Genomic DNA, 288,358 nt, shown 5'->3' on the forward strand with positions numbered 1-288,358 from the left:
CTTTATGCTGTGTCTCCACTGACTAAAGAATACTACCTCAAAACAGTGTTCCTCCAGTGGAGTCTTCTCATTGCTAGAAAGGAGTGATCAATGTCCCAGTTCATATAAATTTGTCTGACTATCCCTACCCACTTTAAAATTTTACCCCCTTCCTAAGTGTATTAGTCAGGGTTTCTGTGGCTCTAATAAAACACTGTCACCAAGGCAACTTATAAAAGGAAGAGTTTCCTGGGGGGCTCACAGTTCCACAGGGATGAGTCAGCCACTATCATGCTGGGGAGCATGGCCGCAGGCGGGCACGGTGATGGAGCAGCAGCTGGGAGCTCACATCTTGATCTTGATCCACAAACAGGAAGCAGAGAGAGCTAGCTCAAGATGGCTTCAGTATTTTGCAACTTCAAAGAAAGCCCCCAGTGACATGCCTCCTCTAACAGGCCACACCCACCTCCTAAGCCCACCCAAACAGGGGCCATGTATTCGAATTCCTGCAACTTAAATGGGAGACACTGCATTCAAACTACTGCTCCAACCAATGTCACACCTCTACTATACAAAGTACAATGAGACCATGAGTCCAATCTGTTCTCAGTACAGATTAATTTTGAGACAGTTTTCTAAAAGATTGGGCTTATAAACTATAGAAGGTATGAATTTATTTTAGAAAAGTCAAAAAGCTGGGTGTGTTGGTGCACATCTGTAATCCCAGCACTCAAGAGGCAGAGGCAGGTGGATCTCTGTGAGTTCAAGGCCACCCTGGTCTACAAAGTGAATCCAGGACAGCCAAGGCTACACAGAGAAACCCTGTCTGGAAAAAACAAAAAAATAAATAAAAATAAATAAATGAACAAATAAATAAATAAATAAAAGAAGGAAAGAAAATAAAAAAGAAAAGTCACTGAAGATTTGGGGTGTTAAGACACTAGGCCTTGAAGCTCAGTACACTTAGGAGCAATCAACCAACTCTGCCCCTTTGTTTCCACTAAAGTGTCACATGCAGTATGTACTTGTTCCTGTAAAACCCTTCCTATAAACATTTTGTAGTCATCTATAGGTGATCTTAGAATAAAACTCAGTATGCACAAGTGTGTGTGTGTGTGTGTGTGTATGTGTGTGTGTGTGTGTGTGTGGTCTGTGGGTGGGTTGGTCAGGGGCGAACCCGTGGGAGATGATTCTCTCCTTCCACCATTTGGATGCTAAGGGGTAAAGAACTTAGGCATGAGAGCCATCGCCCAGCCCCTCCCTCCGTAGGTGATCTGCAAGTAATTGTTTTGCTGTTGCCTAAGGGGTAAGTTCAATCATATCAGAGAACACATACTACAGGGAGGACCAGTTTCAATGGCTGGCCTCTGGAGCCTGTTCAGCAGAACCCTCGTCACCAGTATGGCCAGAGACAAGTACAGAAGCTTTGAACGATGATGCATCTTAGGCTGGGATCCAGAGACACAGAGCAGAGATGAGCATGGGTCATCAGGAGGGCTGGGAACGAGTGGGGAGTAGATCTCTGTAAACTTTCTGATGGTGTTTATAGCACTGACTGCACTTTAGGGTGTGAACTAAGCCTGGACTTCTTAGGTTTCTTAACTTGTAGCTCCTTTCCACCAGAGAAATTCTTATGTGGCCTAATACACATCTATAAAAAGGGTATACAAGCCAAGTATCTAATGATAATAAACCATAAAGAAATTCACTTAAAACACTTGTTAGTTTAGGACAATTGGTTTAGATAGAACTTTACCATTTACTGAAGACACAAATGTTTATACTAACAACATGGATGTACATTTTTATTTTTACATGAATAATTAAATCCTACCTGAGAATTTGACCCTGGGAGCATTTCTGATATTTTCTAAAGGTGACTGATAACTTAGTTTTATTTATAGATTTTATTTTATTTTATTTATGTATATGGGTGCGCGAGTGCGTGCCACATATGCTCAGGTGCTTGTGGAGGCCAGAAGAGAGTGTCAAAGTCCCTGAAGCTGGAGTCACAGGTGAGTGAGAGCCACCCAAGATGGATGCATGGAGCCAAACTTGGGTCCTCTGGAAGAGCAGTAAGTGTTAATCACTGAGCCTTCTCTCCAGCCCTTACAGTTTGATTTATAGTCATCAACGCTGAGAGCACTGTTTTGCATAAATACACAGTACAAGCATATTTAAAACTATTTCCGAAATACTTAGCAATTATGTTCCAATTCTAAACTCAAATTCATTTCACAAGTTCTATGACACTCAAGCCAGCATATCAAACAGCACCTTTTGAAATGAAACATTTTGACACACTCCAACCAGAGGAAGATGTACCAGTTTGATAGTCACATGCTGAGGACTGACAGAAGAAAAAACACTGGAAGTCTTTGCTTTCCATAGACCATTATGTGTAGCGCTGAAGACTCTGTATGCACTGTAAACACTGTGGTCCTATGACAGTGGGCTAGAAGCTGAGCCGAGGTACTCAGGAGTACACGCTGTACAAAATGCATGTGTGGAGGGTTCAAGGCTGCAGTCAACTTGCACAATGCAACATGGGTAAGCCCTGCCAGAAACACCCATCTCATACTGAGAGAGAAAAAGAAAAAAACACAAGAGGCCAGGGGTCATTTCGAAACTGGAAGAATTTTCTTTTCTGCCGGTTTCATCTAATCTGAAGATGGTGCTCACTGGAAGGAAGTGGAGCAGCACGGAAGAGGCAAGGGAAGTGGAATGCCAGAAGTCTAGTCAACCAAGCACACAACCAAGATGCCAGCAACAAGAAAAAACCAAAAGAGTCAGTGAAAGATAAAGGTTGTAAACCAAAGAGCAAAGTGCGAGATAATGAGACTGCAGGTCACACTCGTAGGAAGGTACCAATTCCTCCTCTTCCCTAACACCTGCCCCCAGCGAACCTGATTCACCGGACATGTTTTGCGGGCATGTTGCCATGAGATGAAGCCAAGCAGCAAAGGCCAGAAATCTGAGGCTTATAAATGACTTCATGCAGGGGCTTCCCCATAGCAAATGCCCCAAATGAAGGATGTTCCTGACTTGTCAAGAGGCCAGGATGAAGACATCTGTGAAAAACTGAAGATGGAGGAGGCAGGAGAGCTGTGTTCTCAGGAGGCAGTTCCCTTTGAAGTGGCCCCTGTACCAGAGGAACAGGTACCTGCCCTGACAGATCCTGCTGTTCTCCATGAGGATGTCAGCACCCCTGTTGTGACTATGACTGCCTCTGGGGTGGGGTTGGCGTCTTGGGCCAAAATTGCAGCCAATGCTAAGTGGGTCGAGACAGTGCAGTCCAGTGCAACACCAGAGACCTATGGGGAAATGTGGTGTGTGGTTCATGGGAGAAGTTTTCCTTCGGATTCATGTGGTTGGGCTTGGCTGCAGTTCTATGCCGGACGAGCCTGGGTACCTGATAAGAAAGGAAAAGTGATTGTATTCTTCCTGCTTCCGGCCTGCACTTTTCCACCTCCACACCTGGAGGACAACATGCTGTGCCCCAAGTGTGTTCAGAGGAACAAGGTCTTAAGCCTTCAAGGACAAAGGAAGGAATCTCTTAGGTTTGGGCTAGCTACTGGCATCACCCCACTCTGGAGTGGTCTACAGAACTGCAGCTGACACTGAGACTGGAAATCCTTTGAAGGCGCCCATCTCACCCGGAAATTGGGATATTATTGGCTAAGTACAAGCAGCTTAGAAAAAGAGCCAGTAAGGCCACCAGAACCCAAGAAGACAACCTCTGCTCTTGGGATGACAGAATACTGGGAATGACCTCCTGCTCCTGTGAAGGTAACAAAGTGTCCCACATGTTTTGCTCCAAGCAGGTCCTGGGGCAGAATAATGACATCTCCACATCAACAGCTGCTTGTCCTGTCCCCAGCACAGCAGGGTCATAACCAGTTCCATGGTCAGCTGTAAAGACTTAAGACTTAGCTTTGCCTGTAGCCTTCCATTTCCTCTTCCCTGGCTTGTATTATGTTAGTGTTTGGTATGGGGTTTGTTTTATGTTGTAAAATAATACACCAAGTTTGGTTTGTGGGGAAAAAAGAAAGACAAGAAAAAACACAAATCAGTATTGTAATGGGTTAAGCAACTATAACTATGGATCATACAGGTGGTGTTGACATGCTAATAGAGGAATGTTCAAATGAATTCATGGCAAAAAAAGGTCATAAATTAAACAAAAGGAACACATTTCTTGAAAAATCGTGCATCACAAATGAAGAAAATAATTGACAAGTTAAAACCTTCCTATCTCTTAGAAGACTGGATTTGCTCTGAGCTTTTCAGGCACTGTGAGGTGAGCAGCTTTGCCCTGAACACACTCCCTGGCTCGATCTTCTGGCTGAGCACACCCAAACAGAGCCATGTGAGTGCAGCCTGAAACTTCTGAGATCATCAGAGCATTAGGAGTCACACCCAAACATGGAGGAGAATGCACCTCACCTCAGTTATAGGAGACAAACCTCATGAACTTTGAACCACCACATGGGAAGGGAAAGAAAAGGAAGAGAGAGGAGAGCCATACAGTGAGATCCTGGAAAAAAAAAAGAAAGAAAGAAAGAAGAAAGAAAAGAAAAGAAAAGACAAAGGAATAACACTTCTTTCCTCCAAACCAACAACAAAACCTTACCACAACTTCTAGGCACACTTTGGGGAGGTTAAGATGTCTTAGAAAGACATGAAATGCAGTTGCAAGAAAGACAGTTGTTAAATTGCTATTAACCTAAATTCAACATTTTCCTTATAAGACATTAGTATGGAAATGGAAAGACAAGCTAGATTAGAGTAGATATTTAAATAAGTACATAGAAAAATTCTCATAAATCAACAAAACAAAGCTAGGTGTGGATGGTATGTTGGCTAGTTTTCTGTCAACTTGACAGAAGCTAGAATAATTTTGGAAGAAGGGACATCAATTGAGGACATGCCCCATCAGATTGGTCTGTGGTACCTTTTCTTGACTGGTGATTGTTGTGGCAGTGCCCAGCTCACTGTGGGTGGTGCCACCCCTGGGCTGGTAGTCCTGCATACTGTAAGGCAGTTTTTTACTAAGCCAGTAAGCAGTGTTCCTCTACCACCTCTGCATTAGTCCCTACCTCTAGGTTCCTGCTCTGACTTCCCCAGGTGATGAAAGTGTAAGATGACAAGCTACTTTGGGTCAGAGTCTCTTATGACAGGAACAGAAAGCCTAGCTAAAACAGTAGTCCCAGCTCTCAACAGGCATGACTGATGCAAGTTCATGGTCAGCCTGTTCTACACTGAGAATACAGTCCATTTGGGGAGATTCAGCTAGATTCTAGCAAATATTACTACTACTACTACTACTGATGATGATAACAACAATAATAGTTTGGTTTTTTAAATGGCAAAAAAAAAAAACCTTGAGCAGATATAATACAAAAGAAGTCTTTCATTTTTCTTTTTAAAGATGTTTACCTGCATTATCGAATGGGAAATGCAAATTGATCCAGTCATGCCTTGAGAATAAAGACTGTCAATATTGTTAGTGAGGCTGTGGGGAAGGCAGAATTCTCACATTGTTAGTGTCTACAGAGTGAGTTCCAGGACAACCAGAACCACACAGAGAAACCTTGTCCCAAAAAACAAAACAAAACAAAATGACCTAAAATCCACAACACAGAACTGACTGGACTGCTCCCTGCCATTGGAGTGGTTACTTTTTGCTAAGCAAACTTCTGCTCCAACTACCTGTATTGTTCATTCTTTTTTGTTTGTTTGTTTGTTTGTTTGTTTTGTTTTTCGAGACAGGGTCTCTCTGTGTAGCCTTGGCTGTCCTGTACTCGCTTTGTAGACCAGGCTGGCCTCGGACTAACAGAGATCAGTCTGCCTCTGTCTCCCAAGTGCTGGGATTAAAGGCGTGCACCACCACACCCGACCCCTAGGGCATCATGACCCCATGACTCCAATATATATTTACCAATAAGAAATGAAAACATGTTGGGCAGTGGTGGCACACACCTTTAATCTCAGCACTCATGAGGCAAAGGAAAGCAAATCTCTGTGAGTTCAAGGCCAGCCTGGCCTACAGAGTACGTTCCAGGATAGCCAGAGTTATACAGAGAAACCCTATCTTGAAAAACTAAAAAAACCAAACCACCACCACCACCAACAACAACAACAATGAAAATAAAAAACACAGGTCCAGACAATGATTTGTTTACAAATGTCTGCTGTACATTTATTCAAAATATTCCCACACTGGAAATAACCCAAATACCCATCAACAGATACACAGATTGGCCAATAGTAGTATATTATTTAGTATAATAAGTACATCGTAATAGGAATACCACTTACCAATATAAAGAGACAAACTTGATAAATACAACAGCACACATGTCAAAACATGTTAAACTAAAACCAAACCAAAGCAAAACACACCCCAAGAACCTAACCTCAACACAAGAGTGTATCTCATCTGATTCAACTTAAATGAAATTCTAGAGCAGACAAAATGAATCCTCAGGGGCAGACTGTATCAGTGGTTACCTGGAATGCACCCAACCAAAGAGGGGAGAGGGGCAGGGGGAGGGGCGGCATTGACTGCAGAGGGGGACAATGCATGCTCTAATGAAGGAGATGTTCTGTCTTGACTGAGAGTGATGGTGGCATTGGTATGCCAAGGCTGAACTGTACAGTTCGGACAGGCACATTTAACTGTCTGAAAGCAAGATACTGCCAGAGCAGGAGACGTGAACCATCAGCCCAGTACCTGTCTTAATAGATTGATGTGTATCAAGTTTCTATTAGTTTCGTTAGCAGCATGGGTCATATTTTCATCTAATGAATGGCTGCGTAAAATTACAATATTCAGAGAGATAAAGATATGGGGGGGGGGGGGAGAAATGATGGAGGATAACAAAAGCTATGAGATAAGCTAGCTCCATGAGAGGGCACAGATGACTTCAAGTCAAATGACTAACTTCTGATACCACCTCACTGTTAAGTTGTTACCAGTTACCTCGGAATGATAGGATGCTGTCCAGGTACCTGAGCTCAAGTCTGACCTGGGGACTGGATCAAACTTATAAGTCTCTTACCAAATTTAGGAAAATCTCATTATAAAAAAGCAAATGACTACAAGTTCAGGAGACTTGGATAGGCTCAACTAAGGAGTTAACTGTTAAAGGAGCCAGATTAGAACTTATTTTTAATTTCTATTACACTTAGAATTAATAAAAAACCTTCAACTTGACTTTTAGAGATTTAGGAAGAAAACATTTTTGTCAGGCTGGGACAAAGCAAATATTTACTAAGACAATTTTTTATGAATATTCTTCTTCCTATGCAAACCCCACCTTGGTGGTAAAGCCTGGGTCACACAATTCCTGTGCTTGCTAAGAAGTTTATTCTATTTGGGGGGAAGACAGGCGTCTAGTTTGTCTCCTGATTTTACTGGTTTATGACATGCTTTTAAAAAGAATGCTACAGCAACAAAAATACTAGTTACTTTACTTCATTGAAGAAAACTCAGTGAGCAACATCTTGTTTTCGACTTTACTGTCACTCACTCATCTTCAGTGTTTTTCACCTGCTCCTGTGAAGGGGAAAGTAGCCTCCTCCACTGCACTGCTACTGAGGGCCTAGCCGAAGACTAAGAACAACCATCACTGGATGCAGAAAACAGGAGCCACCATTCTCTGTGCTGGATCTTATTGGGAGAGAGTGGCTCATCCCCTATGAGGTGGGAAAGCAAGACTGCAAAGGACAGCTGCTGTGACTCCCACTTCCTAACTCCAAGGCTCTTAGCAGCTCCTGAGGTGAAGCTACCGAGTAACTGCCCAGGAGTCTCTGAAAATGCATTTAGTTATTCTTTATTTCACACACACACACACAATGCATCTTGATCATATCCACTCTACCTTTCCCATGCCCAACTTCTCCCAGACAGCCCCACAATGCCTCTCCCAATTTCATACTTCTTTTTTCTTTATGAGCCAGAGTCCAGTTAAAGGTAACCCTAGCCTTTGGGGTGCAGGGCCACCCATCAGCACAAAAGCAACTTAAGAGACTGCACCACTGCAAAGTGACTCTCCCTTCCCTTGCAGCCATAAACTGTCAATAGCTCTCTAGCTAGAGGCACTGTGAGGCCCTAGCCACACCCAGCCATGCCGGAATGCTGACTGGTTGGATTGTGTATAAGTGGCCACAGCTACAGTGCACTCACAAGCACAAAGGCCCCGCATGTCCCCTCATACTGCAGCATTCTTCCCTGGCCTCTGCTCTCACAATCTTTCTGCCTCCTCCTCCTTTATGTGTCCTGAGCCTTGGGGGCTAGGAGTAATGGAGATGTCCCATTTGGCAGGGTTGCCTTTTCTTGATGTGGTGTCAAACAGTGTGTCTTGAGGACCATTTTGTATCCACGGCACACTTCTAAGATGGGCTGTCAGATTCATCCAACATCCCAATCAGTCCTTGTTTTAGAGATGCTTATGTATTCAAAATCCAGGGTCCTGAGTGGCTGTATTTTCAAAAAAGAGGAAGTCTAGATCCTAAACACAGAGCCTCTTTACTTCTTGTTTCCACTCCCTCAGAACACTTGATAATGTCAACTTAGTAATGAGAAAGGATTTGCCGAGTAAAAGATATCGTTGCAGTAATACTTGTATCCAGCACAGTCTGACTTTGAGCACCTAGGATGCTCTCAGCTTTTACAACCCACATCACCTCTATGCCTTCAAAGTGACACTAATTTATACAAAGGATGTTCTGCTCTATAACACTTTAGTGGCTAATAGCAGTCATGGTCAACTTTTATTGGGTTTTGCATAAACAGCCAACAGACTATCTTTATAAAAACATATTTCCTTCTATTGCAAATATAACACTCACCTTTCTTCATGGAAGTGTTTGTGAGGTTTTTGCTTGTTTGTGGGCTTTTTTTTTCCCCCCCCAGAGGCAATAGGAAGAAAGGGAAGAAATGAAGGATGAGGTTTCAAAGCGTATCTCAGGTAGACTTAAGTACTTGGCAATTATTCCCTTAACAACCACGAAAAAAAGTCATCTTGTAACTTAGAAATACATCAAAAGCACAGTGCATCCACTTTATTCAAAAGAGATGTATCACTTGGGTGCCACAAGCTTATATCTAACATTATCCAGATTTATGACCATAGGCTTATTAAACAGTGCTTTTGAATGACACACACCAAGCTGGGAAGTGGTGGTGCGCACTTTTAATCCAGCAGAGGCAGGCAGATCTCTGAGTTTGAGGCCAGCCTGCTCTATAAAAGCGAGTTCCAGGATAGCCAGGGCTACTCAGAAACTCTGTCTTAAAACACTGAAAATAAAAAGATGACACTAATCAAGATCTTCAGTTAAATAATCTCCTATCTGGATTGAATCGTGGAAGAGCTGACATTAAAAAATATTTACCATTTCTTTATTCATTATTAAAATCTGATAATGCCCCAGATAATAAAGTGCCTATGTATAGGAAGAAAATATAATCTTATTACATCAGCCATTAAGTAAATCATACACATAGTCACTCATCGTATCAGATTGTTCAGGCTGATGCTCCTATTTAATTAAAGCCCTACAAATTCTCTACACTTACTGCAGAGCCAGCCACTCCAGGAATGGGAGCCATCTTCACATTAGTATTTCCTGGCTAGACTCAGTATGGTTAAGCACAATGGATACTTTTTCCTTAACGAGTATGAGTGGATTAAGGCAAAAGGACACAGAAGAGCTTCTTCAGTAGCTTATTTTCTATCTTATTTAAAGTTGTTGTTGGGCTGTACAGGCTGCAGAGCTGCTGGCTGGAAAGACACACATTGTCCCTGGACCAGTTTCTGACATATTAACCATGAAATTACAATCTTGGTGCTCCCAGCATCTTCCCTCAGTTTACCACCAGGACCATTCCTCAGCAAGACACGCAATGCTGACATTCAAATGACACCACTTAATTTGCTATGTATCTTGACTGTGTGTAGATTATTTTTTTATGTAAAATAGTTAATAATTGGGAAATAGTCTACTTATTCTTTGTAAACTCTCCATTGCATACTTTTTTGCTTTTATAGCCATTTTCTGCAAAGCTGTTGGCTTCTTCTTCTGCCATGCTCCTTACATAACTATGTGGTCCTTTCCCTTCAAAGGAGGAAGGATGTTTAAAAGAGCCTCCAATTCTATCCCACAGTGTGAAATACTGTCCATAGTTATAGTCAAAGAATATGTGGTGGTCTGTGTGGTGAGCTGACCCGTTGATAAACGGCCTTAGGATGTGGGGAACACGGAAATCACCGTCATGGATGGAAATTGTCCAGACATTAACCAGTACATACAACCCTAAGTATACCACCTTGTGTAGTGGGAAGACAAAGGGGTATATATGGTAAGGCAGACTCTGAAGGAAGCCGTCCACAGGGTGAAAAGCATGGCTTGCAAATGGAGTGGGGATCTTCCACATATGATGAGGTTTATGTATGCGCTGAGGAAGAAAGGAATACAGTTAGAGCCTTAGGCGCCACCTCAGGCCACAGCAAACTGAGTTTCCTCTCTCCTGGTGCAGTCATGACCTGATTGGACTTGGCAAAGTCACTCCTTCTCTGTTCCCAAGGTTGAAACTGTAAGACAGTCCCTTCAGACCCACAAAGAAAAATACAAATAAAATGTACGCAGGGCCTACAATGAGCCCTGGGGCATTTAATATAAGCAAGAGGAACGCTCAGTACAATATTATAATACTGAAATGTGTGACATCTCTACCTTCCCCCTCCTTTAAACGACTCTACCTTGTAGGCCAGTCTATGGTGCAGGCCCCTGTGGATCCAGTAGATCAGCATGTCCGTGAAAAAGAGGAAGGACATCACGCTAACGGCAAGATGGATCCAACCTAAAAGACATCATGCAGAATAGGAGTCCAAGTTTGGCTGCAGAGTTAGTGTTCCCTCCACGTGTCCACACAAATGCAGAAGGGGATGCTAAGCTCACACACGATCACTGCCCAGAACTGCCCACTTTCCTACTCCTTACCTAACAACTTGAAATGTTCTACCTGTCACTAATTTTGTAATTGTTAATTAAAATTTAGCTGCTATGCAAAACCATAAAAATTGCCCATACAGTATATTTCCTTTTTATGATTAAAAGTAATAAGTGTGTCTTGTTTTCCAAGGCAGGGTTTCTCTGTGTAGCCCTGGTTGTCCTAGAACTAACTCTGTAGAGACCAGGGTGGACTCAAACTCAGAGAGCTGCCTGCCTCTGCCTCCCGTGTGCTGAGATTAAGGGAGTGAGCCACCAAACCTAGCTAGTAACTTTACTATTTTTAATTATGTGTGTGCACATGAAGGCCAGAGGCTCTGGTGTCTCTGTGGCTGGAATCGACAGTTGTAAGGCACCTGATGTGGGTGCTGGGAACTGAACTTAGGCCCTCTTAACTGCTGAGTTATCGTTCTTAATTCAACTACAAAGGTGCCCACGGGACAGGGCAGTCCCACTGTTTTCCTTTATATTAGCATTCCTAAATCGGATCCCGTGCACCACCTCCTTGCCTGGAACTTAATTTCCCACTCAATACCTTCACTCCATAAATACACCCCATAATCAGCCCCTTTCCAGCCTCATCCTCCTGGGACTTTGCTCAACCAGGCCGATGTACTCCACCTGTCCCAGGGCCTGCAGCCTCTCACCTCTGACTTGGCTCACACCGCCCCCACATAGCTACAGTGCCTCCCCTCCCCCCAATGTTTCTCATTCTCCCATTCCCATACTGATGTTCTGTCTCAGAACAAACAACACAAACAAACGAGAGGTAAAGAGTAGTTCTGACGATGGAATTTGAGGTAGCCCTCTGGCCTACTGTGTACAAGAACACACATGAACACACACACACACACACACACACACACACACACACGAATAGTACAAACAACAGAAAGGGGGAGGGACAGGAAGAGAGAGGCCACACTAACATGTATTTAGACACCCCCCCCCCCCATCTACTCACCATATGGAAAGTCTCCTATGTCATCGTAGAGTTTGCTGTAACCCCTCAGCTCCAACAAGAACAATGAAACAGTGGGGATACTAATCCACGGCAAAGCCTTGACAGTGTACGTGATCTCTCGAGAGACTTGATTCTGAAGATGAAAGTTCCGATTATTTAAAATTCACAAAATCTGTTCACCTAAACCGTCATAGAGTTGACTGGGGATGGATTTTTAAATATTCTCTGTTTATACTTAAGGCTCTGGCTCACGTCAGGCAAGAACTCCACCACTGACCTATGTCCTTACCCCTCTTTCCTTGGATTTTATTTTACATTTTAATTATGTGTACGTGTGTGTGTGTGTGTGTGTGTGTGTGTGTGTGTGTGTGTGTGTGTGTGTAGATATGTGCAGTGTCTGTGGAGGGAGGCCAGCAGACCCTAGGGAGCTGGTGTTTCAGGCAGTTATGAGCTGTCAACATGGGTGCTATGTACCAAACTTGGGTCCTCTGCAGAAGCAGTATGCACTCTAACTGCTGATTCCACTGAATTCTCTTTTATACTAAAAGGCTTACTTCCAAATTTTTCCTGTGAAGATTTTAATGCATGGGAAAGTGTAAGAAAAACGTTCCTTGATGCCAACCAAAGGGAGCAAGTACCGACCCCTCTGAATTCTCTTCTACACCAAATCTGTATGAGTTGCTATTTGTGGCATAATATTTAAATGAACTTCCTTCCCTAGCTCCTCTCAGTTCAGGGACTACATGACAAATATCAGTAATGGTCACAGAAAATTATGAACAAGTCTTAACTGCTGAAAAAGGAATCCCCAGCTCAGCCACAGAAAAATGCACAAGGTAAAAACACCTTTCAGCTTGCAAAAGCCAGAGAGTAAAATATTCACTTAAGCACAATAATTACATACATACATTTATTTATTCATCAATATCAGCAAAGTCATTCTCATCTAAGGACCTGGTGAAATAAGATTCCAGGCTAACAGAAAACAATGAGACCCATTTATTATTTAGAATACAAGAAAGAAAGAGGTGGTTAACACTTATAAAAATATCCAGCCCATTCAGGGAGTTGTTTTCAAACATTATTTACATAAAACCAGCTTAACTAACTGGACTAATTCACAAATACATCATTACTTTTATGGTAACAGAAGCTAGAAAAAAAAAATCTCTTACCTTTAAAAACTGTGGATGTTTCATTAAGGAATGATCATAGATAAAATAGTAGCTAAGGGTAGCACAGAAGAAGTAGAGGATATAAGCACCCAGGTTCGTGACAATCAACAGACTAACAGTTTGTCGGACAATGTTGTCCTCGGGCCATGTGGCTGGATACACATACGGGGTAAAGACGTAGTAATCGGCCACGCTGAGAACCAGGTCCATCGCAGCACCTACAGGACAAGTGTGTGACAATTCACTCCTCTCGTCTCTACAACTTTTCAAAAAAAGCTGTACGTACAGTTCCCAGACTAAAAACAATCTCATGTAGCTATCAGCCTCATCTTTGGCAGCAGAAGGGAGTATTGATACACATCATCCCTAATCTGGCCTCTTCATATTATAAGCAGTGTTGAAATTAGACATTAATCCCATGGCAGAGTCCAGGTTCCAAGTGATGAAGCAACACAGTGCAAGATGCCTTTGAAAGGATTTCTTCTCCCCTGTTCGTCATCCTAGGTTTTAGCTTAAGCACTAGTTATCATCACAAATACCTTCTGTGATTTTCTGTGATTTTCACGAGGGGGTTCACAACATAGCCACCCACGCTGTCACACTATCCACACACACAGTCTAATAACCTTCCAGCAGTTTCCCAATCACGCCACCAGAAGCAACATGATCAGTGTTTAGCATTTCTTCAAGAGTAGCCTTCCGAGTTACTCACGGCTTGACGAGGGTAAGTTTCACTGTCTTTTCAGTGCTGGGAAATCCTTAAGTGGGGTTGGGGAGATGGTTTGGTCAACTGCGTGCTCCCCTTGCAAATGCGAGGACCTGAGTTTGGATTCCCCAGAGGCCAAGTGATGAGCAGGCCATGGCGGCTTGCATCTAAATAAGTCCATCAATGGCAAGACAGGAGGGAGAGACAAGAGGGCCCTGGGACTTCTTGGCCAGCTAGCTAAGCTATGCTGTGAACCCTTGTGCAGAGTTTTAGGCCAATGAAAGGCTCTATGTCAGACAAAAGATGGAAAGCGGCTGAAGTTGTCCGCCAACCTTCGCATGCACACAGACATGTGCACACATACATACACACAAATACACATAGAAAGAAAAATCTTCCAATTACCTGTTGGCTTACCACTGTCTATTCACATAATAAAGCTTTTTTAAAAAAAGATTTTTAAAATTTTATTTTATACGGGTATCAGTCAGTCTGAATACATGCCACATGAACACAGGTGCCTGCAGGGGCTAGATATTGACTCCCCTCAAGCTGGAATTACAGAGGCTGTTATAAGTTGCCTGGTATGAACAATGGGAACTAAACTTGGGTCCTCTGCAAGCGTTCTTAACTACTGAGGCATCTCCCCAGCCCTAGCAAACATTTATTTATGCTGACCTGCCAATACCATTTTATGCAATAAGTCATTCTGAGAATAGATCTTTATGGCAGACAGAAACATTTGCTTTTCTTTCCTTCCTTCCTTCCTTCCTTCCTTCCTTCCTTCTTTCTTTCTTTCTAAACACTTGCTTATCTAAGCATGACACTCCTTGGTGAAAAGGTTGTCTTATAGTTACAGTGGAGGAAATGAAAATGCTGTAAACATTCTTTTGAGCATGAAGTTAAGAACATACAAAAGACTTGTCCAGGCATAAGGAAATTTCCAAGTATCTTCTGCGGGACGGTCAGATATTTTCCACTGTCCCACTTTCTTCCTTCCTAACCCCTCCCTTCTCCACGCTGCTACTAGCGTGGTTCTGTCTATTAATGAGCATGAACATGTCTGCATGTCTGCCATCTGGTTTCAGGATCCATGCAGACACTGGTGATACCTGTTCACTTTTTTTATTGTCAAGCCCATCTTATCAAATATGGCTAGTATTTCATTTTTCTCTCCTAGGCAATATTTTGGTCCTCACTGCCAGTTAAACTTCAACAATATTGTCTTGCTAGTCCATAAGTCATGTGTGGTCTTAGATCCTATATTGTCTCTTTCAGTAGGATGTGGCAGAAACATGTCACATACCAACACCACCCTCAATACTGTCCTGTGCAGTTCTGACTTCAGTTCCGTCCTTGCTGCCACCCATGGGCTATCTTCGGCTACTCCTGACCTTTTCACATGGAAGTAAATCAAAAGTTAACAAAAGACCAAAAGAGTGAAACACTTCCAGAAGGCACAGGCAGGAATACCTGGTAATGTGACCCAAGAAACAACGGGTGTGTCTTTCAGTCACTGGGAGCCAGGCACTGTCATCAGATGAGTCCGAGTACTGAGCCTGTGGGAAAAACAAAACCACTGTTTGGTTTTCAGGCTTCCAGGCTTTGAGACAACTGCTCTTGTGTTAAGTGAACGTTTACACGCATGACAGTTTCAGGGAGAAACGTCGTGGTGACCTGGTGCAGGTTGTTCAACTGCTGTCTATAGGTGCTGAACTGCTTTCTGTGTCTCAGACGATGGAGGGCAGTGACCGTTTCTCCACAACCCCTGGGGTATCTTCAACTCAACAGGAAAGAAAAGACATCTTGGTGCATAGTTAATTCATATTTACCTTGAGTGATATTGAACACAATGTCATATATTTGTACTAAATTACCCTTTTCCTGTGAGTGGTCTGAATCTTTATCCTTTGCTCACTTATGCCAGGGATTTTTTTAGTTTCTTTGTTAAAAAAAAAAATCTTTCCTACCTCTCACTGTCTCCCTCCAGATCCCCGCCCCACAGCTTTCCTAGTTGCCTTGCAGCACCAACCCCACCTTCGAGCTTATTGCTAAGGTGCTTAGCCCTTTGCTTAGGGGATGAATCATAAGGATTTTCTCTCATTTCACCATAAAAAAAAATTTACATTAAGTGTTAGGTGTTCATTTCTCCATCTTAAATGCTACTGATAATTCAATAAACAATTTAACCGGTATCAAGTGCTATGATAAACACCCACATGTTGATATAATTTTGTACCTAATTCTAAGGATTAAACCCCTTAAAGTCAGAGAGGCCCTGTGGATTCCAAGTTATTTAGGCATTATTGTTTGAAACTGAAGTTTACATTAAATCTTACACTGCCATTGCAGAAAAAAAAAATTTTTTTTTTTAACCATAGTTATCAATTAAATAGGCCTGGAGTGTGGTTCAGTGATATTCCTCTGGCCTAGCATGTCCAAAGCCTTGGTTCCCTTCTCCAGCATCAAATAAATAAGTAAATAAATACAGTATTATATTTAAATGACTTAAAACTACTATATTTTTCTTAACTGAAGAAAAAGCATGGAAACATTTTAAAAAAAAAGCTAGCATTTATATATTAAAGAAAATCTACATATTATTTTAAGCTCCTCAGTCCACCCCTTTCCTTAGGCTATTGGCTATATGGTTTGGAACTTGAGCTGTTATGTTCCGTGCACATCTCACCTCGCCTTTACACATTTGTAGAAGTAATGGAGTGGTTCTCTCATCTAATTCTCACAAGTCTATAATAACGTGTGAGCTTGTATAACCTTAATATATGGGGCAGTGAAGGCAGGAATAATTTAAATAATTTTGTTCTGTAAGGAATAGTCAAAGTGATACAAAGCCCAGTGCTTGTTTCTTCTACAGAATTACTTCTCTAGAGACACATACAGATACGGGATTCTGAGTTCTTCACACAAATTATAGTACAGTAAGAGAGCAAGGGTCAGAAGGCGAGCACATTTTAACAACACTGATGATAAATACTCAGCTAACCCACAAAGTGTTCAAGTAACTTCTCCTTCGAGTTTACTCGGCAATAAAGCAGGGGTGCCAGTATCTGAGACTTTTTAGAAACGATGCTTAAAGTACGCAAGTCGCCGCTTGCAGTCTTCAAAAGGGCAGGGAGCGCCGGCACAACCCCATCCTCTCCCTAGGTCACAGTAAACTGTCAGGGCACTGGTTCTCAACTTGGCGCCTTCTCCAGGAGAAGACCATCGCAAAGCAAAGTACCAGCGTTGTCCACCTCCCCTTGGATGTGGGATCCACAGCAGGTAACCTCCAGCACTGGCGGGGACCCAGCTCTCCCGGGCCCGTGTCCTTCCCTGTCCTGCCAATGCCCTACCTTCATCGCAGGCCCCTGGGCCCGAGGTGTCCACCAGGCCACCACCCCATGCCACCTGAGCTTTTATTGGGCCGGTCACACTTCTGCCGAGGATAACATACATCTGAGGGATGTCAGGCACCTGCGGATCCCTCGCGATCGCCTGCAGGTCTTACCACTCGCGGCTGCCCAACTACCAGCGCATACAACCTACCTGGCAAGCGCGAAGTAGCTCCCAGCGAGGCCGCTATTCCGTCTCCGGGAACCCGGAGCTGGATGCACGTCAGGGCCCCGCCCACATGCAGACAGCCCGCCAATCAGCGGCCTGCGCCATAAGCTGATGTGTCGGCAGATCGCGCGACTTGGTTCGGCACGACCTCCGCGGTCACGTGGCCACCTGCGTGAGCTCCGCCCCCTGCACACTTTGAGGAGATGCTGCCTAGCTGGGGTGCAAAGTGACACTCGGTCTGCAGGAAAAACCAAGCCGTTTCTTTTGACGTTAATGGCAGTCATTCGTCACATTCATGTGGCTCAAACATTCAACAATCTGTAGGATTGTTTTTTGTTGTTGTTTGCTTGTTTTGTTCTTCATCTTCCTGGAGTAAGCCCTTTTATGCAGCATTAAAATCCGTAAATTGAAAAATATGTGTATCATAGTAAAAAAATGAAAAAAAGCAAATATTGAGAGCGATTTAAAAAAGAAAAGAGAAAGAAAAACGTTATGATCTGGCCAAATCCATTTATGTAGGTGTTTAAATATTGACAAAGACTAATATATAGATGAGAAAAAGCAAATGTATTTAAAGATCAAATTGGCTAATTATGACTCAGGAACCTAGACAGCAGCGCATTCTATAAAATGCAAGAGCTCCCCAAAGGTGAGCGGCAGCGATTTGGCTATATGAGGCAAAAGGAAACAAACCTAAGAAGAAAGGGCCAAAAAAATGAACGCTTCAAAGTTGCATTCAGAGAGGATTTAGCTGTCCTGTTTCTGCAACAGGGCCCTCTGAGTGGTTGCTGGCTTTGTGCTATTGTTTGTTTATTTGTTTTGGTTTGGTTTTTTGTTTTGTTTTGGTTTGGTTTGTTTTTTTGTTTTTTGTTTGTTTGTTTTTTATTTGTTTGTTTTGGTTTGTTGAGGCAGGGCTTCTCTGTGTAGCCTTGGCTGTTCTAGACTCACGTTGTAGACCAGGCTGGCCTCAAACTCACAGCAATCCTCCTGCCTCTGCCTCCCAAGTGCTGGGATTAAAGGCGTATGCCACCATGCCCGGCTCCTTGTTTTTTTGTTTTGTTTTGTTTTTAATGGAAGAAGTGGGGGTATTTCAGAAGCCAGTTGGTTAAGTGGTATTGAGTATGAGAGACTCCATTCTGGCTAGGTCTGCTCTCCTAGAGTTCTTAGCCAAGAGCCTATTTCAAAATAATGAACTCTAAAAATTTCACTTAACAAGTGTATTTGCCAGGGTTCGCTAGAGGAGCAGAACTGATAGATGAATACAAACGTAAGAGTTTATGAAACCATCTTATATTAAAATAATAACAGTTGTTTCCCACCTGAGGAGCTCAGACTAGTTGTTTGATCCACAGGCTGGTTACCTCATCAGCCAAGAGTACTCCTATCGTAGCTCTCATATGGGGAAACTGAGCAGTCCACTAGGCTGGGTGCCTCAGCAGTCTACCATTAAACAAAACAAAACAAAACAAAACAAAAACAAAAAAACTGGAAGGGTCCTGGAGAGTCCCAGGTCCTCAGTCAACAATCAACAATGGAAGCCTGGAAATACTGGTTTTGGTATCAACAAAAGAATCTGCTGCGGCAGCAAGGTCAGAGTCGAGGAGAAGATGGAAGGCAAGCTAAACATAAACAATTTTCCTTCTACCCTGCTCCCCTCACCACCACTCTTGTTTTTGTTTTTTGAGACAGGGTTTCTCTGAGTAGCCCTGGCTGTCCTGGACTCGCTCTGTAGACCAGGCTGGCCTTGAACTCATAGAGATCTGCCTGCATCTGCCTCCTGAGTGCTGGGATGAAAGGTGTGCACCACCATGCCTGGTTCCTACCCTCCTTTTAAATTGGGGCAGAAATGCTGCCCACATTTAAGGTAGTTTCTTTGACATTGGTTAAGACACTCAGGACAATGGGGCTCCCACCTCAGATGATACTAACCGGTGGCAAGTTGTCATCAGAACAAGCCAGCATGCAAAGATAAAGCAAAGCTGTGCAGAATTCGACAGGGGTGTGTGAGTTCTAGAGGTGTGCTTTGGTATGAGAGATTAGGTTTTGCTTTGTTGTACTGGGTCTGGTGCATCAACTTTCCCCTGGGGCTTCAACTATAGTGGGTCCTAAACTCCCATCTCCCATCCCCAACATCAACACTATGTGGGCAATTACTAGAAATGTAGATGTGTGCAATTATGCTTCAACCTTAAAGGAAAAGCAACCTGGTGGCTTCCATTCTGATCCTCCTATAAATGAGCGGTCACCCCCACACCCAGAGGACCCTTCCCTCTGTTTATAGAATAAAGTGATGTCCATGCTAGAATGCAAATAAAAAGGCCAATTCAATTTCTAAGCACATCTTGTCATTTTTCTCATCTGACATACCTGGGATGGTTAACCTTGGTTGTCAATGTTTGGATTAACAAACACATAAGAGGGGACTGGATAAGAACACTGACTGCTCTTCCAGAGGACCCAGGTTCATGTACCAGCATCCACATGCTAGCTCACAAACATGTGTAACTCTGGTTTCAGGAAATATACTGTTCTTCTCTAGCCTCTGCAGGCACCAGACACACCCACAGTGCATAGACGTATATAAAGGTTACATACATACACACACACACACACACACACACACACACACACACACTACAATTTAAAAAAAATCCTAAGAGATTAGTAAGGCATACAGCATTGTGTAGTTGTGAGGGCATTTCTATTAAATCATTGAGGATCTGACAATAATGGCATCATCCACTGATGATTTAAGATTTCAGGACTATTGGGAGATAGTATGGCAGGGGAGTGTAGGGACTGGTTGGAGGAAGGTCACTGGTGATGGAAGCCTTGCCCTGACTTCCTTCCTGCATCCCTTTCTCTGATTCCTGACCACTTCCTCCTCACCATGATAGACAAACACTTCTGAAAACTGTGAGCCAAAGTAAAGATTTCACATGCTCAGCTAATTGTGTAAATTATCGTGTCCCAACAACTCAAAATCTGACTAATATAATCACCTTTGGTTGACTGCGTTGCACATTTAAAAAAAAAAAATAAACTTTTCATGAACAACTGGGAAATGTGACCTAGGTCCCCTCTGGTTTAGAAGAGGCACAACTCTTCCTGACTTCCCAGCCTTGCTAAGTTGTTGTGCTGTTTCCCTCATAACAGTAGTCATTGGATCATGTATCTTCTGACCTAGCATCTTGGTCATCTTGCTGATTTGATGCTGCAAACTCAAGACTAGCTGGCCTGTGAGTTTTTTAATCCCCAACACGCACATAAAATGTTAGGCATGTTGGTACACAATTGGAATCCCATCTCCAGGGAAACGGAGACAGGAAGATCTCTGAGGGTTTTCTGTCTAGCCAGCCTAGACTAATTACTGAGTCTCAGGTTAGTGAGAGACCCTGTCCCACAAAATAAGGTGGGTGATTATAAGAAAAATGACATCTGAACTTGACCATTGGCCCCCTTGCACACAAGAAAGAAACTGTACAAGGATTTAAACACCAGAAAGGAGACTCATTGGACAGTTTTTTTTTTAAAAGCTATCTTGCACAATTTGTCTAGAGAGAATAGGAAAATGAAGTCATGGTTTGAATATGATTTGCATCTCAAAGGCCCAATGTGTTTAGATCTTGGTCCCTAATGTGCTTCTAGGAGGTGTTGCGAACTTGAGGAAGTGGCGATCCTTAAGTCCTTGGAGACCTATATATATTTGAGGAGGGAATATATGTATATTTAAAGGGGATTTATTAGAGAGGCTTACAGGCTGTGCTCTGGATCCAATGGCTGTCTCAGCAGTCACCATCTGGTGCTGGGGTCCTAGAGGACTCCTAGTGAGCTGCTGGTCTTCAGTCTACAGTGAAGGAATGCCGCACAGCTAAATGAATTTGCTATAGAGAGTAAGGGAAGGCAGGAGGACAGTAAAGCTTCTTCCATGTCCTTGTATGTGGGCTGCCACCAGATGGGGTAGCCGAGATTTAGAGTATTTCTTCTCTCCCCGAATATTCCACTTGAGAAGTCTCTCACAGGTGTGACCAGCTGTATGGGTTTCTGCTGATTCCAGATGCTGTCAAGTTGCCAACCGCGATGAGCCTACACATCCTGGAAGGGAGCTATGAAACCCTGGCCCACTTTCCCCACACCCTCTCTGCCTTCTATACCCTGATATAAGCTGTTTATGCCACACATGCTCGCCACCATCGTCCACTGGCACCATCACCACAGGATCAGAGTTTCAGGACATCTATTTAGGGCTGGATCTCTGCACACCCTCAGAACCACGTGCTACACAACTATTTTCTCTTTATCACATATTCACATACGCATAAACACACATATACACATACAACATACACACAAGCACATACACACATATGCACACAAACATACTTACAGAGAGATACACAAACATACACACGATTAAAAAATAAAATAAATATTAACAAATAAAGAACATCACTATTAAGAGGACCTTAACAGTGGGACAGCTGTGACAGCTTCAAAGAGCAGAACGCTGATGGCTTTGTGAATAGTGAAAGCCATGCTGGCAGCATTTCAGGTGGAAACGAGGATTGTTTGTGGAACTAGTGAGCAACACCGTGACAAAGAGCTTACCCACACTGGGGCTGTTTATGAATGGCTAAGCTTAAAGGTGATGAACGGGTTTACCTGACAGATATAAGAGTTTTGTCTCTGTTTTTGTTTTTGTTTTTTATTAATTCTTTGATAATTTTGTACAATATATTTTGATCATATTCACTTGTCCCCAACTCTTCCCACATCTGTTTCCCCTTCCCAACCTACTCAACTCTGTCCTCTTCACCTCCACCTCAAACCCACCAAGTTCATTTTGTGCTGCCCGTATACTCTTGGATGTGTGGGTGTGGGGCACGTGAACCATCCATCTGGTGTACTGGCCTGGAGGAAAAGTGAGTGAGAGATGAGTCCAAACCCTGAAAATCTCATCTTGAGACCAGCAGAAGTAAGGATCCCTCCCTCCCTGCTCTGGGCCTGGGCCTGTATGACCCAGTGCACATTGTCTTGTGACGCCCCCCCCCCCCCCGCCACCTCCAACCCCCTTGAGGTAGTCAAGTAGCCTGGTGGCAAGGTTTCCAGTTTCCTCATAAGGACATGCCCAGCTAGCACCTGGAATTTCTCTCCAGGCAAATGAAGCATTCCCAGCACCTCTGTGCCAACCAATGATGTTCAATCACCCAAAAACCTCTACTTACTTCCCCAAGGCTTATATGGCCCTCCTCACCACCCAATAAAGAGAGCTGTATCACTGGAAGAGCTGCATTTAACTCACCTGCCTGGCTAAGCTCTATTGCTTTGGGTCCAGCATCTGCAGGCATTGGGAGCTACACACCCCGAAGGGAAGAAGCAGGACCTGGGATCCAGAGCAACATATCTGTAAAGGATGTTCTACCTTCCAGGGGATGCATCCTTAAAAGTATCTGATTCTCCTTCTCCCAGCAACTACTAATTGCTCGGAGCTCCTTAGATGTGGTGGGACTTCATGCCCACCTCCCCTCCCCATGCTGGGAATTTGTCTGGCTTGAGCTTATGCAGGCTTTCTGCATGCTGTCTAACTGCTGTGAATTCATATGTGCAACTCCTGGGCTATGTCCAAAAAGCATTATTTTCTAATACCCACCCACCACATCTGGCCCTTATCTTCTCGCCTTCTCTTCAGCAATGATCCTTGAGCCTTGGGAGGAGGAGATGTGATTGATATACATGTCTCATTTAGGACTCAACATTCCTCCATCTCTTCTTCTCTGCATCTTGACCTGTTGTGGGCTCGTGTGTTAATCATTACCTATTGCAAAGGGAAGCTTTTCTAACGAAGGTTGACAGATTCTAGAACCTAGGTCCATGCCACATATCTTACAAAGAATTTAGGACACACAAAAAAAGAAATTACTAGCAGCTTTCAGCTACATCTACAGTGATGTTAGAAAGATTAGAAAGACCAGTAAATAGTTTAGAAAAAAAAAAAAAGTAAAGATGGTAAGCAAGGAGTTGAGTTGCTAAATCCTTAGCAATTGTGCTGGCTAGTCTTAGGTTAACTTGACACATCAGGAGAATAGGAAAGATGCCTCAAGAGCTCCCCAGAAATCAGCAGCAAACGCCCCAAAAAGTGCTTAGTATAGTAACACAGACATGTTTCAAAGATTCATTTGGAAAAAGAGCCCCAGGGAACCCCTGTGGGCCCTCAAGCTTCCTTTTCTTATGTTCAGCAATAGCCGTGGACCACACATGGGGCCAGGAATGGCTTGTCCCAGCAGCAGACGTCGGTGAGTCTACACAATATTATCTTTATATCTGTGGCAGACTTCAAAAGTTACACAGTTGTGGTCATTTCCAGGAAGATTTCAAAAACTCTACAAGATCAGGCAATGAGGGGCAGAGCTGAAGTTCCTGCAAATAGTCTCTGGGTGAGTGTTGTACAGTGGATTGGTGGGGGAGCTGAATGACGACTGCAGTATCACAGAGAGAGGGGGCAGATTTTACCAGGACAGTACTAGAGATGGGCTGCATAAAGAGAACTCAGGTGAAGAAGGAATGAGCCAGAAAATGAGAAGAAGCCAGAAGATTAGAGAAGATTACTGAGTTAGTTTGACGCCAAGCAGAGCAATCCCAGGTCCAAGAGATAAACCAGATTAAATAAATCTGGTTTGAGTCAGAACAGCTGAACCAGCCAGCTCAGAGCTCAGAAAGTACAAGTAAGGATGAGCTTATTAAGCATTAAGTCTCAGAGGCTAAAACATTCTAGGCCTGGATTAGATTTACGGAAGCTAGAAACTTCTAGGACTAGGCCTAGGTTAGCAGGAGGCACTTAGGCTCCCACATAACAATTGAGCCAGGAGAGGAAAATTATTTTTACACCCTTGTGAAAGAGTCATTTGATCCCCAAAAGGGTCACAACCCATAGGTGTGCTTGTAGTCCGAGCACAGAACCAGCTATCCGGAAAAGGCCAGACTTCTCCCTTAATCAGCAGAGTCCTACAGTGTCGTTGGAAATAGCTTTGCAACCAGAGTTTGTAACATACATCTCACCAGAAGAGATAGCAGATGATAAATGCATCCATCTCCCTGTGTTAGCTCCTTTACATGTCACAGTGACAGTACCTTTGACAGAAACCACATAAAGGAGGAGAAAGCTGGTTTGGCCCATGGTTTAAAGAGATATAGTCCACCAGTTGGTGGGGAGAGTGGTTGTGGTCCCATCTATGGCAGTGGGAACTTGCAGCACACAGCCTGTTCTATCTCAGCAGGTGAGGAGGCACAGAGAGCTCAGGCTGCCAGAACAATGGGACAGGCTATGACCTTTAAGCCCCTCTCCTCAAGGCTCATTTCCTCCACAGCCTGTCTATTATCACGTGACAGACTTTTCCCAGGGAAATGCAGCATGCACGCACTCCAGCACAAACTCCTCACACATTTACCCACTCCAGATGGGGAACTATTGACAAATCAAAGTATAGATACCATGCGATCTGACTTGGTGAATTACTGAGTGTTAATAGGGTTAATGACAGAATTATGGTTGAGGAATTAGTTAGTTAGTTACAGGAGCAGAAATGACTGAGAGGCAGCTGCATCAACAAAACACGAACAAGCTGCTCACAAAGCTGGGAACCAGGAGCACACTGCACAGCCTGCAAGCAGCTCAGCAGGTTGGAGACACCCTTTTCTTTTTCTTTTTCTTTTTTGTTTAGTTTTGTTTAGTTTTGTTTTGTTTTGTTTTTCGAGACAGGGTTTCTCTGTGTAGCCTTGGCTGTCCTGGACTCACTTTGTAGACCAGGCTGGCCTCGAACTCACAGCAATCCTCCTGCCTCAAGTGCCTCGGTTGGCTCAAGCTTCTTCCAGATAGCTCAGCCAGGCTTTGTGTCCTCTCTAGGCAGTTTGGCTAGTCCCTACTTCCAGGTGCCTGGGCTTGTTTGAGTTTGACTCTCATCACTCTTTTACTGTTTATACTCTTTAGGATGGAGGGACCTGGTCAATCTGGTGGGTTGCAGGGACTTCCTGAAGCTATTTTGGGTTGTTTAGTTCCTCTCTTAAGACTCCCCGCAAGATGGAATGCCACCCTGTGGTTTCACCTCATTGTAAGCATCCTGCCCTCACCATCCCATTGTTTCACTTCCCCTTGCAGCCTACATCCTAAGATGGTTCCTTCTAAGGTAGAGGGCTTGATTGGAGGAAAATGCTCTGCAACACCCAGATCATCAGGTATCAGCTGGGAACCCTGTGCTAGAACATTGAAGCCTATGGAAGATATCACCTCTTCACTCCACCACATCCCCCATGGGTGAAAGCAATCAGAGACTCTCAGCCAACACAGCTATGGGAGGAATGTCGAGAGAAGAGGAGATATCCTTGTGGGTGAACCAGAAGTAACACCACTGGGCAAAGAGCAGAATGAAGCAATCCTTTGCCTGAAAGACCATGGGAACGGACCAGTATCAGCATCCCAAGACCAAGGTCTCAGCATCCCAAGACCAAGGTCTCAGCACAAAGGAGATTTATCTGCCACTGAGGGATAAAAGGCAGGGAAGAAATGTCAAAGACAGGAGACAGAGGATGAGGGAGAAGGGGGAAAGAAACAAGGGAGAACGGGATGAGATTTTTATGTGTTGGGGGGAGGGAGGGTGGCAAAGGACCGCCTCCAGATAGAGAGGAGACAGGCATGGTGTTGGGATTCAAAAAATGAGATGACAAGCAACAGATATAAATGTGGAGAGATTTGTTTGAAGAAAGGGAAAGGGAGAGGAGTTAGGACCTGAGTGGGCCATGAGGGTGGGGGGGATGGGGGTGGGGTGGAGGGGGTGGAGTAGGGGTCGGGGGGTACAGCTCCCTTAGAGAAAATGCAAGAGAGAAGTACAAGGGTAAGAGACCAAGTAAGAGAGTGACACATGGCAGGTTTTTCCTTTTTTCCTGGGACTCCAACACACACACCTAATGGCAGGCAGGTGATGAGGTTAGAGTTTGCTCAGTAACCTAGAGGCAGTTCAGATGGGTTAGCAGACTGGCAGATCTGCTTGTGAGCTAATAGGTGGCCATAGACAAATGACAGCCAGTGTTAGGATGAGGTGCTTAATTTTAATTGGGCATGTTAATTAGGTGATCCAAAGGGGCCTTTAGATTGCTGAGCTTTAGTTCTTTGATAGCTGGACCTTGGTACTCGGCCTCAGGAGTGGGAAGTGACCAAATGAGAGACTAGACCCTGGTGGTTAGCTTTAGGAATGCGATCTAATGGTCTTTAGAAAGGCAGAGGGAATAGGGAAAAAAGGCAAGGCCTGTCAGAATCATATTTGTCATGCTTGAGCTGGCTAGAGTCCTTCATTCCCACCTTTTAATTTTATTATTGGGTCGCTCAGTGTTGGCTAAATAGGCACTGCTCTCTCTTGACAGCTTCTCGCTGATATTGGCATGTCGTCATGTCATTAGGTGGCTCAAGGAAGCTGAGCTGCTGATCATGGCTGGGAAGAGGAGGCTGTGTCAGCTGGATGTCGGGTACGTGAAGGCAAAAAGGTCTTGTGAGTGAGCATCCAGGAGTATTGAGGAGAAAGTGTCTCTAAGATACAGGACTGGAAAATGAGTGGTGCTGTCAGATGATGGAGAGGATATTGTAAGGGTTAGAGACTTGAGGGTAGAGAGGGACAACAGCAGTGTTAATGGAACAAAGGTCCCCGCCCCCCCCCCCCCACCCCCAGACTAGGTGGAAAATCCCATTAGGTTTTCTTACTGTCGGTATGGGAGTGTAGTAAAGGTGAAAAGGTGGGCGGAGAAACTGGTTGGCTAAAAGAAGCTGAATGAGAGGGTTGGGAAATGTAGGCAAGAGGGCCTTTGCGTTGAATCTAAAGGTGGTTATGATGTACAACAAGGGGAGGTGGTGCCCTGTAGACTCAGTTTTCTTAACCAAAATATTTCATTAACAACTTAGTGACCGAGCCTACGTCAATTATAACCTGATTAACCAAAACAGTAGGAAATGAGGGTTAATTGACACAACAACAAAACCTTAAGGATATCAGTCCCGAGGAACGGTTCTCTGATCGGGAGCCACAGGATTTCTTCCACTGAAACCACAGGTAACCAGACCCTAGAGCCTCAGCAGGAGCCGGAGCTCTGAAGCCTTCCCTCAAGCGGATTTCTCTAGGAGCGACTTGAAGGGCAGCGATGAACAGCCTAATCTATCCCAAGTCTCCAATCCACCCAGCCACCAGTTCTGGGCTCATTTATATATCTCCTCCCAGAGTCTGTTCACAGGATCTTTTTCATCTGGTAGCAATTAAGCTCCTGCACGAGGTGGTTGCTCTTCTAGTGAATTAACATCACCTGTTCTCTCACGAGACCATTCTGATCCCACACTTGGGATCTTAAAGAACAGGTTTCTCTCCTTCAGTGCCCCATACTGTGGGACTAACTAAAGGAGAGGGCAGAGGATAAGAGGGTCTTGGGAATTTTGGAGAGTGAGAGGGTCTGCAAATGGAGGCCAAGGGAAGGAAGAGGAGGGTGGCGGGGTGGGGGGATGGGGGGTGCCCTGGGAGCTGTTGCCCTGACAGAGTTTGCCCCTAACAAGGGACATGAGGGTGTAAGGAGGAAAGAATGACAAAAAGAAAAGCCTTGGAAGGAACAAGTTAAAAGGGTGGGGCCTGGAGGGGTCTGAAGGACTGCCCATGCACTCCAACTATGGATGAGACAGAAGGGCAGGTAGGGCCCCAGAGTTCTCTCAGGACTGAGAAAGTAGCCCCAATATCTAGGAGGAATATGATGAGGAGACCAGACACAGACACTGAGACCCTGGGTTTCTGGAGTATATATTTAGTCAGATCAAGAGCAGGTCCTAGACCCCATCAGTCCTCCACTCCTAGGCCCAGCAGGTGTAAGGGAGGTGTTAGAAGGCTCAATGACTTGCTCCCAGGCTGTGGCACTGTTGTTAGACTCAGGACAAGGCTGACTAGGTCTTGAGGATTTGTACAGATGCAAGCCTAGAGCCTAGAGACCTAGTAACCTTTCTTGCCACATTTAAAGGAAGGTGGTGCCTTCTGATCTGGTCCTTCCTCCTTGGGGCCGTCCCAATGGCAGGAGTATGATGGAGGGCCTTAGTCAAGAGTTGTGAATTATGGTTTTGGCTGCATTCATCATGGGTTTGTGTGTGTGTGTGTGTGTGTGTGTGTGTGTGTGTGTGTGTGTGTGTGTGTGTGAGTGCAGGTGACCTCACAGGCCAGAAGCATCTGATATGTGGAGTTGCAACTCTTGGCGGCTGTGAGTTACCTAGATTGGGTGCTGGGAACTGAAAGAGCAGCATGCAATTTTGACTGCTGAGAAGAAATGTCTTCTGCCCAGAAAAAAAAAAAAAAAAATTGTAAGTAATAATGTCAAATAAAAAAGCAAGTCTAGCTGGGCACGGTGGCGCATGCCTGTGATCCCAGGACTTGGGGAGACAAAGGCCCACAGATCTCTGTGAGTTCGAGGCCAGTCTGCTCTACAAAGCAAATTCAGGACAGCCAAGGAGAGAAACACAGAGAAACCCTGTCTCAAAAAACTAAAAGAGAGAGAGGGAGGGAGGGAGAGAAAGAGAGAGAGAGAGAGAGAGAGAGAGAGAGAGAGAGAGAGAGAGAGATTGGACCTTAAAATCAACTTGTATGTATTTTTCCCTGACATTTCATGTCAGTTGGTATGAAGTTCATGTGTGTTGGTATGAAAGTCTACAGTGCACCTTAACTGCTCTGAGGCACTGTGTTCTATAAACAGGCTAAAATTCACCTCCCTCTCTCTCTCTCTCTTTCTCTCTCTCTCTCTCTCTCTCTCTCTCTCTCTCTCTCTCACACACACACACACACACACACACACACACAAACTTAGTAATATATCATACATTGTAAGTGAATTTACAGAGTAGCTGTTAATTCATAATTCATTACGGTTGTTGATCCATGTGCAAAGGAGAATACAATGAGAGAGAACCCTGTTGGCTTCAGGGATTTATTTGGTTATGTTTTATTCCTTAAGCTTAGAGATGGTTGTAGAAGCATTTAGCTGGCCAGGAAGCTCAGTAGTAGAGCATTGTTCTGGCATTTGGGAAGCCTTGGCTTTAACCTTCAGAACAGCAACAAACAAACAATACACACACACACATACACACACACACCACAAAAACAGCCCACCAAAAACCACCTTGCCTCAGAGCTGGGCGTGCAGCACAGTTGTAGAATACTTGCACAAACCTCTCTGAGTTCAATCTCCAGCACAGGGTAAACAGGGCATGTTGGCTTACACTTGGCAGTTTCAACACTCAGAAAGCAAAGGCGGGGCGATCAGAAGTTCATGGTCATCCTTGACTACATACCGAGCTTGAGGCCATCCCAGAGTTTAGGAAACCCAATCTAAAAAGAAATAACCCCAAACAAACAGGAAACCAAACACCTTGTCTGCGAAGGTGTTTGTTTTCACTGGCACTATTTAAATAATAAGTGCCTTTAATTGATTATTTTACGTAAGTGACTGTTTTGTTTATGTTTTTTTTAAAAAACCCATTGTTACGTATTGTTTTTGTAAAACGCTAAATTCCTGTCAGCCTTCATTAGGAAATTGGAGCATTTTCTTGGAAAACTGCCTATCAACTGGGTCCCTCTAGTGGTGAGATAGAGAATGTCCGGTGTGCCTGAACGGAAGGCTTTTTCAACGCTGCAGATTCAAAACAGAAACAGCAGAGTCAACCCTTCTTCACCCATCAAGTGAATAATGGTTTTTACAGAAACGTAGTAAAACTCTTAACTTCGCCCACAACTTGTTGAAAGATTTAAAATCAACTTCCCGCAACTCTGCGAGAGCCCGAAAAGCCTTTGATTTCCACTATCACCACCTCTTCCGGGAAGGATTTTCCCCTCACTTCACCTGTGACAGCACTTGCGTCCTGAGTGGCATCCTTCCCGGTGGAGTGACAGATAACTTCTCCCTTCACCTGTACTTAGATGCTGTCCTCACCTCCACTCCTCGTGTTGAGGTGGATCCACTCAGTTACGCAGGTTCCGGTCATTCTATACAAGGTGCAGAGCCCTGTGGTGCATGTGTTCTCTCCTGTGTGGGCAGAGCAGGGGCCAGCTTTTCATCATTTCTTTGGTGACTTATTTAAAGAATGAAGGCTCCTGCTCGGTAACAATTAGGAGCACAGGCTTGCAGTAGGGAATGGAATATAAGGAGTTTAAGGGAGTCTTTGGCTTCCTAGAAAATTTGAGTACAGCTGTATCTACCCAAATATCAAAAAAACAACCAATTAACCAGCAAATAAAAATAATCTTTGGTACCAACTCTTGTGCTTAGTCCCATCTTGACACTTATTAACAGAGGAACCGTGTGTCAATTACCTCTGCTCTTTATCTTTCAGGCTTCTCGTTGGTAAAATAAGGGTTATAATTATATTAATCTCATACAGTTGTCGTGAAGAGGAAGTGACTATTGGGCATTACATAAATAGAAAAATGCCAGTAATATAATAAGCAGGCAATAAAGGTTAGTTATTATTGTTGTGTTTGCAAATTTGAAAACATTAAAGGTTTTATATTGTTTTATTTTGGGGGGCTGGGAACCCAGATCCTTAACATGTTGAAAGATTTAAAATCAACTTCCTGCAATTTCATGAGGCCAGGAAGTCCTTTATTTCTACCATTGTCACCTTTCTTGGAAATACAGGCAAATATCATCACATTGGACCCTTTGGTTTTATAATGAAGTGCAGGTGCAGGGGTGGGTGATGCCTTTATCTTGTTAGTTCGTTCAACCTTCTACAGTATGACTGTCATATTTCAGCCAGCATCTCTGATGTGTGTGCAAGTTATCTGGCTTACGACATGACTGGGTATACGAGCCCACCGTTCACCCTATCCCACTGAGCTTGGCATAGCCTAGGAATGCATCTCAACCATTTGCTTTTTGCTTCTTCTGTCCCACCCAGCTCTTCACTCCCTGTTTTCCTGCTGCTCTGAGACAACTCTTTAAATGCTAATTCTTCCGCTTTAGCTAGGAAGAGGGCAACGTGGGAAATGTGCCTCTGCGTGTGTGTTTTCAAATAATATATGTAATTTTAAAAACTTATTTCTTGCAAATATCTGGTATTTCCCAAACTGAATAGACTACCTCTGAATTTTGTAAAAAGCCTGGCTGAGCTGAGCCTTCCTTGTTTTAGCCTTGTCCTCTCCTATGGAACTTGACATGCATAAATGGTACAGTTGCTTTGCAGTTTAGCACCCCAAAATGATTCCCCCCAGCCTAAGAAAGAGATCTCTCCCTGAGACAAGAACCCTGCTTAGTTTGCGACCTCAGGCCACCTTTGCTGACATAAAAAAGAACCGGCGTTGTTGACAGTCCAGAGTCATCTGGACTCACACACCAAGCCTGTGGCTTCCAGCTCCCACTGAATGTGAGATCAGCTGCTGCCACCTGTGAGGTCTTCATCTCCACACCAGATGTGCTGTTCGCCCAAAGGCAGATACTGTCAGCAGTATGATGGATTGGCCAACCCACAAATATGCAAAATTACATACAAAACTCTACAAGGAGTGTCTTAAGCATATATGCACATCTATGTTCATGTCTGGGATATATTTTGTTACACTTTGTGACCTCAGTTAACTACAGGGATCGTCTAGTCACACAAAAGGAAAATCCGTTCACAGACATTTGAAAACCTAACACTGTTGGTCACAATGACATCAATGCAAAATAAGATTCTATTTCCAAAAGAAGGGAGAACAGGTGAACTCTTAAAGTGTTTGAGAATTACTTATTAATTTCTTCTGGATCTCTATTTAATGATCTACACCAGCATATATGGAAAAATTTATGTTCTTTGTCCTAGCAAAGTTTATTATGTTGATTTATCTTTAAACAATTTAAAAGATGTAACTGTGCTCATACTAACATTGAATGAAGCATTTATTATAAAAAAAAAAATTTAACAGACTTCACAATGGAGGCTATGGTTAGGGGAAAGTTTGCTTTATTTAATATTTTTTATATTTAGTTATTTTGTGCTTATGAGTGCCTGCACGTTATGTGCACCATTGGCATGCAGTGCCTGAGGAGGTCAGAAGAGGACAACAAATTCCCTAGAACTGGAGTTAAGGGGGCTCCTGAGCCTTAATGTGGGTGCTAGAAATTGAATCCAGGTCCTCTGCAAAAGCAGCAAGTGCTGGCAGCTTCTGATTCATCTTCCAATCCTGAAATTTTCATTTTAAACCAAGCTAAGCATCCTGCACTACTAAAAAAAAAAAAAAAAAAAAAATGAGTGTTGAGTTTGAGATGTGTGTCACCATTTATTGAGCTCTTTCTATGAAGCAGATCACACACACACACACACACACACACACACACACACACACACACACACACACACGAGCATCTCAGACTCTTACAATCACTCTGCCAGGTAAGGCTTTTCTGTTCTCAATGTCTAGATTTGCGGTCCATGCTCTAATGAAATGGCGTTGCTCACAGAGGCAGCACAGATACTAAGGGATGAAGCTGTCTTTGTCGCCTGCCTCACCCACAGCTGACCAAAGGGTATGGACCTCGCTCAGTTCCCGACAAAATGTCATTCTTTGGCAGGTTCACTGGGACCTATGATTTCTAAACCTTCTCCCTAACAGAACTTCCTCACTACGCAGTCTGACTCCGGTTCAGGAGCGGCCAATCCAATCTCAGCCCCATGACTCCTGGTATGGGCTGACATACAAAGCTCTGCCAGAGAGAGATGCCAGGAACTGCCCATATTCTAATTGGGCTTTAGAACATCCCTAAGGAATGGTTCTTTCAATCCAGAAACTTGGTTCTTTTCCAACTGCCGGTCTGCTGCCCACTGATTCATCTACACTGTCCAAAGGTTACACATGGTGAACCTGAAACTAGAAATAGACCTACAGCGCACAAACTTTTGTAATATAAGCAACTTAGTAATAACTTCTTTCTTTATGCCTCTTCTACAAGTAAGACACTTACTTCTGTCATGATTTTAAAATGTTTGTACTTAAGGTTTAATGCAGGCTAATTGCTTAAAGGTTGAAAACATTAAAAGTAAAAGGAATAAAATGAATCCATGTGCAGCCTTAACACTTAAGAACAACTGCTGTCAGCCACTCGGTATTTTCTTTTCTTAGTCTTTTAAAAGTACCAATACTAATATAATATATAAAGCTTATGTGGTTCATACCAATCTTACTTTTTGAATGATCCATTGCACTTTCGGAAGTGATGGATATTCTTCACAAGCTCCATTTTAATGACTGCACCTATTAGATGCTATTTTCCACCCATATCAAATTATACTTCTTGTACTGCCATCAAAGAAGACAGTTGCCATAAGCTACCAGATTATACTTAACCTTTCTCCCACTTCATCTCTTCCACTTTTCCTTCTTCTCATTCCAGAATCCAGAAGTACCTGTGGATTTCTGTGCATCAAGCTGTTTCTGACACCTGCGTTCTACCTGTTGGTCCTTCTAAGACGTTTTACTGTCTATGTTTCTCCATTCCTTCCATCTCCGTATTTTGGTTCCCACTTTGGCTTTTTCCCTAAGTAATTCCTGCTGATCTCTGATGAGCAGAATCAAAGGGGTAGAAAAAAAGGAGAGGGTGTTTAGAATTCAGTCCTAAATTTTTAAAAGGATGTGCACAAAAGAACATGAGAAGATGCACCAAAGGAAAGCCCAGGATAATATGACAGCATAGGAATTTATCAGGAAAAATTGTCAAACTTTATGATCAATGGAAGCAAGACACAGTGGCAAACTCCTGTAATGTCAGCGCTCATAGGGCTAAGGCATGAAAATCCTGAGTTGGAGGCGAGCCTGGTTTCCTTGTTATTTTTCTATTGCTGTGGTAAAATACCATAACCAATGCAACGCATAGAAGAGAGTTTACTTTGGCTCCTGGTTCCAGAAGGATAAATTTCCATCATGGTGGAGAGGCAGGGTGGCAGAACAGGAAGCTGAGAGGTCACATCTCAATCATAAGCACAAGACAGAGAGCGAGAGAGAGAGAGAGAGAGAGAGACAGACAGAGACAGAGACAGAGACAGAGAGACAGAGACAGAGACAGAGAGACAGAGAGAGACAGAGACAGAGAGACAGAGAGACAGAGAACTGCAAGTGGGGCAAGGCTATATATGCTTAAACCCACCCCTAGTGACACACTTCCTCTAGTGAAATCACACCTCTTAAAACTTCCCAAACAGTATCACCAACTGGGGACCAGGTGTTCAGACACTTGAGCCTGTGGAGGACACTTTTCATCCAAACCACCACACCTGGGTGAGATAGCATGAACCCATCTTAATTAGGGTTTCTATCGCCGTGATGAGACATCATGGCACCTATGGGCCTACGGGGGCCATTTTTTATTCAAACCACCACATTCCACTCCCCGCCCTTACAGCCAGCCTTGTAGCCAAATCATAATACAAAATGCATTTAGTCCAACTTCAAAACCCTCATGGGTCTATATCCTTCTCCAATTGTTTAAAAATCTGAAGTCCAAAGTCTCTTCTTCCATGACTCATAGCTGTCTCTTAACTAAACCCCAGTAAAATCAAGATGAAAAGATCACGTATTTCCAACATACAAAGGAGCAGGATATGCATCACCGTTCCAAAAAGGAGGAAAGGGAACATTAAAACTCCAAACTCTGCATCTCCATGCCTGGCGCCAAAGCGCTTTTCAGCTCTCCAGCTCCTTTCAGCATTATTGTCTGCACAACACTTCTTTGTCTTGGGCTGGTTCCACTCCCTGTTGGCAGCTTTCCTCAGCAGGTATCCCACAGCTCTGGCATCTCCAACATCTTGGGGTCTCAAACACAATCCAGGCTTTGCCTTCACAGCTTCAGTCAATGGCCACTCTAGGCCTCCATGCAGGGACACCCCTGACATATGTCTGGCCTCCATGGCTTTCCTTAGTTGTAAAGGGAGATTCCATAACCTCTTCTATCTTTGGCCCTAAAAGCCAGAATCGCATGGCTGAAGCTGCCAAGTTGCTGTTTGCTGAGGCTGGAACACGAACCCTTTGTTCAAATACATTTTCATCAGATTTCTGGTTTTGACTGTTTCCTTCACTGCCTAAGTTTGCCTGTCCCAGAACTTGCTCTGTAGACCAGGCTGGCCTCGAACTTATAAGATCTGCCTGTGTGTCTCAGGAGTGCCAGGATTATAGGTGTACACCATAGCCCTACCTGAGTGGGCTCTAAGCTTTTCTCTGAGCTTTTCTTTAATTCCTTTCAAAAGGTGGAAAATTAGCTGGGTGGGATCTTGCTCTGAAGCTCCCACTCCTTTGATCCCATTTAACTGCAGAATGTAGTCATCAATTTACTTTACATCCTAATTGTAGCCCCCTCCCTCCTCTCCTCCCAGTACCACCCACCCTCTCTCTTCCCCCCTTTCCTCAGAAAAGGGGATCCCCTCCCCCAACACACTCCCCAGCACATTAGTTGCATCAGGGCTGAGAGCATCCTCTTGCCCTGTGGCCTGTCGAAGCAGCCCTGCCAGGGAGAAATGATCAAAAAGCAGGCAACAGAGTTGATATCAGAAACAGCCCCTGCTCCTCTTACTAGGAGACCCACATGAAGCCTGAGCAGCCCATTGGCTACATCTGTGTAAGGGCCTAGATCTAGTCTATGCAGAGTCCTTGGTTGGTGCATCAGCCCTTCTGGCCCCTGGTTAATTGGCTCTGTTGGTCTTCTTGTGGAGCTCCTGTCCCCTCCTGTTCCTTCTATATTCCCCTCCCCCCACTTTTGTGGAAGACTCTTTTTGCTTAGCCCAATGTTTGCCTGTGAGTCTCAGCATCTGTTTCAATCCACTGCTGGGTGGAACCTCTCAGAAAACAGCTATGCTAGGCTCCTGTCTGCCAGCATAGTAGAGTATCATTAATAGTGTCAGGGGTTGGCTCTCTCCCATGGAGTGGGTCTGAGGTTGGGGCAGGCATTGGTTGGACATTTCCTCAATCTCTGCTCTGTCTTTATCCCTGCACATTGTGTAGGTAGGATAAATTTTGGATCAAAGTTTTTGTGAGTGGGTTGGTGTTTCCCTCCCTCCACTAGGAGTCCTGTCCAGATAGAGGGTGTCTTCTTCAATCTCTATGACCCTTACTACTCGGAGTCTCAGCTAGAGTCACCTCCATATCCTCCCAGAAGCATACCCTGTCTTAGATCTCCAGCTTGCCACAGAGATGCCCCGCCTTCTGTTTCTCTTCTCTCTGCAGGTTCCTTTTCATTATAGATTTTCATAGGCTTGGCCACTAATAACTGAATGACACAGTCCACATTAGGCTGTTTTGAAATCTCAGCAAATGCTTTAATTTAACTTCAGGCAGATTTTTTTTTTTTTTTTTTTTTTTTGATAAGGTAGAAAACGTCCGCATTCTTCACCAAAATATCACAAGAACAGTCTCTAGGCCACATACTATAATTCTTCTCTGAAACTTCTTGAATCAGGCCCCCAACAGTTCAAATCGCCATCAGCACCACTCTCTTCTCTGTTCCAACTGGCATGGCCCATGAAGCCCCACCTAAAGCTGCCCATTGCTTTCCTAACCCAAAGCCCCGAAGTCCCCGTTTCTCTAAACCAAAACACAGGCCTCTCACAGTACCTCAGTCTCTGATACCAACTTCTGTCTGAATTAGCGTTTTATTCCTGTGAAGAGACACCATGACAATGAAAACTCCTATAAAGGAGTGGCTTAGTCCATCTTCATCATGGGGGGAAGCGTGACTGCACACAGGCAGACGTGGTACTGGAGAGGTAGCTGAGAGTTCTACATCTGGATCGGCAGACACTGAGCCTAGCTTAAGCATCTGAGACCTCAAAGCCCACCACGCAGCGATACTCTTATCACAGTGACACCATACCTACTCCAACAAGGCCACACCTACTCCAACAAGGCCACACCTACTCCAACAAGGCCACACCTACTCCAACAAGGCCACACCTACTCCAACAAGGCCACACCTACTCCAATAAAGCCATACCTCCTAATAGTGCCAATCCTTGCATGCCTATGACAGCCATTCTTATTCAAACCACTACAGATTCATACCCCTCTTTTTTTTCTTTAAAATAGGAATTAACTACCTATATATTTAAACATATAAATTTCAAAAACATACTAAATAACAAAGTAAGAAAAGGAAAAATGTGCAGTATACAATTCCAGCTATATGGCTGCTAAAAATCTGAGATAGACTCACAGAAAGCACATCAGTGAGTGTCTAGAGTCAGGGTGAGTGTGGAGCTTGGTTGCATGGGGCAGTAGGGTAACTTTTGAAGTGTTGGGAATTGTCCGTATGCTGACTGCAGTTGTGGTTGTTTTAAAGATATATACATGTCAACATCCATCAAATAGAAATTCTGAATCGGCACACTTAAAATTTAGGGACTTATATCCAAAGCTATTAGAAATTTACATAGGTCATGGACAGAGAAGGGAACTTCAGGAATGGCATTGTTAGACTCCATGATGCTTGTGTTAGGCAGGGGTTCTTCTGCGAGACAAAATATCTAATTAAAAAATTTTAATGAGGAAAGATGTGATTCCACTGTGTGGCAGGCTGACTTTGGGCTGTGGTGAGCTAGTACCTCCTGGCAGAAGGTACTCACCTCACAGCTGCTCAGAGTGACAGGAAGGGGCCAGAGACAAGCTATAACCTTCAAAGGCTCCCTCCATTCAGCCCTCCCCTCCTACTATCTCACTCGGCATGAAGGCATCAGTGGATTAACAGGTTGATGACATCAGTTCCCCTCTCACCCCATCATCTCTCAGTATCAGCACCAGCTGGGAACCAAGTCTTAAATATTTTATTAAGTCTTGATGATCATTTCATATCTAAATAAAAACTTCACTAAGAATAGTTCTGATGATAGGCTACTTCTGCCAGAAAACCAGGTAGGTTACCTACACATCTTCTCTTCTCCTTCTGCTCCCCAGGATCGAATCTCCCAGCCTCACCCTAGCTTTGCAGCAGAATACCTGTGACAGCCTTTCCTGCACCCATGTTCCCATTTCTTGTGGATCCCACAGACCTTCCCTTCTTCACCTCTTTCCCCCAACCTTGTTGCTTTTTCCCAGTGCCTAACTCCAGCAGGCACTCCTGGTTAACCCACAGGCTACCTGGCAGACCCTCTTTTTCCTTAGTTCCCCAGTCTCATCCCCAGCTTTGCAGCAGGACACCTATGGCAGCCTTCCCTGGCCACCCCGGTTCCCATCTCCTGTGGGTCCCGTAGAGCTTCCCCTTCTAACCTCCAGCTCCTCAGTTGTTGCTTTATCCCAGCACCCAACTTCAGCATGCACTCCCTGCTAGCCCACAGACCACTCCTGTAAGGGAAGCAAGGGAGCTGTCTGTAGACCCTCCCTCTCCTTCTGTCCCTCTATATCCAACCCCCAGCCTCATGCCCAACGCTATAGCAGACCCTCAGTGGTGACCTCTCTTCACTGTCTCCTTCAATTCTAAAGAGACCAAAAAAAAAAAAAAAAAAAAAAAAAAAGCAGATCCTTGTTGAATTCATTGCTGTCCTCCCTCTTGTGAACATCTTTAGACCCCTAGCCTATCTCCATTCCCGAGTTTCAGCTCCCACTACCCAGAAAAACATTTTATCTGAAACCTCAGTGACTAAAACTATCAGGTCCAAAGGAAATTCCCTACTTGGCAACACACAGCCATCACACTCTGAAAATCTAGGGGAAACAGAAACCGAGGAACAAAGCACACACCCAACAAAGACAAACCTAGAAATCTGCACCTAGACCTATAGTCATCCCAACCACAGATGCCTAGATGCCAGTATTTTGTCTTTTTCGAGTTATCATGATACCCACATCACATAAAAACGCCACAAAGGAGGAGAATTACAGACCATTTCTTTTTATGAACAAAGATACAAAAATACTCACTAAAATACCTGAAAACCGAACCCAAGAACACATCAAAAAGATTTTCCACCATAATCAAGTAGGTTTCATCCCAGAGATGCAGGCATGGTTCAAAATACAAAATCAATAAATGTAATCCATCATATAAGCAAACTAGAAGGAAATGGCATAATCATCTCATTATATGCATAAAAGACCATTGACAAAATCCAACACCTCTTACAATAAAAGTCTTGGAGAGATTAGGGACACAAGGGGGCATACCTAAACATAATAAAGGCAGTCTACAGCAAACCCATAGCCAACACCAATTTAAATGGAGACATAAACTCAAAGCAATTCTATTAAAATCAAGAACGTGACAAGGTTGTCCACTCCCTCCATACCTATTTGATATACTACTTGAAGTCTATTGAACTAGAACAATAGGACAATCGAAGAAGATCAAGGGGATACAGTTTGGAAAGGAAGAAATCAAAGTATTGTTATGTACAGATGATATGACAGTATACATGAATGACCCTAAAATTTTTACTGGGGAACTCTTATAGCTGATAAACTTTTTTTTTTTTTTTTGGCAAAGTAGCTGGATACAAAATTATCTCACAAAACCCAGCATCCCTCCTATTTACAAATGACAAACAGACTGAGAAAGAAATCCAGGGAACAAAAATTTTTACGGTAGTCTCAAATAATGTAAAATATCTTGGGGGTAATTCTAACCAAGCAAGTGAATGATTTATATTATAAAAATAGCAAGTCTTTGAACAAAGAAATTAGAGATGGTATATGCAGATGGAAAGATCTCTCATGTTCATGGATCAATAGAATAAATATAGTAAAAATGGCCATGCTATTCAAAAACAATCTACAGATTCAATGCAACCCACATTGAGATCCCAAAAGAATTCTTTACAGACCTTAAAAGGACAATTTTCAACTTCTTATGGAAATATGAAAAGCCCATGATACCTAAAACAATCCCAGACAATAAAAGAACTGACTGCTGGCGGTCTCACCAGGCCTGATTTCAAGTTGCGCTACAGAGCTATAGAGATAAAAACTACATGGTTATTGGTATAAGAACAGATGCATTGATCAACATAATCCATTTGAAAAGCCAGACATAAATTTACACCTCTTAACTGATTTTTTTGATAAAGAAGCCACGAATACACACTGGGAAAAAGACAGCATCTTCAACAAATAGTGTTGGTCAAACTGGACGCCTGCATATAGAAAAATGCAAATAGATCCGAAGTTATCACCCTGCACAAAACTCAAGTCCAAATGGACCAAAGACCTCAACAGAAGACCAGGTGCACTGAACCTGATAGAAGATAAAGTGGAGAATAGCTTTGAACTCATTGGCACAGAAAAAGACTTCCTAAATGAACAGAATACAGGCACATTAGTACAGACGCTAAGCTCAACAATTAATAAATGGAACCCCACAAAACTAAAAAGCTCTGTAAGGCAAAGGACACTGTCATTCAGAAAAAGTGATAGCCTGCAGAAAGGGAAAAGAATTTTTTTTTTTTACCAACTCTACATCCAATAGAAGACTATTATTCAAAATATATAAAGAACTCAAGAAACTAGATATTTTGAAATGATCCAATTTAAAACGGGGTACAGATCTGAACAGAGAATTCTCAACAGAGGAAACTCAAATGTCCAAGAAAGACTAAGAAATGTTCACCATTCTTAGCCATGAGGGGAATACAAATGAAAAGTACTTTGAGATTTTATCTTATGTTAGAATGATTAAGATAATAACAAAAGCAACAGCTGCCACTAGCAAGGATATGGAGCAAGGGGGAACACTTCTCCATTCCTAGTGAGAGTGCAAACTTGCACAGCCACTATGGAAATCAATATGGAAGCTCCTCAGAAAGTTGGCAATCTATTTACTTCAAGATCTACTCTTGAGAATATACCTAAAAAATGCTTCATCCTATCACAAGGACACTTGCTCATCCATGTTCGTTGCTGACATAACAGACAGAACTGGAAAAAACTTAGATGCCCCCAACAGAAGAATGGAAAAAGAAGATGTGGTACACTTACACAATGGTTTGTAAAACTCAGCTCTTAAAAAAGTAGTGTCACCAGGAGGTGGTGGCGCACACCTTTACTCCCAGCACTTGGGAGGCAGAGGCAGGCAGATCTCTCAGTCCAAGGCCAGCCTGGTTTACAAAGTGAATTCCAGGACAGTCAGGGCTATATATAGAAATTCTGTCTCAAAAAAGAAGAAGGAGGAGGAGGAGGAGGGGAGGAAGAAGAAGAAGAAGAAGAAGAAGAAGAAGAAGAAGAAGAAGAAGAAGAAGAAGAAGAAGAAGAAGAAGAAGAAGAAGAAGAAGAAAGGAAGAATATCATTAAAGTTGCAGGCAAATAGATGGAACAAAAAAACAAAAAAAAAAAAAAAAAAAAACAAACAACAAACAAAAAAAAAAACATCCTGAGTGAGGTAAGCCAGACCCAGAAGATGAACATGACACGTACTCACTTATTTGTAGATATTAGCCATGAAATAGATGAACATCAGGAAGCTAAGCCGATGGCTAGGGTTTGGACCTTAAGCAGAAATCACCCATTGGAGGCAACAGTGAAGGAAGAAAAGCCAGTGACGAGCAGTGAGAAAGACACAGGAGAAACACGTCGGTGCTGAGGATCCAAATGCAAGCGGGGCATTTTCAAACATTAACCCAGACGTTCTGTTCCCATCTCGACCTCTGTGCTCCCATCTCTCCAGGCGCCAGACACTGCTTTTCCACTGTGCTACTGTCTTTATCTAGATGCCCAATGCCAGGAAGCCAGCAGCAATGAGGACTTTTTTGTTGTATTCCAACATGGCGGCGGTAAGACGTGGTGAGTCAGACAGCAGCTGTGCTAGCTCAAGTCTCTCTTCTGAGAAAGCCGCCAGTCTCATCTTGCCTCCCGCCCCAGACACTATATGACATTTTAAAATCCCAATTCCTTCCTGAAAAACCCCACTTCAACACCATCAATGTAGGTGTCATGGAGTGAGCTTTGGAAGGCTTTAGGGGCCGTTCAAACCATGGCCAATGCCTTGGGGGAAGAGACGATAAGGCAAAAGAGAAGAGTCAAATATTTAGATTCCGAGTTTCAAGGTACTTGGTCCCAAAACAAGCAAACGATGCAAATTAAACATGGGCTAAAGGCCAAGGTGCACAAGATAGAAGTTCTTGCCACCAAGCTTGGCAGATTGAGTTCAATCCCTGGGACCCACATCAAAGAAAGAGAGAACTGACTCCCAACAGTGCTGCTTTGTCGTCCATTTACACACCACGGCACGGTGTGCCCCCCCCCCCCCCACTTAATAAATAAATCTAGTACCTTTAAATGGGCTAAATATCAAACCACATTTCATCAAAGGAAGATGCACAAGTAGTGGTAATCACTCTGAAAGATAGGCAACACTACGTTATTAGAGAGTTGAAAATTAAAACTATTCTGGGCCATTACTATATGCATATTACAATGGCTAAAATCCAAAACAAAAGCTGACAATAGCAAATGCTGGCAAGGAGGCACAGGGACAGGAAGTCTGACTCATTGCTGGTGTTTCAGGAGCTTAGAGAAAGACAGAAGGGAAAGTGGAGCACTGGGGATTCTAGGGCAGTGAGATCATTCTGTATGCCATAACAACGGTGGATACAGATGTGTCAAACCCTGTAGCATTTTACAGCATAGAGTGAGCCTTAATGCCTGGAAAGTTTATAAAGATTTTTAGAAAGGTGATTTTCTAGGTGAAACTGAGAACACACTAGAGCAGCTTAACTGTACTGTGAACATAGGGAAACAAGAGCTGCCAATACCAGCATTATTTTAAGTGTGTCCTACCTAGAGACAAAGCGAGTAAGTCGATGGCAAGTACTGTGACCCAGGATGTCACTATCAGAGTGGGAGGCAGCAGATGAAATGATTCACATTAAAGTCTGTCTCATTTTTAGAGGGACCCCTGTGATTCCACTGAACCCACCCAAATAATTCTGGAAGATCTCCTCACATCCACATCCTTGACTGAATCACGTGTGCAAAGTCCCATTGTAACAAAAAGTACCACATGATAAAAGAAATCCTGACCCTAGGAAATGTCAAACTTAGAAGAACATTGGTTAGTCAAAGGCAATTTTCACCACCCAGAGGAAAAAGATTTCCTACATAGGAGGAAAAAAAGAGAAATTACGAGAGCATCAAAACCTTGCATTTCCCAGAGAAAAGAGCCTATGACTGCTCACCATCCTCCAGGGTAAATCCAGAGAAGCTTCAGGATCCAGGCATAGGATCTATACACTGTTTCTCTGCACTCCTCAGTACACCATGGAGCAAAGTGATGGAAATGACTAGGCACATCAGCCTGAGGCAGCTTCACAGTCTCTACATGTCTCAGCGTACCCCAGGAGCCAACAAACTGTTTGCATGTGTGGTCAAGGGTGCAGCCATCCCAGCAGATCTGATGTGTCTTGCACCCATAGCCATCTGTGTAGCCCAATGACTGGAGACCAAGTAGCAGTAGGAATGCCCGCCTTAGCCCCACGATAGACAGACACAGAAGACTCTTGTACCTCGCTAATCTATAAGCCTCCTGCTCTGGATAAGGCCTTAGGAAAGCACAACAGAAGTCTCTACAGTGGTTGATACTGAATTACGTAGGGTTTGGAATCTACCACTTAGAGAATCTAATGTCCAGATGTAGAAAACTAGCTATATTTTGTATACCCTGAAGTGTATAAGCTGGTAATTCATACCCACTGGACAAAGGATGGCCATTTTAAGAAAGGCAACACTGATGGGCTTTCCGGGCTAGTGGAAAATACAGGTTAAAGGATCCTGTATTGGTTACCTGGGACCATCACAGAGATGCACACTCTGGCTTCCGGGAAGCTTGAAGAGCAGAGTCAGGGTGCCAACTGGATCCTTGGAAGGCTCCAGAGGGCAGTGCTTTCTTTTCTCTAGTTCTGTCCTTAGATTAGGGCTGTAGGACCCCAGGCTCAGCCAAGGTTAGCTTTCTCATTGTGTAACCCGTCTCTTTGTTTCCTAGTCTCCCCCGCCCCTCTCCTATATACATCTCAGAAATCATGTGTAGAGTCCAACCTAAGCCACTGCAGTCTCATTGTAACTGGAGATGTAGTTCCAAAGCTCCTCCTTCCAAATCACGTGACATTCCCATTAAAGGAATCATGCAGCATGTCTCCTTTGGTGACCGGTGATGTCTGTTATTGCAACTGTAGCCATTCTAGTGGGGAAGTGAGGGTTGAGGTGACTCAGATCTTTCAGCGTCCCTTTTGGCCACTATTGTATCTTCTTTGGGAAAACATTACTCAGGTAATTTACTCTAGGCACCTTAAATTGGATGACTTGCACTGAGACTGAGTTGGAGAAACTTGTTGTATATTCTACATATAGTCTCTTCTCAGGTGCACAACGTAAAAGTATTTTCTCCTCATTTTTTGAGTCGTCCTTTGTTTCCTGATGCCTTTTACAGCACTATAGTTTTACATTTTAATTAAAAATCCAACTTATGTGTTTTCTTTTGTTTGTGGTTTTAATATCATACCTAAGAAAACATTGGCTAATCCACGAGAGTGAGTGTATGTTTAAGGGTCTGCCTGAAAACATACGAGCTGTGGACCACACACTTTGATCCGCTCTGAGTTATGTTTATATATGACAGAATGTCAAGCACAAAGGAGCAGTACAGCACACTTTAGGCACGCAACATTTTAATTGTTCCAGTATCATTTGTTGAAGGATTAAAACCCCTAATTCTTTCGCACTGATTTCTTGGCTCTTGTATTTAAAAGAATGTTGTGTCCGTATATGTCTAGGTTTGTCTAGTCCTATCACAGTCTTATCTGATGTAGCTTTGTGTTAAGTTGTGAAATCAGAATGTGAATCTTTTCCAAGCTTGTTCTTTCCCCCTTAATATATCTTCAGACATCTAGGATCCTCGCGTGTTCATAGGTACTTACCGAGTTGAGTCTGTAGCTCAATTTAGGAACCATTGCTAAAGTACTGGCTGAGTGGTGGCCTCCAAAAGTTACATCGTGTCTTAAATTAGAGAACCTGGGATTGTGGGACCTCTTAGAAGAGGTTTTCCCACATGTGAGTGATTAAGTTACAGAGGCCTCAAGTGAGATTATCCTGAGCCGGCATTGGCAGTCTAGCCTCAAGAGGCTAAGACAGGAGCTTACACGTTCAAGACCTGTCTGAGCTACAGAAGAAGTCCAAGATCCATAATTCAATATCGGATACCTTTTTTTTTTTTAAAGAAGGAGGTGGAGAATGAAGAGGGAAAAGGGGCAGGAGGATTAGTTGCTGGTTCTGGCTATAAGATTAAATGATGGGCCATTCACCCAATGAGAGTTGTATTTATAAAAGAAAGATAGAAGGAGGTTTGAAACTCAGACATGCAGGTATGTAAACATAGAGAAAGGGATTGGAGTCACACAGCCCTGAGTCAAGCAATGCATGCTCTCACCAGCAACTAGAAGAGGCAGGAAAATAGGTCTCTCTAAAGCTTTTGGTAGGGGACATGCCTGCTGACACGCTGGATTCCAGACTTCTGCCCTCATCCTGATGGGTTTTGAAGAATTTTAAGCTTATTTGGGGGTCTTACCTCTGACCTTCCCTGGGGAGTTCTTGTTGATTGGTTTTGTTTCCCCATGTGGGGGAAACATCACATAGTTTTTGTTGCTGAAAACTGGACCCCTCGAATAGAGTGCATAGATTCTGCATGTTCCCTACTCCTGGGGGGTTTGCTGTCTTCTGCCTGATGAGTGACTTTCTGAGTTAGTTGCTTAGCATCTGTCCTCCCTTTCAAGTGTGGCCACTGAAAGTTCAGCTTAGTTAGGTTAGTGGTGATGTAAATGATTGGACAGAGCTTTCTTTTGAAGCTAAGAACCATTAACACCCTTAGTCTTCTTGCCTAGGATTTCTGAAGTTCTCCATTCAAATTCCAGGACAGTCCCCCTCCTCTTAAAAAAATATTCAAGGTGTGCTTGGGGATATGTCCTCAACTCTTAGCCAGCTTGTTGGCAATTCTACCTTAGCCTTCATTTTCTACTTGAGAAGGCCTAGAGTTAAGGTTATAGGACCTTCTCTCTCTTGGGAATGTACATAAGCCTGGGCTCACACACAGCCTTGCTATGTATCTGCATGGCTTTCTAGAGTCCCAGTAACATTCTGTTATAGGTTTGAGGCTGACTATCCCCAAATGTCCATGTATCAAAAAACTCCTTTCCCAGGGCAATAGTGTTGCGGGTTCGGAGTGGAAGCTCTCAGAGATAAGGACTGTGAAAAGCTGCATTAATTAGCAACGCTAGAGGAATGGAATTGGTACCATGAACATACACTAAAGGGGTTGTTAGTAGATTGGTGTACACAATAGGACCAGAGTAGTCCAACAATGGCTGCCTCACACCAGCAAGCCCGAGAACCCCGTAGTTCAGTGCACAAGGCTATCTTGAGCTAAGCAGGTCTGCGTGGCTTTGTTAAAGAAGACTGAGAAATGTTTTCCTCTGAAAACTTGGTTCCTTAGGGGAGCACAGGAAATCCACTCCGCACCTAAAAACATTTGTCTTTCTTTCGGATAAAATGCCACAGGCAACACAATAAGACCTCTCCTACACCATTGCTTCTCTTGAAGATGCCCAGCCTTCCAGAATGTCACAACCTGAAGGACTGCGTGGGTCACTCTGTTCCCTGGCTGGCGGCTGACTGAAACCAACTCAGCTACAGTAGGTGCCCTCCCACACCCTGGGTAGCCTTCAGCCTTGCTTTGCTTCTAGGACATACTTGATGAGCAAGTCTTGTGGGGAACACATCAAGGGCACATCTGTATTTTGACAAATGCCCCCCAGGTTTGGAAGCCACGCACTGGGTTAATGTGTAAGTCACTAGGAGTGTTAACTACCCATTTATGAAGGTGATTTCGATGACTGCAGAAGTGAACTCCTGTGAGGAGATTCTGGCTGTAAGGCCCTTTATCATCTCCCAGCATGTCATGTAAGGATGAGACATGGAATCACATCACACCACCACCACCACCTGTGTGCATATATACACACACATATGCATATTCATACATTTTGCTAATATTTCACCATATCTGTCTCACCTCTGCAAAAGTTGGCATGGGTGGCTTGTGGGCTGAGAATATGCATTTCTAACGAGTTTCTGAGGAAAGCTTTGGCCACAGTAGATAGGCCAAATCTGAACACTTATTTAGTCACAGGAAAACGTCAAGTTTACCCTTAATTCAATTGGATGGGTGTTTGGACACCTACTATGGGCCAAGCAAGCACTTTTGCTAAGTCCAGAGAGTGAAGTGCGTGAACTCATCTACCTGGTAGACAAGCAACAGTCAATTGCCATAGGGTGCAATGGTACCCTAACCATTCACTCCATAGAACCTCAAGGGCCACTTCCTTAAGGAGGTGAGTTTGCTCTTTTAAGATAAATACTTCTTATTAGGAAATTTGTATGCGTTCTCTGTGTTCAAAGTAGTATTTGGGAATACGTATACACTTTGGAAGCTGATTAACATATACATTGTTCCATATACATATTCCTTTTGTGATGAGAACACTTAAATATGCCCTTGGATTTGTTTGTTTGTTTTGGGGTGTTGTTGTTGTTGTTGTTGTTTTTCTTTTAGCACAGTACATTGTGACTGACTACAGTTGCCACGTGGCACAACAGGTCTCTCGGACTTGTTTCTCCCGTCTGAACACAATTTTAATCATTTCACCAATACCTTCCCACACCCACATTGCACCACATCTCTCCAGGAAGATAATTGGAGAAGCATTTGGTAGGTTTTTGTGTGGAGTTCATTTTAATATTTCAAAGGTGGTATCACTGAGCGTAAAGTTCAGTTCTGTCTTTTCATATTCCCTGTTCCAAGAACCACGACATGTGTCTTGCAGGTAACTTGTGCATGGCCTTTTGTACCAGCAAGTGTGACAATTGTGAAAGGGGAGTTCTTCTTCGGCATGCTTGGGCACCTGGAGTAATAGGAGATGTCTCAGAAGTGCTTTGAATTGCTGTTCCTTTTAGGCGTAATTAAAATAACTGGTCTAGTGCGTAGGTTACAATATTTGCTGGTAAGCAACTTTTTGATATGGTTCCTTTGAAACACTGGATAGCGGTGATTAAAATGCACGAGGGGGTGTTTTCCGGAATGAACCAGTCAAGCATCGTTTTAGATGGTGAACACTGGATGAGAATAATGAAAGCACACATCCCTTGCATCGCTTTATTTGACAATCTCTGTCTGCTAATTTTCACAGGAGAGGGCTTTCACATTTCTCATAAACATTTGCCAACCTGCTAATACCCCATTACTTAAGTTATTCTGCACAGCGTCTGTGCTGATAAATGAGATGTCAAAAATCGAAAGGCCATTTCTTTTCTTCTCATTTTGTTTTGTTTTGTTTTTCTTCCAAGATACGGTTTCTTTGCATAGCCTTGGCTGTCTGGCTGTTCTGTAGACATGACTGGCCTCAAGCTCAGAGATCTACCTGCCTCTGGCTCCCAAGTGCTGGGATTAAAGGTATATGCCACCACTGTATGTGGGAAGGACTGTAAGCTTTGTCACAGGTGAAAGCAGTCTTGGAGGGCTTTACCCTTGGACACACCATGGATACCTTGAGATAGACTAGGTGGAGCCATCCTGGGCCTGGAATTTAGGAAGCGGGACTTGGGGACTCCACCTGGACTATTGTTTTTCTAATCAACCCTCAATGGGAGAAAGAGACTGCCCTTTCGCGCACGCACGTGAGACAGGCAAGCAGGAGAGGAGAGAGCGGCTGCAGGTTCAGACTGGGCTTGAGCGCACGTGGATCAGCAAACAGGCCAGAGACACCTAGGGACTCGTCCCGTGGAACGGAACGGATACCGGAACGCTCACTCTTTTTTCCCTCTTGTGTAAGCTAGTTGGGTTGTATAATAAAGTTTAATTGTTAAGAAACAGAGCCTACAGCTGCAGGGCAAAAGTAATTTCTTAACTAGTACCCTAAGGGCCCTGCTTGTCATGGTGTCTGTCCCTGGCTTCCTTATACCCTTGCTTATTTTTGACTGAGATGACAAAGAATAGAAGGCAGAGATGTTGGGACCTGAAGCAGAAAGGGGAATAATAACGGCTGCCCTACCTTATCTTCTCATAGACCTTTCGGACGCCGTGTGAGCAGTGGCTCTCTCTGCCTGCTCAGTCGCAGCCATCCATCACACAGTGCCAAATCAAAGCACCTTCTGCAGAGATAGTGATGAGCATGCTGTGCAGTGGGCAGGGTCTTGCTGTTTAGCCCAGTCTGACCTCAAACTAAAAATCCCTCTACCTGTGAGTGCTGACTCACGGAAGTCCACGTTTCTTGAGAGAAGCCTGCCTCCTTCACAAATTACACCAGCAAGGATGGCATGCTTCGTGAATCAGAAAGCCATCTGTTCCCACTGGGAGACACTGTTTTCTACCATCCTCATTGACCTGTGGACTCGAAACCTACTAAAGGAGTAGTGACAAAACGTTAACTTTATCTGTGTGACTCTTCAGTTACTATGGAAACAAATTATAGTGAGTAAGTTAAATCCTGACAGCCTCACTCAATTTGCATAGGTAGCATAGGCTGCCACCTATGCAGCTAGTCCCCAGTAATCCCAGGAAAGATGGAAATATTACAGTAGCAGGCCTAACTGGGCCATTTTCAGTCATTATCAGTCATTTTCAGCTCATCATACTGTGATTTAGGCAAGTCAGTTACGTTAATTTAAGTAAAATTAATTGTTTCCAAGAGAGCATGGCTAAGGAAGAGTCTGTCAAAGCAATCGCAGACAAAGCACAAAAATAACATCATAAGAAATACAATGTAGTGGGAAGATTAAAGTAAGCGCCCATTTGTGAAGACCAGGTGATCACTACAATAATACATTGTATATATAGTTTATAGATTTTTGTCAAACCAAATGTTGTTTGTAGTAGAAATTAGGAAACTTTTTGAACAAGTCATCATAGAAAATGACACACAGAAAATTTTTAGGATTGAGCCAAAAAAAAAATTTTTTTTTAGAGAGACACTTGTAATGTTAAATACATATGTTAGGGAGGAAAAGATTAGTTTAATTCGTTCAGCTTCTATTTTAAGAATCCATAGGGAAAAAAGCAAAAGTAACTCAAAGAAAATAGGTAACAAAAATAGGCATAAATTAACGTAGCAGAAATATGATTAGAAAAGATTAACAATATTAAAAGTTAGTTTTTTGAAAAATAAAGTTGGGGCTGGAGAAATGGTACTACAGCTGAATGCTTGCTTTTCTTGCTGAAGTTTGGTTTCACAACCCATGTAGGGGCTCACAACAGCCTGTAATTCTGTCTCCAGATGATCCAATGCCCTCTTCTGGTCTCCATGGGCACTGCACTTACACACACACATGAGTGCGCGCACGCAAGAGTTATTAAAAATAAATCTTGAAAATATAGATAGGTATAATAACTTATGATATAGCATTTAATTTTTAATTAATATTAAGTTTGATTAACTTTTAATTAAAATTAAATGTTTTCAATTAAAAATGAAAAATTTAATTAAAATGTAAAACCTTAATTAATTAAAAAAGTTAAAGATCAAAATAAGCTAAAAAGTTCTCTAAAAAATATAGAGAATTAGAACATCTTACAACTGTGGAAGAAATTGAATAGATTAAAATGTATTACCCAAAGAAAATTCTAAGTCTACATAGATTTTTGAGGGTGAAGCTTCAAAACAAAATAGGAAGAAATTTTAGTCTCCAAAAAACAACTGTGGACAAGACCAGGAAATATTCTAGAACTCACAAGAGCAGCATAATTCCATGGAGGAATACATGCGAAGGTAAAACCATAGGGAAATATAAGCTAGTATTAGCAATATCACAATGCCAAAGAATTAACAGTTTTATGCATCCTCTACTGACATAGAAAGTTTGGATCTGGAAGTCACAACGACATGCCCCCGTAAAAGTACATTTTTGTCATGCCAAAAATGCAACTAAGCATATTATAAAAACCAAGCAGGTGACCACATTAATCAATCAAAAGAGATAAACCGTATGGTCAGCTCAACACACCGTGACAAAGGGAATACACCATAGAAAGATATGCCCTTCAGTGTATGAGATGTGTTATAAAACCATAGCAATGGGGAGCGTGGTTGTAAGGTATACTAGGCCAACAGATGAAACAAAGAGGGCAGAAACTCCATGTGTGAGGGGCACTGAAAACCAACGGGGAAAGACAGCCTGTCATGTAAGTGGGCTCAGGGTTCTCATTAGCAAGTGGTAAGGACAATTGGATTTCATTTCGGTTTCCCAGAAAGCACAATCTTAGTGGATTCATTATGTAAATATGGAATTTTTAGTTAAAAACATATAGGAGAATAGCCTTATTTTTCTAAATTTGGGGTAAGAAATGTCTTTTTTTTTTTTTAAAACAAATTCAGTGAAACATTACTAATTACTGATGGATGAAGTTAGCCATATTAAAATTGATAATTTGCAGTCTGTTAAAAATAGAAAGAGAACAAAAATAGATCTCAAGATGGGAAAGCGCATTTCATACGTGTATAAGTACTGGAGTGCAGACTATAAAATAAACTATGAGGCTCAATAAGAAAGTGACAACCAACTAATTAGATGAACAGCAGACACAAGCGATGACGGTAAAGATGGTACAGGAATTCGGATACTGATAATTCACCTCAGCAGGGATGGGAATGTTAAGATTCCATTCTTTAAAATTGTGTCCATATGAGTGCAGGAGGCCAGCAGAGGGCGCCAGATCCCCTGGAGCTGGAATTAGACCAGGTGTGAGTCACCTGGTGTGCTTGTTGGGCACTGAAATCAGGGCCTCCATTGAGAAAGCTTTAGGTCTGTGTACCAGAAAACAGGAAGAAAGGGGCACATGGTAACACTGTGTGTGGAAAAGCGCTCATACGTAACAAAGCAGTAAGCTGCAGTTTGCTTCTTCAATGAATTACTAAGCCGTGACGAAAATGAATAAACTAGAACTATACACACCATCCTGGGTACTTCTTAGCATGACAAGGATGAGCGAAACGTTCAAGTCTGTATGTACATACATATGGTATGATTTCTCTTTTTTACGGTGTTAACACGCACAGCTATTCAAGTCACAAAGAAAGGCAATGGGATGGCCAATGAAGTGAAACTTCAACGAGGAGGCGTGAGTGCAGAGTCCTGATTGGGGTGGTCTTTCAAGGCACATGAGCTGTCTTGTTCCATAGCTACCTAGTTGGCACAAGCAAGTCCTCACTACGACAATACCCAAGAGAGACAATTTAAGAGGGGAAAAGATTTTTTTTTTCCTTCTTTTTTTGCTCATGGTTTCACAACTTTCAGGTGGTGGTGAGAAAGGCAGGATAGAGTAATGTAGTAGTGTTGCTTATGCAAGGGTGAGCAAGAAGCACACCCAAAGACGGGCAGGGCTGAGGGACAAGGCTTATCCTTTAAACCCCTTCCGCCTCCTGCTCCACCATCTTCTAGCAGTGATGTCATCAACTGGCTTGTCTATTGGTTAAGCCAGAGCCCTCATGACTCAGTCACCCCTCCGTGATGGAATGTACCAGCCTTCAACCTATCAGCTGGGACTAAGGTATCAGCACAGGAACCTTTTGAAGAGACACGCGATAGCCAAACTCTGACAGGACCTATTATGAACTTTCTGTCTATTACTTATTCAAATTGTGTGTGTTCTTTATAAATGTGAAGTATTTCACAGAAATAAATATAAAATAAAGCTTATAATTCTGTAAATATTTGGACATTTTCTTTGATTACTTGAAAATATGTTTCACAAAAAAAGCTTAATAAATTAGAAAGCAAATTCTTAGGCTAAAATAGCATTAACATTAGAAAACTATTGAGTTTTGCTAGTCATCATGGATTGCTTATAGAATTCCTAGGTATTTCAAAGTTTTCAAGAACAGGCTATATAGACCATGTTCCCTTCTATACTGTTATTATAAAATAGTTATTTGAAATTTAATCCTTTAATGCTTTTTGGCATATATTTGTAAACTTGTTCTGACATTTACTTTGGTGGGATAGCATAAATTGAGGCAAATGTCTCTCTCTTTGCGAGCATGGGAGATCTGGCCCTGTCCCTCGCCTGGGCAGCACTCCAGAACTGACCCTGGTGGCATGGGCGTGTGAGAGCCAGCCTGAAGGCACGAGCCTGAGAGAACTAGCCATCGCACAGCCTCATGGCACGCTGCAGCACTCTGGAGACTGGCCTTGTACCTCGCTTAGGCAATACAGGGGGCCGGTTGGCGCAGGAAGGTTGGCCCTGGTGGCATGAGAGCAGGAGAGAGGGCTGTGGCACTCGGGTGAGCTGGCCCCTCTCCTTGCTGAGGCAGTGCTAGGAGAGCTGGCCCTGGTAGCATGAGCTGAGCTGACCAACTCAGCCACCGCACAGGTCCAGATCCAGGGCCATGCGCTGGCCCACCCCTACATCTGCTCCATCTATGAACTTCTGCATGAAGGAGCCTGTCCTGCAGGCTGTCCATGACACAAGGAAACAGCAGGATGTCTGAGAGGAATCCGGATAAAGATCTGGTATTGATGGTGTAGCAGAAGCCAGAGGCCTTCTGGAACCAGACCAATGACTCATTGCAATGAACATTTGCAAGTAAAGCTGTTTGGGCAAAAAGGTGTACTGTGTGACACACGGTGACTCACTGCAGCTCCCATGGAGAGATCGTATATATACATATACATATATTTATTTTCTTTGGGGACAAAAGTTGCAGGCAGAAAGTGGATATACAAGGGCAGCGAGAAGAGTGGGATCGGGGTGCATGATATGAAATTCACAAAGAACCCATAAAAAATTTAAAAATAAAAAACACAGCTCTCTCTCTCTTTAGCATCGGCTGGCCTTGAACTCATGGCAATCCTCCTGCCTCAGCCTTCCAGGTACTTTGATAACAAGTAAGTGCCATCAATGCCGGGAAGATTTTCTTTTCTTTTCTTTCTTTCTTTTTTTTTTTTTTTTTTTGGGTAAAAAAGAGGATTTTTTTTTTGTTTTAAGAAAGGATCTCACTATATATCCTCCTTGAAATCATAATCCTCCTGCCTCAGCCTCCTGAGAGTTGGGATTATAGGTGACCATCACCCTACTTCACTACTCACAAATGTTCCTACCAGTTGCAGCCCATTGGTCAGGACAGGGTTAAGCATCAGCACTCAGATTGAAGGTGCTTAAGACCCACAAGTGGGCACAGTCAGCATGCTGCTCTTCAACCTGGCATCTAGGATTCTGATCAGTTTGCAGAGGACGATCACACTCCACACAGTTCTGCCACAAGTAACTCACCTGAAACAATTTTGTACTATACTTAGATCCCAATTAAGAGACATCTTCCCAGAGGTATGTCTATGGTCTATACCATACAGATCTCCTTTTCCTGAAATGAACTTGGACATGCTGCCATTGACCTCTACAAAAGAGATCCATGAGAAAGAAACGGCCCTTTGAATCCATGCCAGCAACTGGAATGAAGGTATAATTGAAGATATAATGCCGGGGGAAGGCAGATCCTGGAGTTTTCAGTTAGTGACCGGGCAGCAGTGGCTTCTTGCTTCCTTCTTCAGAGAGCATTATGAGATAGAGTTTTCTGTTCTCTGTGTAGGGGACAATTATAATTTTTTTTTCATGATACAGAAACCTGACAGACTGGCTCTGTCCTGGGCATCTGATCCTTGGTTTATATGGCTGCCATCACTGACAGAAGGAGCCTCCTCAGGATAACAAGTGACTCATTGGTACACTTTACCAACTGGTTCCATCTATTTCCCCCCTCTCCCCTCCTCCCCAACAAGCTAGCCTGAGACTTAGTTTTCAATCCTATAGTCAATTGAGTGACGTTGGCATTGTTTGCTGGAAAGCCTAGTGGTCCATCCTTAGCACTCGATGTACCCACTTCATCCTATGCCCCTACAACGTCTAAGTTTCTTCTTATAATATCCATCCCCTCTCCTCATCTCCTCGGAAATTTTTTTAATGTAAATTCTCTGTATTCCTGTTACTGCTTTAAAGAATTGTTGGGCTACTTTGAAAAGAAGGGGAGAGAGTGGAAAAGACTTGAAAAGAAGAGTTGGTCAGGTTGGGCTTTCTGAGTTTAAGCACGGTCTCAGAGTACGTGCATCAGTTCACAGTACACGGTACACGGTACACGGTACACGGTACATGGTACATTCCATTATGAATGGTCTTCTCCATCTTTCATGCCATTTATACAGTAATTTGATATTAATTCTAACAAATTAAAGAGGTCTCCGTGGTTTGGTAGTTGCTTTGGTGTTCGTGTGGTTTTGAGACAAGGTCTTGCTATGTAGCCCAGGTTGGCTTTACACTCTAGCTCTTTCTATCTCTACTTCCCAGATGCCAGAGTACAGGTGAGTGCCACAGACCCAGACTTTTATGGAGAGCTAAGCACAACTGTGTGGCTTTTGCTTATGAAGTAGTCTTTATTGTCTCATCAAATGTTTGAGGTGAATCTTTTTTGTTGTTGTTAATTGGAAAATAAAAAACTCCCCATGTTTAATTTGGATTACAACAGAGGGCCACTTCTTCTTCAGTTTTTCTGGGATTCCTTAGGTAAACATGAAAAGTGAATTTTAATAGCCAAGCATTCACAGGTTGATTTTTTCTTTAGTGCTTGTGTCTGCCCGTGCATGTATGCACATATGTGTGCACATGTGGCCAAAGGCCTATCTGAGGAGTCATTGCTCAGTCACTATCCACCTTGTTTTGAGGCAGGGAGCTCCTGGCATGAAGCTCTCTGATTAGACAGAGCTGCCTGGCCTGTGAGCTCCAGGCATCCACCTCCACAACTCTTCTGCTTGATTTATTTTTTTCATCTGAGTTCTAGAAAATAAAATCAGGTCCTAATGTTTGCCAGGCTCTGGCTCAATTGTTATAATCTCCAGATATTGTTTTTGGTCAAAGCCACCCTAAAGCATCTTTGCATGGATCCGACCCTTTAAAAGAAGCCCCAGGTTGGGGTGGGTTTGGTTTGGTTGCACTGGTGAGAACATTTTCATCTTACACTTCAACCTGCTCATACCGTTTAGCAAAGAGATCTAAGTGCATTAATAACGGGTCGGAAATGAGCGTGTTTACATAATTTTTAATAAATGCAATCTGCTCATTTTCTTTTCATTAATGTGTTACTGTTTTAGGAGCTTTTAATTTCTCTTGCCTTTTAGGAACGCCTACACGCTGGATGAGTTTCCTTCTTAAATGGCACTTCAGCATTCAAAAACACCAGTAAGCTCTGGGAGGCTATTCCCACAAGAGACTTCTGAGAAAAAGCTTTTCCAGTAAGTGAATCAGTGTTTTTAAGATGCTAATAACTGTGCTGATTTGGTCCCTCCTTGGGTTGCAGTTAAAATTAATTGAAAACAACAACAAAACACTCCTACGTTTCACACAGAAACTAAACAGTGTCAGGAAATGGTGAAGAAGCAAAGCAGATCTCATAGTGATTAATGGCACCCTTTCAGTGACATTGAAAACTAGTGGCCTAGCATAAGAAGATATTTTTTCCTCATATTTTAAAACAATTTATAATATCAAGATGAAAAGAAAGGCTAATTTGATTGTCATTTTTAATGATTTATTTTATTTTGAGCTGCATGTATGCCCATGCCTGTGTGTTGATAGAAGCATGCCTGCACAGTGCCTGCAGAGGCCAGAAGTGGGCACCATGTTCCCTGGAACTGGAGTTACAAAGGGCTGTGAGCACAGCTGCTGGTAGGTGAAGTAAGCCTTCAGTGAGACTTGGAAGCACACTCTCCATGCCACTGGGGTGGGCCCATCTCTCCACTGCCATTGCTATTATAGGAGTCGTTGTCTGCTGGCTAACCTTCTGCACAGCTACACTATACCAATACCTGATGCCGCAGAGATAACACAAGGCCCTTTACACTACCGTGCAATCAGTGTACACAGAGAGCCATGCTCTATGACTCAGCGCTGTCCTTTTACTTTATACTTTGGGAAGCTTATCTCCTCAAAAGGGTTAAATATCTTGTCTGAGACCCTCTGTGCTCAATGTGATTAACCACTTCACCCTGCTTCAAGTACCCACCAACTTTGGGATCAGTCACACCATCCTGGGCTCTTTTTGGTCATTCTTCAGCCTTCTAAGTTAATTTCTCCCTCTGTTGCTAATCTCTAATTTTTAAAAATCTGTCTATCTGTCTCTCTCTGTCTCTTTCGCTCTGACTCTGTCTGTCTGTCTCTCTCTCTCTCTCTCTCTCTGGGCATGTGTGTGTGTATATACATATGCAAGTGCACCCATATGTGATGTATATGGACACACATCATATGTGCATGCACATCAGATTGCATGTCTGGAGGTCAGAAGAAAACCTATGAAGTCAGTTCTTCCATTTTCATGTGAGCTCCTGGGAGCCAACTCAAGTCATCAAGATTGTATGTCAAGCCCTTTTGTTTCACATATCCTGGGTCTCTATTCTATGTATCTCTCATTCTGTCTAGTGTTTAAAATACCATCTAAATATGCATGGCCACTACATATGGCTGGTCTGACGAGCTCCTGTCATACATCCTGCTGCCTATTTGGCACCTCTTCTTGGATCTTTTACAGACATCTCACACTCAACATGCACACACCCAGCTCTTGATTTTCTTTCTCAAACGTCTTCAGATTTCCCTTGTCCCAATAGACAATGTCAGCACACATCCATCTGTATGGGTCAGAAACATTTTTGTTATCTCTTTGTCTTTCTTTCAAACCTCAAGTATGACTCAGTCCCATGGCACTAAAGCATAGCTTCTTTTTTGGGGAGCAGGGAGGGGGAGGACTAGACTGGCATGTGTGATCTTCTAAGTTTCTTTGAAAGAGAAGTTGGCTTCTGCTCTCTGATTCTGCCTAAACAACACACGGCAAAGAGGTGAGCTCATGCAACGGGTGTTTCCTTCCTCCCCTTTTCCCTCACTTCCCTTGCTCTGCCTAACAGGGGTTAATTATTAGCACTATGTGTCCCAAGGTTCTATCTCATGTGCTTTAACTCAAGCCTTGATCTCGTTTCAGGGCCTCTTTTCTGGCCCTCGGGCCACAGGAGTTCTCTGAGAAGCTGAAAGACCAGTGATTGGAGACCAGTTGGATTCCATAGTCAGTTCCTGGCACTGTCAACTTTTGGGAAGGGAGTAGAACTTATCTCAAATATTTATATGGTTTGGAAAGGAAAAACTTAAAGCCAAATAAATCCTAAAAATCCTAAGAATGATTTTTTTTCCTTACAAATCACCTTGAGGCCTCAAACTTGACACACACACACACACACACACACACACAGAGAGAGAGAGAGAGAGAGAGAGAGAGAGAGAGAGAGAGAGAGAGAGAGAGAGAGAGAGAGAGAGAGAGAGAGAGAGAGAAATAAAATGGTAAAATGGAACCTTCCTAAAGGAAATGTCTTTTAGGCATTTTAGGCAAAGAAAAGAAGTAGTTTTACAACATCTTAGGGGAAAAATTATGGCTTGTCCTCAAGGAACAACCAATCCAATTCCTATAGATTGGCTTAAATATTTACTTATTGGCTGTTCGGGGTAATCCATTAATTTTTTGTTATTAAATCTTGTGTTTATCAAAAGATATAGTATCAAGATACTCCCCCAGCCACCATCCATCAGTTTAGCATCCACAAGGAATATTTTATTAAATTCAGTGCTCTTCCTCAGGGAACTCTTGGCTGTGTATATTTCCTTTCTCAGTTCTCAATTGCAGTAGGCTTTTATTCAAGTCTGATAGGTGTTGTTCTCACAATGTTCCCACATAATTCAGCATAAAAGTACTTTTATTTATCTTTGTGCTGGATAATCTTATGTCAACTTGGCAAACAATCTAGCACCATCTTAAAGGAGGGAACTTCAACTGAGAAAATGTTTCCTTAATACCTGGCTGTAAGGCATCTTCTTAATTAGTGATTGATTGGAGGAGGGCCCAGCCCATTGTGGGTGGTCCCATCCCTAGGCTGATGGTCCTGAGTTCCATAAGAAAGCTGGCTAAGAAAGCCAAGAAGAACAAGCCAGGAGGACACACCCCTCCATGGCCTCTGCATCAGCTCCTGCCTCCAGGTTCCTGCCTTGTTTGAGTACCCGCCCTGACTTCCTTCGATGATGAACAACAATATGGAAGTGGAAGCCAGGTAGACTCTTTCCTCCCCAACTTGCTTTTTGGTTATGGTGGTTTGGTTTGGTTATGGCTTCACTACAGCAATAGTAAACCTAACTAAGACAACCTTTTAGTACAACCTGCTTACGCGTTTTAGAAGATATAGCACACCTTCTCTTGCCCTCTCTGGAAAGAGATGATACTTTTGACAGCGTCTGATCAATCAGACTAGCTAAGGGTCCCATGAGAAGCGCAGAGTGTGGGACTCGCCTCAGTCTGGCCCCTTTGCAATATCTCTGCTATTCCCAGCTGTGTTTTATTCTGAGGTTGAGCAGATTTTCTCATCCTACCTTCACAGAGTGAAAGGGCTCTGCAGCTCTCCTTTTCCCAGCCCACATAGATTTGCTTTCTTCTGGTGAGAGGAGCAACTCAGAAAAGAGCTGGCATAAATAATGTAGGAACCAGTGGAAAGGCTCCCTCTCTTCTTCCCTCCCTCCTTCCCTCCCTCCCCCCCTTCCTTTCGTTTTCTTCCAGGTGTTTCTACAATTAAAATGGTAGAGACAGATTGCCAATGGCCAAGGCGCAAGTTCATGTTTTAAGAAAGGGTGTATTTTTAACAAGCAACTTAAAGATGAAGAATTTTGTTATCTGTGTGTGTGTGTGTGTGTGTGTGCGTGCGTGCGTGCGTGTGTGTGTGTGTGTGTGTGTGTGTGTGTGTGTGAATCATTCTCTGCCTTATTCCTTTAAGACAAGCTATCCTACTGAACCTGGAGATAGGCTAGTTTCAGTAAACCTCAGCAATTTTCCACAGCACTGGAGTGACAGGCCCAGGCAGCCATGCCTGGCTTTTTGTCTGCGCACTGGGGATTTGAACTCAGGTCCCTCATGCTTGACCAGCAAACACTTTCACCCACTGTATCATCTCTCCAGCAACCCTTCTTGTCATTTTTGTTGTTTCTGTAACATCCAAGCAAGTCAGAATGGTCCTTTTTTTTTTCTTTCTTTCTTTTTTTTTTTTTTTTTTTTTTGGCCCTGATTAACATACACATTTTATTGTAAAAATTTCAAAGGACCACACTTTAAGTCCTATCATTTTATGCTCCCTACAAAATATGAAAACCCCTCTGATGGTTGAACTTGATAGAAAACCTCCATCCCAATTCAACTGTGGAATTATTGGTTCCCTTGGTTTTGATGAGTCTTGGTGCCTTTTTGGGAGTCTAGGGAGAATGCTAAATTTTGTTGAATCTGTGTTTTTACATTATAATCCTGAAGTTACAGTAAAGTTCTTATGGTCACGATGATCTAAAACAGCCTATTATAATAAAAAATATTTAGGGTTGTATGGTGGAGATACATCTCGCTATGATTTAGGCAGCCATTGCTTTTGGCTGCTCAGCCTGCTCGGAGTATATTTAAATTAGTGGTCATCAATGGGTAACTTGTTTGCTGTGGTCCAAGGAGTGCTGAATGTACAGGTGGTAAGACATTTTGCCCTCTATTAATTTAGTTTTCTAAATAAGAGTTAAAGAATGAAAGTGGTCTTCTACAAAAAGACCAGGTTAAAACTGCAGTCAGAGTGTGATCACCTGTGGGAGGCGGGCCTTAAAATCTACCACCTCGACATGGGCCGAGATTCTGCTTATCCTGAATTAAGACTCAGGGCGTTGCCACTCTCCTCTCTTGGAAGTTCAAAGTCAGAGTTTAGAATCTGAAACTTTGTTCTAACCGGCCAACTTGTGCCTGTGTTATTCACAGCTCCTTTTTCTCATTCTGTGCTGTGAATATTCTTCTATGACACACAGGCGCATTCACATTAGACGCTGAATCATTTTCCTCTTGTCAAGTCAGTGTGCCAAATTGCTTTCTGATCATGACTCTTCATACGGCAGACTCTTTGCTCTGCATGGATGTGAATATTCCTTAACAGTATGTTGCAAGCACCACACACACACACACACACACACATACACACACACACGCATACACGCACACACGCACACACGCACACTTGTGAGACAACAGGTCCACATAGTAAGACATAAAACACACTGAGGACCAACATGAATAATGAATTATAAGTGTTTATGGAAGTTATGGTTTGAATGTTAAATGCCCCACCTCTCATCCCTGGTTCATTGTTTAACCACTTGGTCCCTAGTTGGTGACACTGTTTGAAGAGGCTGTGGAACCTTGGGGACTGTGGCCTAGCTAATGGAAGTTGGCTGCTGTTGTTGGGCCTTGAAGGGGATGTCTGGTTCTGGTCCCAGCTGTAACTCTACTTTCTGGTCATCCACAAGGTAAATGAGCTATAGAAGAAGACCTAGAGGTCATAGACTCAGCTACATCGTGCCATCCTCACCATGATGGACTGTAGCTCTTAAAACTGTGAGCCAAAACATGTTCTTCCTTCCTTAAGTTACTGTGTCAAGTATTCTGTCATGACAATAAGAAAAAGGCCCAATATAGTAGATAAGAGAATTATACAAGGAGCCTTGTGTTTTCTGCTTTGGGCTAACACAAAAGCTAGAAGCAAAAATTATATATGACTAAAGCCTTTTTAAAAACTTTAATAATTAGTATACTCAGTGCAAATATTTGCAAACCCCAAGGCAATTAAATATATTTTCTTCAATAAAATGTTTTTATCCCAATTAAAATAGGACAACATAGCTAGATTTTTATTTTATTTTATTTTATTTTTGTACCCTGAATTATGGCATAAAGAGATTTAAGAGTTAAGACGGGGAAGTTAAGAACTCTGCCTCATGGGTTCCTGGGTGTTAAAGTATTATTTCCATTCAAACATGTCTCACTAGGAATGGATCATTATCGAATAAATATACATGAAAACCCACATGTATATGAGTGGGCCCATATTTATCCTCAGTACTTGATGCTTTGTATGCTTTAACTTTACCCTAAAGCTTCTGCAGTGTCGCCTCCAACCTGCAATGTGATTCAAAGTCAAACGGCATTAAATACAGTGGGAAAGCATTAGTTATGGAGGATGCTACATTTGCATAATGTATTGCAATTTCATCTAATGGGAGAATATCTTAGTTCCCCAAATATTTCACAATGGGTATTTTATGCTAACAAACAAAGCAACAGCTAACCCAGAGGCTATGTGCAAACAGAAACATACAACAAAAATGTACAGTGAATATTATTTCTCCACTTATTTCCTCAGCATCCAGAATTTGATTGCTGAGTTCTTCCTGAGATGATGAGTCTGTTGTGTTTTATTTCTATCTATAGACACTGAGATTGGTCCCTCTGCCATGGCAATGTTTTCTTAGAGGAGAGCCGTATTTCAGTGAGCATAACTAAACCATCACCAACAGAACCTTCCATTAGTCCGAGCAGAAAGTCACCGGTCTTCCTTGGTAGATACATAGCAAAGTAGTTTACATTCTGCTGGGGGGGTGGGGCAGGCAGGGAAGGCCGGTAAATATTTCATGATCTCTTTTCCATTGGATTGTTTATTTCACAACATTTTAAAGAGACACTTAATTTTTCTCAGCAGCTATTTTTGTCATCGTGTTAGAGAAATAGATATTAAGGGCAAAATTTGCATGAGATGTGCCCAAAGCTGGTATTTTCTTAGAGCGAGGCTTACTGTGCACATAAAAATAAATCTCATGGTGTTCTTCAGAAGATGCCCTTGGCATTTGATGTGTTTTCTAAAGCTATATTCTGGTAATGTTCTGTAGCTAAGGTGTGGGAAGGCGGGGATTGTAATTTGCTTGCTGTGGTTTGATATAACTTGGAATTCATAATAATTACAGACAGACACTAGAGGGTGCTGTTTGATCTTTTTTCACTAGGCTGGCTGCTGAGCTCGGTACACCCATGCCCTGAAAAATCTCCCAGTATTCTAAGCAGGACAGAATTGTAATGAGATACACAGTGTAGAGATACCTTAAGGTTTGGAAGGGAGTCAGAGGGGGTTCTAACAGGGGTAGTTTCTTAATTAATTCAGAATTAGTAGGAAGCAATGCTTTGTATCCCAGCCCTGGTGGCTCTTATCTTTTGATAATTACTTAATTCCTTAGGTTGCAAGGAATTTTATTAGATTTCAAGCTCTCGATAAATGTCAAATGGTTCTAAAAATAGTTGGAATATTAGACTCTGTTAAATAATTAGTGCTCTCAGGCTCTGTCATGAGGATTTTGAGTAAAGCACACACCTAGCACTGGCTAAGAAACCAATTATAGATTCCCCAACTGTCACAAATGGCAGCTCCCTGCTCTCCAGTGTTTTTCTTGGCATCAAATACTGTTGATGAACTTCTCATATGACTTTTCTCTCTTTTCTGCCCTTTGCTGACCATATTCTCCCCCTCCCCCCAACATCCCTCCTCGAGTACAAAGAAAAGATAAAGTTCTAGACCTTATCTCTTTTGTTTATTTGTTTGAGATAGGGTCTCAGGCAGCCTGAAATGGCCTTGAACGCCTTAGTGTAGGGACGCAGGTTTGAACTCCTGACCTTCCTGCCTCCACTTCCTGAGGATTAGAATAATAGGGCTGTACACCCATGCCTGGCTCCCGGATTATCTTAACATAAACTGTCATGCAGCTTGTGTTTATCTGGTACTGTTTTCTGACACGAGAATGTTTGAGGACCAGCACAGTGGCTCATTTGGTAATGGTATGTGCCACAGAGCCTGGTTACCTGAGTTTGGTTGCTGGGACTCCAAAGGTTGAAGAGGAGAAGCGCTTGGCACAAGTTGTCCTCTAACGCCTACACGCACACGTGGACAAATAAATAAATATGAGACCAAAACCTAAAGAATGCTCGATGAAAAGTGTAAGTTCTCATTTTACAAGGAATGGTTTATGTCTGGGGCAGAGCATGAGAGATCAGGGCTGGCCCCCACTTTCTCTGCCTTTGTGGAGATGGGCTAAAGGGCCTGTCTAGGGTTGTCATTTCTGTGGGAGTATTTCTCAATGCAGAGAAAAGTGCTTACCCCCTCCCGCCCCCCCCAAAGACAGCATGGAAGCCACTGCGGCTGACTTCTAGGCAGGGGTCGGGCAGTGGGAGGGCCATGGTTCTGCATGCCTTTTTCCTTTGAAGTCACACATTATACTGGCAGCATCGAAAAACAATGACACCTCCATCAACCTTCATTTCAGGAGGCCAAAGAACAGCAGAGTCCACAGCATGAACAAGAAGCAAGCATTTGTTGTTTGTACTATAATGTAGCTTATGACATACAAGTGAAGAATTTCAGACAAGTAAGAAAGCCAAATGACAGAGTTAAAACTGTGGCCCAAAAAAAAAAAATCATTTTATCTTACTTTATGTGTGTATTATGATACGCATGTATGTGTGTATTCTCACATGTATGTGACTACGTGTGTGTATATGTGCACACATTCGTATGCATGCATTAGAGGTCCAAAGTTGATATCAGATGTCTTTTCATCATCCTTCAGTGTATTCCTGAGCTGACCTCTCCAACTGAATCCAGAGCTCATGGATCAGATACATTTGCTAGTCATTTTGCCCCAGGGATCCTGTCTCTGCCTCCCAAAGTTAAGATTAAAGTGTCTACCACGCCTTTCCAGCTTTTACGTGGGTTCTGAATTCTGGTCCTCAGCCCAAATATCTTCTTTAAAGGCTCAGACAAAAACAAAACAAAACACAGTCCAGTTTTAAATTTAGTAACTTCTAATGGCATTGTTATGAGAATCAACAAAGATAAATTACTGAGTTGTATTTAATTTCTTTCTTGGATGTTTTTGTTCAAACTGTCTACGAAACTCAATGAGACTTTATTGTGTTTGGTTCATCTGATCTGTCTGATCTGGAAAGCCCTAGCCTTTTCTGGGGTGCTTGGAAGTGGTACAACAGCTGGTCTGAGTCTTCAGGTCTCAAGGAGCCAGGAGTTGAAGTTTTCCTGTAAACTAAGAGCACATAGCCACCATCAGTTTCCACCCCAGCAAGGATGGATATTGAAAATTGGCTTGGCTTCTTCATCCATGGCCATTATATTCATTATTGGACCCCAAGGTGTCCAATAATAGACACACTTGCTTGTTTCTATCTGCTGCCATCCTTCTTCCAGCTCCTAGGCACATTCGAATGCTCAAACCTCCAGAACTTTCCGGTTCTCCCAACAGGAGCAGTTCAGGGCAGCTTCTGTCTACACCTCACTTTCTCAGCTCATTGGCAGAGAGTTGCAGGTGCCGTCGTCAGGAACAATGACACACGTTGCTCAGGGCCCATGTAAAAAGAAGCTATGCATTTCCGCTCAGCTTTTCAGAGTTCCCAGGGGGGGGGGGGGGAACTGTTTTAAACCACCACCAATTTGACTCCAAGATAACTTCAAAACAAACTTAAAGGATGTTTTACTGTGTTTTTAATCTTGGAAAGGAAGAAACCCCAGGGAAAGATTTAGCAGGCCTTATATCTTGTAGTTAACTATAGTATGTGCTTATGTGCCACCTACAAAGGAGGATGTTGCCAGCTTCTCTTCCACAGAGTATCTTTGTGTTCTGGAGATGCTCTGTGATCACACATGGACAAGGACATCACATATACATTAAAGTTCTGGCTGATAATACCCACCTATCCCAGCGGCTACTACTGTTTCCTTTTCGTTTTTTTTAAAATCCTAGCATCTTATTAGCCTATGTACAGAACTCAATACCAATAGGAGCGCGCCCAGCTACTAAATAATGAGAAATACTTGAACACAAAGTTTATTTAAGGATAAAACACAATAATAAAAATTATTTGGTTGATTTGTAAAAAGTGAAGAACTGGGTTTGAGGGTCAGGATGGGGAGGGTGAGGTTCTCTAGGTCTACAAATGTTATATCCAGTGGCTGAAGCTGGCATGGCAAGGTGAAGGCCACAGCAGGTGGGGAAGGAGCTAAGTGTGAGCGAGCTAGGGCACTCTGAGCTCACACCTCTTAACAGCAGAGAGGTTCCTTAGAGGAAGTGGTAGCTTTAATTCAAAGTTACAGCAACAGCCCTATCTCATAACCACATGGCATCCGGAATCAGCAGGGGACAGACTGACTTTTCTGGCCAGATCTCCCAGAAGACTTCCATAACCAGAGGATTTCCCCTGGCTGGCTTTTAGCCTGAACCAAGGTCTCCGTTGCCGGCTGTTTGGCATTTAGAGTAAATACATGCTCTTCTCCCCCCACCCCAACCCCTCCCCCGTTGGCTTTGAAAAGCTGCTATTGCATACTGTGGAAGAGGAGCCAGGAACTTTGGTATCCCCCAGCTCTGACTGCTGGAGGAAGGTGGCGTGAGTCTGAGAGGTTGTCTTGACTTGGGGACACACACTTTTATACCTACAGGGACTGAAGAAAGCACCTTGAGTCCATTATGAGGTTGGGCCTGACTTATAGACAAAATGCCACAGTGAAAGCTGTGTCATGATGACAAGAAGTGTCCAAACGTGAAGTTCAACTGAAGAATTAGAGGCTGTGGAGAGAAAGGAACACAGCAAGAACAAGTCAGTTCAGTGTGGTTCAGAGCTGCCTGGCAGCACTCAAGCGAAAGGGAACTTCTTGGGGAAAGGGAAACTCCAAATGGCTCTGATCAGGGAAATCAGATGCCAAGGTTATTGGCTTTCTGTCTGGCTCTGTTTCTATGAGATGGGATCTCACTATACAGTCCAGTCTGGCCTGGAACTCACAAGCCTCCTGCTCGGCCTTCCAGGGCTGGGATTACAGGTGTGTCCCACCGTGCTCATACAAGCCTACCAATTTCAGCACCAGAGGACTTGGGGGTTGGATTTATGGTCAGCACAACCTTGAAATTACTGAATCAACTTTGTTTTCACTGTGGCCCATATCTTTTAGATGGAAGATCAGGGGTCCAAGAGGGGTTTTGCTTGGTTTGGATTCATTTTGGTTTTTTTTTTTTTTATGGGCTTTTTTGTCATGATATCGGGATTGCTTGGGTGTTTCCCAGTCTTTCTCTGGGATTCTCATAGGCAAGATGCTAAATGGTCTTCAGCAAGTTTCTCCTTGTGGGTAAGGAGCTTCTTAGTCACTTAGCTGCCTGCCCCTTTCAGAAGAAGCCCACCTCTGCAGCTCCTGCCATCTGCCTGCAGGGATCCGGTCACACAGCTGCACAGAGGCCCGTCCACCCGGCTAGTGCAGATCTGCTCACATCCCCCGTTGTCCTCACACCAGTCCAGTCCTAGAAATGAGCACATGGAAGACTTAATGATAGACATGTCAACCCAGCAACTCATAATCAAGGTGGGAGGGGCTTCAAAGAGAAGAAAGAAGAAAGAGTTGTTAGAAGCCAATGAAAAGGCTTTCCTGGAGGCAATCCACTCATACTGCTGTCACTCATGTCACCTCCTCGTCTGCCGGACACACATCACAAGGGAGGCACACCTGAGCCCTGAACTCCCATTGTCTTAGTAATCTATAGTGTGCTTTAAGAAACATACATACTTTTTCTCCTAATGGGTCCCACTGAAATGATCTGTTCTTTGGGCTCTTTTGAATAATCTGTGGCGATCCTGGAATTCTGTGGGCAATTCTGAAAGACAGAACACCAGAGGGAGATTTCACACAATTAGGCTGATAACTTATTCTTCGCCATGTTTCCACCTCCAAGAGAGACAGCGGCTTCGGCCTCCAGCACTATCGCTGCTCAGATTAATTAGAACCAATGCATTCTTGATCATCGAGCCCACTGGGACTCTAGGCTTTATGTCAAGCAGAATTAAATATACTCTCCACACTAGAATGAGATTCAAAGAGGCTCTCTGCTCAGGAATGAAAATTGTTGGATCTCGTCTGCTACTAATGTATGCAGCACCCTCTGTAAGTAGCTCTGACCATAATTCACATCTCGCTTCTGTAAACATGAGGTAGGCATAAAGATGGAATGTGAAAGACCAGGAATGAGGGTCTAGAGCAACACAATCTTGAGGTCACGGCCATCCGTGAGGAGGATGCCAGTCTGGCATAGAGGAGATGATGGGTTTCACTCCTCATCTGCAGCCTCACCCAGTTCCAAACTGTCAGAGCCTAGTGCAGCTCTGATGAGCTGTGAGTACTTAGATATGCAGTATTCTGAGTTCGAAGACCAATGGAGCCGAGCTCAGCCCCTATGCGTGCCTCAATACACTCCTTGAGATTACTGCAGTGGCCCTTACCCAAACCATACTTGTAGAGACACTCTTGGAGACTTTTTCAAGTTATTACAACAGGAGAATAAATATTACTGCTGTTTAGGGGTTCACAACGCTGTTAGCATCCTTCACTGTTCAGCTCTCCTATACAATTACTCCACCCAAGATGTCAGTGGCTCTAGGGGTCACGTCCAGTGTGAAGTCAATGGCCTTGTGGTATTGCAGAAGCTGGGAGGGTGGCACAGGGGTATCATTTCACTACCTTCTTTCCGCCATATTGGCCACCCACTGACCCCAGTGCAGCCACCTGGCGTCTACAGTCACCATGGAGCAGCAAGAGAAAGGCTGGGCACTTGGGTGTTCCGCACTTACAATCTTGCAGGAGTATTTCTCCGAGTCACAGAGGGACACCGCACAGTGAAGATGAACTTCATCATAATCCCCAATGAATTTGAAGACAGTGACGTGAAAACGACAGGTGAGGGACACTCCGTTCTCCTCAATGCCAATGGTGTTATCTTTGATGTTCTGACACCTATTCAGGAAAATAAAATGAATGGAGTCCTAGCTTTTCCCTCCCTCCCCCTCCTTCGAGGTTAGTCCTCATTTTCATTTCAATGTTTCACATTTCATATAAAATGGCCATAAACACTAAACAAATGACTTTGCATTTGATAATGACCTCCGGATTGCTTCGGTGTGCTGTTTATTATCACTCCCTCTTCTCCACTGTTCGTTTGGAAACATCGACTGCCACCTTGAATTGTTATCCTAACTGCTGCTACCAATGAAATGTCTGCGGGGACCGCTCTCAATTTCCCCACACTTCAGGATCTCAGTCCGCCCCCTCGCAGTGCCGGCATTCTACAGAGGACAATTTAACAGACACAGTCCTAGTTCCTCAGTTTTCTTCAGTTAATTATCGATGTTGGCAGGGGCCCCGATTCGAACCCCTTGGGACTCTTCCCACGCTAAAGCAAGTAGGAGCTAAAGGAGGAGGAGCAGGAAGAATGAATCCTAGGAATTGTTTTAGTGTGGGGGGGTTCCGCCTCTTTCCCACCTCCCTGCCGTCTTGTAGTCTAGCCAACACTCAGTTTCCACAACCAGCACATCCCCCAGGCACAGTGGCTTTGCTTCTAAAGCACTTAAAGGCTCTTTGATGTAGTCTCTATTGTTTGTGTCTTCACACCACACTTTCCCCGCTGGAAGACCTTTCTGCCCCTCTTCCTTGGGTCCCAATCTATAGCAACCACTTTCATATAAATATCTCCTATGCCCATGCCTGAGCCAGGCAGAATAGGGAGCCTTTCCTGGATTTGACAGCCGCACCCTGATGAGTGCGACTCGAGTGTAGGGATCAAGTCGCAGTCACCACTGTGACTCCAACAGACGTTATGGCATATTTGAAAATCATTTTCTGATAGATGAATGAGTGAATAAATAAAGGAAGAGAAGAAGGGGGAAGAAAGGAGGAAGGGAGGGAGGAAGGGAGGAACTGTGAACTCACAGGAGCCAAAAGACTAAGTGATAAAGATTTTAAAAGGTGCCTCTTTTTCTCTTTGTTTCTTCCCCCACAAGCCCACAGGATTAAATAGCTCAGCAATAAGGAAAATTAAAAATTGAAGTTATCCTTCAGCGTTCCCACACCTATTAGTTTTCGTAATTAGACAAAATGCAACTTGCTTTTCAAAGCAATAGTCTCTTAAATGCTTTGAAAGAAAAACTAAGCACCTCAGTTTTCCTCGTCATTATTATTCATTTGGAGGGTCTAAATTGGTTCAAGGATTTTCAGTCTCCCAAACCTCACAGGGACCTTCCTTTAGCCAGCCCTTGTGGATAGCATGAAGTTTAGGTATCAGAAAACCACGCAGCAGAACAAAGGGGGATCAGGGACAGCTGTCTGGACACCTCTCTTAAAGGGAGCAAACAAGCCAAATGTATTGACTGACACTTGTCCTTTTGCCTTTCTAGGCATTTGAACAGAAGGGAGAAGTTGCCTGGGTCCCTAGATGCCTTAGCTTCTGGTAGAAGCTGATTTTGTCTCTGCCCTCCACATAGCTGGGGAGGAAAAACTGGCCCTCCCTGTATGTGGGGGGGGGGCTCTGTTTTGATGCACACTCATTAAACTGAGCATGTTTTCCCATAATTCTTGTGGGGGGGAGCAGGGACAACAATAAGCACGCTCCTCCAAGAAAGGTTAGAAGGACTGATGGAGTACAGTTCTCTCTGGGGATGAGATAATTTCCCACATAACAACGGTTTAATTTGAAGGCCTTTATTTAGACAGACCCAGGTGTAAGCTGAGATTTATGAACATGCTTGCTGGCTTGCTCTCCCTCTCTGGGCCAAGTCCATTAAACACTATTTTTAAAATGCTAAATGCTAAATATCACCTTGTCCTTCAAAGGAGACCTAAACTTTGTCACTTGGGTTTCTACTGTAGAATGGTTCATATGGTAGCTCTTTTATTTTGATAAAAGGAATATTGTAAAGGGAGGGAAAAGAGAAAATGGCACCGCTAATGCTATCTTCAAGGACTGAGGGACACTGAGCAGTTTCCAAGGCCCTCCCTCTGTGTCTTGGAGGGCAAATATCGATTCAGAAAGATAAAAGATTTAGTGAGGTTATTGCTGAGAAATCCCATGACATGCCTGGATAGGTATCACCAGGACATTCAGGTCACTGTGTGCTCTGACACATAACATGACTCCTCTGCCCCTTTTTGGTTGGTGGCCTTGAGTGATCTCTGCCTATCTTCCCTAAGGTTATGTCATCAGCACAGTAGGGGCTATTTATAACTTTCCCAGAGTCATAGCCCTCGTCTCTTAGTGCATCTATCCCTTTTCGCAACTGTCACAAAGCTAATGACAGCTTCCGGAGCAGCAGTGACCCACAGAGGTAGACAGTTACCTAGGCCAGGCAAGTTCACTGGTGCATTCTCCCAACAAGGGTGATCCAAGATGGGTGACTCGCATGTGCTGCCCTGGTGTCTGAACTAGAACTGGATGTGCTCTGTCCTTAATGATGGCAGTAGTGCCAGAATGTGAGGCCAGGATTGCCAGCATCTAATTAACCAGCTCAAGGACCGAGAGAGATAGATGAGCCAAGGCAAGAGAGAACAGGAGAGCCTTGACATCTCATTGAGATCAATCATCCCGGAAATCCACCCACATCTGGGATTGACTCTATAACTATTAAATTCCTCTCTCTCTCTTTTTTTTTTTTTAAATCTTTGTATATGTTAAGTATATATACAAAAGTATAAGTAATTACTTACACTGACTTCTATCAGTTATGATAGAAAGAAATCTGATTTATGTAATCACCTAAATTAAGAATTCTTATACTGGGTAACCATTGGAAAGTCACATGATGGGAATGCACAGCCTTCAGCTGGTGTACTAAAACTTCGCTGTGTTTTACACTGAAAGAAAGTACATTTCTTTGCATATGTGTGCCGTGGTATTGAAATAAATGACTGGAACATTTATTAGCATATGTGTAAATTGCCTGGCCCACACAATGTTTTTCTTCACTCTTGTTTGGTCTAATCTTCTCATTCATTAATTAAATACATTTTGTTGTATAACCATGTTTCAGGAAATATATGAGGGGGGAGGCATATAATAATGAGTGTAAAGGAGATTGATGAGCAAAAGAAACCTCCTATGATGCACAGTTCCACTTTCTACAGTTTTGGTTATTCACATTTCAATTCAATGGAAAAGCTCAGACATAATTCATTAGGTTTGAAATTGTATGCCGTTCTGGGTACTGTGATGGACTTTCATGAAGCCCTGCTCCAGCCAGCCAGGAGGGGAAGAATTCCTTTGTCTAATGTGTCCACACCATACATGCTACTTACCACACTGTACATGCTACCACTAGTCATGCAGTAGCTGCCTCGGATATCACTTTGACTGCTGTGGGGTCTCAGGGGGTGTGCTGGTACTCTGCATGCTGAGTTGTCATGCACCTTGCTCCTCCCATCACATCAGCACAGTGTCCCTCAAATCCTCACTATAAGATGAAGGGTGAGTACACTACAGAAGGATGCTTTGAGAGAGAGAGACCATGCTCCCATGACTTTTATTGTACTATATTGTTTCAATAGCTCCATTTAATTATTGGTTATGATTGCTAATCTCTTCATGTGCCTAGTTTAAGCTTTAAGCTTTATTATGTAAATATTATACCTATACAGGAGAAAATGTAGATAGTTCAGGACTATCTATGGCTGCAGGTGGTCACTGGGGATCTTGGTATGTGCCCCCGCTCAGATAAGGGGGAACCACAGTATGCTAATTTTTTTCCTACTTTCAATATTATTGCTGCTGTTGTTGTTTGATGGTACTGGAAGCTGATCCCAGAGCCTTGGTGCATGCTGGGAGAGAACTCTACCACTGAGCACTATCCCTAGGCTCTTCTTTCTTATGCCCACATCTGTCACAGTCCGTGACCTTCAGCTACTCCCACTGTGTCTTTCATTTTCAGAATGCCAGATTTCTCTCAAACTGAAGGTTGAAGCAGGCAGATCATAATCCCTTCCTTAAAGCGTCACATGGTGAACTCTCTATGACAGGAGATCCGCCACTAACTTGGGTGACTTTGGGTAAGTTGCTGGATCTTGTACAGTTTACCTCCCAGGGTACGAGAATGAGATGAATCTGCTGTGGCTGTCAGCAAAAGCTAGTGCACATTCTCACTCTTAAAAGATGATGCAGAAAATGTTACACTAAAGGCTCTGAGTCCGTGGTCAGTGGTGAGGCTGCCACGGCCACTCACCCTCCTTCAATGATGAAGTACCGAAGCTTGTCATTGCTGTCTCGGGAGGGAGTGGCGTAGCATTTGTTGAGCGTGAGGATCAAGTGTGTGGAGTCAGCTCCAACCACAAAGACGCCCACGTAGAGCACATCCCGAGTCGTCAGGACGACTTCCCCCTGGCGGTAAGGGTGCTTGTAGGAGGCATTTTTGTAAAGTGCCATCTTGGTGGTGAAGCTGCCCTCTTGAGTTGGCACTGTCAGGTTGATGACACTAGCAAAGAAAGAATCACATGCGAGGCAGGGAACCCAAAATAAATAAAAGTAAAAGTAAAAGCCCCAATGTTATTTATTCAACTAACGGCCATTTTCCAAGCTAAAGTGTGGAGGGAAAGCAGAGCATGCAGTCCTAAAGTCTAAGGCTGCCTTGTATAATTTGGTCCCTACATGGGGCAATTTACATTTAAATGAAATTAAATAGAATAAAAAATTTCAATTTATCAGTCCCCTGAGCCGAATTTCAAATGCTCTTTGGTTGCAGGTAGTTACTGTATCACACAATTCAGAAACGAAGCGTTCCCGTCATTAGAGCATCTTGTTTCCAGAAACAGGAATTATATTTTCCCTGCTGCTCCAAAGAAAAATGCTCACTATTCTGATACTGCTAACCTTAGCTGTCAAGAAGAGGGAAAGCACGAGAGCAGCCCGTGCACCTCTTTACCTTAGCATAGGCTTCACAACAGAGTCCAAGGAGATCTTGATATCTAGCTCATAAGCACATGAAAATTCCACATTGATCGTGCGGTCCCTCGTAATGATGTTGCCTGTGTTGTTGGCACTTTCGATCCAGATTGTGTTTTTATACATGATGTGAGTGCCATTGGACTGCAGATCAAGGGGAGGTCAGAAACCATTAAATACGGAAGCACGCGGTTAGCATGTAAAAATCCATCCCTCAGAATTGCAGAGAAGTGGCTTCGCTCCACGCCAGACCCAGAGGCTAGACTGCATCAGTGCAGAACCGGCCTCAGACCAGCTGCGGGGAAAGAAGTGTTGCCATAGATATGAACAGTGCCTTTCTGCCCGATAACCTTGAATGCCCATGGAAGGCAGACTCCATGGACCACCGAATTCCAACTACAATCAGGTATCTGTTGGAATGCAGGCTGGAGAAAGCATGAGATACTAGCAGGGCCAGGTGAGCATAAATTAATTCGAAATTCGTTTCAGTCCTTTTACTTGAAATCTCTCTTCTAACAAACCTTTTTCCAGGTGCACTTACAAGCACCAACTGAACAAGTGAGCTTTGCCTCCTTAGGCATTCTCCCTCTGACGATAACAAACAGAGGAGTAATATCTGTTTTACATCACAGGAAGGAACAAGAGGAGGCAGGAGATGCCCAGCTAAGCCAAATACTGGAAACTGGGACACTAAATGCTGGGACCTTTTGGCATTTATATGTCCAACTCCTTTCCTCAGCTAATCTCCTTATGACCTAAAACACCTGGACGGGGCATTAGAAGCATAAGAGAGGTAACAAAAGTCTTACAGATATATAGACCAAATGAAGGCAGTGGGCACTGCACACCAAGGAGGAAAAATGCACCACTTAGAAGGCTTTTTCAGTTCACTCAACCACGTAGCCCCAAATGAGAATACTGATTCCCAGTTTTTTATTTTTTTTTTTTTTGCATATTCTCTCTGCTATTTATCAATGAGTGCATTTCTAGGCAGACTTCCCTGACCGTAAGGATGATGTCACTACCTCCGCCAAGTGCTCTTCCCTGCCCCATCATCTCACCTGCACAATGTTTCCACAGTTCCCTTTGGTGTTGTTGATTTGAAAGGAGATAAAGTCCTCGCCCTCAATGCCAGAGCATTGCCTGTCATTGATTCTCACCCCCTCTCTCTCAAAGCCCAGCTGGAAGAGCTTGCACTTAGATATGGACACTTCCATCTGGGCTGCCTTGCAGGTCACCTCTGCGTCGATGATGTCATGGGAATCTGTGGGAACAGGAAGACAAGCCTGTCAGACGGAGTCAGTCTTGCTGCAGGGGGTGAGCTGGGGGGCACCCATGGCCATGTTTCTTTAGAAGGAGGAAACAGTCTCCGCTTAGAGGCTGCAAGCATTTCTAATTAAGCTTTGATCATACCAAATGAGTACATGAATTCATCCAAAGCAATAACGTGGGCGTTGGTGGAGGCTTATTAAAAAGATAAGAATACTAATAAAGTGCTTTCTGTCTTTTCTGTGGAAACCCAGGCCTTCCTCCCACACATGCTGGTGGCAGGTGCTTTTGTGTAAGTGACACATAGACTCTGTCACAGTGTAGTCTTTCTGGGGAGCAGATACCTCAGGAAGCACAGTGCTGGCCTGACCCTACCACCCAGGCTGGCTGAGTCTAGCCCAACGGAAGCTAGTGAGTCCCGGTGAGTGCCAGCAGAGGCCTTTTCTCCAAGTATATAAGCACTTGGTAGTAAGAACTATAGAAATAAAGAAAAAACATTTTCATGGGCCTAGGTCCCCCTCTGAGGGCACATTCTAGCCAACTGGGCTTTTCTCATGAACAATGCTAATTTAGCATGTGCTTGTGAGTGACTTGGTCTGGAAAGGGTCACAGAGCCAAAGGACAGAGCGCTTCCCCTGTAAGCTGACATCCAGTTGGACACAGCTGAGGGCAAGGCCATTTCCAACCCTGAGGATCTAAGGTTAGGAACAAGACAAGGAGTGTTAGCTGCCACTGTTCACATCAAACATTTCATCTGTGTCTTTAGTGTCAAAACCCTTTGGGCCAGATAAAGCTGGCTTGAAGTCAGTCTTAAGGCACCAGGAACTCTCCTCCTATTTCCTTCTTATTGGCATCAAACCCACTACTTATCTGTGAGTCTAAAAGACCAACTTGGATCTCTCTGATGTTACTTGGACTCACGTGGAGCTGACAGATTCCATTCACAGACCTGTTCGCATGTTGTTAGAATCTACTGAAGGAAAGAGTGTTGCAATGAGGAAATGGTCATGAGCCTAAGTTTGAGGCTGCCCAATTGTTCCCTGGCCCTCAAAAACTTTGCTTTTGGGTTTCAAACAGAGTGGAGAGCACACATAGCCCTTTCTCTGGCCCCTTCCTTGATGAGCTTCTGCACTGGACTTTCTGGGTGGAAGAGACGCACTAATCACTCACTGTTTCCGTAGGGGGGCGGCTCAATGCACCCACATAATTCTCCTCCATTGTCCAGCTCACAGGTCCTGTTGGGACAGTCTGCCCCCACACAGGGGTCTTCAACCACTCCTGCTAAAAAGGAAAACATAGAAACACACAATTTGATTTTCACACCTACACGCAGCGGCAGCGGCTTACAGTCCAGATTTGACTCTGACTAGCTGGGAATTGTCAGATGGGCAAGCAAGTGCCTGCAAGTTGACAGACAGGGTAACTGCTAAAAGGTAATGGCAGGCACTCATGATTGGAAGTTTCCTGTGGCTCTACACCACGCCTTAAGCTTTAGCTGAATTAGCATGACTGGCTCTCACAAATACTCCTCAATTGGATTTATTATAACTCCACTTTAATAGCTAAAACTTGCCTAAGGTCATCCAGCAAGGTAAGTTATAGAAATAAAATACTAAAATACTGACGTTTGTCTACCAAGTAATTCTATAATTTCTGCGCCCGCCATATCATTATCACAATCACTATATCCATCACACCATGCTATATCTTATATGTTTTGTACATCTTATAATTGCTTGAATTTTCTATATTTATAGCAAAGTCACATTCAAATACTTTGTTTCTCTGTTTCCAGCACCCAGACATCTTATAGGCAGTGCTCAACAAATATTTGTCAATAACAAAAACCTTAGGGCTCCCAAGATCTCAGCGAGGCCCCTTCTATTGAGACATGTTTGATTCATAGTGCACCTTCTCCATAAATATCTACTTCAATTTATAAAAACAGACAAATCAACAACATATATATATATATATATTTCTCCAATTAAATCAAAACTACCATTTTGCTAAGGGGAAAAAAAGGATACAGGTAATGTGAAAGCTTGGGGGATGTAAAACATCATCGTGTGGTTCTGAACAATACTTCTATAACAGGCGACTCTTCCCTTCAACACTCACTGAGAGCATGCCCTTACAGTGGCTCTCAACCTTCCTCATGCTGCAGCCCTTTAAAAGAGTCCCTCCTGTTGTGGTGACCCCAACTACAAAATGTCTAATATACAGGATGTCTGATATGTGACCTCCAAAGGGGTCACGACCCACAGGTTGAGAACCACTGCCTTAAGTGATTTCTCTCTTTCTGTGATGTCTCTCCTTCCAACCGAGAGAAGAATCCTGTTCAGCATACCACCGCATTTTTTTTTTTTTTTTTTTTTTTTTTTTTTTTTTTTTTGGCTAAGGAAACAGTTGCTCGTCATGAGCTATCATTGCTTTGAGAGTTTTTATGAGGCTTAGAAAGAGCACACAGGTCAGTTACAAGAAACAAGCTCAGGAGACCAACTGTGTGTGATTGTAGTAATTAATAACAAGGCTAAGCAAAGAGTCTTTTACTAAGCAAGTAGGTTTTTTTTTTTTTTAATGATCTCACCATAAATGTATAAAAAAAAAATTTCCAGGCTTGGTTCGCAGCACTCATATGATTGTTCACAATCATCGTAACCCCAGTTTGAGGGGATTCAACTCCATCTTTTGCCCTCTTCAGATGCCAGGGACATACATGTATACACACATACATGTATTCATACATACAATAAAAATAAACAATAAAAAAATATAGCCTTCACTGCACACATCTTGTTCGATGTGGCTGCCAAGCCCATCCAGTGAGTGGGTAATTGTGCATGGTGAGAGAACATGGATGGCTCAGCCTCATGCCTTAATTTCTAGAAAGATGAGTGGAGGAAAGCCATCGGCATCACTTAAATGCATTTATTTTGAAAAGGCTTCCTGTTTTTAAGACCTTTCCCCTACTCACCAGTGCATTCCCTGTGTCACACAGGAACAGGCACACAGTGGGCAAATACAGTCAGTGGCTAAGACAATGTGAGAACGGCTGAAGAGAACAGCGACTGTGAAGAGCTTGTGGCTCACAGGAAGAAAAGCTCATCCCAAAATATAGAGGTCCACTTCTCATTTGACACATATGATTTAAACACACTCTGACATAAAAGCTTGTGTGTGTGTGTGTGTGTGTGTGTGTGTGTGTGTGTGTGTGTGTACAGTTATATCTGGACAAACACTTAACTGTAACATTATTTAAGATGTGGTTTTTTTTATAAACATAGTAGAGTAAAATATTAGTCACCAAACACTGGATCTCCAACAGACTTAACAGTTTCTGAAAATAGCAAATATATATTTGAATTAACTACATAATTTATCATTTTTTAGGTTCTGAATTGAGTGTACTTCCACACTTAACCATATTTATTATATAAACTAACCAATCTGTATGTGTGGTTTGGGAACGGTCCTGGGTACATACTGGCTTTTAGACGCACTCAGACTTGGTATTGTGTGTCTTGCTATGAACATATGCTCTGTTGGTCACAGTATCATACTGTGTGGGTACACATACGCATAGCATTCACTTATATGTATATGTATTTGTTAAGACCTACTCCATTTATTTAATAACACAGCAAGAAGGTAAATACTATATATAAATTGAAGTTTCTTACTGCAGAAAACAATGCATGAACTAGAAGTTTTTAAATCTCCATCTAGTTTAATATATGGACCCTACAGACACCCATCTGCAGCTTCCTTTGAAGCCAGATGCAGCCAGTTCAGTTCAGTCTCGCCACTCGCAATTTCCCTTTCTGATATGGAAGTCATGGTGGAGCAGTAAGCAGTAAGAGCAGCCAGGAGGTCCAGGCTAGCTATGTCCATCCACAAGGTCAGCAAGCCAGTGCTTCTCCGACCTAGAGCCCCATCTTCTTCAGCTTGCTTTTCAGATTCCATCACTGGACAGAGTTACAGGCGGCTTAGGCTCCCCCGGAAATGCCCCTCTTTGAATCTCAGGGGACAGCTCACAGCACTCTTCCCTCCCCCCCCCCCGACCCCCTCGTGGAGCGGATGGATTATAAAGATGGGGTGGACCTCACATCAGACAATGCTACCTACACAGCACCCAAGGAAATGAAAAGAATTCTCTTACAGCAATTCTCTTTCTCAATCCACTCGGTGCTGAGGATGCCGAAGGAGCGGCAGGCCTCCCCGTAGGCAGCGAGGGAGCCGCACAGCTGGAACTTCTTGTGATTGTAGCAGCCGTCCAGGTAGCAAGACTCGTAGAAGGGGAGGGGATCGAGGAGCCCGTAGCAGGGCTGAAAGAAGCCCTTCATGTCGGTGAGCTTCAGGCAGTAGCCATCACCCTGCATGGCCTGGATGTGCACATTGTCACACATGGCCGCATATTGTGAGAACTGTAGCTCGTTGCAGCTGGGGGCGAGAGGTCTGGTCAGAATAAGTGAAGCCAAAACAGCCATTTGAGTTCTCCCATAGAAGGCTAAGACCCATCTGTTGTACCTGTTGGGCTAGCCCTGACATTCATATAAGGCGCAGAGAACGGTGTTGACCAGCAACATGACCTTAGGAAAGCCAGGGCCTGCTGGTCTCTATCCACTTAAAAAGGTGAAACAAAGTCAGGTGTGGTGGCTCATGCCTGTGAGCCCAGCACTCAGGAGGCAGAGGCGAGCAGATCTCTGTGAGTTCGAGGCTAGCCTGGTCTACAAAGCAAGTCCAGGATAGTCAAGGCTACACAGAAAAACCCTGTCTCAAAAAACAAACAAAGAGAGGCCAGGCGTGGTGGTACATGCTTTTAATCCCAGCACTCAGGAGGCAGAGGCAGGCGATCACTGTGAGTTTGAGGCTAGCCTGGTCTACAAAGCAAGTCCAGGATAGCCAAGGCTACACAGAGAAACCTTGTCTGAAAAAAACAAAAACAAAAGCCAAAAAAAAAAAAAAAAAAAAAGTAAAAGAATAAGAATTTCTGTTGTTCATCACTGCAGTAGAGTGAATATCAAATACCAGAATGGACTAGCAACCAAAGTGCCATGTGGCAACAGGTATTGATGTAACAACCATTCATACTTCGATGTAATTCACTGACACCACAGACATGACAACCACTACCACCGTATTTGCAGAAGAGCAGTAACAATAATGCTGTTCGCAGAATTAAAGATCCATAAGGAAGCTTCTAGCCAGTTCTAATTTAGCTGTCCGACATCAAAAGCCAAACAAGAGCGCTGCGTGCAGCTGGAGGGAATTCACAGGAGCAAGCCAAACAAAACAAAACGAAAACAGAAACACAGCCGGCCCAGGGGGACTAGGACCTTGCTTATTGGTCCAAATGTCCCTAAAGCAGCTGCTCTTCTTGTGAGTCACTGAGTGGGATGGAAGGAGAGTCAGGAATCTACCTAGTCCTGGCTTGGCACTCACAGGACCTCCCGTGCAAATAAGCCAATTAGAATGCTTCTCCGAGTAAAGGAAATGCTGAACAAGATGCTACGGTCCGTCCCTGCTCTGGGTCCCCCAATTCACAGAATAACCTTAACTGAGATCTATTATTCAGTGTTTGCTTGGGGCAAGGCCAGGTGCCTGGAGCACCCTTTCTACAGCTGGGTACATGGATGCTACCTGACGTGTAGGGAAGGAAGGGATCCGGCCCTTGTTAAAGCAAGGAAATGTCAAGAAGCAGAAGCACGTTCACAGAGCCAGAAAGGTATCCGCATGGTCCTGCAGCCGAGGGGGACTCTAAATCATGATCTTTGCAATAGCTCGTTTAGCTCTGTCTCAGCTAGCCAGAGGGGAAGAGGCTGATAGTCATCTTCATAACCCATGTTTTCGAAAAGGCACCCTTGACTCGCAACAACTTCCGCCTACATCCGCAAAGCCTTCTGGGAAGAGTTCAGGTTACTCAAGCCCGCCCCAGAGCTAGGGAGCAAAGGGGCTGCGTTTCTTCTTTCTAGGTAGCTAACTGGTGAGAGCTTCAGATTTTAACCCTAGGAATACTCTTCCAAGTAGCTGAGAACGGAACCGCACGATAACTCAGAATCAGATCATCTAAACCCAGCTCCTGCCATTAAAAAAAAAAAAAAAAAATTACTGGGGCCTCCAATGCACCTAAGCTCCAAACGCTAACCTCAAAGTTCTGTGTGTCAGGAAGGGAGATGGATGCCAAAGAAAGTGCACTCCTGTTCATGCCTTCTGTGGATATGGGGAGACTGGAGCAGCCAGTCTGTGCTTTGAACTGCTGCTGAGGTACACTCACCTCCTCTGCATGCCATTGGTTTTCCAGCTCTGGGCCAGCACTACACTGCTCACCACTGGTTTCCCCCGCAAGGTCACATAATCGTCAGTCATGTCTCCATTGAAGTTGCCACAGAGGCCACACACTTTGTTCTGCAGTCTCTCGCTGATGCTGATTTTAATAACATTGAAACCATTGTAGTAAATCTGGATGTCAGGGCTGGTGTCAATCACCAGAAACCCCTCGCTGCTGTAGATTTTGGTTGCCAAGCCAGTTATAAATGGGACATTTACTTGTGTGCCGTTCACCTATTAGAGCCAGAAACACAGGAAGTTGTTAGTGGGGGGGCTGGGATTAAAGAGCCAGATTTTGAAAGCCCCGTAATCTCTACCACAGTTATTCAACCCAGCCTTTGTGCTGGGCCGTCAACCATGATGTATCACAAAGTGAGTGGCTGGGTTCCAATAAAGCTTTATTTACAAAATCATACAGGTGTGAGTGGAGGGGGCAGTTCAATCAGCAAACCATCATGCTCAAAAGCATGAGGAAATGCTTTTAGTCCCAAGAACCCACACGGAAAAAGTCGGGCATGGTAGCTCATGCCTGTAATACCAGAGTTGGGGGAGGGGGGCACTGAAACAGGAGGATCTCTGGGATGTACAGGGCAGCCAGTCTAGACTCTTCCAAGCTGGTGAGAGACTTCCATCTCCAAAATAAAAGAAGTCAATAAAGATGGGCAGCGCCTGAGGGATGATAGACTAGGCTGTCCTCTGGCCTCCACAAAAGCCAGAGCACACACAGTGTGCTTACATACATACTGATACACAGACACAGCAAGTATATTGGCCACAGGCCATAGTCTGACAACTCCTGCCCTGGAGTTTAAGGACATACACTTATCTTGCAGTTTCCCTACAGGAGGCAAACTGCAGAAACATAAGAGTTAAGAGAGAAGAAAACATCAGGATCATATTGCCTTCCGGGAGTGGACAAATTTTTTGTGTTAAACTTTCCCCAGCATCCACCAATTACTGAAAATGACACCATAATCTTGTTCTAAGGGGAGTTCAACCTGGTTACAGTGGACCTGGGGAGTGCTGCCATGTTTATTGTTTTCTTGTTTATAATGTGCAAACCTGAGGTCTTCCCAGACGTCTTATAAAAACAATATTTTCTGCATTTGTCATTTTCCTTCTTTATATAACATTTCTTAGCCCTTGAGATGGCATATAACATACTTTTCCTGTGCTTACAAAATAAATTGGATTTCCCCCTCTGGTTATTAGTAACATTCCATAAAAAATATGGCTTTAAAAATCTGCTTTGGGGTATTCCTCGGCAGTGCTATCTGTGTGGCTCTCCTGGTGGTCACTTTCACCTCCTCTCGTGCTCTCGGCCAGTGCAGCTGTGTCTGCGCAGGCCAATTTGCAAAAGGAATTAGAGTATCAAAACCAGTAGTAGCTGGGGCTGGAGAGATGGCTCAGAGGTTAAAGGCACTGCCTGCTCTTCCTAGAGGTCCTGAGTTCAATTCCAGAAACCACATGGTAGCTCACAACCATCTATAATGTGATCTAATGATCTCCTGTGGCGGATGGCATACATACATGCAGGCAGAGCACTGTATACATAATAATAAATAAATAAATCTTAAAAAAAAAAAAACCAGTAGTAGCTTTCCTGGAACCTAAAAGCCAGCAGTGAAACCCAGATTCTTTCTTTTAAGCTTGCAAAGAGCCATTCTCCTGCCTGGCACTATATACTAAGCTATTTGCCGACTCTTTAAATAAAGATGCGTTCAATGTTAGATTTTGCTGAACTGGTTGTGAAAGGCAGGTAAGGGGCACTATATTCCAGCATGTCAATGTAGCTCTCTCCTCCTCACACCCTCCCTCTCACCTGAGCTCACTGTGTTGGAGCCTGGCTCCATCTTTTGGGTCAACCTGATATGACCAGTCTGACATAACTACAGACTGGGGACTCAATAGTTCAGAAAAACAATTAGATTTTTCCTAAGTGGAATGGGTAGCGTATTCAAATCAAATTGTGGTTATGGCGGTGAGTGGCTTCTTCGCAAGTATTAACATACAGGGCTTAGATCTATAAGGAAAAACAACCAAGGCAGTGGCCCGGAGGAAGAATCGACCTAAGATAAATTCGTCATTTTCTTTCCGTTGGAATGTCATCTTGGGCCCTCTGGTAGAGACAGTTGCTCCACTGGGCTTTATTTAGGTTGCTGCTTTTACAGGCAAATGTTTACCTTCTCTTTTTAGAGAAAGCATGGCAAAGATGAGGCTTGATCGTAGAATAAGTGAGCAATGCCAAGAATAATTGCAAAGTCTCTTAAAAGCTAATGAGATGCTTTTTAGAAATTAATCCAGAGTAAAAGCTGACTTATCTACCATTTTATCACCTGGAGCTCGATTGCCACCCTACCGCCATTATAGCCTGAGATGCTAATTCCTGTCTTTGGAAGCATCAGTGGCCAAGGCAGGGGCCCATTCGTACGGCCACGGGAGCTTCGTGCTTTAAATCTCTGGTACAAGGACACTTGGGGGCAGCCCGTTATTGCTCTTCAGTTGTTATTTGGGATAAACTACAGTGAGCAGCCAGATACCACACCCAGGGGTCCCTTGGCACACTTCATAAGAATCGAAGTCAGGTCGTCACCTTTACAGTATTCCGGTCATTGATGAGAATCTGCTCTTCGTTGATATAGAAATAGACTGGTGAGATGATAGTGAGATTGGGTGAGGACCACTTGTCGAAGTTGATGATGAGCTGGAAGGAAATGTCCGGCAGTTTCTGGCAGATGGTGGAGAGCACGAAGGCGCAGTTGGCAGGGAAGCGCAGGAAGGCTCCATCGAAGGTGCGGAAGACACCGCCCCCTGCCGCCAGGCAGTAGGAGGTCTTGGTGCTGAAGCATCCACGCACCCCACTGCGCAAAGCGCACTCTTCGTCCGACTTGCACTGGCGTGGGTCACACTGGATCAGGTTGCGCCTGAAACAGCGGCAGCGCCGCGTGCAGTCACTGTTCCAGAATAGCTGCTTGGGCTGGAAGAGAGGTGCCATTTGAATTAAACTGTGAACTCAGACAGCAGTCAAAGCTGGAGACCCCCAAAGCCCGCTTAGCCACCCTTTAATGCGTTCTGGAGTTCGCACCAGAGAGCAATGGAGTCTGCCTTCATTCAAACGTTTGTCCCGCTTATGCAATTTGGAGGCCAAATAATATGCAATTTAGACTTTATTGGTCTCAATCAAGGACTCTGAGATCTTAATGGCTGGGATTGCTGAACTAATCAGAGCCTACCTGAACGTGCAGCTAGCTGTTGGGACTAGGTGAGGAAGAAAAAGACATTGTCGGTTTTCTGAAGCCTGAGAATCATGCTTTTAAGAAATAGAGGCTCCACTTTAAGATGAAATTTAAATTCACTTGGGAATGAGAGATCAGTCAAAAGAAAACGATAATCAACTCTCACGATCAAGCATTTCAAAAATTTCCGGCACCCACCCTTCCCCCACTCCAGCCTCTCCTGGTTTATTTCTATTGCAAGCGCCTCCATTTGTCTCTGGGTGCTAATGGTGAGATGTCTGGCTCTCATCATAAAACAAAACAACAACAACAAAAAAAAACCTCTGAGACCAGGCCACTAGGAAGCTGGTCCCAGCCCTCACCCTCCCTCAGAGGAACCATCCAGAACTGTTAAAGTGTCTCTAGCACGAGTCTCCTTTACTTATTTTATATTCTTCCTCAAATAGGCAACAATCTGTAGACACATTCTACTCCTCATATTCTTTTTTTTTTTAGAAAAATATGTATTATTTATTTATTGTATATGAGTGCCTTATCTGCAGAGGAGAGCATCAGATCACATTATAGATGTTTGTGAGCCACCATGTGGCTGCTGAGAATTGAACTCGGGACCTCTGGAAGAGCAGGTGGTGCTCTTAACCACTGAGCCATCTCTCCAGCCCAGAGTTTATATTCTTAATCTTGTACTCTATCTAGATTGGGAATGTTGAGGAAGGGCCATCCATGGCTATCCACATGGGAGGACCACAGTAAGTAGACAATAAAAACTAGGGCTACTCCCTGCCTTCAGGCTGAGCATCCCTTGTCTTAAGTGCTAAGGACCAACAGAGTTTGCATCTGGGAGTTTTTCTGACTTAGGAGTAATTGCACATATGTGATGAGATATCTTGGGAACAGGACCCAGGTCCAAACATGAAATTCGTTTATGTTTCATATGTTCATTCTACACTTATCCTGAAATTTTAATACAATATTTTATATGTCTTGTGTCAAGGTTTCATACTGTGAGGTTGTTTTTAGCTATAGCATCAAGACTGTGCTCAAAGGGCTTCATATTTTATAGTATTTTGTATTTCAGATTTTTGATTAGAGATGTTTAAGTTATATCAATTTACCAGATAGTACTATCCAGAAAAAATGGTTTTTTGTTTTTGTTTTTGTTTTTGTTTTTGTTTTTTCAGAAAAGATGTTTTAAGACACACAAAGGGGCCTATGATTCTGTCTGGTCACTGTTTTCTATCTAACTACAAATTTAACAATACCCTGGTATTGACTGATTGTGACTCAGATTCAAGGGTGAACAGAGGGCAAGCTCTTCTAGCCAGTGCATCATTCATCCTCCAAGTGAAGACATCAGAAGCCTGGTCCTTGCTCCTTCTAGCTCTGTAACATATTCCGGGTCCCCACAACCCCCACAGACTGACTTCATTTCTCTTATCAGATTTTTACAATAATTGAGCGGTTGGCCTGGCCTCTGTTTGATAAGAACATTACATTGGTGGGAAAGGGACAATAACCTGATGTTTGTGGATATGATCAAGGGTGAATCATTAATCCAGAGAAGACCTTGATTGTGAAACCAGCATCAAAGGGAAGTGCCTGGCCCCATGCTGCCTTCTTTACCTTAATTAGACATGACAACGACAGCTGGGTGATTACCCTACATGCTAATGACTAGATGTGTTCCCTTTTTATTTCCAAAGAAATCTGCTGTATAAACAAAGCCTCCAAGCTTGTTTGAATTGAGGCAAATGGATGTGGATTATTTGTTCTGTGACTTTGCCACTTCCCAGATAGAAGCTGTTGTCAAAACCCACTGACTTTCTGACGAAAACCAGATAATAATGCTTATAGTCCTAATAGCTAACCAAGGGTTGTTACGAGCCTTTCTGAAGGATTCAGATTGATTTTATATGCACCATTTCATTAACATGCATATATATATATATATATACTTTTTTTAAAAAAACAAAATGTTTCTCAAAAGAATAAGAACTACCACCATACAAGAGCAGCTACCAGTCACTGAAGGGCTGAGGGCCAGGTACCAGGCTGGGCAGCTAGCATGGGGCATTGCATTTAGATGACCCCATAGAGGAGCCACTTTCAGCCACATTTCATTCATAAGGAGGCAGAAGGTCAGAGAAACGATACGGTTTGTTCAATGTCACTCCTCCAACAGCAAGATAGCTATGGCCAAGTGCAAGCCCTGTTCTCTTCGGCCACACTGACACTTAGGATCCCTGTGGAGGGGTATATGACATAGTTGATAGACACATCTGGGTCATCACCAGGCTGGGAGCAGAGTGTAGACATGTGCTCTTTGGGTCTGGAGTCTGCTTATAACAGCTTCCAGATGAGAACACCCAAATGATTTTCTTCTATACACTTTGCCTTGTCCCTTCAAATGATCTTCCTAAGAGTTAACCTGGGCCCCAGCTCTTCCGAGAAGCCCCCTTATTAGTTTTACTATTCCGTCACATTCACCCTGTCTTTCTAATATAACCTCCCAATGCCTTTTCCAATGAAAATGAAATTGAGCATAATGCCTACATTTCTATTCTTTTATTTATTCCCCCAAATAAAGGCAGCTCAGTCAATCTCAAATGAGTCAATGCATCTTTACAGAAAGGAGGCATTATTTATTTTTGCCTAGTTGAGTTCCAGTTCAGACACTTCAATTAGATTTCTGGCAAGCAGCTCCCACCTTCATTTAAAATTGATCTACTCTGCAGGGTATCATTTTTCACTTGTTGATATGTTACTTTGTAATTGTTTCCCTCTTTAAAGCACAATTTTTGTTTCTCTTCTGAGTAGGTTTTTTTTTTAAGTCCCTTACATCAGGGAACACTCTTCCTTGTCCTCCACGAGGCTACTTGCGTAGTGGCTGGCACACATCCAAGGCCCAGTGTTTGTGGGTTAGTGGTCTGCTCACATTTGACTGAAGATTAGGCTTGAGGCAAAAATGTCTGGCTGAAGACCTTGTCCTCAAGGCTTTTCTTAGTTTGGCGTTACGGCACGTTAAAGATTACAGGGCTATGGACGTGCCTCCATGGTAGAACACTCACCTAGTGTGTTCTAGGACCCGGGCTCTCTCCCCAGTACTGCCTCTTCCCCAGATCTAAATAGTAAAATGATTTAGCAAGCCAATGTGTTTTCTTGGGAGATGTGGAGGAGGGGGTCTCTTCATTGGCATTCTGTTTACACACCCCGACACCAGTGGGGAGAACCAAAAGGTAGGGGTGAAGGCTAGAGGTAAGCAGTCCAGCCCTTCTAGGGTTGCTATCAGAGTGACAAATAGCACGTGTGGGAGCAGCTTCAACAGCCGGAGAGGGAAGGCCACTCCTCCCAGCCTCTAGCCCCATATTTTCTGCTTAAAAACATCCTTAACGGAGACAGCTACAAATGTCAGATTCACAGCCACTGTATTTCCAAACTAGAGTGCCACCAGAAGCTTTCAGACATGAGATTTATAGGGAGGCGGTCAGAAGGGCCTAGAGAAAGGAGCGAGAGAAAGGAGGAGGCCTTGCCCATGCCGGGAGGCAGGCGCATGGGATTCCAAATCTCACAGGGAGCAAAGGCCTCCCCGGAACACTAGTTAACTCCTGCACTTCAGCTCCCTTACTCCACATCCATCACCACGGAGCAGGAGGCCTGGGCAGTTCTGGCTGTCCTGCTGGCCTTTGTAGAGAAGCCTGCCTGGTGTGGAGGAAGAGGCCTCCTGTACCCACCTCATAGTATTTGCCATCCGAGTAGCAGCCGCAGTTGTGGGGCAAGATGCAGCTCTTGCCGTTGAGGACGTAGCCCGCATCACACTGGCAGCCCTCCACACAGTAATGATTGCAGTCACTCTTCAGGCGGATAGCAGCACAGCGAGGCTGGCAGACGCTCACACAGCTCTCATAGTGGCTGTTGGGGGGACAGGTGACCGCTGGAACAGAAGCAACCAGGCAAGTCACAAGGAGCTGTAAATGGCTTTCTCACAGCCTTGCTCGGGGAGGAAGAGAGTTCCTGGTGAGGGAAGAGGTGTGAGGCTTGCCACTTTCCTTCATTCGTACTCTTTGCTTGTGAAAAGCCTTTGCCTACTTCCTTGCAGCTTAATTGACAGGCTGGTGTGTGCAGAAGGAAGGGGCTGGCGTCTCTTCACATAATGTTTGTCCTCTCTTCAGTGTTGGCTTTTGCAGCCTTTATTGCCTGCCACTGTGAAAACCCACGGGCCACAATGAATCCTCATGAGGGCTAGACAAGGCTGATACACTAACGGAGCTTCATTCATATCGATCCTCTTATTCACACTCCCGCGGACCAAACGCCCCATCCTTCAAGACCCACTTAGAGAGTCATGAGATAGTGCCCCCCTGCTGTTACCAATGCCAGTCATACGAACCTCCAAACCTCCATCGAACCTTCAGTCTAAACCTGTGGCTTATCAGCAAGAGATTCCTGAGCCACACGATCTCTGAAAATGTGTGTGTGCGTGTGTGTGTGTGTGTGCGTGCATGTGTACGTGTGTGTGCGTGTGCGCGCGCACGTGCATACACAAATTGGCCTGAATCAATTACCTTCTATGTTCTGAGATGCATCTAAAGCTGTCTCTATGGAAGGTAAGCAAGGTGCTGATGACTAATGTTGTGTTCTGGCATGAAATGCAGACAGGTTATTTAGGCTCTCTGACCCTCATCGTCTTTGCGTCCAAGATGCAGATTACCAACAGCGCCTGAATTTGTATGCCCAGAGGAGCTCCATGCACATCGGGTTCAATGAGTATTTACCAATCACTAGAACAAGGCTCGCTGGCTTGAGAGTTTTACAGCAGCTGTTATCTCAGTCAATGCGTACTAAACGCACAGCAACTATTTACATGGGAACTTCTCTATAACACAGGTAAGGTTTCAAGGCTCATCTTTCATATAGTGGTAAATAACTACTTGTAGAGTACACAGTCCTAAGAATATTAATATATAGATGTGCTTATATCAAACTACCACAGTATGCTATTTATACACGTGTGTGTGTGCTTGTAAATTTCAGTTCAAAAGATAATGCTCTCATGTCATAGAAAATATAAATGCCCTAGGTGCGATTACTAATAAATTCCAGTGGATTCTTGCTCAAATTGTCTATGCACATAGATGCGTGCGCATGCATCTTAGCCACAGCGGGGAGGCACAGAACGGAGCAGAAGCGACAAACCTTGCCACACAGTGCCGGGCGGACAAGAGGGCGGCCAGCAGGTGCAAAGGGCGGATCAGCGGCAGGAGGGGAGGGGGAGAGGAAGAGCAGGACAGGGGAGGGGGGCCCGCAGAAGAAGGGGGAGAAAAAGGGCCGAGAAGGGGAAGGGGGAAGCGAAAGGATAGGAACACAACCACTACCACCACCACCACCAGCGGAGCATCACCAGCACCACCACCAGCGGAGCAGCACCACCACCACCACCAGCGGAGCAGCACCACCACCAGCGCAGCGGAGCACCACCACCAGCAGCGGAGCAGCACCACCACCAGCGGAGCAGCACCACCACCAGCAGCAGCAGCACCACCACCATCAGCAGCGAGAGCACCACCACCAGCAGCATCTTAGCACCCACCAGCAGAGCAGCACCACCACCAGCAGCAGCGAGCAGCATCACCACCACCAGCGATGCACCACCAGCAGCATCGAGCACACCACCAGCATAGCCTTAGCACCACCACCATCATCATCTGCATCACCACCACATCAGCAGCATCACACCACCATCATCATCTTATCACACCACCATCATCAGCTTCATCACATCACCACCATCATCATCTTATCACCACCCCACCATCATCATATCACCACCACCATCATCATCTTATCATCACCACCATCATCATTATATCACCACCACCATCATCATCTTATCACCACCACCATCATCATCTTATCTCACCCACCATCATCATCTTATCATCACCACCATCATCATCTTATCATCACCACCACCATCATCATCTTATCACCACCACCATCATCATCTTATCATCACCACCACCATCATCATCTTATCACCACCACCATCATCATCTTATCATCACCACCATCATCATCTTATCACCACCACCATCATCATCTTATCACCACCACCATCATCATCTTATCATCCACCACCATCATCATCTTATCATCACCACCATCATCATCTTATCACCACCACCATCATCATCTTATCATCACCACCATCATCATCTTATCATCACCACCATCATCATCTTATCACCACCACCATCATCATCTTATCATCACCACCATCATCATCTTATCATCACCACCACCATCATCTTATCATCACCACCACCACCACCATCTTATCATCACCACCACCATCATCATCTTACCACCACCACCATCATCATCTTATCATCACCACCATCATCATCTTATCATCACCACCATCATCATCTTATCATCACCACCACCATCATCATCTTATCATCACCACCACCACCATCATCTTCATCAACATCATTGCTGTTGTCATTGTAGTTGCTGCTGCAGTGCTAGAGATCCAACCCAGGGCCTCACACGTGCTAGGTAAGCACTTTGCCACTGAGCTATGCCTTCAGCCCCTGAAGTCTTTGGCAGACGCCATCACCGCTGCCCTGTAGGGGGAGAGGCTGTGCCAAGGAACAAACAAGGAGATTTGGTCTCCTGAGGCTTCCATGAGTACAATCAAGTTTTCTGAATTCTGGAAATGTGGAGAGGAAAAGAGGAAAAAGCTCTTTCCGCTACATGTGCATTTCTTTGAGCCTTATTATCTTTTCATTTGTTTATAATCATTTTCCTGTCTCCTGTGAATTGCCTTTTCTCATCCATTACACACTGTGTTGTTGAAGTTTCTTCTTATTAGACTGTAAGTGCTCTTTATAAATTAAAAACACGCTTTTGTGTGTTGCATGTATTATAAAATATTTATCATTTTCTCTGACTTGGCTTCTTTTTTTAAAATGTGCATTTTTAAAATTATGTTTTTGCCATGTAGAGATGTAAAAATTTTATGAGGTCAAATTTATCTAGTTTTCCTTAATAGCTTTGAGTATGTGATTGGGGAAGAGAGACTCAAACTCCATTGTTTCATTCTAGTTCTTTTATATTTCAATTTTAAAATGTTTAATCTTTATACAGTCTGGATTTTATTTTGTACCAGAAATGAAGGGAAGACTAAACTCTTATATATTTCCCAGAGAGTTTTTCTACCATCTCTTTCTTATATAAATCTTCCTTTTCCTCAAGTTCTTTGAAACCAATTTTCTATATACTGATTTCTATTGATTAGGATAAGTGGTTCTCAACCTTTCTAATGCTGCAACCCTTTAATACAGTTCATCATGGTGGTGACTCTCCCAACCATAAAATTATTTTGTTGCTACTTCATAACTGTAATTTTGCCACTGCTATGAACCACAATATAAATATCTGATCTATAAGCCCCAATGGAGTTGCGACCTACACGTTGAGAACCACTGGATTCAGTGGTTAGGTTTTTTGCTGACGTGCTTGTCTTTCACCCATTGCTCTTCCCATCATTGTATTTCTTCTTGTTGTTAATTTGTGCTAGTTAACTAGTTCCTGTGAAAGTCTTAATAGCGAGTATTAATTAATTGATTACTATATTTAACATCGATACTATTAATAGAAAATATTAATAGTAAAATATAGCCATTTTCATATCTGGGAAGACGCTCATTTCTCTTTCTCCATATTTAAGACTTTGGACTCTTCTCTGGCATCCAAACAACACTGAGAACATGGTGGGTGAGCAAAAGACATCTGATCATCGTCAGAATCAAGGTTTCACATTTTAAATACTAATTTATTGCTTCCCTCACTTTCTACATGTGATTCTGAGAGCTGGAGAATGATGACTGGTTGTGTGGGTTGTGGTCAAGAACGTGACTCTTGCTGAGGCCAGCAGACCCATTTAAAGCTGCGCCTGGGCAGATGACAGGGTGCACAGATCCCCCTGAAAAGCAATGTAATGGGATGGACTGAAACACACTTTGGAATCAGGCTCCTCTGGCTTTGAACCCTGCCTCTGCCATGAACTGGCAGGGTCACCTTGCACAGGTCCCTTATGCTGGCTGAACTCATTTTATCCTCTATAAAATGTGGGCAATACTGCAGCTCTCTCCTTAATCGGTTGTTAAAATGAAATAGTTTACAAGCTGCTAGTTTCTTCATTTTCCATGAGTAACAAGGTACTTGGTACTTGGTACTTGCATGGTTTTGGTGGTACCATTGATAATAGGAATAGTTGTAGCAACCCATTTTTTAAAAATTAATCAACAGGAATTTGTTGGATTTTTCAGGGGACTAAATAAAACAAGTCCTTAACCACTAAAATCTAATAAAAGGGAAATGGAAACTGATGCTGCTAACCAATTTTGACTGATCATAACCAAGTACTTAGAGATGGGGGTCAGAGAGGAAGCCGTCCTTGATGGCCAGTGGGGCGATGCTCTGTGTACACACTTCTCTACTTCCCCAAGTTGCTTTCTTTATGGACACTGCCTACTTCTCAGTTCCCCTCTAGATCAGGTCCACAAGTCCACATGCTGCGACCTGAACAGGTCAAATGGCAAGGGCTAAGGAGCACAGTCTGCTTAGCTACGATTCGAACCTTTTACTGTGCTCTCAACACCCCCTACTCCAAGTTCCTAGCCAAGCGACTAAAATTAGCATGACAGCCTCAGCTGATGGGATTTTAGGTGGGGTTAGTAATTAAGACAATTTATCTCTCGTTTTCACTCCAAGGCCATTTGCTCAATGTGGGTAGAGAGGTTTTCAATGCATTTACAAATAAGGTAATTGAGTAATAAATTATCCCATTGATAGCAACAGCCAATATTGTTGAGAAAAATTGGCATTCTACCTTGTTACCAATAAAGCACATGTTGAATGAGCAATTTGGTTTAACCCCCCCCCCCCTTTTTTCCCCGAAAGTACTATTCTTATACCTAACAGGACAATAACAGATTGGATTAAGTGTTAGAGGATTGACGACCCCAACTTCCCAGAGGTCAAAGTCACCTAAGATACAAAGAACCTTTTTCAAATGTCTCAAATTAGAAAGCTAAGCCACTTAGGGGCTTACAAAGATTGACTCACCAGCCACAAAGTATGCGTGGACCAGACCTAGGCCCGCAACACATATGTAACTGATGGGCAGCTTGGGTCTTCATGTGGGTCCTCTAGCAAGTGGAGCAGGAGTTGTCTCTGGCATGGACTCTGTTGCCTGCTTTTGGATCTCTTTCCCCTAACTGGGCTGCCTTGACCGGCCTTAGTGGAAGAGGATGTGCTTAATCCTGATGGGACTTGATGGGCCTGGGTGGGTTTGTACTCGGGGGAGGGGGGGAGCTCCCTTTTTCTGACTGAAAGAGAAGGAGGAAAGGGGGAAGAGAGTAGGAGAATGGGACCAGGTAGAGAGGAGGGATGGGGTGGGCTGGGATCAAGATGTAAAATAAATAAGTTTAATTTTAAAATGTCAAAAAAGAAAGAAAGAAAGAAAGAAAGAAAGAAAGAAAGAAAGAAAGAAAGAAAGAAAGAAAGGGGGCAAGGAGAAAGAGAGCCAAGCCACTTGCAACTATGCCTTGTCCCCAACCCCATCCACATGTCATCTTCAAAAGCATGTCAACTTTTTCTCTGGTTTCAGCTCTTCTCTTTATCAGTCACAGCCACTGTCCTCCCACCTACTCTGTCTTTTGGATGTTTACCCCTGTTTTGAAATGCTGAAACAGGAAAAATCTAAGCCACTCTGTGCTGGGACCATTCTCAGTCGCCCGTTCACTGTGATGTGTCAGCCTGGGACAAGCTGGGGACAAGCTGGGGACATCTGGTCTAAGGCAGGGGTAGAATCCAAGGTTAATGTTGAGGCGGGCAGACTTGAGTTTCAACACCATGAAGAGAAGTCTCCATGACTAGCTTAACCAGTGTACACAGGTCACAACCAGTGTTTGGACAGAATTTTGAAGACAGAAGAGGTTACTGGTATGGAAGACAGGAAGAAATGAGAAATCATCTTCATGTATTTTATCACTAGTCAAGCTCCGCCATAGAGTAACTTTGTCCTTAGATGGAGGGTCATAGGGCTTCCTAATGGGATTCTTTTTCCTTCCCACAAGTGACAAAAGCTGAAGGAGAGTCCTTGTTGATGTTAGCTTGTCCTTGTTCGTCACAGCTAGACATGATGGCATTTGGCGTATATTATACTTGTCTGTCCCTCAATCCCCCTGTCCAATCCATTTCAGCCATCCCAGAGCATCAGAGACAATAAGGGAGGCTCCAAAGAAAGAGCTAGCTCCCTGTGACAGACGTCAAGAAGAAGCAGGCTCGGTCCCCCTCCAAGCATGCTTTTTGACCCTGTGCTATGCTGAGCTCCCTCTGCCAAGAGCCTGGCTTTCTGATTTAGAGGAAGTCAAGCACTCCAGTCCCATAGCACTGACTCCAGTGAACCCCCAGTAGTCCTGGAGATGACTCAGATGTTTTATAAGCATATTTGTTTGATTGAAGACACTACTGTTTGTCCAGACAGTTATCCACAGACAACATGGCCCTGAACTCAAGTACCGAACTTGGATGATATAGTCTTGGAATTTTTCCCTTCCCTCCTCTATCCACCCCAATTTCCATGAATCAAATGGCAGTGTGTGGAACTCAGACTGACTTGATCATTAAACTACAATAGCTCTGCATCCAAATCTCTCCTTTCCAGGATCAAAATGGGAGTTTGTTCTCTGTGAAGCCCGCTGTACCTCTTACTTAGAGCTCTGGGCATTCAGTGCTAATTTGCCGCTGTTTTATACAATCAGACGTTTTATATAAAGAAATGTGCTATAGTGAGTGAGACTGGGATCGGAAAATAGGCCACAGCAGGTTAACTAAAGACTCACAGTGATTTTGCCACCAACTCTCTCCTATGTGTACATGCTGAACACAGGCAAAGACCCTAGCTAACTCTTTTCCCATAGTCCCCTGGTATAGCGCATGGGCGTTGGGGCGAGAGGGTCAAATCCCAGCCTTGCCACTGAGACTATCTGTTGTTAGTCAAGTCACTTAACTCCTTTGAGTTTCAATTTTCTTTGCCAAATTGGGTTATTGAAAATAATCAATGCTATACTACTGATAGAGTAGTGTGGCATGGGTTCAACTCACAGCAAGTGATTAATATAATACACCACCTAATGTGTATTGTGCACTGGGATTCCAAAGACCTGTTTTGATCCTTCGGATGTTTCTATATATAAATGATACAGGCAGCAAATGGCTGTTCTTTGGGGAACAAGCTGAGTATCAGGAAGGAGAAGTGAGTTGGTTCAAGATTACACTGATCCTTAAGGACTAAGTCAAGGCTCAGATCCATGAACTCCCTCCCTTTGCTAAGGCTTTTAATACTCTGCCATGTTATAGTCATGAAGACTGGTATATGATATGTAGGCATGCTATATTATATTTCTCAAAATGAATGACATATAGGGAAGATATGTAAATTACCCATGCACTGGTGGACCCGTGAGGTTCTAGATCAGTGTTTCTCAACCTGTGGGTCACAACCCTTTTGTGGGTCACATGACCCTTCCACAGGGAGTCACATGTGAGGTATGTTGCATATTGCATATTTACATTACAATTCATAACAGTAACAAGATTACAGTTAGGAAGTGGCATGAAAATAATTTTATGGTTTGGGGGGTCACTACAACATGAAAAATTGTATTAAAGGATCATAGCTTTAGGAAGGCTGAGAACCACTGCCTCTTCCCCTGTTAGTGTCTGGGAAGCATTTTGTGGTGTACTTGGAATTCAAATGCAGCATGTGATGTTTCGTGTTTTAAATACATGGTCTCATTCCATCCTCCAGGGTAACCCATCAAATTCATGGTGTTGACCCCTCTCCACAAGGAAAGAAAGAAAGGAAGGAAAGAAAGAAAGAAAGAAAGAAAGAAAGAAAGAAAGAAGACTGTAGGAGGCTACACCATCTGTTTCAGATAATGGACCCAGTTTCAAATGAAGTCTCTTCTTCAGTGTGCTCTCACTTCTATGGAGTTGGAAGACCAACCTCCCACACCAATCAGAAATGAGGAAGAGAAAGAGAGTTAGGAGAAAGACTCACAGCAGGATGTGTAGTTCCTCCAGCCAGTCACTGCGATTCCTTGAGTCTGGCAGGTGCTGGCATAGTTTTGTAGCCAGCTGCAGGCAGTCTGCACTGCACCCCCATCAATACACGAGTCAAACAGACAGTTTTTGTAGAAGAAGGTGGGGTTGACTTTGCTGTGACACTTGGCAAAACCAGCATTCTGGTTGGGGATCAGGCTGCACAGCTGCTGTACTTTGGAGAACCCTTCAACCTTGGCACAGGATGGGCAGCGGTCCCCACAGCCTACTTGGCAGAAGGTATCCCTCTTTACCCAGCTCTGCCCAAACTCACTGATACTCAGTGCAAGCAACCCCATGGGCATCTCCAGGTCATCATCAGGGTTGCCATTATAGCGTCCACAGAGGCCATGGGTGCTGTTCTGCATGCTCCGGGGGACAGTGATGGACAGGAAGGTTTTCCAGTCATACACAACCTTCAGACCAAAGTCAGTTTCCACGACCACGTGAAAGCCAAACGAAAAGATGTTTATCTTCCCTTGTCCTAACTTCAGGGGCAGGTACAACCGTTCATTGTTGACCTGTAAGAGACAAAGAGGAGAGGAGAAGCCCAGTTGGCCTAAAGATTTCTCAGTCCTCCTAATCATTAGTCTCTTGAGGGACACATCCCACAGAGAGATTTCCCAGGTAAGACACGGGCTTTGTGTGTAGCATTGTTTATGCCAGTCAACTCTTATTATGAGGATTTTGAACACACTTAAATGACTATCCTTTGTACACTAATATACCTATTTATTTCAGTGCCTTCTGTTTATACAGCATTATTTTCCCCTAGGAGTTCAAATTGTTTTCTCTAAGGTAATGGGAGGATAATAAAAATTCAATTAACGTTGAGAATAAAATGCCCAAACCTAGAACTCCTGTGTTTCTATTTCTAGCTCTACTATGGATTTATTTTAGGCAATCTCCAATTTATTAATTCCATTGGGATTTTTTTTTAGGCTGACTTCACTCTGTTGGCTCCTCTGCCTGGCATCACCCATCAGCATCTCTCCCATCTTCACACTGTGTCCCCATGTTACCTCTCTAATAAAGCAAGATTTTCTAGTCTAAGACCATGGATCACTCCCATGCCTGGGCAAGCACAGAATGTCAGATTCATAATTCTTGTGTGTTTTCATCTACTGTGGGTCAAGATCAAACATATGCACATGGCCACTGAAATGCATACATCACAACCTGCCTTGTGGTACAACTGGTTATAGCTGCTTCTGGCTCACCTTTAAGATCACAAGCGACTTAAGGACAGGAACCATTATGTCCTCTTTCTCTTTATGACCTCCTAAGCCATGGTTTAGTTTCCCAAATTAAAGAAGCACGCCATCCTAGGACACCATCACCTATGATTCAAGTGTGGAAGGCGGTTTCCTTATTCTAACAAGGACCTTCATACCCAGTCACCGTGGCTGTGGTACAGTGATAACTCAGATGATCTTGGTCCACACAAGGGCAACCCCTGGCCAGTGAATGACCTATGTGGGTGACCAGCTCCACGATGCATATCATGTTCAAAATGTCTAGCACCTGAGTATTTAAAGCCAGTCTTCATCTCTTCCCCTAGGCTTTTCCTTGCTTTCTGAAGAAGCCCCACCTTGGGGCTTGCTTCTAATGAACCTTCCACAAGAAATCAAGAAGATGTTCCTCTTTTATGCCTTTTCTCTAGACAATCTTCACCCCTCAGCATTCATTCAGCATTCTCTACTTCTGTGGCTATTTGTCTAGGCAGAATCCATTCATCTAACAGCCATTAAGGCAGCAACTGCTGTGCACCAAGCATAGCGCTAGGCTGGGGTAAGGAATGCATACTTTTCCCCCAAGGCAAAGACTTGAACAGATAGGAGATCATTGATAAAAGCAGTGCTGCAGGTACAGAGATGCATAGGCCTCAGACTCAGCCTGGAGACAGAGTCAGTGGGTCCTACAGATGATAGTACCCACACAGAGTCTTAAAGAATACATAGGCCGGGTGAGGCAAGGAGGAATGAGAGTGAAGAAGGGAACTCCAAGCAAAGAGCATAAGCCAAGCAAATGCCCAAGCAAGACAAAACACCTTAATAACAATGAGGATGATCACATCCTAGTACTGATGGAACATAAGAGGCAACCTTGGGAGTAGAGGGTGAATCTGAAGACAGAGATGCTGGAAGGACATAGGTCAAGGACGGCCTCGTTTTCAGTGTCAAGTAGGGAAAGAGGCCGTGACAGAAAGCCTGACCCATGAAGGTCAGGCTTCGGGTGAGGGGAGTTTATCTAAGATGATTGAAGGGGAATTTAGTGGAATAATGAGATCAGAAGTCAGACTGCAAAATACACTGTACATAAAATAACAAGTAGGATGCTGGGCATGGTGGTGCATGCCTTTATTCCCAGCACTTGGGAGGGAGAGGCAGGCAGACTGGATCGCTGTGAATTTGAGGCCAGCCTGGTCTACAAAGTGAGTCCAGGACAGCCAAGAGTACACAAAGAAATTCTGTCTTAAAAAACCAAAAAATTAAAATAAAAAAAATAAAATAAAATAACAAGTAAGAAATCCAGAAAGAAGACCCACGGAGGAGTTCTGTTAGGAAGGTAGCAGGCATGGGAGACAGAGTGTGGAGGGCTGGGCTTCAGCCTAGAGTAAGCATGTTTGTAGGTAGGAAGGGAAGACTACAGACAGTGACGGGTGGAAGACACGGGAGGAAGGGAAGATGGCAGACAGGCCACATCCATGGGGTTTGAGACAGTGAGGAGAGATGTCTGCGTCTGGGCTGGGGGGAGACTGAAAGGTGAGTCATTAAGAGGCAGGATCCCTCAAGGATGGAGGGAGAGGGGGGGGTGAGACACAGATTTTTTTTCCAACAGGAAGCTTAAAGATAGAAGCAGGTGGGCAAACTGATGTTGGCCCAGCAGATCACCAGGGAAGTAGAGGCCACAGAAGGTCAGGCCCACCCTAAAGGCTCAGAGTCTTGGCTTATGAGTGTAGCTTGTTCTTCTTGCATTCTGGGTTCTTTATTACATGTTGTCACACAGGAGACTCCACCCTAGCGAGGTAAAGTAATGGTTAAATACTGCACACCGGCACTACCAAAGAGAACCTTGAAAGAAAGCATGCCCTCCAACCCTTACAAGCTCAGGGCTCCCTGTCCCTGTTGCCTCAGGAGTGCTACTCTGCCACAGTCCACTGCTATGACTCTCTCTGGGAATAGGGTGTGGGAGACTAGGGACCCCAGGGAGAGGAGGGCAGGAAGAAAGCAGGGCTTGATATTGCAGAAGGATTTGATTGATGGAGATAAAGGTACACCAAAGGGTGAGGAAAAAACACAAAGATGAGTATAGGGGAGTGAATAACACACATGCAACACACATAAGTAAATACCTCCATGTCCAAAAGGAACAGAATTGATCACCCCTCAAGATACCACCTCCCAGGATGCTCCAGACCCTTCTGTAAAATACTGCCTTTCTATTTCCATAGAACCTGCACATATTGTCTGTCAGCCATGTTCAACCACACATGCCCCAGGCTAGCTATGAATACAGCCCAACACAACATCACAAATATATAAAACATTATAGTTTATGGTTATTGTTGCTTGCTTGTGTATGTGCATGAATATGCATGTGTATGTGTGTGTGTATGTGTGAGTTTGTGTGTGTGATAGTGTATATGCATATGTGTGTGTGTATGTGTATGTTTGTGTGTATTTGTGTGTGTACTGTGTACGTGTGTGCGTGTTTATGTGGGTGTGTATGTGTGTAGCTCAGGTATTAGCTGTGCAGATGATGATGTTTTGTGGAACTAGCAAAGAGATGGGCAAACCTGCATGAGCACCCTCAAGTTACTTGCAATATTATGGTGCAGATGCAACTCTATATCACACAACTTAGGAAAGAATGGAAACAATCTGCACATACAGAACAAATACAAGCACTGTACACACGGCTTAAGCCTATGGATGTGAGAACTGTGGCAGGAGCTCTGGCTTGGCAGGAAATGAGGTCATGTTAGCGTTTCAGTGATGGTTTCCCTCTGCAGGCTTCAGCCTCACGCCTCGCACTCTGTCCTCTCTCCAGGCCGACCCTGATGCTTCCCTGACCAAGGTGCTCCCAGCTCATTCTCTTCCTGGTAGATGGGCTCCTTTAGGTTTATTTCTGGGTCACCTCTTCCAAGAAGCCCTCCCTGAAGCCCTAAAGCAGACTGAGGCCACTTCTGTCCTATGGCCCTTTGCACGGAATATTTTTTTGCATGCTTCATAATCATACTGACATTAGCTGCTAACAGGTCCCTCTCTCCCGTTAGACTCTTAGTTTCTTTCTTAGGAGAGACACTGTTGTTTCTTTTTACTGCTTTCATTTTCAATGCCATTGTGTAAACCATTCTTTGGCAGAGGAGATACTTCCTGTATAGCCATGAAGACCTGGATTCAAAAGCCGAGAACTCACAGAAGGCCAAACACAGTAGCACCTGCCTTTAATTTTGTATTCCTGTGGGAAGATGAGCAGCTTAGACAGGAGAATCTACAGAGGTGTCCAGGCCAGCTAGCCTGGTGAATGCAATGATGAATGAGAGACACTATCTCAAACAAGGTGAAATTCCAGGACCAACATCTGATACTGTCCCATGACCTCTACTTGCATGCTGTGGAATATATGTGCACATACTCAAATACATGAATGTGCACACACACACACACACACACACACACATTTTTAAATTTTTTCATTTCTTAGTACAGAGCAGCTTTTTTGAACCAAATTGTAGCAGAGTGAAGCTCGAGAAAGCCTACTGAGAGTCTGAGAGGATCCAGAAGCTTCCCTGAACATGAAAGATGTGACTGTGCTGGCACCTGGGCTTGTGGCGTGGGAGGCACCAGTGATGTCTAGCTCTGGCTGTGCCTGGTAGAGCCCCAGCTACTGCAGTGTCGCCTGCAGTGGCTCACCTTCTGCAGCTCACCCTCAGTAGCCCAGGCTGGTCTGTAGAGAGCTTATTTATTTCTAGCTCCAATTGGCCGTGTTGATTTTCTCACTTCCCCCAGCACAGCTCAGTACACAAGAAGGTCAGAATCATAGATGAATCTCATGTCCCAGGGAGTGCCTTCTATGTTCCCCTCCATTTCTAAGAGCTCTGGTGGTGGCCTGGTGCCCTGGGCTATATGGTTGGTCCTGCACTTTATTTCACACTGTCATGATGACAGCCATTATTCTTCAGCTACGGTGACTAATAATAACATCATGGGAGAAACAAATGCAAATCACTGAATAAGCAGGTCCTGTAATGCATATTAATAATCCAAAGTAACCACTAAATCTATCTCATGGGCTCCCAAAGTAAGGAGCCTCCAGTGCATCCTGAATTTGGCTTTCGTGTCTGGAGTTTGAAGACTATCTACTGTGTTCCCAGCATGGCACTTAGAAAGATGAGTCCTGGTCCAGAGATGACTGTCCATAAAAGGAAAGGGAGAGACGATACTGAGAAACAAGGTGCATAGAGCTCTTATGGCTCTTATCCATGAGGGCATCTCATGAGACTGGGACAGAGCACACATCTGGAAGGTGGGGTGACCGTGGTGCTTAACCCAATCGTGGAAAAGAAAAAAGGGTAATATCCAAAAAGGATGGGGAACTAGGTCCTTTGAAGGAGAGAGGTGTAGAGACAATGTCTGTGAGCTGTATGGATGCATTGCTTGTCAGTTAAAAAGCCTATGGCCTATATGAAAAGGGTAGAATAGAAGGTGGGACATCCAGCAGGCAGAAAGGATTCTAGGTTAGGGCCAGGTGTGGGGGAGGGGTGATAAGGGTGTGTGATTTGCCCAGGGATGATGTGAGGATGACAGATGCATGGTACCTGAGCAGAGGTAACCAGTCACACGGCAAAAATGTAGATTAGTATGATGGGTTATTTTAAGTTATGAACTAGTCAGAGAAGAGCCTTGCTATACAGCCTAGATATTTGTGAATTATGTGCATATGTATATGTACATGTACATGTATATGTGTATGTGTATGTATATATTGAGTTTCATGAGCCATTATTCCAGGAGCTTAGGGCTGGGAGGAAAAGCTTCCTGCAACAGAGAGGAATCATGGAGTGTTCATGAATATGCTGGTTAATGAGGTTTTGTTCGTTCGTTTGTTTTGGGTTTGTTCGTTTCTTTGTTTTCAATTTGACACAAGCTAGGGCCATCTGGGAAGAAGGAACCTCAATTGGAAAAAAAAAATGCCACCATCAGATTGTCTATAGGCAAGTCTGCAGTATATTTTCTTCATTAATGATTGATGTGGGAAGGCCCCACGCCCCACCCACTGGAGGCGGTGCCATCTCTGAGCTTGTGATGCCGGGGTTATGTTTTTAAAAAGCAGGCTGAGCTAGCCAGTAAGCAGTGCTCCTCCAAGGCTTCTTCATCAGCTCCTGCCTTCAGCTCTTCCCTTGGGTTCCTCTGGTGATGGACTCCCCCAGGTTGTTTTTGGTAACAGTGTTTATCACAGCAATAGAAAGAAAATGAAGGCAAGGAGAATCCAATGGTCTGTACAAATAACTAGGAAGAGTTAAAAAAAAAAAAAAACAACAACACAAAAACCTGTGCAGCTTCATATATCTACACTTTCCCCGCTGAGAGCAAGCAAGGCGAGGCAGAGGCGGGACATGCTGTGAAGTAGGTGGGCAAGGCGTATCAGCAGATAAAGAGAAAAATCCAACAACCTTGAAAGGCCAAAAAAAAAAAAAAAAAAAAAAAAAAAGTGGAAGGGTATTGAATATCAAGGAGATAATTAACTACATGAAAATGTATAAACTAAGGGTAGAAACGTATCCACTAAGGTGAGGGGAGGAGAGGACGAGAGTGAGGTAATGAAGGGACAAAGTGAGCGCTACCTTTGTTTTCACCTCTGACGAAGACAGCATGGGCGGGGGATGTTGCAGGGAGTAGCTCCAGCTGCAGAGACATCTCCTAGAATTTTAATCTCAGGGCTGAGGAGGTGACTTAGTTGGTAAAGTATTTATGCACAGACTCCCAGAGGCTACATCCAAAGCCAGGCTTGGTGGCACATGCCTGTAACCCCAGCACTGGGAGGAAGAGACAGGAAATCCCAGAACCACGTTGGTGAGCTCATCTAGCCAATTAGTGAACTACAGGCTGAGTGAGAGATCCTGTCTCAGAAAATAATCACTGGGGCTGCAGAGATGGCTCAGTGATTAAGAACACTAGCTGCTCCTCCGAAGGACCCAGGTTCAATTCCCAGCACCCACATGGGGGTTCACAACTATCTATAACTTCCGTTTCAGAGGATCTGAACACTGCTCCCTCTTGGCTACTTTTGGCACCAGGCACACATGTGGTGGACAGACATACATACATCCAGGCAAAACACCCATCCACTCAATATAAAACAAAAATGGAAAAAAAAAAAAGATGTGCTGATCAATAAAGGAAGATACCTGATGTTGACCTTTGGCTTACAGACACACAGACACACACACACACACACACACACACACACACACACACACACACACACATGGACACACAGACACACATATATGGGGGAGGCATGGACTCCTATATATAAACATGCACATGAAAAAAATTTACAGCAACCTAATCGGCTAAAAGCCAACCCCCTGGTATATTCCTCACTAGCATTATTGGCCCATCCAGTGTCTCAGATTGCTAAAGAAATGACCAGCAGAAGAAAAAACTCACAGGAGCCATAAAAGAAAGAGGCCATGATGTCACCTCATGCATTCGCTTGACATGTGACACTGTGTACCAGGCACTGTTCCAGTCCAGCCTGGGCCCCATAGTGAGACTCTTTGTCAGAAACAAAACAAAACAAAACAAAACAACAACAAAAAAAACCCAACTAACAACAAAGTAAAGTGAATGCCTTAGACGCTAAGTAAGATTGTCCCATAACTGTAGTAGGAAGGCAGCTCTGGAGGCTGTACGCCTCTGTGTCAAAGGGAGACCAGGAGGGCCTCTCAGCTAATCCTAGTCAGTTAGCTTAGTTCACTTTATTCCAGCATGTAAAAAAGAAAGCCTACAAGATGAAAAAAAAAAAAAAAAAAAGTCCCCCTGGAGATGATGAGTTATACCACAAACCTGTGAGGCCTACATTAGGAAGCCTCATCCCCTAAATAGTGCCTGAGAATCAGCCCCTCGGAGCCTAGAGGCCAGCTGGCTGGCGTTCAGCATCAGACTCAGATAAGACAGTGGAGCAGGAGGGCTGCTCTGCCATGGAGGCTTCCGTCTACAAGCTGCTCAAGGAGCTCACGGGACTTCTTGGCCCCAACTGCTCTTATCATCCTGGTTAAAGAAGACTTCACAGATGAAAGGGTAGGAGGAGGACCCTGAGGCCCTGGTGAGTAAAAGACACAGCAGTTAGCCCCCAAGTGCTCCAACTGTGAGCAAAAGTCTGAAACCCAGACGCCATGGCATCCAGCAGGGGGAACGGAAGCGGCCAGGGAGTCCACAGCAGGCAGATGCCACACTGAGCTCAGAAGAGGGGATGGCAACTAAGGACACTAGCGCCACCGAGAGAATCATCACGTGTTCTACGCATGCAGCTTCTTACTAGCACTAGCAGACCACTGGACTGCCCAAGGTTGGACAGCAGCTGCCAACAATGGATTTGAGTCTAGATCTTGACGGTCCTGCTATGATCTAAGGCTCTCACTTTGGTCCTGTGACTTGGGCAGTCCTTTGCTCTCTGAGCCTCGGTTTCTTGATCCGTAAGAAAAAAGCAACAGAAATCCCCCAAGGCCTCTCTCTCTGATAACACACTATGATTGCCTGTGGATCCTGCACCACCATGACTAGGCAGCACCCAGCAGGCCTAGGATGCCACCCCCATAGGTGCAGAGTCCATCCTGGAGGCTGGCCTCTGATTACTCACCAGCACGGTGTGCTTGTAAGCCCGGTGAACCACAATGCTGTAGCCATACACGGTCACGTCCACCTGCTTTACCCACAGGGCCAGAGACGGGTCCCGGTCCTCGTTCCTGGCTGTTACAATGAACTTGGGGAAAGAGTCTGAGGTTGATCGGCTTCCTGTGGTGCAGAGGATAAGAGGGCAACTGGTCTGGAAGTCAAAAGGGTAGCCATCAAAGGTGAGGTAGTGGCCATAGCCGGAGACGATACAGGAGGCATCGGTGCGGGGCTGGCAGTAGTATAAGCCACTCTCTTCCATGCAGTACTCATCATCCCTACAGGGAATGTTCTCACAGTGGACACTGTTGTCCGTGCCATTGCAGTAGCAGAAGATCTGGCAGTCCTGGTCTACCCAGAAGGTCTCATTGGTGGCAAGTTGATGTCCCTCAAAGTTGCAGCCACACTCGCTCCGAGTCACACACTGGCTGCCCAGCAGGGCATAGCCTTCATCGCATTGGCATCCCTCAGAGCAGCTGTCCACACAGATGGGCCCCAGGGCCAGGGTCTCACAGGTCTCTGTACATGTCATACACTCCTCAAAATGGCTGTTCTCCGGGCACTCTAGAGCTGAGGGTTGTCAAAGAGGAGACAAGTTTGAGAAATGAACTGAGGGCAGAAACAGACGTGTGTGTGTGTGTGTGTGTGTGTGTGTGTGTGTGTGTGTGTGTGTGTGTGTGTGCAATCATGTGTGGTTCTTATTTATGCAAGACAGTGAGCCCAAGGAAGCCATATGATTGAACTCCATCATTTTCAGTGGCATGACTGAGGGTCAGAGAACACACACAGGCTTTGTTTGTGTACTTCATGTCCTATGTAGAAGCTCCATCACCTACGAGCCAGTACTGAGCACCCCTACATGTGGACCCTCTCCTAGGCCCTTTTGTGTGAGTCACCCCAACCATCTGGATGTAGACAAGTCTTTTTGTGATTATTCTAAAGGCGAATCTATGGGAGACTAGTGATGAAATTTATCTACCTAATCACCAGGCAGGGTTCAAACAGATGTCTTGGCTTAGGTTCTGGAGACAGTGTATGATCTGCTATAAAATACACTTGCTTTGTGGTCACAGAAACCTGAGGATGCCACTCTCTCAGTTCTGCCTTGTGAATGTCTCTGAGCTCTAGTTTCTCTGTTATTGTTGTTTTTGTTGTTGACAATAGCCCTATTTACCTAGTAGGATTGTTCCAAGGATCAATAATTTAATATGCTGAGTGCATAGAGTATTAATAAACAATTAATTAATAAACTGCCAGCTCTTTGGACCATCTTTCTCTTAAACAGATTGCATTAGTCTAATGTCTTTCTCCTTGTCTTCTATTTCTCTGCATCTGGCATCCAATGGCCTCCTTCACTTCCTCCTCATGCTCTGTATGTAGTTAGCCCCCGCCCCACGACTCTGCTCGCACTTTCTTCTGCCTAGATACCCCTCTACCAAGCCACATCTTGCGATTCTTTCACCGTTCTTTTCAAATCACACTTTGTCCCAGAAGCCTTCCTTGATGGATTGAGTCTCTGTCATAGAAGAGTATGTGCAGCTCTCTGTGAGGTTCTGGGTCAGCAACCCACTTCACTCCATGCCTCCGCTGGTGACAGTTTGACAGGGACAGGGACAGAATCCAAGAGGACAGAAGAAATCTGCCTGCAAACCTGTGGGTTCTAAAGATCTATAAAGGTTCCTGCCCCCTAAGAAAACAAGATCTTGATCAGAACTTTCTTTGCCTCTCAAACTTACCATCCTTCCTTGGCTGTGTCTTACAATCCAAGGACATGAAGGACACTACAGAGAAATAAATTGCATGGACATAATAGCTCTGCCCATGAGGACCAACTCGATCGTTCTGCACTGTGGACTGAAAGCCAATCTTTTTTTTCCTCTAGGCTAAAGGACTCTCTCCATTTCTGTTGACTACAATACCATACGGCTTTGGAGTTGAAGGCTAGTTCAAAACTGATTATATATGTCTGGATAGAGAGATTTTCACACTTGTCTCTAAATTATGAATGCTATAGCTCTGACTGCAGGTTTATGGGGAAAGCAAATAACATGACTTATTTAAATGGCTGTTGCTTATGACTTATTGTGTTGTCTGGATTTGTCTGCAAGTCTGGAGCATAGAGACGTGGAGCAATAAAACCTTCCCCTGCCCCTGAAATCACTATGGGAAATGACTTAATTGGCGAGGCAGCTCCTGCCAACAAGAGGGCTGGTTAAAAATGTTTAAACACAGACAGCATGGTTGTCGCTTTCCGAGTTCAAAGAAGATGCTATTCCTCTGTTGTAGCTGTCACTTCATCCCTTTCTTAGGACCCGGTCATAATGTGCCCTCGCTATGCAGACAGCTAACTGATTAGCTGTGCATACTTTGGTCATTCTCAACAGAACTAAAGGAGCCGACCTAGACTTACACCTGGCTTCTTTCCAACAAAGACATGTTCCATGTGGGCACCTCTGCCCAAACCCTCCTTTAGATGGCATTTAAATGGAGCGGCCATTACTCCATTGGCCTGAATGAGACTTGGTGACATGTCTTTCTCAGGAGTCCTCCCAGCCAGGAAGAGGGGGAACTATTCTCATGACACCAGGCCAGGCTAAAATGAGTGCTACCAAAATGTACCCTGCACAGTACAAAACAACTCACAAGCATTCCCTGGAAGGCAAGATAACCTGGCAGTAGCATGGCTCTGGGACGAGGGAATCTGGCAATTCCACACCGTGTGTGAAATTTGGCCAGAAAGCTTGGTGTGACAGCGGGGTCAGAATCCGTGTTAGAGAAGCTGGAGGAAGGCGGTGTGGAGAGCAGATCACCGGGGAGGCTTGGAGAAGTGTTTCAAGATCCCTCTAATAGGGCAGTCCATAGAAACAGAGTAGCTCTCCTGCTGAAGGTGACTTTGTGAAGAGTTCAGCCTCAGGACTCTTGGCATCTGCTGCGTGTCCCTTCTGAAGGGAGACGAGGGTCATCAGAAACATAATAACTACCCTTTCCCAAGTTGACTGCCACCAGGTCTGCCACATACTCATCAGATTTCTGAAGTTCATAAATCAGAGGAGTGTGTGTGTGTGTGTGTGTTTAACTCTGTTGAAAGAGCCTTTAGCAAAACAAAGATATCCCCAAGGACACTGGGTAACTGGTACCCAAATGCTGGTCTCTGTAACACTCCTCACCAGAAGGAAGTAGAGCTCCTTGATGTAAAAGTCGGAATGCCAGCCAGGGAGGAGAGAATTCAGAGATAAATGCAGAACTTCTTGTTTGATCAGAAAGTAAGAAAGTGGGGGGTGGGGTGGGGGGAAGCACAACAGAGGTATGGCAAAGGACGTGAATCAGTTTGAAGATTCCCATGGGCTCAACATGGAACAATTTTAAGACAAAAAATGCTTTTTAAATATAACATGAAAAAAAAAAAAAGACCTTTAAAAAGTTAGAATCCATGTCCATACTGATGAGGTGAGACAGGCGTATGAGTGGATGGGTGGATCAGCTAAGGGACAGGTGGGAGAGTTTGGGGTAGAGGGAGAGGGAAGAAGGGGGGGAGGAGGAGGAAGAGGGGTAGGGGAAGGGGAAGGGAGGGGGAGGGGGAGTGGAGAGGGAGTGGAGTGGAGGGGGAAGAGAGTGGAGGGGGAGGGGAGAGAGGGGGAGGGAAGAGGAAGGGGAGGGAGAGGGGCTCTTGGCTACAATGGGGTGTTAATCTGGACAGGCAAAGCAGGGAAGGCAACGCTGGACCTGAACTCTGTGAGTTGGTAATCACAGTGCAGAAGCTTGCACACAAAAAGCAGCTGCTTTACTAGGACAGAGGTTCTGATGGGCGGTGGCACGGGTGCATGCCAAACACTTCCCCATGCTTTGCGGTTCCGGTTGTAAGAGAAAAACACACAGGAAATCTATGGGAGGGGCATTCCACCTACATCTTGGCCTGGAGCTCGGCGTGCACCTCGTCCGTCCACAAGGGGGCGGGCTGGATGTAGCCTCGATCTGCACAACTGAGGCTCTCTCTGAGTGACACTGAGTCTAAGTAAGGAGCTATTCTATTTTAAAGGGCAAATAACGCTAAGGGGTTGTTCCAATCAGATTATAGGGCACTAAAGAAACATGCATTAACATATGAACCTAGACTAGGAGGTCTGTGAAGAGGGAAAAAAAAAACATAAAAGGTATTAGTGAATCAGAGGGCAAAACTGGATTGTGGAGCTTAAATTGTTCTATCTACATTAAAGTTCCTAAAGCATATAACTGTGCTACGCTACATCAGCAAATGCCCCGAGTCTCAGCGGGGCCGGGTAATTGATTGGCATTTCGAATGTCCCCCAAAAGTTAAAGGTTTAGTCTCCAGCACATGTCTTTGAGGAATCAGGGGTCTGCCTTGAGATGGCCAGTGAGAACCTATTCCTTCAATCCCCTCTTAATCATGCTATGAGCAGGTTTGCTTCCCCACATGCACCCGCCATGCTGTACCCTCACCCACAGGCCCAGACACGACAGGCTTAACCAACCCTGGAGCCGAAATCTGATCCAGAAATAACGTTGCTCCCCTTTGTAAGCTGGTAGGGTACTTTGTCATAGTCACAGAGGGTGATGAAAGGGCCATGCAAATTACTCTCAGATTGGGGCCCGGGTGTGGGGGGGTGGTATAGGGGGCAGGTGTGTGTGTGTGTGTGTGTGTGTGTGTGTGTGTGTGTGTGTGTGTATGCAGGGAGAGGAGCCGAAAGGGATAGACTGTGTACAACAGCTTTAATCTGGGTAAGAACTACAGAGGAATGCTCATAATTTTTGTACACCTTTGAAACCATTTAAAACATATTTTTAAAACATTAAACTTAAGAGTGGGTTGTGGCAGAGAGATGCAGAGTTGGCATCTTTGTGGCTGAGGCTTTAGTCTAGGGCGAAGCTTTTAGTGGGATAGAGTGATGTATAGAAGTCCTGGCCAGGCCATTCTTACTCTCATGCGCGGCTCCACCCCCCTCAGTCCCTCCTTCTCCTTCTGCAACTTCTGATAAGCCGGGTGTCTGGTATCTTGTCTGCTCAGGAGTTAGTCTAATACCTACTAGTATTGCCACTGCCTTGTTGGGAGGGATCACGTTCTCTGGGGACAAAATGAAGAGCCAGGTACACGGACTGTCTTAATAGCCGTTGTCAGGCTTGCCCTGGGGAGAAGAGCTAATGTTCTACATCCTGAAAAGCTCCCCAGCTGATTGTGCCTTTCCCAAATGAATGGCATGCTTCTTGGCCCACAGGGAAGTTACCCACAAAGCCAACACAAAGGTTCCTGGTCCTTTAACCTGGTGTTTGTACTTTCTGCAGATAAAAGCACCAGTCAATGGGATGGCTAACTGCTCTACCGTGAAAAGATACTGTGTGGTTAGAAATGAAAAGAAGGGGACTTGGGAGGTGGCTCGGTTGGTGAGGTACCTGCCACACAAACAGGCCTCAGTTCAGATGCTCCTCACCTGAGTGTCCATAACCCAAGCACTGGGAGACAGGTGGGTCCCTAGAGCTCTCTGGTCAGTGAGTATAGCCAGCGAGGGAGCTTTAGATTCAGTTAGAGACACTGTCTCAAAAGATAAGGGTGGATGGGCTCACCAACTAAGAGCAGGCACTGCTCTTGCAGAGGACCTGAATTTGATTCCTAGGACCCATATTGGGAAGTTCACAAAGGCTTGTAACACTAGCTCCAAGGCACCAGGTTCTCTATCCTTCAATGGTACCTGTACGCGCGCGCGTACACACACACACACACACACACACACACAGAGAGAGAGAGAGAGAGAGAGAGAGAGAGAGAGAGAGAGAGAGAGAGAGAGAGAGAGAGAGAGAGATGAAAATCAAGGTGAGAAACAGTCTAGTGTGGAGTAATGGGACCAACGACAAGTCATCAGACTCCGGTTGAGCTCAGTCCCACTAAGAAGTCCTGACAAGGAAACCATGATAGAGCATGCCTAGCCAGCCCTAGCCTCCCCCTGGTGCAGCCCTGACTTACGGCAGAAGTCGTAGGTCCTCCAGGGGCCCACCTCCACGTCTGCATTCTTGCAAGCACTGGCATAACGGGCAACAGAATCACATAGCTCTGACTCGTTGCCTCCGCTCTGGCACAGGCGGAAGAGGCAGGTGCGGTAGTAGGCGGTGACGTTGACCACGCCGTGGCACTCCAGGAAGGAGCTGTTGGAGGGGTCATTGATGATCCCACACCGGTTACGGCCCCGGTAGAACTTGAGCAGCTCAGAGTCATTGTTGCAGGCCTTCAGCAGGTCCCCACACTCGCCGTTGCAGATTTCCTCAAACGTCGTCCAGCTCTCCAAGAACACCGCCAGGTTGTCTGTGCATTTGCCGTTGGGAAGGCAGAACTCGTCACTGGCGTTGGCGTTGAAGAAGCCACACAGGCCCCCAGTGCAGTTGAAGTACACGGTGGACAGGCGGATGTACAGCAGGCCCACATCGGAGTACTGGACTGTCACCACGCCCTTGGACTCCACGGTCGTGCTGTTTTTGTTTCGATGAATCTCCAGCCTCCCCGAAGGATGGAAAAAGGGTAATTCCACATCTTGACCGTTTAGCTGGGAAATCGAAAGCACAGCCATCAGTGGCAGAGACCCACGGAGGACTCACTGCTTCTGAGGCTGGGAAAAGGCCGGCTCTGAGCCAGGGCCAGCTCCCTGAGAAGGTCAAGGAGCTGATGGTGTGTACAAACTGCACACAGACACCAACTGTGTATTTACAAGCTTGTTTCTTTCCTTTGAAAGCCCCCCCCGCCCCGTTTTCTCATTATTTTAGCGTGTCCTAGACCTTAAGCCAGTCCCACACAAACACGCTGAGTGAACTGTCTTGAGGGGCTGTGCTCCTCCTGCTGCCAAACTCCCTTCAGGCACCGTTTCCCAGACAGTGCCCTTCCTCCACACCTTCCTTCTTCTGCCATCACATTTTCATTTTCCTGAGGCCGGTGCCTCAGACCTTGGGGAGCATAGAGGTGAGCTAAAGCCTAGCTGTCCACTCACCTCTCTATCCCTGCTACTCCTTTACTAGATAAATCTCTGGCAATTTACTATTGGGGCCGAGAACACAGCCTTCTCCTTCTGTGGACACGTGTCTTAGAATGACGGTGACACTTGTTTTCCAAGTGCCACCCGATCCACATTAGACAGAGAGGAGGGAGACCCCTTCCCTGGCACCACCTCACCTCTGCCAAGTCAGCTGCAGGACCCCCACTTAGCCTCTTGGCACCTTCTATGGAATTAAACATTGCTCTAAGTGATTCCCAAGACTCCTTCCAGAATTAATGAGCCTACATGCCTGCTCATGGGTACATTAGCCCATGTCAGAAGACTAGGAGGCGGCATGGCAGGCACCCCTACGTTGTGCCAATGAGCCTCCATCTACATGCAGAAAGGAGAGCACAGAGCGGCATATAAAAGACAGCAGCCAGCCCACTCGTACTTAAATCCCCCTTTGAAGCTGTGTGTCCCTGGAGGAAGTGTCTTCACCTTTCTGTACCTTGGCTTTGACCGCCATACAATAAAGGTGATGCTTTATCATAGAATAAAGCTTGGCATTTAGGATAGTGCTTGGCACGTAGCCTTTTGTTAGCATTTGCTCTGTGGAGAGCGAACGTCACTCCATCTAATTCAGAAAGTTCCAACCTGGCTCCATTTCTCCACCTCCTAGAGTCTCATTTTGGGTCAACCATTAAAAAAAAAAAAAAAAGTCACCGTACGGGATCCATGTCCTTTTTAAGAATCAACTCACAGCCAGAGGAAGAAAGCCATGCCAGATGAAAAGGGCAAGTTCTGTCACGCCATCCGCAGACCCTCGAAGGAAGCAAGGACTCTTACCTTGACTTCCAAAGCCCCGACTCCTCCTATCTTGACCTCTTGGTCAGCCACGAGGATCCGAAGACCCCGGAGCCAAGCAGGCCCTGCGTCAGGCTTCTTCTTGTTGATGTCAATTTCCAAGTACTCAGGACGCTCGGGGCAGGTCTTGAGGAGCGTGTATGAGAACTCAGATGGGAATGCGTAGGCGGCACCGTCAAATGTGTGTAGCACCTGGTTCTGGCTGAGCAGGCACACGGTCTCCCGCTTGGGGAAGCAGCCCTGGTAGCCATCCTCCACAGCACACACCTCCCCACTCCGGCAGGTCTTGTTGAAGCAGTAGACATCCCCTCCCTCTTCACATAGGCACTGTACCGTACAGTTGGCCGTGGCCCAGAAGAATTCTCCCATGGTGTAGTAGTGGCCATCGAAGTCACAGCCGCACTTGTGCAACGGGACGCACTGGCTCGTGCTGAGGACAAAGCCCTCGTTGCACTCACAGCCTTCCGTGCACGGTGTGGCACAGTTCTGAGAGGCCGTCAGGTCCGAGCAGGTGTCAGGGCAACTACTGGTGCATACAGAGTAATGGCTGAAGCTCGGGCACCGCACGGTGGACACTGGTGCGGAGAAAGGAAGATAGCTCAGTCACAGGTGCGCAGATTTGAATCCAACCAGCACAGGGGCAGGGAGAAAACAAAAATGCTCCTCCCTTATCATTCAGGCCCCCTGGAGAGAAGGTCACGTGGCCGGTTAGTGGGGAAGAGACTGTAGGGGGCGCCTCTAAGTACTGGCTCTAAGTATTGCTTTCTCTAACTGTTAGGGCTGAGAGAGTTTGCCTGAGTTGAAATTCGCCTAGAGGTTGTCTGTCTTTACTAGATTAGGCCTATTCCTCAGTAGAGAGCTATTATTTAGCCATCCACAGTCATGAAGAACATGTTTTCAAATCCTCCGTCAAGGACATAGGAAATGCCTTGATTTTAAAGAGCATGGCCCATTCTTAGAAGGAAATAAAACTTTCAGGAGAAATGAAAATTGTACCCGTTAGAGGAGCAATTTGAAGACATGAAATTTCAAACAAGAAGGTACTTAAAATATCTGAGTGTGACCGAAGCAGACTGTGAAAATGAATTCCTGGGACATTAAAAATGAGAAAGAAGCCGAGTGATCTGCAGAGACGATATGCCTGTCCCTCTGGGAGGCTGGCTGTGAGCTAGCTGCCTTCCGACAGCCTGCCGTACCTTAGAAGCTTGCTTCTCTTTATTTAAGAGTGTTCAAGTCTGCATAAATGTTTGAGTCTAGTTGAGTCCAGGAGGCATAAGCCTAGTAAACCAGCTCTGAATTAAATATAATTCATCTGAGAGAGAGAGAGAGAGAGAGAGAGAGAGAGAGAGAGAGAGAGAGAGAGAGAGAGAGAGAGAGAGAAAGAGAGAGAGAAGACGAGAACCACTAGGAAAAATACACAACCGTTATTCGTAAAAATTTAGTTGGGCAATTTGTATGCTCTTAGATCATATAAGGCTCAAAGTGAAGCCATATTGGACTTGAGTGTAAATTATGAGATGGCTGCTCTGGGTATAATAGAAGCTGGTCAGTCAGTCAGTCACACTGCAAGAAAGATACACTGTCTCCTGAGTGTGACCAAAGTGCTGAGATTGAATCTGACACATGATGATTTATGTGAGTCCAACCCACTCTTGCAGAGGGGAGTTCCATCTGGCCTTGGAACTCAAAGACACTTTTAAATCTCACCTCCACAGCCTCTCAAAGGCATGGGCAGCAACTGTCTATTTACTCACGTGGCGCAGTAAGGCGACAAGCTGTTATTGTGCTTCTACATAAGAAGCAAAGGGAAGATTTCAATAGGATAGTGGGCTAGAAGGAAACAGACAGCTAAACAGCGTGGAAAACCTTCATCCAGAAGCCTGTTGTCAAAGAACCTAGATACTCCCACAAGTTGGGGTGTTTTCTAACCACTCCTAGCTAGGCAAGAAAAGGGCTTCCTCGCTGACAGTCTATACTCCCTGTGCTCAGCCCTTTCTCTGAACAGATCAGATGCGATGCATCAGAACAAATGGTACAAACCCTAAAGGTCCCTGAGGTGGGGACCAAAGCTAAGGAACTAAAGGAGCCTCCGCCTAGGAGGGAAGCCATTCCCTGGTGCAGTCCCTATCCCCTAGGCTAGCATCCATATGTCCTCAACAACCATGGAAGTAATTTACCTCTGGGCTGCCATCCCCAGTTAGGGGTTTCCTTTAGTCACATGTTTTACTGTCATTCATTTCCTGCCTCTAGATGCCTTCTGTTCATCAATGGCATTTTGTCTCCTGGTTATGACAGGGTAAGGTAGAGATCTCTTCATAGTTCGTTCTGTATAATTTGTGATATTTCAATACCACTCTTACTCTTGGACCATGATTCTTAACAGGGTCTGGAGTAAGCCTGAAATCCTATCCCTGCCCCTGGCACAAGAGACACCTTTCATAGGATGGCATGCCAGCTTACCACACCCGGTCTGGATTCTCCAGTCTCCGATTGGGATGCCCAGGGCTTGGCACACCAAGGCGTAGGCCTGAATGGCTTGGCAGAGGAGTGTGCCGTTGTCCCTCACACTGCATAGGTCATACACACAGCTGTGCACGAAAGCCGTGGCATCCACGACAGTGCCACACTCCCACAGGGGGCCGTCAGTCTTGTTGAGGAAGCCGCAGTAGTCAGAACCAAAGTAGAGGGCCTCGGTGGCAGCATCACACTGGGTACAATTGTCCACACAGCCAGAGCCACACTTCCAGTCAGCATGGTAGACGCGCCAGCTCTCTCCCAGGTCCAGCACTGACATGGCGGGCCTGCCATCTGGGCGGAGGAAGTCATCCAGTGGGTTTTTATTGTAGTTTCCACAGAGGCCACAGGTGGAGTTTATGTAAGAGCCTGGGATGGAAATGGAGGCGTAGTGCTGGCCGTCAAACGTCACTAAGAGCCCAAAATCTGTTTCCACGGCAGTAGACATGCCACTCTGGTAGATTTTCACCGCCCCCAACTCTAAGGTGACGGGCAAAGAAGTCACTAGGTCATTAACCTGGCAACAGTAACAGTAAAAGGCAGGTGAGCAAGTGGCCATGCATGTGCTCCGGCACAGGTTGGCAAGGGACAGCAGAGCAACTATTTAGGAGAGAATGGTCGTCCCAGGTCTCCAGGCTTCCATAGGCTTACCTTTTACTACGGCTAATGTCTAGGTAACGATGGGTTGTGGGCCAGAGGGCACTAGGCATTTGAGCCCAATAGTTCTGACAGTTCTAGTGCCAACGTGCATGCCTCTGGGGACTGGCTGGCTGGCACTCGTTCTTGCCTGGCTCTAGGCTTCCTTCAGGCTTTTTGTTTCTCTGAAGATCCGTTAAGTCTGAGCTATCACACATTTTCCATGACCCCTTCTCCGCCCTTGGTAACCACTGACCCTCCTGCCAGTTGAAACACGCCTGTACCAACTTCGGCATGCTGTTGATCTTGGAGGCTACCCTAGGCCTCCTTACTCTAAGCCTGTTGGACTGTGACTACCTTATCCCTGGACCACAGTACCCAATCACTCAAGACCAGGAAATCTGAGTACTTGCTAAGTCCCAAGCACTATGCCAGGATTTGAGAAGTAGAGGGTTAAAGAAGTCATATTCATCCTTGTTCCTCAAGGAGCTCTCAGCCTACTGAAGAAGAGGAACACAAACAGATATTTATAGTAGTCAATTTTAAATATGAATCAACGGATACAGTGGGAGAACCAAGTGAACACTTAGCCCAGCCTCGGGGACTCATCTAAGGTTTTTAGAGGCAGTTAAATCTGACTTGAGTGTTTAAAGATAAACTCAAGTTGCTGGAGAAAGGCACCAGGGTGGATGTTGAGCAGAGAATTCCAGGATAAAAGAGTAAAGGCAGGGGATTAGAGGTAACTGTGTGGGACCAGGGCAGTCATGTGATATTCAGGATTTCTAAGGGAACCAGAGATGAAGCTGAAGACACAAGCCAAGTCCTGGGGTTTCTCTGGTGTCAAGCAATGTTCCACAAGTTGAGGGTTACCAACAGCTGTACTGGTCAAAATCTCCTTCCTTATGGACCCTGGGGTTGACCTAGTGAGACTGAGAACTAGCCAAACAGAGGCACTCAACATCTGTTGGTGTGTGAGTAAAGATTATGGACCCCAGTGCTCAGAAAGACTGCTCCTTGGGAGCAGCTCATGGGAAGGTGACATTTGAGAGAGGAAGAAGCCTTGGGCTGAAGGATTACAGGGAGGGATCCGCCGGCTGCAAGGTAGAGGCACTTCTGGGTGCTGCGGACATCAAGGTCTCCATGTGGCTGAGCCAGGCCAGCAAGAGAGGGTAGTGGGAGCTGCTAGCAGGTAGCATAGCAACCAGAACAGGACAGAACTTTGGCTTTAGCTCTGAGCAAAGTGTTGATTCAAGAGGGTATTTAAAGCAAAGGAGCCACAGGAGCTGACTTTCACTTTGAAAGAACCGCTCTGGCTCCCATGTTGAGAACAGACCTTGAAGGGCCTTTAAGGCATGTTAAAAACAAGACAGCACAAAAAGAGCTGAATTTCTACTCAATAAGGAGAGAGCTCCCTCATCCCAAGGGTTGTAGACAAAGAAATAACACAGGCAGATTTGCATTTCAGGAAACTCATCCTCCAACATCCCCATCCCACCCACCCACCACCACCACCACCACCACCACCGCTCCCACCCGCCCCTCCTCCCACTGGAAGGAAGTACTTGCTGAACTAAGTTAAGATGAGACACAAGGAACCCAGACAGGCAGCTGCTACCGGGGCTCAAGAGAAGCTAGGGGTAAAAGCTAAAGCCAGACACAAAGTGGGAGAGCCGTGCTGTGTAGCCCACTCAGATGTGTCCCTCACAGTCTCTCCTGTGGTTGAATAAGAACCCGGGAAGAGTCAAGAGCAAATCTCAAGATGTCCCGAGAACATGAACAGGTGGTGTGAAATGCTTCTAGCGGAATTGAGCTTTATTTCCCCACCTACTGTGCTTAGCTTCTGAAGATGCTCACGGGCAAAAGCTGCGGTGAGGTGATAAGTCTGGTCAGAGTCCTCGGTGGGCTTGGCTTTAAATGCACATCAACTCTCAGGGCTGACCTAGACCCTTACTTGTTTCTAGCACATAGAAGGACAGGAATCACACCTTCCCTGTAGTCATTACATTCTGGGTTGGAAATGATAGGCTCTCAAGGTTTACTGACATGTATTCTCTGAGATTGGAAGCAGACCCTCTGCAGAGTTAACCCTTAATGGTCTACTCACACCATTAAGACTTTGACTAATCTGTGCCTAGTTAAGACTCTAACGCCTTCTGCTTATTGCTTAGCTTCAAAGCCACTACTGCATTCTTTAGATGTTTGTCATAGCAGCGCCCCACTCCTGGTAGCAGTGTTCTCTCTTGGCTTGCTTGAGCTGCAATAAATATTTACAAAGCACAGACTATTCAAGGAGCTGGGAAATCCAAGATAGGAATGCCCACAGAAGAGTGATTTTAAGTGCCGGCCTTTTGGTTCATTCATGTGATAGAAAGGGCAAATTGGCTTTTTATGGCCTTTGATAGGGCACTGGTCCTATTCATGAGGGTTCTTACCTCATCACCTAATTACTTCCCCCACATTCCATCTTCTAACAGCATCCAGAATTTATTAATAGAACAGCAACATGTTCTATTGTTGGGCAGGGTATAACCCTTCAAACTGTATAGCAATGGTGGGAGCCTGAACAGGCCTGAGAAAGGAACTGTCCCGCAGTTAGAAATGGAGAAACCAAGGAGTTGGGTCATTTGCCTCCAACTCTCAGGTAGAGTTGAGGCAACAGGGGTGCAGAAAGCCATTCTGTAAGGAAGGTCATCCCGCCAGAGTACTGAGCAATCACCCCCTGTCCACATTGAGGTGTGGAAAAGTAAATCTTCTCCAAGATTGTTATAAATTTCAGATTCTAAGCCCATCGCTTGCTGGAGGCTTCTTTCCCTCTCACCTAAGTTCCTGCTCCTGGCAAGGAGACAGAGTCATCTGTGCCTTGGAAGAAGCCACAAGACTCTGGATTGTGCTGCAGTCCCCATGCCCCATTCTTGTTCTCTGCTCTCATTCCACTCTGGCCGACACCACTACAGGTGCCCGTAAGTTAATTTGGAGAGCTTTTCTCCCAGCAGAAGCGTACACGGCACTTCCTTTATTCTTGCCACGTGAGTGTGCTCCCCTAAGGCTCAAAGTAGGCGCCTCCTGGAGCACAGTAACCTTGACCCAAGATTTATTGCTTCGCTCCCACCTTTGATTCCCTAGCAACAGGCAAGCCGCTCGGCTTTTCCTTCCCCTTGTGTTCTAGGTGTTGTCCTTGTCAACGGGCTTCTCCCCCAGGATGTGTACAGGCACAGGGTGGTGGGAAAGAAGAGGTCCTGGAAGCAGCACTATGCAGCCAGCGTGTGCTGTCTGCTTGCGGTGTGCCAGGCCCTGTGCTGGGTTGAGGCCCCTCTGTCTGTTCCATTTAATGTTCATGAAACCTTAGGCTCTTTTCCATGTTCTCCTTGCTTTACCTGAGGATGGAGCTGGTGACAGAAGCCTGCTGAGGGCCAAAGTCACCTTTCCCCCACTGAGTCCAGCTGCCTGTACCAGCTAAGAGTGGAGGCAACCAAGTCCAGGCTGTAGCCTAGATACCTAATCTAGGGGGTACAACCATTTCCACTATCCAGACAAAGAAAATAAAGCTAAAGCTAGAATCCACTCTGATGACAGTGACGGGCACAGATACTCAGTAGATCCCATTCCAGAGTCAGAGATCTCCATCCTCTATGGACTGGAGAGCCTGCCCATCTCCCTGAGGTACCCTAAACCATTCAGGTTCCTGTAGGAGAGGAATCAGAAAACCTGTAATCACTAGGAGACATTTGCTAGGCAAGGATGCTTAGTTATGCTGGCTTTCTTTGAGCCTCATTAACATAAGAACTCAGATTGTTTATCTTATCATTTGAGAATGGGTTCCGTGGAGAAACCCTCACTGAAAGAATGCTGCTGCTAACCCAACACCTAGAGGCAGGGCTCCAGAAAGGCAACCTGTTTGCAAAGACACAACTTAGGCCATTTCAGGCTTGGCACAATATGGCTAGGAAGTTAGCTGCTTCCCAGGAGTCGTGGGCTCCTTCCTGTTTGCTGGGCCTCTCCTTGGCTGTCCCCACATCACCCTGGGTTGGTTAGAGCTCTGCGTCCATCCATCTAGCCTCATGTAGCAGGGCTATTCAGAGGCACTGGAAACCATTTGGCAAAAGGAAAAGGACGCTGTTGTTAGCCTGCAGTTGGAGTCGCCTAACCTTTTCTTTCTGAAGCATTTATATTCACATCCACATCTCCCTGTTGCTACAGAAAATTGAGGAATCCATGCCCTATGCCTGGATGGTGGAACAGAGCCATGCAAAATTAGCAGAGCTGCTGGGCCTGAAAGAGATGACAGTGTCCTTTCTTTCATTAAAAAAGAAAAAAGTCTGAGCATGAGCAAAAAAGAAGAAAAAAAGAATTTTAATCAAAATGGAAAGTAGGGACGAAGCATGATGCTTTCTTTTCAACTACTGGTATCAGTAACACTTTTTTGGTTTTTTGGTTTTTTTTCCACAACACAGGCGAGTTGGGAAAGCTGGTGAAACAAATTAGCTGGAAATGTATCTATCCACAAGGAAAAAGATGACACTTGACAGCACTATATAAATTTACAGTGGAAAAACTCCAAACTTCTGTACAAGAATCCTTCGCTGATGTATGAACCCGTCCCTAGAGAGGCTAACCAAATAACAGGCAAATTGGCATTTAACCATGGTCATAGCTCACTTTTCTAATTAGAAAGCTGATGAACTGCACAGACTTGGGAAGGGCAGCACCAGAAGAAGTGGAATTAGTTCCCTGGTTTTGCCTTTTGTTGGGCATGCGACAGCAATTAAAACTACAACACATTTTTATATTAGTTCTGGTTGGTACTCTATTTAATGACCATGCACCAGGATTAAGAATTGCATAGGATACAGCAATCACCCCTTGTGGTCTCCAACTTATGATCCCTTGATTAAATCTATGGTCACAGCAAGGTCTTCATTAACATTAGGAAGATTGAGGCCTCCACCAATTGAGTAATTGCTAGTAGCTTCTGGGTTTCCCTCTTTAGTCACCGGGCCCCTATAATGGAGTCATTTACATATGCTAAACAAACAGGCCGGCTGAGACTTGTGTTCTTCTCTGTCAGTGTGGGCAGGAGTGGGGGGTCTCTGCAGAGGGGCATTTGGGTAAAGCTTTCCTGGGATCTTCCTGTACAGGACTCACTAAGGACACCAGGAAAGTCGCTCCAGAGTGATGCCTATAGTGACATCAGTCAAGACGGAAGTTTCTCTGTGAATGAAACAAGAGCTATTGGGCTAGCAGGGCAGAGGCTGAGATGGATTGAGGATGGCCCCAAAGCTATACCGTACTAGGGGTTAGGTACTCTGGGCTTGCACTGTAGCCGGGGCATGACCATATGACCTTAATTATTGCAAACCAAGTCTATGAGAAACTAAGCTTGTTGTTCTGTTATTGTGACGTCAGAGAGACACATACATGTATGTATGAGTTTATGTGTACAAAGATAAGCACATGTCCACCAGTGAAGGAACTAGGAATATGAATATGCCTTTTCAAAAAAAATTACAGCTTTACTATGAGGCTTTTGCACAAATAAACTTTGGCTTATTTTAAAGTGTCTTCCAAGCAGGAAGCACATCTAACTGTTTGGCACTATAGAAAGACAAACAACAAAACAGTAGATAGAGGGAGGTTTTTTTTTTTCCCCCAGGCTGAAACACCTCTGGTCCCCTCCATGTCTCCGTGATGTTGGGAGGGAGTCTTACCTTGACTTTTCCATAGCTTCCTTTAGGAATAAGAATCTTGTAGCCATTGACCTCAACAGAGAGCTCCTTCACCCATGAGACGGCAGAACCCCCTCGGTGCTCATTCTTGGCCTCCACACTGAAGAAGGGGAGGCTGGAGGTTTGTAGACACTGTCGGGCCAACAGGTAAGCACAAGAGCCTTGGAAGTGGAAGAGGAAGCCGTCGAAGGTGTGGTAGTGTGGTTCCCCAAACACTACACAGGTGCTGGTCTCCACCGGGCTGCAGTAGAAGAACCGGCCCTTGGGCTCGCACACCTCGTAGGGGCTACAGGAGGCCTCCTGACAGTAGATCTCATTGTTGAAATCCAGACAGCGGCACTTGATGGTACAGTTCAGGTCATCCCAGAACACCTCCCCTCGTCGAAGGAACTGTCCTGGGAATAAGGACATCAGAGCCAACACTTACTGAGTACTTCCCCCTCTGTGTCAGGTATGAGGATAAATGCTTTGCTTTGATCATGCCGTCTCATCCCACTTGTGAACCCACTTAGGTAGGGATTACCCACTGCCGACCTCATGTGACAACTGGGGAAACTGAGGCCTAATAGTAGTTGAATAATTCATTCAACGTCGCTCAGCCAACTTCGCCAAGATTCCAGGCTGAGTGGGTCTGACTCCCGTGTGAGCTGCTGGCATTGTCAGCTCCCCAGCTGGTGAGCGAGCCCACATTCCAGCAGACACATTGCCTTTATCTGTGGGAAAGTCTCTGACAGGCAGGGGCCACTTCCTTTTCAGGAATATGAGCAAGGGCATCCCAAAAGCAGACCCGGCTGGTAGCCACAGACTGCAGCAATCAGTTTATTTGCTGATTTGTTCAATTAATCGACAGTCTGTGCAGCACGTAGCCAGGAAGGTCAACCCCACAAATCAGGAGGTACACATAAATCCTGGCTCCCTGGAACTATTCTAGAAAGACTGGCCTCTTCTGTGCTACTTTCAAAAGTTCATAAATCCTACAGCTGCTGCCTAGGCTGAACGCAAACCATTGCAAGTTGCCTTCCTTCCAGGCCCTGCCCAGGTCTGGTACTCCTCTCTTAATTTTCTACAGAGAACTTTCTAGTCTGGTCTAGGTTAGCAGGAACGCCAGGTCATCAAGGAGAATGGTTTTAAGACATGTGTTAATTTTTAAATACATATTCATTTTCATTTATTTGACAGACATTTAATGTTTAAAATCAATTCCCTAAATAAATTATCTAACACACACACACATACACACACACACACACACACACACACACACACACAAATACTCCTGAATATCTTGCAAGTTGTACAAGCCTAGCAGAAGACAAGGGTACCTTAGGAACAGTTCTTTCTATATTTGTACAACAAGAATGTGTATAAACAAGCAATTATGCCTCCTACCTGTTGAGATTTGTACCTAAAAGGAGATAACAAACATATCCGTATTCCCAGTAGGCTGTATGCATGAGCCCTTAAAACGAGCCCTAAGTCCTCCAGCACTTCGGCGCTAGCTCAAGGTTGCATATATTCTAAGAGCGTCTTACTTGGTATCATTTCCAGTCTCTGTATTTCCAGGCTTCCAATAAATGAGAGCAAAATGTCTCTGAACAGAGGAGGTTTGGACCGAAAGGTAGATGCCCTGTGACAATTTAGTTTGTGAAATGATGATTTAATAGGCCAGCTCTATGGAGCCGGAGCCCTTGCTTTAATCCAGGCCAAACCCCGATCTCATTAGATTGACAGACATCCAGAGGCTCACAAAAATGCACAAATACTATGTGGATATTGAATTTGCCCTGCATATGAAACCCAAACACATAACTCCAAGGGGAAGAGAAAGCAGTGAGGTGACAGCATTGCACACTGCTGGCATCAGGCCATCCCCATAGCTCTGCCAGCCAGTGTGGTCCATGAACAGTGTTCATTCCCAGGGCTCAGGTGAGAGGTTGCCACTGAGAACTCAGGCTCAGGCAAGTCCATGCACTCAGCAGCCCTTGAATGAAAAATAAGAAGGGTTGGGGAGAGAGTCTGGGACATCTTAGGCCCTCGTAAAGGGTGAGAGAAGAGGAGACAAGGAGACAGACTCCCACGCAGATGGCAAGTAGTGTTGTGTTGACCCTCCCCCAAGGGAAAAGGGACCATCTCAGAAATCAAGGGGGAGGGGCTTTAGGACTAGATCCCTTTGCATGCAGTTGAATAGCACTGCCTTGCTATTTCAGCATGCAGGACTTCACAGCGTCCACAAGGCAAAGATGCCCAGGCAGGTCATCTTCAAATATGACCTTGCCTTAGGGCAAAGTCAAAGGTTAGGCAATCAGTGAGAAGGAACAGAGGGTATGGGGACTTCAGACCAGATGAAACTGGCTTTTCTCTATATTGAACCTTGAAGCTGAGTCAAGAGATATGTCTGGCAGCAAAATATACAGACCATGTTTTCTACCCAAGGAGGAGAAATCTCCTTATCGCGATGCAAAACGTTCTTACAGATTGCCAATCACGTTGTCCAACACTTCCCCCTGTACTGTGTGCATTAAATGCGCTGCGCTATGTCACCATAACCCCTCTGCCTATTTCTTCTACCATAGCGTTATCATGAGCAATTATAATACCTACCAAAATCTCTGCTATCTGAGGAGAAACAGGGGCTCAATGGGTCTCTTACATTGTTCTTTAGAAAGATAAGCTGGATGGACAGGCGGCTTGGTGAATTAGTGGGTAGACAGATGGAGGCATGCAAATAGATGGGTTGATAGGAAGAATTACACATGATTGGGGGATGGGTGGATAGGGAAATTAGTGAATAGAAGGGTAGCTGGAGATGGCGCAGCTGGAGATCGGGCAGTTAGACGGGTGAGTCACTAGGCAAGTGGCTGGAGAGGCGGATTGATGAGAGGGTAGTGGAGATGGCTGGGTGGCTGGGGGAACATAAACAATTTTTTTTTTTTTTTTTTTTTTTTTTGCTTCTTGTTGCTGTAGCCTCTATTTCTACATGCAGAGATATTAACAGAAATCCTGTTTTCTGGATACCTTTGAATGCATAGGAGGCAGGAATCAATACACGGGGATGCTCCTGTGAGAACTCCAGGGCTTACACACATCTGAAGAGATTTGGTAGTTGAGAAAAGACGCCACATACAGAGGCCAATGTAAAAGGAACTCACTGAAAAGCCTTCAGATGGACCTCGGGTGGCTTTGATTCCCCCAAATTCCTTCATGTCTTTCTACCTCTGAGAATATTTTAGAAACACCCCCTGAAACTCTGCTGCGTTTTCTTTCTCCCAGTACTAGAAGCTGCTGATTTACCATTACAGGGACTTGGCGACACTCCAGTTCACCCACTCCTGTGGATGTACAAAGTGCAGATGGCAGAACAAGAGTAAAGATGAGGAGAGAATCTTAAAGGGGTGGGGACGATGGATGACAACAACAACAAAAATAACGTGAGACAGGAGGGCTCCCTTCTGTCCATCTGGCTGAGAAATCACTCAAGGCCCCGCTTTGCTTTTGGAGGTATTCCAAGCTGGTAGCTGCCTGCACACCACAGGCAAGGGCTCGGAAGTGTACCACATGTAGTGTTGCTCCCAGGGTGATGAATGCATGTGCTAAATTTACCTTGATCTCCATCACACAGCTGAGAGATGTCAAAAGAGTAAGGCATCAGAAATGAGTCTGCCCTATGGCCGGAAAGCTCGCCTGTCAATCTAAGGGACTCTACCCCCACCCCCTACTCACCCATGCCTGTCAGAGAAAAGAGGAGAAAGCTTTTTTTCTTTTTATTTTTTTTTCTTTTCTTTTCTTTTCTTTTTTTTTTTCTTTTTTTTTTTTTTTTTTTTTTTTTTTTTTTTTTTTTTTTTTTTTTACCTCTAGAGGTGCAGCCATTGGCTGGGTCAATTTCCTTCCCATCAACTTTAAATGCCCAGCGTCCTGGAACGTTGACATTTGTGGTCTCTTGAATATTTACAATCTCAGGGGTTCTTGATCCCGGAAGGCTGAAGAAATTTGTGAGGTTTCCACCATTAAATCCCGCCTAGAGCATAAAAAAAGGAAGCAGAGGGGGAGACTTTTGAGCAGTCATCTCTTTTAGTTAGCCGACCCAACTACTTTACTTTAAGGCTCCATCACACCTGGAAAGAAAAGATTACTTTTTTTCCTGGGCCCCATAAAGCCACATTCAAGGTGTGAGAGGCCTGCCTAGTTCACCCCATACCCAGAGTAAGATATCATAGTTGGACAAGGCTAGCCCCTCAGTGCACCTACAAGATCAGACTGGTGTTTCTAGGGCAGGGGTATAAATAGAGCTCTGTCCATGATGCTGAGCGAAGCAGGCAAGGGATGTAGCAACTTAAATCTACAAGAGGAAGATACAGAGAACCTCTTACCTGTGCCATCACACCTCCAAGGCCTGTCAGAGGGTCCCCACCACTCGCTGTCCCAGTGGTCCAGTTGATTTCATAGTAATTAAAGAGTGTGAAAGTGTAGGAACCATCAGACACTAGCACGGCCTGGAAAGTGTTCACCTGAAAAATGTGCAGAGAGAGCTCATGACTCATGTTCCCAGGAGCTCATCACTCCAGTGGTGGCTTCCTTCACCTGCCTCCCCCCACCCCGCAACAACCGCTATGTATCCCTCCCAACCACCAAACAGCACTGAACTGCACGGCACCCTAGCCCTCACTCTGTGCCTCCTCTCAAAATTTGTTCTCTCCTCCAGTGCAAAAAAGCAAGATGTGTAGGGCTGTGCATCCAAATGAGAAATTGCCTGAGATAAAGCTGGAGTCTGACTCAGGGCCCCTGACTCCTCCATCTCTCCTGGACCAAAACATAAGATTCCAGGGCTCCATCTGAACATGCGATGACCTGAGAGCACCTATAGATGGCAGCATGAGAATAAACTATAGGAAAGAGTCAGGCCAGGGACTTGAGCACAGCAGAGTGGGCAGGGCAGGGCAGGGCAGGGCAGGGGAGGGGCGGGGTGGATGTGGGGGAAGGGGGACAGGGAGGGGGTACAGTGAACAGGAAGCTCCATTAAAGCTGTCCTCTGGAGCTGGCCCTCTCTGTTCCTGGAAAACATCACTATAGTCTGCACGAGATGTCTCCCCCCTCCCCTCCCCCCTTTAAGATGAAAGTTAGGGAAGTGGTTTTTAAGAAGCACTTTCTGGAAAGAACTTGTTCCTCTAATTGAGCATTTATGCATTACTTTGTGTCTGTAAACTCCTTGGTGCTGAGCTGTAACTCAGACCGAAACTAAGATGGGCGATGGTTTGGGTTCATTCCATTTAGAGCTAAGCAACTAAGGACTAAGTGAAATGAGCTGCTGGCAATCGAGCAGCGACAGGGTTGTGGACTGCCGGGACTGCAGCCAGAGCATGCAGGCCACCTCTCAGAGCTCGGTCACTCCCTGCTGGCTTCATCTTAACCTTTTTTTTAAGAGGACAGAGATGTTATAGAAATCCAACCTTTGTAGATAGCTCTCAGATATAAACTGCAGCCAGCCTCAGTGGTTACTAGTTCCCTTTCCCAACCCCCACCCTTGGACCTGTGTTTTCAGGACATGAACATAGAATTAAAAGCAGCAGCTTTCTCTATCCCAGACTCTTCCCCAGCTGCCTGAGAGCATCCCAGTTAATGCTCTGTAGAAGAGAAGAGGAAGACCCACATTCCTATCCTGTGTAATCAGACTTGGGTGGAGGATCTTGGAAACCCATTCTAGACAGTCCCAGGGAGCAGCACCTTGCTAGTAAAGAAAAGCCCTTTTTTTGTGTGTGTGAAACAGAGCCTTCTCCTCCGGCCCTGTGCCTGCCACAGCCGATGGCGTTTATGATAGAGTTGGCTAGGTATATGGCTTCAGTCTATGGGCCTGTTCAACAAAAGAGGAAAGTGGGACACAGAGATGAATGATCACTAAACTCAAGGTTTCTACACGATCACTAGTGGGGCCAGATTCAAAGGATAGGTGCAAAGTCAAGGTCACGCAAGGCTCGAAGCTGGGGCCCTTTTCATACGAGGGTTCCCCTTCAGAACTAAGTTCCTATCAACCTTATGTTGGAAATACCTCTGGCTCAAGCAAATCTTGAGAGCAACTTCCAAAATCACTTCATCACTTCTTACCATCCAGCTACGCCCAAGCTAACTGTATCACACACATACACACACACTCACCCCTCACCTGCTCCTGCTTACACACTCATCCCTATATACATATAGTTTTCCAATACTCCTTTTAAGACCTTTTTAGATCTGTTTTTCCACAACCGTTTTTTTTTGTTTTTGTTTTTGTTTTTGTTTTTTTTTTTTGTTTGTTTTTGTTTTTCAGGAATTCAGAGAGCTTCTTATGACACTGCCTGGAGGAAGCAGCTGAAGACAGAGTTTAGGAGCCAGCCTATAGCGTTCAGTGTGGAGCCTTTGCCCTGACTTTTGGGGGGGCTTGAACCCACATTATTGTTGTCACCTTGGAACACAGCACTTGAGGACATTTTGTGGGGATTAGGAAATAATACCTGGCTCCAAGGCACATAGCTAAAAGTTTGGTAAACACTGTTTCTCCTTAAATACATCCACTTCCTCTCTACTTGGGCTTCCATGACACTTTCTTTTCTTAAGATCCCTCTAAAGCCATGCTTAGTGGACCTGGTGATTGGTGGCCTTGGGCGGAATAGGTGGGCCCGTTTCAAAGGCAGGGATAGATGGACACTTTGCTGTTCTACAGAACCCATCATCTTTTCCCCTCCAGGAGCTCAAAGCCCTTCAAGGTTTCATCACTCATCCTCACAGAGAGAGAGATCTCACCTGCTTTAGAAACTCACTACAAACTACAAAGCAGAAAGTACCTAAATTATCTTGAAATTTTTACAGCCAGTAGAGGTTTTTGTGTGTGGGGGTGGGGGATGGTGGTCAGCATTTGATGGCCATTTCTTCTCTCCCCTACCCCTTCACTGGCACTAAAATTTATTGATTGCTGCCACCCGGCATCCTAACGCTGTAAGATATGAGGCTTAAAGGACATAAAACATCACCTGAGGAGGCTTTAGTGATCCATAACATGACAGAGGGAAACGTATGTTTCTTTGAGGTTATTTCTAGCCAATGCATCTGCTGCTTAAACATGTGTCTTTCTTTTCTGCAGGACCTCTTAGCAATAAAGTGCTTTGAGCTGCTCTAGTCAGACAATGCTGAAAGACACAGTCCTGGCATCCCAGCTATGGCGTGCAAGACCAGCACTTTTTAACCTCTCTCTGCTACACAGGAGTTTCGTTTCCACCCGTAAAACAGTCAGCTCATTGCCAGGAAAACAGATGGGATTAGAAATAACCCTAAGCAAGGAGAGAGTGGATCCTTTAAGTGTCTTTGTTTACTAGGAAACTTCAGTTGAAGATGCATGTGATTGCAATTTCAAAAATCTCCACTACATAGTCATCCAAACAAGCTGAATGCATTCATGGAAACTGAGGTTTTGTCCCTTTAGGCAAAAAGTTGATTACCTCTATGATATTACCAGAGATAATCTTTTTTTATTTGACTTTTATTTGACTGCTCATTTGGGATTTCAGAGCAGATGTTGAAACTTTACTCAGGAATTACTTTAACTGCCCACTCTAATTAACATCAAATATGAATCATTTCAGCCCTGGTCATTAAAAAAAAAAAAAAAAGAAAGAAATCATAACATAATAAAATGAACCAGGCAGTTTGTTCCCCAATCCAGCACCCTGCTTTTCTCTTGCTACCAGATTTTATGGAGGGGAGAGGGGAAGAACTTATGGATGGTGAGAAACATTTGTGCCCTGGCAAGAGAAAAAGACCTTTGGGCCCCCAACAAGATTCCTAATCACACAGCCTGGAATGAGTCTTTCTGCGTTGATCACCCTGTCACAAAACGGAATGCCACCTACTCCGAGAATACTGTCGAGAGACTTCTTTCAGACATTGGTAATGAATTGTGACCAGAGTGACACATCTGAAATATTTCAGCTGACTGGCCTGGTTCGTGCTGATATTTCCCTCTGTTTCCTGCAAAGTGGGTGGCAAGACCCATTAGTTTAACTCAAGCGAACTGACATTCCTCCACTCTACCAATTAGATTCCTGCTCAGTAGTGAGAGTGGATGGACAAGATGCCAGAGACAGACACGGCAGAAAGCGGGAAAGCTGGGTGATTACAGGTGTGGTGCTGCTGCCTCCGTAAAACGTGACTTCCTCCCAGGTCACAATGAAAACCCAAGTGGCAGAGAAGGTTGTCATGTCTTTGAAGTACTTCCTGATGTCCTTGGTGGCTCTCCTCAAGATGGCAGGGTCCATGGTCTCTCTGTAATAGATCTCACCCCGGATTCCATTGTGCACATCTGCCCAAAATGGAGCAATGAAGGCCCTCCCATCCGTCAGGGGAAAGGACTCCGGCGTAAACTGGCTCACTAGCACGTTGAAGGAAACAACACCATTGTTATTGACCTACAAAATAAGAGAAGTTTTGCATAGTGGACCTGAAAACAGAGGAACTTCAGAGTCACAAACCAAGACAGACACACAGCCAATCACGTGAAGGAAAAGGGCATTTAAATTGCTGACTTTGTACCCCGAAACACCAGCTCCCATTCCTTATAGGAGGAGGTTTGTTTATTCGCAGATACAGTCATTGGTTTTCTTTCACTTTCAATTTGTAGTCACTGTCATTCCTTATTAATAATCAGCCTTATTTTCATGTTCTCTGTCCTATTTCTATTTGCATTTATTAACTGCTACTGGGTTGTAGAGTCTGTGTGGTGTGTGTGTGTGAGAGAGAGAGGGGGGGGGGGGGAGGGAGCGCGCGCGCGCGCGCGCGAGAGAGAGAGAGAGAGAGAGAGAGAGAGAGAGAGAGAGAGAGAGAGAGAGAGAGAGAGAGATTGAGATTATTAGGCCAACCTGGAGATAATGGAGGAAAAAAAAAGACAAATTTGTTGAGAGTTACAGATGCAAAATAGACAGAGGAAAACAAACAAACATGAAAGAACAGTTCGATTTAATAATTGAAGAGTTCTATGCTATAGCTTGAGTCTTACTGTAGAGTGAAAAAGGAGGCAGAGAAAGATGAATCAAACACTCCTTTGCTGAACTCAGATCTCAGGGTGCTCTGGGTAAGACAGTTTAAAAAAAGCTTCTCTTGATATCATCACTACTTTCTCACTCAGAAAAAGAGCAAGGTTAAGACCCAAAGATGTCCAGTTTCTGTCTGGCTCTTGTCACTTGAGAGCGCCTTTGTACCATCTCTGCTTAAAAATTGAGACGTGAGTAAATCACGTTGTCTATGTAAATGACTACTCCATGGTGACTCTTTCATGACCTGTAAATGGCTCAGCAAACAAAGGAAAGGACAAAAACCTTACTGCAGTATGTTCCCTCAGTTTACTAGGGACCCAAAATCAACCCTGTGTCTGAGAGAAACTGGCTTAATCGGGTGGCTCATGTGACTTCGGGGCCAGAAACACATGTGATGGAAATCCTTGCAGTGCCTGGGCAGAGAAAAAAAAATCTGTATCAAACTGTTTGCTAGATTCCTACCAACTAGAAACAGGGTGAACAGTTCCTCCAGGGAAGGCTTTGCGGCTGACTTGACAGTACCTCAGCTTGTGTTAGAAGGAAGCCTGTGAGGTTCAGGATGTGAGATGGCCCGAGCAGAGGCATGTTGGGAACCTGTTGACTTCAAGGAACAAAGAGCCACCCAGAGGCTTGCAAATGATGGAGGAGGGACTGCACTATTCAAAACGCTGGGAGTTTGGGGTACAGTTTACAATCAAATGACCCTGCCCTGAACTATGGTCTGTCCTTCTGCAAGACCATGAATTTTGAAGCTTGGTGTCACACTGTGCAATTGGAAGAGAGAGAGAAACTGAATGAAATAGATGCTCTAGAGGCCAGAGAGGCCGTGAACCCGGCTCCCCCCCCCCCTCCCACCCACTCCCAACCCCCCCCAACCTACCCCTCCCCCACCCCCCGCGCATAAGGCCTCTCAGCTCCAAAAGCAGAACAACACACTTCAGAAGTCACCATCAGCTCCCTCTCACACAGCCCAGGAGGGCCCCTGTTGTGAGGAAAGCATAAGAAATATGCAAGGATGCCAGAGCCATGTCTTTGCTAGGGAGAAATGGGGGTAATTAACACACACAGGCTCACCTGTGGAGGAAGCTGACGGGCACTCAGGTGTGTTTTGATTACATGGTTGAGATCAGTGGCTCTCAGACTTTTGTGGGGCCCAGGATTACCTGGAGAGCTCATTATGGTAGCTTAGTAGGCTCCCCCCCCCCCCGCACCCCTTGCCCCCCACCCCTCATTCCTGAGTCAGCGGAGGTGGAAGGTGGCATGGAAGACAAGGCTGCCAGTGTTTCAAGAGTCCTTAGGGAGAGTGGTGGGAGAGGGAGTGGTTTTCTAGCTCTAGGCCAGAAACCGCCAAAGCAGCAGTCTCCATGGCAGGGATGGAAATGGTCCAAATTTCATTTGTTTGTTCCTCGAGGGGCAGAGCACAGACCTAGGGTGAGAGGTGGCAGAATCTGCCTGTGTCTCCCTCAGTCCGTGAGGGCAGAGATAGCGGGTTCAGCTGCTCCAAAGGCAATTTCCCCAGCAGCAGCCTCAAACAGCAGAATTGCAGGAAAGTACAGTGCAGGTGGCCGGGAGAGCTCCGCCCACTCGTCTCCCGCCAATGGAACTCCTTAAGGACGGGACCCTCTGGCCTAGCTACAGACCTGAGAAGGCTGGCCAATTCTGCCAACAACTTTTATACAGTCTTTGATTATCCATCTCTCATCTCCAGCTCGGCTTCAAATTGGTTGGAAGCCCAAGCAGAGCAGATGTCTAAACTTTTCACACCCCCCAGAAGGGAGCAAAAAATAATATTGCTCCTATTGTGGTTCACTATATCTTTTTTTTTTTTTTTTTTTATCTTGTTGAGTAGCAGAAATAATGTGCACGGTATTGGGCCTCTGCTTCACTTCTGTGTTTAATCACCCACAAAGGCAATTTATTGCCCTGTATACTCCTCCACTATGAACATTAGCCATTAAATATACCTTTGACTTTCTTAATCATAAAACCCATCAGCTCATGAAATCTCAGAACTTGTCGCTTTGGCCGCCAATAAATCCCCAATCCTCAGGGCCCTGGGAGAGGGGTTTTTAAAGTGCTTTCCTTAATGACAAACAAAAGGGAGAGAAGCCCCGGGGCTGCAGCTGCACTTACATAGACGGTGCGGTAAGGGACACCAAAGAAGAAAACAGGGATGGCCAACTTAATCTCAGATGAGCTTCCATCGTCTACTTTAGGGGTTTTGGTGTCATTCTGCCAAAATGGATACATGAGCTCCCTGGGCTGAGCTGTCAAGAGAGATGTTGGTTAGGTGGATTAGATGGCAGCCTGTGTGCCTCTTCCATTTGGCAAGCTACTTCCCTCCCACCCACTAAAGCCAGCTTGTCTGAGCATGGTTTACAAGCCAAAGGCAAGGTAAATGGTCTTTCCATTCTGAGTCTATGCTATAGGCATGGGATGATCTTCTAGCCTCTGGGAAAAGAGAGGACAAAAGGGACACAGTCTCCAATTAAGACAGAGGCCTATGTGCTTTCTTCCCATGTGTCCATGCATCAGAGAGACCAGTGGTGACAGTGTGGGAAGGAAGGTCCTACCACCATGGGCGCCACGAGGAGCTCTCAGGGTACAGAGCTGACCTTTACATCTGGTGTGCCTGAGGAGGGCTCTCCTCATGAGAAGATGACCAGATGCAGAGAAACGTGGGTGTAGCCACAGACCCTCCTGATCTAAGAATTTTACTATTTACTAGGGCCATAGTGGCAGCCTTTGCTAAGATGCCTTTCCTTCCTGCCACACAGCAGAAGGCATCAGAGCCCAAGAGAAATAATAATTAGAAGCAGCACAAAGGGAGGAGGAAAGGGTTGGTAGTAACTGCCTGTGAGTGACCTTGACTGAGACCGGCCCAACGAGCCCTGGCCAGCTCTATTCACAAAAAGCAGACATGGGATCATCCAGCAGAGGAAGGTGTGTGTGTGTGTGTGTGTGTGTGTGTGTGTGTGTGTGTGTGTGTGTTGAGAGGAGGGCTGGGGTGCAGAGTTCTGGAATTTCTTATATAAACTCTTGTAAGGAGTGGCCAGACTGGTGGGAAAAATAAGATAATGTCTCCAAGGCCTGCGCTACTAAGGACCCAGGACAACTGCACCTCTGAAATAATCTACATGTCATGTCTGGTGTCACTTTCCTCTGCCTCTGCTCCTTCTTCTTTCAAATGAAAGTTGGACAACAGAACTGTTTTCTTCCTTTGAACATTTATCTTTAGTTTTTTGGGAGTGGAGTGTTGGGCCAAGGCCACGGCCCTTCAGAGGCCTATGCCCAGTCTCAAGTCAGTCCTCTCTCTCTCTCTCTCTCTCTCTCTCTCTCTCTGGGAAAGTCCCGCTTTGCACTGATACAGCTGAAAGGATGGAGAGGAACTGATCCAGGCCAACTCTACCCCTTGGGGAGCCTTTTAGTGAGCAGACAACAGCCCCTAAAAAGAGCTCACAGAGCAGACAGAGAGCAGCTGGAAGGCCAGGCAAAGCTGCAGCTCCCTAGTTCTGGAGTGAGGAGTTGGTGCAGGTCTGCCTAGACAAAGGTTCGATCTGTCTGGGGACAGCATCCCCAAGAGTGGGGGAACTGGTCCATGCATTAGCATTTGCACATTTTCCCCACATCTCAGAAGTTTCTGGGAAGCTGATTTCATCTTCAAGCCAGTGATCTGTGTTTGATATCACAATCAGCACTTAGGAATCACTGATTTACATTACGGTAACAAAGTACACATTTCTAGAAGACTGAAAACTTCAAAACATTATTTGCCATCCTTACTACAGCATTAAACCTAGGTAGGTACTTATTAAATTTGAAGGTGATAGACCATCTTAAATTGTAAGTGCATATATAGTCCAACTGCAGGTTTGTCCTTTATGGGGAGCTTTTTTTGGGAGTCATGCCCAGTATGGAAAAGGGTTCCAGGTCATATGGCATGGCAATCATTTCCATGCAAAACTTAATTGCTATTTTGTACAGTATTGGGCAATCTCTCTGGAGAAGGGACAGCCAAAACCCCCTTTTAAGGACACAGAAAACACTGGCAATGGAGACCCAACTTCTCTCTCTCTTCCAAAATCCTTCCCTTAGTTTGTGACTTCTGACCAGAAATAGCAGTTAAAAGTTTTCCTTCTTAAGAATATTACAGATAAGTACATCTAATACCATACAACCTCAATGAAGATTTGTTGAATAAAATAGAGCACTCAACAAAAAGGAGCAGGCATAAACAACAGTGATTTTCATCTCTATTGAAAACAGAACTATTGGCAGCAAGGCCAATAGATAGTGTCAGAGTTAGCAACAGAAACACTATCCTTACCCATGCTGTCTCTAGACTGGGAATGACACAATAAATACAGTTATATTTCCAGGATTTTTTTTCTCTTTCACCAAAGAAAATTATACTTCCTTGGAGAAGAGGTAGGAGATGGAGCCACTGGGATTACTGTAGGGAAATCATCCTCCTGTTACTATGGGTTACATCCTACAAATATTGATTCACCCAATTCTAGGGCAATGTACCTGATGTTTAAAAAAGAAGGTTCCTCTAAGACCTGGGACCGTGCAGCAGTTGAACTTAACAAAGAAAATACAGGTGCTTTGGAAAATTAGTCCAAAGAGATCAAGACTTGCATTCATTGCCTGTGTTTCTAATCTAAAAATCCATGAACAGTGATAGGAAGATGTACACATGGTCCTTCACCAACTTAAGAGAGATATAAAGAGAAGAGAAGGGATCATGAGGGATGAGGGAGTTAATTCACTTATTTTATTTGCACCTTTAAATTGCTGCCTGATGCCATAGGTTCATGAGACACGAGACATCAACACCAAGTCTACTGGGCAACTTCCTACCTTTGAGTTAAAATAAGCTCACTCCTTAAAGTCTCCAACATTTGTTAAATGGCTAAATGGGGATTGATGATGACGGAGGGGATGGGCACCCTCATCTCCTGCAAGTACTTGCACTAGAATTAGTCTATGTTATTTTAAAGGCCTTCATTGATATATACAAATTGTATTCAAAGTTAAATAAGAAAAAGTGAGCATCATTGAAAGTTAATGCAGTTTTACCCTTGACAACAGAATTTAATTTACTTTTTTTTTTTCTTGTTGTATCTGCAGACACATATACACCTGCCCTTGCAATTATGGTGCCAACAAAAGTGCCTCTTTATAAATTCAAGAGCATGCTGATCAAGAGCTTCATGAGATTCTGTCGTACTCACCTTGGTGCTGTACAAGTGCGAAGATGAAAGAGACCCAAATTCTAAGTAATGATGAATAATTCATCCTGGAATTTTAAAAAGAAAAAGGAAAAAAAAATCCCCTGCTTGCCAGAGTAAATAGAACACCAGGTGTGTTTGGTGGCAAATCCCAAGACACACCACAACCATCACAGGACAAATTCACATCCCAACACCGATGGGTCAGAGTTGTTGTTAATTCCCAGAAGGCTCACAGGTCCTCTGAGTTCAACGCCTAGGGAACAAAGTAGATCCCCCCAGAAGAAGGCTGTCTAGAAGTATAGATCGTTGGGGAGTTAGATTAGAGTAATGCAATGAGCAAGGAAACGGTGTCTACTCCTCAACTGATAACGGAAAACTGCTCCAGAAATGCAGGTCTCAGTCTGGATCTCTGGGACTCTAACTTCTGTAAGACCCAATTCTCCTAACTTTCACAGGGCCTTTCCAATCAGAATCCTGGAAGTGCTGGTTAAAATACCACGTGTTTCTCCAGGTAGGAGGACGCAGAGTATGCCATCCCCTTCTCAGTGACAAGGAGCTAATCCATCATTTTACTGCCCAGACTCACAGGTGGCCCAAGACTGTCCACTGACGTTGCACAGTGAAATGGATGATCTATGGCTACTTTGGTGATTAAAAAGCAGCACACCAGAGTGACTCCTTGGAAATACAACGGGAATAGAACCCCCACACGCGAGCAACTCTCGTTAGTTCCAGGAAGTTAATTAAAAGAAGAAACAGCACAAAACCGAACTCGTTTGCATGTTAATTTACAATCAGTTGAGCGCGGGCGGCTTTACCCTCTGTTAGGAGCGTGGATGGTCTGCGCTGCTCCAAAAAGCTGATATGCAAGCACACATGCAAGCTCCAAGTTCAACGTGCACCTGCTTGAGAACCAAAGTGCAGACCAGGAAACCTGCTCCCAGCAGCATTCTTAAAGATAAACACCTCCTCTTTATCATTCGAACTTATCAGAATCTTTCCGCCAAGCTTTTAGGAAAAAAAAAAAAAAAAAAAAAAACAGTGGCTCTATACTGTGAGTCTCACGGCAAAGCCTCAGTTGTCAAGCGTGCACATTGAAGTCTCAAGCACATAGTAGAAACACTAGGCAGCTTTGCTGAAGATGGCAGAGGGCTTCAGCAGGTATCACACGCAGCTCTAGCAGAGGCAGGTGCCGTGCAAGCTTCGGGGGTAAGGCCTTTGGGGGACCAGGGTGGAGAGCAGGAGTGAAGAGGGATCATTTAGATATTTATATTTATGAAAAGCGCCACTGACCTGTTCTGTCGAGACTGGAGGGATTGGGTGGAGTATTAAGTCAAATCTTGGTTGAGTCTGAAAAATTTAGGTATGAGACTTCACGTCGGTTCTCCTCGTCTTGCTGCCAATTATTTCTGATTCCTGAAATGATGTCCGAATCCCATACTCTTAAAACCAAAAATTCAGTTGCTCCTGCACTAGAGTCGGGGGGTGGGGTGGGGTGGGGGAAGAGTTGAGTTGCAATCGAGTTGCTTTCTATTGATTAAGGAAAAGTAAATCTGAAGATCGGTTTCAGGATTGCGTAGAGAGGCTCTTTTCCTGAAAAACTAGACCTCCCCCCTCCTTTAAAGGAGAGAGAGGGGGGAAAAAAAAAAAAGGAAAGTGGATTCAGATGGAAATGTCAGGTACTGGGAGCTCTCTGATCAGAATCACTGCACTGAAAAACACAAAAGAAACCCTCCCTTTCCCTCTTTGTACCCAAAAGAAGGTAACTGTCTAGCTTTACAGAATTAGCATGGGAGTGAACCCAACAAAGGGGCTCCCCTGCTCACAGTTAAGTGAAGTCGGTTTTCTACTAAAGTTTTCTTTCTCTCTTTCTCTTTTTCTCTCTTCCTTCCTTCCTCCCTTCTCCCTCTTCCTTCTCTCTGTTTTTCTTTTCTCTTCTTCCTGACTTTCTTTTCTTCCTTTCTCATCTCTTCACATACAGGCTCTACACTGCTTTTTTTCCTCCTTACAGGTATGTATAAAATATTTAAAGAAACTTTTCCAAATGTGTCTAGGTTTTATTCCTACTGTCTCTGCTTCATACACAGAGTCTCGGTAGCATTTTCCAGGGAAGGGAAACTATGCCCCTGAGGGTCTGTACAGGGAGAGGGTACAGGCTTCTCCTGATGACAACGTCCAGGGAGGACTCTGGAAGGCAGTTCAAACAAAGGGAAACTGTGTTCAGCTGGATGCTTGCAGGATTCTGGTAAGCTAAATCCAAGCCCAAGTGATTAGCCCTGGACGAATGGACTCAGTAGGTTGCACACACACACACACACACACACACACACACACACACAGTGTGCACGTGCAGGTAAGGCACCCACGCACACCCAAGCACACACCTATGTAAGAATAATAATTAAAGAAGAGATCGTGAATTTGGGAGGGGGAGTCTGAGGGAAGGAGGGAGAGGTAAGAGCAATATAGACCCAATCCTCATGTACAAAAATCTCAAAGAAAAATTTAAACACTTAGAAGACTGCAAAATTGCTGTTGTTACCACCAAATTAAGATACTCAAAGTGGAATTCATTAAACAAAAAAGAGAAGTAATTTGGATGCAGCAGGAAAGGTTCTCTTGTAAATCAAATCAATGGGAATTTTAAATATGTCCAAGTCTTTCTCTGGCCAGACACTGAAATGTTGCCTGGACCAGAAGCAAAATGAATCAAAACAACCCAGCTTTGCATATGCTGTGCTAAAAGGACAAGAGTGTTAGGAGAACCAGGTTTATACCATAAGTTTTCCCATCCTTAGCCAAAAACCTGTGATAATTGTGGAGGCATTGCACAATGCATTTATTCTTTCACTGGTAATGTGAATTCTCCCCATAGACCCACTTACAGACACTGAATGGATCCTTTCTTCCAAAAGGCACATGTTTATGTAACAAAGACATAGGTTTTTGGTGCCTGTGATAATAGAATTAAATTCAAGTCCAAGACTCACCTACAGCAGCATAGGCCTTGCCTGGTCCTGATTAAACTTTTTAGTCCAGTCTCATCAGACCTAAGTGTCCACAGGCAAAACAGGGTCTTAAAAACTCTGCTGATGACATATACTAATTGCTTCAGTTTCCTTTTTTCATGCATCCAAGGGTGTTTCTATCTCAGCCCTTTTGACCCACATTAAATTCTTTATTCTTCTTGAGGTGGGACTGCTGCTGGGACAAAGGTCATGAGAGCAGACCCAGATTCACAAGATGGCAGCATGAATGAATAAGAACAGCTTCAGCGGCCAATGAGCACCAGGCGCTTGGGAAGAGGCTGGTCTGGCTCTTTGCTTGCTGAGCAGGAAGCTGGTCAGTGGGGGCAGCGTGCTCTGGTTGCACACTTGGTGGCCACAGATGGGTGAATAACAAAAGTGTCTATTCATGGCAAGACTCATTTGGTTGAAAGTGTGAGGTACATAAAGATCCCTGCCAGGAGTCAGACTGGGGATGGATGAAGTTGGCGTGGGCTGGTGCCAGTTACCTAAGACGCCCATGCTTTACAGACATGGCACAGATTGATGCTGCTTCTTAATGGACAGAAAGGACACTAGGGAAAGAAACCAGCAATAACAAATTTCCCTAAAAGCAAGTAGAACAGTTGTTATGCACAGAGTGTTTGTTTTGTGCTCAGGTTTCCGATACCCTTTCTGTGGTCGATGGGTGCAGCTGGGAGATGACGCAAGATGTCCTGTTAGGAAGGTTTTGCTCCAGAGACTCCTGTTGCCTTACAAGATTCTATTAGGTGCTTGCAGCAAGTAGCTCTACTACATAGCATCAGGGCCTACATGGGCAAATGCATACATATATATGTGTATATATATACATATATAATTTACATATGTATATACATATGCATAGTGTATGATTCATTATGGTACATATTTATGTATAGTCTATGTGTATACATAAAATTATATATAAATATCTTTATATACACAGTCATGTGCCACATGACAATATTTATGTTCACAATAAACCACATGTACAACAGTGGTTGCAAAAGATTACACCACCGAGTTATGTTGTAGTCATCTTAGTTTGTGTAAGAACTCTGTGACATCTGCATAAGAACAAAATTGCCAGCAATATATTTCTCAGAAAGCATCATCATTGCTAAGTCGGGAGATATGTAATGGGGAGATGTCCCCAAAGATGTTCCCTCCATTTGACTTCTCAAAACTTCTGGGCCCTCAGATACATTCCACTTTACTGCACTAGCACCTAAATTTCTCCCTGTGCACAAACATAATAGAAAGGAATTTCTCCCACAAGACAGCAAATTACCCAGCTTAAAAGAAGCTCCCACCTCATCTCCTGATTGCAAGACTGAGGCTTGAGGTGTAGTCTGACTTAGCCAGAGTTATGAAGATCTGAGAAGAAGGGGCCATAATCCCAGAGGAGCTAGCACACTGGCTTGGGGTGAGTGGGGGAGAACCTAAGGGACTGAATTCTGAGGATGCTCAGCCAAGGAGGCTGTGTCTTGGCACAGAATCAGGGGGCTTCGTTGACTCTAGAGATGATGGCATTAACACTGGGTCAAGGACTCCAGGGAAGGCTCAGGCATTCACTTGGAGTCTGGAGAAAGTAATGTACCAGATCCAGTAAGACTGAAGAGACAAAATGACTGTGGCAAGTGGCAAGAAAAGGCACTGGAAGGCTCTGTGAGGTAAGCACACTAGGCCAGGCGCCTCTGACCACCAGCGAGACCTACTGCTCGTGTAGGAAGCCAGGAGGCACCAGGAAGCTGAGTGTAACTGCAGGCACTGATCACAGACTCTAGCTCTTTGGTAGCCATGGAAACAGTGAGTCTCCGAAGCAACAAGACCAGGGGATGGCACTCTCCTGCCTGAAGCTTGGAGGGAAACAGAGGCTAGAATTCTCATGACAGAGAAGAGATCAGAGTAAGAGTCAGGGGGATCTGAGCTACAGACTGCTCCGGGGATGGTTAACAGATCACGATGGCCAAAGAGAAGCCAGAAAGCCACCAAGGGGTGTGTGTGCTATGCTCATTCTGAAAAGCAGGAGAATGATTAAAGAAAGGCCAAGAGCAGTGTCCCTCATCAGTTGTGATGTCCAGGCCTGGTGGCACAGGCCTGGAATCTCAGTTACTTTGGAGACTGCAATAGGAGAATCTCAAGTTCAAGGCTTTTCTGAGCTTTAAAGTGAGCTCAAGGCCACTTTACGGGCCACCTAATGGGATACCTTCTCAAAATACAAAGGGAAAGCAGGCCTGGGGAAGCAGGACAGTGGTACGGTGCTTGTCTAGCATGCTTGAGACTCAAGATTCAAGCCCCAGTCTCACTGAAAAGAACCAGCCACACTTTTATCCACTTCTAGACCCAAATCTAGAATTTGATGGCTGAAAAAAATAAGTGGTCCCCAAAAGGAAGGACCCTGCAATGACATGGCAAATATATTCTTGCATGATTCCCCCAGATCCTCCGAATAAAGAGAGTACAGACTTGGAAAAGGGGCTTTCTGGACATGTTAAGCACTGGTGGATGGGGGGGCGGGGCGGGGGCCGGTTCAAGTCAACATCGACAGCCAAAGAGCCTGAAAGAGTGTAGTCTGTAGAACCCAAGGAAGAAAAAAACAAAGTCCTGGCAAAGCTCAGCTAACAGGTGTCTGCAGACCCATCTAGGCGACATTTTCCCAGTTCTGAATGCAACTGAAAGCCTGTGAAACAGTCCCCTCCCCCTCCATTGCACCCAAGGCAGTGAATACAGAAGAGGATTGCATTCTGGGCTTGGGGGGGAATCAGTTTATCACAATGACTATCACTCTAACAGCTGAGGGGTGGTGGGTTCTGTCCTATCTCCACTCAGGATGGAGGCTAGAGACTGGCTGTGAGCTATGACGGGCTCATCAGAAGAGCAGCTGCTTTGCCAATAGGTTCTACTTTTCAGAACCAACTAACGCGCGGCTTCAGGTACACTAGGAAACACTGGGTGTGAAGATCAGCAACAGCTCCTACCAGGTGGAACAAACAGCCACACACTTTCACAGTTTTATCCCAGGCCTATGGGAAGTCTCCCGCCGCTACAGTTTAAGTATTGATTTGGCAGCACGGAAGTCCATGTTGAAGCTTTGTTTCTCAATGCTGCAGTGGTGAGAGTTGGGCCTCAGGAGAAGTGTTTGGGTGGTAGAGTTTTAGGGGCGGAGCCTCATGAAAGAATCAGTACTGTCCTGTGAGAGCAAGTTATAAGCCTGCTAGGACAAGACCCCGTGAGAGCGAGTTGTCAAAGCCTCTGCCTTCTCTGTCCATTCTCTCTCCATGCTGTTCATAATGCCTGGAACAGCATAAGGCTGCCAGAAGCTGAGCATGGTCGGCATTATGCTCTTGGACTTGCAGTAAAGACGCCTGGAAACCTCTTCTTTATAATTTATCTGGTCTCTGGTGTTCTGTTACAACAACAGCCAATGACCAAGACACCACCTTCTTTCATAGTGTAATGCAAAGTGTTTCATACCATCTGGCTCTCCCAGAATTACCACACTGATTCACTACATAGTAACCAACGTCAGCATCCTGGGCACTAAGGAGTCAGGGATGGCAGCAGGTTAGATGTCTTGGTACCATATGTTCTAGAAGGTTAAATATAAATCCCCGAGTTGCAAGGGTACTGTTTTAATAATAAAACTTAAAAAAAAAAAAAAAAAAAAAAAAAAACCGGGTGGCCAGGAACACCTCCTCCAAAGTGAAAGGCAAAGCACTTACTTGTAGTGCAAAAGGATTTCCTTCTTATTTGTGGACAAATGGATTGAACTAGAAATGATCATAATGAGTGAGTTAACCCAGAAGCAGAAACAGTCAAATGGTATATACTCACTTATATCTGCACACTAGCCCAAGGGGCATGTCCCAGGAAAGTCTTCACTTACCAGGAAACTGGGACAGAGGGGAGGACATCCTTTTGGGACTCTAGATGAGAGAAGCATGGGAGAATGGCAAAGTAGAAGGATCCAGAGGGTCCTAGAAACCTACAAGAAGAGCACTATGAGAGGCAGATTTGGGCCCAGGGGTCCCGCTCAAACTATGGAACCAGCCAAAGACCATATAGGCAGTAAACTTCAAACTCCTACCCAGATCTAGCCAATGGTCAGAACATTCTCCACAGTTGAGTGGAGATTGGGGTCTGACTTTCACATGTACTCTGGTGCCTCATATTTGACCATGTCCCCTGGATGGGGAGACCTGGTGGCACTCAGAGGAAGGATAGCATGCTACCAAGAAGAGACTTGATACCCTATGAGCATAAACAGGGGGAGGAAGTCCCCCTCAGTCACAGTCATAGGGGAGGGGAGTAAGGGGAAAATGGGAGGGAGGGAGGAATGGGAGGATACAAGGGATGGGATAACAATTGAGATGTAATATGAATCAATTAATAAAATAAAATAAAGAATTTCCTTCTTTGTTTATGTCTTTGGGTTCTGAAGGCCACGTGTTCCAGACAGGAATATTGCTCCAGCCCTCCCAGGCTGAGAGTGGGAATAAATTCTGCAGCAGCTCCAGGCTACGGCGCAAACAACTTTGCCACTTGGGCCACAGGTCCAGCTGACCCTTTGATGTTGGAAATGTTAGTGGTAGAAAGAGATGAAATGGGTAGTTCATAGCAAAGCCCGGTGGTTAAACTGCAGTGCAGGCCCCTGGTGTTTGGCAGGAGGGTCACGCCTCTGGCAGCAAAGAGAGCTGCCTCTTCAAAATCAGTTCCTGGCATGTGACTTGAGGCCCTCTGATGGAGTGTTTGCCCAGCAGACAAATGGCCACGTGTTACTTTCTCTCATGATCTGAGGCCCATTAGACCCAAGGTCCACACGCAGGTAGACCCCAGCCATCTATCATAGGAAGGAAATGAAACACTGAGAACAGTCTCAAACAAGCTGCCTAACAAGGTAGCTCAGGCTCTGTCACCAGCCACAATGGTACCAATACCCTCGCCCCAGATCCCAGATCTCACATCTGGCCATGTAAATGAAGGTATATATGACAGTCTGAGGTAAAGTTGGTATAGGCAATGTGTGTGTGTGTGTGTGTGTGTGTGTGTGTGTGTGTGTGTGTGTACGTGCATGTGTGTATGTGCAGATAGATGGTAGCTGTATGACAGTCTCACATGTATGACTTGTGTGATGCTTTTGAGGATTCTCATGAGAACGTTGGTGACTTTAAGAGTGAGAAGGAGACATCTTCCCAGTGTGTGGAGCTTTGGGTAACACATTGTGTCGTGTACTTTGTACTGAAGGAGAAGTGTTTTGAGGAGCCAGTATGTACAAACACAGAGGCAGTGCTGAACCACATTTGCCAGCTGGACAATGGTTTGAGAAGTTGGAAAAAGCCAGGACGAGGAGGCTCGGAATGGAGACTTGCGAATAGACAGAGGGAATGAACACAAAGTGTGAAGAGCTTTGTGCCATCTATAAACACCCACGAGAGCATCTGCTATGGAAAAGGGCCTCAAGAGACAGAGCCACTCAGCCTGCCGGTGTGACGCGGGGCTTGTCAGTGTTGGAACAACGGGTGCATTTACAAGATGGCCACAGCCCTGAGGGTGGGGGTGGAAGGGGCCAAGAGTATGAACGCCCATTTAACAAGGCTTCTATAGTGCCTCTGATCTTCAAATGGTCAATCTGTGGATGACAAAGTGCAGCTGAGCCCCCTGATACGCCACTGCTTTTCAGGGACAGTGACTGACCTCTTGGTGGCAAAGTGATTGAATTGAACCACTTTTGTCGTGGAAGAGTGAGCAGAGATAAAGCCCTAGCTTAAATATTTATAGTTTAGATATGAAGTGTCCTTCAGAAAGGCTCGTGTATTCAAGGCTTGGTCCTGATGCTAGCGCTGTTCAGAGGTAATTCTTTGGAGAGGCAGCTAGATCCTGAGGGCTCTGACACTGACTAATGCTCCACGGGTTTAACATGTTTTAAAGACTATTGGGAAGTGTCAAGAGCTGTGGAGGTTGGAGGAAGTACATCACTGGGCAGCATGGCATTAAAGGGCACATCCGGTCCTTTCTTTCTTCCTTTCAAGAGGCAAACAACCTCTGCAGCATGCTCCTGCCACTATGATGGTCTACCTTACCCTACGGCCCAACTCCACAGTCCAGGCAATCTGTGAACTGAAATGTGAAACTGCTTCCTTCTCTCAGGTGCTTGCCACAGTGATTAAAAAAAAAAAAAAAAAAAAAAAAAAAAAAAAAAAAAGCCTGCCTAATGCATACAGGCGTGCTTTTCTTGCCCAGAGGCTCGTGCCTTGGAACGAAGGCTTGCAGGATGCAAGATCCTGAGCACCCTTCCTAGCAAAAGGCACTGAGAGTCTGAGTTCCCCCTCGTAGTGGATATGGGTTAGACCATAAACAGCATGGCTGAGCTGATGACAGCCCAGGTGAGCAGTGACGTGAATTGCTTAAGAAGCAGGTGTGGCAGGTATAGATTATACTCCCTTAGCAGAGACCAGGGTAAGAACCCATGGGAGCACAGTCTATGGCACACGGGCTCCTCGTGGCAGGCCTAGCAGACAAGATGAACAGGAACACGCAGGGCTGTGGTTACAAAACGGGTTTGAGGAGGAATAATCAAGTAGAGCTCAGTGTCTTGTTCTGGTGCCTCTCGGTAGGATTTTGCCTCATTGCGACCAAGGAACATGTGTGACAAAGCCCAGACTGAACAGCATCTGGTTACTAGCGTCTCAGCATAGTCACAAATTAAAGTTCGGAGACCAGCATACGACGAGAGCTGCGGATGAAGGAAGTCTACAGACACCTTATGGCCCGGCAATCAACTGAACTGCCAGGGCAGCGTACATCACTACCCCTACCTTGGCTCTTCCCAGGTCCCCCTCAGAAGCAGAGGAGATTCAGAGCCTAGAGCGGACTGTCCCAGCTATGCTTGGGGAATTAGAGCTGGTCTTGCTTTGGGTGGATAATGGTGAACAAGTGAAGATGCTTCTGTCAGGTCTTTCAGTGATTTCCAGGAGACCTGAGTACGGCGAGTGGACAGCCCCAATAGCCAGCCCTTCAGTGTCCACACCACGCTCAAAATGGGGTTATGTTCTTGTTCTTCTGCCCTGATAACCAAGAAGATCACTGGTAGAGGGCCAGAGGCATTTCTGCTCCAGGTAAGGCTCAGCTAGCAAGACTTCCTTGCTCTAGAACACTCCTTTGGATGGGGCCACCTTTGATGGATCTGTAGTTCAGTTCTGCCCCATCCTGATGCTTCTGGGGTTTTTTCCAGGTGTTATCCCCCCACAACCTGCCCCTCCACCATTATATCTCAATTTTTGCTTCCCAAGACATTGAAACTGGGATGTTGCTGCCTTGAATTCCATCCAAACTTTGTATTTTCAGAATGCACTTATTTCTACCACTTATCTGGTGACTAGTGAAGTCCATCCCCAACCCCCTATATCTAGCTGAGACAACTATTATCTAAGACTACACGTACATTTTCCCTAGAAAGGAGTAATAACACTTCCTCAACGGAGAATACAATTGGGTTCCTGGGATTTCTACAGAACAGACTATAGCACCAAAACCCCCAAACGGAAACCTCCAAGAGTCTCACATCTACGAGTACACCTCTCTTACTGCCTTTAGATCTTCACTCCTGGTCCTCTTGGTTGACCATGTAATCCTGGCTAGCTTGGCATGTGCTGTGTAGAGAGGATAGTCTCAAACTCACAGAGATCCATCTGCTTCTGCCTCCTAGGTACTAGGATTAAAGGCAAGCAACACCACAGCCAGTTAATTTTATTTTCTTTATTGGTGTGTGTGTGTGTGTGTGTGTGTGTGTCTCACACACACACACACACACACACACAGAGAGAGAGAGAGAGAGAGAGAGAGAGAGAGAGAGAGAGAGAGAGAGAGAGAGAGAGAGAGAGAGAGAGACTGTGTATATGGAGGCTACAGGACAATTTTCAGGAGTCAGCGCTCTCCTTCAACCTTTATCTATATAGGTTCCGGGAGCAGGCTGCCATGCTTCCACAGCCTGTGCCTTTCCCTGCTGAGCCAACCTACAGTCTCAGTTTTTCATGGTTAAAAACAGATTTTTTAAACCCAATGTAATACTTCCAAATTTTTTCATATATTTCAGAAGATCATGGTGACAATATTTAATTGCACTGCATCTATTGAGTTTATATGATAAAGCAAATGTTTTAGGATTCTACTTTTTAAAAATTATTATGTCCCCCTAGGTTCTATTTCTTTCTGTTCTGGCCACATTTATGTTTTATATTCTGGGTCTAGGCCCATGTTCATATGAAAAATGTGATGTTGGACCTTTGAAAATCACAGTGATTTGCTTATTAATATTTATTTATGAATCAGAATATACCCCTAAAGGCTCATTAACAAAAGGTGTTCATATCTGAAATTTTAGTCATTTTCTAAAACCAACTTAAGCATCTCTACTGGAAAAATTCATTATTATTCTGTGGTGTCAGGATGCAGGCAGGTGGGTCCTTTACCACGGTGCTACCTTCCTAGCAGTGGCCAAGCAGTTGAAATGGTCAGTTCTAGGTAGACTCACGTAACTGAAACCCAGAATCGGTGTCATTAAGATACCCTTGCTTGTGAGCACACGGAGCTTGGCTGGGCACAGGCTCACCATGTTCTCCATCCCCTCAAGGAATGGCACGTGGTTCTTCTACAAGACTCCTCAATGGGACAAGAGTCAGCTCTGACAAAAGTTTATTATAGACCATAAGCACAGGATCTGCTTTCCAGGGTCACTCGGATGAAACGAAGTGCTTACACGCGTTAAGCCTAAGTAACGCTTGCCCCTTCTGTGGCAGAGATGAAATCTCCAAGGCCAAGTTCCAGATGGTTCTCAGGGTGCATGACATGTGCGGTTCATGGCAATGAGGGACGTGTCAACGTGATGTGGTGGAGAAACATCAAATAAATTAAGTACAACCTTCGGTGCCTGAGGGGCGTTTCTCCAACAGCTAGATCTTAAGTATTCTGATGTAATCACCTAACCCACTAACTGACAGACTCAGAATCTGAAAGACAATTCAGAGTCTGTGGAAACTGTGGCCAGTGGGGCCTGGTTGAGGAAGTGTGACATGGGTGGCCTGCCTCCCCTGGCTCTATCTTGACCTGGCCTTCTCCCGCTGCTCCTCTGTCACTTTCACCCAGCATTGTGTTCTGTCTCCCCAGGAGCCCAGAACCAACAGAGCCCATTGGACTGAAGTCTCTGAAAAGTTTAAACTAAAATAAATTCTTCTTTACTTATGCCAGGTTTCTTGTCACAGCAGCACAAAGGCTGACTGATACCAGTCATGACGTCTGCATTGTGTTGAATCCAAGGACCCAGATCTGCAAAGCCTGGCTGGGAAGGTGATCTTATTTGCCAGGAGTCCGCAGTATCAAGCCCAACCACAGCCAAGTCTCAGACACCACAGGGATCTGCCAAAAACTAACCTGTTGCAGCTTTAGGTTATTTTGTTTTTGCTTTATTGACACAGGGTCTCGCTGTGTAGTCCTCTCTATATAGACCAGGCTGGTCTCTAATTCATAGAGATCCACCTGCCTCTGCCTCCCAAGTTTTGTGATTAAAGGTTTGAGCCACCTTGCCTGGCCCTTCATATGTTAATTTTGTACTGGGGAATAATTTGATACTATCTATCAAAATGACAAACTCTCTGACCTCTGATCTAGCTGCCTTAAATATGCAAATACGGATTATAGACGATTTCAAACATACAAAAGAACGCGTGCTGCTCACAGCAGCACACTGAAACCAGCAAGGGGAGGGTGCGGGGCGGGGGGAGGAGAAACTTAACCGGCAAGGAACAAGGTACCCATCAGATACATCAGTGCACGCAATGAATACTTACATGGTACAAAGAGGCTAAGATGAATCTGTCTAACTAGAGAGACATCTCCAAGATAGAGCTTGTGACAGTGTATAATCTCTACCCTTTTCTGTGTAAGACAAAAGCAATTAGAATGTGCATTTGGATTAGCCATTATTTGTGTAAACTCTGGGAGGAGGAGACAAGGAAAGAACAAGACACAGAAGCAGTAGAGCTGTTACAACAGGGCCTTTCAATGTCTACTTTCCTTTCGTGGCTTGATTTTTTTTGAACCTTGTGGAAGTTTCCTGTTTGGAAATTAAGTTTGAACATCCTAAGTCATGTTGTCTCTTTGTAATGTAAAATAGGAGACTTAGAGCAAACTGAATTTCAGTGGACACAGCTCACATCACCCCTGCTGTGTTTCCTGAGTAGAGCAGACACCCTCAAATGTGCCCGTGCCGTTTTCCCCTTTAGTTCGTTCCTGACTATGCCACGCCTACTCTCACACAACACTGAAATTGTGTTACCTGGACTGAAAAGCACCCACGGATGAGGAGGCTGCAAAGGACTCCACATTCAAGCTGCACTGGGATCAGTTTGGCTGTTCTAAATCCTACGGGCCAGAACAGATAACCTGTCTCCTCTATTTTGCAGGCAATATAAATATTCTCCTTTTTGAAAGCCTGGGAGGAACAGCAGTGGCAGCCTAATCCATTGATGGGGCCCCACTGGGCTGCAGACATATTCTTCCCTTGATAATCGCCATTTGTAGTTCACTTGGAACACTGGGGTGTCCTTGACATTCATCTCAGTAGGGACTGAGTGGCCTCTCCCACCTCTGGCTCCACTGAAACCAAGGATGACCTGAGGTTAAAACCAAATAACCAGTCTCCTTACATCACATCACCAGCTCGTCTAGTTTCTATCAAGAGCATCAATGACAAGTACCCAATATGGTATTTCAGAGAAGCATGGATCTCAGAAGATGGGTACCAAACCACAACTGTGGAGTTGACAGAGGGGGGGGGGGTCTATGAGCCTGGACTGAGCTCTATCAGGGGTTGCAGTGAGTCTGCTCCAGAGGGAATCCGCACTGAACAGGGTCTCACCGGAGTGCTCTGCAGCACCCGAGAACAGCAATGGACGTGTGAGTTGGCGGGCAGGGTTTCAGCACCAGGTCTACACACAGCTGTCAACCAGCTGGAGCCAAGTGTCACTTACCAACTGTGTCGCTTTGGACATAAATAACCTATCTGTGCATACATTTCCTTCATTAGGGAGAAAACAGGCACAATAGCGCCGCCTCAAAGGTCAACAGGAAGAGCAATGGGAGTTCCTTTTCCAGAGGGGCTGGAAAGGGACAAATGACCTCAGGGGTCACTCTGTGACACTAGTAACTGGAGCAGGCACAGCAGATTCAGGTGGAGGGCTGGATGCCGAGACGTGTATCTACCTTTTCAGTGCATGGAGCAGTAAAAGATAAATAGTAATTAGATATAATTCAACCCAAAAGTTGAGCATAGGTGTTCTTCAAAATCTGAACAGGAAGCGGCAATCACCTTCAACAGAGGACATCTGCACGCTTCCGAAGCTGAGCGAACTTCAGGGACACGGTGATCTTCTAAGTGCAGAAGCACACTCTTTGGCCCTTAATTCTCAAAAGAATTTTAATTCCTAGCAGCTTACCAAGAAATTACTGATAATCAGATAAGGATAAAATGCCCCCAACACCAAACTTGTAGAAATTATCTTTTGAAGAAAAACTGATCCTTGAATAAAAACTGGCAAATCTGTACTTTACCAAGATGAAACTTTCAATCTTATCCGATGAGGAGGGTGTCAAATGGAAAGCTGTGTCTCCAAGGATGAGAAAGCTCTGTACAAAGTATGTTAGAAATCCAACCTTCTGCTAACAGAAAACTAAAAACTTTTTTTTAAACAAAAATTTTAATTGAGATTTTTTTCAACCTCAGCAAAATTCCCATTACATTTGGCAAGATGGCCAGACTCTCCCTAGCTTAGGCGAATCCCCCCGGAAGGCACGCTCAGAATCACTGTTCACCTTTAGCTGTGTAAAAACAACCACATATCTTTACCCAGAAGAAACACCAAGAACACAAGAAGTAAATGGACTTGAATTTTTAATTTTTTAAAGATTATCTCTCTATATATATTAATAAAAAGTGCAAAGAATAGACCTTCATGTTTAAATTATATTCTAAAATAAAATATATATATATATTTATATTTCCATTAACTGCAGGAGACAACTGTAAAGGGCCTGGGAGTCCAGTCCCTTTCTGTTACTACAATAAACATACATTAAGGAAGCACCTATGAAAACAGTAGATTTCACAACATTTGGGAACACAGAGCTTCTGGGTGTTCTTTGAAAGCAGTTTGTTTGCATTTCTGTCTTACATGAAATGAAGGAAAAAGTCAAATTCATCAACAGAAAGGACAGTATGAAGAATTACAGAGCATCCTGGAGTCATGGTCTACCTGCCCTAGCGCCTAAGCTGCAGTGTGAAGAGCCACACTCACAGAAGTGACTGGTGGCAAGGTGACCAACACTGCATAACCAGGTGTCCCCTGCTCCCAGCACGGCTGGTGGGGTGACATGGCTGAAAAATCTCAGTTGGAGTTGCATTAGCTCGAGCAGCTCTTTCTTTTTCTGAGTGTAGCATTACGGCCCCCTCAGCTGTAAAGGTCTCCAAGAACAAGGGGGCACTCGGCTCTGCTGCTTTCTTCTGCATTTATGGCAACGGGCTGCAGAAACAAGGCAACTGTGGACATTCCTTTCTTTTAAAGCAATCTACTATGATTATCTCAACAATTGAAAACTAACAAATCCATCTGGACCACAGCGTTAGCAGCTCCACCCACGGGAGACCCCTTGGTTTGGATTTAGCTTTCTTGTGTTACTCTTTTCCTTTTCCACAACTGAGAAGGCTTTCTACTCTAGAAAGGCATGTTCTACCTGCTGTACCTGAAGGCACAGCTCTGTAATGCCACTGAGGACAGCATGGCCTCCTAACTGTCAACAAGATGCTCCCACTCAATCTGATGAAGTCCGTATTGAAATACAGACGAGCATGATGCGTGATGTGCAGACTCAAAGGTCCATGGTCCCTTCCCTCCTCCTTCTGGGTCTGTTATAAAAATAATTTTGGTTATAAATGTCTACACAGCACCGATTTTATTTCAAAAGCAGCTTCTTTACCCAGCAACCCAAATGGATCTGTAAATACACATGCTCAAACAGCTTTTCTCATTTCTTCCTGTAATTCTAAAAGGCCAAGGATTGTATCTGAGATTTTCTTTAATTGGAAATGATTCGGCAATTATTCAAACCAAATTACAATGCCCTAAAAATACCTACACCAGTTGGATTGGATGAGAAATTCCCTTTACATGCAACTGTAATAAAGGATTAGGCCTGCAGGAGATAAACACTGTTGTGTAATAACAGAAGATATGAGTCTCAAAGAGTAAAAAAGCCTCTCTTAAAACTCTGTCATATATAAAATATCCCATTGTGACCAAAGTCTAAGTGCTCACTCTGCCTTCTGCCGTGGGACGGTAGTGGCTCCAAAGTTCAAAAATAAGAGTGCATCTGTTTTCCCAGGCTGACAAAAGCAGCGTCTCCATTACAGTTTCTCTCACAAACTCCTCCGCACTCACGCGCACATACACAAAGCAAACACAGTCTTCATTTTCGTGACACTGTTGCCACACTTTCTTCCCCCAATTCCCAAAAGTCTGTCAAGAAAATGCGATTGCAAAGTAACTGTCCTTGTCGAAACCGGCCTGATCCCCACTGCTCATCTGTAGGATTCTGAGACAAAGTCTGCAGACAAAGATGGCTTCGCTCATCTTTCTAACCCTTTGGTTTTTGCCCTTACTGCTGCGGCGAGGGCAGGCCTGCCTCAGGAGGCCTGCGTCAGCAGCTTCAGAGACGCCGCACCTGAACTGCATCAAGAGAACACACGCCTGCCACATGGTGGAGGGAACGGAAGAAACCAACTCACAGGAGTCACCCAAAAGAAATCATATAACAAAGGTTAAAGGTCAAAACAAAACAAAAAGCCCTCCAAAAAAACCAACCAGGTTAACAGTTACATTTGAAAAAAAAAAATTCTCCGCTGCCTCCCATGAGTAACCAAATCAAACAAAATCAACAAAAAACAAACAATAAAAACAACCAAAAACCCAAATCTCTATACAAAAGAAAGAATTTACATCTAATAAACAATGGATGGAAGGAAAAAAAAAGATTTCAGAGTAGGAGAGTAGGTGAGGGGCTGGTGCTAAAGGACACGTGTTTTATATACATTTCTGCAAAAACACCTGGCAAGTTTTGACACTGAAACTTCACTCAGAGATTAGGCAAAACTCTTTCCACAGGGGACCAAAGTGAAATACAAAACAGCTGTTCAATCATGACATCACAAAGTCCCAAGAAAAAGGCGGGAACTACAGTTCCCTGTGATTAAAACCTCTCACTTTAGAGACAGTGCAAGGACAAGCGCTTCACTCAGATGGACAGCACGGGCAGGAAAGCCACCGAACTCACTCTCTGCCAGTCTGCCCTCTTCCTTCACATGCCTGGCCACTGCACCAGTGGATTCCCTGCTGTGGAGTGCGTACCTAGAACTCTCGGGCTCTTCCGGTTATTCCCAATGGCTTATGTGATAAAGCTGTCAGGAAATTCATACACTAAGCATGAAGAAAAGACCACGACTCCTGTTAGAAAATTGGAGTGACTGATCTAGCGCCCAGGGGCTACCAGGGTGGGGCAGCGGCACAGAGAGGTGACAGGGTTCAGCCCTGCCTTCCAGAACAGCCTCTTCGGGTTTAACACTCCATCTACTTCTCTTTAAAGCCTAACAGAGTTCCTGAGATCAGAATCAGGTGGAAGATACTTAAAATATTCAAAACCATTTAAACATGGGAATGAGAGGAGGGGAAAACAAAACACAACAACAACAAAACCAAGTTAATTATAAACAGAATAAAACTACCAGGTAAGAGTGTACAAGTCAGAATGAAAGCCAGAACCCCAGAAGGGAAAGGAGGAGGGTGGGGAAGGGAGAAGCAGATGGACATGCTGGCCTTCTGGGGTAGAGCCCGTCTCTGCATCTGAACGCTGTGCACCACCTCTCTGAGGGACCACGCTGTCTTTGTGCCTAGCAGGAAAGAAGGAAAGAACCCAGTGGCTGACAAATCTCAGCAACACAGTAAGAAGTCGGTGATTTCTCTGTCATCTTTCATGAGAGAGAGAGAGAGAGAGAGAGAGAGAGAGAGAGAGAGAGAGAGAGAGAGAGAGAGAGAGAGATCATAAAGACTGGAGATGCAGCCAGGTCTGCTGAACTGAGCTGAAGAAATCTGTGGTAGAAAATACCAAAAACTGTCCCCTACCCATTCTAGGGGAAGAAAATATACAAAACCCCCTCCAAAAGCTAAACAAAAACCAAAACAAAACGGAAATGTCCTTCCTCCTAAGGACAAACACACTGGAAACAAACACCCTGCAGGAAGTCCTTATGTGAGTTTTTACAAGGCTGGTAGAGGTTATTTTGTTTTTGATTCCACAAAAATTTTATCTCCATCCCTAATGCCAAAAGAGTGCAGTGCTCGGGAGCTGTATTTCATCTCCTCGGGGCCGAAGGGGGCCTCGTGGTCAAAGTAGTAGAGCAGCATGCTGCTTGTAGGCAGCTGCACCAAGGTTTTCAGCTGTCTCTTCAGCTCTGCTACTGTCTGGTCCAGGCGGATGCTCATCTCTTCCACTTGGTCATTGAAGTGGACTTCCACTTTCGCACTGCTCTGAGGCCTTAGGTCTACTTCTGCCAAGGGCTCCAACTTCCCGTATTTCGTAATGAGTTCATGATACCTAGGAGTAGAAAAAGAACAATGTCGCCTTAACTACTTACAACACACAGGTAACCTGCCCTGCTACCTCAGAATCTTCTCTCATCTTGTTTATGGCTGTCCTTCCCTTCCTACATCTAGATCCAGCTTTGAGGGACTGTTGTGGGCTCCATGTCCTGACATAGCTGCTCTGCTGAGGGCACAGTAAAGCCATGTCCTCATGGATAGAGGCGCTGCTCCTGAAAATGTCTCTGCTCCTAACAAACCAGCTTAAAAGGGCTGAGGATGTCTCTCAGTTAAGAGTGGTTATCAAACACACATGAAGACCTGGGCTACATAAAGCAATGTACCATGAATTCATGTAACCCAGCACTGCAGAGGTATAACAAGGAGGACCAGAAGTTCAAGGTCATCCTCAGCTACACAGCAAGGCCAAGGTCAGCCTTGGCTATATGGGACCCTGTCTCAAGCAATTGGGGAGGAATGAATATTTTGAGAAAGAAAACAATATAAAGAATCGGGTGCTACAAAGGCAACAGAGAAGAGACCAATCCCCCCACAGACTGTGTTTTTTTTGTTTTGTTTTTCTTTTGGAGGCAAGGTCTCTCTGTGTAACTAACTCTGGTTATCCTGGATGGCTGAGTGGTGTGTGTGTGTGTGTGTGTGTGTGTGTGTGTGTGTGTGTGTGTGTGTGTGTGTGTGTGTGTGTGTTTTACCACTGAGAAAGGAAAATGCCTAAGTACCTGTTTCTTGGTAATACAGGGGGAAGGTAGGGAAGCAGTTTCTGGAAGCTCCAAGAAGCTATAACTTATAGAACAATATGTATTTCAACTATTACCCAGATCTTTCAAATGAAGTCTTGTTTGAATGTCCCAGCTTGGCCTCAGGTAAATACAAGACAGTTATGAAAAGATCACAGAGTCACTCCTGGAAAAAGACAACCATATATAAAGATATTCTGCCATCAGGGCAGGGATGAAAGACAAAGCACAGTAAGAGGACAGTGGATTGCAGAAGTGATGAAGCATCCCATCATTAATTCCTACATGGACACTCTGTCTGCACTGCCAGCCCGGGAGGAATTAAGTCTGATTCGATGGAGAGTGTTGGGCAGTCTCCTGCATACCAGACAAGGGGAAGGATTCATTATCATTTTTGCCATAACTAAGATACGCCAGAGTTAATTAAGGATCAGAACTCCACAGTCATGTAGCGTTATGCCCCAGCTCTCCCACCCTACTCTGCCTTCTACTCAGTACAATTGGTTCATAATAAGGTTAGTGGAACACTAATGACACAGTAAGACTTTGTGCTGAGAGATGGAGGGGAGAAGTGGGGTGTAGTAAAAATAACACAGGCCCTGACTTCCAAGTCTGTGTTGTGAGTACTAGGATGATTTTGCGGCTCAAACTGTCCTCAGGATCTGCTTCCTCATTAGCAAATGGAGGATGCCAAGTCCTGCCCTTCGCAACTGAAAGGCAGACATAAATAGAACAAGCGGTGAGCAACTCCCTGTACATTTTGTTCATATACAGATCAAATATCCACATTAGACCCCTGCTGCCCTGGAGCTTACAGTGAATCATATATATGCCTTAGAAAACCCAAGACTGAAGTCTCCTCGGGAGGGACTCAGAGAAGGGGCTGGTGTGACACAGCGGCCTGCAGAATTGTCTCCCAATGCTTGAGCCAAGATTAAAACAAGCAAGAAACAAAACCCAAACTGTGGCGGCGGCAGCAGCAGCAGCAGCAGCAACACAAGAATGGAGGTATAACCTCATGGTCAAAGCCCTTTCAAATGAAGCCCAGACCTCTGTAGGGTATGGTCAGCAGATCAAGAATCAGATCTTCAGGCCATAGGAACCACTGTGGAGAAAGAATGGAGAGAGAGAGAGACAGAGACAGAGAGAGAGAGAGAGAGAGAGAGAGAGAGAGAGAGAGAGAAAGAGAGAGAGGGAGAGAGAGAGCCTTCCTCACTGAAACACAGAGCCAGGGATGAGGGAGCCAGCCAGGTTAAGGAGGAACCAGGATGGAGAATAGCTCCAGAGATCAGAAGTCTGTCTGTCTGTCCACATCAGGACACCAGGGCTTCAGTGAAGGCAAAGCAATCAAGCACAAGAGGACACAGAAAGCCAAGTGAACAAAACCACCAGGACCTGAGGTTACAGACGTTCCCACGACGCAATCTTTCCCACAGCCCCCTGTCATGTGCCCTCACACTCAGAGACGGCTCTGATCCTGCAACTGAAACTCAAAAAATGACAGCGGGACCCATGCGGTTAAACGAGCTGACCCCTCAACTTAAAGAAATGTTTCTCCTCCAGACTACAGAGAAGTAGAAGCAAGAGCAACACCGGCCCCCAAACTCCTCTTAGAAGGGAGAAAAGCAGCACAAACCAAGGAGAGCTAACAGCATCTGTCGCACACTATAGAGGTGTAATTAGAGCCTGTTCATTAGCCTGACGCTTCAGCGCTCAGGTGGACTGAGAACCCAACCTTTACTGCAGGCCATCGTCTCTCCTAGGTGGACCACCTCAGTGGCTCCCTGTAGTAACGAGCACCGTTCAAATGTCCTCTTTCGATTTGTCTATAACGGCTCCTTTACTCTTCTCCCCATGTTTTAAAGTGTCTCACCATGTAGTCCGTGTGGCCTTGAGCTTTAAGATCCTCTGGTCTCAGCCTCTATGCCCTGTGGTTGTGGGGGTGAGTGTGCCTCATTTCTCATCTGCCACACACACCTGCATTGTCCTGTCACTTGATCTCTCTCTGTCCAACTGCCTCCATGGCAGAGCTTCCTTTCTTGATTAGCTTAAGCTCTAGACCTTTCCACCTGACTTCCTCAAGGGTCTCAGTTTAACAGACTCCCATTAACTACTTCCTGTCACCTTCATAGACAGCACAGCATCTAAATTTTCTCTATCTCGTTTGTATCACTGGAGGAACAAGGTACTCAAGATGGCCTTGAACTCATAACCTTCCCACCTCTAACTCCCTAGTGCTGGGATTACAGGCATGTGCCACCACACCAGTCCAAATCACAATTTCTTTAGCTTAGGGCTGCCCACATTCCCAGCCAAAGGCCGAAATGTGATTGATGTGATGATGGAATCCACACAGCTAGCACACAGCAGCTAAAATTCTTTTAATCTACACATATCTGCCAACACAGGCAGGGCTGTACCCAAAATGCCTTCTTAAGTTCACCTTGTAGTGCTCACCTCTCCAAACTCAAAGAAGCAATGAGTTAAATTGACAAAGTTACCAAGGGGATACAACCCAGGCTAGAGAGTGTGTGTGTGTGTGTGTGTGTGTGTGTGTGTGTGCTCGCGCGTGTGCATATGTGCATGCATTTGCACGCACCATATGACAAATGAAACAGCATCTGATAGAACAAAAGTAAAAATAAAAGGCATTTTACCATTCACTGGTAAGGGACCAACTTGAATTTAAGCACTAGTGAAGCTGAGGGTGCTGGGATCCACGCATGGAAGAGGCAGAGGCGTGCTGGAGACACTAACACCCTTGTTGGTAATGACAAAACAAGCATAGAAAAAGCCACTAATAGTTTCAAATAGTAATAATGGCTTAACCTAATTGGCATTACAAATACCACCACCAGCTCAGAACATACAATTCCTTCTAATGTATATGAAACAAGATTAACCCATATGCCAAACCAAGGCTATGCCAAGCATTATTTCAACAGTTTTCTTCTCTCTCTCTCTCTCTCTGTGTTGTGTGTGTGTGTGTGTGTGTGTATGTGTAATCACAGAGTCAAGTGGACAAACTTGAGTCTCTCATTGACCTGGAGCTCACCAATTAGGTGATATTGGCTGGACAGCAAACCACTTCAACCCTCTAGTCTCAGCCCAGCCTCCCCAGGCTGACATTGCCAGTGCTCACCACCACAGCCAGCAGTTTTACATAGGATCCCTGCCTGTAAAACACACACACACACACACACACACACACACACACTCCCCACATACAATCTGGAGCAAATCCAGAAGCAAACTGTACTTAAATGAATATATGTATATAATAAAATGCACAGAACTAACACAGACACAGACACACACAGACACACGCAGACACACGCAGACACACGCAGACACACACAGACACACGCAGACACACGCAGACACACACAGACACACACAGACACACGCAGACACACACAGACACACACAGACACACGCAGACACACGCAGACACACACAGACACACACAGACACACACGCACGCACGCACGCAGAAGCTAGAAAATCCAAACAAAATCAGTGGCCTGGCGAAAGTTATGATTTTGGCTGTGATGCTGTAGTACAGTTTAGCAGGGCACCGTAACTACAGGGCACTGGGTGCTATTATTTCTCACATATTATTTTTGCCGCTACATGTGAACCTACGATTAATCCTAATAAATATTCCAATATCCAAGGGGCTACAGACTATATAGAATCCGCTGGTGTTGTATTCTACAGAAGTCAAAACAAGCACGGAAAATAAGCAGGACTCGTGGGGAAAGGTTGATGAGGAGATATTGTTCAGATGATGAGAATTTTAGATTCTGGTTGTGTTAGAGGGAGGTTACATAATGAGACTGTCAAAATGCAGAAATATAAACTAAAAAAGGGTAAAAAAAATGTACTCTATGTCAGTTATAGCACAACAAACCTGATTTTTAAGAAATAATGTAGGGCTAGAAAAATGCCTCAGTGGCTAAAAGTACTTGCAAGGCAAACATGACAGCCTGAAGTCACATAGTGGTATCCATGTGAAAAGCTGGTCTAACCTCAGCACTGCTGAGGGTGGCAGCTAGGACCTGTGGGGGCTAGCTCACCATGAGCTCCAGGCAAAGTGTGAGTCTATTCCAAAAGGAGCAGGGCACAAAGTGGCAGTGTAGGACACCCAGTGTCCTCTGCCTGAGCATGCGCACAAATCTCACACACACACACAAACACACACACACACACATACACACCTCAACTTTCTTAAATTTAAAATGGATCCTGATATGTATGAAATAACCATTTAATAAGATCCATTAAGATAAAAGGGAAAGGCAGAAGTGAAATGACTCGAAATGCTTTTCACATGGCCAGGGCCTCCCTAGGGGGTGATGCTGAGAAGACAGCACCAAGCCAGCTGTTTTGTGACCACCTCCATAAGGAATTATCACAGAGCTATAGTGGAATTTTGTCAGGAAAGCTCTACCAGTTGTGGCCTAGGGAACCAAGTACTTCATGGTGGATAAGCATATGAGAAGAAAGATCTTCTTTTTGATTCAAGTTTAAAACTTTCAACCAGATTTCATGTGGAAGAATTGTCCAAGATGAAAATAAAGCAGTGTAGAAACCAAGACACATAACCCACAGATTGTAAGAGTTAACTGTGATGTACATAAGCTCTTAAAGCTAAATAAAACATTTATAGAAAAATACGATACCAACTTAGCCCACTGTACAAAGCTCGTACAACACTTACAGACTTGGAAGAGCAGAAACTTATTACAGGTCAATTTCATATGTGAAAATAAGTGGAAACAACTCAAATTACATGCAATTAAATCCCACCTGCTTATGAAGGATATTTCTTATTCTGTAACTAGTTTAACACTGGAATGCAAACATGGTTCAGAGCAAACAAATTGTTAAACTCCAGACTAAAAGAAGAAAATGTTAACCAGAATGCATTCCATAGAACCTGGGGCTCTTCAGTGACCAAAGAAGCACCCTAGAAAACCAAGAAGAGAAGCTCCCTCAATTCAGTAACAGGCAATTTCATAGCAAAGTATTTCACAGCGACATGATCACCATAAAACGGCTCCTTTTGCTGCTTGTCCGTCTGGGTGGTTCTAAGGGCTGAACTCAGCCTCCGTCACACGTGGTACACAGTGTTCTATCATTTGAGCTACATTCCCCAGCCTGTCTGTCATTTTAAGCATCCCTTTAGAGCTCCTACTCCAGGGAAAGGACTGAGAGGCACAAAATTATTTGAGGAAATAAGTGTGTACAGAGAAATCCCCAAGAAAGTCAGTGTGAACTAGTCCATATGCCTCTAAGGATGACAGGTAATGAGCATACGGAACCGTCACCGTTCCTGTTCACCAACAATTACCAACTACAAAAGGAAAAAGGGATCTCATTTGAAAGAGCAACAAAAATACAGTACCTAGACAGGAACTTAGCAACACTGTGTGAGACATCTGTGAGAGAAAGAAAAAGCACTTGTGAGGGACACGGGGCGTCTGCATTCCATAGCTGCTCTGCTAACACAGGGCAGGCTGCAAGGCAGGATGCTGAGTCTCCCCATTGAGGTCAACCAACCCACGGTACTCACAACCTAGTTACAGCAGGGCGTGTGAAACTTACACTTCTGAAGCCCATGTGGGACAGAAACGGTCCTCCAAGAACTAAATCAATGTGAAAAACAATGGTGGTGAAGTGGTTTACCCTTGCTAGGAACTAAGACAGTGTAACCTTGTGTGACGTTGTAATGGGACAAGAATGGATAAATATACCTAAATACACCAATAGACGAGATCAGGGTCTGAAACAGAACTATGAATAAAAAGCAAGACACAGGACAGAGACAGTATCCCAGACCACCAAGTTCATGCCAGCATGGCAGGGAAGGGGAGCCCTCATGTGACACAAACATCAATTTCACATAGGTGAAAGCCATCGCGCACATACAAACTTTAGGAGTGTCGTAAGTGATCTTCAGATAGGAAAAAGACTCCCTTTTAGTGTGATATTAATAAGCAGCAGGCACAGACACATGCGCAAGACCAGCACAGGCTCAAGCCAGTCAACCACATCGAGGGTGGGAGGGGCACTCACAAAATGACACCCTAGCTGACCGCAAAGGGGAACATCGGTTTTCTTAAAGGATACAGCCCTCCACCCCTCTGGGAGGTTTCCATGCTCCAGCGTATTGTGCTATATCCAGGCACACACTACCAACACCAACTGGAGTTAATGGTTACAACACACACACACACACACACACACACACACACACACACACACACACAAAGGGATAGTTGAGATTGGGAGGGAGATATGGTGGGGGAAGAGTTGGAGAGGAGTGACACGGAGGATAGAAATACAGTGTATAAATACAGAGTATAACAAAATTTTTTTTTTGAGACAGGGTTTCTCTGTGTAGTCCTGGCTGTCCTGGAACTCACTCAGTTTCAAGGCTGGCCTTGAGCTCACAGAGATCCACCTGCCTCTGCCTCCAGAATGCTGAAATTAAAGGCGTATTTGACCACATGCCTTTAGAATAAAAAAACTGATAAAGTTGGCATTAAAGTTTAATACTGTTTCCAACAAAATACAAACTAGCAAGACTAGGTGGAAATGTGAGAGACCCTGGAAGATACTTGACTGACACAGAAGTATAAATTCTACTTTATATTTTATTGGTAGTTTTAAAGCAATGTGTACTAAAGATACACATCAACTTTTTGACATGAGGAGCTGGAAAAATGGCTCAACAGTTACAAGCACTTACTAATTTTGCAAGTTTTACAGAGGATTCAAGCTCAAAATTGTTCCTTGGGGATGTGAGGAACATTTCTAGCCTCTGTGGGCACCTGCACTCAGGTACACGTACACACGTACACACACACACACACACACACACACACACACACACTTAAAAATAAAATAAATCTTTAAAAAGATTCTTGCTCTGGCTACTTCCAGAAGTAAGAAATAGGATGAGAAGAGAGGCAAAAAGTACCCCACTTTTTCTAAAATATTATTTCCTTTTAATTAAAAGTACAGTAAAAAAAAAATGTGAAAAAATAATTCTCATCAGTTCTGTATAATGAGAAGTGAGTTTTATTATTCTTAGTATTTTTCAATATTATTTTTCACTCTAAAAAGGAAAAGGAAAAAACCCACCAGCAACAATGAAGACATAGAGCTGGCTACTTGTTCTGGCCAAAGCTAAAGTTCAGAGAACAATGCCCCAGCACCAGGAGACTTGGGAGGCCTCGCTCCCCCTCTCCTTTGCAGGTATACTGAAATACTCATCTATAACTGCCATCAAGATTAGGAAGGCAGCTACCTCCTGCTGGGCTGAGAAAGAGGCAAGAAGTCAAAACCAAGGCCTGGGTGACTGGAATGACAAAGCCTGCAAGCCTCAGGGAAAGCTAACGTTTCAGAGGGTCTCCGAGGAGCCGGGAGGAGAAAGCCCCTTTTGTCTCTCATCAGACTCCTAGCTGAATGTGAGCGGTGCTGTGTCACCACCCTGACGGAGGACGATGGAGCTTGGCAGTGTGGAGACCCCCAGGAGACCCGTGTCCAGGCCAGGAATGCTCTTCACAACAGCAGGTCCTCTGTGTGGAAGGAATATGAGGTAACAGACACAGTGCGCTAAGATTCCTCCAGCATTGGAGACAAAACGGTCCTTCATCGGGGTGGTGTCCAAATACAGCATGCTGCCCTCTCTCACAATCACAGGGAGATACAATCAACCCGGCTAGGAAAAGCCATTAGCTGCTAGCAGGAAAAAGCACTCTCCGGACTTCACAAAGCATACCGCTGGTGACAACTAAGCGAGCACTCGAGGAACTGGACGCAGAACCTTGGACATCATGGAGAAGCCTTCCCTGGACAGATCGAGGATCTCTCAGGATGCAAAGTGAGGGACTAGTTTTTGAGGGGAGTGAAAGCAAAGAAAAGCTTAAGGAAGCTGCTCCTGGCTTCACCCCTGGTCCCCGACAGTGACATTCCTCTGTCCACCAGCCCACTGTTGTCTGGAGTCTTGGCTCTGAAAACTCTTTTGATAAAATATGAAATTTTAAGGTCTAAAAAAGACACCCCAAATCAGTTCACTAACTTCCTTCTACTGTGTTAAAAAAAACAAGATGCCACTGAACCATATGTGAAAGACATATGACAAGTTGACACTCAAAAAGAAGTTGCCTCCTTTTGTCCTTTTCTTCTCTCTTTAAAACTAAACAGAGGGCTACATATTAGCTGAGTGTAAAAGAAGCAATTTAAATCCAATCCCTCAGAGGAGCTGGCGAGAGGAAGCAAACACAAGATAAAGGGAGACCGATGAACAGAAGTGGTGTGACAGGCACCTCCAAAGGGCAAAGCAGAAACCACATACATGCCAGGCCAGTGAGCATGGAGGTTCCCACTGCCCAATGATGTTTATATTCCCCTAGAGGAATCTTGACTTTAAATTCCCCAAAACAAGCAGAAAAGTGCAATGTGTTTTCTGAGGATTAAATTTCACAATTTAGCGCAACATAGACCTCCTCTAAAAAGAACAGCAGCGTCCAATGCACAGCCTCCTTTCTTACAGTCTCCAGTAGGAACCCACTCTCCAGGTCTCAGCCCCTCCTTGTAACTAGAACCTTTGAACCGACTCCCACACACATCAAACTTCTAGCAGTTTCCTACTGTGGTAAGAAAAAGGACCGCCAAGTGCTGAGCAGCCCGGCCTGGCCCCTCTAACCCCATGACTTCCACTGCTTTCCACAGTCTACTCTTTACTAGTTTGTGGAAACACCATGCAGAATCTTCCCTCCCCACCCTCCCCCCTTTCAGCAGCTTAACACAAACCGTTTTCTAGTAGTGGTCTTTTCCTTCACCCAACCCTCTTCTCACACTCTGTGAGACAGTCACCTACTGAGCTACACTGCCGGGTGATGTTCTAGGCCCTGAGAGAGGAAGGCACCAAGCAGGAAACGTCTCTTCTTCTGCCCAGTTAACAGCAGTGTGGGACGGATGGAGGGACAGACATATACGTGGACAGCCAACATCATGCAAGTCAAGTGTTGCTAACAGACAAGCAAAACCAAAGGTAGCTGAGGGAATTACAGGAAGCTGATTTGTGCCATTTTAACTAGGGTGTGCTGAGAAGACTCTCAAAGAAGGTTGACAGCAAGAGAGAAAGCCACCCAGGTAACCTGCGGGGTGCAGCCCAAACTGGGTGGGTGCGAGAGCTTGAGCTGACAATGAATTAGATGTGCCAGTCACCAGCAGGAGGTTCCTGCTTCTTTTGTTTGAAATATATAAACCTGAGTTTATGTCACCAGGGTGTGTTCACAGCCAGGTTGCTAGGCTGCTGTAATGGGACACAGAGGTAAGACAGTGTGCAGTTTTTGGACTTGAGAACACAGCAGCGGACAGAAATTAGAAGCCATCTATGGAAAGCTGGTGAAAATCTAACTTAAAAAGGGAAAGAACCCAGAGGGTCTAGGTAAAGGCTAAGGAGAACGAAATTGGGGGTGACTCCGTAGCTCTCCCAAGAGCTCGGGGCAGGAGCAGGAGTAAGGAGCAGGCAGAGAGGCAGATGTGTGGAGGAAGAGCAAATGTGGGAGGGAACACATCCAAAGTTTGATTTCAGACACACTATGTTTCAACATCCAGGTGAGATGTCAAGCAGATGAACTGGAAACACTCGCCTCCAACTGAGGGGCAGGCCAGGGTGGTGAATGTGGCAGTTGCCACAAGAGTGGATGAAGGTATGAAATAGATCAGAGCAGAAAAGAAGCATACAAGGAGGAAAGATCTCGGCCCCAAAGGAAGCCTCTCAGGCACTGCTGTTTGTCCTTACGCCCCAGTTCTGGTCCAGTGCGCTTGGTTCATAGCAAATGTTCAGTAAATAAACTAAGACGTCTCCTGAACCCTGGCTAGGATCTAGAGTCAATTCCTAGAAGTTCTCCTGGTGAGGCAGAAGAATCCAGGTCTTGAAACATGACCAGCCATGAGAAGACATGTTCCCTGCCACCTGCAGCACGCACTCACTCGACTTACGGTGAAACAGCACACCACTCCTCCATGAGCCACGAGGAGACAAGGCACAGAGGAGAGCTCTGAAGAATAGGCCTATTGACCAGCAGAGCAAATACTGGGATGCTCAAAGGCCGAGAATCAAAGAACAGAGGCTTTTCTTCCTTGGTTGTTTCACAAAGTAAATAACCATGCAGCCTACGTCGGGCGGCTGAGTTCCATACTGGCCAGCTATTTACCATAAGTGGCCATAGCAAGGAGGCTCCACCCAGCAGGACACATCAAGGAAGAGGGTGTCTGAGCAATCAGTCAAGGCTGTAGGCAATTACTGAACTCTTACACTTATAAGAAATACTCAGGACACTAAGGTATGGATGGCTCCTTCTGTACCCTAGACGTTTTATTCTGAGGTAGGAAAACAGACTGTAAATCTCTGAACTGTCCTCAGGGAGTTCTGTGAGTTAAATGACCAGTCACAACCAAACAGATGTGGAGAAGACAACTGGCTCATCAGGTAACCCTGCTGCCCTAGGGGACCCTCATCCCACCATCACGGCTCTTGATGCATCAACCAGAGATGAGCTGCTTTCCTCGCTGTCTAAGCCATGTAGAGCAACTTTATGTCTAATCAACACAAGGCAGGAACTAGATAGGAGGGGCTCAGGGAACCAAACTAGGGGAGACCGTGGTGGAAGTCAGGGTACAGGAAATCAAGTTGGACAGCTGAATCAAGAGTAACACCGCCACCAGCAGCAGGTCCAGTCAAAGGAAGAGAAACGCCTTCTCCAAAACAAACTGGTGGACTTTTTCAGGGAACTAAAGCCCTACTGATTCAGTACAAACCCTGGATTTCCTAAGGCGTTGCACTTCACTGTGCACTAACTACACTAGGCTATGTGTTTGGTCAGTGTTTTAGGAAAAGGTAATGTATGTTATTGGGAGAGGAGAGGGTGAGTACAGTGCCAATGCTCTGCTTACGTATCACTACAGCTAGTTCAGTGCCTGCACACTGTGCACACTATGCACTTTGGTGTACATTTACTACACACTGTTTTATCCACCACTTCCTCTTGCTGTCAAGCATAAATGCCACTAAAGTTACTTTAAAAATTATATTATACTCATTTATGTTGTGGGTGTGGGTGCCGTGGCACACGTGGAGGCACAAAAGGAGCTTTTGGCAGTCAGTTTTCTCTTCTCACCATGTAGGCATATGTTTTCAGGCTTGGTGGCATGTACCTGTATCTGCTGTGCCATGCCACCAGCCCCCACAGCTCCTTTTTTAAGTGCCTAATAGTTCTGGCATTATCACAAGGGCTCAAAGATATTTGCTGACTAAATCCACCAAGGGATTTATATAAAAACTACTGGGGAATACGCATTGTAGTGGATGGCCCAAGTCAGCTTTGCCTATCTATATCTGAATATGCTTCTGATTAGGGCCTTGGGGGGAGGAGGGATGACCCAAAACACATGAGAAGCAAGCAGCTGAAAAGAAACTCAAACAGTGAAGAGAACATAGTCTTTCTGTGTTCCTTGAAAACTAGAACAGAGAAAATAGCACAAACCTGTCATTTTATGTCTTAAGTACTAGACAAAGATACAGATGCAAGCATGGCAGCTTGTGTGTGCTTATTCTCATCCTCTCATGTCCCCCCCCCCCGTGTGTGTGTGTGTGTGTCTGTCTGTCTGTCTGTCTGTCTGTCTATTACACATCTGCAGGAGCCCATAGAGGTTATAAGAGGGCATCAGCTCCCTGGAACTGGAGTTACAGTTTGGAGCTGCAATGTGGGTGCTGGGAATCAAACTTGGGGCATCTGTAAGAGCAGGAAGTACTCTTAGCTGCTGAGCCCCTTCTCTGGCTCCTTCGGTGGTGACTGGCAGCAAATATAGGCCTCAAAATTCATGGGCATGACTACAAAGTCGGATGGCAGTGATGGCATGCCACCTGCTGAGGTCTGCCCAATGTTCACTGTCAGAGGCACGTTGCTCATGCATGGATCCAGAAATTCTCGCTGGGCCTTACATTCCACTGATCCTGCCCAAGAGTAATTCTCTAAGCTTCTTGTCAGTTCCGTGAGCCACACAGCATTCATTATTCTCTTACTAAATTCCTACCCGACTTAACTTGTCCAGAGTTGACTCTGTTGTTTGCACTAAGAAATTAGTAGCAGCGAGTGGATGAAATACAAGCAATAGACTCTCAGGTAATGAAGGACAATCTGTGCTTGGTCTCTGCCCAGGAGAGGCCAGTGGGTATCATATTAGTGCTCACAGCAGACAGTCTTTAAATCCTCAGTGTGGAGAAGGGAAAGAACTAATTATCACCCTGGTCACGTGGATGGCTCGGGGTAACTGAGACAGTGCTGCCAAGGATAAATAGCTTATGAATTCAAAGCCACGAGGCACAGCACCTGCTAGCTTATGGGTTTAAGTAAAAGGGTATTACAGTGAAACCCCCATAAACTATGCCCAGGGAGGGTACTGAAATATAGGCACCATTAAAATACGATCTAGCCAGGCATGGTGGTGCATGTCTATTGCTCTAGCATTCCCAGGGCTAAGGAAGGGACGTCACAGCTAGGGGCACAGGGGTGACAGTGGCTCAGGGGATAAGAGTGATCCCTGTTTTCCCAGAGGACCAGAGTTTGGTTCCCAGCACCCCTGTTGGGCAACTCACAGACCACTTGTTAACTTCAGCTCCAGTAGAGACTGAGGGTTCAAGAGACCAAGGAAGGAAGGAATGGTGTGTTTAGCTTTTCCTGGTCCAGTTGGCATAGGCACTTGTCAAAATGTCTGACCTCCACCCATCAGCAGCCGAGAGCAGTTACAACTGTGTGTCCTGTTGGCTGACCAGAAAGTGGATTTATTCATGGTATATGGTAAAGGATGCTGAGATGGCAAATATTTATTTTTGATAATGTACAAGAATTCAAAACATTGAAGGACACAAAAATACAAGTGTTCATGTCACCCATATGGCCCCTTTACTCATCTTCTATTTATACAACCTTAGAAGGACCCAGAAGTCACTTCCTACGCTGAGGCGTCGCCAGTGTAAGAGGAGTACCACATCTGAAAAGACTTCACAGGCAGGGATGCAGGCTGAGGGCTGAGACTGCTGTGCCTGCCTCCACTTGGAGGCCAGAAGCAGCCCGAGCAGCGGCATTTAAGTGCTAATGGATGGGAAAGTCTGCATAATTAGATAAAGAGACGAATGGGAAGAAATGATCCTTAAACATTCTGCACCGGGCTGGAGAGAGAGCTCCGTCAGGACAGTGCTTACAACATAAGTATCAGGACCTGAGTTCAGATCCACAACACCACTGCAAAAGCCAGGGATGCCACACAAGTGCAGCCTCTGAGACAAGAGGGCTCCCGGAACTTGCTGGCAAGCTGTTCTAACTCAGTCACTGAGCCCCAGCATCAATGAGAGACCCTGTCTCAAAATATAACGTGAAGAGCAACTGAGGAAGGCAGCAAATGTCAATTTCTGGTGTCTATATTCCTAGGCACATGCACGCGCGCGCACACAAACACACACACACAAGCACACACACACACACACACACACACACACACACACACACACACACACACACACACACACTGAATGCATTAAATAGTCCACGTGAATCCTTTGTGGCAGTGAACGCATTGTGGAGTCTCTAGGATCACTTTAAGGAGCCTATGAATCCTGTCCAACTGCAGCATTAAACTGAAAGCCACAGTGCTTCCCCAGAGAGGACCACAGAAGAGCACAGGAAATGTACACAGCGGTGGTTCTCAACCCTTAGGATGCTTTAATACAGGCCCTCATGTTGTGGTGACCCCAACCATAAAATTATTTTCGTTGCTACTTCATAACTATAATCTTGCTACTGTTATGAATTATAGTGTAATTATCTGATATGCAGGATATCTGACATGGGACCCCTGTGAAAGGGTCATTTGACCCCAAACGGGTCATGATCCACAAGTTGAGAACCATGGTGCTATGGAAAAGAAGATAAAATGTCTGTTTTTGTGGTTTCCTTTTCTCTTTAAACCTACTCCCAAAGTCCTCTAGGGTGTAAGGATCAGACCTTGTCCTGAAGCGACAGCTCATCAACGGCTGGCGCTCTACCATGCTGCTGCACTCACGGTAGCATTTTACCTGAATGGAACATCTTCCTGTGGCACATCCACGTAGTACCGGATGAAAAACCTCTCAGAATCTTCTCGCTCACCATCGGTGACAACACTGCCATTGAGTTTGGAAACAGAGGGCAACCTATAAGGTAGAACCAAAATAAAGACATTTTAAGGAGCTGGAAATCAAATAATTGGCCGACATTTTTGAAAGGACACAGTTGGCGGGGCCTTGCTCCTGTGTGAAGTCTGATGTGCAGTGAAGTCATCAAAAGAGGAAACGAAGAGTGTTGCATTTTCGGATGTGACATTGACCTTCACCTTAAAACCTACCCCTGACACCGGCCTTCTGTCTTAAGCCTAACCTTTCAGGCACAATGCTAGGCCACACTGTCCAACACAGGTGGATGGAATGCAAGCCGAGTTATAGGTCTAAAGTACCTAATAGACCCACTTTAAAATTTGCTTTTTGAAAAATGTCTGTGTCTCCATCTGCACTCACATATGCTGGTGTCTGCAAAGGACCAAGGAGGGTAGCAGATTCCCTAACGCTGGCGTCACAGGTGGTTGGACACCACATCACATGGGTTCTGGGAACCAAACTCTGGTCCTTGGAAGAGCAGCAGGTATTCTTAACCACTGAACTGTCTCTCCAGCTCCATTTAAAAAAGCAAACGAAGGTAAAATTTTAACAATATGTTTTAGAAAATTCAACATAACCAGAATATAAGCATTTCCTCCACATGTGATCGATATTGTAAAAAGTCAGTCAGGAGCTCTTTCACAGTCTCTTGCTCACATAAATCAGCAGAAACCTGGTGTCTTCATATTTCAAGTTAGCCGAGACTTCAGGGGTGCACAGCCACCCAGGCGAGGGCTTCCACGAAAGCTGCACAAGCCGCAAGTGTAGCTCTTATAAAATGAATAGACAGCTCACCTGTCATCTTATACTTCATAAGAATCATGTGAGGAACAGAAAGGCCAGAGCCTACCTATCCTGAGACTCGGGCTTCCCGGAAGGGACCACTGCGCCCTCTGACTGTGGTAAGAAATACCCGATGGCAGTGTGGCACTGGGCATTAGCTGAGCAGAACGCAATGTTGTGCTTAATGAGGCTCTCTTCTGCAGAAACCTCACAGCCTACTGTTCGTCTATCAAGAGCTCTGTGTGGGGTGACGACGAGAGCAAAGCAAAGCCCCGGGGCCGTTTTCATTTTAGCCAAAATCTTTTCTTCTGCTAAAGGTTCATGCTAGCAAACACACTGGCGGGAAATTGCAGTGTTCACAGGCAGCATCAGAGACAGGGAAGGTAGGAAACACACAGAAGACATTAAGAGCTGGCATTCTTAAGTCAATGGATATTCACGAAGAAAACAGATGCTGCTGAGATGGCTCCATTTCCAGGTACATCTGCACTTTACATGACCACTACACTAGAGGACATAAGGATGTCTGCATCAGACAATTCTCCGTCAATAGGCTTTCACCTCATCACCCAAAACGAGCGTTTAAATGTTTTAAGTATTAAAGAAACAAATAAACAGCTATACATTTATAGGAGAATCCCCCCCAGTGGTCTCAGCAGGACAGAAACCCTTCTTATCCAGGCCTGAGCTCTACCAGCACAAGTTCAGCCTGCTCAGGAGATGGGACACTCCATGGCACCCCCAAAGAACACACTGCCCCTTCCATGACCCTTCAGAGGGACATGGAAGAGGGCGGGGCAACACACCTGGCTACCACCAATTTCCTGCGCTCCTCAGTGGTATATGGCTGCAGAAGAGGAATTCCTAGCAATCTTACTTCTTCAAGCTTGGGGAAAGAGTTTAGTTTGTCAATGTCTTCCCAGGACTGCAAACCTAATTGGAAAAAAAAAAGATATTATTAAATAAACTCATCAAAGTACAAAAGTTAGAAGATAAACATGGCCAAGCAGTTACCAGCAATTCCTGAAATGCTGAGGTGAAGACAGCCAGCCAAACGCTGGTCCCTTCCCAGGGACAGAGGGTTAAAGTCCAAAGTAACTGCCCTGGAAAACAGGCCTAGTGCCACATGCCCAGGTTCACATCTGCTCAGACGCTAAAGCGGGAGGGTCTGGAGTTCAAGGCCAGCTCGGGCAGAACAGGGAGACCCTCTCTCAACAATAAGCAACAAGACCAACCAACAAACCCACTTCCTAAGACCTCTCCCACCAGGTGAGCTCAGTGATGAAGGCCGGAGAGGGAGAGCCCGGTTCCCCGACACCCTCCCATCTCCCACTCCACAACAGCTTCTACTTGGGTTATCGTGGCTTCAGCAAACAGGGTACATGCTGCGACTTTTCTCAAATGTGACCTGACAATTTCTTTTGAAGGGCAGCGTCGTGGACTATGAACGTTAGAGGTGATGGGGGAGGATACTCAACTTTCCCCTAACATGTCCTAAAAATGGGACAAGAGCAGAAACTATTAGTTTATTAGTTTTATGCTACCCTCAGGCTGGCGGCAAGGAAATGGGTCCAAAATCACTGCTAACACAGCCCGACCCATGAGCACAATAACCCTAAACCCTCGAGCAAGGAAAGCACTAGTCAGGCTATGGCATTTAGTTCTAAAATGCATCTCTCCCTGCCTGTGGGCAATTGTATCATCCAAGCTGATGCACGCCATCCAAGTCAGATGGGCTTTCCCAAGGCAACATCCTATGAAACTGAGTGGCCAGTTCTATGACATGGGAAATCCACTTCAGAGAACATAACTGTTTCGAATTTTCAGTGACCTTCAGCAAGGGCCAAGTTGGAACCTATGAGGACTCTAGCACATAGCTATCCCAACTCGCAACTGTCCTCTCCCTTACTAGTGGGAAGACTTCTTTTTAGATACAAGAGAAGGATGTCAAGGGGTATCAAGTTGTAAAATAAAAACCTTCTGTACGCAAAATATCTGCTTTTAAAGTACATTTCCAGGGGCCAGTTAGATGGTTAAGCAAACAAAGGTACTTGACACCAAGGTTGACAGCCTGAGTTCAGTTCCCAAGACCTACAAGGTAAAAGGAGAAAGCTGACTTCTGCAAGTTGTCCTCTACAAAATAAATAAGTAGATGTAATTTCCAAAAAAACCTCATTTCCCACCCACAATCATAGCCTCTGTGGTGAATTAAACTGCATTTCTCTTTCTGTTCTCAGTCAGAGTTATTGTTAAGTATGTAGTTGTTCTAGAAACAGGATGAAAACTAGGTCAAAAGAATGAGAGTAAAAGTCAGATTGGGAGATACACACACACACACACACACACACACATATTTTGCAAAAGACACATTTAATAAAGGCACTGATGGACATAGACAAGAACTGTTAAAACTTAATAAGCTGAATCTGGCGTAACAGGGTTGTTACCCCAACTACTCAAGGGGGTGAAGCAGGAGGGTCCTACGTTCAAGTCTAGCTTGGGTAACTTAGTGAGACCTTGTCTCAAAATAAAAAGAAATAAGAGAGCTAACGATATAGTTTACTGATAGATTAGCACAAACAAAGGCCCAGGCTCAGTCTACAGCACTGAAAACAGCTTAACTACAGCCAATCTACAACCCAACAACCCAACTAACAGCCCGGTCATCAACTCAGATCTCAACAGCAATCCAACTAATAATATCCCAACTACAACCAAACTACTAGCAGAAACCCAACTTATAACCAACTAATGATTCAACCTGTTGTGTAGCTGTTTCCTCTAGGCTAAAATCTTGCATCTTAGAGGAAAACGCTTAAGACAGGATGTTCACAGGGGGATGAAACATTCTAAAGGAAAGCGAATTACAAGGACACTCCTTAAGACGGGCAGTAAATAACTCAAGATAGCCTTAGGCAGTTCCTGAAACCCACCAGATTCATTATGGTCTCTATCTCCCCAAGGCTGCTGAGAGTCAATCTCAGACGAGCCTACATGCCTGAAAAAAGGGCAGAGACCAGCTGAGCTGCCTGGAAGAGGCTCAGACCCACTGAGGCACCTGGCCAAGGACAGTCTCCAAATTGCTAAGCTGCCTGTAGGTGGTGGGTGTGCTCCAGGTTTTCAACTTTTGTGAACGACAGTTGGGTGAACTCATGTTGGGTGGACTTTGGTGATGCAACTGTCTTTGAGTCATTTCAGTCCTGGAAGTAATCCCTCACCCATATTTCTCTAAGTAACCCCAATAAACCCACTGGTTCATCAAGAGGGACTCTGGTGGTATCTGTACCTTAGTCTTTTGTCAGTCCCTTTTCTTGGGTGTTCGCTCTCATCTTCCCAAGGATAGCATCTCACAACACAACACAACTAATGACCCAACTGTACACTACCCAACTAACAACCTCACTGTAACTAAAAGTGCAAAACTCCCGCAACAGACACCTCACCACAGACAACAGCGGATGGCAAGAAAGCACACAAACTCTTTCCCATTTGGCACTCAGGGAACGTCAAACAACAAGCTCACCCTAAGACACTTATTAGAAGTCAAAGCACACATCACTGGCAAGCCCTGAAGCTGACAAGCATGTGGAGAAACACATCTCTCACTCACAGCTCATGGAAAGGGGAAACAGTGTAACTACTTTGAGAGTTTGGGGTTTCTTCAAAAAACTAAGTACAATCTTATGGTATGATTCAACCATCGCACCCTTATTATTTACCTAAACAAACTGAAAGCCTGTTTCTGCTTGGACAGCTGCACAGACAGCTATAACTTTATTCACAGATGTTCAAACTTGAAAGGAAGCAAAAACCCTTTAGATGGATAAACTACTTTACACTTAGAAAATGGAATGTTTTTCTGGCAGGGCTGAAAAGAATGGAACTATGAAGCCACAGAAAGGCATGAGGGACTTAAATGTGGATTACTAAGTGAAAGAAACGGACTCAAAGAAGCTCCACGTGGTGTGATTACAAATAAACGACCCTGTGGCAAAGGCAGAAGTGCAGAGCCGATGGACAGCTCAGAGGCTGCCAGTGTGAGAGGGATAAGCAGGTAGACCGGGCACTGGGCGAGCGCTGAGCTCATGTGGGCACACCACATGGAGGAGCTGTTCTGTTCATTTCTTAAGGCCCATGGGTACACCCTAAGGAAAACTACGGGCTCTCAGATACATGAAATCTCAGAACCAGTTAGCTGACGGACATGTTAAAAACATACCAGTTGGGAGTGGGAGGTAGATAGTGGAGGCAGATCGTACATACGTGGGAACCATCTGTACTTTCTACTTAACTTTGCAGTGAATCTAAAGCTGGTTTTAAATAAAAAGCGTTAACACATATTCATTTTTGTAATGCACAGGATCCAACAGCAATAAGGTGGCAATCAAAAATGTATAGATGACCACCTAAAAAGGCTGCCAGACTAGGATTCCTAACTCTGCATCTAAGTTAAAATGATTTGGTTTATATGCTTTTTCCCTCTGTCTTTTAATAACTACCTCATCAATTTCATTCTACTCCTTTTATAATATGACCATTTTTAACATATAAAATAGAAATTATGACTATAATTCTATGCTCCTTAGTACTTACTAGTGTGTGTACTTATGAAGAACGTGATGTCTTAAGTGCACTGGAGCATCAGTCCCTGATGGAAACCCAACTATTTTTTTTTACCCTATCTAATGCAAGAGCGTGGCAAGTGTGACACAGAACGAGGGCAAGCCTGTGCCTCACCTGACTTGTGGAGGCTGATAGATCGCAGGTTAGGGAACAACCTAGCCAGGGAGTCGGCGGGCTCCTCAATGGCGTTCAAGTGATTGTTGGCCAGGACCAGGGTATCCAGTGAAGGAAACATTACACCCAGCTTTCGGATTTCAGTCCAGTCTTGGAGGTTATTGTCTGTTATGTGTAGGAGCTTAAGGGAATGACAGCAAACAGAAGGACAAGACACTGTTTCGTAGTCATTAAGGCACAGGAAGAGCTCCTCCAAACTGCAGAGAGAAAAGGAGACAGCAGTTGAGTTTTATCTTTCCACACACTACCATGCCAGTCACTAGCTAAATGATGCAAGTGCCAGTAACCCAGGAGCCTGGGGCAGGAACATCAACTTGAGGCTAGCCTGGGCTACACAGTGAGTTAAAACCTAAAAATAAATAACTACCCATGATATGTGAGAAGCTGGCATGTATTGCAGACAAAATATAAAAGAACTCTCCTGAAGCTGAAAACAGCGTAGCACTGGGCAGGAAAATCTAGTGTGACGGAACAGAGACTGGTAAAAGTTGCTGCTTGATTAAACATGTGCTGAGAGGCAGTGGAAGAAAATTCCAATAGGCAAAGGTTTATATCTATAGAAATAATAACTGCCAAATCCCTAATCCATGTCAGGCCTTGTGCCAGGAACACTGTTAGCAAGTCTGAGTTTAAAAGCCAGTTCCTAGTGGTACATAGGCAGTCTAGTACCCAAGAGATGGGGCAAGGAGAGTGACGAGTTCAAGGCCAGCTTCAGTTACAGAGTGAACTTGAGCCTGGCCTGAGCTTCATGAGATCTTGTCTCAAACAAACAAACAATTTGATGCCAAGCTGAAGGCTGCACATAGTGAAGAAAGCCCATTAGATCAACAGTGAGGCACTCAGGGATGGGAAGTGGTGTGAGGGGAGATTTGGGGGGAGGGACGGTGTCTTGGATCATTTCTATATCTGGACAAGCAAAGAAACTACAGCTCATTTCTTACTGTCAGGAGTTTCCTCTGCATGATATATGCATAGACAGACACAAACCGAACAGAACAAAACATTTCTGCACTGACAACCCAAAGTATAATTTCTTTCTTAAATTATTGAAAAGAATGCCAGTTCCACTTTGCATCAGCCAGTAGAGGCACTTAAGTATCTCAATGTCACCATATTTTAGAGATACTAGCTTTTTTTTTTTCTTTCAGAGAAATGGCTAAAGCACAATTCTTACGTAGGGTAAGCAGAAGGCTAAAATGAAGAAAGGCAGAGATGCTCTGGATGGCAAGCGCTTCTCGGGTATTTTCTGAGCAAGGATGCCATTCTGTGTCTCCCAACTACGCCCCTGGAAAGGTGAGTGGGTCACCCCACACCCTCGCTTCAGTGACTTCATTTTTCTGACCTTTCTCTATTCAACCTACAGCGCTAGAGTTTCTGAGCTATCAGCAGAAATTACATGTAGAGGCACAGATGGCGACATGCCCCCCACCCGGCCACCCCCATGCCCGCTGGGCTTACTCTGGTAACTCCTGCAGTATCGTGTGCACTGTTTCCCATGATGCTTTGCTGTTGTTGAGGACAAGTTTCCGAACCCCAGAGAAGGACCCAGCGCATGTTCTCTCTAAAACCGACAGGCTCAGAGGATTAGAACTCAGGTTTAGAAACTCCAGCTGAGGAACATTTGAAACAATCTTACTGACCTGCAGAGAAAAGAGAGTGGCGTGAATCAGGTGGCAGTTGGAGCTCTGAAAGGGCAATCACGTTCACAAGGGCCTGAGTGAGTGGGTCCAGGTGAAGGGCCTTTTACCTCAGGGAGTCCCACTTAGCCTAGGCCCATAGAGAGCAACAGAAGCGACTTTGACAGATTGAGGCAAATTAAAGTCTGTTTCCAAGAAAGAGTAGCATAGCTGGGTTAGTGGCGGGGAGAAGGGTGCCCCATGTGACCATTAGCAAGGCTCCCAATCTGCCGGGCATGACGCGCTCTTGCACAAGTAAGATAAAAGGGTGATTTAGGTGGCATTCTGGGCCGTACATTTTTATTTATTTTTTTGTGTTTTTTGTTTTTTTGTGTTTTTTTTTTTTTTTTTTTTTTTTTTTTTTTTTTTTTTTTTTTTTTTGGCTGTACATTTTTAAAGAGCTAAGATTAGGTCATGCAATTCTTTTTGACTGTGTTCTCCCCCTCATTCTCAGCGCCACAGTAGTCTGAATAAACACTTCTTCAGCCCCAACCCCCAGGCCTCTTGTAATGATTTGTGTGTTCAAAACTGACTGGAGATGCTTCAGGCTGCTTCCAAGACAACCGAACTTTAAACTGTACTTATTTAAAAGCCCAAAGCATCCAATATAGATCAATAGGTGGATAGAAAGACGGGTGATGGGGGTGGGAACAAGAGAGAGAGAAAGAGAGAGACTAGATGGTTAGTAAGTTAACTTATGGCTTACTTAGTAACTTACACAACACAGTAGGGCAGGAGACCTGACTGGGTTTAACTACATACTCTGTGAAGTTCCACCTGTCCTGACAGTTTACCTCATTAACTCTTAATCTGCCAATGTGATTTTTATTGTGACAAGTGAGGCCCTGAAGCACAGAGATGTTAAGTAATTTGACTACGGTTCCACAGCACATCACGAGTACAACCTGAGGAAAGTGAGCAGCAACTGAAGAGCAGTTGGCATGGTCAGTGAGGGCCAAGTGAAGGACGCAGGGAGTGGATGGTCGGTGCCTCCAGATGTATTAGGATGTTGTGCGAGTCAGAAATGAGTAGTCAGACTTGACTTCAGAGTGTCGGAAGGCTTGGTTCAAGGCAGTTCCCAACACTTGCTGACTGACTGACGGCTTCAGACACCTCACTTAACCTTTCCTCAGCAGTGGAATGGGGAGAGAACTCGGATGCTCCAGGACCATGTGAAGGGTTACATGAGATACAGACAGGAGTATCGGTTTGTGTTCAGGGCTCTAGGGCAGATGAGTAATGAGGAGGGGAGCCAGGCAGCAGAGCAGGAGCGCTGGGGGCAGCAGAGCAGGAGCGCTGGGGGCAGCAGAGCAGGAGCGCTGGGGCAGCAGAGCAGGAGCGCTGGTGCAGCAGAGCAGGAGCACTGGGGCAGCAGCAGACCACAGCGCCTGCTCTTCGGTTCACTGAGAAGATTAGCTCCAGGATGGCTCGCAGGAGTCTGTCAGAGGGAAAGGCCTTCACACTCACAGTTCATCCATCCTGCTCACTAAATGTTTCACAAATGAAGAATTGAGCTACCAAATAGGGACGGGGTGCACTGAGGTGCTGCTTAATGTGTGAGGGCTCCTGACAGTCTGAACCCTAATGCAGTTTGTGGCTAGCATCTGAAATCTAGGCTGTGACTTCAACACAGCCTAATAGCTCGTGCAGGGACCAACAGTGTATTGCATCCTGTGACCTAAATACCAAGGAGAAGGACGTTCACACAGAAGTCCATGACCACCTGCCCATCACTCTTTTGAGGAGGGTGTGGTGTAAGAAATCCTGTTTAATATTTTCAAACAATATTACAACTCCAATTAAATAGAAACAAAATACAAATCCCCCTCCTTCTATATTTCTATAATAAAACATGAGTAATTTAGAGGTTGTGAAACAAAGTCTGGATTCTCCCCAGGCCAAGGGCTGTGTGGTGGTCAGCCACACATCAGCCAACGGCCAAGTGTCCAGTGAGGACACTGTGTATGTCCCCAAACACTAAACTGGGCGCAAGCTAGGCAATCAGGCAAGAAAGGTTATGTGTCAGAAACAAGTTTTCTTTTAAAGTATTAAGATCAAAAAGGTTTCCTGTGCAGCCTCGCACTGACAGTGAGAGTCGAGAAAACACAGTATGGATTAGACTAATAAAACTGTACTACTTATGATGGAAAAACTTCTTAACAGCAAAGGCAACACACTCCACTGAGTTTCTAAGGTAGCTCTTCACTTGGAGTCTTTAAATTAAAAAGAAAGAAAGAAAGAAAGAAAGAAAGAAAGAAAGAAAGAAAGAAAGAAAGAAAGCGAGCCTCCCTCCCCTGGCTGGAATGAGTTGAGTTTGGCCACATGCAAAAGTGAGAAGATGAACTCGCATTACCTCTGAGGCCCTACAACTGCACAGTTTCACAGGGTCCCCTACCCTGGCAGCTATAAAGGAAGAAACTAAAGGTGTAAGGAAAACAGGGAGGGGGTTGATGCCAACAATCTGTGATTTATGCCCAAGCTTTTCTCTACCTCACTTGACGAGCTAACTCCTCCCTCCTCTCAAACACTTGATTCAATGTCTTTTATACAATAGTTTCGAGAACTAAAAGGAGAAAGAGATACATTGGGAAAGGTCGGACAAAATTCTACCCCGGCAAAAAATCAAGTCGGTAGTTAGAAACTGCAATTGCTTTATATTCAAGTGCCTAATTAAGGAAGGTAGACACATTCTCCCTCCCTCCAAGGTATTATATTTCTCGCCCATATGTGTTTGAGCCTTGAGATATACAGCAGCTAAGAGCCTAAAACAAAAGAAACGGCTCATAATGTGTAATGTTAGTAACCATTCAGAAAATTCGAAGAACATACTACATTACTTAGTTCCACACTGCTACATTAATACAGGCTGAATTCAAACGGGTTGATGTCTAGATGCAAACGATCTTTTTCATAATCAGACACATACAGTGACCTATGGACCATATGTAGCCTGGCAAAGAGTTTAATCAAAGCAAAACAAACAAACAACAACACAGAACAAAACAAAAGAACCAATACTCCTTTGCCGTTGGTATTTCTCCAGTCTCCTTCTGTTCTGATACATACTCTATAAGACTGGGACCAACTACTGTTAGGAATAAGGATTACAAGAAACGGTGAGACCAGAGTAAACTGGAAAAGAAACTTGAAAGCAACAGGGTATCAAGTACATAGGAGGATGCCCAGACAAAGTGCAGAGACATTTCAAATAAATGTGCAGCCCCTGCTGTATGCAGTGTGGTCTGGGAGGTAACACAGACCTTTGGTAACGCAGGGAAAGAGCCCGGTTCCTAGCGCAAGCTCCGTGTGCTGGTCTATCCTACAGACATCTCCTTTCTCAAGTGAAATGACATCACTATTAAACTGCTCACCAGTGAGCAAAAGCTCGGGCACACAAGTCAAAGCAGAGGTCAAATGCAGCCTGTGTGAGATTTTGTATCAAGCAAACAAGAAATGTAGAGAACCCGGCAGAGGATGAAGGCAGAGGAGGATGTGGTCGGCACATCTCCCTACCCCCACCCCCAGGGCAGCGGACCACAGATCTGGGGAGTCAGCAGGACTGAGGGTCATGGGTCGGAGGGTTAGTACCTGGGCAGTGTGGGCACAGCATGCCTGGTGACTGGGTGTCTCAGTGGACCAAGAAAGTACGAACTCTGATGTGTGAACAGTGAGACTTGTAGTTTACACAGGGCAGATAGGTAAGTGTACACATAGAAACTACTCCTCCAGCAGCCCAAGGAATCTATACTTCCTTTATAAATCAGGCGCTAGAGGACCAAATGAATGCTGGGAGATCACAGAAGAGTTGAGCAAGTGGGCGTCACCAATCCATAGATGCAGTCAGCCATTCCTTAACACAGCCAACAGACACCTGATTCTACTGTGCTGGGTGGTGGTGACTTTAAAAAGACAGAAATTGCCCCTGAAACCAGGCTCACAGTCTCTAGGAAAACTGTGAAGGCAACAAGTGAGCACACCAGGCCGGGACAAATCCTTCCGCGGCAGTGGGCACAGGTGTTCTGAGTAATCTGGCGGACACAGGGATGGCAACCTAGGCAGAGGCCAGCAGATGACGGGAAGAAAGAGCAGTGGGTTTGGCATGAAGAAAGCGAGGAAGCTCCCATGCTATGTGCTTATGATGTGCTGCGAATGGCAGTGCAGGGCTAAAGATAGACCTAAAGCTCTAGAAACAGCAGAGAGCTGTGTGATGAGGGCCATTCTTCAGGATTCAGACCTCGGTTGCTAGGCGAGGAAAAGCACGGGAAGGAAGCCATGCAGCGGAGTCCAGCAAGCCTCGCTGGCTACAGCAGTCTGGGATGTGCTGGGCAACGGTGGAGGAGGCAGGCATGGGATACCCACCAGGCAAACATCTCCAGATAGTCAAAGCCAAAACACATGAGAGTAATGTTTGTTTGTTTGTTTTGTTTTTTTGTTTTTTTGAGACAGGGTTTCTCTGTGTAGCCTTGGCTGTCCTGGACTAGCTTTGTGGACTACGCTGGACTTGAACTCACAGCAGTCTGCCTGCCTCTGCCTCCCGAGTGCTGGGATTACAGGTGCGCACCACCACGCCCGGCCTCACATGAGCGTAATTTAAGGCAAGATAATGAACCAAATAGGCAGAACTGGTTTCCCCTTATGCCTTGTGGTAGTTTCTATCAGGGAACGTTTTAATCAGGGAGGTAGGTAATGCTATCTGTACTAGCAAGAAGGAATGTTATGGCGCTGTGACTGTGTAGTTAAAATTCACCCTGAGGTCAAAAGGCATCAGCTCTATCAAGCTACCTGACTCTTGATTAATATAAGGAAAGTTCTAAAAGGATTTGTCACAGATTTCAGTCACAAGAAGGTGGCAGTAACTTGGCTTCAGCATTAGCAATTCTAAGTCAGTCTGTAGAGATAAACAGAGACGTAGAAGCAGGGCATAAGCAGGGGGCAAGGGGCTGAGAAACAGAGAAAACGCTGTTAGCAGGGGAGGCCTGTGCCTGGAATAAAGCGTGTCCACGCTACTCATAACAATAAAAACAGCCTCGAAGCAATAAGCGCTAACCGAAATTCACCACAGGTAGTTGGTGACTTGCTGTTTGCCTTGACACATACTGACGGCAAGAGAGAGTCTTGGGTGAGAACCAGAGCCAGCAGGGTGTAAAGTAACGTACGCTGGAACACAGTGGTTACCAATGCCTTTCCCCAAATGCAGGGGTGCACCAACTTTACCTCATGCCAGTCTTCCAGCTTGTTGTCGGAAAGATCGAGTTCTGACACGTGAGCGCAGAAGGCAGCAATTTCTCTTTCGTCTCCCGCACAGGTAATCCCGCAGCTGTTCAACACGAGCACACTCGGGAGGTTGAGGCGATCTGAGTCATTGGAAACATACAACACGTGCTCCACTCAGCCTAATTCTCGCCTCTGCACCTTTATCCCCCAGGAGTCACCAGGAAACAAAACTAACTCTATCTCCTGCATTCTGAGAGGGCCTAGAAAATACAATGGGGTCACGGGGCTTTGAATCCTAAAGGGACAGGGTTAAATCTAAGCCAGGAGGCGCTCAGAAGTGCTGAGATCGCACCTCAGGGTCGCCTCAGAGTCGCCTTGGTTCTGCTTCCGGTCAGGTATCTGCCAGACTAGCAACCTTCACACTGTCATCTTGCCTGCACATCGGACCCAGATGACCTGTGGTTAGACCTCAATTCCGGAGTTCTAAAGTGTTCTGCACTGCACTTTGCTCCTACTGCTCCTTTTAACAATTATCTCAAACTACTAATGAATTATCTGCTAAGCCACCTCTGTTCAAAACGTCTTCCTCAGTTACAGGAAGACAATTCAAACACTGTTTCTTTCATTTCTGCCTCTCAGTTATTCCCATTTTATATTCATGTAGTAACAGATTTTTTCTTATGAAAATATAAATCTTCTTTTAAATTAATTCCTAATTGGAGAAAAGGCTTCAGGAGAAAGGACTGCGGGAAATATGCAAAACTAGCGTCACACTGATAACAAGTGTGACCACTGTCTGTTCTAATATGCATGTGCCAATAAATCTTACTATCTTACTGAAAGGGATAAACGTGTCAACTCAACTACTTTTTTCTCCCACTAGGCAAAAAAACAAGGCCTTCTGAAGTCATGATTTCTAACTTGAGGCCTCTAATTATATGGCTTTTCTACTAAGTGCTATTTAGTATCAAATTTCTCAGATGTAGCACATAGCCTGGGCGACGAACTGCCAGCTCAGAAGTCCACGTCTATAGATGGGCGGCAGCTATATTGAGGAATGACTGCTGTGGACTCCGAGTGCTGGAATAAAGCAGCGATTCCCTGTGAAACCCTTTAATCACAAGGAGCTACTTCTGCAATCTCTTAGGGCCAGCTAAGCTACAAAGGCTAGCAACAACCCACCTTGCACACTTTCCTCTCCTAGAATGTCTCTCTAACGGTATCCTACACTCTCCAGGGGTTAGTTAGCCTTTGAACCCTTTCCTGATAGTATTATCTTCTAAATTTCATTCCTAACCACCGTGGCTTTCATTTGGCTCAACATAAGCTACATTGTGTTATAGCCTCATAAATGTGAATGTCCCGCAATCTAATCCAAGAACCCATGGAGGGTACTCAAGGCACAGCCAGCCTTGTACTATTCTGTACCCTTCCAGCTCCTTGAAAGGATCTGCACTTGAAGCAGCATTCCCCCCAAGTATTAGTCTTGCCCTGTAAGGACAACCAAAACGCCCCCAGCTAATCTGGAAGAGATCAGTTCTGTGAGGCTCTTTTAGAAAACACTAGAATCATGCCACGCAGTGACGACCATTGACTCATAATTCAAGATAAAGGCACTCATCCACAAACAAGGCGATGTTCCTCTTCCTTACCTTTCATAGGAGAGCCCTGAGGAGTGGCTGGGACATGGACTCCCATCCCAGGGCCGCGGCGGTAAGGGAAGTTCTCAGGACTGTACTTTTCACACAACACTTGCATGAAACTTCTTCCACTAGGCTGTTCCATCTTCTTTTCTGAGAAGTCTACAGGAATCAATCCGAGAAATCACAATTATCTACTTCCTCCTGGAAGAACTACTTCTTGTTTCTGAGGCCGGAGGCTGGCCCTGCAGATGTGTGCAGCATGCTACAACCTCAGGCACACGTCTACTGTGGCAAGACTACAAAATGTGGAAAGGACAGAGATGATCACACAGCACGGTGCGTGCAACACCACTAAGAGTTAGTCCAGCATTTAGAGTGGGGCGGTTCTTCCAACCATGGGTAACAAGGACACCTTTAGTTTATAAGGCACATGTACTAATTAGGAAAGGCGTGCAGACTAAACAGCAGACTGATAGGAATGGTTCATATGAATCCTTTACGACTGTTCCTCAAAATTCATTCTTGCCCCACTGTAACAGAGCCTTTGTAGACTTTAGAAATGCATGGCTAAGCTGTGGCTGACAAGATGGAAGCATCTGTGGTAATCTCCAGAAGTCTTTAAGATAGCCATTGTCACTTCCTGGCATCCTTCATCCTTTTGATGCAAAACCGATGCCTCACTGGATCAGGGATTCAGGAAGTAAACACGACCAAAGTGGAGTGTAAGCAAAAGGGACCCAGGTCTCCCAGAACTCCGTGGACCTAAGCTCTCTGACTGGCAGGTACCTTTGGAACTCAGGAGGCAGATAATAATCTACTTTAACATAAGCTACGGTCCTCCGTTTCCTGGCTGCCTACAACTGGACCTATTAGTTGTAATAGAATGTGCTGTTTCTCCTGGTGTTGAATTTAGGTGAAGTTTTCTGTATTTAACCTCATCTCAAGGCCCACACATTCAGTAAGTCTAGCATTTTCTCTGCACCCATGCACATAGTAAAGGGGAGAGTACTAAACTCACTGACTTCTGACAGCCTGCTACCCAGGGGACTGTCCTATGCTCTGTGCTGTGTATCAGCTGGAATATGGATGATGACAATTCATCTCCAACTATCAGCCACCACACTACTTTTTAAAATGAAAGTAATCAATAAAGCGGAGAAAGATGGTGAGTGAAAAGAAGAAAAGGCTTAGAACTGGCACAGTGAGGAGCGAGACAGTGGCCTAGGAATAATTGCCAAGGCAGCTATAGGCAAGAACTGTTGCATACTCCATTAGTAGCTGAGCAGTGTAGGAAAGAACTGGCCTTTGAGGAGGGGAACACAACTTGTTTGGGTTTTTTCAACTCATCTTGATCCTTGAGTATTTGACAGATCTGATGGAACCAGGACCAAAAGAAAGAAGTTAGGAGGATGATGCAAAGACACGGGCGCGATGAAGACCTGAGCTAACATACCAGGAAACAATCGCTGAGCACGGGAGACTGGGACAGCTTTAGCAAGCAAGGTTTGGGGGAATTACAGAGGCTAGCAAAAGGAGAGGTGGGATGTAAGACAAACCCTCAGGTTTCTGATGCTAACCTTTAACTAGTACCTTTAACTAGTACCTTTAACTAGTCAAGGGACGATGAACCACACTTCCTCTGTGGACAGTGTGGTGACATACCGGGAAACATTGTAAAGTTAGGTGGCAGATGTAGGCTGAAGATGGAGACTCGGATGTCACCTGACTATAGACCATGCTATGAGGAATAGAAAGACAAAAGAAGGACGGTGGCCAGGGACATAAGAGGGAGTGAGTCACGGAAAAAGGAGCAGGAGCAACCAAAGAGCCTAGGACTATGCTGAGGAGTGAAGGAAGATGGGATGGCAAGGCCCTCGGTGACAAGGGTAGCAGCAAGCCATGGGCAGCTGTCAAGCTTCCCTCCCTGAAATTAACAGACTGGTTGGAGAGACAGAGAGATGGCTCAGAGACAGCCCGGTGGTGCTTCATGCTCTCCCCTGGACCCTGGTTTGGTTCTGAACACCAGCATGGCAGTTCAAGACTACCTGTCTACAACACCAGTTCCAGGGGATCCAACACCCTCTTCTGGCCTCCGTGGGCAGCAGGCATGCTTGGGGTGTGCATACATATATGTAAGCAAATGCTCACGCGCATAAAAATAAACGGATCATTAAAAACTACTAGAGATGTGAACACAGTTATACAGTAGCTGGGCAGGCGAAGGACTGGAGGACACCAGCAGGAGCAAGCGTTAAAGAGTTTCTCAGAGTGCTGCTAGACACCAACCAGATAATGCTTCAAGCCGCTCACTGTGAGCGTGACATTTATTTCACCGAGGCAACACTGCTTTGCTTGTGCTTATATAGTTAAATAAGGCAAATGCTGGCTCTTTCTCGCACGCTGTTATAATAACTCTACCATTGCATTATACAGAGCGAGCAACTGTGGCGTTCTCTATCTCCCAGTACCGACTCAGAGCACCTAGTGCCGCATGCTGTGTATGGCAAGGGCTTGACAAATGCTGCTGAGCACTGGAATCACTCATCTCTAGGGTGCTGAGGAGGAGAAAAGGCAGAGACTTTGGGAAGTGAGTAGATTAAGCCCCACTCAGTTTTCACCACGTAATAGCATTGTGACCATCAGCAAGAGGCTCTACCTCCTGCAGCCAGCAAATATGTCAGCCAGCATTTAACTCTTTCTGTAAAAGCCCATCCATTTAATTAGTATGCAAATTTGGTTTTTTTTTTTTTTTGGTCCTTAATAAAAATTATGTGTATAGCAAATGATTGTTTTAAAATAAATGTTTATCAAGAAATGTTTGATTTATATAGTTTATCTATCTACACTCCTGAAGTCATGTCAAATGTTTTGGATGTAAGGAGCCCAAGTGGAAAAAGTTTTAAAAGCCCTGACCTATAGACGACTTGGGTCAGAGGGTCACTGCAGACTGCCAATGCGTAGTACAGCTCCAAACTACACACTGGCTGCTCCATCTGCCTCGGCCTCAGGGTGAGCTGGAAGACCCATGCACGCAGGAAGTTGATGCTTCTCACAGACTAGGTACTCATGAACTAGTTCCTAACCTCTCTCCTCCTCACCCAGGGATGACCTAACCCCACCCTCAGGTTCACAGCAAGAATTTAAAGGAGAAAACAAGCATGAACATAGAAGTAGCCACTGCACTGCGTGTCTTCAACTGCAACCAAGCACGTTTGCTGGACTTTGTGGGATCAGTTGAGATGTTTACAACATGCATGTTCACTGATTACATGACTATCCATGGACCATTGTGGAGTGTGTAACAGGTCACCTTAGAAACACTTAAAACACTGGCCTGCCCTCTGTTTTACCCCTGTATTTGTGGCTAACGGTCGGCACCTCCATTAATGCTATTAGTACATGACAGTTTATTCCACTGATGTACAAGTGATGTGTCTGAGCAGGGCTACTGTGGCTTCAGGAGCTGTCCGATTGACAGGCTCTTCGTGCATGTAAACGCCCCACCATCAGTAACAGACAACAGGGCCCAGCTACTCTGCCACCAATGAAAGGCTCCACGATCTCTCATCAAATTCTGTCTCAAGCAGAACACCAGTGGAACTTTTAGAAATGGTTAGCAAAACATCAGACACTGTCATCTTCCACACATTTGGCAGTTCAGATGAGTAAAGTGTGTGGAGAAGGTAAACTGTCACCGTGGCGATACAGTGTTCCAGCAGCATCTTTGATCTGGAGGCTTCTGAGGCACTTATACCCTATATAACTCAAGGGCAGTGAACTGGGATGCAACTGAAAATGCAGACCACACAGGCAATGCAAAAGTAAACACGGATTCAAGGGAAGATAAGTGCCCGGAGATAGATAAACAAGTGTGGGAACTTGAAAGTTTCCCCTTGAATCTTCACGCTCGAGAAGAACACTTTCAAAGCCAGGCCTAGAGGTGCCAGCCTACAATCCACACTACTTGAGAGGCGGAGGCAGGAGAACTTAAGGTCCAAGGCAGCATGGACTCCAAGTAATTTCTAGACTACCTTGAACCATTTAGTGAGACTCTGTCTCAAAACAAAAATTATTTAAAAAAAAAAAAAAAACGCTAGAAGTACAGTTTAGGGATAGTGCCCCTTCTTAGCATATCATATTCAAGACCCCAGGTTCAATCCCCAGTGCCCCAAAACAAAATTAAAAACTTCCTCCAAATAGTCAGGATATGAAAACGTGTAGTGTTCTTTCGGAGACTACAGAGTGACTTCGGGTCCCTTTGCTGGCCACTTACTGCAGAGCCGTCCAGCAACACAGGTACTGCACACATGGGCGCATGGCTCTCCAGTTAGAACCCTAAGGAGGGTTGGGGGGCAAATGGATTGGCAATGCAAAATCTGCTCACATCTGCCGTGTTTCAGGAGGAACGGGAGGTGGGAAAGGAAGGCTGAAAAGCAAGAAGGCTGAAAAATGAGGAAATGTAGAATGGAAAAGATCTTTAACTCGAGTCTTTTAAAAGGTTTGGGGGTAATCTATGACTTTCTGGAAATAGCGGGAGTCGAGTTACACCCGTCTACCCCTGCAGTTGGCAGAGTTCAAATACATTTGTAAAACTGTTCTGGGGGCTTGAAACCCGGGAGCTGGCAAGCCAGGAATCTTGGGTGCTGCTGCTGGGTTCTGTTACAGGCAGAGGAGCATGTGAAAATCTCAGGGCCTTTGTGCCTCAAGATCCCACTTCAGTATTCTATAGCGCGCCGGGAGAAAGTCACAACAAAGCCCGGGCTGGGGGACAAGGTGTGCACAGTGCGGCTGCCAGGTGGGTCACTATCAGAGCAGAGCAGCCAGTCCCACAAGCACACCATCACGCTGCCCGCACTCTGCCTTCCCACTCAAAGAGGGCGAGTTAAACTAAGTATGAAATGCAACACAACTCGGTTAAATCTGACCTTGGATGCTGAAGTTACTCAAGCTATAACCTCTGCTGGTAAGCACTGTCACCATTGCCTGCAGAAACAACGTGGAACAGCGTGCTTCATAAAGCCTAAGTACTCCCAGCCCCACCCACAACTTCCCAGAGATAGAAAATACAACCTCCGAGCGCCAAATGTAAAATCGAAATCATAGAAAAACAGAAGTTTTGGCGTCTATAAGCACTACCTATCTCTGGAAGGAAAAAAGGGAACCAAGTTAGAAGCAGCAGCAGCAACTAATGCTGAAAGGAGGAGGGAGGAAGGAGGGAGGAAGGAGGGAAAAAGGGCAGAGAGGAGCCTGGCAGCTGCTGACTCTGAGTCACCTGAACTCAGGGGACCCAGATGCCACCTTTCAGAGTGGACATTTGCATGTAACATATACAGGAATGACCTAATGATCTGTCAAAGTTTTTAAAAATTGTGTTTTTATTTAATCTTAGGATTTATAGTTTCTATAAAAAAAGAAATTCAAGTTAGTTTTGTTTTGTTTTGTTTTTGGCATGAGGAATATATAGTATTCTAGTAAATTTAAAGGAATGAAGAAGGAAGAAAAGAGAAATGGATGATCAGAGAGAAGTTGGTAGTTTTGTAAAATGCAGCAAGGAAAGTGGAATTGCACATACCTGAGCCTAGGAAGTAAATTTCAGTAATGCGACTAGGAGAGGAGTGTGCGCGGACAGGCAGGTGCCAGCGGCCACCAGGTCCTACAGCTCCTCACTGCTAGCTCCACTCTGGACTATGAACCACACAGCTGAGCTACAGGGACATCCCGGCATGCCACAGCCAGCCAAGAGCAATTACACAACCGTACCAGGAAGCAGGGAGGAACTCAGGAGCCTTGGGAACTTTAGGCTATCAGGTCACCACCGACTGGAGACCAGCAAAGAAAATCTTCCACAATGAGGCCCTCCGGCTAGCTTCGCAGTACTGCAATAGTCAGTGGCTGGGGACCTGAGTTACACATTAGGAAAAGAAACAAAAACAGTACCTGTCCTAAGCTAGGGCGGGACTAAATCGTCCAGAGGAGTTTTCATAAGTGGAAAATATCACTTGATTTGGGCCCACTGGTATACAATAAATCAGTCTTACATACTTTTCGGAAGTAGGGGACCAAGGTGGCACATCTGACTATATCTGGGGACGGCAGAAACTGCCCTCTGAAAGCACCTGCCAGTACTGACATGAGAAGAAAGAAGGTGAACATTTGCCCGCATGTGGGCCGTTCACCTTTAAGGTTCTCTTGATCAGATGATGCTTGGTCAGCATACCAGTGATGTTTCTTTCCGTTAAGGTGTCTGCTTCCTTCAGAAGATAGTGGGACTCTCACAGACTGTTGAGGGTGGGGGTAAACAAACGCCATTCGTTTTCTCTGTGATTTCTTATTGAACTTTACAAATTATCCCAATTAGGCCGATCTGCTGTTCATTTATGCATTAAAAAGATACTTCTATGGAGTGTATTTCACTTGGTGGGAATCAATGCACACACAGGTACCAGAGGCTGAATCTGTGCTGGGCACCAAAGAAAGGGAGAAGAAACAAAATTCAAAGCCTGACTTCAGGGCATTGACCATGAGATGATACGTGTGCGAACAAGTCATACAGAAAGAGTAAAGTGGGGGGTAGAGAGAGTAGTTAAGAGCGCTTCCTATTCTTGTAGAGGACCTGGGTTCAGTTCCCAGCATCCTTGCAGTGCCTCACAACTGTCTCTAACTCCACTTCGAGGGGAGCCAGTGTCTCTTCTGACCTCCAAGGGCTCTTGGACACACACACACACACACACACACACACACACACACACACACACACACACACACTCAAGCACAAATGTATACACATGAAATTAAATAAATATTTTTTAAAGCACAGGAAGCGGTTAACTTTTGGAAACATGATGAGGTGGTGAATGCCGGGCCATCTAGCGGAAGAGCGAGGTGGAGAAGAACATTCCAAGTGCAAGAGACAAACAAACAGGAGCAACAGGGAGACCTGAAACATTACCAATACTGTTAGCATACAAGGACAGTGGAGATGGAGGATGCAGACGACTGCTCGACTGCTCGACTGCTCGGGAAGATGTTCAGAGCATGCTGATCCCACTCACACCAGAGCTCACCCTGTGGAGATGAAGGAAAGACAAACTTCACAGAGTGCTGTGGGCCCCGTGGAAAGATGGTGTTCCTGACCCTAAAAATCAGTCAAAGTGGTGGGGATCATCAGATCCTTCCAGGGCGGAGCAATTCTGAGTTTGTTTACAGCAGGGAAAGCGTCAATAGTTTCAGGCATAGACAGGGAGGGAGTCGAGGCCATACCATGAGGAAATAAAGGAGTAAACAAACAAACAAACAAAAAAACAATCTTTGAGGGGCTTGTGTGAAAGTGGAAGAGATGAACGGTTGATGAAGAAAACCCAGAGGTTAAGAACTGTTTATTTTTAAGGTCAAAAGAAAAATGTGTTGGCTGAGTGTGTGTGTGAGGGGGGTCTGGGAAGGTCAGCAGGTCAGCAGGAAGTGGCATGAGAAAGCCTGGAGAAGACGCTCTTCTGGGTCACTTCCCACACTGCTTTCTTAATGTTTCTAGTTCGTTTTCGTAGTCTATTGACTTTCACTAAGCGTGCATTTCTCCTTTAACCTCCTCACAAAAATGCTTTCTGTTTTTGACCCCAAACCTTGCTGGGTCCTTCAACACTGTACTCCATGAAGCTGCAGGTCTTTACTTGCTTCATTTTTGAACAACTGTTTCCAGTCCACAGCACAAGCACATTGCCACAGAAACACAACCTCTCTAGGACGGTGTATGCATATGTTTTCTCTCTCTCTATATATATATATATTTTTTTTTCTCCAGAAAAGATATTCAGACTCCAAAGATTAGAGTCTGCTAATCACCTTACTAACTTTAAAAAACTACATTATCTGATCTAAATTTAAAAACAAACAAACAAACAAACAAACAAAAACCCTTTTATTTGAAAGTAAGCAAACAACGTGGCCGGCACCATACAACCTGTAAGTCCTGCCGTGGTGCATTCCCTTCTGAGAGCTGAGCCAGACTTGGCAGTAAGTGCAGCCAAAAAGCCTTTCCTATCGGAAGCAGACTCAGGCACAGCCACACCAGAAGACGTCAGTGACAGATTTAGCGATTGGACTAAGCCTGAGAACGCACCGTATGGTATCCTTCCAGACCACATTTTCCAGCCTTTGGAGGCGTGTATTTCCCACTCAAAGATTAAGTGGCTTTTTGACACATAATTTTAGAATCTGCCTTAAAGTTCATGAAAAGCTTTCTGTGTCTATACATACATACATACATACATACATGGTAGCCATGTCTTCCAAACAAACACCTCAAGAACACAGTCCAAGGCAGTAAACAGGTTGGGTCTCCTTCTCTGTGGCACTCCCAGTTTAATCTGTCCTGAAGTTATGTACACCCTCAACTCTACCTGTTACCTCTGGGTATTACATAATATATCTAACTAGATGCCTTCTTTGGATGAAAAGTAAGAAAAATGTATCAATTCTAATAAACTTTTAGAGCTACCCTGCAGAGACAAGATTAGTCTACTTGTATATTTCACTCCTCACATCCCAAATGCAAGAGAAGACTGATAAATCATCACCAGCCCACTCCACGGTGCCACGGTCTCCCACCTGCCCAACAGTAAATCTCCCTGTTTCTTAAGCCTCTTTGTCACCACCATCCCAAACATCATCTTAGGGCACCGAGTGGCACATCATACTTTCTTGACTATGTATGCAGCCTATTAATGCACTAGCAGATGAGGTGTGAAAAACGTGAATTCCTCGACTTCTTCATTTCTAGACTTAGGCCGCACCTCAGGGCTCCTTATAAGCGACACGAACTGTAGTCTACTTGACTCAAATTTCTTTAATTAGTGACATCAGAGATGCTAAAACTGTGTGTTGCCAGGGGAGCTCTCTGTGTTTTCTACTGTGGGTCCTACTGCACACAAGACACACAGAGCGCTGGCAAGGTGTTCTCGGCTACAGGTACACAGCAGCAAACACAGCTGAGGCGTATGCATGTTGTCCAGCGTATTCAAGCACAGTCCTGAAATGCCTGACCCACGTGGACTGCCCCAGGAGGGAAAACATAACAAAGGACCTCTCCATGCAGAAGTATGCCCAAAGTGTTAATTTCTAAATACTTCCTAATGTTCGTAGTTTCTCAGTGGCCAAAAATGCTGCAACACAACTGCCTATGTCCCATTAGGCACTCTGAAACAGAAAACAAAACACTGCCCAGACATTGGGCAGCCACAGCACCACCACAAAGAGCAGCATTTACCTCTCTTTACCTTAGTATCTCCAGAGAGATTCCACCCCAAAGCCCCTCTCAACCAACTCCTTCCGCAAACAAGTTAACAGCCACCCTGAGCTTTCTATTTGACCCAGATCCCACCTGGGAAAATCCCAAGGCTTTGTCACTGCACTTACTCAGAGCAGGGTTAGACACATTTCCTCTTGAAGCGATGTCCCCAAACCAAGTGTCTCCACACCGAGATTACCAATCACTTTAAAGCCTAGCACTTTTCCACAGCCACACTCCAAAAGAGGCACTAACACTTATCTGTATTTGCAGCCCGGGAAACTGGGGGGATTTGCTCGGGTTTCTGGGGCCAGACCAGCATGCTAAGTCATCCTTCCTGAATCTAATCTGCTGAGCCATGCTGACTTCACTGAAAAAGGAATACTTCATGTCAACAGTATACGGCACCCCATGCAAACCCTAGAAACAGACCTTGCTAAGATGTATGAAACTGACTGCACCCAAAATGCTTATTGCAACTACCCCAAAGTCACTAACCTGAACACAAACCAGGAGCACTGCCTGGCCAGTCACCAAAGTGGGAAAACTACACCCAACAACTCTGTCCTCCCAACAGCAACGCTTGTACACATTTTCTTGCAGCTGGGACCACACAAGCGTGAGGGCATTACCTAACTGTCTACAGACTCCTCCATTATCTCTGCACCCCAGAAGCAGCAAGGGAAGCTGCCGTGTGGAGGCCAAGTCTCATGAGAAGCAACAGCCTTCTGGAGATAACAAAGCACTCTGGTAACCAGGGGTTGCCAGATGTTCGCACAGCCTCGTACAGAGGATGCCAAAGTTTACACATGAAAACGTCACCAGCTCCTTCCAGACCGGTGCTACAGCACTGCCACCTATGGTGCTGTGTGCTGACTCTGGAGCTAGGCTGCTTGCAACTAATGGTGACGGAGTCCAATATCCCCCCAAGCCCCTCCCCCAAACCCCTCCCCCAAACCCCCTCCCACTACCCGGTGTGGTCCCAGACAGTTGCTGAAGATCTCCAAGCCTTCCTTTGCCTATGTGTGGGAAGGAGTGATAGTGCGCCCTGGCACAAGAGGCACCTAAGAGATGCTGGGGTCTGTCGTCTCTACTACTCCACCGCTACTATCACCTCCGAGCGACCACGGAAGTGAGTCTGTCAGGCTGGACAGCTTACTTACAGTTACTGTTAATAAATTTGATCTGGCTTCTCAGGGCCCATGACTATGCCGATTATTACCAATTAACGAGCTAGCAAAGTAACATGTCTGACATTTATGACATACCTTGTTAACTGCACTCTCTGTCACCCTTCCACCTACCTGAAGGATAAAGTAGGTAAGTCGTAATAGATACATCTAGAAGAGATCTGACTAAGGAAGGATAAAGTCATCATCTGCGCATATATCTTGTAGCTATTTATGAAGTTTATCACTTACCAATGAGGAGGCACACTGCTAAGAGAAGGAACGATAGACTTTCATAAAGGGCACTCGCTTTATAAAACTTAGGCCTTAATTATTTAATTATTAATAACATCCATGAAAGCCATGATCTCGATGAGTCACTACAAGAGGAATTTAATAATTTAGTCTTAGTTTCAGCATGGTAGAAATTGGAAAGCTGTCCTAATTTGCTTCAAACCGATGGACTCCGAAACAACGCACGATTATAAATATAATAAAAGTGAAGTCTTGTTATTGCAATAATGGCATATGTCAATCAGGAAACAGTGTCTGAAAGCCATGGAGCTAAGTTATTCTCTTCTGGTAGACCATAACTGAGATATGTGTATGAATGACAAGGGCAGCGCTGAAGCTAATCTCCTTTAAAAAAAAAAAAAAAAACCATTTCCAGTATTTCACAGCTCCATCCTGCACGGCTTCCATGTCTCAAGTCCATCTGCTTGCCAAAATGTATCTGCAAACTAACACTCAGAATTTCTGTAGTTCCTTGTGGCTACACACAGAGGGTGGAGACGTGACTCAGCTGGTGAGTACCTGGCGCTGAGGCAGAACAGGGCAGGGCTCTGCCTTCTGGTTCCAGCTCTCATATACCGTAAACAAGCTCCCATTCGGGGAATCTATTCTATGGTGGATTTTTTCATGAGTTTTGTGCTTCTACTGATGTCGAGATTTAAGAAATGTCCCAAGACTAGTGCTGAAACGGTGTTTGCTCTGCTGTGCCCCGTGGAGAAAACACGCCCCTTAGACAGTTTCATTCAGACAGAAATCATAGTGCAGTGAATTCATTGGGAACCAAGTGAATAAATAAGTATCTTAAAACAAATAAATATAGAAGGTTTAAATAAATAAAGAAACGTCTGGTACTGCTATGTAGAGCTGCACTGCGCTGTAAAGTGTCTGCGCCAGCTGCACCACGCTGGCCGCATGAGCGCTCTCTACAGTGTAGGAGTGCTTGCCTCACTACTTCCGCTCTAGGTTTTAACCTTAAGCTTATGTGTGTGTGTGAGATCACTGGGATTTTCATTTTTTGTCCGGGCTATCAAGGGTGAGCATCTTTTACATAATTGTATTAGCCAGTTGAGAGTGAATAAAGAAGGTTCTGTGTTGTCATTGCTCATTTGACAAAGCATGTCTTCAGGGTCACAGGCTTACAGGGACCTAACCTGTATTTCCTGTTCGAGATCCACTAGCTCAGGGTGACTTTGCAGAAAAACACTGAGAACAACAAAACCAACTCTACTTTGAGAAGTAAAGAAGAGACCAAGAAAAGAGCAAACAGGCCCATGTAAATAATGCAAGAAGAGGCAGAGAACCCGCAGGAAAAACTCAAACCAGTCAATAATTAATCCTGGAACAGTGACGATCCAACTGGAAAAAGAGTAAAAAGAGGGTAGACAAGAAACTGCCAACTCCAAAGCACAGGAAAAACCTCAACTCCACACAAAATGCAAAAGCAGGCTCCCCCCACCCTCTCCCCAAAGCAGACAGGCCCTCCTCCTAAGGCCCCCCACCCCCACCCCAAAGCAGACAGGCCTTCCTCCTAAGGACTGCTCCAGGTCCCTGACTTAGACTTCACAGCAAAACATCTACAACACAGAAAGAGGGTAAATGGCGAAATTAAAAGCTTTCCATCATCAACACATAAAAGACACACCTGAAACTGAAAAGGAAGATTATGTGTTATATGGTTTTTAAAAAGAAAAACTAAAATCCAATGGAAAATGAGTAAAAGAACACAAACAAGTATTTAACAGGAGGTAACTCTCAACTGGCGAATGCAATTAATGTAAAAGATGCTCACCCTCAACATCCAAGACAAAACCGAAAATCCTAGTGACCTTACACACATATAAGCAAAAGTTCAAAACGCCGAGAGCTGAAGCAGTGGGGAAAGCACTCCTATACCGTAAGAGAACTCTGACAGCTGGTGCAAACACCTTATGGCACAGTGTCTCTCTAGATAGCAAAACTGGATATAACGTCATTTTTCATTTTGAGACAAACTCTCACTATGTGTGCTTAGGCTAGCCTGAAATTTGCGGTCCTCCTACCTCTACCTCCAGAGTGCTGGGGTCACGGGCATGCACCCCCAGGTCCTGTCTGCACCTAGCACTAGACCCGTCAATTCCAGCTCTCAAAGAAAGTTTTGGAGGACCTGGTGCACATGCACCGAGAGACAAGGGTAAGGATGCCCATAAACATCACTTTGAAACTGCAAATATCCTGGAGCAAGGGAATCTATTACAACACACACATAAAATGAAATGCTACACAGCAATGGAAATTAACAACAGCTCATTTAATCATCATCAACAGGAATATATTTTTAAAACAATGTTGAGGGCTTGGGGGTTTCGTTCTGGTTCAGTTCTTAGAACTTACAGAAAGCGTGTGTGTGTTAATCATCATTTTAGGTCATGTACCTAAGTGGTTAAAAAAAAAAACCAACTCAGGTTGGGAAGATGGCTCGGTCAACAAAGTATTTGCTATATAAACATGAGAACCCAAGTTCCATCTTCAAAAAATATGTGCACGCGTGGCGCATACACACGCACGCACGCACGCACGCACACACACACGCACGCACACGCAAGTAAAAATCTCAGCACTGAGAAGGCAGAGACAGGAGGCTCTCAGGAACCTGTAAGCCAGCCGATTTGGCTGAGGCAAGCTCTGCACTTGCTTTGGCAGAACATATACTAAAATTGGTTGAGACAAGCTCTAGGCTCAGTAGGAGACTCTGTCTCAAAAATCAAAAGATAAGATGAAGAGCAATCAAGGAAGATACCTGACCTCTGGCCTCCATAAACATGTATGTATATACGTATGTGCATGCACACACATGTGGATGTACACACACACAGACTGAGAGGGGGAGGGGTGGGGACCGAGACCATAGGATCACTAACCAGAAGAGTAAGGCTGTGCACAGCCATGCCCTGGGACCTGCCCTTGGAGGATGGAGGCCTCTGATTACAAAGGGCTCAGGGAAAACGAAGAGCTCTTCATTCCTCGGTCTACTTTTTTTAAAAAAATATTTATTTATTGTATATGAGTGCTTTATCTGCAGAAGAGGACATCAGATCACACTATAGATGGCTGTGAGCCACCATGTGGTTGCTGGGAATTGAACTCAGGATCTCTGGAAGAGCAGGCGGCGCTCTTAACCACTGAGCCATCTCTCCAGCCCCCTCCTCAGTCTACTTGATTGCTCCTTCCTCTCCTATCAGCAGTACAAGCATCAACATCAGATCACATCTACCTCAGCCACCCTGCCTTCCATACTGGACTCAGTTTAAGCAGTCCTCAACCTGGCTAGGACCTCTGCAACAGGTTCCTCACTGTATCTCCTGACTTCCTGTGATATACTCAAAACGGAAGTCAAATGGTAGTCTTCAAAATGCGGATGGCTTCCTTTCTCATTTAGAATAAACCCAATCTCAACTCTGTAGCCTTCAAGGCTTCGCTTGCTGGGATCCCTGAGCTCTGCTCTCTGCTGACCCTCTGACCCCACGTCCTTCCACATTTTTCCTTGTACGTCTCAAGCCGGCCAAGCTGCTTTCCCCTTGGCTGGTTCTTTGTCGAGTACTTCATCTCTGATATGAGTGTCTCACATTTAAACACAGATGGCACCTTCTCAAGGAGACTGCCTCTGACCACACTAGAAATACAAACACATCAACACTGTCCTCACTCGCTGTCTCGTATCCTCCTCCACTCAACAGGGCGCTTGTTAGATCTGTTAGTCTCTTCTCCAGAGTGAGGCAGTGTCAGCCCCATTTGGTGTTACCCAAGGTGGAGCCTGACACACAGCTGGGTGGATGAATTGGAAAACTGAATGTTATTTTAAAAAGACATGATACAGTCTACTGACTGTGAAATAAAAACCAAGTAGATTGGGGAGGAATACAGTAAAAGAAAAATCACTAAGAAAGCATTATCCTAAGAACAATCTTAACACTGTCTGCAATAGTACTATGGGTCACATTCTCAAGGATGGTTGGTGAACTGTTAATCAGAGTTTCACAAGAGCCTGAGTTTTGAAAATGTAACTACTTAAATCTTTTGTGGTGTCTCTGTTTCAGTCTCTCTTTCTTTGTGTATCTGTCTTTCTATATCTCTCTGTCTGTCTGTCTGTGTGTGTGTGTTGTTTAATCTTCTACCTAAGAGGGTGCTTCCAAGAGCTGAAGAGATGGCTCAGTGGTTAAGAGCATGTACTGCTATGGATGACCTGTGCCAGGAGGCTCAGAGCCATCTGTGACTCGTTCCAGGGGATCCAACGTCCTCTTCTGGATTTCCCAGGCACCTGCACTCACGTGCACATACCTACACACAGGCACACATGTATATACATAATTAGAAATGAAAATAACTCATTAAAAATGTTTCATTTAGTTCAGATTCCTTCTAATCCTCAAGTCATTTACACAAGTTACCTCTCTACACCTGCACCCTCAACAGTAAAATGAAGCTCTCTGCTGCTGCTGCAGAGTTGCTGTGAAGAGGATGAAATACAATCGTTCCAATGAAAGCCGCTAGGTGAGTGATCAGCATACAGTAAGGCATTAATAGTTAGTGTTGGGAACACCTAGAGAAGGAGAGTCATGGCAAAGTGGAGCCTAGGATCAGCCAAAGCACCACATCCCTTCCCTCTTAAACGACAATTTACACACAGCAGCTGGAAATGCAGCCAAGGCGATCCCTATGCCCACCAAGATGCCTGGCGAACACACTAGTTTACAGAAGGATGGGCAAAGCAATCTGAGAACACAGAAGGGTGACCAACTTCACTGAGGAGGTGGCTGTGGTGCCGTGCTGTGGCAGGAGCCTGGAAGGTGGGATATAGCTACAGTCCCACCACAAGGGGCTGTATTTGTGGAATTTACATTCTAGTCACTGGACAGTAGGGAAATGAGAAGAAGATCGTGGATAAACATGTTATTTTGATAAAAAATCCTTTCAAAGGCAAAAAAAAAAAAAAAAAAGAGAGAGAGAGAGAGAGAGAGAGAGAATACTGTCTTTAATTACTACATAGATCCTGGATCCGTTAACTGAAAATAGAAATATGATAAGTCCAAGTTTCTGAAACTATACAAGCAACCTCTGTGCTAATGATGACTGGGCTGGAATCTGGCCTCCGGATCAACCTGTTTCATGACCAGGATGATGCTGTTAAGCCATTTGTTTTCACAACAGCAGATAAAACCCGAGCTTACTGTGCACATACGCTGTGCTGCTTGCCGTTACTATCTCATTTAACTCTTGCGACACTCATAAAAGGCACTATTAACCCCATTCGAGAGATCAGAAAACCCAGGCAAAACAAGGCTTGGGTCGTTTGACTGGTGACTGACAGAGCCAGAATCCCAAAAGAGGCTGACTTCAAAGCCCTAAAATTAAACCAGCCTGTTGAAATAGGGCATTACTCAGTTCGTTAAGCATCATGTGCTGAAAAATGACCTGTGTGTACCTGCTACAGTTTTAAAGCACCATGCTAGGCAGCCGACTCTTACATTTTACTGGGCAGAAAAATCATGGGACAGAGCCCTAAGACGTAGACACCTCGGTCCCGCCCAAAGATGCTGGCTCAGGAAGCCCAGGATGGAACTGGGGATCTGCTTTTTAATTTTAAGTTACGACTCCCTCGCTCTGTGAACTACGTTGGCCAGCTTGGAGACCGCGAAGGTGTTAAGAGCCTCCTGACCTCTGGGTATTTCTGAGATGATAATGCAAGCACAGAGACTTCACATGAGAAGGGTCATGTGACATGAAGGGAGAATGACCAGGACTTGACAATGGAAGGGACACCAACCCTCTTAGAGGCACAGCGAACAGCAGCCTGGGTGGGAAGAGTGTCTATTTTGGGAAACGGAATGATGGTCACAAAGACTGAGGAAAACCAGAGAAGGCCCTGAACACCAACCGTTACACTACTTAGGGCCTGCACTGGAAAGCTGCTAGCTAATGGCTTTGGGGGAGAAAAGGAGTAACGGTAGCCACATTTTCTGTGAGACTTTGCTCACAAAATGCAATCAGAGTACCACGCATCAAGACAACTGGCCTACCACAGATCTAAGCAACGGGAGAAAAATCAAGATGTGTAGCCTCACAAGGCAGCAATGGCAATGCCATGACCAGCCACACGTAGGGCAGAGCTCAGACTTTTCACCTACTAACCCCGAATCGGAGCACTGTCAGCTCCAGGCTACTTTTCAGAACTCTTCCTGGAGCTGGGGATACAGTTCAGTGGTAGAGCATTTGCCTAGCAAGGGTGAGGAATTGGGTTCATTCCTTGGTACTGCTGGTAGTTGTGGCTGGGTGTATATAGGTGGTATCCTGTATCGCTGGCCAGACTCAGAATCTATGAAGCACTCACTTTCACAAAGCACAGTTCAGGAATAAGAGGTGAGTAGGCAAGCCTCTGAGTAGCCTACATACATGTTATAACATCTGACTATAACATGCACACACACAATTTTATTCAGAGCAACACAATTTCATTTCACACACTTTTCTAACAAGCATTACATGTTCAATTTCCAAACCCTTTAGCAGTTTGGAGGCAAAAAGCCACAAGAGAAGGAAGGAACACTTAAAAAAAAAAAAAAAGACACAGGATCCAACCCAATGAGTTCTTGGGAATTGTTTATTCATGGGTACAAATGATTCCAAGAAAGAAGAAATGAGTGAGGGTCTTCCTCAGCCATCCCAACACCTACCACAAAACATTCTTTACAACAAGCAATGTTTAAGCTGGTCAGTCGGAAGAGATGATGTTAAGAAGATGGTTCACACGTGCTGACCCAGTCCCTCTCAGCAGCAGCCACACCACAGCAAACAGTGACAGCAGGAGGCCTATCTTATAAGCTCCAGTCTGTTAGTGGCCCACATGTGCTTCCAAACGACATCTATGGAAGACGGCCTCCACTGACAAGGTTTGACTTGGGCAACTTTTTTCCTTGTGACTGCGTCTCTCAATCCCACCTTCATCTACAACAAAAAGACTGGTAAAGCAGCCTCAGTTACTGAAATAAGGCAACATCCAGTGGCATGCCTCATCCCGCAGCAACGGATGAAGGGCCCTCGCTTTGCTCACCAACGCCTATCAATGGTTATTAAGAATTAATACTGTTTCTCTAAGGATTGCCTCTGCTTTGTGCAGCTGTGCATGTGTGCGGGCACGTGTGCGTGCACACATGCACACATGTGTATGTACGAAGGCCAGTGATGGATATCAGCCATCTTCCTTATGTTTTGAGGCAGTCTTTCACCAAACCTAGAACTCACTGACTCAGCCCCTGGGGTCTTGCTGTCTTGAATCCTCAGTGCTGGGATAGCAAGTATGCCACTGTACCCAGCTTCTCTCGGAGGCTGTGAGGGACACAGGCCTTCAGGCTTACATGGCAAGCCGTTCACTTACTGAGCTACCACCCCAGCCCTTCATCTATTTTGTAAACATTAAAAAAGTATCTTCCTAGGAGAAATTTAGGTATTCTCTAGGCGAAGGTCATACTCACACTTAGGATTAAATTTAAAATGTATAACAACACATCAACTTTACAGCCTTATGCAGACACCAAGCAAGTCTGCTTGGAAGTGGTAGGAAACTACTAAAGAGCTTGAGATGGAATCAAACAGCAGAAAGGCAAGCCAGGGTTTCCTTTAAAAGAAAAAAAAAAGATTGACTTTATTCTCAAGTGTATTTATGTGGGTGTCTCTGTGTGAGTATCTGCCACATGTGTACAGGTGTCCACAGAGGCCTGAAGAAGGCTATGGACCCCCTCGGAGTGGGAGTTACAGGCAGTTGTGAGGCCCTGGCATGAGTGCTGGGAACCAAACTCTGGCCTTCTAGAAGAGAAGGTGCTCCTAACTGCTAAGCCATCCCTCCAGCCCACAGGTTGGTGTGTCTTTTAATACTGGAACACTTAAGTCAAATGTCTGTTATGTATGACATGAAGATGAAGGACGCAGTTCCAAGACACAGCAAGGGACAGAGGAAAATCAAGACACTACTTGTACTCAAGTTCATCGGAAGTTAGCATCACGGTGCTTGAGGAAGTGGGCCAAACACATTTGTAAGATCTAGCCAATTGAAGCACTCGGCTGTCCCATGAAATGTGCCCATCCACTTGGAAGGACACTTGCGTGCCAGAAACTTACAATATAGGGACACTGACTAACCAAAGAAAGATGCCTAAAGCCGGTGTTTTTCTAACCACAAATTGTGACCTGTGGATTGATTTGGTGGAATTCTGTCAGCACTTTTCTTTCTGATGAAAGAAACTGGAGCACAACAGAAATAAGCAGAAGGTACCTATCAAGGGTAAAAGCTTCTTTGGGAAGCCAGATGCGGTGCCTCATGCCTTTATGCTCAGCCCTGGGAAGGCTGAGAGCGGAGGAATGCAGTGAGCAGCAGGCCAGCCTGGGCTACACTGTGAGTTCAAGGCCAACTACAGCAAGAGAATCTGTATCAAAACAGAGAACAAAACCCCACGACTTTTGTGAAATCTTTTCATTCACATAAGACAGAGAGACAGAGAGGCAGAGACACACAGAGACAGAGAGACAGGGAGAGGGGGCAGGAGGGAGAGAGAGAAGGTAAGCCCAGCCAAGCCAGCGTTTGTCTCCAGGGCCTTCCTGCCGTCCCCCAAACAACCTGCTCAAGCTCCCTTTCCTCAGAATGGACCCACTGAAACCTACTCAAGAGCTCCTTGACACACATACAAAGGCCACACAAAAACACAGAGCCTCGGGACAAGTCCCAGCTAAGCCCTTGGCTGGCCTTGAGGTCCTGCCAGTTTCCCTAACAGCCCTAAGGCCTCCTTACAAACTGGTGTAGCTAAGCAACCTTGGAGTGAGGCTCCGCCTTCCTCCACTGACTGTCAACAATTCAACTCCTCCAATCAACTTTTCCTCAACTACAACTTCTGCAATCTCCACCTGTGTCCCTAAGGAAGAGGCGCAAACCCTTCCTCAACTCCCAGACCACCTTCCTAGTTGCAGTCGCAGAAGCCTGTACTCTCTCATCTCAACACACAGCTTAGCACAGATCCTTTCACTCCATTCCCAAGAAGCCAGGATGGAGTCTCTTGGCAGCCCCCAATCTTAATACGACTTGGGACAAATGCATGCTCCTCAAATTCCTATCAAACTACATGCTTTGAACAGTCCTGGAAGGGACAGGCCTAGTGACCCAGGAGTATAGGAACGGTGGCTCTTTCACACTAAGACATCAAACCTTACAGATGGGGGCACATCCTGAAGACTTGACATGTCCAGGTGTTTTCATCATTTTCCTGATTCAGTGATTCAAAGCTAAGTTTCCGACCCAGGGAGCATCTTCCATGCCCCAGGCCTCGGGGAAGCTAGGAGCATCTGGCTTGCTCTGGCTGCCCAGCTTCCCCTCCCTCCATTTGTGCTCCTTCCTCCCAGTGTCCCAGGCCTGGGCTTCTACTCCCCATGGCCCCTCTGGAGAGAGCACGCCTCGGGCCTCCGGCCCCGGCGGAGCGGCCGCCCGGCTACACTCACCCCTCGGCCCGGGAGGCGGCGGCTCCTCGGGCTGCACCTCCGCCCGGCCAGCCACCGCCGCCGTCGCCGCGGCCGCTCAGCTTCCGGGCACCTCTCGGCCGGACCCGGACCGGCTCTGCTTCACCTGGACCCCCTCTCCGGCCTCTGGAGCCCAGTGTCCTGCATTGACCCGGAAGAAGCTTTGGGGGGGACCCCCAACAACAACACGTGACCTCTCCGCACGTGTCACGTCCGCTGCGTGATTGGGAGGGGCCGTAGGCGCTGAGCTGCCTAGACCAAGCTGCGGTTGCCATAGTAACCGGGATGATGGTATCCTTCTAGAGTAGGTCAGAAATGCATCCAGTCGGCTGACTTTTCTTATTAGTGCACCAGGGAAGCATCTCCAGGTCCAAAGACGATCACTTACAAGTGAAACGTCCTTGAGAAAAGAGCCCTGGTCTGAACATGATCAGACACACCTGCAATCTTAGTCTGACTCAGTGTGACCCTATTTGTGACACTACCTGTCCCTGACTTCACTAGCCTCGTCTATAAAATGTCCTGTAAGATCTCTACACTTCATATGCATCTAGGTGTGGGAGGACAGTCTGACCTTTGTCCTGTGGCCCTTGAAGCTTCTAACACTAACAATTTACAGCTTTCATCTACTGAGAGCTTTATAGCCACAGCCACTAAACACATGAGATCTTTTAAAAGTTCCACAAACCTCCTAAAGGACATATTTGGTAGAAGTGAAGTCAGAAAGCCACGTGATCTGCTTAAGACCACCTGCTTAGTCAAAAGTGGCCAGGCTGAGATTTAAAACCAGGTCAAGCTAGCTCCAAAGTAAACATGCTTTACACCAGGCCATGCACGGCCCCAGCTCCGAAGCCTCACACCTGGCCGTTTCCTTCTGGTGCAGGCTGATTCTGAAGAGGACTCAGCCTTGCACAGACGTGTGAGTGGAAGTAGTAGGAGTTGAGGAGATGTCTATGCACAATGTCCATGTGCTTTTGTGTAGTACATGTCCAGGAGGATGTGGGGGGGGGGGAATGCCGTGAACACGCACGTGTGTGTGTGTGTGTGTGTGTGTGTGTGTGTGTGTGTGTGTGTGTGTATTGGTCCTTGGAGAGAGGAAAAGAGTCTGAGCATCCTCAGTCCCTGGGGACTTAAATCGATTGTTTCCTTTTCCTTTGTTTTTTTCTCCTAGGTGGGTCTTAGCCTGGAGGGAGACCTGAGAAGGACCTAGTTAAGAGACATTTCCTGAGGACAATGAGTCAGGCAGTGGCCTTAGCGTACTCAGACGGGCCTCCGCCTCCTGCCCAGGAGAACGTTTGGCTGACACCTTACGAAGGAAGGCCTTTGAGGGACGAGAGTCATTGGCAGGACCACAGCTAAAAGCAGCCCCAGTGGGGAGGACCATGGGAAGAGCGGACTGAACTGGAGGACCACGTGAAGAACAGAGTGAGTGGCAAACAGATGAAGCCTGCAGCCAGCAACATGCTTCCTGGAGTTCCTCACAGTGTGCCGACTTCCCCAGCCTTGTCTCTTGCCTGTCTCCTGTTACTCTACAGCTGCTCCATTCAGTCTCCTAGCCACTAGCTACATGTTGCTATTTAATTTTGTTTTAATTAAAATAAAGGGAGTTGGAGGTATATCGTTGTCAGTAGGATGCTCGGCCAGCATGCAGCAAACATTGGGTTCAACGACCACACCTGGCTTATGTGGGGCTGCACATCTGAATCATCAGCAATTGGAAGAGTGTATCAGGAGTACCTGGCACTCAAGGCTGCCCATAGTGAGTCTGCAGCCAGCCTGGGTGACATGACATCCTGTCGCAAAAGAAGAAGGAGAGGAGGAGGAGGAGGAGGAGGAGGAGGGCTAAGAATATGGATCCTTTGTAAATCCCTTGCCATGCTTTCCAAGTCTCTGGTAGAATCCTAGAAACACATACACACACAAACACACACACACACACACACACACACACACACACACACACACACACACACAGGACAGAGGGGGCGGGTCACACACAGAGAGACAATACACATACCTCACACCTTAAGTCAAATTAAGGTTTCCTAGGTCACATGACACTAATATCACTTTGAGTGTTGTCATCACTGATGGCTACTGGCTGTCATCTCTAATAGGTCACATATGGAATATTCTATCATCACAGGAACTTGCAGTGGGCAGTGACTCACTAGGGAATCTCCACACATCTTGCTTCATAGGAGTTCCTCTGCTAAACCATTTGGTTGAAACATTATTATTTTTCTTTTTTTGAGATAGAAAACTGCACATGATTGCTTGTTTTTTACAAGAATTTAAGCATCTGTGGAGACAGGAGCTAGGTCAATGCTGTATGGGCCTCAGTGGAGGATGAAGTTAGCTTTGTGGTATTTATCATCAATTTCCCATCACTGCTAAAGGGCCATCGTCTAGAAAAGAGTAGGTAGGCACTGGGCCAAGACGAAATGAAAACGTTACAAAAGGACAAGTATCTACTCATTTTATTAGAAATTGTGGATGTATTGATCATTTTGATCCACAAAATGGCAGTTTCATAAGGATCAAACTAATAATAAGAAAAAAGTTTAGGCTGAGTATGTGGTACATGCCTGTAATCTTAGCGCTCAGAAGTCCAAATCAGGAGGATTATCATGAGTATGAGGCTAGCCTGGGCTATAGAGTGATGATGCCCTCAGAAATGGAGGGAAGGAGGGAAAGAGGGAAGGAGGAAGGGAGGGAAGGAGGAAGGGAGGGAAGGTGGGAGGGAGGAAGGAAGGAAGGAAGGAAGGAAGGAAGGAAGGAAGGAAGGAAAGAGGAAAGGAAAGAAAAGGAATTTTGTTTTGGAACAATTAGAGCTGTTTTCATCAGTTGGCTAAAATGAGTTAAACAAAAGCAGAATCTGTTTTACAGTGTACAGCAATTCCGGGAGCAGCTGCTCAGGTTGGTCAGTCCTTTCTGTGAACCGTCATCAAAGTGGTTCTCTCATTCAGGATTTGCCATGCCCTAAGAATAGTCTTAACCGCTTGCTGAGTTCTCTCTGTGCCAGAGGCTTCTGGAGGCATTTTACATCGATTATTCCTTTTAATCCGCACAGGGATCTCATGCAGTACACCTGGTACTATCAGATCTATGAAGAGTCAGTCGGCTTAGGCAGTGCACCCGGCAACATACAGATAGTAGATGGAGAGGCCGAATTCATACTGAGGTCGGTCTGACACAGGAGTCTCAGTTCATAATAGCTCTGTGATGAGGGGGTGTCAGTGGAGTGCGAAGCCTCAGCCAGATGTTCGCATGTCCTTTTGATTCAGCAAATGTCTATTTGATAATCATTGTGTATTATCTGTGTGTCTTGGACTTAGTGAGGTGGGCAAACAAATATGCATCTGACAGGGGTGCTACAGTGTGGTAAGAAAGAAAATATGCGTGCACAAAAGTTGATGCAGCTCAGTAAAGGAATGGAGGTACTTTTATTTGCTTGGTTTTATTGCTGTTTGCTTTGTATTTTATTTTACTGAGGTATAGTCTCATTCTGTGAGCCAGACTGCCTTTAGCCTCACAAATCCTGTGTCAGTCAGCTTCCAACATATTGGGATTGCAGGTATGGGACGCTACACCTAGCAAGGATGCTAAAACTAAAGGGAATAAGGGTGTGACACTTTCAGCTAAAGGCTTTCCCCATGCATACAGTGAGATAATGTAGGATAACCCGATATATCGGTGTGGTGGTGGGAACGTGGAGGGAACAAAGCAGCTACTTAACTAGAAAAAAATAATAAGTGGCTGGAAAAAATAGTTTTTAATATCTGCCCTGGTTTTTTCATTAGCTAAGCTTGAACCATAAGCTACTTAAATAACTTAAGTTGTATAAACTACCAGCATAGAGCACCCAAAATGATGTGTTATAAATTGGATAAATTACATTGTATATATTGTTTGTATGTGTTTTCAAATTCACAAATTCTATCAAGTTCACATAAATTCTTAATCTCAGATTCTGCGTTTTATCTTTAAGAACATAACTGGTGCCAGGGCAGGTGCTACTTGAGACACTGAAGCAAGAGGGTCACAAGTTCAAGGTCAGCTTGAGCAACTAAGTAAGACTATGTCTAAAAAGTAGGGAGGCAGAGGACCGAGGATATAGCACGGTTGGGCCTCTGGGTTCACACGAAGAAAACAAAACTGACTGACAGTTTTCTGAATGTGGCCTATCGTGCCAAGGTTCATGGGAAAACAGAGATTGAAAAATTCTTAAACTTCAGAGTCAGACCGAGAACTGATTGGGAAATATCAGCATTTCCTTACTGGGCAGAGGATGCTCTTAGAAACTGCTTTCCTGCAGTTTCCATAGATAGATCAGACAGGGGGGAAAAAAAAACAAACCATCATTTCCAGGAAGGCCTCCACTTACTAAAGCCATTTGCAATAAATTGCTGGAAGCTTCAGGAACCCCTCTTAATTTTTATTGGAAAGAATGGCATCCAGAAAAGTGAATACACTTTACACAAATGTGTCTCAGTGAAGAAATGTCTCTGTCGGTGTCACCACCACCACCCCACGTCCCAGGACACTGTGAACTCTCCAAGCCTATGCTCAGTTCCTGCATACTCCATTCTCCCCCAATTTAACTATTATTCTGATTTCTAGTGTTGTAGTTCCTTCCCCCTCTTTGAAAATCTGTAGAAACGGGGTCAGATGAGATGGATTCTTTGGTGACCGGAGCCATAGGGGCGTTCATGTTGTTGCCCGGAGCTGTCCCTTATTCACTTTTGTTGTTAAACAGTAGCTCATGTTAAACACCACAGCTGATTTTTCTGTTTCCTGTTGATGGACACTTGAAATGTGTCCAGCCTGAGGCTCTCAGATGCAGTTATCTTGTGTTTGCCTCTCCATGCACACATCCGTAGTTACTGCTTTAGAAAACAATCTCAAAAATGAACTCAGTAGATCCTAGCTCAAGATCAGCATTATTGAAAATAAATATAGGTCAGGCCACACACATAATTTAATTTTTTTTCTGGTGACCATATTAGAGAAGCTTTAAAAGGTGAAGTTGATGCTAACCATTCATTTTATTAGCTTTATATATCCAAAATATTTCATTTAAACATACTATTAATATGGAAATGACTCATTTAAAGTCTTTTCATGGTGAGGCTTCAAAATACATTTTATGCTTTGGGAAGTTCAGGCAAGCTACATTTCAAGTGCTCAGGAAAAAGATGATTCAGTGGGTACAGTGCTCGCTGCCCAAGCATGAGAACCTGAGTTCAGGTCTCCAGCACCCATGGAAGAGCCAGGCGCAGTGGTGTTTTCTTGCTACCCTAGGGCTGTGATGGGGAATGGAAAGCATCCAGAGCCAGGTGAATCCCATGGACTCCCTGACCAGCCAGTCTAGCTTAAGGATCAGTGAGAGACCCTGTTTCCAAAGTAAGGTGGAAAACAAGAAAGAAAGCCATCCGACACCAACTTCTGACCTACACATGTACACATGTATACATACTTTCCTATATATACATACGCCACACTGACCTTCACAAGTGTACACACACTATACCAACTCACAAGTGGTTTCTAACCACCATGGTGGGTAGTCCGTGTTTTAGCTACACTTTTAATTCCATGGCAAACTACTATGACCAAGGCAAGTTATTTTTAAAAGGCATTTGATTTGGGGCTTACAGTACCAAAGGGTAGCAAAGTGCATGTTCATCACGTTAGGGAACATGGCAGCAGGGACAGTGTTGGAGCAGTAGCTGAGAGCTTACATGTTAAGACAGTAACTATGAGGCAGACAGAGAGGCTAACTAGGAATGATAGAGGCTTTTGAAGCCTCAAAGCCCACCCCTAGCGACACACTTCCTCCAAGGAGGCCACACCTCCTAATCCTCCTCAAACAGTTCCACCATCTGTGGACCTAGTATTCAAATGTATGAGCCCATGAGGGCCGTTCTCAGTCAAATCACCACAATACGACTATAAGCAAACCTACTGTTCCTACAATGGATAAGCCAATGCCCATCACTAAGAACAACCTTTTCCCATCATTTCTGCACTTGGGACTGTTGGGTTTTAATTTTAGCCCTCTGACTATCCTTTTTCTTTTCTTTCTTAACTTGCAATTTATTAGTGAAAGAGCGTGTGATTCCCTTTTCCTGGTTCTGCTCTTGTATTTTTTTTTTCTTCTTTTCTGTAGGCCATTCTCTTTTCCTTTTCGCTCCAAATAAAACAAAACAACAACAAAACATCTGGGTAATATTTATCCATTCGTTCTTTAAATGTTTGATGGCTCTCTTTCATAAAACTATCCTGACAGAGTTTTCCCATCAGTGCAGGTTTTAAATTATGCACACAATCATTTTATAATTGTAGGCAGGACTTTAGTTTTTCTACTTCTTGAGTCGATTTCTTTCTGGGAATTTATTTGTAACTAAATTTCCAAATTTATTAACTTAAAGTTCTCTTTGATGATCTATTGGTCATAGCTACAGGCTCTGCAATGATTCTTCATTTTTATTCTTGACGATGATTACTTGTGCCATTCCCTTTATTCTGTTAGTCTACCCCTCTTATATTTTTGTTACTACTATCCATCTTATGCTTGCTTGTTCGGTTGTTGGTTTTGAAACAGAATTTCTTGCACCCAGCCTAGCTTGAACTCACTATGTAACAGAGGATGACCTTGAACTCTTCATTAGCCTTCCCCACCCTCTGATTGCTGAGTTTACAGGCATACACCACCCCAGCTGGTTTGGCTTTTTATGTTGTTATTTGGCAAAATTTGCTATTCTTTTTCTGTCTTCCTCCCTGAAAACTGCCTTTGAAAGAAGACACCTCTCTAAGGACAGTGCTGGCAGTGTGCCTGCATTTTGATATGTTAGCACTTCCATTATCATCCGGTTTTTGGTAGTTTCTGATTTTCTTAGTTTGTTGCTCTGATAGATTAGCATTGATTGATTTTTTTCATCATATCTGTGATGCAGTTTATTACTAGATTGGATTTGCCAATATCCTCTTGGAGACATCTGCATCTTAGTTCATTGACCATATTAATGTATTGTTTTTCTGTATCTTGACCAGTTTTTGTGTTAAGGCAATGAGGACTTCATAGAGTTACTTATGTTTTCCTTCTTTTTGTAGCATCTGAAAAGACTGTGAATTGGTATAATTTCTTCTTAAAAGCTTGGTAGAACTTGATAATTTACCATCTGGGCCAGCTACTTTCACTTTTTGGAAGGTGATTTAATATTGGCTCAACTTTTTAAATAGACATATACATATTCATATTGTCAATTTTATAAGTTTTATAAGTTTTAATAGCTTGTGCTTTTCAAAGAACTGGTTCATTTCATCGAGGTTTTCAAATGTGTGGTCATTGAATTAATTTTCCAGTACTGTTCATCTGTGGGAGCAATAGTCACATTCCTTCTTTATTTATGATACTATATTTATGTCTCACTCTTTCACTTTCAGTCTAGCTAGACACTTATCAATATTACTGATTTCTTTCAAAGAGCCATTGTTTTCTTTCACTGTTTTTTTCTCTATTGAATTTATGTTCTAGATGTCACTGGTTTGTGCTCTAACATTTGTTTCTTTTGCTTAATTTGGATTTAACTAATGTAGTGTCGTTACTGTTTTTAGTTATTGGAGGTAGGTTTCCTCCATGTCTTTGAAAGTAGCCTCAAACTCTCAATGTTCATGTCTCAAGTGTTTGTACATAAAGCTCTGCTCTCTTTCTAGATTCCTACAATGAAGTTTAGTTGACTGACTTTCCATCTTCTTTTTTTTATTAATGTATTTATTCACTTTACATCCTGGTCACAGCCCCTTGCCTCCTTTCCTTCTGGTCTCACCCTCCCTCCTTTTTCCCCCTCCCCCTTCCCTATTCCTCAGAAAAGGGGAGCCATACCTACCCACCCACCCCTGCTCATCAAGTCAAGTCAGAAGTGAGCACTTTCTCTTCCTCTGTGGCCTGGCAAGGCAGTCCCAACCAGGGGGAAGTGATCAAACAGTTGGTATCAGAGTTCATATCAGAGACAGTCCCTGCTCCCCTTACTAGGAGACCTACATGAAGCCTGAGATGCTCTTTGGCCAGATTTGTGTAGGGTGCCTAGGTCCAGTTGGTGCTTCAGGCTTCATGAGCCCCTCTGGGCCCTTGTCACTTGGCTCTATTGATCTTCTTGTGGAGCTCCTGTCACCTCTATGTCCTTTTATCCTTACCTAGACCTTTCTGTAAGATTTCCTATGCTTTGCCCAATGTTTGGCTGTGAGTCTCAGCATCTGTTTTGAATCGCTCCTGCATGGAGACTCTCAGAGGACAACTTTGCTAGGCTCCAGTCTGCAAGCACAGCAGAGTGTTGTTAACACTGTCAGGAGCTGGCTCTCTTCCATGGGGGTGGGGCTTGGATGGGGCCAGACATTGACTGGACAGTCCCTCAATTTCTGCTCTATCTGTTCTTTCTTTATCCCTGCATGTCTTGTAGGCCGGGTAAATTTTGGGTTGAAGTTTCGTGGGTTTGTTGGTGTTCTTTCTAGTTTGAGGGTGTCCTCTTTAGTCTCCATGGCCCCTCCATCTCTTTTTATGCGTTCAATGTTATTTTTTTTTTAAACATTGCTTTAAGTTTTAATGTTTATTTCCCCAAGACAGCCTAGCCTGTACTCTACTTGAATAAATTTTACAAGCTAGTTTTCTGCTGCTTCTAGTTTTAAACTTTAACCATGTTTTTGATGACAAGGAATGCTGCAAAAATACTCTAGTTCAACAAAGAGTTATGATCACAAAATAATTTTTATCAATTCTACAGTGTTTCAGAATTACCAGTTGATTTTTAAACACAAAGTAGATATAGATGCTAATGGTGGCTAACCTGGTATGTTTCTTATAGCAAACTGTTGTTCATGCAACACTTGTGCTCAAAGGGGAAGGCACAGGATTTCCTACAATGAGCCACCTTATAAAGAGTTCTTTTTGTACAAATTAATTTATGACATATTTAATTTAGTGTGCATAACCTCAAAACTGAGGCATTATTCCAATTTATAAAAACCACTTGCATAACTTTTATGCAAGTTTTAAAACTACAAAGTTTTCTCCCTAAAGTGGCTCAAAATAGATTGTTCATGGCTGCCTACATCTAAGATAAGATTCTAAAACAATTCAACAGATTCGGCATATTATTAAAGGCGTTCAAACCATGACTTGATTTGTGCATCTACCCAAACCTCTTCATCGGTCTTTATTCAGCAGTACATATGCACCAAATTCCATTTTAGAAGTTTCCATATCATTTTCATAGAAAACAAAGTTTGAAAACAAGTTAACATTTAAACACAGCACGGTATTCTATCGCAACTGAAACTTCTTCTTTACAGGACTCAACGAAATCTAAAAATGAACTATGCTGTAGATTTACCTCATGCAAAGGTCTTTATGTTATCTCTGAAAATGAAAAGAATGGCTTTTAAAGCACACTTTATACTATTATGGCAACTTGTGTACTGCAACACAGTCTACTGTGAGGGAAATTTATGATTTTTTCATGCAAAAATCTACACAAATTAGTTTTGATGATATGGAAAGCTTTTCATAGCATCAAACACTCATCTGGTGCAAATGCACAAGGAAACCTTCCTGAAGTTTTCTGACTTGAGAAGCAACTAAAAAAAGCCATACTAGGTAAAGCGTTCAATGTTATAAATTGTCCTATTAGCCTGACTTTTGCTGTATCCCACACATTTTGATTTTTTTTGTTTGTTTTTGTTTTTGTTTTTAGCTCAACATACCTTGTAACTTTGATTGTCATTTATTCTTTGACCCTGGGGCTATTTAGAAGGGTGGTGAGATCTGATAATTTTATGTTAATCTTAAAATTTATTCAAAATACAAGGTTAACTTTCCAATGCCACAAACAAAGCCTAGTCACCTTTTCTGTACTATCTCGTCTTCAGCTCCTGGATCCTCAGCATGGTCGGGCCAGTTATTTGTTTTATACAGCCACCTCCAGCCCCGTGAAAATATGACCTACCTGAAGAGCAGCTCCCCAAAGCAAGCAGGCAGGCAAGGGTGACACCTGTTTCAATCATGTTGGCTCCCCCCCCCCCCAGGAAAAACTGTCTGGAGTGTGTGCTGTACACTCAACAATTAAAAATCCACATAGGAAATTTACTTGGGTAATATCCTGGACCCCAAGAAATGCTTGGACTCTCTCATAAGTCTCTCCTTCCTGCTACAGGTTAGTTCTGCGCTCATATCTTTTTTTTTTTTTTTTTTTTTTTTCGGTTTTTCGAGACAGGGTTTCTCTGTGTAGCCTTGACCATCCTGGACTCGCTTTGTAGACCAGGCTGGCCTCGAACTCACAGTGATCTGCCTACCTCTGCCTCCCGAGTGCTGGGATTAAAGGCGTGCGCCACCACGCCTGGCTTTCTGTGCGCATATCTTAAGGATCTTCGTTCTTTTGGCACTGCCAGGCAGGGTGACCTCCTTCTTTCAGAGATCTCTAAATAACAGGCATTCTGTGTGTTTTGTTTTGTTGCCTCTTCTGTGTCTTTCCTGACCTGTACTTCTGAACCTAACCTCTCCTGCTCAGAGTCCCCTAGAGCATGTCTATATTTGTAGAAATAAGCTAGAGAAAAGTCAGGCAAGAAGCACAAGGGTATTTATTAATATAAATCTGTTTGCCATGCGATGAGCACCTGGTCACGGGTTAGCCAAGGCCTTAAGTAATGTAATTCTTTATAACAAAGAAGTCTCCTAGGGGCCAGGGAGATGGCTCAACAGATAAAAATGCTGTGGCACAGGCCTGACAATCCGAGTTCGATGTTCAGAAAGCACATCTGAAAAGCCAGATGTGCTGGTTCACATCTGCAATTCCAGTACTCATAGCAAGATGAAAGATAGAAACTGGAGACTCAGCTGCTTGTGTACACAGTGTGGCAGAAGAAGTAAAGAAGCTGCCTAAATATAAGGTAGGAGAGGCTCCCCAAAGTTGCTCTTTGACCTTCGCACCTATACCTTGGCACACATGAGCCCCACCCCCCATAAACTCACAATATTTTTAAAGTATCTTATTAAAACCCTGCTGTAAATACCCATGACCAAATCCCCTAGAGCCCTTTCAGCACATGGCTAAAATCTATAGCCACTGTCCAGATAAAGACCTCAGTACCAAACAAGAGAAAGACTGAAAAGTATACATATATTTCTAAAAATTTAAATATAAGAAATTCTTTTTTAAAAAGATTTTTAAATTTTATATATGAGCATATCCCTAAGTGTATGCGTGTGCGTGTGTGTGTGTGTGTGTGTGTGTGTGTGTGTGTGTGTGTGTGTTATGCTGTGTGTGTGATATGCTTTCCTGGTGTCTGCAAAGGCCAGAAGAGGGTGGCAGATCCTGAAACTGGGTCTATGGATGTTTGTGAACCACAGGGTACTGGGACCTGAACCCTGGTCCTCTGCAAGGGCAGCAAGGTCTTATACATCTCTCCAGCCCCTCAAATATGGCAATCTTAAAGGGATTTTAAAAATTAAGTTCTAGTTCCTGTTTTTCTTTTTTTCAGTCTGTGGGAATCAAGTCCAGGGCCTCAAGCACACAAGATAAGCACTCTGCCACTGAGCTACATATTCTATCCCATAATTTTTATGTTACTTAAAATGGGATCAAAGAATACATTCCAAAGGATATTGGTCCTTTCGACATAGTGAAATTTCTATGTTGAACATGGAATTAATTCTTTGTGAATGATGAACCAAGGATTTATTCTCCATAATTGTTGAATTTGCTGTTTTATATGAGGGATTAGATCAAGCCCCTTAAATGTGTAATCCAATTGCTACTACATTCTTAGTGATTTTGACTACAAATTGGTTTCACAGAAATTGGTACAAACAGGTTAATTAAATGTGTTATTTGCTCCCAAGAACTGTAGATTGGAAATCCCCACTCTGACTATGGAAAAATCTGTTTTTCCTTATAATTCTGACCAATTTTGATTCACAGCTTTGGAGCTATAATTTCCATAGTAGAAAGTATATGAAAAAAAATCTAAATTCTCTTTCTAGTAGATTAAACTTCTCACTGAGAAACATCCCACTTTATCTCCAGTTAATGCTTCCTGAATAGTGTTAAGGACTATCATGCCAGATATTAATTACTTCTCTTTCTAAAGCTTCTAGCCCTATGTCCTAGCTGTATATCTAATTTAAAAAGTATAGACGACACACATCTTTTAACTGAAGAATTTTAACCTCATACATTTAATGTAAATATGATATGTTTGGGTTTAAGGCCATAATTTTATCACTCTATCTATGTTTGTTCATTTTTTCTTCCTTCTCAATAACTGAGTAAGGGTTTTACTCCACCTACCCTCCTGCTATTATCTTAAAGATTATATGCACTTCTACTCCTAGTGTTTAACAGAGATCATAATATGTATCCTAGATATAATGAGCTCTAATATTGCTTAATATTATTGCCTTTTCCTCAGACAATGCAAATATTTTAATACCACTTTTCTCCACCTGAATTGCATGCTATTGCTGTCATGTGTTGTAACATAAATATTCAAAAGCCATAAGAAAGTGTTAATATTCCTTCAATGGTCACATTCATTTAAATAGACCTGTATAGTTATCAACTTAATTGTTTTTTTCTTCTTTATTGTGGTAAAGCACATAAAACATAAAATTTACCATCGAACCATTTAAAGTGTGCAATTACATGTGATTATGCACACTTAATTATATTGTGTGACCACCTTCACTCTTCATTTCCAGGACTTTTCATTATTCCAAATGGAAGCTTGATCCCTATTAAGCCACAGCGACCGCTACCTTGCCTCCACTCTGTCACTCCTAGTACACTTCTGGCCCTATGAATTTGCCTAGGTTCCTGTATTATATTAGTAGAAGCGTGTTATCTTCACCGTTTTTGTGCCTTGTCTGTATCCACTTACAATAATATTTTCAAGACTGAAAGAATCTCTTGAAGTTCCATTCACTTTTTAAGCAGAATAGTGTTCCAGCTGAGATATTTGGGGTCTCCTTGACATCTGTAGGGACTGGTTCCAGAATCTTCTTCAGATATGCAAGTGGCTTGTATAAAATGAGATCACTTACATATAACATATATGTATGTGTATATATATTATATATGTATTTCTCACATGTTTTAGGTCATCTACAGATTACTTACAATACCTAACACAATGTAAACATGATATAATTGGCTCTTGTATGTACCATTCAGTGAATAAAATGAAAAAACTCTGTACATACTCAGTACAGATGGGTTAGTTTTCCACATATCTTTTATCCTTGCTTGGTTGAATCCTTGCAGAACCTGGGTTTAAGGGAAGGGTCAATAGTCTGTTTCATAAACCTAGTTCAACTCATGTTGGGAATGTGACTCATTGTAGAGTTCTTGTCTATTCCATTTGGTTTATTTCTGCTTTTAAACTATTGTGGATGACATCGTTGATAATGACCAACAAGTGCCTGAATTCCTGGTTTTAATTTGGACATATATTGAATGCTTGTATCTCTCCAGAACTCATATAGTGAGATAACCCCAAAGGTGAGTGTAGTAAGAGATGGGGGAAGCCATTCAGTTAACTAAAGCTAAGAGGTGGAGCTCTGATTGATTAAATCAGTTACCTCATTAAAAATATACCAGAAGGTGGGGTGCTCTCTTTTAAGCTCTCCCCAACTTCCTTCATTCACTCAGCAGAAAGAGTTTAGGAAGAAAGAGACCTTCTGCAAGGCAGGAAGCATGCCTCAGACTTTCAGCCTTCAAACTCGTGAGAAAATAAACTTCCATTTGTTTGAGAGAGGATCACATTAGGCATCCCTCCTGGTACTCACTGAGTAACCCAAAACAAAAGTAGTCCTTAAACTTACAGTAATCCTCCTGTCTCAGTTCCTGCAGTGATGGAGTACAGGTATGTACCACAGGACGCCTGGGTTGGTTTTGTTTTTCTTCTTGTTTTAAAGCCATACAGTCCTGGGCATTTCTTTATGGCTGTCTCTCATAACTGACACCTACCTAGAGGAGGGATTGCTGGGTCAAATGGACCAAACCACACTGTTTCTCAGAGAGGCTCCAGCCTTGCTTTTTCACTGTGTTGTGCTTTGATTCTTCTAACAGTGTACTTAGATGCAGCAAGGTTTCCTCTTCTGCCATTGCTATTTGAGTTTCTAGTGTCAGTTCCAAAAAGGTTATTTCCAAATTGAATACCCTGACGTTCCTTCCAGTGTTATTCTTCTAATGATTTTCTTCTGGGAAGTTTTCCCTTACATTCAGATCAGATTCATTTTGTGTTTGGTGTAGAGAATTGTTCGACTTCACCCTTTCCCATGTATCCCGCCAGGTCTTCTGGCACCGTTGGTTGGAAACACAACCCTCTTCTTCCCATTGCTGCCAGTCAGCAGGAGCTCTGCAGCCCATCCTCTGGAGCTCAGCACTGTACTGTTTTTATTACTGTAGCTTTGTACTAAAATTTCAAATCAGAGAGTGTGATAGCACCAACTTTGTTTTCTTTCTAGATTGCTTTGGTTCCAGGGGATCCCTTGAGGTTTAGTGTAAGTTTTAGGATGGATTTATCTGGTCTACAGAATTATCTTTGGGATGTTAATGGATTTTTATATCACGTTGTGGCATCTCAACGATGTTAAGTTTCACAATTCAATAACATAGGATAGCTTTCTATTTGTGTCTTCTTTCAGTACTGTGTTCTAATTTTCAGCATATAAATTCCCTCCCTCCTAGGTAAGTTTTTATCTAATTATTTTATCCTTCTCGATACAATCGTGATGGGGATTACTTCTTCACTTCATTTTCTGCTATTCCTTTTTACAATATAGAAATACATAGAGCTGGAGAGATGGCTCAGAAGTTAAGAGCACTGTCTGCTTTTTTAGAGGTCTTGAGTTCAGTTCCCAGCAACCACATGGTGGCTCACCACCATCTATAATGTGATCTGATGTCTTCTTCTGGCATGCTGGTATACATGCAGATAGAGCATTCATATACATAAAATAAATCTCTTTAAAAAAAAAAAAGAAACTCAACCAATTTTTCTCCTGTAATTTTACTAAGTCCATTTATTGGTTCTGATAACTAGCTAGGAATATATAAATGTAGGATCTTTTTATCCAGAAACAAACATCTTCCTTTGTAACACAGAGCCCTCTCCTTCCTCCCTTCTACCTAATTGTAGAGAAACAGCTTTTAGCCCTCCCCCATTGGGTATGAAGTTTCCTATGAGGCAACTTCCTTCACACCCTGGTTTGTTGAAGGTTGAATGTTGAATCATAGAAGAATATTTAATTTTGACGTATTCTTCACATATATACACATATATATATATATATATATATATATATATATATATATACCTACACAAATATATATACACATATATATATCTCAATTGATAATTGTGTGCCTTTTCCACTTCGTTCTGTTAATGTAGCATAATTATGTTGAATGATCTTTAGATATTTAAACATCCCTGCCTCCTGAGGAAAAACTCCATTCCATCATGATGTGTAAGACAGTAATATTTTGGTGAATTAGGTTACTGGTATTTTTCTGAGAAGTCTTGCATCTGTATTCATAGGGGTAATTGTTTAGAGAGATGTGGGGTCGGTAGACGCTTTGGCTCTGCCGCCAGTATAATGCTGATCTCATAGAATGAGGGAGGAAATGTACCCTTATCTTCAACTTTTTGGAAGAGTTTCAAAAGGATTGATAGCAAGCCATGCATTACTTAAGGATGAGGGAATGTTTAGAAAATGTACTTTGGGGTGATTTTGTCCTTGTGCAAACATGACAAACTGTGCATGTGCAGACATTGATGGTATTGGCCAATCACTTGACAGGGTCTCTCGATGCAATAAAGGAATGTTATAAGCATGAGTTGCAGGAGGCTGCTGCTGGCACCACAGAAGTCTGTTCTACAGCAAGCATTTTTTTTTTTTAATCCACAGAGAGAATACACTCTAAATAATGATTAAGAAGTAGACTAAATGGATAGACAGTCACTTATTTGTGGCCATCGTCAGGATTATGGACTGTACATATTTGCTTGTGTGTGTATGTGTGTTTGCATATGTGCCCACGCCCATGTGTGTGCACATGCATGCATGCATGTGGAGGCCAGAGAAAAGGCAACCTTAGGTATCATTCTTCAGGGCTTCGGCTTTTTTGAGACAAAGTTTCGCCCCAGGAATCCACTTGTCTCGACCTCCCTTTCCAGCACCGAAACCACAAGGATATCACACCACACTCATCTTTTCTACGTGGTCAGGGGACACAGGTCCTGATGCTTGCAAAGCAAGCACGTTACCAACTAAACCCCATCCCCAGCTCCTGTTTATATTGTTTTATAGACCTGACAGCACAGTAGTTGTGTTAGCGCCATCGTGACTCTAAACCAGGCTACAGTGTCATCAAATGACAGAAATCTCAGTTTCCTTGTGTTGTACGACCACTGTGTAAGCAATCTGCTGTTAACCAAAGTGATGTCATAAGGTACGTAAGCGTATGTCTGTCATCCTAATATTTACCAGACCAATGTCTGCTTGGTTCCAAGACCAGGTACGTGTAGGGTGGAGTATAACACACACACACACACGCACACACACACACAGACCCTACACTATGAGGCCTTAAATATTTAATTTTTATTTTTTATTTTTTATTTTTTTTATTTATTTTATTTATTTATTTTTTGCTGCAGCTTTGTCTTCCAAGCCCTATAATGCTATCAAAAGGACACCCAGCCTCTCAGCACCCCAGTCTTCTCTCCCAAGTCAGTTGGCCACCAAGGGAAAACGCCAGCAGTGCTTGTCTGGGTTTTGGTCTCCCCATGGGTCTTGGTTCTTTTCACTGCCTTGTTAATTATCTGTTCCTTTCAAGTAGATTGTTTTTTAAGTGAGAAGTACTGTTAGATCATTTTTGAAAAGAGGGCATGTCCATCAGGGTGGGGAAGGGATGGTTGGAGTTCAAGGCGATGGGAACAAATCTCCCTGAGGCTCATCACCTCTCAAACTCTGGCGAACAAATTAGCCCATTGCTTTGGAGTTTCACCTCACTTGAGTTTTCAGGCTCTGGGCAGAGTGCACAAAAGTCCGTTATTAGAGTATAGTGAGCAAGGCCTCTTTTCTGGTCCCTAAGATAATCTCTGTCTCTAGAGTCCCGTCAGCTCAGTCTTTACCGTCACAGCCCCATCAATGTCCTTGATTTTTGAATTCCCACCAGAATGACCAACGAAGAACTTACTCACAGTATGCTGGGAATTCGCTAGCCTGCAGCTCCAGACTCTACCATACCCCCTGGCACAAACCAGTTTTCAGGGCCTACAAACCATGTGGTCAGGTCTATGGCAGCAGCAATGCTATTTCTCAGCATCAGTTTCCCGTATCAGTTATTTTTCTTGCCATTGTGGCCAGATATCTGCCAGAAAGCAACTTAAAGGAGGAGGGATTTGTTTGGTGCAGTCTAATTGTGGCTAGTTCATTCGTGGAGGTGCAGACATGACCAAATTTGTTATAGTGGGAACATGCAGTTAGGACTCTAACAGCTCAATAGATCAGAAAGCCTTACAGATTAAAAAAAAAAAATCTACTTCCTAGTTGCCTTTGACCTGTTAGAAATGACAATTGCCAATCTATTTGATGTTTGGCCTCTCTTTTTGGCTAATCTCTAACTGTACTAGGAAATATAATGAGAACAGATATGGGTTACTCAAAAGAATTTCAGTGAGTGCAGGGTGTATATTGTTTTAGTTTTTCATGTACTCATGTCGTTTTCAAAGATATTTTATCATAAGATACTTTAGGAACGCAAATGGCTTATCTTCAGAAGGAAATAATCATTTAAACACATATCCCTCTTTAAATTATGTACTTCCAGGATGGAGAAATATAGCTCAGTGGTAGAGAACTTGTCATCCACACACAAGGCCCTGTCAATTCCTAGCACAGCCAAAACAAAGCAAAAATGCTTGTAGACTTGTAGATTGATGATAATGTTCCACGAGTCCATGTATAGCTCATGGCTAGGCCACGGTATTTGGTTTAAAACAATAAACCGTAAATGAATGGAAGGATAAAATTGAGCTATAATCAAACTAATGATTGCATATTGAGGTTACACTTTGAGAACTGTTTAACAGGCCTCCTTGAGAGGGCACAGAAACACCTATTCGGGTGTACACTGATGGTGTCTCATAACTTAGAAGTGTAGCTGTTTGGCCAGCTCGCCACCCTGCATTCACTGCAAACATTTACCTTAGTAAAATTGTGTCATTGCTTCCAAGCCAGGAATGCATCATAGGTCAGCCTGCCATGCCATTAAGATTAACTGTTGCGCACAGCAAGCCATCTGTCTTGGAAGGTTAGCTGTTCATCTACCTCAGGAGTGTGCATTGAACTCTGGATATGTTACTTTAAAAGATGGCACCAATTAAAAAAAAAATAACACTGAGAACAATTAAAGATATTGTGTGTAGTGTTTGCTTGAAGGCTCCAGATAGCCACTGAGGGCTAAGATGACAATCCTCTCTGATATAGCACTCTCCAGTTATATATTATTTCATTACTTACTTGCCGGAATTTTATAGGTACTTTTCATTTTCAATGTACTCCCATCTGGCTCCCTTAAACTTGGCTCTCTTCATGCTTATAAATGAGGTAAATAAGGCAAATTATTGAAAAGTAGAAAAAAATGAGACAGAGAAAGGCCAAAGGGGGGTTCTGTAGGAGAAGAGAGTACAAGTCTCCACATTCCCATGCAGGGTGTTCAGTAAGAGAGGATGTCACCACCTCCATACTAGCAGACCAACTTTCCAGATGTTAAAGACCTTCCCTGAGTTAAAGATCCCATTTACTCCCCTCCCTGATTTGGTGGCACTCACTCACTGACCCAGTAGTGGTTTTTAGACTATGTTCATGAATCGCTTGGTATTTTTTCCCAATCACTGAAGTCTATGTTCTCTCTGCTTGAACTTGGTTAGCCTGTGACTGCCTCAGTCCATGCAGTAAAATGTCCCACTTCACAGACCTCTGTGCAAAAGACCCCTTGTGTCGTTCCAACTTTCAGAACCAAGTCATTCCAGTCTTTGAGCGTTCCCAGCTGAAGAACAGATTGTCTGCAGCAGAGACAAACCATCCCAGAATTTCTGTCTGAATTCCTGACCCACCCAGCCAATGAGCATAATTAAATGGCTGTTTCAGGCAAACCAAGTTTGAAGTGGTTTGTTGCCCAGCAACAGATAACTGAGCCCACTCACAGTTGAAGGCTCGAATTGGTGCAGTCTGTTACCTGGCTCATCCTGTATTGTTTTTCCTATGCCTGTCCTGGACTTACTCATCTGTTCTCTGTGCCCCGCCCTACCCACTACAGTTTGCTGTCCTTACATGTTTAGCTCTGTATCCTCACATTCCCAGAGTCTCTACTGATGTTATTTCTTCTTCCTGGACATCAGCATCATAAGAGTTGGGTTTGGGTACCATATGGGCCACCTAGTAATCAACCTCTTCAGTTTCTGGAATGCTGGGATTAAAGGCGTGCACCACCATCAATCATCACAGAGAGTAGTTTTTAATGAGACTCTGTCTTCAGCACTATAAGAATCAAAATGTAGCATCTATTCATAAGTGAAATGACTAAAGTATTTAAAGCATGTAGTGCATGGCACATAGTAACGATACCGTATATACTAGCTGTTATTACAATTCCTTTCTATTCTTTTGTCTATTGAACTAAGATACAGGTAAAACCTTTTATTTGAATTTCTATGTAAATATCTCTGCAAGGCATCTCCACCTACCAGACAAAACCAAACTTGTTATGTACCTGTGCCAGTTAGTTTTTGTTAACTAGACACACCTAAAGATAATTGGGAAGAGGGAACCTCAGCGGAGCCACTGCTTCCATCAGCTTGGCCTGTGGGCATGTCTGGGGGGCCGGGCGCCATGTAGACTAATGATTAATGGGGGAACTCTCAGCCTCCTGTGGGCAGAGCACCTTGGGCACGTGGTCCTGGATTGTATAAGAAAGTGGGCTGAGTGTGAACAGAGGAAGTGAGCAGCTTTTCTCCATGGTTCCTGCCTCTGCTCCTGTTTCGGTTCCTGCCCTGACTCACTTCAGTGATGGAGTGTGATCAGAATGTGTTGCCAAGCAGGTGTTACCATAGCAACAGAAAGCAAATTAGAACGGTACCAAAATAATCCTGTATTTGTAGCTTTGTTGTTTCCTTCCCCGTCATCCAATCTTTTCCTCGTCCTCGTCTTCCTCCTTGAGGCCAGTGATGCCACCTTCTCCTTCTTCTTTTTTTCTCATTGCGTATCCTAGCTATCCTGAAACTCACTATATAGACCAGTTTGGCCTTAAACTCACGGAGATCCTCCTGGACTCCATCTCCAAGTGCTAGGATTAGAAGGGCTTCTCAACCCAAGATGGGTACTACTATACATGTTTACTGAGTCATTTATTGTATATGTGACACACACACTAGAAACCACATTCCTTAAGGAAAAAATTTAAGACATCCTCACAGAACAACAACAACAAAAACAAAACCAATGCCCCTGTCTGTGTGCGTGTGCGTGTATATATGTGTGTGGGTGTATGCTCATGTGTGTGCATGTGTGCGCACATGTTTTGATTTATATGGACAGTAAATATCACTATGCAGGAAATGATGTGAAAACTGGCTATGTGGTTATGATCAGGCAAGACCCAAAAGTTTTCAGAATTCTTTGTCCAAACATTCATTTCCATGGTTAAGATTTCTGCTCACCTACATAGTTAATGCTGTATAATGACCCGTGGAAACCATGTAAGGGGCAAATACAGCATTCACTAGTTCTTCATTAACATTTTTGTGCCAGCCATCTCCCTAAGTGCTCTGTGCCTCATTCATTTGAAAATATCCTCAGGCCCAGTGCCCATCCCTTGCTGTCGATCTTGCAGGACTCACCTCAGGATGGAGCAGACTGGGCTAGCAACAGTGGAGCTGACCTCAGCAGGGAGTCACAGAAAAGCTGCCTGTGCCGCCCTTAACTCCATCTCCAAATATAGTGGCACCTCTGCATCCTTCATCTTCCTGCTTGCTGAGCTGACCCTAGACAGCTTTGGAAAAAGCAAATGCTAGCAGTGTGGATGGGCTCATCTTCTTACCCCTGAAGTCTTTTATCTGGTGCCTTTTGTCCTGCTACCATGGAGGCCACACCCCTTTCCTCATGCAAGGCAGCTCCACCATCTGCACTCTGGACTTCTCTCTCTCTCTTTTTAATATATTTAATTGATTTATTCATATTACATCTCAATTGTTATCCCATCCCTTGTATCCTCCCATTCCTCCCTCCCTCCCATTTTCCCCTTACTCCCCTCTCCTATGACTGTGACTGAGGAGGACTTCCTCCTCCTGTATATGCTCACTAGCCAAGAACAATACACGCAGTAAACTTTGAACCCCTACCCAGATCTAGGCAATGGACAGGGCATTCTCCACCGCTGAGTAGAGAGTGGGGTCTGACTTTCACACGAACTCTGATGCCCCATATTTGACCACGTCCCCTGGATGGGGAGGCCTGGTGGCACTCAGAGGAAGGATAGCAGGCTACCAAGAAGAGACTTGATACCCTATGGACTTCTCTTGTACGCTTCAATCTCTCCTTCAAGTTTCTTGTCTTTTCTTTTTTGTTTTGTTTTGTTTTGTTTCTTGTCTTTTCATGCATCACCAATGTCTTCCTTTCCACTAGGTCACCCTGGTCAGACAGTAAGCTTGCTCTGCTGCTCCCCTCGTGACTTCACGTTTTGGTCCTTTGTCACACTGCTCTGGGTTTCCTCTCCTTTCTTAACAAGCTTCCCTTACGGTGACTACCGCACAGGTCACCTTTGTGTCTTTCTTGGCATCATCTCTTCCCTTGCTGTACCCTCAGTTTTCTTTCTTCCAACCACTCTCTTCCTTGTGACCATCACCAATGGAGACTTCTCCTTTCCCACTTTGATTTATCTTTCACTGAACTCTTGTTTTGCCTGGATCTTACCCGCCACCATGTGTGAAGTCTGCAGACTTGAGCTAGTGGGAGGAAGAAGGACTTTAAGAAGTGGGGCCCAGGGTGAGGCCTTTGGGTCATTGTGACCCATTCAAGGGGCCAGTGAGACTTTGTGCTCCTCTTTCTTTTTTCCCTCTTTCTATAAAGTTGTTTTACTCTACTGTGTGTTCCCACTAAGATGTGTTGCCTCCTCACAAGCCTAGGAGTATCAAGGCTCAAAGACCACAAGCCAAAACCAACCTTTAGTCTTTTAAAGTCCTTTATCTCAGGTAGTTGTCACAGTGGTAGAAATCCGGCTAGCCTAGCTTTGCATCCTTTCTGGCCTCTGGTTGTCACTTGTCTTTGCTTTCCTTTCATGCCAACTGCTCCTTCTTGCCTGGTGTGACCATGTTCACCCTAGCTGACCCTTTACCTCCTCCAAATATTATAGCTTCTTAGTATTCTGGATTTTTAAATAATTTTATTTAAATTTTGGTGTTTTGCTTGCATGTATGTAAGGGTGTCAGATCTTGTAGTTACAGACAGTTGTGAACTGTCATGTGGGTGCTGAGAATTGAACCTCAGTCCTCTGGAAGAGCAGTCAGTGCTCTTAACCTCTGAGCCATCTCTCCAGCCCCCATATTCTGGATTTTTAAGGTCCATTTTATCTTTATTTATGTGTGTCCACACACATGTATGTAGGTACCGAAAGAGCCCAGAAAAGGATCATGGGTCTCCTGGAGCTAGAGTTACAGGCAGTTGTGAGCTTCCAGACATGGGTGCTGGGAACCAAACTCTGATCCTCTGCACAAGCAGCAAGTGCTCTTAACTGCTGATCTGTCTCTCCAGCCCCAGCATTCAATACTTAATTTCTTTTTTTCCCCATTTATTTCTCTAATCCCTTCCTAGTTAATGTCATCTATTGCTGTGGATTGGTGTCATCTTCACGCCCGTGAATGCTCAATTGTCCGGGTCCCTAGATGTGCATACACACTGACTCTTTAATACTCCCATCCAGACAGCCCAGAGACATCTCAGATTTAGTGTGCTCCAAACTTCACTTTCAGTCTCTCCTTCAGACCCCTCCCAATCTGTCCTTTTCATCTTAGTAAATGCCATCACTTCCCACCCTGATTTCTAAAGGTAGTAACACAGAATTCATTCTTGACTGCACCAAATGTTGTATACCTCTAATTTCTGTCTCTGCAGATACTCAGCTCAGATTTGCCCTCTTTAAACAAGTGTTTAACAAACAAATAGGAAACACATTACTATGTTTGCCTACTTGAGAAACTCTGGGACAGGTTGCTGGGAGTTTTAGGATCTGAGAAGTTAGTGCCGTTGCCAGTAGGATTATAAAACACTAGAACTAAAGGATGCTAAAAATGAGTGAGGAGAAACTTTTTCTAGCCCTTGGGATATATAAAGAATTTACCCCAGGGACAGATAAGAATCAAGGGTCACTGGGTGCAATGGCATGCACCTGTGATCCCAGCACTCGGGGAGGCAGAGGCAGGCAGGTCTTTGTGAGTTCAAGGCCAGGCTGGTCTACAAAGTGAGTACAGGACAGCCAAGTACACAGAGAAACCCTATCTCCAGGGGAGTATTGGGAGAGCTGGGGCAGAGGAAGAGCCAAGGGTACTAAATCCTGTTAGGTCTCTGTATTTAGTTGAGTGGAAACAAATGGTTTCATAGGATAGGGGTAGCTCCTCTAGGCTTTCTCTTCTGGACCTGAAAATAGTTACTTTTCTCATTACTGTTGTAAAATATCTGGAGAAGCAGCTTAAAGGATTATCATGTGTTAGAGTTTAGCCCATGTGCCTTGGCCCCTTTTGCTGAGGTGCAGGATCATGGCAGCAGAGCCTGTAGTGGGAGAGGGTCTGATCATGAACAGAAAGGAGGAAGGGGAAGGAAGCGTGATTAGTCACTGTGATAAGACTTATTTAGGGTGGTAACCACTCTGGGAGCCTATTAAGGAAAGCATAGCATGCAGAGAAGAAAGACAGCCGTGGGGCATCTAAGATAGCGTGTGGTGGGGAAAAGCAGGCTTGAATCTGTGGAGGCTTCAGAAGCCATTATCATGGCTGAAAAGGAGGGGCAGAGCAGGGATGTTTCCAAGCCTCCCATTTCCAGGCTCCTTTAGGTTATCAAAGCAGACAGACAGAACACACACACACACACACACACACACACACACACACACACCAGCTTTTCTCAAAAATAGCTGGGAAAAGCCCTCTTATTCATTTGGAGAGTCATGGTACACATGTGCATGATAAATGTTCCACACAGTTCTGCAGGAAAAAAAAAAGTTTGCCTTTATTTCACACGTGCTCCAAATGTCTTCTGCCTTGCATATCTTTGCCATACGTACCTTTCAGTATCTTTGGACCCAGAACTTTCCCCTTATGGGCCATGTGTTGAGGGCAAAGCCCTCATGACGCTCCTGGAAAGTGATGGAGACTTTCATGGGTAGAGCTTAATGGAAGGTTCTAGAGACTGGAAGTGTGCCCTTGGTAGGGGTTTTGGAACCCTCATCCTTTCCTTTCTTTTTTCCACACTGAGCCAAGGAGTAAACTGGCTTCTTTCACCAAACACTTCATGGTATACTGCACCACCACAGCTAGAAAGTAATGAGGTGGACTATCTATGGGCTAAAACCTCCTCAGCTGGGCCAAAATAAACCTTCTCTCTTAATACAAACTGATTGTCTCGTGTGTTTTGTTTCAGTAACAGAAGATGACTAACACGAGGCCATGCCACTAAACCACTATTCCACAAAACAGAGGATTTCAGCATGTCTCCTTAGACAGACTGAGACTCTGACCCTGGAGAGTTACTCATGTGCGATCTGCATGTGTCCAAGGGTGGCACAACCCAACACAACAACCACACTCAAAAATACATGTGCTACATTTTGTCGTTACTACTTTTGAGGCAGCTGGCTTAAAGCTACGTGTCTCGGCCATCCCTGTTTGCCCCCCTGCTTTGGGTTCCCTACAGCTGGGGTCACATGTGTGCAGAACCATACTGGGCCACTGGTAGAAATTAAAAAATCCTATCCACATTGCTAATTTTAGAAGCGCTAATCCTCAATTTATTTTTAAGAGATGTTTATTTATGTGCATATCTGTGTGCATGTATTGGCACGTGAATGTATGGGTTTATGTGCTTCTGTGTGAATGGGGGCCAGAAGAGGTTCGAACACTCTCCTCTACCTCTTCCACCCATTTCCCTGAGGCAGCCTCTCCCTTAACCTGAGGCTAGTACCTACTAGAACCCAGCAAAGCTCTGGTAAGCACTCTGGCTCCACCCACCTGAGGGCTTTATAGAAGTGAGTGGGGCTGCCAGCCTTAAGATATGCTAGGATGTAGACTCCAGTGCTCCGGACTTCAGAGCAAGCACCCTTAATCCACTAAGCGCCCATTTCTTATTTCTAAAAGCATAGAGGGATTCTATTACGTGGGGCTGTGAAGAATAACTTCCCATTAGAAAACATTTCTGACAAAAATAAAAGTTTGCAGATCAACCACCCTTAAGATGATTTTAACCTAGTAGATCATGATGGCTGTAGTATTTTGGAGTTTAATGTGTTCAGAAAATGGACTAAGTGCTTTAGAGAGATTGTCGCCTTCCATCCCTGCAGTTGCTTTCTGAAGTGGGTGCTCTTATTATTGTGATACTCCGTAGTTGACAAAGATGGGGCATGGTGACATAAGTACAGTAATTTGTCAAAAAGCACACAACAGAAAGAGGTAGCAGGCTGGTGAGATGGCTCGGAGGTTAAAGGTGTTTGCTGCCAAGTTTGATTCCAGGCATCTACAGGATGGAAGTAGAGAACTGACTCCCACAAGTTATTCTCTGACCTGTACATGTATATGAGGGCATCCGCAAGTGTGTACATGAATGCGTGCACACATAAAAATAAAGCAATAAATAGGTGAAAGAAGAAGATTGGATTGGGAATTGGGTCTGGGTGGCTGGCTCCATGGCCGTTGCTTTAATGATGAGGCACCTGAACATCACCAGGGCAAAGCCCACTGACAAGACGCAAACCGCATGTCTATTGCTTTCCAGAAAACCGAAGACTTCTGCACCCTGACGGAGAGGAAGCATACTTTTCTTCCCAGTGGTTTGAGCGAACAGTAAGGGATGGACCCAGCGTTTTAAGCAGAGTGGAGGTAAAAAAATAATAAACCTTGCCTGGCCTTGTCTCTCTCTTAGGCTCAACAAGAACCCTCATTTCTGACAAAATTATACCCATCCCTCACAGGCTTTCACTGGGTTCTGACAGAATTGCCAAAACAGTAAGGAAGCCAAACAGCCAAGAAGAAGGAGACGTCGGTTCCTTTTCCCTAATCGGCTACTTGTATCTGTCTTTTGGTTCTATGTTAACCATTGGCTGGAAGAGAAAGTCCATTTTTAAACAGCTATGACTGGGGCCAGTGAGATAGCTCAGTAGGTTAAAGTGCTTGTTCTGCAAAGCTGGCAACCTGAGTTCGATCCCTGAATCCCACATACGTGCCTCAGCTCTCCCACTTCTCTGACCCCACCCTCCACACACACACTAATAATGTGTCTATACTTGAGCACGAGTGGAGTTCTTTCTTGCGATTCTTCTATACACTATAACAACAATTTACAGAGACTTACACTGTGGCCTGTGTTATAAGCAGTCCGGAGGCATTTAAAGTGCTCTGGGGCGCATGGTAGGTTGTTTGTAAATATGACGTCATTTCATACATTTCATTTAGGAGACTTGAACAGAAGTATCCTTGGAGGTCTGGACTTGATCATCCATGGACACTGAGGGACCACTTCATACCTGGTTCTAAGCCGAGGCTGTTATCTCCATTTTGGAACCTCCAGTCAGGAACCAAGTATGTAGCTTAAGGATGCTAAGGTGTACTTTTCAGCCCACAGTATAGCTCAATATGTGTTATTTCCTCCTTCAAAAAGGAAAAATAGCAAACATACCAGAGAGCCAAAGTGAAGGCCCCATAACTCCCCTCCACCAAAGTCTAAGTGTGACCCCTCATGCATAAAGATGACGATGATTGAAAAGTGTTGGTCCTTGACTTTCTGCTCCATAAATTATCTGCCAAGTGCTACTGGGAGCTTCTCAGACTGGTGTTGCTTTTGTCTTCCAGCATGCTGAAGAGATTTTTGCTTACACACAAACAGTGCTACCTCACCCCCAGAGTCTCCCACCAGGAAAATGGGGCAGAAAATTGTTTTCCTGAGCTGTTGTTCTTCTTTTGGCAAGTTATTTCCAGGTTCTACCAGCATGCCTCAAGCAGCACTTTCAGACCTCAGCTTTTGAGGCTCGGCACTGCAATAAATGATGTGTGTGTGTGTGTGTGTGTGTGTGTGTGTGTGTGTGTGTGTGTGTGTACAAGGGTGCATATCTGGACCTCGATGGGAGCTAACAACCTGACTGCCTTTTAAAGGTCTGCACTTAAAAGTGAAGTTCCCGTGAAAGAAATAAACTTAACACCATCCACTCTTTATTGAGTTAGTCCCAGACTACCTAAAGTGGCAGCCCTTTAAACCTTAATTTTCACGGATTAGTACAGAGTGCTGTGTTACAGATGTAGGTGTAAGCATCTATAGATGTGTGGTTTTGTATCATAAAGTTGGGTGAAGGAGAAGGAGGAAAGCAAGAGCTGGATTCCTGAGTGAAACCTGCCCCCGGGGATGTTGTCCATATTTTACACATGGATCTCCAACTCAGCTTTCTGGAAATCAGAAAAGACAGTTTACAGAATCTGTAGGATAAAAATCAATCATTCGAGGGACATTAAGCTATTTTGGTCATCAAGATCAGATCAGACTTCCCCCTGGAGGTCTGATGCTGGCTGTGGTGTCTTGCGCTGTGCCGTGAGCTGTTTTCTTTACAGGAGAGCCGGTGCATTTCACTGGTGCCTATCTCAGCTAGCAACATCTCCACATTCTGGAGGAATGGCTGCAGGGGTCTGGTATAGCACAGCGCCTTGTTTACCAATCAGGTGTAAACAATCAAATCAGCTGAAGCCAGAATGTATTATATCAGTAAAATAGGCTAGAAGGTTATGATCTGAGCAGATAGTTATATTTTGCCACTGGGTGCATGCCAGGTGGCCTTTGGTCAGCCAGGCAAAGTTCTCACTTCCTCTTCAGCTGTCACCATAGCTTTCAGAGAGAAGATAGACCTGACAGTGAGGTGAGAAAGAAAGGCAGGAAAAACCCCCGGGGGCCTGAGCCGGGGTAGGGGTGGTGGGCTAGGAGGCGGGGATGGGGGTAGGGGATAGAGGAGCAGGGGTTGATGTTGAGGTGTGGGGATGAGAAAGCCTCTCACTATGGAACCTGATTGAAGCCTTTGCCAACATCGGAGTGAGAATTTCAGCCCTGCGGACTACTGGAATCCATTCCCCCTCCCCACAAACTTGTAACTTTCTAAGAACCTAATCAGAAACCAAGTTTATAGGGAGAGACATACACTTACTCCCCTTGCGACCCTAGTGGCCTTGGTTTTGCCTATTGGAATAAAACCTGACCTAGACACTCTGGTGCCGCCTCATGGAGCCTGCTTATTAAAAGAGACAGAAGGAAACAACTGTTTCTTAGCAACCTTTGAAGATGAAACTTGAGACCTGGCCAAAGGATCTATATGGCTAACATTGAGCAACAAACTGCTTACTCTCTCTCTCGGAGAAGCCCCATCCACGCTTGGCTGTGTCTGACCTTCCTCTGTTCTTCCTTGGAAGCTTATGCCCTGATTCGGGCACTGCCTTGCTTTCCAGGCACATCTCTTTCTCTTACCCTCATATATAACTTATAGTAAGATATAGTTAATAAAACTTCTAACCCTGCCTTACCATATCAGCTAAGTCTGAAATTCCTTTCAGCATGGAAGCCAGGAATCTTGTTTGGGCTGAGTTAAGGTCCCTAAAAGTCTAAGGGAAGTCCCCTGGCTGGTGAGGGTGGTGGTGTGAGCTGTGTCTTTGTCCCCCCTACCCCCACCCCACCCATGGCCAACAGTAGCTGTGAGGGAAGGCATTAGAAATAAAGACAGAAACATCCTACAAATGGCTCACACTATTCAATGCTCAGAAAGTGTTAAGCCCGATTCCATTCACTCCGGACCTTCTTTTTACAATGCATCTTGGTGTTCATACACTTTAATTATGATAGGTTTTCCCCTGGCTTCTCATAGTCACTTTCCATTTTGTATTACTTCCTTCCAAATGCCGTGCAGGACTAAAAATCATTTGGAAAAACAAATCAGTCTGTTGGTCCTTTGAGTAGATTTAATACTCAAGCTGAGAATAAAAGCCAAACGCACCTCGATCCTTTCATGCTGTTGGTAGCAACAGTGTAACCTGAGTTCCTGAAGAGCTGGGCCAGATTTCTGTTGTCTAACACATTCTCATTAAAAACCACTTATCTGCATTCCTTTAAACAGGATCCTGCTCCCTTTATGCTTTGGGGTTTTGTTTTCCTGTTTGCATCTCCTGGCAGTCACCAGTAACTCCAACTCCACACCAGCCTCGGCATAAGCATCCCATAGCTCAGCTATTATACATGAACCTGGGCTGTGAGAAGCTCCCTCAGCAGGGCCTTTTTGCTGGCATTAAGAGCAATAGCTCGGTCTCTGCAAATAGCTAGCTGAGGCTTGCCCAAATAACTAAGAACACTTGAGTGACAATATAGGTCACAGCACAGAGCGGCCGGGGGTTTTTACTCAGTCTTAACCACATGAAACTATGAAAAGCCACTCCACACTTTTCACTGTGAATGGCTGCAAAGCACTGTTTAAACCATAGTTTTAGAGATGGATTGCTATAGGGCACAGTGGCCTGTGACTATAACCCCAGCACTTGGGAGATGGAGACAGGAGGATCCGAAGTTCAAGGTCGCCCTCTGCTACATATCTTTAGAGCTACGAATATAGCTTAGCAGTAGGAAAGCATTTGCCTATCCTGAGGGTTGTGGGGGTAAAGGGGTAGGTTCAATCACCAGCATTAAACAATATAAAACCAAATGCTCCATGTTGTTGGTATGTCTGTAATTAGTTTCCCAGGACTGCTTGCTTTGCTCTGACAGAAGTCTGCAATGAACATTCTTGTTCATATGCACTTATAAGCATTTACAAGTTGTCCAGAGGACATCATAAGGTAGGGCATTGAGAATTCATGGAATATTATTCACCACGGCCTACGGTACAGATGATCAAATTACTCACCAGTTTATACTCTTCACAGTGTGATGATGCACTAGAGTGCCCTGTAGTCCACATTCTTGTCAGCACTTGGTTCTATACAGTTATTTATTTACTCTCCCTGCTGTGTGTGAAGTATTTCTTCATTGTTGTTTCAAATGTCTTCTGATGTTTAAAAAGCCAGTTGGCAACTTGCTGAAAACATAGCTTCTGTTGTAAACGACATGAACAATGGAGAAAGCGTGTGCTCGGTGAAGCCCATTGACCACAGCGCAGAAACTGGTTATTATGACCAGGGCTTTTACCGCTGTGCAAAAAAAAAAAAAAAAAAAGACTGGTTGGTTTTAGTATTTGACAGCTCTAGTAAAAGCAGATTCTGCCCCCCATTCTGCACGCCTCAACCCCCTTTATTCAGGTTTATGAACTTGGGACTACGCCTGAGCAAATGTCAAGACAAAGCCCCATCTGAACGGGAAGAGCATCTGCTTTAGACAATGAACACCCTGGAAGATGTTTCTAGTCACTGGGGTGGGGTAGTGTGATGCTTACAATTTGGTCACTGTGTCTAGATGAACCTGGGAGATAGGCAGGGAGAGCGGGAAAAGGGGCCCTGTGAGGATGAACCCTGCCTGTGAGAGCAACCGCATCTCCTCAGAGAGCCCAACCAATTAGGTACATTTTAATCTGTTGATTTTTCTCTTTGTTACCTCTGAGCCTTGTCAGCTAAGCCTCTACTTGTTTCACCTCTGTGATAGGAAATGGAGAAACTTCTTTTAAGTTCACTTGAGGCCAAGTTACAAAGGACCAGAAGTGACCCCAGAAACAAAGATGGCGGCAACTATGATTTGTACCAAGATTCTAAGAAGATGTGTCTCACCTCAGAAACAAAAACGGCAGGACTACGATTTGTGTTAAGATTACAAGAAGATGAATCTCAAATGGGCCAAAATCTGGATGTCAAATCCAGCCTGGCACTCTCATGTAGGTCCTGACACCCTGCATCAGCCAGCTTCCAATGACTGCAACAAACATCTGAGATGGATCAATTTAAGAAGAATTGGGAGACGGCCTGGCTTGCAAAGTGCTTGCTGTGTAAGAACAAGGAACTGAGTTCAGATCCTCAGCACCCATGTAAAAAGCTGGGTGCAGTAGAACAATTCCAGCCCTGGGAAGAAGAAGACCAGGGGATCTATGGTACTTCCTGATTTAGTTAGTTCTGTGTCGAGTGAGAGACTTTGTCTCAAAAAATACATTGGAAAATGTGTCAGCTAGTTTTCTCACTGTGACAAAATATCCCACAAAAAGCAACTTAAAGGAGGATGGGTTTAGTTTGGCTCACAATTTGAAGAGACAGGGTCCATGGTGGCAGAGTAGTCATGGTGGCAGGAGTAGAAGGCAGCTGGTCACATTGTATCAGCATTCAGGAAGGAGAAGGCAGTGGATTGCTGTGTTCAGGTCTCTTTCTCCTTTTAATTAAGTCTGGGATCTTGGCCTAATGGTACTGCCAAGGTTTAGGGTGAGCCATCCCACCACTATTGTGTACTCTAGACATGCCTAGAGATTCATTTTCCTGTGTGATTCTGGATCCTTTTAAGTTGAAGATATTGACCACCACAGAGCAATAGAGAGAGATACCTAATGTCCACCTCAGGTCTCTATACACACACACACACACACACACACACACACACACACACACACACACACACACACACACACACACACACACACACACGCACGTACGCACATACAAGGGCACATACACATACACCCCCACAGATGAATAGGTGTGCACGTATCCAACACATATGCAAAAAGAAAAGGAAGAAGAATATTTTACTTGGGCTTACAATTCTGGAGTCTGAGCAGGAGTGGCCCTGCTGCTCTTAGGTCCCTGGTGAGGCAGCACACCCCAGTGAGTGGTTTATTTTAGAGTAAAGCCAGTCATTGTTAGAGAAGAGAGCTCCTGCTGACCCAAAGTAAAAACAGAGATAGGAAGAGACACATTCTCATTTTCCTTCTAGGTTTCACCAGCTGTGGTAGTGCTAAGCAGAGGAGGAAACCTTTGGGGGAACATTCTAGAATGCTAACTGGCATTTTAATTTTGCAGACTTTTATTAAGGGACTTTATTGGGGCTTATTACAAAGACTTCCTTATGTAGGCTGATGTAGTATAGGGTATGCTCTGGTTCACACGGCTGCAAATAATCCTTTTATTCTATTATTTCCAGGGCAGTGGCATGATGACACAGAAGGAGAAGGATCTTTAAAGTTTGGCAAAGTTGAACTCAAGTCTGGAGAAGTGTGTGACCTTGGACAAATTCCTTAGCCCTCCCCTTCTTCAACTACATACTAAGGGTAATGAGGCTGCCTTGCAGTTAATTGAATTATGTTGGAAAATGTTCACAAAAGCACTTAGCATATGCCTGGAACACAGAGACATGAAAGAAACAGCAGCTCCTTCCCTTCCCATTCCCTGGGCTCTGCAGCAAGCTTTCCCACAGCCCCCAGTACCTCTAGGACTCCCAGCTGGGCCCAGGAGACCCTTGGGTAGGTCTCTGGGCAACAGACCCTGTGTGAATCTCCATCAAAGTTGACCTCTTCCTTGTCAGGTTTCGGACCTTATCTCTACTATTGGGTAACCACTGATTTGTAATGATTAACTCAGCATTTTATTCCTTTTCCCAAAGAAGCAACTGCTGCTGGTGAATTTTAAGTGCCACTGCATGTTCACTGGGGGAATACACAGTATCTGGGGACAATGGCAAATTTGGGAGCTCAATTTAATAGACATCCTCAACTACCCTTGGGGTAACTACCTCTCTTTATAACTAGATGAATCTTAGGACCTAGCAATGGAATTATGAGTATTCTTGACCCTCAGTGACTCCCATAGCTGGTCTCTATCACAACTCTCGTTTACCATTTCCAATTTGCCCCAAGGGCAGTTTCTCTTCCAGGAAGAAATAAAGCCCCTGAAAAGGAGTGGGGTCTCAGCCCCTTCCCTGACACGTGGACACTCTGCAAGCTGGAAGCTTTCTTCCCTCAGGCAGGACCAGCTCATGGGGAAAGTGGAGATCAAACAGGTTTAATCTCTGGCCTTGGCCTTCTGTCTTCAGGGCAGTAGGATCTGAGATAATTCCTGTTTGCTCTTTTCGCACTGTTCTTTCGCCATAGGTGGCTGCTGGCCGCTTAGGGCTATCAATCTGACATATTTCTCTAGTTCCGCATGAAGACTAAAATACCATTTAAATCTTTTCCCAACATTCCTCAAACCATATGAGTATTACCAAGCATGAAATTATCAACTCAAAACTCAATTTTGAGGAGCTGGTTCTTTGGGAAAAATAAGAAAGAACATCTCTCCTGTTAGTGCTGAGATTTGCTTTAAATTTTTTTTTTCTTCAATGATTTAGTTATTGTGTGCTTCTTAATCTTTGGAGATTAAGCTGAATTTTTCCACCTAGACTCCAATTTGCTCATAAATCTCTTCATTTGGCTTAATTTAAATGTTTTGGCCAACTTCATGGTTTAATAATGAGAAGTAAAATTGGAGCCTTAATGACTCCTACGAAAGGAATTTTCATTTCGTCTGGAATTAAAAGAGGCGTTCAAGGGGGCAGGCGTCCTGTCAGACAAGCAGTCACTACCTCTTCCCATGGGTGCCAAATGCAGCTAGAAAGTATATGTTGCTTTACACCCAGGGTAACTCTCCAATCTGAGTACTCGAAAATCCTTTCAAATCCATCCGTGATTCCAGCCCCCTGATTAATGGGCCCTATTGATCAGCTGTGAACTCAGAACTGAATGCAGGCCACCTGAGGAGCACCCAGCTCACCCCTTTCCCCCCTCACGTGCTGTTCCATCAGAGCCAAGGCAAATGACCCAGGTTTAGCACAAGCCGTATAATGGGGGGGGGGGGCTAAGACCTCAATTATCAGATAACTGGCCAGTTGAAGAGTAGTATTTCAACACTTCAACCAGAGCAGCCTTCCTTTAAGAGAACTCTGAAAAGTTTTTAAAGCCCCCTTTTAGTAAGTTTACCACTGGAGAGAGATATCCACACCATGGCTACCGTAGCTTCAGATTCCTTCTTATCCCAGAGCGGAGAGGAAACACTAGCTGGGCAGTTCCCCTCTGTGAAGAACGAGGTGCCCTGGATTCTTCGGCCTGTATAGAATATAGCGGGTCCTCTGAGACGGTTCACGGGAGACCGCCCGGCACCAGGCAGAAGAATGGAAGCTGAGTTTGCATAGACGAATCCATTCTGCTGTGGACCCACTGGGTGGGTGGAGAAAAAGAATCTCAGCCTTCACGTATGCCCTTGAGTTGTGTTCCAAGCACCCTTCCTCACCACGTGCCCTTCTAGGATTACCCATGTGTTGTCCTGGGCTTCTCCTTCCTCACTGATTGTAAATGCCCAGGAGCAAGAAGCTTGCTTTACAGCGTAATTTGCTTGCGTGCGTTTGTGCGTGGGTGTGTGAGTGTGTGCATATGTGCGTGCTTGCGTGTGTGTGTGTGTGTGTGTGTGTGTGTGTGTGTGTGTGTGTGTGTGTGTGTACAGGTGTGTGCATGTGTGCTCTTGTATTGATTAGTGATTGAGTCAGAAAGTCATTTCTTATTGTAGCACTTCTACACTCAGGAGAGTCTTATTTCTCAGAGTCCCTTCCTTTCATTGACAATCACATTGGGTAAGTCTTATGTATATGTATGTACTCTAACTAAGAACCTGACGACTCAAAAACAAGACAAAGTCGGAATACTGATCATCTTTGGATACTAATATGTGGGAATTTCTTTTTTTGTTTTCAATCTACTTTTTGATTTTTCCCTTTTATCTCTGTTGAATATATATATATTACTTAACTGATGGTTTGTTTGTTTCTTAAAGAACTTAGTGGCTTAACTGGTACAATAGCAGAAGTATCACAAAGCCAAATTATGATTCAGAGTCCAATGAGTGGCCATGGTAAATGTTTCTCTTTGTTGACTGCCGTGTTCTCTGTACTCGTCATATCTAAGGCAGAAGCATGTTCACAGAGAGCATCTGAGGCCCACGCTTGACCACAGAACACGGTCTCACTGACTGTCAGGTTTGCCAGTAGACAGCATGCCTCGTGCTATCATGCCTTTGGCAGTCCCGACTTTTGTTACTTCTTCCATGATTCTGGAACTGCCCGTTTCATATTTACTCAGTAAGAGAATGTCTTGTGTTGCGTCATTTCTCCCTTGCATCACAGTTTGTACATGGATGGCCCCGCATCTGATAATAGGACTGAAAGGACTCTTATAAATAATAGTAATGACTTCATTTTTGTTTGCCTTGATTTTGTAACACCAGTTTTTCTATGTAGCCCAGACGTAGAACCCTCTGACCTCCTGCACATTCCTTTTGGATGCTGTGTATAAACCAGAGGACAACCCTTGTGTCATTATTTAGGTGCTGTTTACCTCACTTTGTTCTTTGTTTCTGTTTTGAGGCAGGGTCCCTCGCTGGCCTGGAACCCAGCAAGTAGGCTATTGTACCTGGCCAGTGAGTTCTGGAGACATAGCTGCTTCTCCCTCCCCTCCCCCTGGGATTACACACAGGCACTAACTATCACACCTAGGATTTTTCTAGGCTTCTGGTTAAACTCAGGTCCTTGTATTTGTGACTCCGCACTTTGCTGACAGAGGTAGCACCCAGTCCCACAGCTCCTATAACTATCCTAATTCTCTCTATATAATAATCATCACCACCATGCTATCAACTAGCTTCCAATAAAACTGACTTCCAACTAAATATAAGAATTACCTATGAATGGCCTATGTCTTGTTAAGTTGTTGGCTGAGAGAGGGAAGTAGACACAAAGTCTCACCCCTAACCAAGATGCTATTTGCAATTGATATGTGCTGGGAGAAGGGGAAATAATTTTTCCAATCGGGTGTCACTGGGTATATAGCAATACTCTAGGGCAGGCCTCATGCTCAGGAGTAGTTGGCCAATCCAAAATGGACTCCATGTTCTTTGTGTGCTTTTTGTTTTGTTTTGTTTTGATTTTTTTTTTTTTTAGTTTACTTATCTGTTTTTATTTTCATTTAATTTTTTTCTTTTTAAAGATTTATTTATTTATTAAATATATAGTGTTCTGCCTGCATGTATATCTTCACACAAGAAGAGGGCACCAGATCTCATTATAGACGGTTGGAAGCCACCATGTGGTTGCTGGAAATTGAACTCAGGACCTTTGGAAGAACAGACAGTGCTCTTAACCTCTGAGTCATGCCTCCAGCCCCCAATTTTTCTTTCTTTTTTTTTTTTTTAAGAGAGCAAGAGAGAGAGAGAGAGAGAGAGAGAGAGAGAGAGAGAATGTGAGATTGGGTGGGTAGAGAGGTGGGAGGATCTGGAAGGAGCTGAGGGAAGAAAAAATATGATAAAAATATATTGCATAAAAAGCATTTAAAATAAAAATTGTAAAATAAAAAATAATTACCTATCAAAGTTAGTCTATATCTGGTTACATTAACCCATATATTCTAGTGACAGGTCAACACATTGCTTTGTTCCCATGATCTTCTTTCTCTCATCATCTCTGAGCAAAATGGGCTGTCAGCTCTAGCAACTATACCAGGTAAAGTCACCCACCTTCTCCGAATTACTCCAGCACTCATTTTCATGCCCCTTGGCTGTACCCACAAGTGTCCCTCCTTCCCTACATAGAACTCAGTAAAGGGTTATTATTTCAAATACATAGAGCTGCAGTTTTAGTCACAATGACTGGAGTGTGGCCCTAAGGAAGAAACCAACTGCTGGAGAACCCTCTAGATACTTAAATCAGACACAAATTTAGCTCTATAAAGACCGTACACAGTTGTTCTTGGAGTTTGGGTTTTTTTGTTTTTGTTTTTGTTTTTATCACTGACCCTGACTTTCTTACATTGCAGGGAGGGAGGGAATACCAGAGCCACTGGATGCTCACTTCTGGTAAATAACTATCTTGGCTGAGTTGACACAGGTACACTCCAACCACAAGCCTCCATTGGTATTAATAATAACAATGGCTCTTCTAATACAGTTCCATCTCTTAAGTTTAGTTCATACACACACACACACACACACACACACACACACACACACACACACACACACATGAAAATTGCATCAAAAACAAATGCAAAGATATGAGGGACAAGCAGGATTACAGAGTCAGAGAGATTTACTATCAGCAAAAAGCAGAAGTCCTTGCTGGTGAAAATTTGAGTTAATATGGACCCTTGTCAGGTCTCTGTCCTATCTGGAGCAGTCTTCCCAGGTCAGCTCAGATGACCTGGCGCTGGGAGACTGAATCCAGCTCTGTGAAGACCAAGGACTTTGTCCTTGACCCTAGAGTTGGAGCCTGGCCTTTCCCCAGCTGCAGAACCCTGGGTGTGGCATTTCACCCTCAGAGGCTTTTCTTTCTCAGCCCCCATTTAACTTGGGGGTGGGGGTAGGGTGAGGGTGGGGGGGGGGGGGGGGGGGAAGATGCTACTTGGAGAATTACATGAACAAATGTGTTTGCCTCATAGACCATACGGGTAAAGCTCCAGTTCTTCCTTGGCCTCTCTCATTTTTCCCATCTAAACACCAACACTTAAGAAAAGGGCAGCATTTTTCTGAACTTGTCAAAATGGGCCAGACCTCCCCTTACAAACACTTGAAATGCTAGGACTATAATTTCCTGTCCTTCAAACCACGGTGCTGCTTTCACATTTTAAAGCAAACCGCCAGGGAGAAGTAGGCCTTTTCCTTGTGAATACACGGGACCCCGGGTTGATTTCAACTGTTTCGGTAAAGAAGGCGGTCTCTGACCAAGTATCACCCTGATGGACTTCCATTGAAATGGACATTCCACACCCCAAGTTTTGATAACTTCGTCTGGGGCTCTGTTTGTTTGTTTGTTTTAGGATAATGAGGATGGACAGGAGAAAGCTGGTTGACTTTCTCAGAACATGCTTAAGAGACTGGATTCTTGTAGCCTGTATGGAAGACAAGCAGACAGCAGGAAGCAAGCATCCCCTCCCACCCTCCAAGTAGTCCCCTAGCCACCTAAAAGTATTATTATCTTGCTCTCCTCACAGGCCTCATGCCCAGGAAAATGAACGAAGTTGTCACGTTTTTGTTTGTTTGTTTGTTTGGTTGACTTTTGTTTTGTTTGTTTTGTTTTTTGCTTGCTTGCTATAAATTATTAAGCTGTTCTTGGTTTGGCTGCTCTGAATCAAGGGTGCATTAGCATATCCCTGCCACTCACTTTCACACTTGTTGCATTGTTATGTGTATTCCCTCTCTGTCAGATTTGCCTCATTCAATCGCGCATTCATTCATAGGAAGCAAGTATGTGCTGGGACTCCTGGGCCCCTACAAAGGAATAAAAGGCATATTTTTCTGCACTCTTAAAGGTCTTGCTAGAAAAGGTGGGAGGTAGTGGGACAGCACAAAGTGGGAAGTCAGAGGGGTCATAAAGGGAGGCCTAGAGTGGCCAGGAAAAAAAAAAAAAAGAGAGAGAGAGATGGATCTCTCTACCTCGGATGCTCTCACTGGGGAAATAGGATTGAAGCCAGGGCTGACGCGTGATCAAAGTTTGCAATGTGGAGATGGCCCCACCAGGCGGTAAGAACTACCAAAACAAAGGCAGTAGGAACAGCTTGACATCGGGAGATAAATACAGGGGGGTCTTGGGTAGAGTGGAAGGGAAGTGAGAGACTGTCAGAAGGCTGAAATCAAGGAGAGCCCTGGATTCTCCTCAAGCCAGCAACAGCAGCTTTTCAGCTCTGCTGGGCCATCACACTAGACAAAAGACAGACTATCTGAATTAAAATATTTCTGAATTCTGTATCCTGTTACCCAATCGGAGCTCCCAATCTCTAAGAAACCCACTGTTGGGTTGGTCTGAAGATGGCCTTCTGTCTGGAATGGGTGAAGCTCTGAATGAATCTGGGGTGGAGCATGGTGCCCTGGTCCTCCTCTCACTGGCGGCTCAGTCACAGCACCTCAAAAGATTCTGCAGGGTTGCCCACTCAAGCTGGAGGAACGGTGAGCTTCAGTTGGTGAGGGTGGCGAGCAGTAGGTTTTTAAGAAGTCAGCTCAGGCTCAGTATCGCTCAACTGAGAGTAGGAAAAAAAATGCCTCCTGCTGCATGCATCTGCGTGTACATTGAAATAAATTACACTGAAGGCTATTAAGTGAGAGCTAAGCTGTCGAAAGCCAAAAAGCCTAGCCCAGCTGTTTCCCAGAAGCACGGGGTAAAGGCCCAAGTGCTAAGAGGTTGTCTTCTGCCATTTAAGAGCTAATACATCTGCACTACTCACATGCTCTCACGCTCACATACCGACACCACCCTCCAACCTTCTCACGCACACACTGACACCACACTGACACACGGGCAAGAACCTGTATTGGCTGTGCTAACGTGCCATACACACTGCACTCTCACATACCACACACACACACGACATGCCCTCACACCATCCATCCAAACACTAAACACGCACATCACACTGCATCCCTTGTACACCACACACACACTCACATATACCCTTTAAACCCACGGACAAGAAACTACTTACCTATGCTAAATTTCTAGCCACATACACCACACCCACACCTTACCTCCTGTATACACGCTGACAAGAACCTGTGCATTTGCTAATATATATATATATATATATTAGCACACACACACACACACACACTGCGGCCACCACCACAAGTTTTAGTTTATAGAAAATGGGGGCTTGGAAAAATGTTAAAAACAAAAAACAAAAAACAAAAAACAAAAAACATAACTTGGTCTCATGCAGAACTATTTTTATCTGACACATTTAAAACTAGTTTGAAAGTCCTGTCACAGGAGAACTGGTGGGCACACACATTCTCTTGGTGGCGCTGGCCTGAGCTGTTCGCCAGCCTGTGACTTTGCTGCTTTGACATTCACATTTGAGCAAGTTTCCATGATTTAAAATGCTTCTAAGGCCACTCGGTGTTCTAGGATTGCAGATGATGCGGGAATGGAAGTTACTCTTATTTTTAATGGAAAAGCCACTAAGAATCTAATCAGAACAACCCAAGTAGAATAACTTTGCAGGCAGACTCTGTGTGCTACGGATAACAGCACGGCTTAGTGAGCTGCGGGGCAGCTTCGTCCAATGCCCCTGTCTGTGAGAAATGTGAGGATTTTGTTCCACATTAGTTTCATATTGGCTCCACAGCTTCGGTTCTGTATTCTTACCCCTGTCCTCCAATTTTAAATGGGTTCTTTTCCTAAGCATCTCAGAGTACACTCCAGAGGGCTGCCAAGCGTAGCAGCTAGCCTTTCAGTATTCACAGGGTGAGGCTGATGCTTCTGCAGCGAATCCCACTAATACAACTTAAGGAAGCCTGGGAGAGAGATAGTGGTGAGAACCTCCAAGAGTCGGTGCTGGAAAACCTTAATGAGCATCACAGGAGAGCCAGATTTCCTCCAAAAGGAATGCTGTGGGTGGCTAGCTTTTTATTCGCCAGTCTGAATTAGCCATGCTCCCCTCCAAGGGACATGAAGCAAAGTCTTGGTGTCCCAGCACTGGCGTGAGTGTGGAGGCCAGAGACCAACCTCATGTGCTGTTCCTCGTGTGTGTTCACTTAAAAAAAAAAAAATACTCTTTTTACACAGCGTCTCTCGCTCCCCTCCAGCTTACCAAGTAGGCTAGGCTGGCTCCCAGGGACCCGCCTGTCTCCATCTTCCAAGTGCTCCTACAGGTATCCAAGACCTTTTTATGTGTATGGTTGTTTTGCCTGCATGCATGTCTGTGTACCACATGTGTGCAGGTGCCTGCGGAAGCCAGAGGAGGAGGAGGATGGATCCCCGAGGACTGGAGTTACAGATCGTGATGTGGGGGCTGAGGACCAAGCCCGAATCCTCTGCTGCGAGAGCAGAAAGTGCTTTTAACTCCTAAGACATCTCTCCAGTGCCCCAACTTGTTTCTCTGGGTGTCAGTATTGGGGTGCTGACGTCTGGACTTTTTTTTTCCTCTTTGGTATCCCCCCGCCCCCGCCACCTCCACAGAATCTAAAATAGCGTTGTGAAATAAGAACAGTTTAACCACTTGCCAATCTGAGGAAAAGCTTTATCTCATTCTAAGACCCTCCCATCTCGGTTACCCTCCGACTTCTCTAACACAGCAGGAGACAAAGCAGGATTGGGCACAAGGAATGTCAGAGGACGGACAAGACCCTTTAGCTAGCTTTCTTACAGGAAAAACATCGCTCTCTACAGAGTATGGACTGTGCACAGTCCAACCCACAAATTAGATCCTACACCCTGTCATGCCACCACCTCAGCCACTGTCCACTGATTTCCTTGCACCACGCCATCAACTTCTCACCTAGGGGGATGTTTGCATGCACGCAGGTTCTAACAACAATGCCAGGACATCTCCACCCTGGTTGTTAAACGACCGTGAAGTTTTTGACTACTCAGTTCTAAGACTGGAACGGTCACCTCCACTCCTCTGGAATGTCCCTCTATGGGGCAGGTCTTATGAAAGCATGTCATCACCAGAGGCACACCAGAGGACCCCCCAGGTTGTCTGCCCCTGAGGATGTTCTCAGTTTGGTCCTGCTAGGGCCTGGTGAGTGCACACATCCACATTCGTGTGTGTGTGTGTGTGTGTGTATGTGTGTGTGTGTGTGTGTAGGGAGTCACCTTTATCGAAAAGCAGGAGAATTACCCAAAGTTGAAAGCCACTTAAGATTTCATTTTTCTCATGAGCAAGCCTTACAGGAAGCCCCAGCCTTCAGAGACATCTTCCTGAAAGGATGCCTTCTGTGCATTCTCCAGACAGGCCTCATTGTTATAACCCGAGAGCTGACAGCAAGCCAGGGAATCAGACCTTTCTTTCTTATCACTCCCAGACTACTTCGCCTTGCTGTGAACACTAGGTAGTTGGGAGGGCCATGGACTGCTCTCTCAAGCTGCACTCTAGCTCCATCCTGGCCCTGTATACCAACGGGAAGTCCTCTTTGGATTCCAAAAGAAAATTAAACTCCTTGGAATCCCAAACTAATGAACTTTCACAGAGTGGTCCCAGATGGATTGGCTAGCGTGATATTTCGGTCTCACCTAACCAATAAGAGGGCCGCCTGGCAAGTTCCCAGCATGAATATTCTCATATGAGCACTGGAATAGAGGAAACCAAAAGAGTTTTCCAACCCCTACATGCTCAACTTACACCCCACCTGGGTTCTGAAGTAGAGATCTTGTGACGGTTGGGGCCCTGCAGAGCAATTAAAAGAAATAAAGCAAAGTATTATATTTTAATTGATGTAATCTTCAGGCTCCCAGTGGAATCTGAGGTGATATCTGGCTAGAGTTACCCCGGGTATCAGTAGATGACTACTCTGTGAGAGTGCATTTAGGAAGACAAAAAACCCCACAAATCTGAACTCCATTAACATGCATATCCGTTTTGAGGGGTGTATTGTGGAGGGGGCACTTGGCTCAAGCTCCCAGAACTGAAAATTGAAAGAAGCCACCTAGACTTTGCTGGGCTCTGAACAAAGGAGTGGAAGGGGTGGGAAGCGAAGAGGGAGGAAGAGAGAGATGGAGGGAGGAGGAGAAGAGGAGGGCTAAGAGAGAGGCAGAGGCAGGTGGAGGATGAGATACAAAGTGGGCACCCGAGTTTTATTTTCTTTTAGAGTCCTATACCTGGGGAGTGGGCACAGGGATCACACTTCCAAACCCAAACAGCTCTCACCCTTCACTAACATTTCAGGGTTTATTTTATTGTAAATATTCCAGTCGAAGAAAGATAAACAGACAAGAAAAAACAAAACAAAACAAACAAACAAAAAAAAAAAAACGCTTTATACAGTACACAGAATCAGATAGAAAACACGGGATGGGAAAGAGAGCCAAGGACGAATGGTTCAAACGTGGAGACAAACCAAGGACCAGGAACAGTTGGTGGTCGATTCGCTCAGCAACTGGAGGAAGGTGCAGCAATGGTCCTAGGGGTTAAGGAAAGCTGCCTCGTGCTGTCAGCCTCACCGTGACTCCACGCAGGGAAAGGAACAGACATTACAGACGATGCGTGGGAACATTTACTTCACTAGTCCATTAAGAAAAAGGTTCTATTAATCAAGTTATCCTGCTCATAAAAACAAGTTTAAAAAACAAGCCTTCCTGTCTCAGATGTGACCTGACAGGAGGGATCCAGGAGTCAGAAGCATGGGAAATGCCCGGGGGGCCTGGAGTGGTTGTGACACCGCTGGGGCTGCTGGCCATCAGCCTTCAGGTGTCCTTTCCATCAGATCTCTATTTCTCCACAATGAATGGCAAAAAGCAAAACCTTAAGTGTCCCACTGGACAGTTAATGAGAAAAATGAAAAAGGCTTCAGAGTCACCAGCAAAGGGTTAGGACCAACAGGGCATCTCTTATATGAACTGAGAAGAAATCAGGATTACAACTCGGCCCCAGGGTGGCCGCTCTAACAACTTGTCCCAGCACAGAGAGGAGGCCAACCTATGTAAAAGGCAGAACCAGGGAATTCAGATCACCAGCTTCAAAGGGTGTCTTTATTTTAGTACGTTCAGAACAGGAGCCATGTGAGATCAGTCCAAGTCGAGGTGGTGGTGGTAGAGGAGGTGGACTTGGTGGCTGCTCATCTCTCTCAGAATTTTCTAAGTTACAATCAGAAATTGCATAGAATTTGTTTCCCATCACCTCTTCTCGGAATTCTGGGTGACACCAAAGGAAAGTCAAGCTGCTCCTCAGAAGCTGGGCCCTCCCGTTAAGAGGACACTCCCATCAGACCTTGCAAACCTCTCACCAGCCTGGACACCTGGGAAAGCTGACTCCCAGTCTGCAGCAGAGAAGTGGATACTTCACCTCCGAGTCACACAAGGAACGTAACTGCCCACAGTGAGATCTGGACTTGATGTTCCTAATTCCTCAGCCAGTGACAGGCTGAAGGACTCCATTCTCTCCCAGGAGTGGCTACTTAAAGTCTTTCTGTTTCATAAACACATGCAGGTATGTATGCTTGGGTACACACATGTACGGAAGCATGGATACACACACAGACACACAGACACAGACACACACAGACACAGACACACAGACACACGCACACACACGCACACACACACACAGTTGCACCCAGGTTTCATATCTAGTACCAAAAAAAAAAAATCATTTAATCTGTAAGAGCCTTCGGGGTAGCACTTCCGTTGCAGAGGAGTTCAACTAAAAAGAGAAGCAGTTGAAAAGGATCCGTCATACCAGTGGTGTGGCCCTCCCTGCCCTCGCTCCTTTCTGAGTAGGATCTGGCAATGGAAGCCAGGACCACAGTGTGGGAAACACACACACACACACACACACACACACACACACACACACACACCCTCATTACTCCTTATACAGTGCCCAGCATGCTTTACTCATTCTGTCTTCCTTCTGTTCTCAGAGATGAAAATGGGGAAAGAAAAAGGAAAAACACCAGATTAACCCTTGAAGCCCCGGGCATTTCAAGGTATCTCTAGGTAGACTACAGGCTATTTGCCTTTTGGGGAGGGGGCACTTAAAAAGTTGGTTTGATGAACTCTCACCCACGGCCCTCTCCACTCAGGAAGACCACCAAACACCACACGAGGGGGCAGGGTCAGCACCTGAAACCCTGTGCAACTCCAAAGCCTAAAATAATAATAATAATAATAATAATAATAATAATAATGATGATGATGATAATAATAATAATAATAATAATAATAATAATAATAATAATAAAAGAAAAAAGAAACAGGGACCAGAGTTCCATTCCCCCAGCCCATACTCCCCTTCCCAAAGCATAAGACAAGTGAACTTTAGAACAGAAACTAGAAGAGACAGAAGAAAAACGGGGAAGAAAAGGACATTAACAAAAATATACAAATTCAGAAAAGAAAAACTTCCCTGTTGAGTTTAATTTTTTTTTCCTGTAAGAACTAGACCCAGGGTACAATGGCCCCTTCCAGGGGGGACTCCAACTTATGATGCCATCATTTTCTTGGACTTCGCTAGGCAGGACCCCATTACCCAGACTCCATGTTATTTGGGTGTGAGGGAAAGGCCTTCTGGGAGGAGATGGATCCTCGTGTCCACAAGCAACAGCATCTCTGTCACGTGGGTGCAATGTCTTGGATAGACCTGTTCTCCCACAGCGGGAGCAGGGGTCTGCCTGCTGCTGGAGCATCAGGCTCTGATCGCTTTGTAAAGTGATTGAATCTTGAACCGGGAGAGACCGATGCTGTGGTCAGCCCTCCCTCCTCCCCGCCTGGCTCCGCGGTCCTTTGTCGCCTCTACTCGGGCTCGCTGCTGTTGGTGGTCTTGTCCCACTCCAGGCTCTCCTCACTGCGTGCCGGCGACGGTCGCGCCCTCAGGCCCTGGAATCTGCGGCACTCGGGGCACACACGGATATGCGTGCAGCCCCGGGCCACCAGGGCGGCCTCCTGCGCCAGTCTCTGCGCCAGCTGGTCGGGCTCCCCGGCGCCACACAGCTTGCCATTGCTGAGTGTCGCTGTGCCCCGGGGCCGGCGCTCCTCCAGGACCTGGGGCTGGGGTGGCAGGCCTCCAGACCGCCGTCGCCGGGGATGGATATTGTCCTGGCACAGGATGATGCTGCGCAGTTCTGTCACCATCTCCTGACACACGGAGACCTGGAGGAGACACTGGAGGTCACAGATAGCCACTCAGAACCAGTTTCACGAATCTGCTGCTGTCTGTAGGCATGGGGTGGACTGGGCCAGGCTCCAGTTTTGAGCACATTGCTTTCTCTACAGCGAGATGTTGGTGTGTCCACAATGAATGTAACGAAGATGGTGCACCACTAATCAGGCTTGGTGGAGGAATGCATTTGGGTCAAATTTACAAAGGGCTTGGACCATTCTAGCTTTTGGGGTCTGATAACCAGTGGATTAAAAGCAGTTATAAATTTGTGTTACTGTTGTTACTATCCCTAATAGTATACTATCCACTTTGAAGATGTACAGATAGGAACTCAGGGAATGTTGCATATTTTGTAAAGAACTGACTACTGAGCATCCTGCTGCAGATTAGAACATCAACCTGCCTAACTCAAAACCCAAGCATACTTGGCTGTGTTTTCATCTCCAGGGTCACAGCGGCGCTCCCGGGGTGTGACGGCAGAAGAAGCCTCCTTCTCAAGTTCTATCTATAGGACAGTTGCCATGCCGTAGCCACACAGCCAGTGCAGCCTCATCTTCTGTTCAGCTGTCTATCCGAGTGGCCCGAGAGCCACTGGATTTCAATGCAAATCCACATCCTGCCTGAGCTGTTGGGAGAAACAGCCCGCAGGAAGCAGCTGCAGATACTGCCTCATAAAAAATGGCCTAACAGGCTCTCAGACCCGATTCTAAACCCATCATTGTCACTAACTAGAGAGACTCTCGGCGAATCACTAAAGCCCCGTGCTTCTAATAATTACTATGGCAACAACCCCTCCTGCCACCTGCTTAATCCATTACATGTGACAAGAATATAACAACACGCATTTACCGTCTACTGTGGGTCAAGCACTGTGATTTGCCGTGGAACTACAGGGATAACAAGCAGTCCTTAAGCCAAACTGGCTCCGTGTCTATAGCCGTGGCATTGGCATGTGAGCACTCTGTGTCAGGGTTACAGTGACGCTGGTGGCTGACAGATTGCTGACTCTGCTGGTCCAGAGTGAAAGGCGGGAGAAGAAATGGGGAAGGGCTCAAGGGGCAGGACTCACTCAATCAGGCTCACATGGAATATGTAAATGTTAGCAGCATTTAAGGACCGAGCAAAGGGAGAAGGGACTGGAAGTGGAGGCCAACGTACCGGGGGGAGGGGGGGAGTTCAAGATCTGTTGTTGGACAAGGAAAAGGACAAGAGAGTCTAGGACTCATGTGTGCCCTTCGGTTTGCCCTTTACTGAAGGGAGTCAGACGATGGCACAAGGCCCTTCACAGCAGGGATGGAGAGAAGGCAGGCTGGAATGGGGTCCAGGGCTGAGAGGGAGATAAAGAAAGGGAAAGTAATACTGTTCTCAAATGCCCTTAGCTCAGGAGAAGGATGGTAGAAGGTAAGCGGATAGTGACATTACTACTCTTTAAAAGGAACAACTAGGGCCCAGTTGTGGAGTTTGGAGAGAGGGTAAACAAACAAACAAACAAACAAAAAATAACATGGGAGAGAGTACAGTGTTGGAGGTTGGTCTGGTCTGCCCATTAAGAGCAGGCTCACGTACCCAAATTGTTTGTAGCTTGCCTAAGAGCTATTCCTGTTTGGCCAATAAAATCCCAGCCGGGCGTGGTGGCGCACGCCTATAATCCCAGCACTCGGGAGGCAGAGGCAGGCGGATCGCTGTGAGTTCGAGGCCAGCCTGGTCTACAAAGTGAGTCAAGGATGGCCAAGGCTACACAGAGAAACCCTGTCTCGAAAAACCAAAAAAAAAAAAAAAAAAAAAAAAAAAAAGCCATCCCACCTGGGCAGGCGTAGCTAAGGTTGGTGGACTTTTGGAAAAGAGAAATGGAAGAGGGGGAGAGAGGAGAAGAGCTGGAGCCTGAAGGTGGTGACACATGTCTTTAATCTCAGCACTTGAGAGGCAGAGGCAGGTGGATCTCTGTGAGTTCAAGGCCAGCCTGGTCTGCAAAAGGAGTCCAGGACAGCCAAGGCTACTCAAGGGAATCCTGTCTTGGTGGCAGGCGGGACAAGCAGGGGGAAGAGCCATTAGAAGGGAGGTGGGCACCATGGTTTAAGTGGAGGAAGAAGCACATGGCCAGCATGGATGGAGGGTTCGCCCAGATGAAGAACATTAGCAAGTATTTGGAATTATGGATGGGAAGTAGCTTGATAGAAATTATTAGAAGCAGATGGGATGGGATTGGGGGAGGGTATGGGATATCTGCCCCCAATATGGGAGGTAGTTTAGGGGATTAATATCTGCTCTGGCCCAGGTTAACTAAGGCTGTTTAAAAATATAACAGGTGTCTGTGTTTCATTGATTACTGGCAAGTTAGAAAATACTGCCATGGTAAGAATTATAGGACTAATAACAAACATTAGGCCCAACGGCTAAATTAAGTGCAACAGTACAATCGTAAAGCAGATGAGGAGTGGTAGGATCAGGCAAAGGACTGAAGGGTAGTGCCCCCTGCTGCAGTGACATCAGCAACTGGCCCAGTGAGTCCATTTTTACATGGGGGTTTACATGGGGCTAGCTCCTCTTCATTTCTTGGGGGGAAGTGGGAAGTAAAATCAAGCTCTCTTTGTGCAGGAGCAGAGGGCAGAAGAAGGGGTGACTGTGGGAAAAAGTTGAGCACAGACAACCAAGCGACTGGCAGGCAGGGATGTGTGTCAAGGTCCCCTATGAGGTGCCCCGCCCCCCACCCCCGTAGGCTTCCGGGGTGTTGTCTGTACAGTCAGGAGCTATTTCCCCAGCAACAATTAAAGGTGGGGGAGGGGTGCTTAAGGATGATCTGGAGCAGAAGTGAAAAGCTGATGTAATGGGGGGGGGGGAAGTCTCACAATGCAATTAACATGTAAAGATTTGTGCATCTTCCCTGGGGAAGGATGGAGGACCAATGAGATAAAGCATCCCTTCTCACACTTTTCACAGATGTAAAGTAGATACTAACCAAGCTCCTAAGCCACAGCTAGAGAATTGCATGTATTAAAATCCCTAAGAGAGAAGATGAACCTCTTGGTTCCTCTAAGTTGGCATGTCTCTGAGGGTTTTCACTTGTACAGTAAAAACATAGTCAAAATGGAAGGTCCGAGGCCGTATTTCACACGAGTAGCCTGGTACTGTCACACATACTAAGACCTATTGTTTATAAAAACATCTTTTGGCTGTGTCAAAGGAGACTCTGAATCCCTTTTTTGGTTGCACAATCAGTACATGACAGCGTGGACTCAGGTCTTTTACTCTGGAGGCTATGATTTCCCCCCACTGTCCTGTCCTGTGCACCCTCTGGGAGCATTCCGCAGGTCCTATCTGAAACGCATGCAGAAGCCTTGGAGTTTCACACTGCTGCAGGGCACTATGCCATTGGAGGGCTTCGGAATCCTTTGGAAAGCTTTACCTCTGATGCTTCTGAGTGTCTGAGAGTCCATAAAAACTCCAGCATAGCCATAAAAATGGCCACTATTAAGCCGCAAATAAGAACCACAAAGATTCCACCAATATTCTCCATTCCCAAGCCTGGAAGAGAGAGAGAGAAGAGAAGTAACACTCACTCTGAGAGAGTGAGAGGACACACATCCCCACAATTCAAAGTCACTTAAACAGTCAGAATGCAGGCTTGTGGGTGGTCTCCTGGACTCATTCCTGGAAGAGATTTAATTCCTCATGTGAAAGAGAAGCAGAGTGGTTGCAGTCAATTGGGGTAGAGAGATCTAGCTGCAAATGAAAGGGGTTGGAGAAACCATTAAACAGTAGTGGGCTGGGCCTGGGGGTTGCCTTAAGAGAGGGCTGTAGGTCCAATCTGATTTGGCTCATAGTGTCACAACAGCACAAGACCCGAAACTCTAACATGTCTAGCTGACCTCTTAAGTATGTGTTTGGGGATCTAAGGGTATAGAAAGAATACTGCTCCCCAGAATCACTGCATAACGGGTTGGCCGCCCCTAACCGGAAACACTGAAACCAAGAGCTTTTGAGCACATGTATGATGCTTAAATAATTTTAGATTTCAGAGAACTTTAAATGTTAGATTTTCAAGTCAGGGGATGCCCAGCCAATCAGTATTTCAAGATCCCAAATCCCCAAGTCCTAAAATAATCCTGGATGTGAATATTTGGGAGAAGAGACTACAAATGTTATTAAACTTTTTTGGAAAGTAAGACTTTTTGCCCCTACTGGACTAGCACAGCCCAAACTTGGCTGCTCTTAGAAACTTCTAGAAAACTTAAAATAGAGATCTCTAGCCCTTCCCCAAGACCTACTGAGTCAGTATTTCTGAAGATGGGCTCTGTATTTTTTATTATTATTATTTCTCACATCTATTTTTGTGTGTGTCAGTGTGTGCACTCACACATCCACACATATGTGCCACAGAGCACATAAGGAAGTCCAAAGACAAGCTTCAGGAGTAGGTCCTCTCCCCTTTACCATGTAGGCTCTGGGAATCAAACTCAGGTCATCAGGTTTGCCAGCAGGCACCCTCACCTGCTGTGCCATCTCACGGGCTCCTGAACTCTGTATTTGAAACAAACTTCCATGGTGATTTTTTCCCCCAGCTAGCCAGGCCTCCACTTAGTTTGAAATTGTTATTTTTGGAAGCATCTATGCATTTTTTTTTTTTTTTTTTTTTTTTAGTTCTTTAAAGTTAGGTAATACCCTCATTGCCTGTCAAGATATCTGGAGATAGATTATGGTCATTTCATTTGGAGCATTGATGAATTTAGATGCATAAGTGGATGAGTTCTTTGCCTGTGGAGAAACCAAACTTAGAGATGTGTCAGAAACACATGAAGTGTTTGATTGAATGAGGACCACAATCATGGATAAAAAGCTCCTTTTATCTAAGAAATTGGTACCCAGAAGGCTTATGTCTGGTGCTCTTTAGGATGATCTTATGTCTGATCGCTAGTTGTCATGGGGCACGGGGCTATGCTGTTGTCAGGGAGTTTTCTACCATATAAGATACTCCACAGAAAGGAACAGGAATCAGAAGCTATCTCTGTAGCTTGCAAAGCAGAATATCTCTACCTGGCCATGTCAAGATGCCTTGGGTTTCCCACCACAAGGACCCAGGTGGGTGTCTGTTCTTTTTTGTTTTTAAACAACACAGCATAGCGGTGTTCCCACTGATGGCCAACTTCCAGTGGGCCCTAGGCCTCGCACAACTATACCTCAAGCCGACCATGCACTCTGATCTGCGGATTCCCGTGGTCAGCTCTTCCAAACCTGCATCAATCAATGCGCGGGGGGGGGGGGGGGGTGCTCTATCCTGATTAATCCAACACCGAGGATCTTAAAAATAAAGAAGGAAACTAGTTTGGGTCCCCTTCCATACCTGCCTCTCTCTCACCTGGGCCACAGGGAACAGAAGATATTTGGCTACAGGAATATCAGGATGCACATGGATGGGAGAGTGGGGCAAAGGTGGGGCTCTGAAGAAAGAACGAGCATGCCCACAGGTCTGCAGGGTTTGCAGGCTGGAGCTCCAGCCCATGCAGAAGGAGTGGTGAGAGGTGGGCATGGCTGCATCCTATGAGTCCTCAAAGCACTAGCTTCTCCACCCAGTCCAGCGAAGAGAAGTGACTTTAGGGATAGTAAAGATGGCCACCTGCCCAGGTAAAGGGAGTCCTTGGCTGATGCTTTGACCCTCCAATATAGCCCCATCACTTAGAGATAGATCTACATGGAACAGAGGGAGAAAATAGGGCCTCCTAGAGGAGCTCTGTCCTCTTGTCTCTGGAAGGAGTGGTGATTCTCCCTGGTTCTCATTGGGTCACCTGTGTCCTGGCTGTGTTCCCCATCTCCCTGTCAGTCACCTCCAGAGCCTCCACATCTTTCCCTCTCCACTGGCTCATCCCAGCTGATGTCCTTCCCTTCCCAGACCCCTCACTGACTGCTCCAGTTCTGTCCACTCAGTGCCTGCCCCGCCTATCTCTTCTGCAAAGTGCTGTCTACGACAGCATTATTTTAAGAAACTCTAAAACACATACATTTGGAGACCCCCGTCCCACATAAAAGCACGCAGAAGAAAATGCCCCCAACATCTTACAACTAAATACATTTAATTTTTTTTTCCCTTTGGGTTTATGGAGCAGAAAGAAATAGTTAATTTACAATTGGCTGTGATTTCTCAGCCATCACTGTGCATACAAGGGAATGTTTGCAAAATGAGAAAAATCTAACCCCAAAATTGTGTCTAAATGCGAGGCAGTTTTTATGAATATTAAATTTAAAAATTAATGAAGTTGGAACAATGTTCCATTTTGGAGATATTTAATTAAACATGTCTTAATTTAATTTTGTAAGCTTTCTTTGTGCATTGGGAAGCCAATATATTTTTTTTCAGACCTCAAACATAATTGTGAACACCTGAGAAGCTTTTAGGCCCTGGAGGAGACCTGAAGGAGAAAAAAAATGAATTTACCGATCTGGATTTACTTCTGCTAGGCCTAGTTAACCAGCTCTCCTTGCATGTGTTGTTTTTGCTCCTCTGAAGTCACTCCTACGTCTTGTTTTTCAGCTCAGGGAACCCTCCCAGTTTCAGTCTTACACAGTCTCTCTTAGTGCTGGACACTGTCAATCTCACTCTTTTTGGCTCTTTATAAAGCCATTGCTTGATGCGCTATTGCGTCTCCTCCAAGCACTGCTTACTGCCAGGTCCTGCTGACTTGGTCTCAATCTCCTCTTCTCTATCCCTCCTAGCATCACTCTGCCTGCCGCCAAGTACTCCCCAGCCCTTGCCTGCCCTGCTGCATCAACTTCAAAATGATGTCCCCGAATGCAGCCATTCCCTGTTCAACTAGATCCTCTGGAAAACTGACCTTTTCAAAAGGAAAAACCTGTGACATCACTGCCAGCAATACAGAACTGTTGGCATTTCCCAGCATGCCCTCTTGCCCTCCACGTTTCCGTCTGTGCACTTTGACTCCTTTCAAGCCCTTCTGTGACTTTGGGTCTGAAATATTACCCACAAGCTCATGTGTTAGAACACTTGGTCTCCAGCTGGTGGCATCATTTGCAAAAGGTGGAGGAACCTTTGGGATGTAGGGGTTCAGCAGGCAGAAATGGGGCACTAGCAGGTGAGGCCCCTGCCGGTCCTGACTAGCCTCGTGGTGCTTCCTGCTTGGCTGCCGTGCAAATGTGTGCCACTTCAAATACCTTAAAGCACCAGTTCTGAACCTGTGGGTCACGACCCCTGTGACAAACTCTAGCTCCAAAAAATATCTACATTACAATCCATAACAGTAGCAAAATTACTGTTATGAGGTAGCAACAAAAATACATTTGTGGTTGTGGGGGGGTCACCACAGCAAGAGGAACTGTATTAAAAGGTTGAGACCCACTGCTTGAGAGCCTCAGTGGGCCGAGGCTCTCCCTCCTCAGTGAGTTGAAATCCCTTGGAAACTGAGTCAAATTAAAATCCCTGTCCCAGCAGATGTGTCTGTCAGGCTATCTGGTAACAGTGATGCAAAAATAACTAGTCCACTATCTGTGTGGGAGGTCACTGTGCACTCTGCCAGGTCTACTGCTTTTATGCCTCACTAGTAACATACCAATTGTGCACAGAAAACCATCAGGGTGGTTAAGTTTATGGATCTTATTTCCCATTAGACTAAGTTCATTGAGAGGAACCATGCCTTGTGTACCTCTCTACCTCACGATCACTGGATGTGTGGCCTATAAAAGTGCTCTAGGAAAAAAAAAATGACCAGAAGAAATTGGGGAGATGGCTGAGCTCTTGCTCTGTAGGCAGGAAGGCCAGAGTCCAGATCCTGAGAACCCTACATCAGTGTCCTGTGAGTGTGGCTGCCTGCCTGCAATTCCAGCCTTGGAATGAGCACACTGCCTAGCCAGACTAGCAGTATTGGTTAGCTTTGGGTTTGACTGAGAGACACAGCTGTAAGAAGAAGAAGGAAAAAAAAAAATAGGAAAACGATCAAGGAAGAGTCTAGATCAGTCTTGGGGCCTCCGCATACACACACATGGAGGCATTGATGCCTTCATGCAAGTACATACATACATACACACAGAAATACCCATGCATACACACACACGCAGCACTGATGCATCTTCATTCATTTGAGTATACACACACAAACACCCATGCACACATATGTGGTCATATGTGTGTCATACATTTCTATGAGCGTACACACAAACACAAACAGACATCCATGCATACCAAACACACCTACACAGAAAATGAAGAAAAGCAAATGATGAGAAGGAAAGAGAGAGATGTAGAGGCCTACAGTGGACAGAGATCTGGATCCACACTGTGATCCTCACTGTGGTAACTGTAAACTGGCAGCTCTCGGTGAGGGCTCCAGGCAGGTGGTCCAGACTTTCTGAAGGGGTCAGAGCACTGATGGGCTAATCCATGACACAGACCACCCCTCCCATGGAGGAAAGGAAAGGAACATGGGGTCTGTACTGGGATGACTTTGATTAGGTCTGGACGTCTTTTGATAAGGAGCTGAGGTTTCAACAGGACGCTGGTGGCGGCCATGAGCCACCGAAAAGCTCCAGTCCTTTCCCAGCTTCTCAGTTTTCACAGCCAACCTGGTAATCATGTGTGTTGGCTCTAGCATGCCAAGTGCTGGCTGAGTGGCCTCTTCGTCCTCTTCAGAGTGAGGCTTGCATACCAGCCGTGCCTTTAGGAAGTTATTGGAAAGTAGAAGCAAGAATAGCTTTGCTGGCGGAGTGAGAGCTGAGAAACAGATGGAGTGGGGAGGGGGGAGGGGCACACTCAGAGAGTGAGGCCAGTCTGCTTAGCACTGCCATCAGTCATCCCCCTGGAAGTCTAATGCCTTCCACAGCACACAGCCATTCATCAACAGGCGCTTGGGATGGATTTGCTCTAGCCTGCAAGGAACTGGCCGCCCTTCCAGATGCCTCAGCACCTGGGAGAGGGACCAGGAAGTCATCTAGTCACTGCCTCTGTCCCCTCCTGTACACAGGACCGTACACAAGGCACCCAGACAGATGGTTTTAAAACTGAGGTTTCCTCCTGACACAGAGCCTGGCCCTCAGCTGTGCTTCAGCAATCAGCACGCATTTGCTGAAACAGACTCAGACTCTCCTCGCAAATCCCTGGTTGGTGAAATACTAACTCTGGTGTCACTCACAGATTACCCACAAATACAAATACTAGCTCCCAAGTGCAAATGCATTCTTTTCTTTGTCTCTGGAACTCTGAAGGGGGACCAGACATCATTAAGAGATACTGCAGCAAAGAGACCTGAATCTCACTCATACAGATGCCCCTCCTTCCTGTCTGCCTAGCTAAGAATCGCTTCTTCGACTCAGGTCGGCTTAACTTGTAGCCCTTAAAGCCACCGTTGAGTTCCAAGTAACAGTGTGTCTATCTGCACCTGAGACATGTTGTTCCCTTTTGGAACAATGGGTCGTAGGTGGGTGAGAGGTAACTATACCTCAGGGTTATAGAGAAAGGACAGACAAGTGCATGATCTCAGCAAGTGACGTCATAGGTTCTCTTTGATGCTGATCAACAAATCTTTATGGTGCATTTTCCATGAGCTGGGCACTGGGCTAGCAGATGGGGCCATCTCTGGGGCATTCTTTGTTGTAAAGAACAACTCCTCCTTTAGCGTGAATAGACTGGCACCGTGAAGCAGAAAGTCTGCCATTTCTGTTTGTCCTAACTGTGCCATCTTTCACCTAGGCCTAGTAGGTTCTGGAAAGGACAGTTGGAGAAAAAGGATGGAAAAAGGATACAAAATGGAAGAAGCATTTGAGAAATTTTGCAATGTATTAAAATACATTGTGGGAGCGGTACTTCATCATATCCCATAATACAAGCTTGAGCACCTCAAGTCCCAAACCAGTTGCAATCTCCTTCAGTGATTAAACAGGCTAGAAAGGAGACCCACTGTTCCTGCTATATAAAAACATAAAAAAGACAGAGAACTTGGATTGCCCAACTTTTCATACCTAAGGGGTGATTTCTAAGTAAACCTGATGGCAAAGCTATGTTCTCTGAAAATATGAAGGCATCCTTTAGGAGTGTTTACTATGAGCAAGTTTCCATGCTAATGACTCAAACTCTGCCCTTGACAACTACTTTAACTCTGACCTTGTAGTTGCCCTTGACAACTTGTGAGGAAATAAAAGTGCAGAATTTAAGCTCATTGACTGAGGTTCCACACCCAAATCCAGATTAAAATCAGAGCCCACAGCCTTTACACCATACCAGCTCACCCATCACTCTGTGATCCCTGAGAGTACACTATATGTTCACAGAGCTTAACTGGCTTTATTGCCCAGATCCTCCAAGATGGCAGGGATGAGTGGGTCTACATACAGGCTATAAGCTCATTTCAGGACTTCCCCCCCCCCCTTCCAGAGCACAACATCAGATGTTTGAATCAGTGATGCGTTGGCTTAACTTGGCTCACTTTCCAGACAGAGGTGACTGTAGTCTTCAGAATGGGCGCCTTTCTTGGTTGCAGACTGGCCAGGTTACCATTTGCCTCTGTTTCTGCTCGTGCTGTGTTTTCTGACAATCCTCTGGAGTTTCTTGGTCTGACTTGCTTAGGCAGGGCTTCCTGGAAGTAACTCCCTGAGTTGCTATCAAAGTCAGATTCCCACCTTCAACGCTTCCCAGAGAAACCAGAGAACCAGGAGAGCCACGTTGGTCCCCTGAGAAGAAAGAGGGAGGGACACATCCCCAGAGTCCCCCCTCTTCCCCACCACCTACCCCCACTCTTGCTAAGATGTCTCAGGCTTTCATTCTCACTGTGTCAGACAGCAAGCTTCCTGTTATCCAAGGGTTCCGAAAGTCAACCGGTGCTGCCTCTTTGCCATTCTTGAAAGGGGACCCCGAGTTTCACAGCCTGATGGAGTATTTGTCTTCCTTTGAAGCCCTGATTACGAGCTCGTGTTTTTCAAGATAAAGGTATTTAATTTCCTTGGAGTTCATCCACCACCTTTTGTCTAGCGATTGTTCTGTGAAGCCTTTGGCAATCCAATCCCCTTGCATGGGGATGCTGGCATCTGCGAGTGGCTAGCAGGATTTCCTTTTATAGGAGCCGGGTGAGAAAAATAAACAAATAAAATACAGGTGTTTTTGAAAAGAGAAGACGGAACAAAATGGAAACCGCTTGGCATAGACCCTGGTCTTTCTTGTTGTCTCCAGTTTTTCACAGGATCTGCCATCTTATTTCTCAGTGTTTGCAGGAAGGTAGCTGGCCATCAGGGTCCAGGTGGGGACAGAGAAAAGAGGGTGGGAAGGGAAGGGGGAAATGTTGCTGCATTTACAAGATCCAAATAAGGCCAGTTAAGAAGGCTCGAGACAGGAGTCATTACCTCAATGTTAGGATTCTTCTTGGCCCTGGTGTTTAAGCTGTAATGCTGGATTAAAAGTACGGTAAGCATCAGCTCCCTTTCTTTGAAAATTTGTGCATTTTAATAGGATAACAAAACAGAAAAGGATTACATTAGGCTCCAGCGTGTTGCCTGGTACATTTTAATTGAAACCAAAGTGCAGGCAGTTCCTGTCAGTTTCAGAGGTCTCTGGGGAAAAAAAGGCCCCCTCCTCCTTCCCTTCACCTCCATCTCTCTGTGTGTTCCCCAGTCCTCTCATTCCTTTAGGCACACATGAAAGCCAACTGGTGAAAAGTATAAAAAGAAAGGTGACCTAGGAGGTCCCGGGGAAAGCAAATTAAGACCCCTGCTATTTGAGACACAAGGGGAAAAGCTTCCATAGCTTGACTCTTGGTGGCCATTTCAAGACTTGAAGGAAGAGATCTTTTGGGTCACGCTGTTCCAGCATGTCTGAGTCTTTTGTGCAGTCAGTTAGCGGCTGTAGTAAGTGCAATCAATGGCTAATTTGCCAGAGAGAAATGAAGCTGAGGCATCCTCCCTCCCGTCTTAGGACAATGCTTTTAGCATGGCCTGTAAAAGTCATGGGGGGGATGTTGCTTGGCCAAGGAAGCTTGCGCATCACTGAGTAATTTGTGTCTACATTTCAGCTGTGGCAGAAGTGGGGCCCCTGCATGAAGCTGGCCCTGGTTGCTCTGTCTGGGAGGGCAGCCGACACGGTGGTTTTCATGGACATGTGCATGGCCTGCTCCAGCACCTTGGCTCTTACTACAGTGCTTGCTCTTGTGTTCCAAAGAACACTGCAAATGCAAGTTAGTGTTGGCAGGTCGGTAGGACCTAGGCGTCTCCTGAGGTGTAGTAACCTGGGTACAGTGACTCTTGTCACGATTTTCCTTTCTTGTCTGCCCATTCTCCCCTCTATGCCAGGGAACACTTGGTCCCCATAGATGACACAGAGAGGCCTCCCATTCATGCCATTTCATCTTTCCTGATTGGGGGGGGGCGAGCCCGATTCCCATCTGTCTCCCTTTCCCCTCCACCTCACACTCTGCTGTCTATCAATTTGTATAAACCTCCGTGGAATGGGGGAGATTTCCAAAGCTGACAACTGCAGAAAAGGATACCTTTTATTTTTCTGTGAATGGACTTAACTTCTACCTCAAACTTCGATTTTCATTCCAGTGCCAAACAGTTTTCATTCCAGTGCCAAAAACACACAGACTTCTCAGATATTTTTGGTTTAAATTCAGGTAAGACTCGGTGTCTCCTCTTTCACCAGGTGCACTTTTGGCCCTAGGGTGGGAAGGGACCGCGGTGTCTCATAGAGAGTGGGTGAGCATCTCACCTTCCATTCATTACACTCAGATTTCCAATCTTCTTGTCTGGGACCTTAGGACACTCCAGGCCCTTTACTTTCTCTGCTCTCAGTCCCTGTGTGCTTCTTCCTATGTCTCCACCCTATTGTGGTATGTCATATAATTCTGGGATTTTCCAAACTCTAAATTCGACAAAAAGATCTCTTCATAGCCCTTGTAATCCTCAGATCATTCTGGGAGTGACACCAGCTGTGGAGCATCTTCCTCTGCATGGATAGGTCACAACCCAACATGCCCTGATTGGGCCATTCTTTTATCCATTTTATAGACTTGGCAGCTTTGGGTCTTGTGTTTGTTTTGTTTACTCTTTAACTTCTGTCATCAGCTTTACGGTCAGCCTCCTTCAGCATACAGCAAGAAAATGTCTACATTCCAAAATACTTCTCGACCAAAACCGGAGTCAGACCCTTCCACAGGACCGCACCTGCTATGCGTGTGAAGAATTGTTTTGGACGGTGCTTCTCCTGAGGTAACAGCTGTCTCTTGGAGTCAGAGATGATCTCTGAAATTAGGCACAGGACTGGCTTTTGCAGTTCTGCAGTAGTTCACTCTAGACCCTCCAACATCTATAGCCAGCTTTCCTAAACTGGCCCATGCACTGAGGCTAGGCTTCGCCAGCCCCACAGCATCCTCTGTGCATTGCCCTTCCCTGCCTCCACATTCCTCCTCATGGAGGTTATTTGTCTGCCATGCCCTCTTCACCTTGTCCTTCTCTGCTCAGGATCTGGGCAGTTTCAAAAATCTACTTTACTATACTCAATCTGTAAGCATGTCCATATTTTGCTCTGTATTTCCCTCATTGTTTTCTTCTGGAAAAAATAACAGTTAGTCCCCTCTTCCCTCACCCTCAGTCTTTCACTGTAGTCTGCTCAGTACCTAGGGAGTTTGATAATCTTCCCTGAAGTGTCACACTCTTTAACAGGAAGGCTCTAAGACTTACTTATTGCCAGGAACAACACATCTCACTGTACCTCGTATCTCCTGTTGATTGGATGACGAGCTGGCTGACAGTTGGGAATGAGTCCCTTGCAGACAGATAACAGAACATCCTGGAATTCTGAGGAGTAGCATGGCACACACTCCAGTGCAGATCAACAGTGGCTGGGGTACCCTGAGGCCTTCCTATGAACAGAACCCAGTGCTTTCCAGTCTCTGATTCACCCTCCCAGCAACTCTACAGCACAGTGTAGTCATATCACACACACACACACACACACACACACACACACACACACACACACACACACACACACACGAGCTCAGCAATGGTAGTTAGATGCCTGCATTCACAGACTAGCAATGGGTGGGGCCTGGATGCAAATGTGATCTGCCAATGTCCTGTGTGTCTACTCATAGCCATGCCAATGAGTGGCTCTGGCCTTTGTGGAGGGAACACCCTAAGTAGTATATGGCTTTGTGGCTTCCTAGGAAGTCAGGATTTTTTTTTTTTTAAATCATTTGTATCCAGCCCCCTAGAGCCATACTCCTAACACCTGGCCTTGCCAGATGGAAGGCCACATACAAATACTTAGAAACACAGTGGTTCTCAACATTGTGTGGGGACAATCATTTATGTGAAGCAGAAAGGCAAGTTCTTGTTCTCTTTCACTCTACTCCTTCTGAAGGGAGAGCATGCACAGATAAGTCTGTTGCATATTTTAGCGAGGCTGCCAGGAGATTGCAAGGGTGACTGTATGATTTATTGTCCACGTCAGGACATGTTGAGAATATGAGCTATCGAAAAATAACTAACAGGCATTAGCGGACCTGTGCTAGGTGTAATCAGGACATCCCTGTGCCTCCTGGGTGCTCAGGAACAGTCTGTACTCCTTCCTGCAGATACAGTCTGTGGCTGCTTCACTGTCCACCCAATGCAGTGTCCATTCTTTTAGTCACCATTTATTCATTCTTTCTTTCAGGAATATATCCTATGCTGGCCTTGGGCCAACAAGACCCACCCCTATGGAAGATCCGCTCTGATAAAGGTGGGAAGTGAACAATAAGGAATTATAATAAGGTAGTGGTATAGTCTAGAAAGAAAAATAAAATAGGCTCACGTGGGAGGGGCAGGAGTCCTTTCTGAGGGAGCCTGGGGACAAAGCAGCATAGAGGAGGGAACAGGTGCTCAGATTCTAGGGTAAATGCAAGATGGCTTGGGGAGTGTCAGAAATAAAAAGAGAGTCAGGGGGCATAGATCACATTGGGCCTCAAGGCTTCAGGGAACCTGAAATCTATTCTGAGAGAGATAGGAAGATGCTGAAAGATACCTAGTGCAGAGGTATGCTGTGGTTATATTTGTATTTTAAATACGAATCACTCTGGCCACTGTCAAGACACACACACACACACACACACACACACACACACACACACACACACACACAAATGGAAAAAGGAGATCAAGCTATTGCAGCCATACAGGAGGGAATTGAGAAGACAGGTGTGTTGGTTTGAATGGGAGTGTCCTCCGTTGCATACTTGGTCCTAGATTGATGGTGATCTTTGGGGTGGCTAAGGATGTGTGGCCTTGCTAGAGGATGGGCCTTGAAGATTCAGAGCCACAGGTCATTTCCAGTTTGCTCTCTCTACTTGGTCTTTGCCATCCAAGATATGAGCCCTCAATTACCTGCTCCAGACACCCTGCCTCCATTTAGTCTTTTATCACAGCAATAGAAAAGCATACCACGCGGCTGTGGGCCATGGTGATCACAATGGCATTGGGATTGGAGAGGTAGATTTAGAGAACACGGCATCTCTGGAGTCTGTGTGCCTATAGCAGAAAAAGACTCTGGGATGCGACTGGCCCCCAGCAACCCAATCTAGGCTTTGGTGTCAAAAGTATCCTACTAGTCAATGCTAGGACTCTGAGCAGGAGAGCAAGGACACGATGGTACTGTCGTGCTTACCTTTGGCTCTGTGGTCCTCTTCCTTGGGGCATTTCCCCCCTTCCCACCACTTCCGCTTCAGAATCTCCAGGCGGTTGTTCTCCTGCAGCTGGAGAATGGCCAGGTCAAACTCATCCCGGAACACTGAACCTACAGGGGCAAAGGAAAGCCCGGGGCAGGGTATCAGTGTTCTCCTCAACACACTGAGCTCCCCTTCCCAGCACACTCCCTGCCACTCTGTCAACTTGAACTTTGGGAGGGACACAGATATAGCAGGTGGCACCTGTCCCCAAGACCACTCTCCTCTGGTCCACCTTCTCTCCTAAAAGAAAGGCCTTCTGGTGTACACAGCCCTCTAAGCTCTTCCAGTCTCCTTCCTGCCACGTGACTAACATGATCATCTTTTGACCAAAGACCTCAACACGGGCCATCTAATGGCTTCCTAGACATTTGTGCTACCCATCTGCCTCCTTTCTAATTTAAATGGAGGGCCTATCAGAACCCAACAACCTGCACAATGACACCCAGGAAATTGAATGTAGATCTGCCCACTAGCCTCTAGGAAGCCATCATGTGTGTTTCTGTGACACAAACTTCCATTTGTCCAACTTCTGTTTCACATCTATTCATTTCTTGGGCACTTGTGACTACTTCCACATTACACTTGACAATCATTTACCATAATTAGCCACAACCCACCGAAAGAAGAGCACCCTCTCATCTACCCACACAGAGAAGCCAGTTACCAGGTGTCCCCAACTCTCATAGCCCAGTTCACCAGAACCTACTGCCCTGCCAGTCACTCCGCGTCCCTGCTGCCCTTTCCTTCATCATGCAGAAGGCTTCTTTCTGTTGAACACAATTCTTTATAAAAATTTCCAATGTGATATGGTCAAGGAGCTTTGGTTCTAGAATTCAGGTTTAATCATAAAAACAGGCTCAATGTCCTACAACATTGATCATTAAGATCATTAAGATCTGTGATCATTCAGAAAAAGCTATCAAGAAACTTGGAAAACAATTCAGTTGCTCAGTTTGCTTTCCCAAGCACTACAAAGATCCTGCGTGGGAAGGCACCTCTGAGAATGCCTATGGTGTCGGGTACAGGAAGAAGCCTGCACACACCAATGAGGGGTTTAGCATTTAATGTATATCAGAATCACTGGGGGATTCTGTTAAATGGAAGGTTCTGATTCAGTGGGTTCAGGGTAGGGCCTAAGATCTGAAGTTCAGGTAAGATCCAAGGCAATAACCAGGCTGCTGAACCACAGAGTAAGGATTGTAGAGTGGAACCCTCCCTTCTTTAGGCACAACTAGGCTGAGGGAACCTATGGCGAGCCTGCAGCCTTGAATGTGTTTTTGTCATGGATGTCCATGCACATCCATCTGTAGAATGGCTGTGTAATATATATACACTTGTAGTGAATGAGTACACAAATAAATTGCCCTGCACATGCGGACAGATATTAGGCTAATACCATCTAGAGTTAAAGACAAGTGTTCCATTGCATCAAGGCACGTCCATCCAAACCCACAGTGGACCAGAGGCTGCCTGAAGGCTACTCTGTTTGCTCCCTGATTGCTTTCTCAGCTGCATCACCATCTGATTCAGTTTCCATCTTTCTTTATTGGTTCTCTACTTTTCCCTGGGCCCAACCGTGTCACCCATTTCTGTAGTGATTTTCCTTCTTCCTACCTGAATAATGGCATGCAGTGTAACCTCAGCAGGTCTAAGTCTTTCCTCATTTGTGGTTGCATAATGTTGGTCTCAGCCTCATTTGAGAATGTGAGCGTCCCCACAGCATACCTCAACCCTGTCTATTCTGTCCTGTCTACCTGGGGGACTCAGACAGCAATATAGTCTGTTTTGGAAAGTACTGCATTTGGAGATCAGTATCCTAGGTTCAAGCTACTCTTTCTGGGTTATGACCTTGGGTAAGTTCTATTCTCTGGAGTATGAGCATAACCAATCTACCTCCCATGTGGCAAATTAAGAGAGATAACACACATAAAACTGTATCACAACAGATGCAGGACAAAGGCCTTTCTCTCCAGCTTTCCTTCGGTTATAAATGAAACTTTCTAGAACTGGCCTCTTTCACCTCAACTATGTGTGGCCAAGATCCCTGTGAAAGGAAGCACTTGACATTTAGGTTAAATTTATCGAGTCGCTGGAGTATTACCCAGGTGCACCCCAAGTTCACTTCATGATCTACCCCAGCATCTTGAAAGAACATGTCAGCCAATACATTTCCCAAAGAGACTCACAACCTGTAATATTAATAGGCACTGATAAAAGAGATGACCATAAACAGAGCTTATGAGAGTTTGCCAGTGCACAGAGTCAAGCCTCCACTTACACAACTGCTTGGGTCAGAGCTGACAGCATCAGGGATGACTTTCATTATTGCCCATGCTCATTTGGCTGTTTTTCAATCAGTGTTGTAAGAAGTGATTTGCTTTTACCAAACAACATGGGGAAGTACGGGGGAAATGAGGACACTGATGTTCCCCAAGGAGGCTAAGTGTGGGACACCCAGGGAAGGCACCTGACCATGTCTAACCCTCACGGTGATTCCCTGAGTAGCTATGAAGAACTTGGCTATTCCTTGGATGACCGAGGCTGGGAGAGGTTAAAGCGCCTCTCTGAGGTACATGACCAGGTCTCCCTGACTCCAAGATCATGCTCATTATATTCCAAGGTATAAATGAATTCAGTAATTGGCAACACTTCCAGGCAGGGAAAGAGTAATCCAAAGATGTTAAATGTGACTACAAGGTCTGCATGCCAAAGATCAGAGCCCTCACATGGTCTGATGTCCCAACTTCTCCATTCTTCTGCTTGCCATCTTATTCAAGAACACGCTTATACTAGGGCAGCTTGACACAGTGGTGTGGTCGATGGACCACACTGAATCACCCAGAGGACGTGTTACGTCCCTCACAGTCACAAAGGCTAAACACATATTCTTATTTCCTGGTAGTGGAGTTATCAGCAAAGTGAATGCCCTTTAAGAAGCACAGTGGTGGCACCATCTTAGAAGCCAAACAACTTATAAAACTGGATGGTGCCCAGTAAGTGTATTGTACACAAGTGCCCATCTTGGATGACCCACACCAAGTAAGGGTAGACAGGGCAGTGAATTCTGCACAGAATGTGAATGTCATCTCATGTAATCGTGTCAGTGAACTACAATCAGCAAGATGTGTTCATCTCGGTGCCTCTAGCTCTTCCTTCTTCCCACTGTCAGTAGAGACGTTAATCAACAGAGAAATGGCCAAGGAGCCAAAACCAAACAAACAAACAAAAAACAAAAACAAAAACAAAAACAAAAAAAACAAAACCCAGCACAAAGCAAAAACAAAAAACAAGAGACAAAGACAACAAGGGCTAAAGTGTCTGCTAAGGGCATCAGTACTCTTCAATAATTAGAATTATTCCTGAATACTGAAAGAATGGAATAACCAGTCAACGAGTTCTTTAATGACTGATTAGGGAGCTGGAGAGATGGTTGCATCAGCAAAGTACTTGTGCAAACATGAGGGCCTCAATCCAGATCTTCAGCACCCAAGTAAAAAGCGAGGCATGGTGGTGCATGCCTGCAAGTCTGCGGTTGAGGAAGCAGAGATGGGAGCACCCAATTCAGTGAGAGATCCTGTATCGAAAACTAAGATATAGAGGAATTGAGGAAGACATCCAACATCGACCTCTGGCTCCCATGTGTGTGCATGTACACACACACACACACACACACACACACACACACACACACACACACACACACAGAGTTCTACTTAGATGTACATGTACATCCAGTGGCAGTGGCACATGTCTTTAATCCCAGCACACTCAGGAGGCAGAAACAGGTGCATCTCTGAGTATAAGGCCAGCCTGGTCTATAGAGTGAGTTTCGGGACTAAACAAAGAAATTCTGTCTTGAAAAAGAAAAAGAGAGAAGTACTTGTGCTCGCTTTTATTTTAAACCCTAAGAAAGCCCAGCTAAAGTCATTCTCAAACCTGTTGGTTCTAGAAACAGGGGCTAATGGATTCTAGACTGCATTCAGTGGCTTTGGCTCTCCTGACCCTGCCAGGAGGAAGCTATACCCAAAGGCTGTTGCTCTCCTGCATACCGACTGGCATGCCAATCCCATAGCCCTTGGTGTCCAGCAGGCCCCCAATCTGAGTGAGGTTGCAGTTTCGCTGCCGATAGTACTCATTCATGGTGGACTCCAGCAGGAAGGCGTAGTTGGAATTCAACACCCTGGCAATTCCCTCCTCCGTGCTCTTCACAAACACGCTCGGCTGCTTGGAGTACATATAATTCCACATGCGTTGGTAGGTCTGGTAACGGGAGTTCTGGGGGAAAGAATCAGAAGGGAGCAAGGTTGGGAAAGGAGAAAGGAAACGTTGGCTTAAAGAGAGAGGGGGGTCTTAAAGAGGGAGGGGGGTCTTAAGGAGAGAGGGGGGTCTTAAAGAGGGAGGGGGGTCTTAAAGAGGGAGGGGGGTCTTAAAGAGGGAGGGGGGTCCTTCTGCAGCTGTACCCCACATCACAGCCAAGCACCTTTCCCTTTCTATTGTTTCAGGCCAGGGGGGTCACTGCCGTTACGTAGTGGCATGCCTTTAATAGATGAGGAAGGGACCTGCTGTACGGTGAGTTCTGCCCAACGGGTTGATCACTGGTTCTGTCTCGCCTACCCTCCTGGGTTCCTTTAGCACAACCTCCTCATACAGGCGGAAGTGAAATTCTGCTCACGTCCCTTCATTGTCCCTCAGTTTGGGGCACGGTACTGAGGTTCATTCAGAACTAATAAAGAGACAGGCCTGAAAAGAAGCAGAGTGCCTCTCTCCTACCCACTCTAAGCCAGTGTATCAACTACACAACTCAAGGCTGGCTTCTGCTTACCAATAATAACAAGACAGATTTCTGGGGGAACCATCACAGCTCTATTTGTACAAAGCCTTCCCCTGTCCCTGTGCCAAGAGACACAGAGATTCCTATGGAAAACAGACCAAAGGCCTTGGGCTTGTCTCATGTGAAAGCACGCTTCTTGGATGTTAGGTTGGTTAGACACCCGTGAGCCCCAGGGGAAATCTGCTTCCCTGGAGCTCTCAAAGCATATGAAAACTGCTATTCTGTGTGTGTGGCCTGCTTCTGTCAGCCTTGGTGATCAATCAACAGCTTGGCTGTTATTAAACACTACACTATGGCAGGGGTTTCTCCTCAGCCTTACAAGGCTATATCCCAAAGAACCCAAGTGTGTCTGCTCCAGAGAAGTCACCAGGCTTAGAGATGACCCAAGGCCATCTTCTTTTAGTGTATCTTAAATGTTGGTCATATGCATATTATTTTCACTAGTGTGAGCATATGCGTGTGTATGTGCTTATGTTTGAACATATGTGTGCATGTACAGGTGGACTTGGGTGTCTCCCTTTACTACTCTCCACCTTGGTTTTTTTGTTTTGTGGTTTTTTGGGGTTTTTTTGTTTTTGTTTTTTGTTTTCTCTTTTTTGATGCAGGGGTCTCTTCACTGAGACTAGGGTTCACTGACTGGTGATACAGCTGGCTGTTGAGCTCTGGCCAGAGCCTGTCTCTACCTCACCTCCAGCACTGGGTTCCAGCTGTGCATGTCCACACCTGCCTTTCACGTGGGCAGGTAGGGATCATTCAAATGTCAGCATTTTATCCACGGAGTTACCCCAGCCCCATATTATTTTCATATTGCTCTAAGTACAAACCATAAACTCCAACTCACTTTTTAACATTTAAATGAGCATGTCTGCTCCATCCTATGCAGTAATGTAAACGAGACGACAAGTCTCATTCACAGCGCATAATGCCCATAAAACAAACACAAAACTATTATAGATTTAGAAGGTTCCGTCAAAATCATCACAAGCATTAACAGCTGTTCACGCACAACAACTTAGGATGGGTTGATAGTCATACAAATCCTCTTGGGACCTCATTCTGGGCAAATTACACGAAACAAGAGAGAACTGAGCCCCGTGAAGACCTCTAAGGTAGATGTTCAAAAGAGAACGGGATGAGCAGAGCTGTTTTCATCCTTAGTGCAGAGGTACCTCAATTTCCCTCTGCCCTCCCCCCATATTGGTGATGAGCAGCTGCAGGGTGTTTACTTGGAAGAAGGTCATGCTGGAGCCTCCGTGAATCGTGCCGTACTCAATGGCGGTCTGGTCCGCCAGGTCATCCACTGACTCAATGGGCACTTCCATGCGCTGCACAGTCAGGAAGGCTGCCAGGTTGGCCGTGTAGGATGAGATGATGATCAGAGTGAATGCCCACCTAGGCAGGAAGAGACCAGGATGGTATCATTGCCCAGGCACTCCCAGGAGGCTTGAGCCTCTGAGTCCAGTCCTACTATGATCCAGAAGATAGCAAGTGTCGTTCTTTGAAAGAGACATCAGCTCAGCGTCGGGAAGGAAAGGATGCAGGACATGAACTGAGTCTGTGAGTGTTGCCTGGAAGATGACAATTGGTTGTGCGTTTTTTTTTTTTTCTTATTTCTAAAACGTGATTACTTGTCGTCATTCAAAAGATGTGTAGTCCATGCACATAAGAGTCTGGGGGACTATAAGATATGAGCTAGTGAATGGGGTGAGGGCTTTGTGCAGAGCTGCATGTTGCCATGTGCCGAGCATCTAACGTGAGCGATGCCTATTACTTTGGCTAATCCCTACCACTCAGGGAGGTGAGCCTACCATCCACCTGCTGCAGGGAAGCAAAGAGAGGCTCTGGGAAGTACCTTGATAAACACTGATACAGTTGTCCAGAGCCAGTTCTAGGGCCTTTAACAGCAGAAAGTCTTCAATGAAGATGAGCTTGTGAAAAAGCATCTTTGGACTGCTGAGAAGTTGAAATTGGAAAACACTCTGACAATGGGCAAGCTGCTTCCGACTTCAAAGAGTACTCTATTGAGTCGCTAGAATTCATTTGAAATTTGAATAATTCTGCAGTGCAGGCAGCATATATATGTGCCAAACAGCACTGTGTTCACTCTGGTAGGTTAAGCAAGCTTTTCCCATCTGCTCATTAGGCTGGATCTACATCAGTACCTCCTAGTGTGTTAGGGGCTCAGACACAGATCTAAGCACGAATCAGTCTGGAGAATCACCAATTCGGAATCAGCGGCATCGGAATTCACAAGGCTTTACCCAGTATGCAGACACTGCCATATTAATGCGTAGCTTTTGTCATGGGACTCGGGCAGCTGGCAGCTGCCAGGTGGATTTTCAAGTCCAAGAAATCCCATGGTTCCTTTTGTAAGGTTACCAAGGACTCCAGCTGTATGCCTCCCTGGGCCATCCACTAACTCAATGGTCTTTTATATGCTAGATCACCAGGGAGCTGGATTGTTTTGTTGTTGTTGTTTTGTTTTGTTTTGTTTTGTTTGGGGGAGGGGGTGTTTTAAAATTTTTGTTTTGTTTTGTTGTTGCTGTTCTGGTCACAGTCCATCAATAAGAGAGCAAGGAAGGCACTAGTCTTTTTCTGGGCTTATTTATCTAATAAATGAGGATAATGGCACCTGCTTTACATATCTCTGGGGACTGGCAACAGCAAATGAGGTACTATGTCATTTGTGATCAGCAGCCTAGAACGAACTAGATGAATACAAGAACCAGAGAAAATGTGGAGAGGCCTCCAGGCTGGCTCGGGGATTAAAACAAAAATTATCTGACCACCTCCCTGTCACCTTTTCAAATAGTGACCTCTAAGTGACAGACTCTTCTCCTTGCTTAGGACTCACTCTCTGCTCTTTACACAGTTGGAGGCTGCGTCCCAGGACCATCCCTAGGGGCAAGCCTGAGGATGCACTGTCACGAAGCAGGGTTAATGTACCTTGAATGTAGACATGGCCTCAGAGCTGTCTGGGAGCTTCTCTCAGGTTCACACCACACACTGGGGCCTTGTTATTTCCTGGGTAGCATGTGGTCATTTTGGACCAAGATGTCAACCAACTCAATTGCTCCAGTGCAGGCCGAGCTACCTCAGGGTGGGGCTGTGCCCTTGTATCAGAGAACGTTAGCAGTTATAAAACTGGCATTCTTCTGAACCATGTGACATTTTCTGTCACTTGCTCTGGCTAGGAGATCCAAGGCAGGTCATGGTGGTCCTGACTTCTGATCTCCCACTGTCCTAGGGGACCAACTAAACCTTGATTTTAACATCTAAGAACTCAAGAGGCTGAGAGACATGCTGATAACTGTGGACAAGGGACTAGTGAGGGTCTCTCATGGTGGCTCCTCTTTGTTGCAGTGTTCCTTTCCCAGCATGCTCTGGAACACAGTGACTCAGCCATCTGAGGCCTGCTATTTAGAGCAGCACTTGGCAGGAGATGGGCTTCTAAAACTCTCTGGAGGAAGGCTTTCCTTGGGTGTGGTGGGAAGCCAATGGTAGACTCAACAGGCAAAGAACAATGGCTCAGGCACACTAGTGGCAATGAACACCCTTTGGAAGGAAAACTCCAAGGGAAGTTTAACACCCTCGGGGCTTCCTCTTCCAAGGCTTCTGCCTAGGTGTCCTAGACTTTGAGGGAATTGTGCAACTGTCTCAGCTGAGACATCATCTCTTCTTGGGGACACAAGGCCCAGTTCTGCATGTTGATCTACTCAGTAACTTCTTGGCAATGCCCAACAGGCAAGCATCCTGCCCAAGTGGCTTAAATCCTGCCATATGTACTATTTATTAGGGCAAACGGGAACTCTACATGGAAAGGGTGTCGTTGCCCCAGCTCTAGAAACACCTCTGGTACCTGTGTCTAGACCAACTGCGTGACCTAGGTACTAGCAAGGATGGGAATATCTCGTCTCCTTTTCCTTTGGCTTAAACAGGCTGAGGAGGAGGCAGGGGGAGCAGGGCTGTAATTTTTGGAAGCTGCAGCAATCAAACCTATAGTAGATTTCGAAGGGAGGATCCAATACTTGTATTTTTCAAACTTGTCTCACTAGGCTGCATATATGGTCATTTTCCCACAAGAGTCTAATACAAACGCCTAGTTCATACATAGCTCCTCTACATTTGCAAAGAACTGTCCTAATGTTGAATCATTTGCCCATCAGAGCTCTAAGAGATTGACCATTGCTGTATCTCCTGAGACAGACAGGCCTGTCCCGCAGAAGCAGGAGCAGGGCAGAGCAGGAGGAGGACAGAGGTTGGGAAAGCTGGGAGCAGAGAGCACAGAAGGAGCCTCCTCCTTGGGGACTTTACAGCAGGCCCTATTTGCATAAATCTGCATATGCTTTCTCTTGGCCCAGCCACTCAATCTCAGTCATCCTTCAGGTCAAGAGTTTGTTTTGCTATAAATGATCAAGATTGTTTCCTTTGTTTTTTCTTTTTTCCTTCCTTCCTTCCTTTCTTTCCTTTCTTTAGTCTTGGCTTTCTTCTGTATCCAGACTCTAGAGACAGGACTTGTAAGGCTTCCTGCTAGGGTCTGCCTGGTAAGGCAGATCTTCCTGGTTGTTCTCCTTGCCATCAGAAAGGGCAGATCTGTTTGGAACCCATACAGGATTCCTCTGTGTGGCTGAAGCTATCCTGGAACTCCCTCTATAGACCAAACTGGCCTCAAATTTAGGAAGCCATATGCTTCTACCTTCTGAGTGCAAGGATTAAGGCCATGTGCCATCACCACCACCCAAACCCCTAGCCCTATGTCTGCTATGGGGCCTTACCAGACTCCACTAACACAGCGGGTGGACAAGGCGCGAGGAGCGATGGTGGAGCCTTGCTGCATGAAGCCTCCAACTGGAAACCAGAGGCTGTTGCCTAGGGAGTACTGGTTGATCAGGAGGTTACACCGGCCCTGTGCACAAGGATGTGGACTGTACCATTCATAAGGAGTTAACCTGCAGGAGAGAAGACCACATTCCTGTGGTGAGAAGGGTAGACATGGGATGCTGGGAAGGGGCACAGCTCATCTTCCTGGCTATACCTGTGTGATAGGTCAGCTACTTACTTCCCTTTGCTGTACTTAGATTCTTGGATTTCTTTTTCCCATGGGGATTGGACCAGGTTGGTACTTCTCAAACTATTTGTATTTAATTATTCAAATAAATATCTTTCTCCCCTAAGTAAACTCAGATGTTGAACTCCATTGTTTAAAATGACTAAAAATGATGCCTTTGACAGAAAGTTGTGAGCATCAGGGGTGGGCAGTCTGGAAGGGTCCTTGTTCTTTGATGGTGAATTCCCAGAGACCAGAGAACATTCCCAGGGTTCCATAGGGCCATGGCTTAATAATCCTCAACCTAAACCTAGTTCTCACACCCTGGGCTATATCAGAATTGCCAGGAAGGCTTGGAAAGAAAGAAAGAAAGAAAGGAAGAAAGGAAGAAAGAAAGAAAGAAAGAAAGAAAGAAAGAAAGAAAGTCCCTGTGCAACAAGCCTGTGAATTGTATGAGCTAAAAGCCTGTAAGGTCCTGAGTGATGTGGATGGCACCAGGTCAGTATCCACAGTGACAGCCACCGACTCCCTCTTCTCAGATGCAGTATCCTAGATCCCAGCCTTAGAGATGCAGAGGTCCAAGTCTGAGCACTGCCCCCTGCTGCGAGGTGGCTCTGGTGATGAGCTGGCATGGGCATGGGTGCCTGGAGTTTCATTTTGCTGCTCTAAAACCTCACCTACAACATATGAGAGACGAAAGTACAGCCTTTCTGTTTGAAGAAGCACTGGGGCTTCAGGGTTCTCAATGCCCACATGTGTCTGAGAGCTCCCACAAGCCTTTGCAACTCCACAGAACCCATTGGCAAACCATTGCCCTAGAGCAGGTTATCCCATGTTGGCCTAGCATACAGATATGCCGTCATATGTTTAGCCTTTTCATCCTTTGTGACAGGGTCTTACTCTCACCACGGCTGGCCTGGAACTCACTACATAGCCCAGGTTAAACTCAAACTCATGGGAATCCTTCTGCCTCGTCTCCTACCATGATAGACAAACACATTTTCTGTTGTTGCTGTTGTCATCATCATCGTTGTTGTTGTTTGTTTTTAGCTAATGCCAGATTTGGGGCAGCATGTGGGTATGGCAGCCACAGAGAAGGGTGTGGGAGCTCATTAGTGCATCTTTAGTTGAGTCAGTGTGTGGGTATGGCGGCCACAGAGAAGGGTGTGGGAGCCCATTGGTGCAGCTTTAGTTGAGTCGGGCGCGTGTGTCTGAACAATAGCAAAGCCCTAAGAGCCATTTTAGAGCCTTAGAGGTGACTTGAAAACTGCGCAGACTCCACTAGCACCAACTGTCCACACATACAGGCTCAGCCACAGGGGGCCAAAGAGACTCTCAGAGCAGCAGAGCCTGGATCTCACAGACAGCTTCCTAAACACAGCAACAGACAGTGCTGTGAAGTGGAGAGCGGAAGTGTCAGACAGCACGCGAGCTCCCGCGCCTTGCCAGCTGTCACTGACAACAGATACTTGACAGTGGCGATGCCTATGGGGCCAAGAGGGGTGGGTGGCACACAAGTAGCGAACTTGATGTCTTTGAAGACTACTAGGTGGTCATGGAGGCTGTTTGATTTGGCCTTTGATCACTACGGGAAGAGGCACACTGGGGACCTGTGAGGCTCAGTCCATTCTTGTTGCCTTTCCTGAGAGGAAAGAGCATAGGCTCCCCAATCCATAGAAGGAATACAACCTCCAGAAGACCTTCTCAAAGAGATGGAGCATGGGACAAAGGATGAGCTAGCCCTGATGCTGGGATCTGGAAACAAAGAGAAGCCATTTGCTTTTTTTTGTTTGTTTTTGGGGTTTGTTGTTGTTGTTTGTCTGTTTGTTTTTTAGTTTTTCGAGACAGTATTTCTCTGTGTAGCCTTGGCTGTCCTGGACTCACTTTGTGGACCAGGCTGGCCTCGAACTCACAGAGATCCGCCTGCCTCTGCCTCCCGAGGGCTGGGATTAAAGGTGTGCGCTGCCACCGCCCGGCTCAAGGAGCCATTTGCAACAGAGCCTCTGTCAGATTTCTAGCTCATTCTGAGCTGTTCTCCATTCCCACTCAACAGTCCGCTATGGTGAACTGAGGGTTGAGTGAGTGGTGGGGACTTGAGTGGGTGGAAGGCGGCTTGTCCTGACGTCCAGGTTACCTTAGCTCGGGCACAAACAACTTCATCTATGTACATTCGGAGGGACACCCAAGAGTTCTTCCATATAGCCAGGAATAGTTCCTAGCATCTGGGGACAAGGGAAGGCTAATTCTCCCTAGTCCCTGATCCTGACCATTTCTCCCAACCCAATACTGTGCACAAATGTACCTTCTTAGGTTGCCTGCTATCCTCGGAAGAGCCAGCCTCTGCAGAGGAGGCGTTCTCCCTGGCCCGTGTCACTGTGGCCTCTAGCTCCCCCTCTCCCCCCTGCACTCTGTCTGGATTTGCAGGCTCCATTTCTTGTCATTCAGCACTTTATGGCAGATCCTGGCAAAGACAGATGCCAGGGTAGCCAAATGCACCATGTATAATTAGAGTCATCTTCCTGTCAACCCCCTTCCCTTCCCAAAGCTTCTACACAAGTTGGGGCGGGTGGCTGGGAGGATGCAGGAGGCTAGAGTACAAAACCAAATCCAGTCAAGCAAACCTGTCCACATTGTGCATGGCAGTGAACACATGCATGGACAGATGGGATGGTAGTGTGAGGTTGACAGCTGGGCAGAGAACATTTCAGGCCCCCAGTCCCTCTCCCATCTCTATTTGGCACCACGGTCTGCTAAACCATCTCCTCCCACCACCACCACCACCACCACTCCCACCACCAATCACTACCACCACCACCCGCCCCATGCAGTTCCCAGAGTGGACACAAGGTGGTGGTGTGAGGACAGAGAAGAGAAGGGAAGAGTGCCTTACCGAGCCACCAGGAAGAGGACACAGCTGACAGCCAGATAAGCTAGAAGCATGAAGAGCCAGACTCCTGGAGAAAAGGGGTCCAGAAAGGAGAAATAGCCCGGTCTGCGTCCCTGAAAATGGAGATGAAAATAAGAGTCACTATACATAGTCAGTCAAAATGGCTTTGGGCAGGGTACTGCGTGAGCGTTGGTTTTGATCCTAGCATTTTTTGGTGGTGGGGCGGGGGGGGGGGACCCTATGGGTGATTCTAATGATGCCAGGGATGGTGGTGGAGCTGGGACTGTTCTGAACACCTTGTAAACCCTGAGCTACAGGTGAAACTGAGCATCAGTGTGGCCCTGTCTCTTCCTGGGATGAGGAGCTTTGTGCTGGGCAAATCTGCCAGCCCTTGATACCTATGACACTTGCCTCTGTTCTCAGGGCTCAGGAGAACCTGTGAGCTTGGATTGCTGTGTGAGGGTTGGACCTTAGCATCTTTCTTTAACATCTATATCTTCCTCTTGAGAGGGTCAGTATAGTAGGTGTCCTTGGCTTTTTGCTGTGTACAGTGTTCTCAGACATCGGAAACACTCGTGTTAAGTTTTGACATAGCCCTGAGGGTCTCAGCTGAAATTATGTTCATTTTATTAGTGAAGAAACCAAAGCCGAAGATATGCACCCAAAGTTAGAACGTAGCAAATGGAAGATTTAGAGACACATCTTCTATCTCAAAGTTGCCATCCTGTCCCCCTCACACCATGATACGCTACTCCAGAGGGCGGAGCCAGAAAGCGAAAATAGGTGCCAAGTTCCCAATGTCTCACAAGAAAGCAGACTAGAACGCTGAAGACAATGCCAAAGTGTCTGCTACATTTTCAGCTGTACGGTCCTGGGCAAGCCCCTGATCCTGTCTGGCCTCAGCTAGAGATGGGCGAGATCAGACCCACTTTCCGAAAGCCACAGGCTTGCTTTGTTACCCTGCAGTGAGTATTTCAGTTTTTATTCTTTGCCAGTATTTTAAAAAGTTCACACACACACACACACACACACACACACACACACACACACACACACAGACACCTATGTGCCTATCTTTCTGAAGGAAATGACACCCTACATCAGAATGAGCACCTAGTCTCAACCTGTGGGTTGTGACCTCTTTGGGACGCAACGACCCTTTCACCAGGATTGCCTAAGGCCATCAGGTGTCTACATTACAATCCGAAACAGTAGCAAAACTAGAGTTCTGAGGCAACAACAAAAATACTTTTATGGCTGGTGATCATCACAACACGAGGAGTTGTATTAAAGGGTCATAGGGTGAGGAAGGCCCACTGTCCTAGCTGATCTGGTAGCATGGGAGCTGAGCGGTGGTTGCTACTGCAGATGGGGTGTGCTCTCTCCAGCCCCGTCCCTGTGTCAGCTTTGCTTCTTCTATTTACTACAAAAGCACCGAGCTAGACGCTGTCTAAGGGCAATTTAAAGCAGAACCACTGTGATTTTATGATCTCGGGAATCCAGGCAGTCAGTGGACGGAACTAGAAGTCAGTATTACCTTCAGCCGTTCTATGAGAAGACCCCCTCTAGCACTTAAGAGTATATCAGTCGTAACAGCACCTACCATCTGAATTCCAAGTGTGTCTTATTTACTCTGGGGTCCCAGGGAAACAAAAGCAAAAATACCTGCATCAGCACTGACTAAACCCAACCAGGTCTCTGAGTTAACACTAGTCACAAGAAGCTACAAGGACCTGAGCACCTCTCAGTGCCGGTGTCGGCCCCCATAGCCTTCTGTGTGACAGCGAGAGAGACAGTGCCGAATGACCGCATAGAACCTGCAAGGCCCTGTTTCCCGGTAACTTTAGTTTTTCTGGGTGGCTTCTCGTCCTTTCTCTCAGGAGCCAGGAGGAACATCCTCAACCCACCCACCCAGGGAAGAATTTTACTTTCCCCGAAGGGGACTATGGCTCAAAGGGGGACACACAGAAGACGCCAATGGTTCACCACCCGCCCTGTGACAGCCTTCCAACAATGTGACCAGAACCTCTTAGGCAGCCTTTTATAAAAGTCATTTTCTCTGCCTGTATAGCACAGGCCAGGGAGAGTTCAAGTATACTTCCTCACAGTACACCAATCTTTGATGTACACAGAACACTTGATCAGAATGGTTGGGAAAATGAGCCTGGATGAGAAGCAGAGGGCAGTAACTGAGAGAAAAGAACAGGGGGAAGAGGGCAGGATAGAGGCCAGACCATGAGTGTGTTTGGTCCCATCATTACATAAACCTTCGAACAAGAAACAAGAGCTTCAGGAATGGGCGGGGGGGCTGGCGAAATCTGGGTCCCCGGATGCTCATTCCAGTGCCTATCACAGGATGGCTGTCTTATTCAACACCCTCAAAACCAGTGGCAGACACAGGAAGATGTGGGGCACGAAGAAGCCACCTAGAAGATGGACTCGAAGGAGACCACCTTGTCCGCGCTTCTACCGCAGCAGAGATCACTAGCTTGGGCCACTCTTGGCGTTTTTCTTATTTCCAGACTGTCTCCAGATAAATGTATGTGGATTCTACGTGGCCTGTCAGGACTGTTTTACTCTGTCTTCCAGCTGAGAGGTAGCCAGGAGGTGGGGGGGGGCGCACTTTTACTGCTGCTTTCTGGATCTGAAGTCCCATTAGCTGTACCATGTCAGAAATCTATACCTGATTTTATCCCAAACAGTGAACCCAAGGGAGATGGCAGCACTATTTAAAGTTGCCATATATAGTTAGGGATGATAAGAAATGATGCGGAGCCATGAGAAAAACTCCTAGAGACTTGGGTTGTAAGACGTAGCACATCACACAAACAAGAAACAAGATGTAAACATGGCCTCCTTAGGAAGCCATCAGTAAGGTCTGATTTCACCAACATTTGTCTGACACCATCCTGAAGAGCGAGACCTGGGCAGTCATTTGAGATCTGGTTCTAGATTTAGGCTGAGCCACACTGTTGAGATGACAGCAAAGGAAGCATGTCCCTTGCCAGATTGCAAATGTCAACCATGTTTCCTAGGTGGATGTCTAAATTGCTTTCTTCCCAGGGAACACCCTAGTCAGTGGGACTTGGAACAAATCATGGTCACATGCCACAAGCATTTCTTCGGAATACTAACTGTTTCTGAACTCAGAAGATGTGTGAGGGTGACAACATGTCTTCTGAAAAGACTCGGTACCTCACTCTGTGCTCTTGATTTCAATACCCAGTTTTCCATGCTGACAGACGGAAGAACTGGGAGCCGGGGAAGCTAAGTGTCTCATTCAAATCACTGTGATGGCTTCAATTTCCCTGGTACTCACTCATCAAGCTGTGCCATCGGCACGCTGCACCACTTCATTCTTGTGGCAGCTGTACCATGTCTTGTTCGACTCTTAATTTTTGCAACTCGCTCCAATAAACTCTCTAATTAATCCCAGCCCTTCCACCCAGTGCCAGGAGAATCCTGATTTACTTGGTCCTACCCAGTTAAGGTACTCATGAATGTTATTTATCTATCCTCATCATCATTTATTGTGACCCTGTTGTTTTATAGGCATTTGTATTGATCTATACAATCAATAGAACTGCTGACTGCAATGGAGCCAGTTCCTTTTGGTGGATGCAACCATTCTAAATGTAATGCTTTATGTATCCATCTCTCTCTATATATATATAGCCGTAGTCATAGATCTGTGCCTCAGAGGTCAAGGACAGGACAAGTCCTAGTGGTGGGATTGAAAATTAGAAGCAGTTATCTTGGCTTTTGGACTATGCTTCAATCTGACCTGACCAGAGTTTGTAACGTTGGTGATAAGAGAGCCATAAAAGATTGGTCACCAACTAGCTCATGGTCCTGGTTTGTGGAGGTTGTTTGAATTGCATTATGGCAGCAGACATTCCCATATGAAATATGTCCATTCTTCCTTTTATTCTTAAACATCTGTTAGTTCACTAAGATTAGCTACTTCACCTCTGGGTCTGTGTACTCTTAGTAACTTGGAGGTAACAATAAATCTGACTGTGTAGGGCTATGGCGAGAACTAAAGATATGGCCAGGGGCCATGTCTTTTCTCTCTCTAATGGCAGGAAGCAATGAAAGGACGGCCTGTGACAGAGGAGGGAGGTCTTCCTTTTACACTGATACTTTCCCCTAGTGGACAGAAATATTACTTTCTGTCTCATGCTGACACAGGATGAAGATGCTTGAGGAAGGAGGAGGCCATATGGCCACAACCACTTTCCCTAATTCTCCAAGTCCCTGTGGAGTCACCTGAGTCACAAAGGTTCTCCAGAACTCTCGCAGGAAGCAGCTAGGGCAAACCAGCATTCACCATGAAAGGATGGATCTCGGAAGCCAGTGATTCTCTTTTCTTTGTTTTGATAACTGAGACAAGTAGCCTAGACTGGACTTGAACTCACTGTGTAGTGACTTCAAACTTATGATCTTCTTGTCTCTGCCTCTTGAGTGCTGGGATCACAGCCACTTGTCATTATGCCTGCCTCTGATTCCAATACTTAGGACTCTGTTCCACTTCAGCTTTCCCAAAGAATGAAGCAAGCGCGTGACAGCTACTCTCAGAACTGTGGAAGGGAAGTGTGCCTCATGCTCTTTCTCTGTACATTGCACCAGGGACATCAACTCTCCTTCTCCCCGGGGCCCCATGTCTCCAGCATATCCCTGACAAGGGTGGGCACATCTTCCGTGTACTTTTGAGTGTCTGTAGAACTTAATGGCAGTTTACAGGGCAGTTTCTTGTTAGACAGGCAACTGGTAGGAATGGTCAGTGGTCAATAAAACATCCTTTAGGGTGGAAAGGGGAAAGAAATGGTTTACCTGTAACAGCCTTGGAGAGGCAGAGGAAGTTATATGTGACTGTAAAAGCTCATCCGGTTAATCTGCAGTATGTTTCTTGTATAGTGAGGCTTAGTGTATACTCTGCCTTTAAGGCCAGGAGGATAAAGAAAGAAAGCAGCTACTTCCCTTTCACATAAAACCCCTAGACAGTTGGTTGTCAATATATCTCACATGTCAGCCTATCTATTCTTACTTCATGACTTGGAGGTCTCTCTTGGAGACACCCGAGTTCCCATCCTAGCATCAACCTTGGCTCACTGAGTGGTACCACTCACCATCTCTTGGTGTCTTTTTTTTTTCTTCCATAAAAGCAAAACACCATGATTCACATGAAGGATGAACATGGGTGTTAGTAAAACAATGCTGATGTGACAACCTGGGCTGCTTGAGGGAGCAGCTCACCATGCTGCCACTATTAGCATGACTATCTGTCCAGGGATCTATAAGCCTATTGAAGTGCTATGAAGTCACTCAGCTTTAGGGACTTGGACATAATTCATTTTTTTACCTCCTTAGAATAGAATATTAAGCTAGAAGTGACTCAGTGGCTGGCTTGGAGCTATTTTCCATGTTCCTAGATAGATATTCTGAGATGCAACAGACCATCCTGGAAAACAGATAACATATCCAACAAACGCCAGGCATTAACTCTGTGTTGCCATTTATTTCTCTTACTTTTTAATTACTGCCTGTCTTAGTTACTGTTCCATTGTTGTGAAGAGACGTCATGACCAAAGTAAAGAAAACATTTACTCGGGTCTTGATTACAATTTCCGAGGGGTTAGTCCATGATCATCATGGCAGCATGCAGGTAAGGTATGGTGCTGAGTGCTTCATATCCTGATCTGCAGGCAGCAGCACATAGAGATAGAGATAGAGATAGAGATAGATAGATAGATAGATAGATAGATAGATAGATAGATAGGCAGGCAGACAGAGAGACAAAGACAGACATATAGAGAGACAAAGTCACTAGGCCTGGTACTGGCCTTTAAGACCCCAAGCCCACCCCCAGTAATACATCTACTCCCACAAGGCCACACCCTCTAATCCTGGCCAAACAGTTCTACTAACTGAGGACCAAGCATTCAAACATATGAGTCCATGGAGGCCGTTGTCATTCAAACCAACACACATCTGGTTATTTCCCTTTTTCTTTTATTAGTTTTCTTGAGAGAAAAGATTCTAGCTGAGCGCAAAGGAAAGAAAAAGACCATGGAACTTTCCTACCCAAGGAGTCTCAGCCACTCAGGCTGGCTGGGGACCTTCTGTGGCAGCACTAATCTCACAGATTGAGTCCTCAGATAGGAAAAGACCATAAACAAGCATCAAATCAATGTATGTCCTTTACCATGGGAGACATATCCAAACTACAGCATGGGACAAGTACTTGAAAGCATTTTGGACCTGGAGACTGGAGACCTGGTTTCAGTGCCTGCTACAGTGCTCATGACCAGGCCTACAAGGCTCTGGCCTCCTGCTCCTTGCATTAGAAACCATCCCACCTATTCCCGGCAGTGCTGCACTCAGCCTGAGCCTGTGTAGAAGTACCTCATAAATCAAGAGCTGCGCGACAACATGCTGTATCTTAGACATCAATCCAACCTCCCTGAAGAAGCCAACATGAAATTATTTAAATGAAATTTACCCATTTGGGGGTTAAGTGGGCCAAGTGTTGAATTCCCAGGTTAGGTTCTGGCACATTCCAATAATACCTTGCTACAACACACAGGGAGTGCTTGAGGAGCACAAACTTACTTTAACATTAGTCTGAGCAAAAACATCATGAGGTAAATTGTTGCAGCAAGGGAAAAAAAGATATACTCTGTCAAATATGTTTTTTTTCGAAGCTGTTCTCTCCTCTTCTCACATATAGTTGAGAACCCACAGTATGCATTAGTACCTCAAAACCCTTGAAGACAAAATCCCCTTGGAAAGAGATTGCTAGACTAAACCCTGAACTCCTCATTAAAAAGAAATGGGTTAATTTGCCAGGGGATTCACAGGCCTTGAGCTCCATCCACCCGAGTGCCATCTTGGAAGTATCAAGGCCACCCCGGATTCTAAGGCCCAGCTATGAGTGCAGGGCTTAGAATCACACCTAATCCCAGACAAGGACCTTGATGCTTTCTCAGGTGCATTCTGGGATGGCGAACCTCCACCAACAGTTTGACTAGATTTACAATCCCCCTGAGAGACACAGCTCTGCAAAGGTGAGGGTATTTCTAGAGACTTTTAGCTGAGGAGGGAGGCCCTGCTCTAAATGTGAATGGGGCCATCTCATGGGTGAGAGACTCAGACTTAATAAAAGAAAAGACAAAAGGAAGGCCACTGGTATCCATCTCTCTCTGCTTCTTGATTGCAGATACGTGATGAGCTGCCTCACATTTCTGCTGTCAGACCCTCCCTGATGTTATGGATGCCGTTCTCAAGCTATGTGCCAAAATAAGCCTTCCTTTCCCTCCTTGGTTGCTTTGTCTGGGACTGTGCCACAGCAGGAAGAAAAGTAACTAATACAGATGCTGTGTGCTCCGTGTAGGATGCCGACACTGGGGAAGAGAGCAATATGTTCAGGTGGCAGGTATGGCCCTGCACGGATGGATGATGTATATCTGCCTTTACTTTGTTTCTATTCTTAAGACCAGTTGGGATAAGGAACAGCAATGACAAAAATAAAAATAAATCTATTCATTCTTTTGTCTGGCATACTGGACCTCCGTAGCACAAGTTGAGGTTTCTGGGGCTCAGTGTTGCCCTACTGAGGAGATGGTGCTCACTGATCAAGGACTACTGGATATGGGCTTCAGTCTTCCCTCTCTCCTTCCCATTTTTCTTTTCATTCCTAGCAAGTAATGCTATATGTTTAGAACAATCACATTTTCCAAATCAAAAGTCCTATCTAAATTTCTAAGCTGGAAACATAGGAGCTTCCCCTTAAGGTACCCCATACTGGGGTCTTGTTAAGAAAAGGTGGGGAAGAATACTTGAATACAACATGAAAGTGCAGCCGCTGAGAGAAAGAGAGAGGGAGGGAGGGGGAGAGCATCTGACATTTGAGCTGGGTATAGAAGGGCGGATTGCTTTGTTCTGTGGCTGAGAGGAGAGAGGATGAGTGTGAACCTAGATAAGAAGGTGAGGGGAGGCTGTTGTAACAGTAGACCATGCTAGGAGTTTGGACAGCTGGTAAATGAGTCAAACGATGAGGTTGATATAATTAGATTTGTGAGACAATCAAGCAATCAAGTGAGCAACTCTCAGGCTGCAGTATGAGGGCTGGAATGAAGTGAGGAGCAATTCTCCTGTTTCTACTACATACGCTCATGAACATTCCCTTGTTCATGCAGCAGGCACTGTTCTGAGAGCATTGCATATGTTTCCTCATTTAAGCTTCATGACAGCTCATTTCTATAGAGGAAGAAACTGAGGCACATGCGATGTGTAGCAGCTAATAACTGTCAGATCCAGCATCAACTGCAGGCAACCAGGCTTGAGTCCACGAGTTTCGCCATTATTTCTTACTGAATGCTGATGATGACTTTGGTTGGGACAGTAAGAGAATAAGAGACACTTTTCCATTGAGGAGAATCTAAGCCACTGTAGTGACAGCCGCTGAGATTAGAGAGAAGCAGAAGAAATGGAAATTACTGGGACTTTGAGAACTGTTGGGGAGTGAACAGAGAGGGGTCAGCTAGGGTCACTGAATGGAGGTGCTATTATCTGTGATGGGAGAGAGGGAGAAAGACCAGTTTGCTGAATGAGATTACTCAGACACAGTCTCCAAATATCTCAGGGCAGCAGACCCTCTGGGCAAGCTTCCTCAATAGTTTTCTCTGTCAGGAAGTTCTTCCTTAGATACAATTTAAATCCGTCCTACTGAAAGGAAGCCCTTTCTTACTGTCTCAACCAGCTTGTAATGCTGTTGGGGTTGTCTATAGCTAG

At 45.0% G+C, this 288,358-nt stretch overlaps 3 protein-coding genes and 1 pseudogene across 9 annotated transcripts in view; 1 reads left to right on the forward strand and 3 right to left on the reverse strand.

Moving 5' to 3' along the window:
• The first annotated feature begins 2,631 nt into the window (after positions 1 to 2,631).
• Positions 2,632 to 3,597, forward strand: LOC127197877 (developmental pluripotency-associated protein 4-like; annotated as a pseudogene).
• Positions 3,598 to 9,528: 5,931 nt separating this feature from the next.
• On the reverse strand, positions 9,529 to 13,478 carry Sc5d (sterol-C5-desaturase). The gene is made up of 4 exons (XM_051156241.1): positions 13,135 to 13,478; positions 11,960 to 12,092; positions 10,746 to 10,846; positions 9,529 to 10,441 (listed from the first exon to the last, which is right to left on the reverse strand). The coding sequence occupies exons 1-4, from the start codon at positions 13,444 to 13,446 to the stop codon at positions 9,986 to 9,988; spliced, it is 1,002 nt and encodes a 333-aa protein (XP_051012198.1). The 5' UTR covers positions 13,447 to 13,478; the 3' UTR covers positions 9,529 to 9,985.
• Positions 13,479 to 66,734: 53,256 nt separating this feature from the next.
• Positions 66,735 to 205,243, reverse strand: LOC127198342 (tubulin-specific chaperone cofactor E-like protein). 3 transcript variants are annotated; one of them, XM_051156244.1, is made up of 30 exons: positions 190,490 to 190,611; positions 184,927 to 185,076; positions 183,275 to 183,414; positions 177,843 to 178,024; positions 176,325 to 176,581; positions 172,394 to 172,520; positions 170,688 to 170,804; positions 137,069 to 137,133; positions 133,965 to 134,098; positions 130,920 to 131,207; positions 127,143 to 127,280; positions 126,625 to 126,790; positions 122,758 to 123,170; positions 116,363 to 116,933; positions 113,885 to 114,477; positions 112,039 to 112,612; positions 106,033 to 106,634; positions 97,121 to 97,682; positions 88,719 to 88,918; positions 84,345 to 84,728; positions 81,699 to 81,985; positions 79,584 to 79,864; positions 76,592 to 76,702; positions 75,214 to 75,416; positions 74,133 to 74,296; positions 73,437 to 73,685; positions 69,024 to 69,186; positions 67,966 to 68,053; positions 67,586 to 67,702; positions 66,735 to 66,979 (listed from the first exon to the last, which is right to left on the reverse strand). In XM_051156244.1, the coding sequence occupies exons 2-30, from the start codon at positions 185,057 to 185,059 to the stop codon at positions 66,879 to 66,881; spliced, it is 7,410 nt and encodes a 2,469-aa protein (XP_051012201.1). In that variant the 5' UTR covers positions 185,060 to 185,076; positions 190,490 to 190,611; the 3' UTR covers positions 66,735 to 66,878. The 3 variants fall into 3 exon arrangements, with proteins under 3 accessions (XP_051012201.1, XP_051012200.1, XP_051012199.1); XM_051156243.1 differs by lacking the exons at positions 66,735 to 66,979; positions 67,586 to 67,702; positions 67,966 to 68,053; ... (19 more) ...; positions 137,069 to 137,133; positions 190,490 to 190,611 and adding exons at positions 154,667 to 155,793; positions 205,174 to 205,243; XM_051156242.1 differs by lacking the exons at positions 66,735 to 66,979; positions 67,586 to 67,702; positions 67,966 to 68,053; ... (18 more) ...; positions 133,965 to 134,098; positions 137,069 to 137,133 and adding an exon at positions 154,667 to 155,793.
• Positions 205,244 to 250,698: 45,455 nt separating this feature from the next.
• Grik4 (glutamate ionotropic receptor kainate type subunit 4) overlaps positions 250,699 to 288,358 on the reverse strand; it is a 428,100-nt gene continuing 390,440 nt past the window's right edge. For 4 of the 5 annotated variants that reach the window (XM_051156245.1, XM_051156246.1, XM_051156247.1 and 1 more), the window contains 7 exons: positions 279,569 to 279,678; positions 276,407 to 276,580; positions 272,858 to 273,023; positions 270,850 to 271,075; positions 266,740 to 266,868; positions 254,515 to 254,633; positions 250,699 to 251,101 (listed from right to left, as the gene is read on the reverse strand). In XM_051156245.1, coding sequence (XP_051012202.1) covers positions 250,745 to 251,101; positions 254,515 to 254,633; positions 266,740 to 266,868; positions 270,850 to 271,075; positions 272,858 to 273,023; positions 276,407 to 276,580; positions 279,569 to 279,678 — 1,281 coding nt within the window. In that variant the 3' untranslated portion in view covers positions 250,699 to 250,744. The remainder of the gene's footprint in view (positions 251,102 to 254,514; positions 254,634 to 266,739; positions 266,869 to 270,849; positions 271,076 to 272,857; positions 273,024 to 276,406; positions 276,581 to 279,568; positions 279,679 to 288,358) is intronic. The other variant, XM_051156249.1, reaches the window with a different exon arrangement.

The sequence above is a fragment of the Acomys russatus genome, chromosome 14 (assembly GCF_903995435.1).
Source record: "Acomys russatus chromosome 14, mAcoRus1.1, whole genome shotgun sequence".
In the NCBI taxonomy this organism is placed as follows: domain Eukaryota; kingdom Metazoa; phylum Chordata; class Mammalia; order Rodentia; family Muridae; genus Acomys; species Acomys russatus.

Bases quoted from the DNA above. Each gene is read 5' to 3' on its own strand.
- LOC127198342 (XM_051156244.1), bottom strand. From the start codon at position 185,059: ATGGAACAGCCTAGTGGAAGAAGTTTCATGCAAGTGTTGTGTGAAAAG. The intron at 106,635-112,038 runs GTAAGTCAGGGC...GACAACCCTCAG, and splicing joins GAGGACCTACGACTTCTGCC to CTCTAGAGTGCCCGGAGAAC. The intron at 66,980-67,585 runs GTGGGCTTCTTC...TTCTCTCCACAG, and splicing joins AGATGGCAGGAGCTGCAGAG to CCTCTAATTCTTCAGTTGAA.
- Sc5d (XM_051156241.1), bottom strand. From the start codon at position 13,446: ATGAGATTGTTTTTAGTCTGGGAACTGTACGTACAGCTTTTTTTGAAA. The intron at 10,847-11,959 runs GTGAGTAGATGG...GATGTCTTTTAG, and splicing joins CATAGGAGACTTTCCATATG to GTTGGATCCATCTTGCCGTT. The intron at 10,442-10,745 runs GTAGAGTCGTTT...TTTCTTCCTCAG, and splicing joins ACCATAGACTGGCCTACAAG to CGCATACATAAACCTCATCA.